General features: G+C 45.8%; 1 protein-coding gene across 1 annotated transcript; it reads left to right on the top strand.

Annotated features, from left to right (window-relative positions):
• Positions 1 to 28,810: 28,810 nt before the first annotated feature.
• On the top strand, positions 28,811 to 207,698 carry Vwa3b (von Willebrand factor A domain containing 3B). The gene is given in 31 exon segments (XM_051152785.1): positions 28,811 to 28,987; positions 35,128 to 35,333; positions 43,100 to 43,194; positions 46,309 to 46,559; positions 48,495 to 48,657; positions 55,544 to 55,713; positions 58,422 to 58,537; positions 86,878 to 86,995; positions 92,140 to 92,150; positions 107,234 to 107,424; positions 114,146 to 114,300; positions 119,955 to 120,093; positions 121,007 to 121,138; positions 128,991 to 129,089; positions 135,433 to 135,612; positions 141,471 to 141,601; positions 143,929 to 144,071; positions 153,000 to 153,110; positions 154,489 to 154,576; positions 154,663 to 154,819; positions 166,412 to 166,527; positions 172,439 to 172,489; positions 173,670 to 173,871; positions 189,340 to 189,451; positions 194,756 to 194,880; positions 196,102 to 196,239; positions 197,830 to 197,910; positions 203,939 to 203,961; positions 206,617 to 206,787; positions 206,992 to 207,227; positions 207,647 to 207,698. Coding segments are annotated over 29 exon segments (3,666 nt in total). The 5' UTR covers positions 28,811 to 28,987; positions 35,128 to 35,218; the 3' UTR covers positions 207,074 to 207,227; positions 207,647 to 207,698.
• The last annotated feature ends 23,291 nt before the right edge of the window (positions 207,699 to 230,989 follow it).

The following is a 230,989-nucleotide window of genomic DNA, read 5'->3' as shown; positions in this document are numbered from 1 at the left end:
GGGAGCCTGGGCCTCTCCCTTCACCTAGCAGTAATGAGGTAGCATTTCATATTTTTTTCTTACAGAACAATATTGAAAGAAGTAACTAAGATAAAATTTAAATAAGATCTTGTAGCGTGTTCAAGGTGTATTAGAGCCAATAAAAAAAAAAAAAAATCACCCATTCTAATAAACCTGGAAGCTCACAAACTGAGTTTTAAAATAAAGAATAAATTCCAACCCTAAGGTAAGGACGGTCACTAAGGTCATCTGAAGATTTTAAAGCATCTACAATAAAAAAGGAAACCTTGCCGGACAGTTGTGGATAGCTTGAAACAAATGAAATCACCTTAGATTCTATTAAAGAAATGGCAACTCCAAAGACCTATGTGGTGAGGGTCGGGGTGGGCAGGGGTGGGGGAAGGCTGGAGATGGCTACAGGCTGCAGTGTTTGTGGACCTTACCGAGGACCTGAGAAAGAAGATTAGAAAAGATTTCATCTATGAGCAAAAACAACGTTATGAACAAGAGAGCTCTCATCAGAAAACACAGAGGCTGATGGGAGGAGGCACAAACCTTGTCAAGAGCTGAAAGAGAAGAACTCTTAGCTCAGAATCTTTTTTTTTTTTTTTTTAGCTCAGAATCTTTTATGCGGCATGAACAGTGTTTAAAATCAAAGGACCAAAGCATCCATAGATAAAGGGGAAGAACTCATAACCAGCAGATGTATCCCAAACAATGACTAGAAGAAGCTCTCTACACAGAAAGGAAACAAGGCAGGAAAAAGAAAGAACTAGGTGATGGTGGCGCAGGCCTTTAATCCCAGCACTTGAGAGGCAGAGGCAGGTGGATCTCTGTGAGTTCGAGGCCAGCCTGGTCTACAAAGAGAGTCCAGGACAGCCAAGGCTACACAGAGAAACACTGTCTTGGGAAGCCAAAAGCAAAAAAAATCCCCCAAATCAAAAAACCAAAAAAGGGTATCTAGTCACTCTTCCTTCCTGATCTTAAGTCATTTTGAGGATAAACGCAAAAATGGCAATGCTTTCTGGTGTGATTTTAAAGGAACATCGAGAAAATAGTTGATTGCCTCAAATGTTTAATATATTAAAATTAATATGAGAGTATATATTAAAATAAAGTTACAGACACGTCCAAATAGGAGACTAAAACACTCAAATGATGCAATGGTAGAGCAGAAACAGAAAAGGCCTGGCAGCTCAGCTCAGGCACTTAGGAAGCAGAGGCAGGAGGATACTGAGGTTGAGGCCAGGTGGGTATGAAGGTGCCACACAGTGAATCCCAAGACTTTGCATGCTTGTCTGTAAAGTAAATAATAAAAGAAGCCTCAATAAAAGAAGCCTGTGACTGTGGTTTCCTCTGTAGGAATATGCCGTAGGCCTTGGACCTTAGCAACCTACTCCCAACTTAAGCACTCCCTGGTTCCCAGGGAACGGGAAGTGGAGATCTTGGAAAAGTCATCTTGGTTCTGATGATGACATTTTGAAATGTACTGGATGTGGGTCCTCCCTCACTCTGCAGTCTTAGAGAGTAGCCCAGGTACTCCCCTAGCTTAGGATACTCCTGCCTCAACCTTCTGAGTATTGGGATTACAGCTCTGTGTCACCACGCCCACCAGCAGAGTAGTTCCTGACTTCTAGATTCTGATAGTCAAAACACACACACACACACACACACACACACACACACAGAGAGAGAGAGAGAGAGAGAGAGAGAGAGAGAGAGAGAGAGAGAGGGAGAGAAATGAACATCTTAGAGGTGTGTCATGCCCTGTCTTTGGAGGTGGCGTATCAAACCAGCCATCAACCTGGAAGAGCATTCCTCAAACTGGTATCCAGGCATACTCCTCCAAAGACCGATGAACTTAGGAGGATTTTTTTTTCCCCAAGACAAGGTTTCTCCTTGTAGCCCTAGCTGTCCTGGAACTCATTCTGTAGACCAGGCTGGCCTTGAACTCAGAGCTCCACCTGCCTTTGCCTCAGTGCCTGAGTGCTGGGATGAAAGACGTGCGCCACCACTGCCTGACACATAGAGGAAAATGTTAAGCTCATCAGTGATCACCTAATAAAAGTATTAGTGGAAATACATCTGGGATCTGGAAGATGCCTGTATAGGCCCAGCCATCAGGGGCAGCATCATTTGATGCCACATAATTTTAATAACTACAAGGTGGTGAACAAAGAATGAAGGCTGATACACCCTAGACAAAGCACCCTTCCCAAGTGCAGGTGAGAGGAAGCCACGGTGTGAAAAAAAATTTGCCAGCCTCTCAAAAGGAGGAAAGGGTGCAAGGGCGGAGCATCCCAGGGCACACGTGACAGAGGCCAATTCCTGCCAAATTATCATCTAGTGTGAGCAGCGGCTCAAGCCCAGCAGGCCAGTACTGTCTATCACACTGAATTAATAATGTTTATTATTAATGAATAAAAGTAATTAAACTATCATAAAACAGGGAATGGATAGAAGGGCCAGCAGTTAAAGTGTTTACTGTGCAACTGGGAGGTCTGGAGTCCGGATCCTAGCATTCAGGCAATGGGGTAGGTGTCCTGTGCAAGCCTGTAAGCCCTGCTCTGCCAAAGGCGGAGGCAGGATGATCACTGGGGTTTGTTGGCTTCCAGCCAAGCTGAAAACAAAACAAAACAAAAACAAAAAAATGGGAGAAACTCTGCCTTAAAGGAATAGGGGGAGAATGATAAAGGATACCCAGTGCCTTCCTTTTTTTCTTTCAAGACAGGGTTTCTCTGTGTAGTCCTGGCTGTCCTGGACTCACTTTGTAGACCAAGCTGGCCTCGAACTCACAGAGATCCACCTGCCTCTGCCTCCCGAGTGCTGTGATTTAAGGCGTGTGCCACCACGCCCGGCCTCCTGCCCTTGTCTTACACATATTTACATATTCTTACATGGACAGATACCTACGTATAAATAAACAAAACTTGTGTCAGCTAAAATTTTATTATATTTTTTTAGTTTGCTTGTTTCAAAACTCTAAAATTATCTGCATAAGGGAATAATTTTAGGGTTACATAGTCAAGCCGTGTTTTGATTAAAATAACTAAGCACAACTCTAGAGCAGGACAGGAGGATCTCTTCAGTGGTTAAAAGGTCTGACTGTTCTCCCAGAGGACCGGGGTTCAATTCCCAGCACTCACATGGCAGCTCACCATTGTCTATAACTACAGTTCCAGGGGCTTTAGCATCGCACACCTTTGCACATAAAATAAAGTTAAATACATTTAAGAAAAAGATCCAGGTGGATGTAGTGGCACACGCCTTTAATCCCAGCACACAGGAAGCAGAGGCAGAGGCAGGCAGATCGCTGTGAGTTCAAGGCCAGCCTGGTCTACAAAGTGAGTCCAGGACAGTCAAGGATAACACAGAGAGACCCTGTCTCGAAAAACCAAACCAAAACAAACAAAACAAAACAAAACAACAACAACAAAAACACCGCCACCACCACAACAAAAGAAAATAGATCCAACCCAGAGGCCATGGTGATGCATGTCTGTAACCCTTAGGAGTTGGAGGCAGAAGGATGGATAGTGAGCTATAGTGAGACCCCCTCCATTTCATTTCTCCTTTCTGAGGGAATAGTCCTCAGAGAAGGCTGATGAATTCTAAACTTTAGGCTCATGTTTGTAACTTTGAGCAGATAGTGAACTAACCACCATGGCACTGTGTCCGACACATTCCCACACAACTTACATTTTACTGACTCAGGGCACACAGGAAACATGGCAGGCATGCTCCCAGGTCATGGCTAGGTTGTCTGTGACCATCTTTCAGGTGCTCACAAGTCCACCAAATGAGTCATCAAATGCCATTGGCTGTCTCTACGGTTCTGTGTCTTCAGCTACAGCCCTGGCCCTGCCTCCTGGTCTATATCCATATTATTCAGTTATGTCTTAGGTCCCTTCCCATCCTGCTTCCTGTCATCCACCTGCTGTGTCTCAGAGACTGCCACACTTCCATCTGAGGTGTGGGGCAGAGAGAGAGAGAGAGAGAGAGAGAGGGGGGGGGGGGGGGGAGTCTAATTTAAAGTGGCAATGTGGACAATGTCATGAAGTGGTGAACTCTTGACCCACCCCCTAGGGCTGGTAGTTCCTTAATTAGGAATCCATTCCCTTGAGCTGGTGGGATGCTCAGGGAATGGGTAAGGGCAATAGCCCTGCAAGCCTAAGTCCTTGAGTTCTATCCTTGGGCCCATAAGGTAGGAGGAAAGCATGGACTCCCAAAAGATCACACCATGATCACCCATGGGTGTGTTGGCACACATGCACCAATGTTCACACAAACACACAACAACAACAAAACACACCAAAACATTCAAAAAAGAGTATCCTTTCTATCTTTTAGGGATGGAAATTTCTGCAAGACTTTCTAAGCATCTAAGGATAGAATCAAAAGGTCTATCAATTTAGATGAAAAAGTTATGTCATTTTTTTGGGTAAACTTCAAGACTTTTGTAAATTTGCAATTGATTGCTTTTGGCTTTCTTTAAGCTGAAAACCAGCATTTCCTTCCATGAGGAAAGCGATCAGCCTACTGCAGGCAGGGGAGTGGTGGGGCTGGGGTAGGTGGGGGTGGGCTGGGGTGCGGGGGTGATGGCGCAGCCAACGTGGGGAGTTGCATATGCCTCCAGATGCTGTTTATATTCATTCACACTTTCAAATGGCTAGACTTTGTGTTTGATTTTATTATTTAAAGCAGTACTATATTGTTATAGTAAATTTGTTTTTTAGCTATTTTAGGGGCCTAGAGAAATGGCTCAGCAGCTGAGAACACTCTGCTGTTCTTCCAAAGGATCCGAGTTTGGTTCCCAACACCTATGGTGGGTGGGTGGCTCATAACCATGTGTAACGTCATCTCCAGGAGATGGGACACTCTTACCTGGCCTCCATGAGCACTTATATGCACATGAGTGCATGCATGTACACGAGCACACACACACACACACACACACACACACACACACACACACACACACACACACATTTTGAGAATTCTATTTCAATATAATTGGTTTCTCTTGCATTTATATGTGCTTCATTTTATTAGTTTTAAAACATAAGTTGTCGACACAAAACACAGCTCTTACCTCAGAGATAGTTTATTCTGAAGGAAAATTTGAGTTGACCATTGCCTGGGGACACAGATTCAGGTCTCCTCAAACTCCACATTCCAATGAGGCAGCAATTTCATGAGCTAACTATCATAGCAGAAGAAATAAAGCCATAAATCATAACCCTGTTCAACTGCACTAACGGGCACATCAGGTGGGTGGGTGATAGCAAGTTGGGGAGAATCCTGCTACCGGCCTTGGATATAGTCTGACAGCACTCTCCGCCCTCTGATTGGTGGAAACCAGGGTTCCTACGTTCCAGAAGGATTTGATTTGTCACAAGGTGTTGGGTTGGGTGCGGAGATGAGCAAAGAATGGCTACTTAGTGGGGCTAATGATGGCCTAGGATAAACTGTAATTAGGCTCTGGACTTGCAACATTCCAACCTCCCTGCATGACCAGTGTTCTAATCAGCCAACCAGCCTCTGCAAACACAGCTTCCTTCCGGGAATTCCAGACCACTAAGAGTGCATGGTGCAGAGTTTAAGAAACCCTGCCCTAGATGGTTAATTGTTATAAGGAACATCCAAAAATATTTCTCACTGTTGTAACCAGAGGTGATCAAGCCAAGAGGCTTACCCTACTTAGTCCTAAATGGGATGTCTTCATCAAACCTCTTCCCTTGGGGTCAGGGATCTGTGTGGAAGGGGATGCAGAAAGAGTGTAAGAGTCAGAAGTGGTGGGTGACTCCAAGGAAACAGCATCTTCCAGATACACCCGCACTGACGCATGCATGAACTCACTTTGGCAGCATGCAGAGGATCTACACAGGTTCAGACAGAGGGGGTCCAACACCGAGAGGGGAAGTGGACATGGGCTCCCACCTCTAACTAAGAAACTATTGGCACTGGATACCTGCTTACAAGGGAAATTTTGTTTTCTACAGTGGAGCCTCACTGGGTATATCAACCACACTTCAGGGCAGGCCCCATGCCCAGCAGTAGATGGCCAACACAAAATGAACTCAATGGTATTTTTGTAGACTTTCCATCTCATTTAGCTTTGTTTAGGCTTTTTTTTTTTTTTTTTTTTTTTTGCCTTTATTTTTTTTCTGCTTGACTATTTTGTTTTCCATTTTTGTAGGTTTTATTTTGTTTTGTTGTTTTTTTGTTGTTTATTTTTGTTTCATTGTGTTTTAAAAGAGAAGAAAAGAACAAAAAGTTAGGTGGAGGGTGGTTGGGTTGCTCTGGGAAGAAAGGTTGGAGGTGAGTAAAAACATAATAAAAATATATTGTATAAAAATTTTCAATTAAAAGAGTAAAAAAAAAAGAGGAGACTAATTTGAAAAAGCAGGTGTGAGGGTACACAAGAGAGTTTGGAGGGAGAAAAGGGATGGGAGAAATAATGTAATTATATTATAATCTACCAAAAACCCAGGGGTACAATGCTTTCCCAATCTAGGATTTGGATCCCATGTGATTTTCACTGGCTTTTGAGTTGCCTCCTCTAAAAAGACATTGCAGTTTTAACTCCTGGGAGCTGAGACTGGTGTTTCTGGAAACCGGATCTTGAAGACGTAACCAAGGTTAGATGCTGTCATACTAGAGTCGACGGATCCTATAAGCACGGTTTCAGAGGTGTAACCAAGAAAACCCAGTAGCTGGTGCCCTGTGAGAAGCCAGGAAGAGACACAGATGGGAGACTTGCCCGGGCCAATAGAGGCAGAGGCTGAGATGGCACAGACACCAGCCAAGCGGTGTGGAGTGTTCTTGCTGGTGCATAAAAGTTAACAGCTCAGTCACAGAAGGGAACCTGGTCCCACTGACGCTTCGATTTCAGACTTCCAGCCTCCAGATCCGGGAGAAGAAACGACTGATTTTTGTTGTTGTTTGTTTGTTTGTTGTTTGTTTATTTTTGAGACAGGGTTTCTCTATGTAGCCTTGACTAGCCTAGACTCGCTTTTTAGACCAGGCTGGCCTCAAACTCACAGCAATCCGCCTGTTTCTGCCTCCCGAGTGCTGGGATTAAAGGCCTGCGCTACCATGCCTGTCCTACGACTGGTGAAAAATTTAGTACCTGCATGGCCCTGGAGCTTCAGGGTAGAATACCCACTGAGCATGCGTACAGCCCCGGGCTTAATCTCAGGGTTCAACTACCCAAGAGGCCGGTGAGATGGCTCAACAGGCAAAGGTGCTTGTGGCCAAGCCAGCCAATCTTAGTTTGATCCCACTCGGTGGAAGGAGAGAACTGATTTCTGCAAGTTGTCCTCTGACCTCCACAAGTGTGCTGTGACATGCGCAGGGGTGGCCACACACACACACATACAGAGTGAGCGAGAGCTGGAGCAAGAGTGAGAGAATAAATGTAAAACATTTTTCTTAGAAAAATAAATAACAGTTTGTAGTACTCTGTTTCTAGAGCTGCTAAGAATAAATCCAATGTACATATCAACTTTAGTAAACTTAAAGAGGATCAGAACCTAGCTGACGTCATAGACCTGGTCAAATGACTTTGGGGGGGGGGCACATTTTTAATAAGACTTGACCAGAATCTGGTCTGAGGTGAGGGTTGATTGTTACACGCCATCTGTTTATGAGGCTGAGGGGGTGGAAGGAAATATATAACTTCCACCCACGTTCAACTGCGAATCTCAGAGGCACCAAAAATAGCTGCCCAATTGTTGGGCCCTGAGATCACCCCGGCTCAGGGAAAACAGGATGCCTCTCTCTCTTTCCACGTCACACTTGGTTAAGGCTGTTCCCATCCCTCAAAGACTGAGCGAGACTGTCCTTCCATTCCCTCTTATAGTTTCGTCTCTTCTGAGTCCCAGACATGACTTTAGGAAAGGCCAGGTGGAGACCAAAGTCACCAGAGAAGCTGTGTGGGTGCCTGCCACTCCATACCCCTCTTTCCAAGGGTGAGCTCACTTCCAGGTGGACTTCGTGTCCGTGCAGGGACACCCAGGAGTCTGCAGGACGGCCATCTTGCCTGCTTCCGGGAGTGACCAGAATGTGGCCGTAGTTGGGATTCTTTGCCCTAGCGATGCTTTCTCAGTAATGTAGCCTCACTACACAAGAAAGCAAATCGTGTCTTTCTGTATTTGGATAACAAGTCAGATATGCTTAAAGACAAAACAAAATCCTTTGACCTGGCAGGCAGAAGTATTAGTCGTGCTTTATATCCCCACCCACCTTGAGACAGGATCTCACTGTGTTCCTGGCTGTCTAGAGCACGCCATGTAGATCTGGCTAGCTGGGAAGTCACAGAGATCTGCCTGTCTCTGCCTCCCACCTGGTGGCATTAAAGGCAGGTGCTGGGACCCATGCTCTGACCTTCTGGTTTAGGAAGCAGTGGTGGAGGAGCTGGAATCAGTGAAGACAAGGCTGTTCAGTTCCTTGGGTTTACAGCCCAGCCCAGTCACATGATCCCCTTGCTCTTAAGTCCTTCTTTTGGGGAATCCTCCTGCCCCTCAGTGCCAAGCCTTCTGTTCTTACCTTAAATGTACCCTGGAGTTTACCTTGCTCTCAAGAGACTTTTATTCTTGTAACACACTAGAGCACTCTAAGAAACTACCCATTGTCACTGGGGAGAGGGCTCAAGGGACAAAAGGCTTGTGGGACAAGCATGAAGACCAGCATTTGGTTCGCCAGCACCTACCTAACAATCCAGGCAGGTGGGTAGCCTGAGAGCCCAGCAGCCGGGGGTGGAGGCGAGGGAGGCCACATGAGCCATTGCTGGGTGCAACAGAGATCAGGCCCCATAAATATACTGGGGAGCAATTGAAGAGGATAGCTGACATCAGCTTTGGCCTCCACATACACGTAGGCATATGTGCATGTGTACTCACATGCACACATGCACCCAAACATGTGAACATGCATAGACATATGCAGTTCACACTACACACACATACAAAGTAAAACAACTCACAGCAACCAAAAAAAACAACACTATCCAATCTTTTGGTGGTTCCTCGTTCCTAATAAATTTATTGTCATGTGATCTAATCTTTAAGTGTCAGAAAAAGATGCTTTTCAATGTTCTTCTCAATGCTAGAGATAAAGTCTTTGATGTCACATAAAATAAAAATGTTTAGTCCTTCCCTGAAATCGAGTTTCTAATGGAAGAAAAAGCCTTCTAATGGGGGGCTGGAGCGACGGCTCAGCAGTTAAGAGCACTTGCTGCTCTTGCAGAGGACATGAGTTCAGCTCCCTCATGACAGCTCACAACCATGTGTAAGCCCAGGTTCAGGGGATCTGGTGGCTTTTCTCCCAGGACTTCTGTACAAATACACACACTCGGGGACACACAAATGCACATAAAACAGCATATTTAAAAAGTAAAAAACAATAATATGCAATTAAAAGTATCTATTACTGCCAGGTGGTGGTGGCACACGCCTTTAATCCCAGCACTTGGGAGGCAGAGGCCGGTGGATCGCTATGAGTTCGAGGCCAGCCTGGTCTACAATGCAAGTCCAGGACAGCCAAGACTACACAGAGAAACCCTGTCTTGAAAAACAGAAAACAAAAACAGAAACAAAAACCAAACCAAACCAAACCAAAACAGAAAACAAAACAAAAAATATCTGTTACTGAATGAAGTGACAATAAATTGAACTGTCTTTGCAGTCCTGGGACTGACTCCACATGGTCATGAGACATCATTCTTTTTTAATGGATTTAGTTTATTGGGATTTTATTGAAGATTTCTGGATATAGATTGTTTGGTTTAAACATCAAGTGACACTTGATCTTATAGAATGACCTATAAAGCGAGTGTTCTCCCTTCACAAAGTTTGGAGAGCTCAACTGTGTGTGCATTGGGGTGTGTGTGTGTGTGTGTGTGTGTGTGTGTGTTTGTTTCAGCCTTTTGTAAAGTGCCTGATGTGGGGCATGGGAACTGAACTCAGTTCCTCTGGGAGAGGAAAGTGTTCTCAAGCGCTGAGCTATCTCTCTTTTTAAAGATAGGTTCTGACCAGAAATCTGAGGCCAGCCTGGAATGCACCCATCTTCTACCTGAGTGCCGGGGTTATAGTCATGCACCGCCATGTGTGGTGGCTTAGATTGTTTACACAGTAGTTGTGATTTAAAAGAAGCGATTTTGTCTCAGATTGTTTGTTTGCTTGTTTGTTTCTTGGTCAGTTAATTCAATATCTTTAGTTGTATAGGTCTGTTCAGGTTTTCTCTTTCTTTTTGAGTCAATTTCAGCGGTGTGCTTTCAGGTGTGATCATCTCCCTGATCTAATACCTTGTGTTACACGTCTTATAATTTTGCTTCTGTCATGTAGGTAATAATTTTTGTTCTTTGTCTCTTGATTTTTCTTCTTTTTCCTCCCTGGACAGTCTAGATAAATAAGGGCTTTATCACTTTTACAGAGAGCTTCATCAATTAAAAGATTGCACTGTTTTTTTCCCCCTCTGTTTCTGTTGTCTGTCATTAATTTCTTTTCTAATTTGATTATTTGTTTTGTTGTTTGGTTTGTTATTTTTTCCTCAGCATTGAAAGAAGGAACGTCAAATTATTAATTTTAGGTGTATCTTTTAAAATATAGTGATTTGCGGCAAGAAAAACATTCCCTCTGGCCACGGTCTTGGTTGCATCCATAAGCATGCCACTTCAGTCTCATTTTTAGTCGTCTCAGAGTATTTTCTAACTCGTGAGTCCTTAGTGTTCATTATCCATGTGTGCACACGCCCCAAATTTCTCGGCCTTATTTATATCAAACGTCCATGCATCTACATTGACCTTATGTTTATGTGCGTGTGTGTATGTGTGTCTGTATGGGACTGCGCACACGGGAACACGGTGCCCTAGAAGGCCAAGAGAGGACACTGTAACTCCCGCAGTGGTGTTATGGGTGGTTGTGAGGCCACCAGTGTGGGTTCTAGGAATCAAAGTCTGGTCCTCCACAAGAGCAGCAAGAGCTTTAGCTTCTGAGCCATCACTCCAGCCTGCGCACTGTCTTGTTTTTGTTTTTTCGAGACAGGGTTTCTCTGTATAACAGCTCTGGCTGTCCTGGAACTCCCTCTGCAGTCCATGCTGGCCTCGAACTCACCTGTCTCTGCCTGCCTCCCAAGTTCTGGGATTAAAGGCATGCACCACCACCACCCGGCCTTATTTATTTATTTATTTATTTATTTATTTATTTATTTGAGACAGGCTTTCTCTGTGTAGCCCTGGATGTTCTGGAATTCACTTTGTAGACCAGGCTGGCCTTGAACTCACAGCGATCTTTCTACCTCGGCCTCCTGGATTAAAGGTGTGTGCCACCACACTTGGCAATAATCCTATGTGTGTGGGGAGGGTGGCTCTCACATGTGACATCACCTAGTAGTGGAGGCCAGAGGACAATTTGTGTAGGGAGTCACCTTCCTCCTTGATGTGGGTTCTGGAGATGGAGCCTAGGTGGTCATACGTGATGGCTGAGTGTCTTCTCCTACCGAGCCACCTCACCAGCCTTTGGGATAGTTTCAGGACACCTAGATGTAGCTTTAATGGTGCTAGGATTACAAACTGGGTTTCTCTGTGTAGTCCTGACTGTGCTGGAACTCTGCCTGCCCACTGTCTTTAAACAGCATACAGTCCTCTTCACAGGGACTCACTGCTCTGCACTTCCACATGAGCTCACTTGTGACCACGGAAGGAAATCTACCTTTCCTGCAGGGAGGAACAGCGATGAACTGTTTTATCCGAAAATGTCTTTATTTTGCCTTAGTTTTTAAAAACAAAACAACAACAACAACAACAACAAAACTCAGGATATTTTCTTGGATACAAGCGCCAGCATGTTGATCAACGTCTTTTCTTTCAGCACCTCCTCCCTCCTGGCCTCTCATCTCTCTGATGGAAAGTCAGCTGCTAGTCTCCCTGTGGATCTTCCCTGCGTAATAACTTAGTTGTCTCGGTTGACCTGAAGATTTTTCTTTGTCTTTGCCTTTCAACATTTTTTTAAAAATTAGGATGTATTTGGCTGTGAGCTTTATTTGTGGTGCGTGTATGTGCATGTATGGGCATGTCCATATGTGTTCAGGAATGTGTCTGTGTCTGTCCTAGAGATGTGGTGCTCTAGCGATGAAAGGGAAATTTTACCAAGTCAGAAATGTCATTTTTGGCTTGCTGAATGAAGAGGAATTCCCCTGGTGGAGAATAGGAGGAACTTGAGGCAGAGAGTAAGGCCCTGGGAAGACTGTGTGCGCATGCATAATTTCTCTTGTAGGTCAAATATGAGTATTTTGTGGTTGGCTTAGTGGAGAGAACAATGAAGGTCATGTTCCTTTTTTTTCAGGAAGATGTGTCTCTTCTATCTGGAAACACAAAAATACAACCACAATGAAGCAGTAAGGCAGTAAAATACTCCAAGGCCCAACACTCGAGTCTGGGTGCTGCTGTAGGTTGCTGAGAGGCTCTAGAGAGGGAGCAGTAGGGGCCACCTCACACACAGGGCAGGCAGATGGCGCCTCAGAGAGAACAGAAGCAACCCTCCAACTGCTTGCTGCTTCCCACACATTGGTCAAGGAGACGATGGGCTGGAAACCGACACTCACACATCTGTTTTGGCCATTCCAGTAACAGGCCAGTTATAGCCTATTTCATCTAGTCAATTAATCAATGGGTTTCCTATACCCTCTTTTCTTTCTCTCTAGAGGAGAGAGCTGAGCATGCAGGTAGTTTGTATAACAGGATTCAGTAACAGGCAGGCAGGCAGCTTTGTTAGCTGCAGCCCCCAGAGCCACATGAGTCTGTGCTTTGGTGACGCCTGTGCTACTTGTTTGAGTGGGTTAGACGGAAGCCTGCAGCAGGAATCAACTGAGATCCCAGACAAAGAAAGCCTGGACTTAAATAAGAACGGCAAAGATAACTTTCAGCTAATACTGTGACATTATTAAACTTCAAGCTTTAGTCCCTTTGAATTTCACACGGGCCTCACATTCAGAGGAAAACAATGCTTACTTAAAAGTTTTTCTTCCCTTCAGTATTCCTCCACACTCATTTCCTGTCTCTGGAGGCGACGGGCACTGCAGTCTCTCGAGTTTCCTTCCAGAGACAGCTTGTGTACAGACCGGAAATCACTAGTACGTTCTGTTCCTTAAGTTTTACTTAAACTGTTTTATTGTTTGGGAATTTCATATATGCACATCACATGTTTCGATCTAGTCCCTCCTCTCCCATCCCCTAGTCTCCTATCCCAACTTCGTGTGCTATTCTGAAACCCACTGAGTCCATTTTGAGATGCCTGTGTGGGCGTTGTGTTTAGGACCATCTACAGAAGCTGGCGTGGACTCTCTGAGACCATACCCCTGAGAAAACTGACCCTTGCTCTGCCCTCAGCTCTCAGTCGTTGACAGCTCCTCAGCCAGGGGTGGGGCTTCGTGAGGCCTTCCTCTGTCCATGCTGGGAGTTTGGCTGACTTGACCTCACATAGCTATAATTATAGCTGCTGTGAGTTCATGTGCGCACAGCACTGTCCTGTGCAGTAAGCACTGTTTTTGTGGCGCCCGCACCACTGCGGTACCGAGTCGAGGGCGAGGGACTGCGGATTTAACTCATACACACACACACACACACACACACACACACACACACACACACACTAACACAGTGGGTCCTTCGTGCTAAGAGAGCAGCAGCCGCAGCAGCAGCCGCGGCAGCGGTTTATTCTTCTTTTTTCCAGAGTTCCAAAGAGCCTTCTTATAGGCAGCAAAACAGGAATCCTCCTCCCAGGTGAAATCCCTCAAGAGGTGATTGCACACAGGAGGCCAAGTCTCGAAGAAGGGAGGGGCGCGTTCTCAGAGCAGTAAACATGACTAGCTAACCAGGACATGAAACAGCAAGACAGGCAGGCAGCCCAGTCGGGCCTGGTTCCTGCATGTTTTGTCATAGGTGTCTCCTATTCCAGTCTTTCCACCCTTCCTTCTGCAATGATGCCTATGCTTTGGGCATTCGGTGTTTCATTGAGAGCAGAACACTCCGTGGTCTCTTATGTTCGGAACATCAACCAGTTGTGAGTTTCTGTCCTGATCTCTGTCTACTGTAAAAAGAAACTTCTCTGAAGAGTTGACAGATGCCCTGTCCTATGGGCACGAGAACTTATGGGACAGTTTGTTTCTATGTCCATTTAGGAGATTAATTGTATTAGATGCTCACTAATGATGTAGGCAGCTCTGCTGGCTAGTTTTTACGTCATCTTGACAGAAGGAAAGAAGTTGACATAAGTCAACTGGGAAGTCAACAGAAGTCATCTGGGAAGAAGACATTTTAATGGAAAAAAGACCACCATCAAATTAGTCTACAGGTGAGGCTGTAAGGCACTTTTCTTAATTGGTAATCAATGTGGGATAGTCCAGTGCATTGTGGATCTGTCATGCTCTAGGTGAACGGCCCCAGAGTGTATGAGAAAACAGACTGAGCAAGCCAGTCATCAGCATCCCTCCATGGCCTCTGCATCAGGGCTTACCTCCAGGTTCCTGTCTTTTCTGACTTCCTTCAATGATGGTCTCTGGTGTGGAAGTGTGAGAGAAAGAAACCGTTTCCTCCCAGGTTTTGTTACAGCAATAGAAACCCTGACTAGGACAGCAGCCATGGATTTTGGGGCCCAGTTAACGGTCTTAGGTATGAGTCTCATTTTGCTGAGAAGACTATAAATCCAGTCAAAGAATGGCTCATCACCCCCACAATGTCCATGCTACTATTGCACCAGGGTTTTCATATATCTGTATAGCTATATATATATCTTATTGATAACTTTAGACACAGATCTTTGTTTTGTTTTATTTTTGAGACAGGGTTTCTTTCTTTCTTTCTTTTTTTTTTTTTTTTTTTGGTTTTTCGAGACAGGGTCTCTCTGTGTAGCCTTGGCCATCCTGGACTCACTTTCTAGACCAGGCTGGCCTCAAACTCACAGCAATCCACCTGCCTCTGCCTCCCGAGTGCTGGGATTAAAGGTGTGTGCCACCACGCCCGGCTCAGGGTTTCTTTCTGTAGCCCTGCTGTCCTAGACCAGGCTGGCCTTGAACTTACAGAGCTTCAGCTGCCTCTGCCTCCTGAGTGCTGGAATTAAAGGCGTGCACTACTATCACCCAGCTAGATGCAGATCTTTATGATGGAGAATGTCTTGATTACATGCATTTCCAGAACACAATAGCCAGCTAAAAGAATTTAACCATTTTAGCTATATTTGCAATGAAAATGCACATTTTTTTTTCCCAGCAAAATGAGCCACAGGTTGATTTCTGATGAGATGCTCTTTGGAAGAGAGGAGAGTCCTCTTTCATTGTAAGCTCAAGACTCATTGGAAATATTCCAAGATAGATTTGTTTTCATTTAAAGAAAAAATTGTGACTTAAAGTCCTGAACAGAAGAGCAAAACCACTGAGAGGGCCTCAGTTTTGAGCAAACCCACTTTTTCTGCCAATCCCACTGTAATGGGACAAGAGTGCATTTTACACCACCGAGATAAACAGCTGTCAAGAACCCACACCAGCTCAGACACACCAGATAGGAAGCTCTCTGCACGAGTGACAATAAGACATTTAGTGCATCACTAAAAGTGGCTTTCTCAGAACGATTCCCCACCCTCTAGAGAAAGTGCATTTTAAAGGACGATTGTCATTATTACTTGAGTGCGATCTTGGTCACTAGTCTTGGTAGCCTGTTTGGGCTACAGAGAAACCATTTTGCATCCTTAATGTGAGAGTCCCTGCATGGGAACAAAGAAAGGTGTTTCCAAGGCAAAGAACAAGTAAACTAGAAAGCAGCAGGTTGGGCTGGTTTAGGGGATGCTCCAGATGGCTGCTGACAGAGTCCCATGCCTGGCTGTGAAGATGCCTACTAGGATCAGGGTTGTTGAGTGTCCAGTTGTCGTGAGCACGGTAACAGAGACCACTGAGCACTTGGGCTCCTAGGTTTTGTGTGTGTGTGTGTGTGTGTGTGTGTGTGTGTGTGTGTGTGTGTGTGTTTGCCAGGGAAATGTGCGCCACCACCGGGGTAAGGCTGGGTTTGGACTTGCATCTATGGAAAGGTGTTGCCTCCCATTGTTGACTGGATACACTTACACAGAAAGAATAGAAACCAGAATGGTCTTTCCATTCCTGGAAACTCAACTTTTGATCATTATCTATAGAAGGAAGGCCTTGTTTGGCTTTTCCCATGTCTAGAGGTATAATTGCACTTGTCAAATGCCTAGGATTCTTGAGACATTGTAGAGGAAGTTCATCTGTCCTTGGAGTGGAAGATACTCTTACTTCTAAGTGGCTCACATTGTCCCCACAGCACAGGTGACCTCAATGGATTTAACATGGCAGTGATTACAGTCCTGCCTCATTGGGAGTAAGATACAATCAGAAAAAGCCCTAGAGTCAACTCTATAAATGCAAAGTAACTATGTTTTCCACTGCTCTTTAAAAAAAATTTTTTTTTAGATTTTATTCATAAATAGTTACAAAGTTACAAAGGTTAGGGTGGTCTTGTACTTTCCCTCTGTTCCCAGGGGTGATACTAAATATAACTGTGGTTCACTATGGAAACCAGGAAATTGGCATTGATGCTGGCCCTTCTCCTACTGCTTTCTTGTTATAGGAAAGTATGAACCCTACAAGTTATAGGCCTGAACCCCAAGAAAAGGAGAGAGTCCATCTGCCAATACTGACTACTCCCAGCTACAAGTTCTCTGCACCTCACCCCTTGCAGGCTAGTTTGGTTTTAGAACTTCAATTCTTTGGGTAGAAAAACAATGTCCCTGGAAGATGTACTGACACTAGCCTTCCACCCACAGAGAAGCCACCTTCCCTCCTCACCGTCTCATACAGATGACATTCCAGATGGTACTGGACAAGGAAAAGGGATGGGGAAAAAGGTGGTGAAATGTTGTCGTCTGGACATGACATGGCTGTTGCACACATGAGCTCATATGGGTGTCTTGTCTCTTGTGTTGTACTTTACTTTTTTTTTTTTTTTCTGAGACAGGGTCTCTCTGTGTTACCCTTGGCTCTCCTGGACTCTGTAGACCAGGCTGGCCTTGAACTCACAGGAATCTGCCTGCCTCTGCCTCCTGAGTGCTTGGATTAAAGGCATGTGCCACCATGCCCAGCCTTTAACTTTTTTCCTCAAAACTTACTTAATTATATGTTCACAGGAAGTTGCAAAAATAGTACAGAAAAGCCACAAGAGTGTTCACCTAGTATCTCCTAACTATTAAATATTCAGTGCTCATTGTCCTGCATGTTATACTCAGAGCATATAATGGAGTCTTGCTTTATTCTCACTTTATTATAAGAGTTTCTTGGCTTGGATCAATGGCTCAGTGGGTAAAGTGCTTGCTATGTAAAGATGAGTGACTGAGTTTGGAGTCACAATATCAGCATAAAAAGCCTGTGTGATGCTTGCCCCTCTAATCCCAGCACTGCAAGGCTGAGACAAGGGATACTGGGAGTTCATGGACCAGTCAGCTACACTATCAGTGAGGCCAGGTCATCGAGACCCTGTCTCCGTGTTACGTAGCCAGGCTCACTGCTTCTGCCTTCCAAATGCTGGATTACAGACACCCACTACCTTGTCCAATTTGTTCCTTAAACTGAAAAACACCTGTCCTTCTCCTTTTCCATTTTTTGTTTGTTTATTGTTTAATTTTTTTTTTTTTTTTTTTTGGTGGGGGCAGGTTTCAAGACAGGGTTTCTCTGGTTAGCCTTGGTCGTGAAAAACGTGGCAATGAGAAAGCTTCTGAACTAGCATGTAGCCAAAAATTAACATGAAAAATCAAACCTGAAATGAATCTGAGGTATGTCCAGAGGACTTTGCTGTCTCCCATCACATGACTTGGTTTTGAACACACATGTGCACTTGGCATTGCCACTGCAAGATTTGAGCCTGTAGTGTGTTAAGGATTTCATGTAATTCTTTTAATTGTTTGTACAAAGTTTTCAGCTTCTATAGAAAAGTAATGGTTGAATTATGGAAAACAAAGACTTGCTAATATTTTTCTACTGGCGTTCCTCAGCTTCTAAGTATCAAAGGCTTTTGGATGCATTGCATTAGGATATTGAGATTCTCACTTGAATTTTATTAAAAAAAAAAAATCGTTAAATGTAGTTTGGCCTGGGACTAGGACAGAATTTCTGAAGTGACCCTAGACGTGCTTCTGCTATTTTATGCTACACACTGGTATGAAGTGGCATTCTCAGTACTGCTGGGTAGATAATCAAAGTATCAATGAATTCTGAAAACCACTGAAGATGGTTTTCTATGAGCCAGGCATGGCAGGGCTTGCCTGCAATCCCAACACTTGGGCTGTGGAGGCAGGGGGACCAAGGAGTCCAAGGCCAGCCTTGATTATCTGAGGCCTCTCCGGCCCCTATCTCAAAAAATATCAAATCAAACCAAACCAACCAGCCAAACAAACAAACAAACAAAAAGATGTCCTGTCATATTAAATATTCAGCCAAGATTCATGTGAAAGTAAGCATGCCCATCTCATTAGTATGCATGTTTGCCTTTGTCTTTGATAAATGCTGTAATTATATATACATATATATATAATGAGATAAAATGATCTTTATGATTTATTATTAGTAAATATTGGATATGTTTGCCTATTTTATATACTTATATTCCTCAGGAGTTACATAGAAATTGCTTGGTTGAAAAGGAGTCCTCAGTGGAAAATGTTTAAGAAGCCTTGTGCTAGAGATTGGCTCGCTTCTTTTTTGTGGAAATCCGGTCTGTGTCCATTTACACATTCAGAGCATGTAGGAAGCAGAGAAAGTCCTGGCTGAGTGGAGTCCTGAGCTTGGTGCTGACATGAGCCAGCCACGCCGAAGACTCCAGAGCCTCAGAGCATGGAGGAAGGGCAAAGCTTTGCTCCAGTCCAACTTCAGATGTCAATAGTGTGTGCAGAAAATGCCCACTATCGTTCTCTAACCCCTGATATTCATGGCCAGAAGACTGCTCCCCTACAGAGACAGCTCCTACCAGGAGCAGTGTAGCTCCTTGTTCAGCTGTATATAACAATCCTGCCTCCGTGTTTTATCTATATGCAATAACCCGCCTCCTTGTCCAGCCCTATATAATAAACAGCTTCTGGAAGCCTGGGCGTCTCTGGCAGGAAGCCCAGAGCACCCAGTTCCAGGGTTCTGTCTGGGGATCTGGCTATGCGTGGCTTTTCTTCCTTCCCCGGCTGCCCCAGGCAGGTTGGAGCCAGTGTGGCGGACTGGGCACATTTGAATTTCTCTGTGTCGTTTGTTGTGTTTTGACTTCTCTTTCAAAGGATCCCAACATTTGTGTGATGGATTTAATAAAATCTTCTGAGTGTCTTCACTTTTGTATCTGAAGGAGAGTGATGCTTTTCCATTTTTCTAGAACTCACTTTTTGTTGGAGTCAGGAACTTTTTTGGGGGGGGTGGTATTAGTTATTTACAGGGCTGGGGAGATGGATCAGTGGTTGAAATCTCCTGCCACATAGGCCTGACAGATGACCTGAGCAACACCATGGAGCCCATGGGGCGGGAGGGAGGCGGGGCAGAGGGAGGATGGGGGAGGAACCAATTTTGATATGGTAGAGTATTAATGTTATTTTTACAAAACAGTGTTTTGTTTTGTTTTCTCAGTTTCTCTCTTAATCTGACTACCCACAAATAATTGACACTGAGCAGTTATTAATCTATTATTTATCCTCTAAGCCAATTTGGCTTCCTCCAATTCCCCCAGCATGCACCCCAGAGGTACTTGCACTTTGTAGCTTTCTTTGCTAAGCTCTCTCTCTCTCTCTGGTCTTTCCTGGATACTTGCTCAAGGTTGAAATCCCCTACTATCTCTTTTAACTCCTCCTCTCCTGGATGGCAGGAAGTCCAGGCCTATTCTCTCCCCTGCTTAGTGATTGGCTATAAGTTGCTTTATTGGCATATCAGGGGACAATTGGGGAGCAGTGTTTACACAACATTGAGACAGGAGATTCTCAGAACAAGGATTACAACCAAATATGGTGGGTACAGAAATCAACATTTGAATCACACAATAACCTTATGCCCACAGTAGAGCATTTTCCCAATTTAACACTCCAATGGGAGGTGGGAGGTGAGTACAGGAAAATAATCTGGAAGCTCCCTGCCTAGCTTGCCTGGAGGTCTTGGTGAAGTGGCAGAAAGACCTTGCCTTAAATAAGGTGAAGGCAAGAACCAATGCCCAGGAATTTTCCTCAGACCCCTATACGTGCTGTGGCAATGCCCCAAACAAATAAGTAAATAATATATACATGCATGTATTCAATGTTGAAGTTTTGTCTTTGCTTCAAAAACACCATAGTTGGAACAGGATTTGTAACTGTCACCACCCCAACATGCACTAAGCTTAGGTCCCCAGTGTAGCAAAGGGGAGCAGGGATCATGGGGCGGAACCCTCATAAATAGCTTAAAGCCATTATCTTGAGTTCTATGCCGACAGGGCGGAACTATCGTGAGAGAAGTTATGAAGTGCACGTCTTTTCTCAGCTTTCCCTTCTTTCTCACCCCTCTTTCCACCCTCATCCTGTCTTGTGATATACATGAGGCCACCTGATCTTGAGCCTTCCTGCCTCCAGACCTATGATCTAAATAAACCTCTTTCCTTTATAAATTGTTCAGTTTCAGGCATTCTGTTGTAGCAAGAAAAAATATTTGATAGTGGCTCACAACCATCTGATGTTTCCAACTCATCCATACAAACTTTCACAGACAAGAACTTTTTCGTTTTTAACATGCACACCTCCCTAATTTAAGTTACATAAATACATAAGGGGCTAGGCAGCCTGAATGGATTTGAAAGTGTTTGATATAGCGACATTCAGCCCCCTTGACTAGATCATTGTCTGCACGTTGCTGACTTGCTATTAATAGACTAGGCTGGTTGTGTTGAGGTCACTCAGTTTAAAATACTCAGTTAACCTGGGAGGATGCCAGGGGAGAAGAGGTGAGGGAGCGTGTGGAAGTCTGTGCAGTCACGTTTCTTTCTTCTTCCCAGGCTCACAGCTAGACCTTATACCTCAGCTGCAGGGAGAGTGGCAGTGGGATTGAATATAGCCGATGGTACATAAATGAAAGTGACAAACGAACGTCTCCTCCAAGTCTGCCGGGTGGACGTGAACCCCATCACCCTCCAGCTTCCTGTCTCCTTCTCTTTGATGGAGAGAAGAGCCTGGAAGTCACTGGTAGAGATGGGAGACCCAGAGACGAAGGCGCTCAGGTCATGTAGAGCAGTGGCTCTCAGCCTTCCTAATGCTGTGGCCCTGTAATACAGTTCCTCATGCTATGGTGACCCTCCAACCATAAAAATATTTAATTGCTATTTCATAATTGTGAGTTTGCTACCGCTGCGAATCATAATGTGAATATCTGAAATGTGACATACACATACCCAGGGGTCACGACCCACAGGTTGAGAACCACTGACTCAGAGGACCAGGATTTTGGGGCTCTCTGTGAACCTGAAAGGACTTACAGCCACTGTGTTTCTGTAAGACTGTCTTCTTAGAGCCGTGATCACAATTGTTTCTGATGTAAAGGACCTTTACATCAGCACAGCTGACCCCTGCCAGTCTTTCTATGGGCAGTGTCTCCCAAACAGCTTATCAAGGAGCAGGAGATGGCCACCTTCTAAAACACCCTTTAAAAAGAAAGCAAACAGGGCTGGAGAGACGGCTCTGTTGGCAAAGCGCTTGCCAAGAAAGCTTGAGGAACTGAATGTAGATTCCCAGCATCTTCATAAAACATCGGGCATTTGCCTGTAGCCACAGTGCTGGTGAGGCAGAGGCAGGAAGACGCAGGGGTGTGCTGGCCAGAGGAGGTGTAACTGACCTGATGAGCTCCTGGTTCGAGACCTGTCTCAAAAAACGAAGTGCAGAGTGTGCTGCCTAGTTTTATGTTAACCTGACCCAACCTAGAGACACTGGCGAGGAGTGGGGCCCAGTCTGTTGTGGGTGGGGCCATCCCTGAGCTGGTGGTCCTGGTTTCTGTAAGAAAGCAAGTCATGGAGAGCGTGCACTCCTCTCCAAGTTGCTTTGGTCATGGTGTTTCATGATAGCAGTGGTCACCCTCACTAAGACAGGGAGCCATTAAGGAAGGCACCAGATATCAGTCAATGGCTTCCATATGAATGTGGAGACAAGCACATCTCACACATACTACATGCACAGACACAGACACACACAGACACACACACTGACACACACACACAGACACACAGACACACACTGACACACACAGACACACACTGATACACTGACACACACACAGACACACACTGACACACACAGATACACATACACTGACACACACACACTGACACACAGACACACACTGACACACACACACACACTGACACACACACACACACTGACACACACAGACACACAGACACACACTGATACACACACACAGAGACACACAGACATACTGATATACACAGACTCACACACACACTGATACACTGACACACACAGACACACACAGACATACACTGACACACACAGATACACACACACTGACACACACACACTGACACACACACACACACTGACACACACACACTGATACACACAGACACACACACACACTGACACACACTGACACACACACAGAGACACTGATACACAGACACACAGACACACACACTGATACACACACACAGAGACACACAGACATACTGATATACACAGACATACACACACAGACACACACACACACTGATACACTGACACACACAGATACACACACTGACACACACACACATTGACACACAGACACACACACTGACACACACACACTGACACACACTGACACACAGACACACACACTGACACACACTGACACACAGACACACACACTGACACACACACTGACACACACTGACACACACACAGAGACACTGACACACAGACACACAGACACACACACTGATACACACACACAGAGACACACAGACATACTGATATACACAGACATACACACACAGACACACACACACGCTGATACACTGACACACACAGATACACACACTGACACACACACACATTGACACACTGACACACACACACTGACACACACTGACACACAGACACACACACTGACACACACACTGACACACACACACTGACACACATTGACACACACACACGCTGACACACACTGACACACAGACACACACACTGACACACACACACAGAGACACACAGACATACTGATACACACACACACACACACAGAAGACGGGGGAGAGAAAACAGCTGGATTTGGGCTCCTCTCATCATTATTCATTCCATCGTTCCAGGCCCTGCGATTGTACAGTGAGAAGAACAAAGGTCCCTGCTCACAGGAGTGAACGCCCTAGAGTAGGTAACAAGCACAGCACCAGCGCCTCAGACGCTACTGATGTCACGAAGGAACACTGAGCAGAGCGCGTGGATGGGACATTTCAGGACACATGTGTGTGACTTTAGCCAAGGCCTCACAGTGCTAAGAGAACAAGTCACATGGCTAGCTGGGGGTGGGGGACATTCTAGAAGAACAGATCAGTAAACAGGGCCTCTTTGCAACCAACTTAGACATTCTCCTCCTGGTCTTTATAATCTAACCTTTCCTCTCGTCTCCCCTGCTCCCGCATGAGCAGCACCGCACAGTTCCAGCTCAGAAAGGGACATACAAGAGGACTTGAGCATAGAAATCAGAGGGGTTCTAGCCTTTTGCCCATGTCCTGTGTCCTTATAAGTGTCACCGGGACGCCTTGCACTAGGGTTAGAGGTTCCTAAGGTAAGAAAGGGCCACGTTGTCCCTTGCCATCTGTAGTGTGTGTGTGTGTGTGTGTGTGTTTGTGCGTGTGTGCTTCTCTCAGGGATCACACGAAGTAGATGACCAACCCAAGCAAGATTCAGGCCCTTCATGAATTTTCATTCCCATGTAATCAAAATCGCATCACAAGTGACGAGCTTTGCCAGGTGGTAGCATTGAAATGTAGTTGGAAGAATGATTTAAAATCTCAAACCTAGGGAACATTTGGGTTCATAGAAGACACTGCTGTTCAGTTCTTACTCTGCAGTTGTGATGTGATGTGGCTGTGCCGCTTCAGGTGGGTTTCCAGGCAGTGGGGTGTTCAGGTATTGTCGGTCAGTAAGTGACGAGAATGGGGAAGAGGAAACAGGATTGCTTCAGGTTATTTAAGACTGAACCCAGCCTGGTCTACACAGAGAAATCCTGTCTTGAAAAACAAACAAACAAACAAACAAACAAACAAACAAACCCCAAACCCAAGGCAGGAGGACTTTGAATCTGTGGCTATTTTAATGTAGCTAGTGTAGCTAAGGCTAGCCCGAAATCCTGCCTCAAAAGAAAAACATCAACCCTTAACCCTAAATGTAATCCTAGCCCTAGCCCTAACCCTAACCCTAGCCCTAACGCTAACCTTAACCCTAACCCTAACCCTAATCCTAGCCCTAACACTAACCCTAAACCTAACCCTAACACTAACCCTAGACCTAGCCCTAACCCTAAACCTAACCCTAACCCTAACCTAGCCCGAAATCCTGCCTCAAAAGAAAAACATCAACAAGGAAGAGGGTGCTGACTCTTACATCTCAGCTTATTCCTCTGTGAGATGAGCATGTGGGGATTTTCTCAGTATTAAGTGAGGTAATGGATTTAAGGTACTTAAAACTATAGCTATCATTCACCCATAATGCTAAGTCCTTCAAGTAGAAGCAAGCATTGTAACTGTCAAGGACGGGTGGTGAGTGCCTATGAATTTGAGAAAGGAGCTGGCCAGGCGAGGAACCCATTTTTTCCCCTCACAATGTACACCGAACTCAACATCACAGCCCAGGTATTCCCAGACTCAGGGCAGCTTGACTTTGGATTTTTCAACTTTCCTATTCAGCAAGTCAAGTGCATTCAGCAGGAACTGAGCTTCGCCTGGGGCTTTGGACCATTTCCTGGGTTTTCCTTTAGGTGCCAGAGTCAAGAGACAGTGAGAGCTGCAGCTCACTGCCGCCAGCTCCCGCCATCCAAAAAGGAACCCAACACCCAACAGTGAGCTGTGTGGACTATGTTTTCTGGTTTGCTTGGTAGATGAAATGTATTTCCAACTATGACGGTGGGTTTATTGGAAATGGACTCCCCTCCTAAGTCGAGAAGCAGGTGAACACACAAATGTCTGGACTGCACCCCTGCTGCCTCTCAAGGCCACCCCTGGTGACCAAAACACCTTCACCAAGAGTTCTAGCAAAGATTCAGCAAGGATCGTCCCTTGATGAAGTTGCTTAGTGTCCCCAACGCCCACTTCCTTTTCAGAGCTAGTGTTTCCATTTTAATTCTTTTCAGATTCTTCCTCACATAATTCCCTCAAATTAATATTTTTCCCTAGGTTTGGAAAATTGAATTTCCTCCCTTCATTTCATTTCTCAGTCTCCCCTGCCTACCAAGAATTCTAAGCAGCATCAGGGACAGACAGAAAAAACGAAAGCCATTGAACCTGAAAAGTAAACAGCTCAAAGGTCAAATAACAATGGAAGGGTTGTCACAGTCAGAAGGCAGTTGCCAAGAGTTTGGTACTGAGGAGTCATGCTCTGAGACAGGACAGGTGGAACACAATTGCCGGGGCCTGGGCTTCCCAGAGAAGGCTTCTCTGCAGGACCCAATGGCCGGTTATTCCCAAGCTGGGCCAATCCACGTTAAGAGGGTGGCCCGAATGAAGGCAGAGACCTCTAAGGGTCAGTCTCTCTTGGAGGATGGGATTGGGGACAGTAGGTAAAAGGATGTGTTCAAAGCGTAATCCGGACTTTGGATGGTAAACTCCACGGGCCAGGCGTTTCATATTTTCAGGATAGAGATACTATGACAGAGGTCAGTTGCTGGTTGAAGGCAGGCTATCAGTTATTTGCCAAAATGTAAGTTCAAAATAAATATGACAAAGTTCAGAGCAATGGTGTGACACTGTGGAAGGAATATCCTGTCCCTAATTACTCGGTAAACAGAAGTGACACAACCCATCTGGAGAGCCAGATTGCAGTCATCAAGGCAGTGAGTACTTCCCAATGACCTTGAACTCGACACCGTTGGCTGGCTACAGCTTAAGTGATATCTAACTTTGTTTTATTGGAAGGTGTGTTGTCATCTAAGAGGCCTCGGTCAACTGCAGTGACTGTGGCAAGTGTCCCAGGAAGGGGAGCTGGCGGAGGTGGACCTGAAGTGGGAGTGCTTGGTGGATCTACTGCAAGAGTACACTGGGCTAGCTGCTCTCTGCCACCTGCCTGACCCAGGAATATTGGTTTCGCGGGAGGACAGCAGGTTTGGGGTAGACAGCAGGATGGTTGTGGCTTTGGCTGTTGTCAGTTGGTTGGCTTTGACATTTTGGTTTTGGTGGTGGGAATAGAAGCTGGTATTTGGGTAGTCAGAGGTATGAACTCTAATAACGCTACAGAATGATCTGTGACTAAGAATCAAACCTTTCAATACTTTTTAAATCACTGAGGCAATAGAGGAATGGAGAAAAGAAAAGAAAAAAAAAATGAATCCCTGAGGATGCAGCAGTAGACTTTTCTGTTGGAGACAGAATTCTTTCTTTTTGGTTTTTCAAGAAGGGTTTTTCTGTGTAGCTTTGGCTGTCCTGGTCTCACTTTGTAGACCAGGCTGGCCTCGAACTCATAAGAGATCTGCCTGCCTCTGCTTCCCTGAGTGATGGGATCACAGTGTGCCTGCTCGGCAGAGACAGCATTATTTCTAGTGTTTGTTATCTTTTACTAGATCATTGACTCAAAAAACCAAGAACTGGAGTCACTGAGGGGCCAGGAAGGGGAAGGTGCTTGCTGTTAAACTTGACAATCTAAGTTCAACACCCCCACCGCAGCCCCCGGAAACCACCTGGGAGAAGAAGAGAGCCAGTTCCTGCAAGGTGTCTTCCAACTTCCATACAGCCACCCACCACCACACAGGTGCTCACACGTGCATGCGCAAACACACACACACACACACACACACACACACACACACACACACACACATCTTTATATAAACCCAACAAGTGATCTCAGCAGCTCTTCAGCTTTAAAATCTAAAACATAATTTAGTATCCAAGTACCAAGGCAATACTTGCTTGTGGAATCTTTTATTAACAGATTTTCAGAAGCACTTTTTTTTTTTAATGCCAGTGTTTGAAGAATCAGGTGTGGGATATGGGGCTGCTTCAGATTGTCCACAGCAGCAGATCCTTTGCCTCATGCAGACTTTGAGAAGGGCGTGATCTTTGCCAGCGGCAGATAGCTTAATTCCCAGAACTCTGGAGAAGGAATAAATGCCAGAGCCAGAGCCAGAGCCAGGAGAGTAGTGGGGGGCAGAGGGAGACTCTGAGAAAGAAGAAGGCTGCTGGTGCTCCCAATACCCCTCCCCCTTGCCTCCCCCCCCCCCCCCCACTGCTCCTGGTTGATGTCGATGCAGTTTGATGAGGTCAGAGATAATCCTGAAATGAAGACTGGGCTTCAGTGACCCTACCTAGCAGGCCTAGGAGACCTATGCCCCTTCTCCCCACTAACCTTCCATTTCCTTGACCTGGTGTGGAAAGCGATCGGGGTGGAGAAGGGAGGTAGAGGCATAAGGAACCTAAATAAAATAGATTACAAAGCACCTACAAAGTAAAGTGAAGAAGACAACCCCTGCAGGAATATTACCTGTAGATACGCAAAACCACAGCTCTCCTTTTCACTGGAATAAGAGATAGTTTATTCTGGAGCCATTTGGGGTGGCCAAGGCCCTGCAACACAGATCTAGTTTATCCAGAATTCCATATTCCAACATGGAAGCACTCTCACAAAGTTTTCATAGTTTTACAGAGCAAAGTCAGAAATCAAGGCAAAATTAAAATGCCTCATAGGGTACATCAGAGAGGAAGAGGCAGTGAGATGGCTTAAGATGCTACGGGACATTCTTAGCCTCTGGATTGGTGGGGGCTAGTTGTCTGCTACGTTAATAGACTCTAAAAGGTTTCTAACTGTTAGTCACAAGACCTTAGTTTGGACACAAAGGTGGGCAAGAAATGGCTGTCTGGGAGAGTTAAAACTAGCTCAAGACAAGGTAATAGTTAGCCTCTAGATCTGCAACATTCCAACTTTTCCGAAGAACTGAAATTCTAATCAGTCAATCAGTCTTTGCAGATACCCCCACCCCCACCCCTCCACACCACCCCCACCCCACCCCCGTCGCCCAGTAGTTTTCCTTCACAATCTTTTTTTGACCATGGCAGCTCTTGAGTCCGAAGTTGCTATCTGGCAAAACTGTGACTGCGCCTTTGATCGCTCCTTCTAGCTGAGCTGCTCCAACTCCACGTTGCTTTCCCTCAATGAAGAAGAGAAAGCAAAACAAACGACGCAGGGTTGGGCAATCTGCCTGAAGTTAAGCGGGAGAACAGATTTCCTCCACCTGGCAGCGTCTCCTGCTGTCTACCTTCTCTCCCTCAGCTCCTACCTGCCCTTCTGCCCAAATGTGTATTTGTTAATCTAATTCTTAATGTTCGCCTCTGTCTGCTTTCTCAGGGTCAGGCTCAGAGGACGAGCCTTAGGCCCTGTTTCTTTTCTGTGGGCCTTGACCGTCCTTGGTGGTTCACCAACACCTCTATCCTACGTCTTTGCAACCCCTAGCACCTCTTTACTTCCTCTGCGGGGCGCAGAGGTGGGCGGGACCGGAGCCCGAGCCACGCCATGATTGGCTGTGTCCTAGCAACCAGGGAGATGCAGTTGTCAACAGAGACTCTTGCAACCCTGCGCTAGGGCCGGGGACCCTTGGCCAGCTCCAGCCCCAGCCGGAGCCACAGCCTTGTCCAGCGGTGGGATGCTGGCCAAGCCCACCTGCTCTGGTCAGCTAGGCTCCGGAGGGTGGGAGGGTCGCTGCTGAACTCCAGCCGCTGGGCCTTGCAACTGAAGATTTCCTAGTAAGTGTGGGACACCGTGCTTCCAGGCTAGGACCGTCCAGGTTTCCACCGCTTGGGTAGGGAAAAACAAGTTTGCAAGGTCGCTCTTCTTACAGAGAGGGCTTTCCTCACCCTCGCTCCCTGCAGAAGCTTAGCTCCCTAATGCTTGTCTTTCCGCAGCCTAATGGTGATTAGAGGTACACCGATCTGTATATTAGAAACAACGATCAAAACTAACAACCACAACCCAAAGCGATCTTCTTGAGCGAAAGTGGTTTGCAGCTTTCAGTCTGGGGAAAGCCTCTGCTTGCCTCCAATTGAATTCTTCCTGGGCGTTCACCTCACTTTCTCTTTCTAATATGGACGTTTAACTCCACGCAGCCATTCCTTTCACCCTCTTGAGAACTAGCCATTTCTTGTCAGCGATGACTTACCCTGCCAACTCCCCTACCCCCCAACGCTCAGACTCTTGGAGTTTCAGTTCTTGGTCCTCTTCTCTCAACAGTGGACAGTCTATCTTAGTCTCCTTAACTCTGCCCGTGTTTATCAGAGGTGATGATCTCAGTCTAGCTTTGTCTTTTAAGGCCTGAAAGATGGGGGGAGGGGAGCTGCTAAGAATTGAAACAGGATTCTTCAGGGAACATCATCCCAGCTTCCTTTTTTCCCAGCAGAGAGTTCAGGACGCCTACACCATACCACCTGCATCCCACCCCACCCCCACAGATTTCTTTTCTTCTCTTTCTTTTTTTTCTTTTTTAAGAGACTAGCAATGATAAAAGTTGTTGCTGATCACAAGTGTACCAAGGGGCTAACCTGAGGTAATGGAGTTTAAGTTAGACTCTCATCAAGGCCACACAGGCAGCCGTGGGGTATCTTGTTGGCGTCTCACTATGGGCAGAAGACTAGCAGCTGGTACTGAGGGCACTTCCTTCTTTTGGTTGGGGCTTTTGGGTTTGTGGTAGCTCTGCCCCACCCCTACCCGCAGGCTGGCTTCAAGCTCACAGTCTTCCCGCCTCAGTCTCTTAAGAGTTGGGATTACAGGGCTTGGCCATCTTAATCTTTGTTTGCCTAGGAGTGTTGCCTGTCCATGGCTTTGGCTCAGGTTTTCACTTCCTTCCTAGACTCAGGAAATCCTTTCTATTTTCTAAGAATTCGATGGCTCATTGCACAATTCCAATTTTAAAACTGAGGACAACCAGAGGTGCTTGGAACTCCAGCACTGAGGAGGCCGCGGCAGGGTGATGCCACAAGCTCAAAGTTGGCCTGAGTTAGGTAGTCAGACTGTGTCTCAAAATACCAAAATCCAAAACTAAACAAAAACCCTACCATCACCAACCAATCATCCCTCGCTGTAGCACAGTGCACGCCAGTATGTATTCCCTGAGACTTCTAGGCTTCTCTGCCTCAGAAGAAACTCCCGAGTAATCATACTAAATAAATAGCATAGTCACAGCCAGAAAACAGGGTGTCTCTATTGAAAAGGATAGCTGTTTCCGGATTGTAACTTTTCTAGGACCAGGTCTTTGCCTTGTTTGGAGATGGTCAGGATTTTCTCAGTTGCTGTGACTGATTTAATTCATCTCCATACTATACGGAGAGCCTGCTAATAATTCAATAGTAATAATACAATAATAACTGTAATGTGCTGGCGACACTCATGTACTTTGTTCCTGTAGCCATCGAACTTTTGTTTAGTCTAGAGAGGACAGGCCTGTGTCTGAGGCCACAGGGATGAAGCCTCAAAGCAGAAGTATGCTTCAGGCCCTACAGAGATGGCCCAGTGTTTTGGTTCTCTGTCCATAATTCCAGCTCCAGGGTTTCCAAGGGCATCTGCACTCTTATGGTGAAAAGACAGACACACAGACACACAAATACACATTTTTTAAAAAGGTAGGGTTGCTCAGGGCAGCCTTAGAGGGTTAGTGAAGGAAGGCACTCTTGACAGGGGTGCAGAAGGTTAAGGCTCCACATGAGACAACAGCTGTTGGCACGGACAGGAAAGCAAGGTGGGCCGTGTGTGGTGGGCAGTGGTTAAGTCGTCCCTGCCCTGCCACCTAAGGTGGGCAGCGGTTAAGCCCCGCCCCGTGCGGTTGGCCGTGGTTAAGCCCCGCCCCGCGCTGTGGGCAGTGGCTAAGCCCCGCCCCGTGCGGTTGGCCGTGACTAAGCCCCGCCCCGTGCTGTGGGCAGTGGCTAAGCCCCGCCCTCCGCAAGCGTCCTTGCTCTGACAGCCCTTCATGCCCTCTACCTGGAGATACTTTTCTCTCCTTTTCTCTCCTCATATTCTCTGGCTCAAGTTCATTTTCCAGCCCCTTTCATCCCAGGTATCCTCAGGCTATAAAAGTCCAGGACAAAGATTTGAGTCAGAATGACTCTCACAGCCCGTCTGATCTGATAAGGCCAGCCACATCTTTTTAAAATTTAACTTAAGGGGGAAAAAAAAAAGTCACTCAAGCCCCAAATGGGGCTGGGACATGCGTTGTAACAAAGTTAAAGAATTCGGTTGCTTTGTAAAGGATCCAAACACGTGTCCTTTGAAATTTAACAAAAATTCAAGTAAATTAAAGAATGTTGCCCTTCGGCTTAAAAACCAAAGGCATTGCTCTGGCTCTGCTTACCAGTCTTTAAGGCTGTAAACGGTTGTGAGAAAACCTTATTACGGCAGTTTGTATAAAAGCACTCCCTTTAAAATCTAAGGCAAGTAAGGTCCCCCCCCCCCCCCAAGTGAGAAGAGAGGAGATGCTGGGCATGTTTCTGGGAGGAAAGAGATTGTGTGGACTTAATAAAATTGCCAGGTCATTCTTCTTAGCTTCTCTTGTTTCTGTAAAACCAGCCGAGGCAAGATTTTCAGCTGCTGTCTCTGTGGACAGCTCTCTAAGAGCAGACTCAGCCATGTTTGTCTGCCCTGGTTTCTATACTCTTGAATATAGTCTGGTAGCATTGGCTAGTGGGGCTTAGAAAAATTCTTGGAGGGCTTGGGGAGGTGGCTCAGTGGAACACCTGCCGTTGTAGCATTAGCATCCAGGTTTGGCCCCCCCCCCCCCCAGCACCTGGGTAAAAAGCTAGGTTCCGTGGCACCACCTGCAACCCCAGCCTTGGGAGCAGAAACAGCTAATTCCTGTAGTCCCAGGGCCAGTCAGTTTAGCCCACTGGTGAGCTCCAGGCCTAGTGAGAGACCCTGTCTCAGACAGGAAGGTGGAGAGTGATTTATGAAGACACCAACTTTGGCCTGTGGTCTCCATATGCATTCACACACACACACACACACACACACACATGCACTCACACATGCATGCACGCACACACACACACACACACTCACACACGCATGCACGCATGCACACACACATCTATAGCAATACATCATGCCCAAAATAGTGCTTGGAGTAAAAGCGTATCATAAAACAAAACAGTTACCAGGATAACAACTTTTAGATGCTTTATTTTTACGCTAGCTCTTTCCATAATATTAAGTGCACACAATACAGACTTGGACACATTTGTTCTTGGCAGCAGCCTTCACTAGTGGTGTCATGTAGGTGCGCTGTTCTAGAAGGGTAGAGGCAGTTCCTATAGTCACAGGACAGCTTATGCTGAGGTTTGTGGGGGAATTTTATTTTTTTGTTTGACTTTTATTTTGTCTTTGAGACTTGGTCTCACTATGAATTCATCTGGCCCTCCAATTCTTAATCCTCCTCTATCAGTCTCCTGAGCATTATAGGCACATGGCACCGCTCCTGGCCTGCACTGAACTTTGATTCTACTGTTTCCCCTGAGTCATGATGCTTTTCAAGTCACCTTGTCACAGACTCCTCAAAATGAGTCTTGTAACCTTGTTCTCACAAGGTCAGCGCTTCCCCAACTGTATGGATGTGTAGACCTTTGCAAGTGATCCTTGATGGATAGGTACAAAAGTCACAGAAGTCTCGACTCCGGCAGCTGAGCCCGTGCTACGGGAATCAAGGTTAGTGCTCCCTGCCTGAGGATCAGCGAGCCCGGCTGGAATGCGCTTCGCTCTAGTGGTAACAGAGTGGCTGAGAAATGGCTTAGAACTCTGCTCCTGTTGCTCACGGGCTATCACAGAACCTGTGGAAAAAATCTCTTTAAAGTCCCAAGGTCTGGAGAGATGGCTCAGAGGTTAAGAGCACTGACTGCTCTTCCGAGTTCGATTCCCAGCAACCACAGGGTGGTTCACAAGCATCCACAGTGTGATGTGATGTCCTCTTCTGGTCTGCAGGTATACATGCAGGCAGAACACTGTAGACATAATAATAAATAAATAAATCTTAAAAAAAACAAAAAACAAAAACAAAACCTGAAGGCCTCGACTCCTCGGCTACAAGCAGGGTGTCAACACTGTATAACTAATGTGTCTATGAGCAAACTAAGGGCTCAGCCAGAAGGCTGCTCAGCAAATGAAAGCTGCCAGTATTTCCTACCATAATAGAAGTCCTGGGCCAGATCCTTAGTTGGCCTTCCTGCCAGCCTTAACATTGTGAGCCAGCCCGTTAGCGCCTTCTACCAGCTGTAAGATTGTGAACCAACCCATTAGCGCTCCCGCATCGGTACAATGAGAATAAGAGTGCAGTGCTCTTCGAGGCCAGAAGAGGTCGCCAGATTCCCCCTACGGCTGAAGTTAAAGGCAACTGTGAGCCCTCCAGAGTGGGTGCTGGGAACCGAACTCAGGTCCTCTGGAAGAACAGAACATTTTCTTAACCACTGAGCCATCACTCTACCTCATAAGGTTGTTATGAGAATGTATACTGTACTGTATGTGTCATAGTTTGCTATTCATGCTTCTAACTTCTTTTCTCAAAACATGGCTTGGGGCCATCTGATTTTTGTGTTTAACATGTCATCACACTTTGAGGAAACTGAGCTTCATTTATTTTTTATTTATATATTTTTAGAGGTTTATTTTCATGTGTGTGTATGTGTGTGAGAGAGAGAGAGTATTTGTGAGGATGTGTGGGGGACACCCTTGGCTTGTGACAGGGTGTTAGGATCTGAACTCCCAGCCACCTGATGTGTAACAATTACTCTTAACTGTGGAGCTGTCTCTCCAGTCCCTGAAAATCAAGTTTTAGAAATTGGAAAGGAGAGCCATTTTATAACTGAAGAGGCTTTGGGGTTCTTGGAAGTAATATTAAACAGCAAACACTGGATACGCTGCAATTAGAACCTTCTCACTGCCACCCAGTTATGGATACAATTGTGAACTTCGAGGTTGCATGTACTCCCAGTCTCAGGCCCCGCCCAGCTGCAGTGAGCAGGTTAAGATTGTGTTACAGGGCCAGGCGTGGTGGCGGTGGCGCATGCCTTTAATCCCAGCACTCGGGAGGCAGAGGCAGGCGGATCGCTGTGAGTTCGAGGCCAGCCTGGTCTACAAAGCGAGTCCAGGACAGCCAAGGCTACACAGAGAGACCCTGTCTCGAAGAAGAAAAATAAAATAAAAGATTGTGTTACAGTTTGGGCAGTCTCTCCCCCTTGTGTACACTGGCTATATTTAGGCCAGTTGAGATGAGTTTAATATGCTGCATATTGCTTTGAGTCCAGTTGATCCCCGAACAGCTGGTTCCACCAGCCAGAAGGAAGTCCGATTTTAGAGTGAAGCCACAGAAAACAAAGCATTCAGAATACAGATTTACGAGTTCCAGTGCAGTGGAGCTGGGGTCGCCATCACCCCCAGTTAGCTAGTCCACCTCAGGGGTTTTGCCTTCCTCTGTCTTTGTTGAGTTCAAAATATTCCGTGGGAATAGAATTCGCATGCAGATGTGCAGTGTGGCTTTCTCGGGATAGTGTTTATTTTTCTAAAAAAAAAATGGACGAGTCCTGTATTTTTCTGATTATAAAAGTAAATCCCATTTTAGAAATGTTTAAATAATGGAAAAACCAAAACACTATAGAAAAGGCAAAACCGCACTTACTTCTACTGTAGACCCATTAGTGTTTTATATTCAGATATTTCACAGAATACACAAATGTGGATACATAATTAATGGATACTGCTTCGTAGTGTGCCTCTATACTGTAATTTTAATGGGTAAATAAAATTCCACTTCACCAGTATACCGTATTTTACGGTAAGTTGATCATGATGTTGATGTTCGATCCCCACCCCACCATGTTTTCAGGAGCCTCGAGCTTGACAATTTTCTTTGCAGGCGGTCCCTTGCGACTCAGGCCTTGACTTAGAGATGTCTTCCTGAGCATCTCGGAGCAAGACAGGAGAGACCAGCCCAAACCAGGCCAGGCATGGCTGAGGAGAGTCTCATCTCATCTGAGAGATGGCTTCAACTGCATGGCCTGAAGAGCAAGAAGCTGACCTTGAAGCAGATCCTATCGCAGATCGGATTCCCACAGTGCGAAGGTACAGTAAGTCGCAGGCGGCCTTCAGGGGCGCTGCTGCAGCTTCTCGGAAACCCCAGGCCTCTGCGCTTGCTTGGGTTCCACATCTCTGCCAGGGGGAAAGGCTTGCGCATACTGTTAACTACACAATAGTGCTTCACTTCATCTGTGTGTGTATGTGTGTGTGTGTGCACATGTGTGTGGAAGCAAGAGGAGGCTGTCAGGTGTCCATGTCTATTTCAGTGTGCCTTCTTTCCTCAAGACAAGGTCTCTAACTGAACCTGGTGCGCACAGCTTTCCTGGCCAGGCTGGCAACCATCAATGTCTAGCGAGCTTTTGGTCTCCTCTCTCCTCAGCACTGGGGTTATAGGTGTGTGCAGACACGCCCGGCTTTTTCACCTGGGTGATGGGGAGGGGTCAAAATTCAAGACCTCATCCTCATGCAGCAAGCACTCGGACCGCTGGGCTCTCTTCCAATCCCATTAGATTCACTCTATTCATTCTTTGTGTGTGTGTGTGTGTGTGTGTGTGTGTGTGTATGTGTGTGTGTGTCTGTGTGTCTGTGTGTTGTGTATATGTGCTACATGTATGTAATTTTATGTGTGTGTGTGTGTGTGTGTGTGTGTGTGTGTGTGTGTGTAAGTGTATATGGGGATAAGACTTCCACATGGTGTCTTCCTAGGTCACTCTCTTAGATCTAGGTGGCGGACACCTTTAATCCCTGTAGTTGGGAGGCAGAGGCAGGCAGATCTCCCTGAGTTCAAGGCCAGCCTGCCTGGTCTACATAGAGAGCTCCAGGTCAGCATCGGTTAGATAGTGAGGCACTGTTTCAGACAAAACAAAAGAGCCAAAAAATCCCCCAAACCAAAACTGTTTTTATTACATTTTATTTATTTAGCTGAGGGTAGGGTATGTGACAGTCAGAAGAAACCTGTGGCCATCAGTTCTCTATTGTCATCGTGTGTGTCTTGGGGATTGAACTCAGGTCCCTGAGCTTGGTGGTGAGTGGTTTTACCTCCAGCCCTCTTTTTCTGTTCTATTTTATTTTATTTTTGAGGCAGGATTTCTCCTGGAGTTCATGGATTGGGTAAGCTGGTGGTTAGTGAGCTTTGGAGAACAATCTCTTTCTTTCTTCCCAGTGATGGGATAACAAATGCTCACTGTCATTTTTTTTTTTCCTTTGAGACAAGGTCTCACTAGGTAGCCCTGGCTGGCCTGGAACTCTCTCTGTAGATCAGGCTAGCCTTGAACTCACAGAGGTCTGTAAAAGGAACTTCTATTTGCCTGTTTCAGTTGTTGTCTGGGAGGCTTACTGCCTCTGTCTGCTAACCTAGGCCTACTACTGGAAGCTTCTAGCCTCTGTACACTCTAACCTAGGCCTAGAATGTTTTCAGCCTCTGAGACTTACTGCTTAACTAGCTCACCCTTACTTGTTCTTTCTGAGCCTTGGGCTGGCTTGTTCATCTCAGCTGTTTTGGCTCAAACTCCTCTCCCAGCTGCCTTACTCAATCTGGCTTCTCTCTCAGCCCCTGAATTGCTCTGCTTGGCCTCAAACTAACTCCAGTAATATGCTAATCTCCTCATTCTCTGGCTCTTTCAATCTTCATCTCAGTTCTCTCTGAAACCAGTCTCTCTATTGCTGCCCTGGTAAAACTGTCTCCTCTCTCTGTCTCTCTATCTCTCGGTCTCTGCTTCTCTCTGTGTCTCTGTCTCTCTCCGTCTCTGTCTTTCTTACTCTGTCTCTGTCTCTGTCTCTCTCTCTCCATTGCCCCTTAAGTAGCTCATGAGAGTTGGGCGTATCATATGCTGTCAAATCTTTTTCTGATTCATCAGGTTTTCTGCCACTCAATTAGACATGGGTGCTTCCTTCTACAAACTAACTTTACCTTCGTTGTTTGGGATTAAAAGCGTGTACCATCCCACCTGGACCTAAGCTTTTCTTTACTGGAAACTTGCTCTGTACCAGGCAGGCCTTGAATTCAGATCTGCTTGCCTCTGTCTCCTGGATTAAAGGCATGTTGTATTCCAGCCAGATCTCACACAGATTTAGAACGTCTTTGGATGCGATTTGTTGCCAGAGCAGCCATGTTCTAAACTAAAATTCCTCTATAGAGGTTTACCTGCCTCTGCTTCCCAAGTGCAGGGATTAAAGGTGTGCACCACTGTGCCCACACCTGGCCTGGGGCTGAAGATCTTTTATTTCCTCACACCCCAGCAGAGGTCTTGATTGTCTTCTGGGATGAGCAACCCCTTTTTGGATTGACTGAAGTAATTGCTTTATTGATTAAGACAGCAGCAGCTTTAGGAAGAATGCACCTTTTCCCTTTAATGGCCCTTTTTTTTTTTTAGTTTTAAAAGACTAATTTATGAATTGGGCATGGTGGGGCACTCGGGAGGCAGAGGCAGGTGGATCTCTGTGAGTTTGAGGCCAGCCTGGTCTATAAAGCGAGTCCAGGACAAGCCAAGGCTACACAGAAAGACCTTGTCTTGAAAAACTAACCAACCAAAGAAATGAAAGTCGCCTCCCTCTCCTGTGTATGCGTACATCCATGTGAGTGTGTGAGTGTGCATGGATGGAGGTCAAAGGACAACCTGTGGAGTTAGATTCTTCTTTTCCCTTGTGGGTTCTGGGGATCCAACTCAGGTTGTCGGGAGTTGACAGCAAGCATGGTCACCTGCTGAGCCGTCTTACCGGCCAAACGCATGCGTTTCTAAAGGCACTGGCTACAGTGTTGGTTTTTTATCTGTCAGTAATACTCACTCACCACCCCAGGCAACACGAACATGTGTGAGAGTATTTTTACTTTTGTCTTTGGATGCTGCAGTGAGTTGAGGCATTACTGGAAGGTGGAGCTGGTGTCAGTGTGAGAGATAGGAGGTATTATTCGCCAACGTATCTGTAACCTAGCATGAAACGGTGTGCCCTTAGGACAGTTCCCACTACTGGGTGGTTCTGAATCAGTCTATAAAACAAACATTTATTCAGCAGCCAGCAATACCGAATTTTGAATCTGAAGTCATCACCGGCTCACTAGGCAGCTAGTCTTGTGGTAGTCATTTGAAGTCTAGATAGTGCAGTTGCCACAGGAGCTCCCTGAATGCAAGGCCTTGCTTGCCAGGGCTGTGCCTCCTTGTATATTTCTCCTCAGCAGCTTGTATGGCTGTGTGCTATTTACATATGCATGGACCAGGAGTGTGCCTATGATTTTCTAGTATATTAGGAAAACATCATTGATGATACCCTATAATGGCCTTTTATTGCTTGTAGAATCTACATTGGTATCACCTTTTATTTCTGATATTTATAATTTCCATTTCTCTTTATAACTCTTCTTTGTTTTGTTTTCATTTCTTGAGAAGGTCTTGATATATAGCCCAGGCTAACCTGGAATCTGCTCTATGGCTCAAACCTTGAACTCACTATCCTTAGTACCGCTCTCACCATTTATTGAATTAAAAAATCTCTTTGTGCCGGGCAGTGGTGGCGCACGCCTTTAATCCCAGCACTCGGGAGGCAGAGGCAGGCGGATCGCTGTGAGTTCGAGGCCATCCTGGTCTACAAAGTGAGTCCAGGACAGCCAAGGCTAACACAGAGAAACAAATATATATGTGTGTGTGTGTGTGTGTGTGTGTGTTCCTTTTCTTAGATACATTTTTTTTCAGGATTGTGTTATTTACGTCCCACATATCTTGGGACTTTTAAATATATCTTGTTTGGGTTGATTTTCCAGTTTAACACTATTGAGGCCAGAGACTAACACCTGTGGGCTTTAGGCTTTGGGAATGGGCTGCCTCTTGTCTTGTGCCTCACCATGTGTCTTGGTGGACATCCCCCCATACAAAAAAAAATGAGTGTTTCACAGTTTTTCCAGAATATTTGTATTGTTTAGGCCAAGAGCTCTAGTAGTGATGTCCATCTATTTAGCATTTTTTTTTTTTTTAGATTTTTAAAAGCTGCTTGTTCTTTTTATTATTGTCTTCTTATTTTCATCTTTATCCTCATGCTTCTCTATTTAGCATTTTTGTTAATGGATTTGCCCCTTAGTTTTGTTCATGTATGAAACCCAGGGGCTGGTGCACGCTATGCCAGTGTCCTACCATTGAGCCGACCCCGGCTGTCTACCATGTAAAAGATATTACTGCTGTGTCTCTCTGGTTTTTATTTCCCAAGCTGGAGGTTCAAGCTGAAGGCCCTGCCCTGTTCATGTTTGTCAGACTATTTTTATATCTTTTGTTTCATCTGAAAACTTTTTATCGTTCTGTCATCAAGTTCATTCAGTCTGTTTTGCTCCTGAGCCCATACACCGAGTTTTTAATTTTGCTTATTCTATTTTTTAAATTAATTAATTTATTCACTTTACATCCTGATCATTGCTCCCTCCATCCTTGGATCTTTCTTTCTTTCTTTTTTCTTTTTTCTTTTTTTTTTTAGATGTATTATTTATTATTATGTATACAGAGCTCTGCCTGCATGTACATCTGCAGGCCAGAAGAGGGCATCCGATCATATTGTAGACGGTTGTGAGCCACCATGTGGTTGCTGGGAATTGAACTCATGACCTCTGGAAGAACAGTCAGTGCTCTTAACCACTGAGCCATCTCTCCAACCCCTCTTTCTTTTTTAAGAGAACATTTAGATCCAGCAAGGGAATGTGGCTCATTTCTTCTTTTTATTTTGAAAAAAACCTTTATTATCGGCATATATTAATTACACAAAATCATGGGTTTTGTGACACTTCCGTACCTACATTTAGTGCTCTTTGGTCATATTCCCACGCATGCAGCCCTCTCACACTCCCGCTTTCTCTCCCCAATCGTCTCCACTCTTCTTGATTACTCTGCATTTGAGAGAAAATGTGATGCTCATTTTTCTGAGCCTGGCTTATGTCACTTAAAATGATGTCCTCTTATTCCACCACCAACACAATTTCTACCCTCTTTATGCTTAAACCATACTTCGCTGGGCACACACACCACATTTCCCCTGTTCACTGGTTCACTGATGGGCATGGTTGGCTTTGTGGCTTAGCTATTGAGAACACTGTTATGGCGAATGAGCGCATGCTGGCGCCTGTATGGCCGGCTGACTCTAATTCCTTCAGGCACGTACCTAGCGGGTGAATTACATAGTAACTCTGTTCCTAGTGTTTTGAGGAACCTCACTCTGATTTCCATAGTGGCTGGACTGACTTCCTCATCAGCAAGATTCCCTTGTCTTAGAATGATTGGTTGGTGTTTTCTTTCTTTCCTTCTTTCTTTTTTTTTTTTTAAAAAAGATTTATTTATTATGTATACAGTGCTATGCCTGCATATACACCTGTAGGCCAGAAGAGGGCATCAGATCACATTAGAGATGGTTGTGAGCCACCATGTGGGTTGCTGGGAATTGAACTCAGGACCTTTGGAAGAGCAGGCAGTGCTCTTAACCTCTGAGCCATCTCTCCAGCCCAGATCGGTGTTTTCTTAATAGTAGCTATTTAGATTGAGGTGAGATGGAATTTCAGTTTAGTTTTCATTTGCATTTCTCTGATGGCTAAAGAAGCTAAACATTTTTCATACAGTTACTGACTAATCGTATTTTTTTTTTGAAGCATCTATTTAGCATATTTAACCATTTAGTGAATAGGTTATTTGTTCTTTGGGTATTTTTTGAAAACTTTGTTTATTTAGTGTGTGTGTGTATTTGTGCATGTGTGCGTGTGTGCATGCATGAGCATGGGTGCCACAGTGTATATGCAGAGACCAGAGGGCAACTTGCAAGAGTCTGTTCTCCCCTTCCACTATGTGGGTCCCCAGGATCCAGCTCAGATAGCTAGGTCTGGCAGCCCCTTTACTGCATGAGCCATCGTGCCCTCCCATTGTTTTTTCTTTGAGTGTGTGTGTGTCTGTGTTATGTGTACAATATTTTATATCTTACCAGAACATAATGACAAAACAAGAAATCAATAGCAAGAGAACTACAGAAATTATATAAGTACGTGAAACTTGAATTATACAATTTTAAATAATTAGTGGGTCACCGAAGAAATCAAGGAGGAAACCTTAAAAGCTCCCTACAATCAAAATGGAGACAGCAGCGCAGCTTAGCAGAACCCGCAGGACGCAGTGAAGGGAGCATTAAGTGGGAAGTTTATAGCTGTAGATGCTTATTTTACAAGCAGAGCAGAACTGAGGGAGCGAATCAGCAGTTAAGAGCACTTGTTCTGGTTAAGAGCACTGCCTGCTCTTCCAAAGGACCTGGCTTCAATTCCTAGCACCCATATGGCAGCTCACAACTGTCTGTAACTCCAAGATGTGACACTTTCATGCTGATGCACATAGATTAAAATTAAATAAAATATTAAAAAAAAAAGAGCACTTGTTCCTCTTGCAGAGGATAGCAATTTGATTCCCAGCCCACGTGCTGGCTCACAACCATCTATGACTCCCCTCCCAGGGAAGCTAACTCCCTCTTCTTGCCTTTTTGGGTACCAGGCCTGCACGTAGTACACAGACACACATGCAAGTAGAACACACATGCAGGTAAAACACATATATGAAAAGAAGAAAGAGGAGGAAAATGAAGAGGAGGAACAGCAACAGCATCAGGAGGAACAGCACAAATAAATAGCCAATGCTACGTGCAAGCTCTTCAATGGGAAAGAAAGCCATACAGAACTCATTGTGTCTAACTATTTGATTATCAATTGACAGATGGAAAGCTGTTTTTTATTCTATCTGGAAGTTGACTCAACAGAACCCAAACTCCAAATTCTCTCCCAATAAACACAAATAAATCTCTCCAGTCAGTGCCTTCCTTTTGAGGGCGGAGAGAAGGCCAGGTCCCACCTGACTGTGATGGCTGTTTCACACCCTCAGCCATCTTCTGTATTGGGCTCGGGGTTTATAATTGTGTGTGGGCTAGCCTATAAGAACTCACAAGGCATGTCTATCACCAGCCTTCCACAGCAGCCCAGCCAGCAGGCCCTCTCTGGAGCTCAGGTAGGTGCTTCTGGGAAAGACTGAGGTTGCTGACTTAAGTGCTTGAATCAGTGTGAGGTAAGAAGCTAAAAATCTCAGAACTGGAGATTTCCGAGCTTGTAGGTCTGTTGGTAGGGTGGTTGTTGATAGACTGCAAATTCTTTATTTTTACTAATGAGAGAGTTGGATGTAAGACTTTACGTCATATCACAACCCTTGTGATTTGACCCAACCTGGCTAAGGAAACTGTAAAATTCACCCTTGAAGCCAGGTGTGGTGGTGCACCCCTTTAATTCCAGCACTCAGGTGTGGTGTGCATGCACAGTGTACATGTTTTTTGTGTGTTCAGGTGTTCTTAGATGTGTGAATGTGTATGCCCTTATTTCTGGTTGAGATAGTCGTATATGTATTTAGCCCAGGCTGGCTTTGAACTCCTCACCTTCCTACTTCCACCTTCTAAGAGTTGGAATTACAAGAATGAGTAACCATGTCTTGTAGTTTGTTTTTTTTTTTTTTTCAAGTTTCGTAAAATAAGTCCAAACCTTCAGTAAAATTTCAAGGATTAAGCACAATATTCATGTTGTGATTTTGAACTTTGCATTAATTGCTCTAGATAAAATAACCAGAAAATGAACACCATTCTTTTCCCCCACTCCCTCACAATTCTGAAGATTCTGCATGTCAAAAGCACTTTATATTTGTCATAGTTCCCGGAAAGACTTTATGACTTGGGACAGAATATAAAATATTACAAATTACTGAGAAAAAAAATTGAGAATAAACATGAGAAGCTCTGATGATATTCTTGATTGTTTTATAAAAATACAGATTATGTAACTTCCTTGAGGAGACTCGTGGCTTCTCGGTACGCAGATGGCCTGTTCCCACAGCTCTACACAGCAGAAGATGGCAGGCTATACAATGTAAGTGAGTTCCTTCAGTGGCCTGGTCTCGAGGAAAGAGTCTGTGGCCACATTAAGATCCTAGCGGCTAAGCGGTGGTGGTGCGTGCTTTTAATCCCAGCACTCAGGAGGCAGAGGCAGGTGGGTCTCTTGAGTTTGAGGGCAGTCTGGTCTACAGAGTAAGTTCTAGAACAGCCAGAGCCACACAGAGAAATCCTGCCTTGAAAAACACAAACACAACCAACCAACCAAAAAAAAAAAAAAAAAATCCAGGGGCTATAGGGATTCTAGCGTCAGGAACTGTTTGGGCTGTGGTAGAATGGTGACATCATGGTCGAGCAGCCAGGAAAGAAGCCCATGACCTGAAAGAGATGAGCGCAGATAGCTCTTGTTCAGAAGAAAAGCATTTACATACCAACGCTTTATCTTATTTTGAAAATGAGGGTGAAAAACAGGCAACAGGACAGTGATCTCTGAAGATACCCAAAAGACAAATGGATGGTGTTCTCACCTGCGGGAGCCATGGTGGACTAGGGGCAGCATTCGCTGGTGGAGCCCTACGCTCCAAGAGTTCACACATGTCAGACTAGGGCCCACACCTGGAGCTCAGGGTCTTGATGGAGACACATCAAGTAGATGCTCACTTTTGTCTAGGTACATCCAAGTACCACCAGGACTCGTTCCCTAAATCAGTCATCCCCCGGAATCCACAGGGGCCACACCAGGATCCCTGTGTTAGTCAAGGGTGCGGGGTAGAAAGCGTCTAGGACCAGTAGAAAGAATGCATCTATTAAAGGGTATTTACTACAGTGGCTCACAGCCTGTGCTCCAGCTAGTCCGACAATGAGACTGCCTCCGGGCGGAAAGGCCAAGAATTCCTAGTTGCTCAGTCCAGGAGACGGGATGTCTCAGCCAGAGTCCCAGAGGATGCCTAGGAGCCGCCTGTCTTCAGCTCAGTGGACTCCTGAAGGAGTAGGCTCCGATACCAGCAAAGGAACGCCTCAGCAACAGGGTAGATGAATTTGCCGCTGAGAGTAAGGACAAGCAGGCAAAGAGAAGCTTCTTTCTTCCTTGTCCTGTGATGTGGGCTGCTGCCAGAAGGTATGGCCCGAATTTAGGGTGGGTCTTCTCATACCCAAGGACCCAATCAAGAAAATCCCTCATAGGAGGGCCAAGTTGCTTGGGTTTCAGCAGATACTGGATGTAGTGAAGTCAGCAACTATCATCCATCACAGTCCTTGGCAGATACCCCAAATCCAGCATGCTCAGTTCCGTTCTGGCATAGCATGGCATTTGCATACAATCTAGTCAATTCTCCTCTCTACTTTAAGTTATCACTAGATGATTTGTAACACCCAATACAATATAAATGCTGTTTGAATACTTCTAACATCATGTTTAGGGAATGATCACAATAAAAAAAAGCCCATTCATAGTCAGCACCCATGCAGTTCATTTAAAACTATTTTCTATGCTAGTTTGATTGAATCTGAGAATGTCGAACCTATGGATAGGGAGGGCTGACTGTATTTAATAATTTAAAATTGCACGACTGAGTTTGGCGCACTAGAACCGTTTTGTTGTTGTTGTTTTCTTTTTGTTTTTTGTTTTGTTTTGTTTTGTTTTGTTTTTCAAGACAGGGTTTCTCTGTGTAACAGCTCTGACTGTCCTGGAACTCGTTCTGTAGTCCAGGCTGGCCTTGAACTCGCGGAGATCCACCTGCCTCTGCCTTCCAAGTGCTGGAATTAAAGACGTGCGCCACCATTGCCTGGCCTACTAGCGCTGTTTTTAACTGGTCCATATTAAAATCACCACAGAGCCGTAGAAAAGATGTCTTTGCCCACATAAACCCACTGCCACATCCCCTGAGATCTTTCTGTGCTCTGATTTTTCCTAGGGCGATGGGAACAAACATTTGTTTAACCCCAGATAGAGCACCGAGATGGACCAAAGAGAGGGTTCTGTCCAGGTCTAGCTTAGTGAACCAGGAAGTTTAAGGGGTTACTCAAAGGGGCACCAGGGACTCAGTGACAACTGCATCATGGGAAAAAAGCCCACCAAGTGCAGGTGATAAAGCTGCATTCCTGCGGCTCTGTTATTAAAGCCCCTCCCTCGTCCACCTTGGAGGAAGTAGCTGCACAACACAGTTCCATACTAGGGTCCCGGAAGCTGGTTAGGTCTTAAGAGAGGCCATGAGGTACAGCCAGGACCAGGGTTGTGGCTCGTTGAGCATGCGCTAAGTCCTGGGTTCAATCCCCAGCACCATGATGCTGCAGAGAAGTGGTGCTCTGCCTTGAGGAGTAAACTCAAGAGATATGTAGACAGGGATGCAGATGGAGCGAGTTTACCAGCTCTTTTAAGCCTCGGTTTCTCATAGTACAGGGCCACAACTCTTCATTCTCTCGGTCTGTTGTCTACCTCTTTGTATCCCCAAAGGCCTTGCAGATTGTGCCGCGTGTGCTCGAAGGCTATAGAAATAACAAGACACCCGCAGGTCTGTCTTCCCATTGAGGGCGTTCTTTTTACTTTCTAAAAATTAATTAATTAATTTTTGAGGGCATTCTTGAAAGTTTCAGTGGCAGCTAAGAGTAACTGGGGTGACCCAGGTACAGGGGAGGATGGTGTGGGAGAGAGAGAGCAGAGCGACAAAGGTTCCGGTCACAAGGGTAACACGAAGCTGCTGTCCTTGCAAGGAATTGGAGACGTTTGCAGAAATACTTTGCAGTGTCCTCTTAGAGAGGAAAACTTTTCAATGAGACTTTAAAAAAAAAAAAAAAAATCTAGCTTGGCTGCTTTTCTCTCTTTTACTCAACTTCTTAAAAGCGCCGCCCTTGGCTGTTTTCTGGTGTTCTATATATTATAAAATAAGACACAGCCTGGAAGGTTTTTTTTTTTTCTTCTTTTGAGTGTGTGTGTGTGTGTGTGTGTATGTGTTACAGTTTGGAGAGATCACATTATCTCTCTGAGAGGCTGGACTCTCCTTCCTGGGTCCTGTGGGGTTTGAAGGCTGCCCACAGAATCCTATGGCTAAAGCTCTGTCGCTATGACTGTGGTTCCAATGGCCCAGCCTGCTACTGTTCCACTGTCTTTCTTTCTTTCTTTTTTTTTTTTTTTTCATTCTTATTTTTCATTCAGCTGACAGCCAAGTCGGAGCTGATCTACCAGTTTGTGGATTGTTTAACGCGAGCCGTGGAGAGCTATAAGCAGCGCATGGGCTGGCTCACCAGCAGGAGCCGGCAGATCTTTGGTGTCATCTTGGGACAGAGCATCACCATAGTACTGGATCTCAGTGACATTCTGACAGAGGAGCTTAATCTGTGCCAGGATGCTCTGACCATGGTCCTCCAGGAGCAGGTGGCCCTCATCACCAAGTTCAACATCATATGGTGAGTTCCCAGTGGAAACATTTGTCTGTGAACCTTCATCCCCGACGCGCACACATTCAGAGTTGAGGCGCAGGCCTAACACATCCTGCCCGATGACAAAGGAGGAGGATTATCCTAATTCCATAGAATATACAATTCCAGCAGAAAGCCCACGATGAATTTATTATTCATCTTAGGGAACCTTTATTTGCTTTTCTCAGGGTACCTTAGATTTCATGTTAAGAGCGATTTAGAAGCTTATTTTTCTTTAATCTGCTCACAGGTCAAAATATGAGATGATGAGTTACATATTCATATTGTGTGTTTGTACTGAAGGTGCACATCTCATTTCAGAGTGGAAAACAAGATTAAAGGCCACAACTTTTGCTGGGTTTTTTTCCCAGACTGAATTTGTGACACACATTGGCCTCTCCTATGAGCTTAAACCCCTTTAATCAGAACAACAGGTGGTTGCCTTTCTAGAATTTCACGTAGTTTAGAGTTTTATGATGGATTATTTATGGATTCTTAGAGCCCCGGGAATGTGGGTTCCAAGGCTAACTTCTCAGCCCCACCAGTGGTTGTACCTCCTTGAGAAGAAACATCTGGAGAAGTCGAGGGGGGAGGAGGGGGAGGGGGAGGGGGAGGGAAACATGCCTAACTGAGATTTTCTCAGTTGAACAATGCACTTTTATCTAAATAGGGGAACACCTTTGTGGGTGGTGTCCCGTCCAGTCCAGAGCTTGACTTTTGCCACAAGTGTGTTACTGAAGGAATTTAGTTTTGATGTGCACAAGGCCTTTACTTTTTTGGACAGTTTACTGCAGCATGTGTGCCACTCAGTCAGATCTCTCTACCCAGAGAAGCCCCACTGAGGGCACACAAGTGTGGGCCAGCACTCCCTGAGGCGATGGAGCGTGAGCAACTGTCAAGCCAATTAGTTGATATTTAAACAAACTAAATTCAAATGGTTCCTCTTTTTTGACGTGAGGGTGCCCTTAAATCATTTCTAAAATACGTGGTTTAAACAAATGTTCTCAGGATTTTTTGCTGAACTAAAAACAGTATTAAGTTTGATGCAGAAAGAATAGCTGTCAGGACTCTGCAAGGACAATGAAAACAATGTCACTTGGAATAAATTTTTATTTTTTATTTTTTTTCGAGACAGGGTTTCTCTGTGCAGCCTTGGCTGTTCTGGACTCACTTTGTACACCAGGCAGGGGAATAAATTTTAAAACAATAAGCTGCTACCAACTTGGAAATCATAATACTATAAGTTACCATAAATTTGACCTTGATAGAAGATAGTTTTGTACACCCTGCCTGCTGATGAAAATCATTTCTCCTAGCACTTGTGTGCAGGTGTGTAAATGATCCTGTGCATACGAGTGAATATAAAGATGTGTGGAAGCTAGGGGGATCATCCTCATCACTCTGTTTTATCCCTCGCCTCCATAAGACAGTCCTTCATGGAACCTGGAGCCCTCTGATTGGCTAGACTGGATGGCTGGCAGGCCCCAGGGTTCCTCCTGTCTCTGTCTCCCCACTTTCGGGATTGCAGTGTATGCTGACATATCTGCCTTTTTATGGAGGTGCTAAAGACCCCAACTTGGGTCCTCACTCTTGCACAGCAGACATTTTACTAACTGACCATCTCCTCAGCCCCTCTCAAAAATTTCAAAGCATCAGTTAGCACTTGTACTGTTTGCTTGGCCCCATGTAGCCCCAGTCGTGTCTCCTGGCTGCAATGCCTGCGGAGGCCATAGTGCTTTGAAACCATGCATTATGCCCAGCATGCTTTCCTGAACAAGACAATGTGTCTGAATTGGCTCACGAGTTTTCATGGTAACTCTCGGAGGACTGGCAGTTTGGTGACTTTTGGTAGACACTAAAGGCTGACACTCCCGTGGTAGCATCAATTGCTGTCTGGTGACTGCTACATATGATTCCTTTCAGGGTTTCCGAAGAGCCAGTGAAATGGCAGGAGTGTGCCACCATAGTGACTGAGCACTCCATAGCTGCTGCCGTCAGTTGGGTTGAGAAAATGATGTTTAGGCCAATGGCTGTGGGAGAGGTTAGCTGCCTGGATGCCCTGCTGGAGGCTGGGAAAGACGGAACTGTAAGTGTGCATCCATGGCTGGCCCAGGTCACCAAGGTGGCTTCAAGCTTAGCTGTATACATGTTGTGTCCTCGTGCTGCTGATCTGGGCCTCCTCCTACTCGCTTCTCAGAGATGCTAGCGCTGTCGCGGAGGGTACCTGCCTTAGCTTCTGGTCCGGTTGCTATAACATACTCCAGTCAAACGCAATGTGGGGGAAGAAAGGTTTATTTCTGCTCATGGTTGGTTCCAAGTTCTAGTTGTCATACGGGGGATGTCACAGCAGTAGGAGCTGGTCACCTTGCACCTGAAGTCAAGGGGAGAGAGGGGGGGGGCGCCCACATTGGCTCTCAGCTCACCTCTTTTATACAGTCCAGGACCCAACCCCAGGAAATGCTGCTGCTCACTTTTACCTGGGGCTTCCCATGCCCATCAATGCAACCAGAACAACCTTCCACAGATATGCCCCAGGCCAGCCTCATCTGGACAATCCTTCATTGAGCTGCTCTTCCCAGGGGATCCTGGATGGTGACAATTGACAAAACTAAGCAGCACAATCCCAAAAGCACAATCCTGTCCACTCCTGAGCCCACTGGTCTAGAAGGTTCCAGGCTTCAGTGAGGGCTTTGGCAATAGCAGAGTTAGAGCAACCAAAATAAGACCCCCGTACCCACCCTGTGAGCCTACCTAAGCTCCTCTGTGGGGTTACAAGGATAGAACCTTATGTGTGGCCAGACCGTATATCTCCAACACATTACTTCTATTCTTGCCTTTCTGCTGATTAGAGAAATGAATCCCCATCTGTAGGGAACAGAGAGAAGTTGGGAGACTCCTCAAAGAATCCCGGGAACAAGGAACTAGAGTTTCCTCATCACCCATGCTCTGTATCCTAGCAGTGATGTCAGCTTTAATTGTCCACTTGACACAACGTGCAACCGCCTAAGAGTCTCAGTGAGCCCAACTGGATTGGGCTTGTGGGTGTGTCGTGGGCGTGTCTTAGTTGATTAGGGACCAGCCCACTGTGGGCAGCACCATTACCTAGGCAGGGCACTATGAATACAAGCAAGCGAGCATGTGTTTACTCGTTTGTCTCTGCTCTTACTGTGGATGTCACATGACTAGCTACTTCATGCTCTGTCGCCTTGATTTCCTGGTCCCTTCCTGGACTATAACCAGGAACTGTGAGCCGAAAGAATGACTTTCTCATCTAAGTTGACCTTTTGTCAAGATATTTTATCACAGCAACAGACATGGGACCAGGATAGCACCCAATTGGATGTACTGACATAGGGTTTTGATAGGGACCTTTGATAATGAAACTTCTCCTGAGAGAAGTGCGTAAGCTGGTGCCTCGTGACTTCTTCAGCCACCAGACATGTTTCTCTGAGTGACTCTGGTGACGGCTCTCCTCAAGAGAGTGATTCAGTGTCAAGGGATTTCTCTGCATGGGAGGGATTCCTTAGCCAACCTCAACTCCTCCAGAGGGGGGGAGGTCTGCTTGCCTTTGAGATGTAGATGCTGAACACTTGCCTCCTCTATTCTGGAAGATGGAGGACTGTAGGCTTCAATCTTTATGTAGCTGCACCCAGGAGTCCTCTCTTTACTTACTAAACAAACAAACAAATGCTGACACATTCCTATTGGCCACCAGCCCATGTTTACCAATGCTAAGGTGATGGTTTGAAATTGGGACCACATTTGTTTTTCCTTGCAAAGCCAGCTGAACACATGTTTTCCATTAAAGAAGAACCAAATACAAACCGTTTTGTTCTTTGGCTCTTCAAGTCTGCTTTGACGTCTGCAAAATTCCAAGTGTCTAGATCTTAATAGGCATTCAAAATGGAATGTTTCCCAGGCCTGGGATGTGTGTGTGTGTGTGTGTGTGTGTGTGTGTGTGTGTGTGTGTTGTATGTGTGTGTATGTGTGTGTGTGTATGTGTGCAAATGCACACACACAGAAGCATGCTCTTTCTTTGTGGACTTGGGTGTACTGCTGACTGCTGACTCTGGCCATCTGATAAGACTCCTTCTCCAGATGACCTTATTTTCCTCCTTTCTTCCCCTGGGTTCCTTCCCACCTTAGGAGATATGAACAAGCCAGTGAGTGCCAGGGAGCCCTTTAGAAGAAGGACCAAAAAAGGTACCTGCAGGAACTGGCCACCACATTAAATCTGTGGCCCAGAGCAAATTTAAAACCTATACAGACCACAGAAGTCCTTCACCAATATAGCCTCTTCCTGGGTGAACTCAAGGAAATTTCTAGTAAACACATTTTTCCTGTGCATTAGGAAATGGCAGGCTCCTATGTCTTGTAAGAGTGAAAATCAGTATGCATGTGTGTGGTGGGTAGACCGGTTCCCCTGAGGGCACGCTCTTCTGCTCTGTGCCCCTCATGACCACTCTGGAGAGTCTCGGTTCGTTCACGTAGTCTGCTGGGAAGAGAAGAGACTGAGATGCCAGGTCACTTTTGGAATAGTGACTGTAACTATCTGTCCTTTTCCTACTGATGACAACCTGCTTTGGGTTGTCTTCCTCCATCCTTGGGCCCCGAGACCCGTAGGCACCAATATTCAAAACTTAACACGGAAGCCAGTGCTGTAGGAAGCCCATATGTGGGGGAGAGCATCGGCCTTATCCAGCACTGGGCTTAGTAGCCTGGAAGAATGAACAAGATGGAACTCTGAGCATGGGCCTTGGGGTCTAAGAGGAGCCCAGGTAGGATGCGGCAGTCTGTTTAAGTCATGTCTCCAATACCAGCAATACCAGGGCACAACTGAAGCCCAAGTCATCACTGTATCCTGTGCCAAAGGCCGTGGTTCATGGGAAAGGCAGTCCATGAGCTACTGGGGCAACACTTGGAGGTGAGGCCTGGGTTCCTCAGGGCCCAGCTGTGCTGACAGGCACAGAGTTCCCATAGCAGGCCGTGGAAACTTGGAGCCACCCAGGTCAAAGGAAAGAAAACGTTGCTGAGCCTCGTCCAGGGTTCTGGTTGTCTGTGACTGCTATCAGAGATCCATTCATGCTTTCAGAAGGCCGTTTGCCTCGCAGGATACCTGGCTTTCTGTTTTTGTTTATCTTAGCCTTTCTCTCACATACCTGGTAGGCATACATTTAGATTTGGGTTTTTAAAAAATCCTATTCACAGGGAGACTAAGTGAGTGAATTAAAGACAGAGTTTTCTAGTCCTATGAGGGCTTTGCTCTTCTGATTGCCAGACTGTCCATCTGTAAAATTGATGTCTCATTTGTTGCAGTCTGGACAGATATAAACATTTTTTCATTGTGAATAACCAGGGCACTTCAATTGTGTATTGGACAGTGAAGGAATTAAAAGAAAAACTGTCAATATGATTGAGTTTGGGGGCCTAGGTATAGGCCTTGAATGGCATAGAATTGAGGTTTGAGAAGTGGATGGTGCTGGGCCAGGCAGGTGAATTTGCTAAGCTTATAATCACTATGGTGGGAACAGTGGGTGGAACACAGACCTTAGAGCCTGGAAGGTCAGAGAGTTAGGCGTGGTCCAGGGTGTTAGGAGGGGTCCAAGAAGCTAACTAGAATTGATCCCAACACTGACCAAAAGGAGGAGGTCATCACCTTGAAGGGAATCAGAAAGTCAAAACGGTCCAGGGCTGGTTTAAAATGCTGCTGTCTTTTGCTATCTGAAGAGAGAGGCAGTGTCTTTGCTGGGCTTCCTCACCATGTTTTTAGGGTGACCTTCATTTTGTTTCTTGGAGAAGGGAAGATTTTATGCGTGAGGCTTTGGGATGAGAGCCGGCCTGGACAGGTGGTGGAGCGGGTAGCTGGAGTAGAAGCCGCTGCTCCTTGTTTGTCTGTCTGTCTGTCTGTCTGTCTGTCTGTCTGTTTCTTCCTTCCTTCCTGATGCCTGGAAGGTGCCAAGGTCTCTTCATCTGGGCAGAACGCAGGTTGCAATGAAACAGGACATAAAGATGCCATCCTAATGTGTGTGTGTACCTGGAGTTCCATGATTGACTGGACTATCTGTCAGCCCCAGGGGTCCCCCAATTTTTTATTCCCAGCGCTGGCATTATAGGCGCTCATCACTGAGCTACTACAAGGACTGGTGAGGAAGAGGCATGGGAGGGGGTGGGGCTTCTCTGTGCCCCTTGGAGGACGTAGTGGCTGCAGTAGTCTCGTCCGGGCTCTCTGCTGCAGATATAGGCTCCTGACCAATGGGGCAACGAATCCGGAGTCAACCCCCTCTCTACCAGGGTTAAAGATAAGGGGGGACATTTATTGACCAGCTTCAGCTCACAGGGAGTTGAAATTAAAGCATAAATAAGTCATGGGCTCGGTGCTCTGTGTTGACAAGTCCTATGTCAACTTGACACAAGCTAGAATTATCTGAAAGGAGGAAGCCTCAATTGAGAAAAGGCCTCCATGAGATCCGGCTGTAAGACATTATCTTAATTAGTGATTGATGGGGGAGGGCCCAGCCCATGGTGGGTGGTGTCATCCCTGGGCTGGTGGTCCTGGGTTCTATAAGAAAGCAGGGTGAGCAAGCCAGTAAGCAGCGCCCCTCCATGGCCTCTGCGTCAGCACCTGCCTCCAGGTCCCTGCCCTGCTTGAGTTCCTGTCCTGACCTCCTTCCGTGATGGCCTATGATGTAGAAGTGTGAGCAGAAGAAACCCTTTCTTCCCCAACTTGCTTTTTGGTCGTGGTGTTTCATCCCAGCAATAGAAACCCTAGTTGAGACAGGCCTTAAGGAGATGATAAAGCCTGTTTCTCACCACACGGTATATCTGCTGAGACTCCTACCCAGTTCTTTGTGGAATGATCCATTAAGGTGACCTTGAGGGACAGGTTCAGATGGTATACACTACTGGCTTTGTACTCTCAGTGATTTCTGTACAACACACATACACGTTAGTATAACTCCTCTTAAAACAAAGCCATGAAGATTAAGTTACATGGTCTCATGTTTGACACGAGAAGAAACCAAAGATAGGTCACTTACCTGAATTCATAGGATGCATTCATGTCAGGAGAGGCAAAAGCCTCAGAAGAGCAAGAGTGGCCCCAGTGAGAACAAGTGTCTCGGGTTTCCTTCGATGGGCTTTACATATCCCTGATTACACCAAGAACGCATTTCTGGGGAAGCAGGCACCTCCCAGCTTAAGAAGGACGTGTCACTGTAGTAAAGGAAGTAAGTCAGTTTCATTAAAACAAGTCTTGCATACTTTCTCTCATCTCTCATAGATGTTCCAATGGGGGCAGGTGGGCACAAAAGAGGTACTTTTCTCACTGCTGTGACAGAATGCTCAACCGAAGAAGGCTTTATCTTGAATCACGGTTTAAGAAGGGATATTGCCTGTTGCTGTGGGGAAGGCATGGTGGCAGAGTGTGACGTGCTCGAGAGCAGCCAGGACACAGAGAGCAGACAGGAAGTACAGCTGAACTCTGGAACCTCAAAGCCTGCTTCTAGTGACCTACTTCCCCTAGCAAGGCTCAACCTCTTCATGGTTCTAGAACTTTTCGAAACCGTGTCACCAGCTGGGGACTTGAGTGTTGGGAAAAAAAAAAAAAAAAAAGAGCCAATGGGGGAATCTTTCCCATTCAGTCTATGGTGGGAAGAGGACAAGGAATAAGAGGGGGAGATGAGAGGGAAACAGAGGGAATATAGGTAATCAAAGCTCACCAAGCAGGTGTGTGAAGACAGCATAAAGGAATCCAGTATTTTGCACAATTAGTGTACACTAACACAAAAGGTGTAGGTGTAGTGTGTGTTTGTGAAATGTGGTTGTGTGCGTGCGTGCTGTGGTGTGGGTGACATGTGTCTGTGGGGTGGTGATGTGGGAATGTAGCATGTAGTGGGTGTGTGCAGTGTGTGTGTACAGTGTACGGTGTGGTATGTGGCCATGGAGTATGGTGTGTATTTATGGTATGGTGTGTGGGTATAGGTGTGCATGTGACATGGTGGCTGTGCTGTTTGTATTGGGGACGGTATGTAGTGTGTGTTGCGTTTGGTGTATGTGAGTGTGATGTGTGATGTGTGGCCTGTGTGTTTGTTAGGTGTATGTGTGTGCTGTGGTGTATCTTGCGTGGACCATGTGCAGTGTGTGTATGCGTGTGTAGTACGTGTGTGTGTGATATTGCGGTGTGCAGTATGTGGGTGTACGTGTGTATATTGCTTTTGACATGGATTGCCCATTCCCCCATTCTACTCTAGCATGGCAAATGTGTGGAACACATCTTCCTGAAGTCAGGACAGCTTCGCATGCTTGATACGTGGGAGTGTGATGTGCAGTTTGTGGGCGTGCTTGTGTGTGTATTGCTTTTGACATGGGTTGCCCCATTACCCATTCTACTCTGGCATGGCAGACACGTGTGCAACACATCTTCCTGAAGTCAGGACAGCCTCACCTCCCCAGGCCTGTGTCCCCTAGTGCAGTGACAGCAGAGGGCCAGCCAACTGGGAACACACCCTCTTTTCTGCATCCTCACTCAGATTGACACCAGATGAGTCTGTGCTCTAGAATTTGGGCACCACCTCAGGAAGTGGATAATTGTATGCTTCCTGCCCGCAGTGGCTGCCTGGGCCAAGACTTCCTTTGTTTCCTGACTTGAACACAGCCTTCCTCTCCTGTCTATGTACCTGTGGGCCCAGAAGCAGCTACTCTCGAAATCTGCCAACTGTATTCTTCTTTGTACAGTACCTGAGAACTGTGGCCACTGTCAAGAGACTTTCCTGAATGACTTACTTGCTGGCTTTGTCTCCGTTGCCACCATAGAACTCTGAGCACACGCTCTCTTCTTTCTGTCTACGCCTGCCCCGCCCCCTCCACTCCACTCTTGTAGCGATTAGGAAAGGTATTGCTGGTGAGTCTGGTTCAAGGCTGTAGTGTCTGCGGCAGGGCCAGAAGCCATTGCCTTTGGTGCCTCTGTCTTGCAGATTGAAGCCATTTACTACTTTGTGGTGGGGAAAGTTCCCGAGGAGTCCCAGGAGCTTCTTCTCCAGAGGGCTTTGGAGATCCCATATCCAGTCTGCACAGTGTCCTTCAATGCCAGAGGAGAAAAGACCGTAGCTTTCCTGAAAGAGCTGAGTGCCAAGACTCACAGCAGGTAGGCAGCAGGAACGAGGGCCTGAGAGAGGGTGGCCCACTTACAGGTGAAGATTCTTGCCCAATATGCCACTGCGTACAGTCTCCATTGTCAGTGTACCCTTTCCGTTGTCAATCTGGCTCTTCTGTTTTGCTGTCTTGGAGTCTTGTAGCCTGAAGATGCTGCCTTTTCAGTCAGCTAATGCCTAGAGACAAGGACTAGGCTCTCACACCCAGAGCCATCATCACCCCAGGGCCAGACACTGGACAACTGGAGATCTCTTTGCATCCCAGAGCTTACTGAAGTTGTACACAATAGCCAGACTTTTTTTTTTTTTTTAATATATAGGTTTTTTTGAGAGGGAATTGTTAGTGATATTGAGGCCTGGACTTAGCCCTTATTGACACTGTAAGCAAGCTGGGAATACACATTTTTACCCACCATTTTGTCTAATAGAGTTGGGGAAATGCAGTTCCTCGCCCACAACCCCAGGAACCCTGATTTTCCATGTCTGAAGAGGGTTAGGGCTCTTTGTGTGTAACATGACTTGTGAGAGTCTGCACTCACCACCCTAGAAGCTCTTCAAGAGAGAAAGACAGCTGGCAGGATTCTTCCTCTGGCTTGTCCTTGCCTTCCCTCTCCTAGAGAACATTTTCTAGAAGGTTCAGTGCCCAGGGAACAGCATACTGTAAGCAACACTGATCCTGATACTGACTTTTAGCTCCTCCATGGCAGAGTGGTGGGTTTGCATAAAAAGGTCAGCTGGAGGCCCACCTGCATGCTCTGGACCCTCACAGGTGAGCCCAATACACAACCCTCGGTGCTTCTGTGTGCTGCAGTGTGGGCTCAGGCACACCATGCCTTCTTTTGTTATGCTCTGGGCTGCTGGGCCCAGGTAGAGGGCAGTGAAATGCCAACTAGAAACATCTCATTTTTCTGATCATAGCTCACAGGCTGCCTGGGCCTTGGGCTCTCCGACTGGACCGGTTGCCTCACCGCAGCGTGCAAGGCTGCTCTTGTGTGGAAGTAAGTGTGGGTGTGGGTGCTGTTGTAGAGCGGCACTCTCCAAAAAGCCTTTCTTAATGGCATTTCATCCCTTTCGAGGGAACTTCTCCCTGTTCTCTTTTCTAATCCAGAGAACAGATGTAAGAGGCTGGAAGGTTCCAGACACTCAAGGCCTTCGCACTTGGGGGTCTGGGCCTGCCAGGACAGACCTCACCTGTCCCCCGTGCCCAAAACACTTATACCTTGCTCTGTCATGCAGTCATTAAAGGGAGGGAGCTGGCCATTTCTGCTCTAGAAAGTGCCTCCAGGAGGCAGGCACAGCAAGGTCTCAGAACAGGCCTCAGGAATGGTCTTGTTCACTGTGCCAAGTCTCACCTGAAACTCTTTAGGGAAATGACAGGCTTTCTACAGCACAGGAGGCCCTAGGCCGCTCCCACTATTTGCTCACTTATCTGCCCACTCCAAGCGGCAAGGCAGGGTTCCCTGAGCTGAATTAGCTGACAAGGCAGAGGCGGATCTCTAAGCATCCCTGGAGACTTCCTTTGCCAGTCAGAAGTTAATGTCCCATCATTAGCTTGACTTTCTGGGTTACAGTTAGGGGGTTTCGGGAGTGCAATTTCAGGGCTGGAGGTGTAGCTCAGGGTGCCTGGTCAGTGTGTGTGAGGGCTCTAGCATTGCACAGAAAAGGGGAAAAGAAAGAGAAAGGAGAGACTAGCCCATCACCTTGCCGGACACCAGCAGCTGCAAGCTCTACCGTGCAATGAGCTTGTTAAAGTCTTATTCTGACTCACCAGGTCCAGGCGGGAGCCTTGGGATCACGGATCTCAGCAGCGCCCAGGTGACACTGCTGATGTTCTTTGGACCACACTTCGAGCTGGCAGGCCCCTAAAACGTGTCCACACAGGAATTCTTTTCATTAAACTCAAACCCCGGGGACTGTTTGCTGAGCTACAGTTGACAGAGGCCACTCAGCAGGAAGCACATTAGTCAAGGCTGTCTGTACCCCCACCCCCAGCTTTCAATGTTGAACCAGTCAATGCTAACAGCAGCTAGTGGGGTCCCTCCTTTGATGCCTGGGCCATCACAACTGTGTTGATGTGATAGAGACTTAGGGACAAAGAGACAAAATAACACAGGCTGTCACTTTCCTAAGGTCAAGAACTACCATTTGGTTGAGCCAGTTTCTGTGACGAGAAACCTCATCACTGAAACTCTCAAGCCGTTCTTGTGTGTGTGCACATGCGCACACAGTGTATGTGGAGAGGCCAGAGTTCATGCTGGGCCTTCTGTCCAGTCACCTGCCACCTTATTTTCCGAGACAGGGCCTCTCACTAACTTGAAGCTTACTGGTTCGGTTCGGCTGGCCGGCCAGCAAGCTCCAGGGATCTGTGTGTGTCCATTTCATCAGTGCTGGGGTCACAGATGTACGCTGCCACCCCTGGCTGTAATATAGGTGCTGGGCACCCGAGCTCAGGTCCCCAGGCTTCCCCAATAAACACGCTCCCACGCTTGGTGTTGGGTGTAGAGCCGTGCACCTGTCGTCCTGCTACTTGGGACATGGAGGCAGGGGGATCGCTTGAGGCCAGAACTTCCAGACTAACGGAGCAACATAGTGAGGCCCTGTCCTGAGAACACAAAACAAATCAAGATGTGGAACACCGAAGACAGCAAGTTGAGAGACTCGGTAAGCATGTGCCTAATCCAGACTGCTTTTCGTGTTTCAGATCCCACGTCTTTGCTGAGAGAACAGACTGTCTAGAGTTCTCTGCATTTTCCACAGAGGAGGTTGACAGCTCAATGACGTGGAATTCAAGGAAACTGAAAGGGAGAGTCCCGCCAGGTACCCGGAATCCTGAAGGAGCGGTATTGTTTATAGCCTTAGTCATTTCAAGCAGCCTGCAATACAGTTCAGAAATAAAGGACAAAGTCGGGACCATCCATACTTTTTTCTTATTTCTGTGGCACAGGAGCACACCCACTGGAGTTTCATAGCTAATTGCTCTGCCTAGAGACTGCTTTAAATGTGTCACTCACAGAAACAGCCTAAGTGATGTGTGCTTACTGACATGAGAACCTTCTAGAGACTTGGCCCTAGCCATGCTATTCCTAGGGTTTGGTCTAAGCTAGGCAGAGCCACCCTGCGGCCTGGGTTAACTGGGAGGGCTGCATGGGTGCGGGGGGGGGGGGGGGGGTGCAGTCCTTGCAGTACTCAGGATAGTTGCTCTGTGCTTCTTGTGATGGAAGCAATACTTTTGGGGTGAGCCTGCCCTTGTGAGGGTCAATAGAGACTTTGATGGAGGCTGAAGGAACCGTATTTTTCATTCTGGAATGTTGTCTAGTGAATGAGGTCACAGAATCAGAGAGTAAGGGAGCTGTGATTCAGAAAGCCAGTGATGGAAGGGTACTCAGAGAGCCACTGGGACTGATGAAATGGTAGAATGCTAGGCAGCAAAAATAGAACCACTGAGTAAAGACAGGGAAGGGCAGACCTGTCTGATTGTTGCATGACACGACACAGCATGACATGCAGAAACTGTGGTGGCTTGAATGTGATGTCCCCCCATCATCCCGGGTAACTGGATGCTTGGCCCCCAGCTGGTGACACTGGAGAGGCTTAGTAGGTATGGTCTTGCTGCAAAGTGTGTCACTTGGCATGAGCTTTGAAGCTTGAAAGCCTCCGTCCATCCCTTTTCTTCCTGCTTCCGGTTTAAGATATGGGCTCTCAGTTTGCTGCTGCAGTCACCATGCCTACCTGCTACCTGCAACAGGTGCCTCCGTGATGGTGATGCACTCTTATCACTTGAAAACCTGAAGCCCAAATAAACCCTTTCTTTAGAAGTTGCCTTGGTTATGGTGTTTTACAACAACAAGAGGAAGATAACCGAGAGGTTTAAGAGAGCCAGTTCCACCCTTCTGCTCAGGTGCAGCTGTTAAATAGGCTTCTAGTTTGAATGCAAGGCAAGGGCGACTCCTTCCGTAGAGGGAAGGAGTCTTTGTTTCGCTTAACAGCGTTGCAGAAGCTCATAGGAGAAGGGCGTTTGCATCATCAGCTAGGAGTATCAGGTCGGAAAGCTTGTACCCGACACACACGTTACATATTCAAAATCTTCGTGTCCCAGAGATCGTAGGCCAGGAGAGATTTCTGTAGAGCACCTCTCTAAGTAACTGGCATCTTTTTCTGATTGTGAAGTGGACATGTCCAGAGAGTTTGCGAACACGATTGGTGCTCATTGTGCTGGCTAGCGTTTTTTTGTCAACTTGACGCAGTGAGTCATCTGGGATGGCAGAACACCAATAGAGGAATTGCCTTCATCATACTGGCCTGTAGACAAGTCTGTGGAGATTTTTTTTTTTTTTTTTTTATTAATGATTGATGTGGAAGGACCCAGCTCACCCCTGGGCGTGTGGAAGGACAGTGGCACCCTTGGGTGTGTGTGTGGTCCTGGGTTGTGTAGGAAAACAGGCTGTACAAGCCATGGGGAGCAAGCCAGTGAGCGATGTTCCTCCATGGCCCCTGGTTCAGTTCCTGCCTGGAGTTCCCGCCCTGACTCCTCTTTATTTATTTATCTATTTATTTATTTTTTAAAGATTTATTTATTTATTATGTACACAGTGTTTTGCCTGCAGGCCAGAAGAGGGCATCAAATCTCATTATAGATGGTTATGAGTCACCATGTGGTTGCTGGGAATTGAACTCAGGACCTCTGGAAGAGCAGCAACCAGTGCTCTTAACCTCTGAGCCATCTCTCCAGCCCCCTGACTCCTCTTTATGATGAACTTTAGGCTCCAAAGATGCAATAAACCCTTCCCACCCCAAGCTGCTTTTGGTCACGGTGTTTTTCACAGCAACAGAACTCAAACTAGTGCGTACCTCTGTCAGGGGAGAGAACAGGAGCTGTCACCAGCGTCCCAAGGCTTGTCAACTGTTACAAATAGGGCTTGATTTTGACCTGTGCATTCCCGGGGCCCCTAATCTGTTTGCTGCTGCTCCACCTGGATACCTGAATAATTTATAGTGGACGGGGATGTAGCTGCCTCATTGCTCCCAAAGCGGGAAGGTCTAAGAGCATGTGGCTGGCATAGAGGAGGGGGCTTTGATGCTGCATCCTCCCAAGGAAGAAGTTGAAAGGCAAGTTGCAGAGAGGTTTGCTTTCCTATCAAACCCACCCTCAGTAACTAACCCATTCCCACAGTAATGCTATTGATTCATTCATGACAGTGGAGTCCTCAGCAAGTCCCACATCCACTTCTGTTGCGCCAGGGAGTCACACACAAACTATAGCACCTGGCATCCGGGTGACAGGAAACGTCTGCCCACAAAGCTGGTATTCCCACAGCTTCTGTCTTCCCAGCCCTGGAAACAGACAACTTAAAGTACAGACAGAAATGTTTTCTAAGAATGAGGTGTTTGGCGTTTAGTAATCGTGTGTTCCAAGTTTGGGAGGGAGGTGTCAGGTGTATCCATCACAGCGCCCCAGAAATGCCATTGTTTCAAAGTCGACTTCTTCCACTCAAAAACTGCCCAGGAATCATTCGCAGATGATTTTGGTTTAGGAAATGTGTGGTTCCCAGTCTTTCCCTGGCTCCAGGGGGGCGGTTCTTGAACTTCTGCTGTGCCGGCTCCCCCTCACCTCCCCAGCTGCTACAAGGACTTTATCAGTCTCCCAAACCTCCAACAGGGTGGGTGGAGTCTGACTCCGTAGGAGATAATTTTATCTTCACTGGGTGGAAAACTGGCGCTACTTAGAGAACTCACTTGCCAGCTAGAGAAAGTTCCAGGTGTTACTGACTTTGGATTCTACGTAATCGGTTTTTAAAGTCTGGCTCTTCCCCTTCCTCTATTCCAGTACAGAAACAAAACAAAAATAAGACAAAACAACAACAACAACCAAAACCAAAAACTCTACTCTGCAGCCAAGATAAAGAATAGTTTTAAATTTGTAATGTGTGTGTGTGTGTGTGTGTGTGTGTGTGTGTGTGTGTGTATAGTTCAGCCTTATTAAGAATATTCACTCTGTGCAGCTGTCACTGCCACTCAGCTCCTGAAATCTGTCTTTTCAAATGGAAACTGCACCTGCGAGACAATGACATCCTTGTGTCTTATTCTGTTTGTGCTGCTATAACAAAACATCAGTTCTGGGAGCTGAGCAATCTAAGATCAAGGTGGCAGTAGATCCAGTGTCTTGTGAACTTCCTTGCTTCCAAGATGGCAGCTACATCCTCCAGAGGGAATGTGTGTTGTGTCCTGACTCGGCTAAAGAGATGGAATGGCATGAAACAGCAAGCAGAGGCCCCTTCAACCCCCCTCTCTTTCTTTAAAAAATATTTTAGTGTGTGTGTGTGTGTGTGTGTGTGTGTGTGTGTGTGTGTGTGTACTTGTGCCACAGTGTGCCTCTGGAGGTCAAAGGACAACTTGCAGGAGTGGGTCTTCTTTTTTCACCAGGTGTGTCCTAAGTGTCAAATTCAGGTCATTAGGCTTGGTGGCAAGTGTCTTTTCTTGTCACACCAGCTCCCTTGACCTTGTAAGAGTGCTACTCCATTTATAGGGAAAGAGCCCCCGTGCTGTAGTCATTTCCCCAAGCTCTTACCTCCACCGCTGTCATATTTGAGTGTTAGGCCTCATCAGATGAGTTTTGGACATACAGTTAAGCCACAGCACAGTATCCTTCCTTCCTGCAGCCCCTGGCAGCTACCATTCTCTGTTTTATCTTCTTGAATCTGCCTGTTAATACAGACAGCGTGTATTCTATGAGTGACATTTTTTTTCACTTAGCGTGATGTGTGATTTTTCTCCTTTAAAAGAACATTCTTTTTTTTCAATGACTTTTTAAAAATTGTGGGAATTTTTTTTTTTTTTGACACAGAAATATCTTAGTTGGTAAAGTGCTTGCTGCATATGCCTGAAGACTCTACCCCAGCTCCCAACCCCTGTGTAAAAAGTTGAGCGGTGCTGTCCACCTGTAGTTGCTATGCTGGGGAGTTGGGGAGTTAGGAGGGTCTCTGGTGCTTTGCTGGCTTGCCAGTCTAGCCAATCAACAAGCCCCAGATCTCAAAAAATAAGATGAAGAGCGACTGAGGAAAACACCCAACACTGATCTCTGGCTTACTCATGCATACATACAATGGTAACAGGGGTGGGGTGTTGGGGGAGAGAATTAAATTAATTCCTGTGTGTGTTTGTGTGGTCTTTACTCATCTCTGTGTCTGGATACAACTGATCCTATGCCAAAGTGTCTTGCTCTAACACTGTTTGCCTTACTCCCTTGAGACAGGGTCTTCCACTGAACATGGAGCTTGCTACTTTTTGGTAAGCTGGTAGACCAGTAAGCCCCTGAAATCCCTCCTGGCTCCAACTTCTCAATGATTGGGTTACAGGCATTTCTGTCTCCACCAGACTTTTATGTGGGTGTTGGGAATTTGTATTCAGTCTCCTCAGTTCTAAATTGATGCTTGTCATTAAAAATATATATATTTTTGTTTTTCAAGACAGGGTTTCTCTGTGTAGCCCTGGCTGTCCCAGACATACTTTGTAGACCAGGCTGGCCTCGAACTCACAGAGATCTTCCTACCTCTGCCTCCCTGAGTGCTGAGATTACAGGCATGCACCACCATGCCCAGCTCGTTAAAAATACTTGTTTCTGCGGATCCTACGTTCCCATGACTACCCTCCATCCCCCTCTCCTTTTCTGGCTAGTTATCCTTTCTCATGACTCCTATATACACATATACGCACATATATAGTCCTTAAAAATCCAAGATCTTCAGATAAAAGAAAACACGAGTCTGGGAGCTTTTACTTAATACAGTAACTCCTAGCTCTACTGCTTCATCCATTTTCCTGCAAATGTCATGATTTCATTGGTCTCTGTGGCTGAATAAAATGTCACCATGTATATATGTGTGTCACATCTTTATACAGTCATCTGTCTATGGGGCATTTCTTAGCTATTGTGAACAGAGCAGCAATGTACATAGATGTGCAAGTATTTCTGTGGTGTGCTGTGTTAGGGTCTTTGAGGTATATACGCAGGCAGGGTATCGCTGGGTCATATGTTAGTCTTGTTTTTAGTCTTTTGAGGAAACTCCACACAGACGTCCATAGTGGCTACACGAGCTTATACTCTTACCAATAGTGGAAAAGTTTTCCCTTTCTCCACAGTCTCGACAGCATTTGCAAGCCTTTGTTTTCTTGGTGATAAGTCATTCTGCTCCGAGGGTTTTAGTGTCACCATTGCTGTGATGAAACACCATGACAAAAAGCAGCTTGGGGAGGAAAGGGTTTCTTTTATTCATAGCTCCGTATGGCAGTTCATCACCAAAAAACAGTGAGGGTAGGAGCCTGGAGGCAGGAGCTTACTGGCTTGCTCCTCATGCCTTGCTCAACCTGCTTTCTTTTTCTTTTTTTTTTTCTGAGACAGGGTTTCTCTGTGTAGCCTTGGCTGTCCTGGACTCACTTTGTAGACCAGACTCACAGTGATCTGCCTGCCTCTGCCTTCCAAGTGCTGGGATTAAAGGCGTGCGCCGCCATACCTGGCTTCAGCCTGCTTTCTTATAGAACCCAGGACCACCAGCCCAGGGATGGTACCACCCACATGGGGTTGGCCCTCCTCCATCAATCACTAATGAAGATAATGCCCTATAGACTGTGTACAATCTGACCTTATGGAAGCATTTTCTTTTTCTTTTTTCTTTTCTTTTCTTTTTTTTTTTTTTTTTTTTTTTGAGACAGGGTTTCTCTGTGTAGCCTTGGCTATCCTGGACTCATTTTATAGACCAGGCTGGCCTCAAATTCACATCAATTGGCCAGCCTCTGCCTCCCAGAGTGCTGGGATTACAGGCGTGCATCGCCATGCCCCCGCTGGAGGCATTTTCTTTATTGAGGCTCCCTAGCATGCTGGCGTGAGATGGAATTTCAAAGTAGTTTTAATTTTAATTAAAGGAATATATGTAGTGGAGTGTGTGTGTGTGTGTGTGTGTGTGTGTGTGTGTGTGTGTGTGTGTATGATAGTTTGCTTATCCATCCATCAGCAATGGACACGTGGGTTGCTTTTATTTTTTGGCTATTGTAAATTACACTGCCATGAGCTTGGGGTTACAAATGCATTTTTGACTTCCTGCTTTTCATTCTTAAATCATTTACGGTAATTTTACTTGTATTTCTTGAGGAACCTCCACACTATTTTAGATAGTATTGGCATTGTTATACACTTCTGCCAACAGTGTACAATTATCCCGTGTCCTTGTGAACAGTTCTTACTTTCTGTATTTTCTCTAATAGCCATGCTAATGGGTATGAGATGGTATCTCAGTATGGTTTTGACATTCATTTCCTTGATCCTCAGTGATATTTAATATCTTCCATGTGCTTTTTGAAAGAAATGTTATAATGCAGTATTTAAAATTCAAAATGGATACAAAGTATCCATGGTGATCAAAGTAAACATCTAGCTCTCTTCTAGCCTGATGGAAGCTACTTCCAGGCATTGTGGGAGGATCCCTTTTTGAGCCTTGGTCACTACTCAAAGTTCCCTCCACCCCCAATGCTTAGTGTCAAATTGCCACTTCAAGATATGGTTCCCCAATGAGCAAATGAGGGGATTCTGTGGACAGAGTGAGAGGCTCCTCCTCACCCACAGGCTGCAAGCCTGAGGTGGTCAGATGAGAGCACTAGTCCGAAAAGCAGGGAGGGACTGCCATGCTGTGGGGCCTCTGGGCCCAGCACCAGTTTTACAAGATGCAACAGAGGACGGTTCACCATCATCTGACCTCCTCGTCCGCCAACTGCGCAGGTTCCAAAATTAGGGTATGTAGAGAGAAGCTGCCCCAATGCTGGGTTTCTTTTTTCATAAAACTTGTTTTGTTTCTTATTTTTTTCCCTTTTTTGCTTATGTTTTCTACTAGGCTCTGACATTATTTTTTTTAATTGAAAAATAAAATCATTCATATTACATTTCAATTGCTATCCCATCCTGTGCATCCTCCCATTCCTCCCTCCCTCCCCGCTTTCACCCCATTCCCCTTCCCTATGACTGTGACTGAGGGGGACCTCCTCCCCTTGAATATGATGCTAGGGTACCAAGTTTCTTCTTGGTAGTCTGCTATCCTTCCTCTGAGTGCCATCGGGCCTCCCCATCAAGGGGGCATGGCCAAATATGGGGCATCAGAGTTTGTGTGAAATCTGACATTATTTTTAAAATCAGCTTATGGATTTTTATTCCTCTTGTTTGTATGATTTTGGTTGCATTTCTTAATTGTGCACTGTTTTCTTAGCTTGCTGTGGTGTACATGCCTTCACCCCTTGGTCACCTCGTCTTCTTCTTCTTCTTCTTCTTCTTCTTCTTCTTCTTCTTCTTCTTCTTCTTCCTCTTTTGAGACAGGGCTTCTCTGTGTAGTCTTGGCTGTCCTAGACTCGTTTTGTAGACCAGGCTGGCCTCGAACTCACAGTGATCCACCAGCCTCTGCCTCCCGAGTGCTGGAATTAAAGGCGCGCACCACCTCGCCCGGCCACGGTCACCTTTTCATGCTTCCTTCCTTTTACCCCTTTCCCTGCCCTCTTTTTATTAGATTCAATGATTATTTCTATTTTTACATACCTAAATTTCTTTTGCTTAAAGTTGGTACACAAAGTAATGGGTTTCATGATGTCATTTTCACATGTATGTGGCATTGTACTTTGTCCTTATCTGTCTGCCCTGACCCCTCACCCCCACCCCCTTGCTGGTCTCCTTTCCTCTAGATGGTCCCCATTCTTGCTTTCATGTCATATGGATTCCATTGCTTTCTCTTCTTACCCTCCCCCTCTTCTTCCTTTCATGGGTCCCTTTTCTGTTTTCAGGTCCTACACACACACACACACACACACACTCACACACACTACTGTGCATTTTAATACCTGTAGCAATTATCACTCTGAATCCAGCTTATTTTATCTATAATGATCTCCATTTGTATCTGTTGTTCTAAAAGTCATGATTGTTTTTCTTCCTTTTGAGCAGAATAAGCCAGCCCAAGGTATACAAATGAGGGGATTCTCTGGAGAGATCAAGAATTTTCTCAGCCACAGGCTGCAAGCCTGAGGTGGTTAGAAATGGGTGTTGAGATGGATGGGTGGAAAGTCCCTATGGGACAACACAACTCCACTGTTGTACATGTGCCACATCGGCTTTGTCTCGTCTGGGCTGGATGCATTTTCCAGCTATTGGAACTAATACAGCAGTGAATACGTGTTTTCAGGTGTCTCTGAGCTGGGCTGACCTGGAGTGCTTCGGGGATGTACTCTCAGGAGTGGCAGAGTTTGGTTGTATCCTAGTTCGGGTCTTTGAGGAGTCCCCACCCTGACTTGCACAGGAGCTGCACACTTTGCTCTCCCACCAGCAGTGGGAGGCCTCCTCTTTCCCCGCTTCCTCACCAGAGTTGGAATCTCAGGTCAGGTTGACCTTACACTTTTCTTGTCTGAAAGGATGTCGGATGCGTGGAAGAATGTTTATTTGTCACGTGTGTGTCTTCCTTCGCAAACTGTCTGTGCCATTCATCCGTATGTTCACTGATTGAATTGTTTGGTTTTGTTTTTGGTATTTGAATTTTAGTATTCTTTTTGTACTTTAGTTATTAGTCTCCTTTGAATTTGGTTGGGGATTACACTGGCTCTCTAACTGGCTATTGGTGTTATAGCCTTTTCACAACATTAATATTGCCAGTCCATGAGCACAAGAGATCTTTCTGTTGTCCATGTCTGGAAGTTTATATGGTATACATCTGTGCTGAATATTTTTATGTCAACTTGACACAAGTTAAAGTCATCTGAGAGGAGGGGACCTCAGTTAAGAAAATGCCTCTGGCTGGGTGGTGGTGGTGCAGGCCTTTATACTCAGCACTCAGGAGGCAGAAGCAGGTGGATCTCTGTGAGTTCGAGGCCAGCCTGGTCTACAAAGTAAGGACAGGACAGCAAAGGCTATACAGAGAAACCCTGTCTTGAAAAACAAAACAAAACAAAACAAAAAACAAAAAAAGAAAAGAAAATGCCTCTGTAAGATTGGGCGGTACATAAAATCAGCGCCCCTCCATGGCCCCTGCCTCAGCTCCTGCTCTGAGGTTCCTGCTCTGTTTGAGTTCCTGCCCTAACTTGCTTTGATAATGTACAGTGACGTGGAAGTATGAGCCAAGTAAACCCTTTCCTCCCTAAGCTGCTTTGGTCATGTGTTTCACCACAGCAATGGTCACCTTTACTAAGTAAGACACAGTCTTTTGCTCCTTGGCTAGGTTTAGTCCTGGATATTTAAATTTATTTTTTTGGAAATGCCACCCATGAGTACTGTGTTTACATCAATCCCACTCTTTCTCTTCCCTGTCCAACTCCTCCCATTTCCCCACCTCTATCAAAGTTATGATCTCTTCTTTAAATATTATTCATTAATTTTCCTTAAATATTATTCTCTCTCTCTCTCTCTCTCTCTCTCTCTCTCTCTCTCTCTCTCACACACACACACACACACACACACACACACACACACACACACACCCCTACTGAGTCCATTTAGTGTTGCTTACATAGCCGGGCGATGGTGGCACATGCCTTTAATCCCAGCACTTGGGAGGCAGAGGCAAGTGGATCGCTGTGAGTTTGAGGCCAGTCTGGTCTACAAAGTGAGTCCAGGACAGCCAGGGCTACACAGAGAAACCCTGTCTTGAAAAACCAATAATAAATAAATAAATAAATAATGTTGCTTACATGTGCACTTGTTTAGGGCTGCCCACGTGGCATGGCTAATGTATCAGGAAGCTCATCTCTGGAGAAGACTGATTTTTCTTCTCTTAGCAGCCATTAATTGCCTGTGTCTTAGTTAGGATTTCTATTTTTCTAAAGAGATACCATAACCACAACAACTCTTAATGCAGGACATTTAATTGGGGCTGGTTTACAGTGTCAGAGTTTTAGTCCACTATTGTCATGGTGTGAAACATGGCAGCACACAGATAACACGGTGCTGGAGAAGGAGCTGGGAGTCCTACATCTTGGTCTGCGGGCAGCAGACGGAGACTGTGAGCCACACTAGCCCTAGCTTGAGCATAAGAGACCTCAAAGCCCACCCCCCACAGTGACGCACCTCCTCCAACAAGGCCACACCTCCTCCAACAAGGCCACACCTCCTCCAACAAGGCCACACCTCCTCCAACGAGGCCACACCTCCTCCAACAAGGCCACACCTCCTAGTAGTGCCACTCCCTATAGACCAAGCATTCAAACACAAGAGTCTATGGGGGCCATACCTATGTAAACCACCACAGCCTGTATCCCTATAGATTCAACACAATACCAACGAAATTTCAAGTTCCATATTTTCAAAGCTAAGGGGAAAATTCTGAGCATTCATTTATAAGCATAAAAGATCCCAGGTAGGCAAACTAGTCCTGAGGGGGGGGAAAAAAAACTATGTTGGAGGTCCCATGTCTGATTCCAAGCTATGCTAAAGTGTCACAGAAGCAAAAATAGCATGGTGCAGGTGCCAAACAGACACACAGATCAATGGAGGAGAATAGGGCACTAAATATAAAACTACAGCTACAGCTACAAGCATTGACAAAGACGCTAGAAGTAACCAGAGGGGAGGAAGATGGACTCTCCACCAAGAGGTGCTGGGGAAACTGGGTGTGTGGGAGAGTCGGTTCAGATCCCTACCCCTCACCCCGCACGGTCATCAATTCCCAGTAGATAAAAGGCCTTCGGGTAAGGCTCAAAGTGCTGGAATCATTAGAGGAAAAAGCAGGGAAAACACTTCATGATACAGAATAGGCTAGGGACTTTCTCCAACGGATCAGGAAATAAGGTCAACCAGTGACAAACGGGGCCTCAGGAAATTGAAATGTTCCTGTACAGCAGAGAATGAAGCATTTAATCCAGTAGGAGCCAGTCCAAGAATGTGAGAGTCTCTTGGCGTTCATGTGGATTTCATCCCATCTCTAAATTATTGAGCACAATGACATACTGACCCTGTGACTGCTTAAAGCCTGCTCTCTCTTTCTCTTTTCTTCCCTCCTCCTTCCCCTCCCCCTCTCCTCCTCCTCCCCCTCTCCTCCTCCTCTCCTCCTTCCCCCCTCCTCCTCCTCTCCTCCCTCTCCTCCTCCTCTCCTCTTCCTCCCCCTCTCCCTCCTCCTTCCCCCCTCCTCCTCCTCTCCTCCCTCTCCTCCTCCTCTCCTCTTCCTCCCCCTCTCCTCCTCCTTCCCCCCTCCTCCTCCTCTCCTCCTCCCCCCTCTCCTCCTCCTCCTCTCCTCCTCCTCCCCTCCTCTCCTCCTCCTCCCCTTCTCCTCCTCTTTGCCCTCTCCTCCTTCTCCTCTTCCCGTCTCCTCCTCCTCCCCTCTCCTCCTCCCCTCCTCTTCTTCTCCTCCTTGTCTTCCTCCTCCTCCCTCCCGTCTCTCTGTCTCTCTCCCTCTGTGTGTGTATATGTGTCTCCCATGATATTTATGCCCCTTTAGTCTACCCTCAAGTATTCCCAAGCATATTTCTTAAGTATCTTGTTTAAAAGTCATACCAGTCATGTGTGGGAAGTGACAGAATGACGTCAGCGTTTTCCCCTCAGGAGTGAAACAGCCTGGACGTAATTTGTTGAGTGTGTGTGGCTGGTGTGGGTCAGAGCTGGAGGTCTGAGCCCAGGCTGTCCTCGGTGCTTCTGAGGCAGTGGAGACACTTTGAGGACTCAGGGAAGACAGGAAGTGTTCTTGCTACGGAAGGACTTTCGCTGTTAAACATCTCAGAGTCTTTCCCTTTAGTCTTCCTTAAAAATTAACCAAAACATAAGCATCATATTATTGTGTAATTTGAACATTTCATTTTCCAGTTGATGTTATGGCAAGTATTTTCTCAACCTAGTAAGTTAGTATGTGTTTTATACTATAGACATTCAGATATCTAGGACTTTTTAAAGTCATGTGGTATAGTTTTGTCAACCATTGCCTGTTAGACATCTCAGGAATTTTTTAATGTTTTCAACTATTGTTTTTATATTTATATTTTATATACTTCCTCTTACATTCTTAGAATTTAAAGGACCCGATTTCCAGCAGTGAAAACCCTGATCAACTGTAAAACTGGACCAAAGGATAACTTCTCATTTGAGTTTTTCCAAAAATGTTTTGAGATAATGTAATTCACACCAATAATATATGACGAATACCTATTTCAACTAGCATCAAAATGGTATTTTACTGTTGGCTCCAATTAGAATTTATTTAATGAAGATATTAATGTCAGTTGGTAGTGACCATCACTCATTTTGTACTTACCAACTTCTTTTAACTTTTTGTTGGGTGTATGACTTGTGGGTAATTTACAGTAGCCACTATGCCATCTTTCATGTGGCTGTTTTTCATATGAAAAATTTAAATTTTCATAGCAATGCAGTCTATAAATCTTGTATCTCTTAGCTCCTTTGTGATTTTCTCTTCTGAAGTGTGTGTGTGTGTGTGTGAGAGAGAGAGAGAGAGAGAGAGAGAGAGAGAAAGAGAGAGAAACAGACAGACAGACAGAGGGAGAGAAAGATTAAGCAAAACCAAAAATAATTTCTGACTAGCAAGCTTCATTTTGAAGTGTGATGGGACGGGGTGGGATGGGTGGACTCTCTCCTAGATACATACGATTAGTCTTCACACCACTCACTCTCTCTTCTTCACTCTGAAAGTGTGCATCCTCCTTTGTAGTAAATAGACTGTCATCTGCGAGGGGCTTGCTGCTGAGCCAGCTAGCCTGTCTCATGTTCCTTTTCTGTTCCAAGACTACACATGCATGACTTTTGACATTAATTTTCTTCCCCGCCTTGCATATTTATCTTTGAGGTGGGGACAGGTTTGGTGTTCTTTAGTTTACTGTGTTTCCAGGCTGAATCTTCTAGGACACAGGTAAGCCTGGCTTCTGGGCCGCCTCATTCGACCTAAGCTTATTTTCTCAGTTTCCATTGACACCCTACGCTTTTGGTAATGGACACATTTTCTTTCTCTTCTCTTGCCTCCAGTTTATCACTATAGATGTAGTGAGCTCTTGGGCTGCAGTTTCAAAAGGTAGACAAAGGAGTGAGCATCAGCAGCGGTCTCTTACTGAAGACTTGCTTGTTGTGATGATGCAGAAGGCATCCAAATACTCGTAACAATAACATGGCACTTGTAACCACTGGCAGTTACAAATATAAGACTGTGACAACAGTCTCTAAATTTTTCAGAGGACTTCAGGTGGCTGCACTCCACTGATAACATCTACTTACTAGAGTGTGGATATGTTATAGATAACTATGTTGTCATTAGCTTTGATTTCATCTAATCTTTGTTGATACTTAGGATGGTTTGAATGAGAATGTCCCCCATGGGCTCTGATGTTTCGGCAGTTAGTCCCAGTTGGTGGCGCTGTTTGTGTAGATTAGGAGGTTCAGTCTTAATGGAGGAAGTAAGCCACTGGGGGGTAGGCTTTCAGCCTTCAGCATCCTTTGCCAGTCTTAGTTTGCTCTCTCCGCTTCCTGTTTGTGGTATGAGATGTGAACTCTCAGCTGTGCCTGTTACCTGCGACCATGAATCCTGCCAAGAGGGTCTCTTGTCTGAAGCTGTAAGCCCCAATAACTCTTTATTCTTTAAGTTGCCTTGCTTTATATATTTTTAAAGCAGATATCTAAGGAATTCATATCCTGCAACAGGTTTTTACAGGTTATAATAATGTCACATCTAAGTGAAAATTTTTGTGAATGATTACCACGTTTCAGGTCTGGTACTTGGGGATGATTCCTTGTATCAGGCTGAGAGGAGTTTTGCCTTGTTTCCTGCCTCATGGCAAGGGCACACAGACTTATAGCTCTCATGTAAAACCATTTTTTCTTTGTTTATTTGGCTTCTTATAGATGTGTGTTAGGTCCTTGGGGGAGTTCCCCCCTGTCCCTCCAATTTGATTTTTCCTCCTGTTTGCTCTCCTTGGGCTGTGCTTCTCAAGTGATGAAACTTTTTCAGGCATGTGGCATGGGTACTGTGTGCAGCTCAGGATGGCTGACTGTTAGGTTTTAGGTATAAAATATCCCTTCCAAAAGTTCACGTGTTAAAGTCTTGACCTCAGTGCACACACAAACTGATGAGATCCTGATTCTCTGACTTCATGAATGCTGAATCCCTGGAGGGACTCCGGCTTGATGGAATTAATAGGAGAGGATGGAAACACAGCGAGGCAAGACCTGGTTGAAGGAAGTAGCTCACCAGAGTCATACCTTCGAAGGGAGCTTTGTTTCCCAGCCTGTCCTCTTGGTCACTCTGCCTATAGCCATGAGATCAGTTGATTTGCCCATGACCACTGTGATGTCATCCTTCTCCCAGGTCCAGTGGCACCGAACTGACCATGGGCTGAAACCTCTAAAACCAAAAGACAAGGAACCGCTGCTTCCTGGGTTGGTTATATTGGGTACTTTATCACAGGGACAGAAAGTCTGGCCAACACGTTTACTTAATGGTTCACTGCATTTTCTGTTTTTCTTTCATTATTTTCTGAGATTCTATGACCCATATTTTTGGCTAGAAAGAACTTGAAGACCAAGAACAAGGAAGGGACTGAGCTCAGAGTTACCTCCTGAGTCAGGAATTGTTCTGAGGTATGCTGCAGATACAACTCAGACATGACAGTACCCAGCCCCATGGGTCTTCAAGGGAAATTTTGTATTATCCTTTACTCTGTGGTCCAGTATTGTCCAATGCCCACTCCCCAGGACTCCCATGACCTTCTGTTTCCTGGCACTCTGTCTGGACCAAGATCCTGTTCTTCCCAGCACCATCCCGCTTTCTTTCCACAACGCAAATTTTAATTGCCGCCACAACTGGGGGTGGAGGAAATCCTCCCTGTTTTTTCTTTTTTCCTGTCTTTACTTTCTGGAGCCTCTCACCATTTCCTTTTAAGAGCTGAGTCTTCCCTCTACCCCTAATGATAGATTCCTTGTACTTGGGGCCACTTGAGATTCTCAGTTTATTTACCTCATTGAATCTGGAAAATTCCAGCCATTATTAGTATTAGTAGTAATAGTATTAGTGGCAGTGTCAGAAGTGGGGCAGTAGTACTTTGACTCTGCAGCCTTACACATTTTAGGCTGGTACCCTTCCACTGAGCTGTGTCCCCAGGCCTCTTCCTACTTAAAAAAAAAAAAAGATTTTAAAATAAGATCTCTCTAAGTTGCCAGGCTAGCCTTAAACCCACTCTATAACTTAGGCTACTCTTCAACCTCCCAGGTACCTGGAATTACCAGTCTGTGTACCTGGTGGGCTCAGTAATTATTTATCATCATTATTATTGTTTTAAAAGTCACACAGCTTCAGATCAACTGTGGTCTGATAAATTTAAAAGTCTTATTTTCATTTAACCAATGCTACTCAAGACATATTTTTATTGTGGTGAATTGCATAAAAGCCAAGGCCATTCATTCAGACACACTTAAGGCCCCTGTTCTGCCTGCTAACATCTTATTGGCCAGAGCTAATCACATGACCGTGTCCAGCACTGATGAGGCAGGAGGACTATTACCCCAGCAGTGAATACTGGATAAACAACAATGCAAGCTTTCATGCTTGTGTGATTCTGTGTTTGGTCCCAGGACACGGTGCTTTTTGGAAAATAAATCAACTTTGGTATCCGATCTGGATTCAAATCCTGATTTTGCCATGAATTATATAATGTTAACATGTTCCCAAGGCTTTATGCCTTTTCATTCATAGAATGGACGTAGTAATGTCTGCTTTTGGAGTGTTGGAGGTCTTTAAAGCACACGATACACACATAGAAATACACAGCACAAACAAGCTTTCAGTTAATGGCAATTGCCTATTTCTTTCTTAGAATCCCAAATAGGCACTTCCTGTAGACACTGGCTCTAGACCTTGAGTGATCCAGAAGAACACGACCACCTCTATCATAATGAACAAGTTAGACTCTCTGCACTAACAGGCTTATTTACATGTATTTGTCCAGATTAAAGCCAAGTCCCTTTGTCAGGAGGATCCTGGGGTAAGCGCCTGTGGAGGGAGGGAAGGCCTACTGTGGAGCCCACAGCCCTTGTCTCCTGGAGGAATTTTGCTCAGTGGCTAGTAGAGTGATGGGCTGAGCTGGGTCCTTTCTGTGAGTGAGTAACAGTGAGCTCAGTGAGAGGTCAGGGCATGGCTCAAGAATTTGTAAAATCAGACAGTGCTAGCGGTCACGTCTCAGAAGGCCCCCCACAGAGCCGACCGCTCAACGTATTGTTTTAGAAGGAGCTTCGACTGCCGGTGAGGCCCGGGAGTGCATAGTTAGGGCCAGATGCCTGGTCTTCTGCATTGTCCCTTAGGTTCTCAAAGCTGGTGCGTGGACCCAAAGTAGGGGTTTGGGGTCTCCTCAGGAAGAAGACTGTTGATATTAGGGTCTGGAGCAGGCTCCATTTATGTTTTTGCTTCTGTTCTTGTTTTATCATAAAAAATAAACTGAAGTTATGAATACAGATTTATAAAGTTAGATAACAGTAAAAGTTGTCACCGGGCATCTATCACCATTTATCATTAAAATGGAATAAGTTTGACATTGATGAAGCTAGCTCAGGCAAGGGACCGGTCATCGAAGCTGATGGTGCACTTGTTTCAGATGGCCTGAGTGAGATGCCAGGCTCTTTAGGTTGGCAAATTCAAGAAGCCTAGGGGTGGCGTGGTCCTGTGGGCTGCAAGCCATGCCCAGAGCTGTGTGAATGTCACACTGGCGTGAACCACCGAACAACCGCAGTGTGGGCTTTTAACTTTAATCTGCCGCCCAAGGTCCCAACAGCTTAGAGCATCGCCTTGTTCCAGGAGAGCAGCAGGAAGGGACAGCAAGGCCCACCTTTCAGTTCTAGGCTCATCTCCTTAGGTAGCTGTCAGCATCAACCCTGACTAGCTCCTCCTGCTGAGGCTGTACTGCCCTCCGGCTCCCTCAGCACGGCTGAGAGAAGAGATCATAGTTACCAGCCCAGGTCATTGATGAGACGTCAAGTGACAGACAGGCTGTGTTGTGGTCATCATCAGATCTTGGTTGCCAGATAGGAGAAGATTATGCAGTGAACTAATAAAAAGAGACGTGCCATTGCACAAGGCAGTGATGCTTTGCTGGGTATATTTTGTTTGTCTCTGGTACTTTGGACAAAATGGTACTTAAAAAAAAAAAAAGCTCCTCTGGGGCCAGCAAGATGGCTCATCAGGTGGAGGTGCTTGCTGCCAAGTCTGAGGGCCCGAGTTCAAGCCCTAGGGCCACATGGTGGGAGGAGAGAATCAATTATTGAAAGTTGACCTCTGACCTTCATGCACATGTGTGTGCTCACATGCACATGTAATAAACAAAATGCAATAAACTTTAAGGAAAAAAAATAAAAGCTGTAAAAAATTGGTCGACTAGTTTTGAAAACCTTTGTGTGTGTGTGTGTGTGTGTGTGTGTGTGTGTGTGTGTGTGTGTGTGTGTATGTGTGTGTGTGTGTATTGGCAGGGGTGGGGGAAGAATGAGTTAAAGCTATGTGGTTTTTTTTTGTTTTTTGTTTTTTTTGTTTTTGTTTTTTTTTTTAAAGCTATGTGTTTTAAAATTACATTTTATTTACTTGAGCATACATCAGGTTGCTATGTTTAAAAAGAGAGAGAGAAAAAAGAAGCAGTCCTGCTCTTGGCAGACACATGTGATCTTTAATTAGACTCTGAGTCTAGTGGCCCATCACTCAGGCCTGGCATCACGCCTCTTTGTTTCCGGCCTCCAATTTAATTTAGAAGCACTGGTTGGTGCCTGTTTGTAGCTGTTTCTATTGGCAGCAGGAGGTTCTCTCGGAATCCTCCTTCCTCTGCCTAGACTTGAGCTTAATTGAATGGGCGTGGCCCCTCCAAAGCTGTTGCCACATTACAGTTTATCAGGCGGAGGAGGGCTGTAGGGCCTTCAGACTCCTGGGCCTCCTGCCTGTTTGGTGCCTTGAATTTCTTATCATTGCTTAAGGTTAGTCAGCAAGGATTTAATAAGCTTAAAGTCTCACTAGGGTAAAGATGAGGAAATTCAAAGAAATAGATGACGAGGCTCTAACCCAAGGGACCCCAGCCTCTCAGAGCATCCATTTGTGTTCTGCTCGATGACTCAAATTGCTCCATCTCGCACGCAGTACTCCAAAAGCCAGGGAGACATAAGAACTACCCGCCCTCTGCCTTCGAAGATCCGAGCAGGATGGCTCTGACTCTAGCGAGGGCCCCTTAGCGACATCTATTTGTGGCATCAGGGTGGGAGTACATCTGTCCTATGTGTCTTTGTCCTCTCTCTGCTCGGGTCTCCCCCAGCAGCTCACGGGTATCATCCGAGAGCCTGGGCACGTGCTTCTTCGTGAGGGGGTGTTCCTCCAAAGAGCAGGAACCAGTTACTTTCAGGCTTACGAAGTGAACTTAGGACAGTAAGATGACATTAGCTTTGCAGTTTACAGTGTACTGCTTAGAAGAGGAATACATAGGGGGGCCAGCAGACAGGCATGCATTCACTGTCCCTCAGAGCTCAGATTGCCTGTCCTTTGTAGTTGGAACTGATTCTGAAAGAAGAGAGTGGCCCGTTATAAGACATGCACACTCCCTAGCTCAAGAAAGCAGGGTTCTCTCCCAAATGGTGGGGTGACACTCTATCTGTTCTATATTAACTAAAGGGCGATTTCCGTGGAGTAGGACAGTGAGCAGCCATTAGGGCCATGAGTCCACATCCAACCAGCAGGTGTTTAACTGCTCACCAACAGCATCACGTCTTAACGTGTGCTACACCACTAAGAATGTTTTCATGAAAATAAAACTACTGATTTTTACCTAAACTCTCTACTCTCTACGGATGTAGTGTGGTCCCTTTTATCAGACTTACACAGTAATTTTATGTCTCTGAATTTTTCTTTTTATTTTTTAAGATTTATTTATTTGTGTGCCTGTGTATATATACAGTGTATTTGCATGTATGACCATATGACAGAAGACAGCATCAGACAGAAGACAGCACCAGACAAAAGAGGGCATCAGGTCACATTATAGATGGTTGTGAGCCACCATGTGGTTGCTGGGAATTGAACTCAGGACCTCTGGAAGAGCAGCAGTACTGTTAACTGCTGAGCCATCTCTCCAGTCTGAAACTTTCTTTTGTGTGTGTGAAATACCTCAAAACTTTACTAGGCCCAGCTAGTTCTGCCTGTATACTTGTGTGTGGAGCTATCCCCAGCCCCCAGCAGCCTACATAGCACCCTCTAGTAATATGAGAGCTAGCCAGCTTATAATTTTATCAAAGTATATTACTTTCTGAAAATAAAAACATTCGCTACTTTTTTCCAGTGCATACAGCCGTTTCATGGTTATAATGAGGTCTTTTATTATTATTATTATCTATTATTATTATTATTGTTGTTGTTGTTTTAGATCTTCATGGCCAAATAGGGTTCAGACCACAGCCATCTTGCCACTCAGCTGGGCCAGTCTTCCACCGAGGAGCCCTGAGGGATGGGCAAAGGCCACCCAGGGACTGGGCTGGGGTTTGAGAGTTACCTGGAGTGCTTTGTGCATCACCATCTCCCAGGGCTGCAGTAAGTGTCCCTTCGACTGTGCCAGACCCACTCTCTTTCTCTTTGTTTTTCTCCTCCTGACCTAACTCATAGCATTTCGGGTACAGCAATCCAAGGAGGGGATGTGGGGTCTGCAACAATGTAGAGCAGGTACACACTCACAAACACTTGGTGGATGATACCGATCCACCAAGCTCCAATCATTTATATATATATGAATATATATTATGTAAGTATATACACATTCACACATTTTTTTCTTCCCACTGCTTACATACCCCAGAAAAATCTTTCAAGCAGTACAAAAACTGCAATGTGGTTATATTCTATTTTTCTTTAAGTGAACAATTACAATGAGTATATGTGGAAAAACACATTCCCCAATACCCTTACATGGTCAAGAGTTTCCCATATTGTGGGTAGAAAACAAATTCTTCCCAAGAACCCACATACACTCATAACTAAGCAACTTGGTATGCCAGATAATTTTCTCAGCTGGTCTCTCCTACTGGCAGGCTGCAATTTGCAGTTAAAAAGAAACGATCAATTATTTTATTATTTTTTCTTAATAAGTAATCTTATGAAACTCTTAAGGAAGATCATAAATCTAAACTCGTATGTTAAAAACAATCAGTCATTTCTACTTGAAATCCTCAGGATGCACATCTACTCATTAACATTTTTTTTTATTAAATCATATCAGGAAGCTGAGGGCAAAAATAGGTACAAGAAATTAATCATCACCTTGATCGCCAGCCCAGCTTTAGCAAGAGAGGCACGTCAGCCAGGGCCAGTCAGGGACCTTGTTCCCTGACCTCAGAAATCCCCGCCTCAACTATTAAGAGTGTGCCTCTCTGAGCTTCGCATTGTTTCCTAAGATTTTCTACATCAGAGCCACCCGCAAAAACATCTTAACCCAACTTTACTAAACCACCTACATCTCTGTGTCCTTTCTGCGGGTGGTGGATGAATCATTAATCTGCTCCAGCCACAATGATTGAAAAGATCAGTCACTATCATTGTAAGTGCTGATAACACTGGCCAGCAAGAGGCTGCAAGCCTCCTCAGAGTTTTCACGTTACTCATAGATTAGGGGGGAAGTCATGACTGCGAGGACGACAAGCAGAGCGAAACTCCCGGACAACACAAAGTCCTCAGGACACGTAGTCCTCGGGCCTCTGCTCCCACTATGGTGGTGCTAACCCGTGGGCAGCAATCCGTGAGTACTAAAGCTGCTTTATTGTTTCCCTTACATGGCCCCCAACACAAGTCCAGGAGAGAGAAAGCTGCAGATGGTGTCCTTGTAGCTGGCCGAATAAAAAGAAAGGAAACATTAGACTTAGTAATGACCTGGGCTCCTGCGCTGAGCCACGCTGAGGGCACAAGGCAAGCAGATACATTGTTTTTATGCTCCGGACACTCACAAACCCTCTTGCCAGAGGGAGCAGGGCTGGAGGCCAGGCTGGAGAGATGAGCTGCCGTGCTAGCAGCTGTCTCCTAAATATAAGCTTCTTGTTTGTGAGCGGTTGCCTTAAATTAGACTGGAGTTGAGACGATGTGTACAATAACGGTACTGGCTCACGCTTCCTTGTGTTCCTTGGAACCGAGGCTGGAGTGACAGCCAGGAATAGGCTCCAACAGTCAATGGTGGAACAGGTGCAGATCTGAGTCTGCAGAACAGAAACCAGGGTTTCCAGGTTCTTGTACCTCTTTATAGCACATTGCACAAAGACACATGGGTAGTTACAGAGGAGGTGATAGCTTATTAAGGAGAGAGAGACAGAGGGGCCTGGAGGTGTGCCGTGCCTCCCCATGGCCAGGCTCCCAGAAGTCAAGAAGAGAGAGGAGGGATGGGGTGAGGTCTGCAGTTCCGACTCCCCAAAATTGGCATAGCCCTGGGGCCTTCCCAAGCATGCCCCTGCCTGATGGAAGCCCAGATAGACTAAGTTCAACCTGGCTTCCCATTGTTGTCACCTTTCATCTAGTCATTTCTGGGATTTTTTTTTTTTTTTTTGCCTCCACTAATTTTTTATTCTCCTTCCTCAGCAGAGCAGTGAATTTCTGTTGTGACCAAATAGCTGCCAAACGTAACTTAAAGGAGAAAGGGTTTATTTTGGTTCCTGTTGGAGGGTACAGTCCGTTGTGGCGGGGGTAAGGCACAGCAGAGAGTCACATCGCATCTGTAGTTGGGAAGCAGAGGATGATGGGTACTGGTGCTCATCTCGGTTTCTTTTTTTTTTTTTTTTTTTTTTCTCGGTTTCTTTTTATGCAATCTGGGGCCCCAATCCATGAATCGGTACTGTCCACACTTAGGGCAGGTCTCCCCAACTAATCCAGAGCTCCCTTGCATGCAGGCCCAGAGGGTTGTTTCTAGGTGATTCTAGGTCTTGTTGGCGCTCAGTGGTACCCATCGCAGCAGTGGCCGTGGGTAGTGTGTTTCATGGACACGAGAGTGGGGATGATGCAGAAAGCTCAGTTTTCTGGGTATCTGGTCAAAGCTTGATGGTGGTGAGGTGAGGGGTATGCCTTGGAAGAAGGGCTGGCTAACCAATTGTGGGCAAGGGGGGGCCTTGGTGCCCTGATAGGGAGCATATGGGCTCCAGAGGGCTGGCAGGACGGCATTGTGAGTAGGGTCATAAAGGCAGAGTGTTGAAGCAATATTAATGGGGAACCTTGAGTTCTGGACTCAGGGAGGGTCACCTGTCCATTATTACATTCTATCTATCATCTATCTATCTATCTATCTATCTATCTATCTATCTATCATCTTTGTCTGTCCGGGAACTCACTCTGTAGACCAGGCTGGCTCCAACTCACAGAGATCCACCTGTCTCTGCCTCCCAAGTGCTGGCTTTAAAGGCGTGCGCCACCATGCCTGACATATCACTTAACCTTAGCACCCACATAGCACAATCAACACATAGTAGGTTGTCACTTCTTTGCTAAAAGCACGTATCAGCCAGACTAATCCTGCAGGTGAAATGTAGACGATTTGACAGAGAAGTGACGCTGGGCAGCACCATCCCACCGCCACACCGGGCCTTAGTGTCCTGGGTCTCATTTGGATGGTTGAGTCCTCAGAGGTCAGGACACACAAGTTTTCTTCATGTAGATTCATGTCCCCCATCACAGCCTGAAGATTTTCCATGTCACAGAACCCACGGAGGTTTCCCAGGCCTCATCCTCTGTCCTCTTGTGCTCCTAGGGGGCTTCTCGCTCCCTAGCCTGAAGCTCTCAGATGTCCAGAGAAGCCCCACAGAAGGAAAGAGTCCCTGATCAAATGGCAGTCCTCCTCACTGCCTGTGTAGTAGCCTACAATTAAATGTCTACATCCTGAATCAGGGCCTTTATACACTCTAGGTTTTTCACCAGCTGGTTTCTGTTCCTCATTTCTTTTCCTTGTCGGCAAAGCTATTTGCAGTGTAATTGCCAGCGAGTGTAGGCGTTGATAGTGTCTACAGTACAGTCACGAAGTCAGTGCAGTGACAATCCCAGTTCCTGCCAGAGGGTGAGCATCTGGTCACTGCCACCCCTGAGGCATTTCCTGCCACTGGATGACAGGAGGCCACCCATATCTCCTTGGAGGCATTTCCTTTGACATGGCGTCTGGTATACTATACTAAGATGCTACCATCAAGAGGGAAGCCTTGTCTCACTGGAAACTTTTAAAGAGTGGGTCCTACTACTTAGCTCCTCCCTGCTGAGGCAGGCAGCTGGACCACCTTGGTTTCACATAGGTCAGGAGTCCTGTGGACATCAGGTTTGTGTTTGGACTCTTCTAGAGTCCCAGCATGGAGCTCGGCACACATTGAGTTTCTCTCCTTGAGCTAGGAATGGCTTGGAAGTTGTGCTGATCGTTCAACGTTGTCAGAGCTTGTCACTGGTGTCATCAGGGTGAGAGCCACCAATGCCACCTCACTCACTCTGGTTACCTGTGGGAATGCCAGGACCCTGATGTCATTTGCTCTTTCTCTGCCCTTCTTGGCTGCATTTCACAAGTCCCTCTTGATGGCTTAGCGCCAGTCCTTTGGTCTGGGTGGGCAAGTCACACAGGCGCTCATAGACTGAATGGTGGCCAGTCTCCATCTCTGGTTATAGAGTCTTCAGTTTCTGTCAACTATAACGTAGACAGGAATGGTCAGTGGACATGTGGGGAAGGGGCTCTTGGGCCCAATCTCTAGGGAAAGCCAACGAGCCAGCTGAGTTGCTGTGATCTATGCTGTATCACTGGCCTCCATTTACTCAGCTGTAAATAGAGAATAGAGTTTCCCTACAGGGTTGTGGTGAGATAAAGTGGGAAAATACTTAGAAAGTCCCAAACACAAAGACATACAAAACAGCAGCTTCACATGATGTTGCTCCCAGGGGATGTGAGCCTTTTAACATGAGTTTCAAAGTGCTACTCTGAGGTCAGAGGTCAGTGCAATGGGGGCACTTTGGGCCAGAGGCTTCTTGAGCCCTCTGGGCCATTTCCGTGAACTTGATATACTGTTTCTGTGTGCGGCTGGCCTCAGCTGGGTTGGTCCTCAGAGGTCAGGATGCAGGACTTACGGCTTTATCCCTTCTGATTTTGACTGGAGGATCTCCAACCCACAGAGGTTCTCTGTGCCTCATCCTGGGTCCCCTTGCCTTTCCAGTGGGCTTACCTCCCCACTCAGCTTTAGCTTCCTGATGTTTACCTAGGACCCTAAGAGGAATTCTTGATAGAAAAAGCCCATAGCAGGCACCCAGCAAAGGCGTTTATCACCCGCTGCGAGTTTGACCCCTCTGTGGCCGTTCGTGCTAACATCACCAATGGCCCCCTGAGCCAACTCTGCACATTCTTCACAACAGAAGGTGGTTTGGGGGTTCTTCTTGTGGGCTCAGTGTGAATCTCTTGTGCCTAGCAGGCTGTGGCTGAGAAGCGCAGGAACTTGCCTAGGTGGGGGCCGGGATGACAATGGGTGACGCCACCTGTCACCACCCTTCATGAGGTCTCCAGCAATTGTTTTTCCTTTTACTCTTTTTAAATATCCCCCCATTTTTGTGTGTGTGTGGTGTGTGTGTGTGTGTACATGTTCACCTGTGTAAGCAAGCATACACATGTGTGTATCGGAGAACAACCTGAGTGTCAGTCCTTGTCCTCCAAGGGTCTCTCTGTTTTTTGCTACACTGTGTTCCAGGCTATCTGGTCTCCTGGCTTCTGGAACATCCTCCTGTCTCTGTCCTTCATCTTGCCTTAGCAGCACCTGGACTACAGATGTGCACCACCACACCCAGCTTTATATGCACTGTAGGGATTTGAAGCCTAGTTCCCGCTTGCACAGCAAGCCCTTTAGCCACCGAGGCATCTCTTCAGTGCCCCTTCCCCTTTAGTCCTTGAAGGAAATGTTACTGAGGTTTCTGACTGAAATGGGATAATAGGACTCCATCCTGCCCTCTTGAGAGGAGAGGAGAGCAGTCAGGCTGTGTGCAGGATCTGTACCTTGAAAACCATGGCTTGACAGCAGAACTGGTGAGCCTGTCGGCTGTTAAAGTTATTTTTTTATAAAACTGTGTATGTTTCTCTCTTAACCCAGCTATCACACACATAATTGAGGCTCCTTTATGTCTGTTTAATAATCAGCTTCATAACCCACTAACTGAGCAGCTATTACTCCATCCTTAGCCCTCTAAGCTAATCTGACTTCCAGTGTAAATCCCAGAGACACTTGTACTTTGTGGTTTTCCTGATCCAGCTCCTTCTCCTGATGTCTTCTTGGACCTCTGCCCATGGCTGAATCCCCTACTTCCTCCTTCCCTGCTGGCAGGAAGTCCAGCCCTATTCTCTCCCCTGCTCAGTGACTGGCTGTAAGTTGATTTATTGGCATATCAGGGGACAATTGGGGAGAGTCTCAGAACAAGGGCTGCAACCAGATATGGGGGGAGGGGTACAGAAACCAGCATTTGAATTACACGATACCCTTACATAGGCAGCAGGGACGGGGCAGAGAAGGGAATGCTACCACAACTTGTCAGAGGGCTTGCTGCTGTGCGACTGGCACAGAATAGGTCTCAGTAGATATGACGGGAACTGTCCGTAGCCACCCAGCTCTATTCTTTTCTTCCATAGAACAGAACTTGAGCTTTACTTAGGACCACAGTGAGCCCTGTTTTCCACTAGGGCCAGACAATGCCCTGATTCGAGGCTCTAGCCACAGGCAGGCAGTGAGGCTCTTGTGTAGAACTTCAGGGAAAGGTGCCCGTGAGTGACTCTGTATGGGGACGTTTGTCCTCCTCCGGACTCTAATCAGGATGTGCAACTTGTCACTCTAGATGCCCCCTTGCATCTAGTGTGACTCTCAGGACAGGGGATGCGCTGTGGTGGTATAACAATTAGATGAAGTATAAATCCTGACTTTTTAAAAACATTTATATAATCTTTTTGAGAGAATTGTAGATTTACATAGTTATAAGAACCAATACAGGTATGTGAAGTAGCATTTAGAGGGTTTCATCTCACGAAATTACAGGAGTTGTCACAGCCAGGATTTTCACTCTGATATACTTAAGATCTCTTATGTTGGGCTGGAGAGATGGCTCAGCGGTTAGGAGTACTGACTGTTGTTCTAGAGGACTTAGGTTCTGTTCCTAGCACTGCATGGTGATAACAACCATCTGTAGCTCTAGTTCCAGGGGACCTGGTGTCCTATTGTGGCCTCCAAGGGCACTGTAGGCAGGAGGTGCAGTAACACACAGGCAAAACCACTCGAACATAATTTTTTAATTAAAAAAAAAAATCAACTTATGTTGTGTTTTCATTCCTACGCTCATTTCCCTCCTGCCCCTCCAGCCTCCTTGACCCCTGGAAAGCCCTCCTAGGGCCCGAGTCTTGATGACAGTGGCACGTCATCCCAGACCTGGACCACTTAACCATGGAAACACAAACATCTATATTAATCAAATCATATCACTTAAAAGATGACACGCAGCCAAACCCTGCCCTGCACCAGGTCAGAGAAGAAGGCTGGAAGATGGTTTCTACCGTGGTGTACAGGGAAGACTTATGAAAGTGCCTTCAGAGAGGCCGGTACCTCAGCCAAGCCAAGAAGGGTGGGGGCGCTGCTTCCACAGACATTCAATGCCACTTGCTCTTAACAGCGGCTGCGGCTTTCTTGAGGTGTTTCTGCTGTTGTTCCTTATGTTACAGGAGGATCATGTAAAACATGTTAAACTATTCTGGCTGCCACAAATGTTTACAGGCACTGGGTATACCCCAACATCTGCATGCAGCGTGGTTCATGGAAGTTACACACTTCTTTGGGTGACATTTTTGCTTGGTTTAAATTATATATACATATTATTTTAAAAAAAAATATATATATAAAGAAAAATATAAAGTATATATATAATATTTTACTAGTTGCTTAAGGATTTCATACACGCATACCATAGATTTTAAGCATGTTCACACTCATCCACCAACTCCTCACAGATCCATCTTACCATCCCAGTCTCCTAACTCCTCCTTTCTTTTTGTCCCCTCCCCTCTTATAACCCATGAAGTCTAATCTATGTTGCTCCTACGCTCATGTGTGTGGTGACATCTGCTGGAGTGTGCTTTACCAGGCAGAAGCTATACCCTGAAAGCAAACTGACTTCCCATCCCTGAAGCCCTCAAATGCTAATAACTTCCCAGTTAGAGGTGGGGGGGGGTTCACATGGGGGCTCATGTGCCCCTCCCCACTCTGGGCTGGAAGGTTGGCTGGCTTCCTCTTATGCAGACCTTGTGGAATCAACTACAGCTGCCGTGAGCGTATGAGTGCTGCGGTCCAGTCTTGTTCTGAAGACATTGCTTTGCCAGGCCGTCCTTGGCTTCTGGCTCTTACCATCTTCCCACGCCCTCTTCCTCAGTGGCTCCTGAGCCTTAAGGGAGGGTGTGATGTAGATGTTCCATTTGTGGCCGATGACTCCATAAAATTCATGCTCTACACTTTGACCAGTTGTGAGTGTCCTTGCTAACTGCCAAGCAATAAACAAGAAAACTTCTCCGATGAGGTCTGGGAGCGAGCTACGCTAATCTATGGGCATAAAGATGTAAATTTAGAGGGAGTTTGAAACTCGGTCCACTTAGCTGTATAATAGTGGTAGATTTACCCCTGGGCCTGTGAGCTCCTCAGCCATGAATTCTTGGCCAGATTTACAGCAACAAGCATGTGTTTCCTCTTGTAGAGTAGATCTTAAATCCAAATAGAAAGAGATTAGTTGCTCCCATTATGTTTGTACCACTGTTGCAGCCATGGGCAGATCTTGCCATGGCTTACAGGATTCACATGTTGATGACCTGTGGCCTAAGCTGCCTTTGAACTTGAGTCAGTCCTCCTGCCTTGGCCTCCTGAGCACTGGGATTACAGATGTATGCCACCATGCCTGGTTCCCTTGGGGATTTTAGTTCTGATTCTCAGAAAGAGATTAGTGGGGGCAATACAACTGGATATTCAGAGATGTTCTCAGATGGCAGAAATGTGCCATGCCTGCTGGGACACTGCAAAGGTTGTGTGTGTGTGTGTGTGTGTGTGTGTGTGTGTGTGTGTGTGTGTGAGAGAGAGAGAGACGGGTGGGCGGGGGGTGGTCTGTTTCAGCTGCCTGCTCATACTGTGCATCCCTTTCCAGGGGCTGGTGTCAGAGAGGATGTGTTTCTCATTTGGAGAGAAATGGAAGAAGCCTGCAGCACGCTGGCTCAGATCCAGAGGCTGGTGGACAAGTCTACGCCTCAGGCAAATTGCAGTAGGTGCTGTTTATACATTGAAGCCTGTGGTGCAGAAGAGAGTTAGTGATATTGGTGGCTGGGGGTAGAGGTGGGTGGGTTGGAGTTCTATGCTTCTAAACGGGAGAGCTCCTTAGCTCAGCTCTGAGGTGTTCTAGGGAGAGTCACTGGATCTGTGGTGTGTGTGTGTGTGTGTGTGTGTGTGTGTGTGTGTGTGTGTGTGTGTGTGCAGATATGTATACACATATACACATGTGCTCATTCTACAGGAGAACCATAGCTGGATAAGAATAATAATTAAAGCTCTAAAAACAGATTTTTCAGGAACTGCATATAGCAAGAGGAGGAAACAAGGCTTGGTATAGAGCTGGCCTCAGTGCAGAACCCAGCACAGACATGCACACTGTTACGTAGAGCGATGTCTATGAATGGAAAATTACTAGGAGGAGGAGATGTAATGAATAAGGAGGCTTCTGTCTGGATGGACTCAACAGGGTTCCTGCTGAAGGCTGGGTCAGCTGTGCCAGGGGTGATGAACATGAGGAATTCCACTGAAACATTGAATTTGATCATTTATCAATTGGGGGGGGGGGTATTCTGGTTGTAGCATTTCATTGATATTTGTGCTAGCTATGCAGAGCTGACCGTGAAAGCCCAAAGATCGAGGGTGTTTGACGTGAAGATGAAGAGGAGCCTACCTCTTGGTGTGTGTCAAGCTTGGTCACGGGAGAAATCTTCCAAGAGGCAGGTGGGGTCAGAGCTCACTCCATAGCTCTGGCTACCCTGAAACTCACTACATAGACCAGGCTGGCTCCGAACTCACAGAGATCTGCTCGCCTCTGCCTCCCAAGTGGTAGGATTAAAGGCATGTGCCACCATGAGTTGTTTTTACAGGGGCAGTGAGCATGAAGGGATTCAGGGCTGGGTCAGCTAGACTTAGCCTTGCTTACAGACGGAATCCCACCCAAACCGCCTGTGGCCGGCCACCAGCCACTCACCCTCACAGAACTGCAAAGAAGGCGGCACTCACTGCAGTTCTCAAAAAAAGGCCACTGTTCTTCCTTGCTGAATACAGACATAGGCTAGGCCCAGGCAAGAAACCTAGAAGATGTGTTTGTTAGGGATAGGGCCTGTGAGGGTTTGTGCTATCAGCATTAAGAAAAAGTACTTAAATGTATTTGCGTTTCTGTCTTTAGATGTTTTTTTATGCTCTAAGCAGCAATGACAGCCATTCCATGGGTTTATAGGAGCAGGGATAACTCAAAGGCAGCTGCTTTGTTGAAGGCCCACACTAACAGTGGGTGACAGTTCATGAAAGTGGGAACCCCGAGCTCTCTACTCAACTTGCAGGCAGCTCTACAGATCTAAGAACCTCCTCTAGGCGTCTTGGTTGGGATGAGGTTCTTCTCAGCAGGCCTTGCTGCATCTGTGCTTTTATAACCTTAGAGACTAAGAGGTTTTGTATATCTTGTAAGTTTTAGGGCCTTCCTGAGACTTATGAATTGTTTACTTTCCCAGTCTTAAAGCACCCCCACCCCCACCCCTAGAACTCCTCAAATCTTAAGGATCTCCCTCCAACACAGAATGTTCCAATCTGGAGGAAACTGCCACACATCAACAGTGACAGCAAATATCTAGTGAGCACCCATGATGTGCCAGGTGCTGCCCCAAGGGACTCAGCTTGTGCTTGGGTTATTTCATCTTAAAACAAAACAAAACAAAAACAACCCAAAAACCAAAAACCAAACATCTGTAATCTGGGCGTGGTGGTACACACCTGTAATCCCAGCACTTGGGAGGCAGAGGCAGGCAGATCTCTGTTGAGTTCAAGGTTAGCCTGGTCTACAAAGTTAGTCCAGGACAGCCAGGGCTACACACAGAAACCCTGTCTCAAACAAAACAAAACAAACAAAAAACCCTGTAGACGAAATCACTGTTGTCACCTTCATTTGGTAGGTAATGAAACTAAGGCACAGAAGGATTATGTAAACGGCCAGTGACCACACAGCCAGCAGAGCAGGGTCTTTCCGGCCCCTTTGTCCTCTATTAAGTTAGTGGTGATGCTGTGTCCAAGGGGGAATCACTGCCCAGTTACCACCACACCTACCCTCGTCTGAAATGATGAGAGCCTGGCCTGGTGCCTAACACTTCTTTTCCATCACAGAGAAGCAAGCTCAGGGAATCTTTCCCAGTGAAGAAACAAGAAATATTTTTTCTTTCTTTTTTTTATAACCAAACCATTTTCTGTAACAAAGGGCTTGAGTTCTGTAGCAAGAAAGACCTATTTACAAATCCTTACAAGGTTAGCCTGGGTCGTTCTCCTTCAGCCCTAGTTTGTCCTTCTGTAAGATGAATAGAATATCAGTCCAGGAGGTTATTGCAGACATTAAGTAAAAGAATGCTTGGTCAGCACCAAGCAGGTCCTCACTTTCTCCTTTGACTTTAAGAGAACTGGTGCATCGATCCTCTGAATTCTTAAGTTAGCAGAGGATCTGGCCAGCCTTATGTGTCAGGCACCCTAGTGGGTGCCTCACAAGGATCTCCCTCTCTGGCTGTTCTAGCAGCTTCCGAGAGGCTCTGCAACCCTGCTCTGGGCTAAGTAACTTGCCCAAGGTGATGTTGCTGGTCAGTGACCAAGCCTGGATTGGAAAGCTGTCCATCCTGGAAATTACTGATGTCTTCATCCTCCTGCCGCGCGTGCTGATTTGGTCCACATGCGATGGCGCTTGGGTATTTTGAGAGAGCGCCCCAGCTAAGAGCCCCTAAGGAGCAGGCTCTGAAATCCCTGAAGGCTACAGTGTACCTTCTTGTACTGTCCTTGTCATAGAGGCATCATGAACATATTAAAAATATGCTGCACACACACACACACAATTAAAACACAAAGAAAATGAATGAGCTGTGATCTGAAATTCGATAATGGTCTATAGTACCCTTTATTTCAACCTAATATATACATATCCTGCAAAAAAAAATAACTCCCAGCAGCCATTTTTTTTAAAATACTCAGGACGTACCATTTATGTTTTTTAAAGATTTATTTTATTTATTTTATTTACTTATTTATTTATTTATTATACAGTGCATACCTGCAAGCCAGAAGAGGGCATCAGATCACATTATAGATGCTTGTGAGCCACCATGTGGTTGCTGGGAATTGAACTCAGGACCTCTGGAGGAGCAGTCAATGCCCTTAACCTCTGAGCCATCTCTCCAGCCCGTTCCATTTACGTTTTAAAGGGGAAATTTGATCAAGACCATTCCTCCATTGGGTAGTCACCTAGGCCTTTACCTTAATTTGACCCCAGCATCTACACGGAGAATGTCTGACTACCCCTTTCCCACTCAGGCCGTAGTCAGTGAGGAAAAGTCTTCTCTGTAGGAAGGCAGCAGCTGGGGCCTAACAGCTGAGGGGGATGGCGGGGAGGGTGCAATGGGTTCAGCTTGTCATTCCAGTAGACCGCAGATGAGTTGACAGAGGGTCTCTGGAACTAGCTGTCCTCATGTCCCTGTCGCTGACTCACCCCCACACCCACCTCCCCTGGCTGTGCCTTGGTGGGGGGTGGGGGTCAGTCAGCACATGTAATAATGGGAGGCGGTGACAATGTCTGTCAGAGGTGACTCATTAGCCTGGGACAAGGCAGTAAAACTCACATTGGGGATTAACTGTTTTAATTGCAAGAGCAGGTCATAAAATTTCCTTAAGGAAAAAAAAAAAAAACAAAAAACTGACCCCCCTCCTCCAAAATATACAAAACAATGAAAAGACAGTGGACACCAACCGACAGAGGCCATGATCCACAAGGCATTGTTGCTCTTCGTAGTTGATGGCTATGCGAGACCACGGGGCAAGGAGGAAGAAGCCAGGGGGAGCTTGTCACAACTTGCTAAGTGTGGGGAGACAGGGCAGCTGCTGCTCACAGCTTAGCAAGCCAGAACGGGAAGAAACAGGAACCCCAAATGACACGCAGAGGCTCCTTCTTGGCAGTTCATCTGAGCAGCTCACACGTGTAAGAAAGTTGTCTGGCAGGCAGGGCGAGGTTGGGGGGGGGGGCGGGAGCTGCTGGAAGGAATTAAAAGAAAAAAATTAATGCTCGCACAGCCTCAGGAACAAGAGTCAGAGAACTGTGTAACTTATGGGGGCGTGTGTGAAGACTGCCTAGGAAGGTCTTCACCTCAGCGGTGGGCAGTGGTGAGGCCTGAGTGGAACACTGCTCCGGACACTCCTCAGATGCCATCAGGGTAAGACATGGAAAGAAAAAAACACCAAAGTGTTTGCAGGTAACACAGCTGCATCTCGCAACAGAGAGGTTTAGGTAGCCCAGAACCGTCCGGCACGCACCAAGAGCCACGACACATTCAGTCAAAGATTATAATGCAGGAAAAGAAGCAAGAAAAGGTGACCTTAAACGAGAAAAAAAAAAAAAAAAAAAAAAAAATCAGCCAAAATGGATGGGGGAGAGGCAGAATGTCGTGGCAGCCCAGAGAGCTGGACCCCTGTGCTGGTTAGTTTTCTGTCAATTTGATACAACCTAGAAGAGCCGCCTCCATCAGATTGGCCTGTGTGCATGCTGTGGGGCATTTCCTCGTTAATTGATATTGGAGGGTCCAGCGTACTGTGGGCAGTACTTTCCCTACACAGGTGGACCTGGGCTGAATAAGAAGGCTAGCCGAGTACGCTAAGGAAAGCATCCCAGGAGGCATCACTCCTCTGTGATCTCTGCTTCAGCTCCGGCCTCCAGGCTCCAGCCCTGAGCTCCTGCCCTGCCCTCCATTGAAAACAGACTATGGTGTAGAAATAGAAGCCAAATAAGCGCCTTCCTCCTCCAAATTGCTTTGGTCAGTATTTTATCACAGCAACGGCCAAGAAAACTAGGACAGCTGGCCTTCATCCCTGCACCTTCAATTCTAAGCATCCCAGAGTGAGATGCCTCCCTGGTTGGTGCAGGGAGGAAGAATTAAGGCCAGGCCTTAGACTTGAAAGCCAGTACAGATCTGCTACAGTGAGACAGTGTTGGACAAAGCTATATAATATACCTACAGCCCAGCCACCATCTGTAGACGGGGCAGCTGGAGCTGTGTTGGGCCAGGTGGCTGATCGCTTCTATCACCCCTACTTCCATCCCAGCTGCAGAGCAAGGAATAAGACTCAGCTCACCATGGGGAAGGGCCAGGTGCCGTGAGAATTATGGACTTTTGGTTTCCATAAGAAACTCAACTATTATCAGAATATGGTGCCTTTGCCAGGTGCAGATACGTTTCTCCGATTGTGTGATGCTTGGAATTCTGGGAACTTTTCAGATGGTACATAAATGCTAGGGCCCTGATAGGTGGGTGGTCAGTGGTTGTTGGTTGTTTATGGGGGCCGGTGGCAGTCGGTTAGTAGACATGCTCGAAGAAAAAAAATGAGAAAGAAATTAGATTCAGAGATCTTTTTCTATCTCTCTCCCTTCTTTCTCTCCTATCTAATGATAGGGGGTGAAACCTGGGTAGGGGGATAACAGTTGGGAAAAAGAAGAACCCACAAAGTAGAAAAGACCAGCTACAAGCAAAAAAAACCCACAAAAAACAACAAACAAACAAACAAACAAACAAAAAACAACAACAACAAAAAACCCAAGAAGAAAGAAATGAGATGTAGGGATCTCTCCCTCTGTCTCTCCTCTATCCTTCTTTCTCTCCTATGTAATGATAGGGGTGAAATGGGGGTGGGGATAAAGGGTAGGAAAAAGAAGAACCCACAAAGTAGCAAAGTCAAGTCACAGTGAGGCACAACTGTTATGGGGTCAATGCTTAGAGATGGGGGTGGGGATAAAGTGTTATACCACCTGGTAGAGACTTGGGCCCAAATGGGACACACTTGAGTTTTGTATCTCTGCCAGCTGTGTGATGGGCCTCAAATACCCAAGATTGTGTGAATATTTGAATCTGTGAGACTGAGAGGTGGCCAAACTTAGCACACGCCAGGATGGTTAAGGGACCACATTCACCACTGTTACCCCAACCTTGGACCGCGTAGCATGACCCAAGATCCCACGTGGGTAAGACAATTGGAATCACAAGATCTTGTCCTGGAATTGAGTGCTCAGCTGGTCAAACATAACCCAAGGCTTGTCCCAATGGCCTCCATCCTAGGCCTGCTAGTGGATGAGGCCTCTGAAACAGTTGTAGTGGTAGGAGAAGGCATGCCACAGAGGGACACTAGACCTATGTCCCACCTGGCATCACCCATGGTGGTTGCAATGCTTATGAATCAGGGATTTAACTCATCAGCTGGCAACCCATAGCTATGTGGACCTTGGTTGTAGCCTAGTTGTTTGGCTGGTCTTGGCAGGTTGGCTTAGGGTGTAACATAGGTTTGTGGCAAGGGTAGCCATAGCCTGAGGCCGGTCACTCACTGTGGTGATGTCCTGAGCCAGTTAGAATCCTTCAATGTTTGACCTCAGGCTGGTGACTATGAATGAGACACATGGGCCGTTCTAGGTCACAAGGAGTGGCTTGTGAGGGCAGCCGGTTCAGCTGATGGGCTGTCTTGGTTCTTTCTGAACAACGCACCATCAGCATATTCAAGAAATCTGGGCCTGGGTTGCCCTTTGTTCCTGAAACAGTGACTGTATGCTGACAGTAGACTCACAGCTTATTTCTACCTGGGTGCCACCCAATGCTGGAAAAAAGGAGAAGTGACCACATGACTCCGTGTGTCAACATGCATCTAGCAGGTGTGTCCGACCTTTTGGCATTGACACATGATGCCGTCATCTACAAGATTCATGCTCAAGAGCTACATGATCCAGTGACAAGGTCACACACAAAAACTTCAAAGTATTTTAAAACTACGTTTATTTATTTACACATATATGGATGTTTTGCCTGCGTATGTGTGTGCACCCCATGCATACCCGGTGCCCAAGGAGGCCAGAGGAGAGCATTAGGTTCCCTGGCACTGGAGTTACAGATGCCTATGAGCTACTGGACCTAGGTCCTCTAGAAGAGCAGCCAGTGCTCTTAACCATTGAAACCACCTCTCCAGCCACTCACAATGTTTTAACTAAGTTTCCAGGCTTGTGCTGGATTGCATCATAGCTCTCCTGGATGGCACGCCTAAAGCTTTCAGGAAGCCATGACATGATACATGGGAAATAAACAATTTACTTTTGAATAAGCAATGGATCGAGGATAAAAATCAAGAAGGAAGTTAAATTTTTCCCCAGAAACAAAAGAAAAGGGAGACACAGCACATCAAAGTCTATAGCATAGATAGTATAAACATGAGAGTAGGCTGTCGCTTTGTTCTGTTGACAGTGTCCCCTGCCTTACAGAAGGTCCCATTTATTAATTGTTGACCTTATTAAGGCCTGGGCTGTTGGTGTTCTGTTCAGGAAGTTGTCTCCTGTGCCAATGTGTTCCAAGTTCTTCCCCACTTTTTCTTCTACTAATTTAGTGTCTCTGGTTTTATGTTGAGGTCTTTAATCCACTTGGACTTGAGTTATGTGCATGGTGACAAATATGGGTCCAATTACTTTTTTTTACATGTAGGCATCCAGTTATACCAGCACCATTTGTTGAAGATGCTATCCTTTTCCCATTGAATAGATTTGGCTTCTTTGTCAAAAATCAAGTGACCATATGCATGTGGATTCATATCTGGGTCTTCAATTTGATCCCACTGATCAACCAGCCTATTGCTGTGCCAGTACCATGCTGTTTTAATTACTGTTGCTTTATAGTACAGCTTGAGATCAGGTATGGAGATTCCTCCGGAGGATCTTTTATTGTACAAGATTGTTTTAGCTATTCTGGTTTTTTTTCTTTTTTCCATATGAAGTTGAGAATTGAACTTTCAATGTCTTTAAAAAAATTGTGTAGGTATTTTGATAGGGATTTCATTGAATCTGTAAATTGCTTTTGGTAAGATGGCCATTTTTACTATGTTAATTCTCCCGATCCACGAGCAAGGAAGATCATTTCATCTTCTCATGTCATCTTCAATCTTCACCCACCCTACACCAGACAAAGGTCTAATATCCAAAATATAAAAAGAACTCAAGAAATTAAACACCACCAAACCAAATAACCCAACTGAGAAATGGGACTCAGAACTAAACAGAGAATTCTCAACAGAGGAATGTCAAATGGCTGAGAAACACTTAAAGAAATGCTCAGCCTCCTTAGTCATCAGGGAAATGCAAATAAAAATAACTCTGAGATTCCATCTTACACCCATCAGAATGGTTAAGATCAAAAATTCAAGTGACACCACATGCTGGCGAGGATGTGGGGAGAGAGGAACACTCCTTCATTGCTGGTGGGAATGCAAACTAGTACAGCCACTTTGGAAATCTATCTGGCGCTATCTCAGAAAACTGGAAGTAAGGCTTCATCAAGACCCAGCTATTCCACTCCTTGGAATATACCCAGAAGATGTTCCAGCACACAACAAGAACATTTGCTCAACCATGTTCATAGCAACCTTATTCATAATAGCCAGAACATGGAAACAGCCTAAGTGTCCATCAGTAGAAGAGTGGATAAAGAAACTGTGGTACATTTACACTATGGAATACTATGCAGCTATTAAAAACAAGGAATTCCCAAAATTTGTGGACAAATGGATTGAACTAGAAATTATCATAATGAGTGAGTTAATCCAGAAGCAGAGAGACTCAAATGGTATATACTCACTTATATCTGGGGCATGCCCAAGGGGCATGTCCCATGAAAGTCTTTACTTACCAGCAAAGTGGGACAGAGGGGAGGACATCCTATTGGGACTCTAGGTGAGAGAAACATGAAAGAATGGGGAAATAGAAGGATCCAGAGGGTCCTAGAAACCTACAAAAAGAACATTATGATGGGTGGATCTGGGCCCAGGGATCCTCCTCAAACTATGGCACCCAGCCAAGGACAATACGTGCTGTAAACTTTGAACCCCTGCCCAGATCTAGCCAATGGACAGGATATTCTTCACAGTTGAGTAGAGAGTGGGGTCTGACTTTTACATGAACTCTGGTGCCCCATATTTGACCATGTCCCCTGTCTGGGGGACCTGGTGGCACTCAGAGGAAGGATAGCAGGCTACCAAGAAGAGACTTGATACCCTATGAGCATATACAGGGGGAGGAGGTCCCCCTCAGTCATAGTCATAGGGGAGGGGAGTAAGGGGAAAATGGGAGAGAGGGAGGAATGGGAGAATACAAGGGATGGGATAACTATTGAGATGTAATATGAATAAATTAATAAGATATATTTTTTAAAAAGAAAAAAAAAAAGATGAGAGTGTGTAGCAACCTTTGCCCCATGAGAACAGTGCAAAGATCACTGCCCATCACTGCCCTCCAGGAGCTAGCGATGGAAGGACCAGCCAAGTCCTATACGAATATAAAGGTCTGAGAAGAAAGGAAGTGGAGAGAATAAAGCCCTCCAAAGATCTGCAAATCAGGCCTGACGCTTCTAAGAGGCCTGACTTATACTAAGAAAAGGACAGGAGACACCAATAAACAAGCCCAGAGAGTGGAAGGGGGCGTTACAACTGGCTGTTCAGAAAGGTCAGAGGTGACTGAGGTCACAATGAACAGCCGTACATAAACAAATGTGATAACCTGCAAGACATGGACAGATTCCTAGACAGCAACTTACCAAGACTGAATCATGAAAAAAACCAGAAAATCTAAACAAGTCAAAGACAAGAACATAATTACGGCCATTTGTAATATACCAACAACTGACAACACTGGCTTCTGGTCTCCACACACATGTGCATGCATACACACATACATGCAGGCAAAATACATGTTTAAAAATATGAATTTTGAGTTTATCATTAGCATGTGCTATTGATGACATGACATTAAACCTAGCCACATGCTGTTCAAGGTGTGCTGGTTTCCACAAGTTAAGCATGCAATTGATTGTTGTCAATTATGGCTCCATATAGGGCTATCGATAACATAGGAGAGGGGATTGGCTGCCCAGAGGCTCTGGAATATTCACCTGTGCATCCCCACTGTGAGGGGTCCAGGCAGAATTCTGAAACAGAAATGTGGCCTTCTTTGTCATAATTTTTCTAAACTCGAGTAAGCAGAACTTTTTTTTTTTATTATTATTATGCTACACCTCAAACATTCCAAGGTTCCTCATTTGGGGTCCTCTCCACAACCATTTGAGACCCACTAGAGATTCGCAGCCTCCACGTTCAGGATAGCTACGCTTAAATCATAAACAGCAAGAGCCCCAGAGTTTACCAACTGAGCCCATGAGCTGACTGTGAACATTGCCGTGTTCTAGAATATCCATTTGATGTCACGCGGCTCGGGGCTCTTTCAAGCCCTCCAGGCAAGATGTGAGAGTGTTTATTGCACAGAGAGAGAGGGAAGAGGGTTGTTTTGTTGGCTCTGTATTGAATAACCAGCAAGATTGTGCTGTGGTTCTGAGTGGCGGTGAGATACTGAGGAACGTGGTTAGAAACGTACCAAAGCTGGCTTTGCCCATTGCTGTCTCCTGTCTCTTGGTAAGATGCTATCTGGGTGCAGCTTCTAAACAAGCAAAGTGTGCACAGTCAAGAAAGTCAAATTTAACAAAGCAGTCCGGAAGAGGGCACAAGCTTAAGAGTGAGCACTGCTCTTGTCGAACACCTAAGTTTAGTTCCTGGCATCCGTGTCAGGCAGCTTATAACCACCTGTAGCTTCAGTTTCAGGGGATGAGATGCCTTCCTCTGGACCTCTCAGATACTCACACTTAAGTGTATGAATGTGCATATGTACATACACACACACACATATACACACACAAAAACACACAATTTAAAAAATATTAATCTTTAAAACAATAATTGATGCCACTTCTGGAAACCTCTCAAAAACGTACAAGAGGAAGACATATTACTTTCTAGTTCAATCCATAAGACCAATGTTACCTTCAAACCAAAGCCGAGGACTCCACAAGAAAGTAAATTTCAACATTTACTATGAAGAAAGACATAAAAATTCTGCAAAATAATGGCAAACTACATCCACCAGAAAAAATTTACAACTTGATGAAATGAGAGACATTAAAGAAGTTAAGGTTGGTTCAACATCTAAAAGTCAACCAATATTATATACAATATTAACAGAATATTAGGGGGCAAACACACAGTCATCTCAACACAGACAAGACAGTCATTCAACAAAATCTAATGACCCATCATGAAAACAAAAATAAAACCCCCAAGAAAATAAAATCTAGGATCACCTTTTAAAATTATTTATTTTCTTGATTATTTTTTACATTAAAAAATTATATATACTGGAGTTACAGATATCTAAGAGCTGCCATGTGGGTGCTGGAAAGTGACCCCAAGTCTTTGGCAAGAGCAGCAAGTACCCTTCATCACCAAGCCATCTCCCAGCTTCTATTTTATTTTAAATCATGTTTATATGTGTGTGTGCCTTTGTGTGTATATGACACATGTGTAAGGATGTGTATAAGGCCAGATGCACTGGATTCTCTCGAGTTGGACTTATAGGTGGCTGCCAGCCAATCAGTGCCGATGCTGGGAAGCAGACTCAGGTTCTCTGCAAGAGCAGCTAGCACCCTTAACTGCTGAGCCTTTTCTCTGGCCCCTAAAGTTTCTTTCTTAACCTCAGAAAGAGCATCTGTGAAATATGCACAGTTGGAGTCACCAATGAAAGCCTGATAGTGTTCTTCCTGATATCAGGGGAAGGACAGGGTGTGTCCTCTCACTTCTGCTAAACAGAAACCAGAGTTTAGCCAGTACAGTTGGTGCCACCTCCCCCTCCCCTGAAAGAAAAGAAGGAAGGGAGGGAGGGAGGGAGGGAGGGAGGGAAGGAGGAAGAAGAAGAAGAAGAAAAAGAAAGAAAGAAAGAAGAGATGACGACAAGGCTCTTATTTGGCACTTCGGAAAGTAAAACAATATTTACAGATAAGGGTCATGCATATAGAAACTCCAATGAATCTACAAAGAAGCTGTCAGAGCTAATGAAGGGTTCATCATGGTTACAGACATGGGCATCAGTGCTGCCAACTGTATTTCTATAGATAAGCAAGGGGCATGCCATGAGTGAGGTTAAAAAAATAATTCCATGTATCAATCCACCAAAAGTTAAAGGCCTTGGGTGAGAGCTCAGCCAGTAAAGGGCTTGGCTCCCAAACAGGAGGGCCCGAGTTTGATCCCCCAAACCCATATAAAATGCCAGACATGGTGGCACATGCTTATTATTGCAGTGTTGGGGAAAGTGGGGAGGGAGTTCCCTGGGACCCACTGGCCTGGCACTCTAGTCGAGGGCTATGAGAGACCTTGTCTCAAAGGAAGAGATAGCATTCCTGGGGAGAGCACTTGAGATTGTCATCTGGCGTGTGCATGCACACACACACACACACACACACAGACACACACACACATGTTTGCACAATGACACACATGCACCCACCTACACGTGAACACACACAAACATATACATGCATGAACATTTGAATACTAGTAAAATTTAATGAAGGAGGCATAGGAATTGTATCTTGAGAAAGAGATACAGATCATTCAAATTAATAAAGTTGTATGCTAACCTTGTTAAGTTGGCCACTTCCAAACTGACTTGAGAGTCTAACACACTCTCCACAGACGTCCCAGCTGGCTTTTGGGCAGAAAGCGACAAGCTGTTCTTAAACTCATATGGGAATGCAAAGGACGCAGAACAGCCAGAAATGGTCTTGAAAAAGAACAAAGTTAGAAGACAAGTTGCGTCTCGCCTTTAAAACTTACAACAGAACTGTAATAGCGAAGGCTGTGTGAGACTAGGGGAAAAAAAAAAAAAAAAGGCTTCATAAAATCCGGGCGCCGTTGACCTGAGGTTACAGCCCTACAGCCCTTTGGGAAGCTGAAGCAGAAAGACAGCAACTGAGGCTCCAAAGTGAGTGTTCATTGAGCCAGGACTGTAGAGAAAAGCCCCCCGAAAACACAATGCAGAGATTCATGGGATGACCCCAGAGCAAACCTATACATTTATTCTTTATTTAACTTTGACAAGGGTGTCAAGAGATTTCAGTGTGGGAAAAATAACCTCCCAACAAATGGCATGGGAGCGACTGGATGCGCACACACGCACAGAGCTCCTGGACTTGTATCTTTCCCATAAACTACCATCACCTCAAATGCAATAAATGCCTCAGTGTAAAAGCTTAAGTATACTACTTTGGAACAAACCTACACACAAATGCATATTGCCTTAGGCTCAGCAGTGGAGTGGCTGTTGGCAACAGCAAGAGCAGCAGAGATTAGATAAGTGGGACTGTGGTGGTTTGAATGAGAATGGCCATCATAGGCTCGAGTGTTTGAATGCTTGATCCCCAGCTATTGGAACTGTTTGGGAAGGATTAGGAGGTGTGGCCTTGCTGGAGGAGGTGTGGCCTTGTTGGAGGAGGTGTGGCCTTGATGGAGGAGGTGTGTCACTGGGGGTCTTGCTCTCCTTCTCTGCCTGCAACTTGCAGATCGGATGTGAACTCTCCTTCTCCAGCACCATGCCTGCCTGCCTGCCGCCATACTCCTCACCATGCTATTCTAACCAACCCTTTGAAACTGTGAGCCAGCCTCCAGTTAAATGCTTTCTTTTATAAGTTGCTTTGGTCATGGTTGTCTCCTCACAGCAATAGAACAGTAGCTAAGTCAGGGACCACAGAAACGTGTGCTGTTTCATGCTTCAGTGAACACTGTGGAGAAAAAGGAAAGACGCCCAAGAATAGAAGTATTTAGAAAAAAGATGTTCGCTGAAACTCTAGTGGTTCTAAATCTTCCAATGCTGTGACCCTTTAATACAGTTTTTTTTAGATTTTTTAAAATTAATTTATTCTTGTTACATCTCAATGGTTATCCCATCCCTTGTATCCTCCCATTCTTCCCTCCCATTTTCCCATTATTCCCCTCCCCTATGACTGTTCCTGAGGGGGATTACCTCCCCCTGTATATGCTCATAGGGTATCAAGTCTCTTCTTGGCAACCTGCTGTCCTTCCTCTGAGTGCCACCAGGTCTCTCCCTCCAGGGGACATGGTCAAATGTGAGGCACCAGAGTACGTGAGAAAGTCATATCCCACTCTCCACTCAACTGTGGAGAATGTTCTGCCCATTGGCTAGATCTGGGAAGGGGTTTAAAGTTTACCGCCTTTAATACAGTTTTTTATGTTGTGGTGACCCCCAACCATGAAATCATTTTATTGCTACTTTATGATTGTAATTTTGGTACCGTTATGAATCATAATGTAAACATTTGATTTGCAAGGTATCTGATATGCAATCTCCAAAGGAGCCGAAGACCCACAGGTTGAGACCCACTGCTCTGGATGAAGGAAATCTGAAGGATGGTTATAAGTTACAAACAAACGCCTGCAACTCCACCTTCATGACATAGTGAACTCAGACCTCACAGCTTCCCCAAGGCTGTTAGACTTCATCTGTCCACTTTATATCCAAATCCTGAATTGATCTACAGATCTTGGCCACAACCAGGCTATTTAACAGGTTGGGTTTTTTTTTGTTGTTGTTGTTGTTGTTATTGTTTGGATTTGTTTTTGGCTTTGACTTTGGTTTTTTGAGAGAGGGTTTCTCTGTGTAGCCTTGGCTGTCCTGGAACTCACTCTGTAGGCCAGGCTGGTCTCCAACTCACTGAGATTCACGTGCCTCTGCCTCCTTAGTACTGGGATTAAAGATGCCACCCCCTCCTGCTATTTTTTTTTTTAACAGTTTTTAAGGAACATTTGTTTTTTAATTGTGGGCATATAGGTATCTTGTGTCTGTGCACCATGCATGTATAGTACCTCCAGAGGCCATAAAAATGTCAGATAGTCATTTATTTGTCACCACGTAGATGCTGGGAATTGAACCCAGGTCCTTTTTAACTGCTGAGCCATCTCTCTAGTGCCCAATCTAGCTGTTTTCAAAGTTGCTGCTTGGTGTACAGGCTGAGGTACGGCTGCCTCGGTGGTTCCCCAGCTGTTTTCAGGTGCAATGACTGCTGAGTTGCAGGCGCATCAATGCATGCTGTCTATGATTCTCCTCCTGCAGGCTGGGCTCCTGGCAATGCTTCCGTGTGATCCTGCACAGGGTTGTTGCTGAACTCACTATTGCTTCCCACTGCTGAGTTGTTTGTGGCAAGTGTCATGGATTGGAGTCCCCTGAAGCTGCCCAAACCCCGCCCCGTTAGAGCTGAGATGCTGCCCGCATCAAAAGCCATTTCCCACGCATCCTTCAGATGATGAGACAGAAGAGAAAATGAGAGAAGTGTGGACCGAAGGGTGCATGTTCCTCTTCCGTGCCTCTTCGTTATTAGTGCTTTACTTTCTTTTTAAACCTGCTTCTTTCCTGCCTCATTTCCTTTCTCCCACCTTCTCCACCCTCAAAGGATTATAGTAATTAGTGACCCAGGGTTTCGAATAAACAAATTGGGTGAGCAACAGAGAGAGCCTTTTGTTGCAATGGAAACCATGATTTGATTTTTTACAGAATTAAACAAGAAGGAAGTAACAATTAAAAAAAAAATCACTTTACAGTATTCCAGGGGAGAACAGGCCTAGAATTCCCTGGGATCCCTCTCCATTCTCCCTTGAAGTTAAGGGTTACAAATTCCAACAGCCTTTACCTGATATTCCACTCAAGCCAGAGTCTAGCGCTTCCTGCTTGGACTCGGGCACACATTTGACATTAGACTTTAGGCCCCTCCGTTCTCCCATCAGGCCTCAGCACTCATATGTGGGGCCCAGGACACCACATCTTCGCAGAAAAGCAGCTCTGGAGTATTGGTGGGTTTTTGTCTTCCATCTCCATCCTCCTGGCTGGGACCCGTGAGGTGCAGGACGCATGCGCTCAACACTCAGTGCTGTAGCACATGTGCATTAGCAGAACATATCAGACAAGCACAGAAATGCGCGCAACTGCTGGAAGGTGGACTTCTGTCTCGTGCCAAATTGGCCTCTGCCCGGAAGTCTTCAATTTCACCTTCAGAGGAGCCACAGGTCTGCAGCTGTCCTCTGCTGAGGGGCCACACACCCCACCAGCAGGAGGCGCTGGCATTTCCTAGAGTGGCTGTTCATCTTCCTCTTTTCCCAGCTGTCCTCTGTTCTCTTCCCTGCCGGTGTGTACTAGTTTCTGCTCTGCAGAGCCCACCATAATGCCCTGGAGAGAAAGACTCTAGAACTAAATAGTTTCAGATTCCCAAGTGATCCTGTTTGTGGTAATATCCCTTGCCCATGCTCTGAAAAATGTCTTAAAATAAAGTCATCAATAAAACCCCAAGCTTTTAGGATCTCCAGCTTTTTGCCTAGGGAGCCAGCCTTCCTTCCTTCCTTCCTTCCTTCCTTCCTTTTTTCAAGACAGGGTTTCTCTGTGTAGCCTTGGCTATCCTGGACTCACTTTGTAGACCAGGCTGGCCTTGAACTCATGAAGATCCACATGCTGAGTAGCAGCCATTGGTGCTCAGCGTGGGCAGAGCATGTGGAGTTCACTGTAAGGATCATCCGATTGATGCTATTTCTAGAAACCGACTGTAGTCGTTGACTGACAATCCCTTAAAAGGCACGTGAACCTAGCAGAGCAGGGATGCGGTGGCAGTTGAGTAGCTTTCAGCAGAGGACAGAGGGTGCAGTTGGGGGTTGGGCATTGAATCCTTGATGGTGCCCCTTGAGGCTGTGACTCTGAAGGTAGGGAGTGGGTAGTGATAGATAAACCACACCCAATATCATTTTGATTGTGCCCGAGGCTAAACCGTGCAGGTCTTCAGAGGCGTTGGTAGGTATGGCTTCATGTCTGAGAAATGTTTTGACCGGCAGGGTGGAGGGGAGCAGGCAGGGGAATTCTGCAGCGTGAATGCGCTCCACCGTCCACTCCCCTTCCTCAGAACTCTGAGACTGTTTTTAGCAGCCTGCCGTGCAGATGTGGAGGGCCCTGTGATCAGCATCACTGCGAGCTCACGCTGCTGCAGTAAGTGGAGGCTCTGATGTGAGGATTCCTACAACACTCCTAATTAAAATAACTGCAAAAGAATTGGGAGAGGAGCCCTCAGTAAGGGACGCTAATGAACAGATGTCCTGCTCCGAGGCTAACGAGCCTCAGCCACTAATTGGTGTAATTAGCAATGAATGAATATGAAAAACAAAAACAAAAAACAAAAAAACCCTTCACTTTCTCTTGTTCCTCCAGCTTTGGTGGCCTGGGCTCTCTGCTCTGGTCGCCTGGCTGCCACTGGTTTCCTTCATGAAGCTCTGCCTGGAAGGGGTTTTCACCTCCTCCTGGTAGTGGGGATCCTGACTCCTGCCCATAAGTGGCTGCACCCTTGGTCCTGGATGAAGCTGAAGGGTGAAGGTTCGTCTCAGGCTCTTTAAAAACCCTTATTGGCAGCTGGGCATTGGTGGTGCATGCCTTTAATCCCAGCACTCAGGAGGCAGAGGCAGGCGGATCACTATGAGTTTGAGGCCAGCCTGGTTTACAGAGTGAATTCCAGGGCAGCCAAGGATACACAGAGAAACCCTCTCTTAAACAAACAAACAAACAAACAAACAAAACAACAACAACAACAAAACCCAAAAACCCCTTGCTGGGGTTGGCCTGTATGGTCCAGAAATTTCTTTTTATCACAAATTTGTACTCACACTTGATGAAGGGCCTTCATCTTTTCCTAAGAAAATAGTCCCCCAAACAAAGTGAAAGAATATGTGTTGCTATGGAAATCACTGAATGAAAAACTATTTCCCACTCTACTGGTTGAACAGGGAAAAGGAAGAAAAGGGACCAGCTACATAGGAGGGAATAAAGAGGTAACTAATCACGACTGAAGAAGTCCTAGGGAAGGTCCTCTCAGGAGGCTGGTCTCCCACAACCCACAGCCACATCGTCCTTTAGCTGCATGCAGTGGTGCCTGGGGCTCTCACGGAAGCTCAAGGGGCTGAGTGCTCTGGGAGGGGTCTGGTTCGAACTCCCAGAGATGGGTGGGAAGATACCAGTTTACGTGAAGCTGCCGGCTGGCATCCGGGATGGTACCCACGGGGGCTTTTGAAAGCGGAAGCCAGCTTCTCTGAGCAGTTCTGGCTCTGGTAGGTTTCACAGTGAGTTCTCTCAAGATATTCCGTTAAAATTCGAGGGCATGGCTCATCTGGCACACCCATGGACAGCTTCTTAACATGTTACGGAGAGCTAGTTGGCTATAACCTGTTTTATTTCCCCAGGTCCTATTAAATGTGATAAGCCTGATAGTAATTTAGTCTTTTATTTAAAGATTGATTTTTTTAAAAATGGTGTGTGTGTGTGTGTGTGTGTGTGTGTGTGTGTGTGTGTGTGTGTAGGTACCCTCGAAGGCCAGAGGAGGGCATTAGATTCTTTGGAGCTGGGGTTATAGGCAGATGTGACCTGCCTGGTATAGGTTCTGGGAACCAATTTTGGGTCCTTTGCAGGAGCAGTGCGTGCTATTAATCATTGAGTCATCCCTCTAACCCTGCACTGGCTAGCCTTTGTCAACTGGATACAAACTATAGCCACCTGGGAAAGGGGAACCTCAAATAAGGACTTGCCCCCATCAGATGGGCCTGTGGGCAAGTCTGTGGGGCATCTTCTTGATTAATGATTGATGTGGGAGGGCCCAGGCCACTGTGGGCGGTGCCAACTCTGAGCAGATGGCCCTGGGTTGTCTAAGAAAGCAAGGCGAGTGAGCAGTGAACACAATGTTCCTCCGTGGCTTCTGCCTCAGTTCCTGTCTCGAGTCCCTGCTTTGGCGTCTCTGGATGATACTGTAAGCTGAAATAAACCCTTTCAGTCAGTTCAGTGTTTCATTACAGCAACAGAAAGCAAAGTGGGACAAGGCCTGGGAGCTACGTTTAATGACAGTCAGTGTCTTGTAGTCTCAGATTCTGAGGATCGAATCAACTATGACTCAGAAATATTTAAGGAAAGAAAAAGCCAACTGTACCAGAACTGTGCAGGATTTTTTGTGTTGTTCCTTAAACAGTACACTATAGCAACTGTTTGCAAGCATTGCCCGATGTTGGGTGTTTCAAGTGATCTAGAGATGATTTGAAGTGTACAGGAACACGTGTGTGGGTTTTGTGCAAACACTACATCATGATGAGGAATTTGAGCAGCCTCTGGTTGAGTGACTCACCATGGAGCCCTTGAGCCAATCCGTCCTGGATACTGCACACAGCGGTACTGATGACCTTTGGAAAGCACCAAGGGGGAACATACCTAAAGCTGGAGGGCAGCTGGCCTTCTGGACTAGCCTGTAACCTGGGAGAGCAGAGGGGAGGGGAGGGGAGGGGAGGGGAGTTGTTCTAGATAAAGCTTCAGATGAGGTTTCTGAGCTCACAGAGCTGAGAGTCACACTCTGAACTTGGATTAAACTCACCAAGGGAGCAAGAGGGCTTTGTGGGCAGCAGCCTACCAACCTTCGTATGTTGACTGACCTTGTGTACCTACAGGCTGCATGGATCTACTTTTTTTTAACCCCTTTCATAAATCACATTCACAAGGCTAGATTCACTGAATCACTCTGTTTGCCACAGAAACACAAAACAAAATAAGATACAACCTTCGTCTCCGTCTCAAACCTTCTGACTTTCGTGCACGTTGCTGGAGAGTTTAGAGACTGCTGATGCCAAGACGCCATATTCCTTTGAGCGCCATTGCCACACTGGGGACCAAACATCTACCCCATACACTTTTGGGTACACTTAACAAACCTTTCTAAATCATATCACTTGTTTTCTGTGAATTATACCTAAGTCATGAACTGGGTCTATGGAAATTCAGACATTAGGAGTTCCACAGTGTGTCAGACAGGAAGCCCACTGTTCTCAATACTAAATAGAATGACACATTATTTCAGTCACCTGGAAGTATAAAATAAATATTCCCTAAGAAGGTCAAGGAGATACCATCTTCCATCAGCAGGTAAAGATATTTGCCTGAGCTCAAAATGGCAAAATGAGCGAATCACATTTGAGCCACTTGCCAGGACTTGAACCTAGAGCTTCTGACCCCGTATTCCATGCTTTCTTGTCACATGGCCTTGGTCTCTCAGCCAGAGCCACCCAGGCATGAGGTTGGTCTGCACAGATAGAGGTGGAAAAGAGGTGAAAAGGAAGACTCCCACTGTAGCACATTTCCCGAAGGGAACCGTGTGCGGGCTCTGTTGTCCGGCAGCGGCAGCGTTTCAGATCAGCACATCTGGGGGTTGGGAGCGTTGGAGGGACTGCTCACGCAATGTGACTGGCTGACAAACTATCATTTTCAGGAGCAATGCCTGCTGAGAGTGAGGACAATGTAGAAGACACCTGGAACTCTCAGGAGTGGCTCCAGAAATACGGCTTGCAGGCTCAGAAGCTGACCTTCTATGACGTCCTGGCTGACTGCTCCTTCCGCCACGCCGATGGTCTTGTCGATATAAAAGCCAAACCAGAAAATGAATCTGTACAGACTAGTGCGGTAGGTGAGAGCCGGTGGACGGTGGGCCTTCCCCTGATGTCTAAGGCAGGGAGTGAGACCTCCCTTGGATCAGAAGCCAAGGGCAGGACCACATTGAAAGGTGGCAGGAGAGGAAAGCATCTGGGGCTTTTGTGAAAGTGTCTGGGCACGGTTTCTACATGCGTTAGTCTGTTCTGATTGGCTATGACAGAATCCCTGATGGCGGGTGCTTTAAGACAAAGAGCTTACACTTAGCTCACACTTTTCGAGATCAAATATCAGGTAAGTATCACCTGTTTGGCCCTTGATGCAGTCCCCTGGCTCCGAGGCACGTCACAAAGAAGCAGAAAGAGAAACAGGCATGGACAGAAGGGGACCGAATGCGTTGACAACGTCATCGCACAGCAACCTGTTCTAACGAGCTCTCTTGCCGTAAGGCCAGCATTGCTTCCTGTCACTGGCAGTCCCCACGATCTTCCCTTGACCCTAAGTCTTAGAGCGTCTCCAGCTCTCAGCACTGCCCCATGGGGGATATAACACAGACACTTTTGGAGACCCACTCAAAAGTTCAAGCTATCACCATAGATAGAAGGAAATTATACCCAGCTGGGCTGCGATGGCGCACACCTTTAATCCCAGCACTTGGGAGGCAGAGGCAGGCAGATCACTGTGAGTTCGAGGCCAGCCTGGTCTACAAAGCGAGTCCAGGATAGTCAAGGCTACACAGAGAAACCCTGTCTCGAAAATCAAAAACAAACAAACAAACAAACAAACAAACAAACAAACATACTCAAGCCACCAGCTGGCCCAGGAGAAATTCAAGTCTTATAAGCACCTGGATTGTTCAGTGTTGTTAGAGGATTGTTCACCTGTGTTGACTAGAAGGGAGAGACTGCCCGTGAGAGTGAGAAGAAACAGGCATCTCTGCAGTCACGCAAAAGAGGGAGAGGGGGCAGTGCTAGGAGGGCACACAGATGAGAGAGTCAGGGGTGGGAAAGCAGAGAGGGCAGGGAGTGTGACAGCAACAGTTGGTGTTGAGTTTCAGCTTGTCAGGGTCTAAACACTCACCTGGGAGAAAGACCTCTGGGCGCACCTATGAGAGAGTATCTAGACTGGGTTAAGCGGGCGTGGGAAAACCTACCGTAAACACAAACAAAGCCATTGTAAATGTGCACAGCAAAGGTCCATGGACTGCGATTCTAGGCGGAGGAGAAAGCCAGCTGAGTGCCAGCATCCGGCTCCCTAACTCTGCAGATGCAGTGAGAGCAGCCGCCTGAGGCTCCTGCTTCTAACCCCCCTCTCCCCGAGATGGACTGTACCCTCAAATCATGGGCCGACACACACCCTTCCTTCCTTAACTTGGGTTTGTTAAGTATCTTGTGACATCAAGAAGGAAAATGGCTGAGGCAGGAGGCTGACCTACTTCGTCACAGTCCATTCTTAGGGTAACGAATCCTAGTTCCGAGCCACCTCACTCACTCCCACAAACATACTTGAGTGTCTGTGAATGACCTAATTACCTTTTAAAGGCGCCACCTCCTGGCACTGCCATGTTGGGGACTAAGGCTTCACATGGTTGGGACAAAACCACATTCAAACCATAGCAAACACCCAGGAGGAGGTGAAGGTGGTGGACCCATGGCTGCGCATTGTGATATAGCCATGTGTATGTGCAGAGTAGGGACCCCAATACTCAGTATAAAGTGTTGATGAGCACAGAGAGACTAAGCAATGTCACAGTGTGAAGCAAAAAATCAGTGCATGTGTGTGTGTGAGTGTATGTGTGTGTACGTGTGTGAGTATACATGTGAGTGTGTACGTATGTGTGTGAGTATGTGTGTGAGTGTGTGTATGTGTGTGAGTGTACGTGTGTGTGAGTGTGTGTGTGTGTGTGTGTTGTGTACCCTCACGACATGGGAGGATCAAGGTCCTGCTCAAACACTTGGTCACTTGATATATCCTCAAGGTTGTGACTCAGGGTCAAAGCCATTACCGAGTGGCTTGTAGATCCAGCAGACAGAACCCTCCACTCTCTCAGGTGCCACCACGCTGGCTGACCACCTGCTCCTTGCCCATCCTCCCTCCTCGGCGGGATGTTTTCTCCTAGCCGGTCAGCTGTTCCGCTTTTACCTCCTCACCCCCTGCATGTTTACAATGGACTGCAGGAGGAAAATATATAAATTGAGTTACAAAAATGCAGCATTGACGCAAAGCTTGCTTCCTGGCGTTTCCTAGGAGGCAGAGTAACTGCCGCCGCGTAGGGCAAATCTCATTTGTGGCTTTCCTTCCCAGCAGTGTCCTAGCTGCAGAGACTTCATTCAGTCATGGTCAGGAAGTCATACATAACTACATTTTCATTTAGAAAACATTCAGTCCTGGGCATTAAAAGTATTAATCCTTGCCAATTTTGACAAAGCTCTCTGTGAGCCTCTGGGAATATGGCCGGCTCTGGGCCAGCTCTAATTCTGAACTTTCTTTTCCTTCTTGGCAGTCTCAGTGAAAATTTGAGGGCCAGTTTGAAGAATATGGCTTATGAACAGGGGCCGTAGCTCACATTTTTTTGTGTGCTAATAAAATAATATGGTGAAGGTTGAGAATTATGTTGTCTTACCATTTTATTTCATAGCTAGTGGAGAGAAAAAACAAAAAACAAAAAACCACTGCTCTGCCATATTTTCAGACCATAGGTCCCAAACTGAGTTACTCCTAGGATTATGATAAATGTATAATAGAGACATCTTGGTGGTAAAATAGGTGGATTCCCCACATGATTATCTATAAAAACACTGGTTCAGGTGTGGTATAGTTCTGCACATCTGAGATATTAAAAACTAAAAAGATCTTGGTGTGTAGGGTTTCCAAGACGGACAAAGAGGTAGCGTCGTTCTGCTATTCGGAGCATCCTTTCTCATATCTTTGAACTGGGCATTGTCAGGTACAAGTTGGGAGATGCCTGCCTGAGCATAGAGCCTAACAGTTAGGAGATGCCCAATCGATGTGGTCTTTTCTCTGTCGCAGATATTGACGTCACAGGTAGAGACGTAACACTGGGAGTGGTTTGTGCTCTGTCATCAAGGTACCTTAGCCATTTGTGCTCTATGTTTTGCCCTGGAGGGGGATGAAGTGGCTGGGTAGGGAATTCTCTTGTGGCCATTGTGAATCGGATGCTCTGGGCCACCATGTTGCCATGCTCTGTCATGCTGCTGCCTGGCAGCCTGCCTCCACACAGTCTTATGGCTTGATGTTGCTTCACTTGGCTGTACCTCAGACTCCTAGGGAAATGACATCACGGGGACTGAGAGTCAGGCAGGGAGGAAGCTTTTGTGTGACAGCCCCAGGGACGTGGCTGAGAAGGAGAGAAAAGGCACCATGGTAGAGAATGGTTCCCTTCATCCGTCCCCTTGGCAGCATGGCACCTGGTCAACCCTGTCCCCACAGCTGACCCACACCTGTCGACTGGCTCTGGTCCCCATGTGACCCTAGAATACTCATCCTCTGTAGCAGGGGCTGGTCTCTCTTGGGCCTATTAGCCTGATGTGGGTGGTGGCCTTTAGTCCTCTTGTTGCTTCCTGACTATTGTCACTGTGTCATCAGACTGCCACTCTCCTCCTCGGGCTGTGCGGAGCCCACCCCTTGGCCTTGAAAATGAGTTTCTTCCTTGCCGCTGCTGACTCTAACCCATGCTTCCATTCTTCAGGATGTCAGTCCCATGAGGATGACCCTTACGGCACACTCTGACCTTTCATTTCTTTCCCCCCTCTTCTGATGACTTCCTCCCCTCTCCCCTCCCTGCCGTAGGTGTGCCCGTGACCTTGTTGTTATGAAGCACCCCAAACATTCTAACCATGCCACTTAGGTTACTTTCCTAGAGCATTTCCTCTGTGGCTTCACCGCCACCACACTCTCAGCTCACTGGGGTCTGCAGGCTATTATTTCTGCCACATTTCCTTTGTCTCCGTGTGTGTGCCCCTTCTCACACATCCTCAACATTTTCCCATCTTAGATTACTTCATGTATCCAGCACAATCCCACAGCTATTTAAATCCAACTTTTGTGCCTTTTTTTTTTTTTTTTTTTTTTTTTTGGTGAATGGCAGTTGACTGTGCTGGAGAAGTCGGGAGGCAAACACTCAGCCATGATACCCAGTTTCACTTTGGATTAACATTCCTGTCCCCAGGAAGAACTGACCTTGCTTCTATCTAAAACCCTCCATGGATGGACTCACCTTTCACTCATTCATTCAACCCCCCACTTTTACATTATACGCTTGATGCTGCCCTCCCTTCTAGAGCTTTCCATCAGCTTATAAGCATGCATTTTTATGATGGTGTGTGTGTGATGTAGGCCTGTGTTGTGAGTATATGTGCATGCATGTGCATGTGTGTGTGTGTGTGTGTGTGTGTGTGTGTGTGTATGTGTGTGTTGTAGGTCAGAGGTCAGTGTCATGTGTTGCTCTTAATTGCTCTCTGTCTTATTTCTCTTTTTGAGAAAGAGTCTCTTAGTGGACCAGAAGCTCGCTGATTTGGCCAGGCTGGCTGGCCAGTGTGCCTCTGGGATCTGCCTGTCTCTGCCACCCCTCCCCCAGCCAGCACTGTGGTTGAGTGTGTGCTGAGGATCTGAACTCAGATCTTCCTGCTTGTGTGGCCTGCTGTGATAGGGTGGGGGAGAGGGCGTCATTATGGGGTTATGTGTCTTCGAGGCTCTGCTGTTCTTGGAATCCAGAGTATTTGCAGGTTTACTGGACACCTTCAGGTGCCTTTTGGGGCAGTATTGGGGGGTCTGGACCCATTGCTTGGGTCCCTGGAGTGCTGTAGGATATTTGATTACACATATGTATTTGATGGGTTTTCCCTCCTGTGCACAGACTCCCATCCCATCGGGGTGACTGCTGCTCTGCCTTGTGCCTCTCTTTCTTCATCTGTTTTTTTCTTAAAAGTCAACTCCTCCGAAGAATGTGACCCGTTTTCTTTCTCCCGCTCTTCAGTTCTCTTCCTGTGTTGCTCTAAAATCCCAATCATGCAAAACCCTCACTTCTGCACGAGAGTTGGGATATATGCATTTTTAAGTTCAGGGATCAATTCTTATTCTCTAATTTCTTTCTCCCCTCCCTCCGTCTCCCCTTCCCCTCCCTTCTTTCTCTCTTCCCTCACCTATGTCCCTCCCCTCCCTCCCCTCTTCTTTCCTTCTTCTCTCCTTTCCCTTCTCTTCTCTTCTCTTCTCTGGCTCTTGCAGGAATCACCGGCTTCTCCTAGACAAGACGGGAATCCTGTGTGTGCTTCTGGCCTGGTCATGACCTCTACCACAGGGCTGTCTCTGGAGCAGGCGCCGCAGCATGTCTGTTGATAGAAGCGATTGGTCTCGCCCTGGAGATATGCTCTTAGAGCTGTCTAAATAAAGCAGAGACTGGGGAGCTACCTGGCTGCTTCTCTTGCTTAGATGGTTTCTGAGTGGCCTTGTTATTAGAGGTTTTTTTTTTTTTTCATTTTTTAAAATTAATTTATTCATATTACATCTCAATTGTTAGCCCTTCCCTTGTATCCTCCTATTCCTCCCTCCCACTTCCCCTCTTCTCCCCTCCCCTATGTCTGTGACTGAGGGAGACCTCCTCCCCCTATATATGCTCTTAGAGTACCAAGTCTCCTCTTGGTAACTTGCTATCCTTCCTCTGAGTGCCGCCAGGCCTCCCCATCCAGGGGACGTGGTCAGAAAAGGGGCACCAGGGTTCTTGTGAGAGTCAGCCCTCACTCTCCACTCAACGGTGGAGAATATCTTGTTCATCAGCTAGGTCTGGGTAGGGGTTCAAAGTTTACTACCGCTATTCTCCTTGGCTGGTGCCTTAGTTTGAGGAGGACCCCAGGACCCACATCCACCTGTCCTAAAGTTCTTCTTGTAGGTTTCCAGGACCCTGATGCAGGAGGAGGCCGACAAGAGGGCTATTAGAGTTTTAACCCCAAAGCCCAGGCCCTAGGATCTGCACAGAGTAGGCTCGTTCATGCCCCAGTACCCCAGTTACAGAGGCAACAGGGAATGATTGAGAAAGACTTCATCGGCACGGCTGCTGGTCACATTCCAAAGTACAGACGAAGGGGTTTGTTGGCCCCATTGTCTTTGGGGTACCGACTTGAGCTGTAGGCTTCAACAGAGGAAGTGTTGGGCAGAAGGGACAGGAAATGCACACTTCAGCTGTTGGGCAGGCTTGACCTGGCTCGTCTTTTCTCAGTTCTGGTTCTGTGAAGTTTGAGGCTGTTACTGACGTTGTTGCTGAGAGGAGTGGTTTGCCGTCCCCCCAGCCCCCCAACCCCTCTGTGAGAAGATGGGATGGAGCATCTCATTATGGGGTTATGTGTCTTTGAGGCTCTGCTGTTCCTGGAATCCAGAGTAATTACAGGTTTACTGGACACTCTTGGGTGCCTTTTGGGGGCGGTATTGGGGGGACCTGACTGGGATATTGTACAGTAAAATGTTTCCGTTGCTCTTATCTTTATCCTCAAAGGGAGAGGCAATGGTAGGCACCATTAGGTTATATTCAGGTACTCCTCTGGAGGTCAGCATGCCAATGTGCAGTTTTACCAGGTGATGAACTCAGAGGAGGCAGACACAAAATTGAGGCAGAGATATCTACATTTTATTCTGTTTTTAGATATTTTGTGGGCCCCAGTAAGGAGCCATTTTTGTTTGTTTGTTTTTAGCAAAAGGAGTTTCTAAGAACCTGATGTGGGTTCTGATTTTGTCCTTTCCTTAGGACACCAATAAAAAGACAATCCATGCCAAATACTGCAGCAAATTCATCCATGTCCCCTGGAAGGATGGGAGTTTAGTCCACGTCAACATTACCAAGGAGAAATGCAGGTGGTACAGTGAGAGAATTCACACAGCCCTGGCCAGGATCCAAAGGAGGTGGGTACATTTATATGTGGTCACTAGTGATCTAGTTTCTTGTGAAATGTGGGTCTGTGTGACTTCTTAGAGAAAGCTCAACTGAGTGAAGTGGCCAAAAGACACAGCTAAGTCTAAGTTTCCATGTATAATTATTGACAACAAAGAGAGAAGCTAGCATCCAAACCTCACCAGAAACAGAGTACGGAGGTGTTACTGTGTGTGCGTGCCGGGGCATGCATGAACATGTATGCATGCAGAAGTGGGCCAGAGGCTGATGTCCAGGGTCGTCCTCAGTTGCTCTCCATCTTAATTTTTTATTAATTTTTTTACATACACATTTATATTATTACACATATATACAATAAACTACCTGCAGCAAGAAGAACCATGAAACACCCAGGAATTATATACATTTTACATTCTTAGTGTTTTGCCTATTTGTATTTGGCAACCTTGAAGAAAATATCTTTCCTATCTTGGTATATCTAAAATTCTGAATGTAAATCGATATCTATCATATCTCATCATTATTAACTTAAAACATCTGTCTAGACCTAAAAACATCTTAACCCTTAAACAACTGAGCTTTATTGTAAAACAAAACCATCTTAATGGGGCTACAGTGCTCCAGAGAGCTGCCTGTCCCTGTGTCCCCAGGACTGGAGTTACAGACGTGTACGACTATACCTGGCTTTTCTGTGCATGCTGGGGGATTCATGCTTTTGTGACAGGCACTTTATCCATGGGGCCATCTACTCAGCCTCCGGAGGAGCTATTTTGAAATGGTGGTTACTGGGAGACGCGGGACTGCTTTTCTTTGTGCTTTGGGGCTCTGTGGTCCATGGGCATATTGCAGAATATTGCATCTGTACTCTCTCTTAGAGAGCCATCTCATCTCAAGGCCACTCTTAAGTAGCTATGACTTATTGGAAAACAACCAGATGCTGTACATATTTCAGAAGACAATTAAAATACACGACTTTCGATCTCTCTTTATCCTGTTGTGCCTTTACAATCTGCAGGTGCCCATGAGTCTGCTAGGCTGATATTGCGACCTCAGGGTTGACTTTATGTGGAAGATTTAAATTAACACCCTTAGGTTCCAGATGCCAGGAACAGTTTTAAACTATGGATATCAAATTCATTTAGGCATATTGTCTCCGAGCTCACAGAGAACTGGGAAAATACGAAATTAAAAAAACATATATGAAAACCCCAGCTCTGCCACTTACTGTTTGGCCCGGGGCTAGTTACTTAATGTCTTTCTGTATCTGTTTCCTTGATTATAAAGTGGGAATGGTGATGGCATTTGCACATTTTCTCTGTGGATTATGCCAGATGCTAAATCTAATGGGTTTCCATGGCAGCTTGCCACAGCCATTGAAAATGAGCACTCTCTCCGTCCGCGTGCTGTTTATTACAAATCATGCACAGCCGATGCCTATCTGCCCAGTCTATATGCCCGGAGCTCCAGCATCTCAAAAGCGGCGAGGTGGAGGATTGCTCACAGCAAGCTGTCCCCGTGTCTGGAGTCCCCTCCGCTCTCATTTCAGAGAGGACTGCCTATGGGACTTTGCGTTTCCAGCCTTGTGAAGACACGGTGTTTACAGTGCACTCCAGTCTTTGTCCCCTGCCCTCCCAGCGTCAGGAACATGCAGGAGTCCTTTTCCTGTTCTGTTTTCTGCAGAACGGTGTGAGAGTTGGCACCGTCATCGCTGCCTTATATATTTGGCAGAATTCACCATTGACACCATCGAAGCCTGGCGTTTTCTTCTCTGTGGAAAGATTCTGTGGCCCAGAGCTTGGACAGCATTAACTTTTTATTGTGAAGGGTACTCCAAATGTCACTTCCCCTGGTTTGTTGGTAGCATTGTGCTAATTGTCCATACTGTTACTGATTTTTCTCTTCAATCCTGATTTTTCTCTTCAATCGTCTCATATGTTGTTGAGAATACTGTGGAGATCGCCGAGTCATTTCTGCGTGGTTCCCCCATGTCTATCAGCTTTTCCTTACTACTCTGAAGCTCTGTTAGTTGGTGCATATTATGTTGTGGAAAGTTATGATCCTTTACTGATCAGCTCCTTTATAATATGAAATGCTCAGCTCCACTAATAATGCTGATTAGGAAATGAACTCGTTCGGATATCAGAGTAGTCACTTCACCTTAGCACGGGTGGACTCCATGGTTGATATTTTCCTGTTTGTTTCTCTTTTATGTCTCTGGTTTGTAACTAACAGAAACAGAATGTGCACCACTGATGGCAGACAGACTGTGTACCAGTGACAGCAGACAGACTGTGTCCTAGTGACAGCAGACAGACTGTGTACTAGTGACAGCAGACAGACTGTGTACCAGTGACGGCAGAGAGACTGTGTACCAGTGACAGCAGACAGACTGTGTACTAGTAACAGCAGACAGACTGTGTACTAATGAGAGCAGAGAGACTGTGTACCAGTGACAGCAGACAGACTGTGTACTAATGAGAGCAGAGAGACTGTGTACCAGTGACAGCAGACAGACTGTGTACTAATGAGAGCAGAGAGACTGTGTACCAGTGACAGCAGACAGACTGTGTACTAGTGACAGCAGACAGACTGTGTACCAGTGACGGCAGAGAGACTGTGTACCAGTGATGGCAGAGAGACTGTGTATCAGTGACAGCAGACAGACTGTGTACTAGTGACAGCAGACAGTGTCCTAGTGACAGCAGACAGACTGTGTCCTAGTGACAGCAGACAGACTGTGTCCTAGTGACGGCAGACAGACTGTGTACTAGTGACGGCAGACAGACTGTGTACCAGTGACAGCAGACAGACTGTGTACTAGTAACAGCAGACTGTGTACTAATGAGAGCAGAGAGACTGTGTACCAGTGACAGCAGACAGACTGTGTACTAGTGACAGCAGACAGACTGTGTACCAGTGACGGCAGAGAGACTGTGTACCAGTGATGGCAGAGAGACTGTGTATCAGTGACAGCAGACAGACTGTGTACTAGTGACAGCAGACAGTGTCCTAGTGACAGCAGACAGACTGTGTCCTAGTGACAGCAGACAGACTGTGTACTAGTGACAGCAGACAGACTGTGTCCTAGTGACAGCAGACAGTGTCCTAGTGACAGCAGACAGACTGTGTACTAGTGACAGCAGACAGACTGTGTCCTAGTGACGGCAGACAGACTGTGTACTAGTGACGGCAGACAGAATGTGTACTAGTGACGGCTGACAGAATGTGTACTAGTGACGGCAGACAGTGTCCTAGTGACGGCAGACAGACTGTGTCCTAGTGACAGCAGACAGACTGTGTACTAGTGACAGCAGACAGAATGTGTCTTAGTGACAACAGACAGTGTACTAGTGACAGCAGATAGAATGTGTACTAATGACAGCAGACAGAATGTGCACTAGTGACAGCAGACAGAATGTGCACTAGTGACAGCAGACAGAATGTGCACTAGTGACAGCAGACAGAATGTGTACTAGTGACAGCAGACAGAATGTGCACTAGTGACAGCAGACAGAATGTGTACTAGTGACAGCAGACAGAATGCGTACTAGTGACAGCAGACAGAATGTGTACTAGTGACAGCAGACAGAATGTGCACTAGTGACAGCAGACAGACTGTGTACTAGTGACAGCAGACAGACTGTGTCTTAGTGACAACAGACAGTGTACTAGTGACAGCAGATAGAATGTGTACTAATGACAGCAGACAGAATGTGCACTAGTGACAGCAGACAGAATGTGCACTAGTGACAGCAGACTGACTGTGCACTAGTGACAGCAGACAGAATGCGTACTAGTGACGGCAGACAGACTGTTTACTAGTGACAGCTGACAGAACGTGCACCAGTGACAGCAGTGCTGTGATGGCTTACATTTATCCGCTTGGTTAGGTTTAAATCTGGGATCTTTTAATCTTTTTTCTGTTTCTCTGTCTGTTTTTTCCCACAAATTTTAAATTTTGTGCTTGCGTCTGATTCCTTTATGTGACTTTCTTTTGTCTCCATTACTGTCATATTAACCCTGTTATGTTTTATCTTGATGTGTGTGGCTATTTGAAATTTACACTCTATGTATTAACCTCTCGGTCTACCTTCAAAGATCATACCAGTTTGTGTATGACAACATGACACCCCGTCTTCCACAGCTATCAGGCACCTCATATGTGCAGCTCCCAGTACAAATAGTCTAATGCCTTAATACAATGACCAAGAAGTAGAATAAATACTTGTTGCATTTGTTTACATTATTTTATTACTCTCTACTCCTTTATATAAATCTGAATATCTACTGGACGTTCTCTCATACTACCTGAAAAGCTTGCCTAGTGTCGGTTGTGGTTCAAGTCTATCAGCAATGAATTGTATTAGCATGGTTAGAGTGAAACTCCTTTAATTTACTTCTTTAAAAATCTCTTTTAAAAAGTATAGACTATACGATTTATGATTTTTTAAAAAGCCTTTATTCTTAGACTTTTTCCTCTGAGTGCGCTGTGAGTTTTTCTACTTTTGGCTGCTTTTAATTTCTGGGTTCCACCAAATTCATGGTTTTGTACTTTGCTGTCCTCCCCTCCCCTCCGCTCCCCTCCCCTGTCCTCCCCTGCCCTCCTCTCTCTTTTCCTCCTCTCCTCTCCTTACTTGACACTTTGCTCTGACTGCTGAGGAAATGAACTATTCTCAGGTGCATAAGCTCCAGCGAGCTCTCCTTTGATAATTTTCCTCCCTGGCATCTGCACTTTTCTCACACACATGCCATGGTCATCTTAGTCCACATCTCTAGAGTCCACTGCAGACAACTGGAGTGAGACACCCCTCCCCCACCCTTCTTCACGTCCTCTGTACTCTCTACCTTTTCGTGCAGTAAGTGGCACTTGGAATTTTGCCCTAAGACTTGCTGAACTCCATTCACTATGACATTTTCTCTATCCCCTCCCCCACACCCTCACTGCAAGGCTTTAACGTCCTAGCCCTGTGGTGAGCTCCTGAGCACTGGCCGCAGCAGCCTGTGCGCACAGCCACCTAGTGCTTAGTTGTGTCAGGGTCCTGGGGTTGCTCAGTCCTGTCCACACACCCCAAGGGCTTCAGAATGAGTCGCCTTCATGAGTGGCACCACACTCAGCACGGCTGAAGTCACGGCTGAGAGCCGCTGAATGGTAGTGCACTGGAAGTAATTTGTGGCTTTCTTCACATCTATTTTTCTATTGTATTGATTTTCTTAGTGTTTTGTTCTGCTTGAATTGATTACAGGAAGTGAAGAGGCCTAATAAGAGAGCTAGTGTATATAAAATTTTCTTTAAAAAAAAAAAAAAAGATTTATTATCGTGTGCATGTCTGTGTGTGTGTGTGTGTGTGCCCTCATGCACACGTGTGCACATGTGAATACTATCAGAAGCCAGTGTTGGGTCCCCCTTAAGAGAGCTATGGGTGGTTGTGAGCTGCCTGAGTGAGGATTCTGCGGTTTGAGTCCTCTGCTAGAGGTGCAAGACAACTTAATTGCTGAGCCGCTTCTCCAGCCTCAAATGGAGGTTTTTTTCTACAGAAAGAAAACTCTGCAAGGAAGTAAGTAATCCATCAAAGGTCAGTGCAGCCAGGCCCTGGGCTCTGTGTCCCGATGAGGATGATCTTCCTGCCCACCAACTGTATTTATGTCGATGCCTTTTCCTGTCTAGGATTAAGTGGCTACAGGATGGGAGTAAAGTCCTCTTCGGGAAAGTGCGTGGCGACTGCGTCTATGTCCTCATCGACACATCTCACTCGATGAAGAGCAAACTGGACCTGGTGAAGGACAAGATCATTCGGTTCATCCAGGTGAGGTGGGTCTGTCAGGTTCTCACGCTTGGCCTGCTGTGCCATGAATGCTTATCCGGTCGTCACTGCCTACAGTGGCTCTGAGCAGCGGACAGGCCACACTGCGCTGAAGGGTCCCTGACACAGCCAGTCCCTTTGCCGTTCTAGAACTCTCAACACTCCCTGGCAAGCAGACCTGTCCTCTGTTGGGTCCTTTTTGTCACTGTCATTCCTGGATCCCTTAAGTGTGTGCCTCTACTTGCTGCTTGGAGTTGTCTCTAACATATGGTAAACAACAGAAATCGCTATTGTTTCCCAGATATTTATTAACTTGATTCTAAATCTCCTATGGTGTGAACTGGCCCCAAAGTTGCAGATGGGAAGGCCTACTAGGCTCATGCCGGAAGCCCCAGTTTCTGTCTCACTCACCTGGGCTGCCCCTGAATCACTTTCTTGGAAGCAGCTGGCTTCCTGAGTCCAGTCTGCATCCCTGTATCTCGCAGTGTTGTCATGAGTCCATGTGCTGAGAGTAGAGAAATGTTTAAGAAACACAAAATGTAGCTCTTTGCTAGCTTCCCCAGGAGAAATGTAGGCTGATGAAAGGCACATGAACAGGTCTGTACCCAAATAATGGCCTTTCCCAAGATAGAGAGACCAAATGATGACATTTTTACTTTCTTTAAGCATTTAATATGCTTAGTCAGCATAGCATTAACATCAGTATTAAAGTTAGCATTTAATGGCAGAATACAATATTGCTTACACATACATATGCCTTTTGTAGCAGAAACATTTTTTTCAACCAAAAAATTATTTTTAGCTAGTTTCTAGAACTAAAAATGGATGTTCTGGAGATTGCCTCAAACTGAAAGTTCTCTTTGGTTTTGCTTACATTTGAGTGGTTTTATGGTTAAATAATAATTGTCTCTTACAGGAACAGCTGAGATACAAGAGCAAATTCAATTTTGTGACGTTTGATGGTCAGGCAATTGCTTGGCGGGAAAAACTTGCTGAAATCAATGAAGATAATTTGGAGAAAGCTCAGTCGTGGGTTAGAGACATTAAGGTAAATTGTCTGGTAGACTAGTGTGAGCGAAGTCTGAAAACAGCCCATGTGCACTGAGTTTACTCACGGGATAGATACTGTTGAGAAATGGATTGCACTCCAAGAAGGGCAGTGTCTATACATGGGCAGTTAGTTGGCTACAAAGGTCTCATCCATCCAATCTCATTGCTTAGTGTCTTAAAGTTTAGATGAGCAACTATTTTTAGTCACCGTCCCCCAGGATCCATGGGAGGTTGACTCCAGGACGTCCCCCTGCATCTTATAAGAGCCATGGGTGCTCAAATTCCTTGTATAAAATGCTGTAAGATTTGCAGAGAGCCCCCCCAACCTCCCTTGCAGAGAGCCCAAAATCATCTCTGCACAAGTCATAACACCCAGTGCATGTAACAGGTGTTATACTGTATTAGGGGAAGGGAGCCTGTATAGGTTCAAACAGGCACAATGTGTGTGTGTGTGTGTGTGTGTGTGCGCGCGCGCGCTTATGTATGGTGTGTATGCATATGGTATGTGTGTTTATGTATAGTGTGTGTGTATATGGTGTGTGTGTGTGTGTGTGTGTGTGTGTGTGTGTGTGTGTGTACATTTGTGCATGTGAGTGCAGGCATACATGTGCTATGGGGCTCATCCAGAGACCAGAAAATAGCCTTGTGCGTTGGTCTCCATCTCCCGTCTGGTTTTGGACAAGGTTTCTGTTACTTTGCTGCTTCCATCCACCAGGGCAGCCATTCTGGGAGCTTCTGAGAATTTTGGTCCCTGGCTTTCATCTCGTCATAGGGGTGCTGGGGTTATAGGTGCACATGCTGCACCCAGCTGTCACGTGAGTTCTGAGCAGTCCAGCTCAGTGTTCATTATTTGCATAGCAAGGGCCCTCTCCTCAACCCCAGGCACCGTGTATGTGTGTGTGTGTGTGTGTGTGTGTGTGTGTGTATGTGTGTGTGTATTCATTCCACAGTTGGTTGGATTTGTGGGTGTTTAACCTTGGACAAGGAGAGGTGGCTCTCTTTCCAAATCTGTCCTGGGCTCCAGTTGCAGCTTCGTGATGAAAACATTTCAGTGGATAACGTGCAGCTGTTCCTGACACTGAACTTAGCTCAGAAGCATCAAATTCACGGAGGCAGGCAGTACAGTGTGAGCGTGTAAGGCTGAGATGGAGAGGGGAGAGGGCAGAAGGACGCAGTGGAGTCTGAACTCCTCTCTCAGGTCTGCGCTTTCTTGGCGATCTGGAAAGCTGTTGTTTCTTGTCGCACAGGCTGTTGGGAAAGATTTTCTTTTCTTAAATTTTCTCTCACCTTGAGCCGCTCTTAATTTTGAATATACTCCAGAACCATATGGCATTCTAGATATTTGAGAGACACTGAAAACTGAGGCAGGCCTATTAAAAAGTTGCTTAAAATAGCTATCACTGCCCAAGTCCAGCAGTGATTTGCTCAGCAACCACACCAGACACTGACTGATCAAACGGGCTTCCAGCAGACCCTGGCACACCCCAGGACCTTTCAGGGGTGCCTTTAAAATGGGAAAAGAAGGAAGTGTGTTGTCTAGGAAGATAATATCTTTAAGTGACTGGCCGCCTTAGCCTGGGATGGAGTGTCAAGGTCATACTCAACTTGTAAGCTTCTAGTATTACCCATGCTCTCTTCTTTTTACAAAGAACCAGTAATAAATAGGAGCTCTGCTGTCGCCCTGCAGCTCGCTGTATATTCAGTCTTAGTGAGTGAAAACGTCAGTGGGTTCCACGTTGTTCACATTGGTACTATTAACTGAACTGTAGGCTTCCTTCCGAGCCTACCAGCTTTTCCATCAACACATTTCCAGCTGCAGTTTTCCCCCAGTCTTCCCCACCGGAGGAAGTGCCTTGCTCTTTCTTAGATACCCATGAACTTTACGCATTTGGAGAACACTGATAGGTATTTTCTAGATGCTCTTCAGATTGGGGTGTTTTTGTTTGTTTGTTTGTTTTTGTTTTTGTTTTTTGTTTTTGTTTTTTTTTTTGACACTGAGAACTGAATCAAGGCCTTGCCCGTGGTAGGCAAGTCTTCCCCTCGAGCTCCATCCCTAGCCCTGAACTTTTTCAGGTTATGTTAATATTGCTAAATTGCCTCGGCTGGTGTCAAGCTTGAAGTCTTCATGTCCCCGTCTCTCTTAAGTAGCTGGCATTACGGATGTGTGTCACCATGCCTGGCTTTTTCTGAGATAGTCTCTTACTGCGTTGCCCAGGCTGGTCTCAAATCCAGCCTCTTATTAGCCTCCGGGACTCACCACACCCAGCTTGCCCTAACTTGTTTGTAAGAGCCCCCTTGTTCTCAGTATTGCTGTCCCGTTGAATTTTCCTCATGCTGCCCTTGTTTCTCTCCTCCCCCCTGCCCACCCGCTCTTTCTTTCTTTCTTCCCACTTGCTTGGACTGAGCGTTGCTCTTCTTTCTGAAGGTTCTTCAGTTAGTAGCACAGACTGCTTTGGGAGGTGTCTCTATGGTTCCAGGGTAAGCTGCTAATGGGACAGCTTTCCCCACCAGCACTGTGATAGCCACAGTCTATAGATTTATGGATTTTACATAATTCCCATAATTTCTATCAAGGTTGTTTTTTCTAGTAACTTTTAAATTTTTTGCGTTTCCTTTTTGTTGTTGTTGTTGAGCCATGAATTATTTAAAAACCATTATTTGATTTTTCAAGTGTTGGGAGATTTTCAAGTTGTTGTTCTGGTATTAATTTTAACTCCCTGACAGCTGAAGGAATACTTGGCAAGATTTAAATGATTTTTAAATTTGTAAAATGATTTTCATAACAAAATGTAAAACTTAGTAGAAATTATGGAGAATTTGGTAAAAACACTTAAAATTATAGACTATGGCTACCACTGTGCTGGATAGTAAAGAAAATAATCATAATTAGCCGTTTCTCTATTTTTCTTTGTCAGATTCTTTATCACATTTTTAAAAAGATTTATTTATTTATTTATTTATTATGTATACATTGCTCTGTCTGCTTGTACCCGTGAAGGCCAGAAGAGGGCATCAGATCACATTATAGATGGTTGTAAACCACCATGTGGTTGCTGGGAATTGAACTCAGGACCTCTGGAAGAGCAGTTAGTGCTCTTAACCGCTGAGCCATCTCTCCAGCCCTCTTTATCATATTTTGCTTTGTATGTTTTACAACCTATTGTTTGGTGAACATGTATTTAGAGTTTCTGTCGATGCACACTGAGCCTGATAGCATTACCTAATGTCTCTTTTTATCTTTAGTAATTTTCGCCGCTGTGAAGTGTGTGGTGAGCAAGGCCTTATAAGACATGCACATCCTAGCATTTGGGAGGCTGAGGCAGGAGGATGATGCGTTGGGAGCTTTCTTAGCTACCTAGTAAGACTTTGTCTCAAAACCAAAAATAAAATGCAAATGAACCAGTGGGTGTGTGTGTGTGTGTTTGTTGGGAAGTGTTACATTGTCTATGGATGGAGTCTTACAAAGTTTGTGCATGGTTCAGAAAAGATGGTTGGTAAAATCTTGATTATTTATTTTTGTTAATTTATCTCAATAGAAGCCAACTGGAACTCCCCAAAAGAAAAATGCAAATGAGAACTAACAACCCCATCCCAAATCCTGAAGTGTACATACGAAGTGTGCTGTTAACATGGCTATTCCTGCTTGAACAAAATAAACCCGTGTTGTATCCCTTTCATCCTGTCGTCCCCAGTTTATCCAGTTGTTATATTTGAAGTGATTTTTTGTAGACATTACGGTACCTGGCCATGATTTTGGAAGCTGTCCGATCCCCACGGAGTGACGGGTACTAGAAGCAGGTTTCCGTGTTACTGATATGAAGCTCACGTCCACAGTTTGGTCACCTGCTTATGGCCTGCCCTCAGTTTCCTTCTTCTCCCGCGCTTTCTCGTGGCTCCTCCGGTCACTTTTAGTGTTCCATTCATCTTGCTTTTTACTGCAGCGCTCTGTACGGTTTTCTGGATGCTCGTTCTAGTGGCTCTCCTTATGCAAAGCGGTCGCTTACTGCAGCCTCTCATGCGGTGTCTTCCAGCGTCAAGTGAACAAGGCTGATTTCCGTTTACGCCCTTTAGGCCCCATCCGCTTTAGGGGTGTTACTAAAACGACTCTTGTAGGTACGATCACTAGACGCGCCGAAACCTGCTTAAGCTGTAACACACGACTGGAGGCATTCAGGGAGCTAAGGATGGCCTTCTGTAATGGCTTCCGCATTCAGGGTTTGAGGTTCTAGCATCGCTCCTTTTGAGCTGTAAATTTCCATTAGCCGGCCTCTAAAGGCGAGACTCCCAGCAATAGAAGCTCATAGCTCCCTGTCAGCCGCGAAGTAGGTATTTCCACCAGATGTGAGTTAACGGCTGGAGATTCATTTCTTTCAACACTTGAAACAACTTGGGCCGCTTCCGTATGTCTCTGTGGTTTCAGATGAGCAGTGGCTGCCACCCAAACTGGAATTCCTTAGTGGGTGCTGTAATGTGTTATTTCTCTTTGGCTGTTCTTAGGGATTTTTTTTTTCTCTTTTGTTTTCAGAAAAATTGCATCCAGCATATCTAGCTATGATTATCATAGATTTTTAACCTATTGGGGTTGTCTCAGCTTCGTGAGTTGTAGTTTTTGTACTTTTCAGCAAACTTGGGGATTTGAAAAAAAAAGATTTATTTTCATTATTTTCAATTATGTATATGTATGTGTGTATAAGGTAGGAATGTACACATAAGTGCAGGTGCCCACAGATGTTGGAGGCATCACATCCCCTGGAGCTGTTGTTACACATGAGTGTGAGCCCCCCAGCATGTGTGTTGGGATGTAAATTTGGGTCCTCTGTAAGGACAGTAGACACTTGTAACCCCAGGGCATCTCTCTAGCCCTTGGGGATTTTAAAAGAGCCATTCTTCTTGAATATTTTTTCAATTCTTTCCTCTCCTCTCTCTCTCTCTCTCTCTTTTTCTGGACTTCTTACAGCATTAATATTCTAACTCCTTTATTGTCCCAGAGATCTTGGGGGCATCAGCTGACCGCTTTTCTCAGACAAAAGAGCTATTTCTAGCTCTTTGTGTGATGGGTGATTTTTCTTTATTGCATTCTGGGCAATTTAGTTATTATGTCAGGAGATGCCCATGCCACTGAAGTCTTCTCATTTTGCGGGAAGACACTGTATTTAGGTTTAGCCCCTTTGATCTGGTTTACCCTAGTGGGCTTTCACTCCAGCGATGGCTTAGTTTGCAGAGCCTTCTCACACTGCTAGATCTCCTGTTCAGTTCCGGCTGGGTGCTGCCACAGAGGTGGAAGGCATATCCCTGGCCTGCCTGTTGCTGGTGGGTGACCTTCTGGGGTCACAGAAACTGCTAAGTCTGAGTGTCCTTGTACCACAGAGTAAAAACGCAGGAACTACATATGCTTTGCATATATGAACTATATGTACTCGGTAGATGTTTTTATTATCTTGGCACTGCCACCACTTTTTCAACGATTCCCTTCATGTGGGCAGCAATAAGCACTTCCCTTGTTGTCTCGCCCTTTTCTTTCACGCTGCTGCAATAAAATCACGCATTCAATTCCGAATAAAATAGGAAGCAGTGCCTCCATCATATCCTCTGTTTGCCTGCTCATCTGTTGGTCTTTAGCAGTCTTCTGTGCCAGCCCCACATTGAAGTGTCTTTGCCTAAATGCTCAGCTAGAGGGATGCAGCCTATGCCAGGAGCCACTGTGGCGGGGTCACCATGGGGGCTTGATAGCGGTCCCAGGCTTCTAGCGCTGCCACGGAAACTGCCATGGGAACCCTTCTCAAGACAGTTCGGTCCAGTTTGGTAAACTGTGTTCTAGTCCTAGCTTGGCGCACAGCAAAGTGGGCCTTGGGTGCTTCCCGAGTATTCATGGAGAGTGAGTGGAGGCTGAGGAGAGAGGCCCTGGTGAGAGGAACTGCACGGGAGGAGTCACAGCTTCCCGACCTGTGACTGGGTTTGAGCCGCTTTTAACAGAAAGGGCGTTTAAGGCACACGGTGAGGCTTGGCACGATTTGGCTGTAAACCGGATCCTTGGCGTTCCTTTGCCCATCATCAGTCTCCATCTTCTTAGCTGATTCTTATAAGGGAGCAGAGGCTGTTCACCATATGGCAGCTGGCGCTCTGGTCTCCCTTCTGCCCAGGTGTGTGAGGCCCAGGCACACAACCTCAGGATAACCTCCCTAGATCTGAACTGAGAGACAAGAGACTCCAGATGGAGCCCGCCAGTGCGAGCCACAACAGTGACATATGCAGACTTGTGACGCTTCTTGGGTGGCAAAGGCAGTGGGCTGCTGGTCCATCTCATGGCTGACAGTCCCTGGTTTGCTGTGGCTAACCACAGCATCTGGTGTCCTGGTGCTGTTGAGGTGGGGCCCAGCCAAGCAGGCTTGCAAGCAGTTCTGGGGCCTTTGCTCCATGGTGTGAGGTCCCAAGCTAGAGTTTCCTGCCAGATGGCATTCCTGTGAACCATCCAGATGCCCTCGGCATAAATTTCCTCTGGCTTGGATCAGTCATGATTGTTTTTCTTGCGGCTGAGATGAGAGGGAAGGCTTCAGTAGGCTTCAAAAATCTTACAGTCCTATGTGTCTTACAGACAGAGATTACAGCTTGCCAAGGCTCATTTTTTTATATGCTAAATAAAGTGCATTCTATCGAATATACACTTATCTGATTTCACTGCATTCTGTGCTGACTTGTGAGATGTTCCAGTTATTGTTTTATGTGTTTGGTGACGTTGTTAAAAACCTATCATTATTTCACCTTGACACGTGATGTGTATATTCTTTATTTTTTATACAAAGAATTGTGGGTGGTGTTATTAATGTTATATGTAAGAGAGAGAAATAAGCCATAATTTGTTTTCTTTGGCTGATTATGATTTTAATTTACGCAGTTAGCCTTTAATAGCCATGGGGAACTGGTCCTAGGATCATTCTCCTCCTCATGGCTACCAAAATTGACAGATGTTGCTTACATAAAATGGAGCAGGTTTGCGTATGAACTATGTACATCCTTTTGTACGCTTTCGATCTCCTTCAACTTACTTATATCTAACATGATCTAATCACTACTATGCCTATTATAGTTTAATGAATACTTACTGTGATATATTATTTGGGGAATACTAAGGTTTTTTTTTTTTTTTATATATTCAGTATCTGCATTTTCTTCCTAAATATTTTTAACTTGGTTGACTGGATGCCAAGGATATGGAACCCACAGCAGAGGCTGCCAGCCGCGTTAGCTTGTCTATTCCCATCACACACAAAGCAGGCCGTCAGGACCCATGCAGTCACATGAGACTCAGTAATACACCCGTGCGTTTTCCTACCCTCGCCTTTGTAGATTAGATTTATACTAGAAACATTCACGTGGGCATCATCAGACCATCAGTGAGACCACACTCACGTTTGCCAATTGCTAGGTGGCATGAATAAATCCCAAGCTAAAACAAACACAAGCGTAGACAGGATGTATGCCGGTGGCTTGATTAAGTGCCGACAGCAAAGCCATCTTACCTGAGTTAGCGTCTCACACAAAAACACACGGATGAACTTGCAGCAAGACCCTGTTGTCAAGACAGGGTACCCACAGGCTTGGCCTCTAGTGGGCTTGGACCACTGGGCTAGCGACTCTGATGGCACACCTGGGCTTTGGTGTCTTGGGATCACTGGTCTTAAAGAATTGCTCAAAGAAATTGTCTCTTGTTTTTCAGAAGCACTCTCTCTCTCTCTCTCTCTCTCTCTCTCTCTCTCTCTCTCTCCCTCCCTCCCTCCCTCCCTCCCTCCCTCCCTCCCTCCCTCTGAGAACACATTTCACTTGCTTGTGTGATTTCTCTTTTCCCCTTGTAGGTTGGAAGTTCCACAAATACCCTGAATGCCCTGAAGATTGCGTTCGCTGATAAAGAAACAGAAGCAATCTACCTTTTGACAGATGGGAGGCCTGACCAGGTAAGCACTAGACTGGCCATGAGGGCAGCTGAAGGATGTCCTGAGTGCTGAGAGCGGGGGTGGGGGGGTGGTGGTGAGGTGGTAGGGTGGCGGTGGGGGGACAAGGGGGGAGATCTTTACAGGATGTCACAAGGCAGAGAAGCGGATCTTGGCTGGCTCAAAACTGTCACCCCACCTACACAGGAGGCTGAGGCAGGAGGATGGCAAGTCCAGTATCTGCTTTGTTTAGAATGAGTGCCAGGCCAACATAAGCAACTTAGCAAGACCTGGTCTCAAAGTTTTGTTTTGAAAAGCTTAAGAAGAGGGTTAGGGCTGAGTACCTGCCTAAGCATTCAAGGGGCTCTAGGCTCACTATTCAGAGTCCCTCTGTACCCCAAATCGGGGGTATTGAGAGCTATACTCCTGGTATAGGGACCTAGAACTGAGGCAAGAAAAGACACCAAGGGCTGGGTGTTGGTGGAACATGCCTTTAATCCCAGCACTTGGGAGGCAGAGGCAGGCAAATCACTATGAGTTCGGGGCCAGCCTGGTCTACAGCGTGAGTTCCAGGACTGCCAAAGATACACAGAGAAACCCTCTCTCAAAAAAAAAAAAAACAAAAAACAAAAACAAAAGAAGACACCAAGGAACCCCCTTGTCATCTATAAGTCTGAGATACATTTATAGGCATAGTGGTGGCAGTGAGAAGTTTATGCTTAGGATGACCCATAGTCCCAGACCTGGAGCCCGTGCCCAGGGAAAGAGACGCCTGCCTCCCGTTGCGTGCTGGTTTATGTTGTATTACAAACCGGGACCGTGGAGATCGCTTGCGATTTCTTTCTTTTGAGGGCTTAGTCTAAACATGTCACTGGGCAACGTCTTGGGTTCCCTCCCCAATTTTTGCTTCGCCCTCACCTAAACAAAGGCAGGGCCTTTCAGCTGAAATGCTCTTGGCTTTGTTTAGCCTGCCTAGAAAAGATTTGAAAAGTTTTAGAAGAGTCTGTTCTGTTTCTTTCAAGCTTTGTGAATGAAAGACGAGCACTCCAGGCATTAAGTAAATAGGAGCATTTTCCAGGCCAGCACAATGTAAATTGACCTGCTAAAGTGAATTAGTATCAACATGTATCCTGCCTTGGGAGATGTTTATATGTGCAGACTGCCTGTTCTAAAATACCCTGTGTCAAATGGCCCAAGGATTAAATACTAAAGCCACTGGCTTTTACCACTGCATTAGATTTAGGGCAGAGACGTGGTGCTTTAGTGAAATTTAATTCGGAATGCTTTTTCTGTCAACTTCTCTGTGCTTTCTATTCAGAAGCAGTGCGTGACTCTCTTGTGTATCCTGGGTGGTGTCAAGGTTTGAGGCTGCAAAACTGATCCTCGCCTTAGGGAAATGTACCCGTAGGGAATGCGTAAGATATGTATACAGTTCATTTTGATATGATCCAGGGGCTGGGGTTGTCTGCTCTATGTCTGGCAACACAGAGGGATGGATTCAGCTACGTGAGATGGACAGAAAGCTGGGGACGGTTTTTTAGAGGAGGGAGGCCTTTCTACTGTGCCTGGAAAGGAGAGAAAGAACCTTTTGAACAGAGGAGACCAAATCATCCTATGTGGTGGGTACAGAAGAGTGGGCACATGGGAGGAGGGTCATGCCCAGAGAAGCAACCAGGGCATAGTGAAGGTTTGCAGTGTAAGGTGAGGAGGTCCAATTCGGGACTGTTGTTCAGGTTAAGAGGGTGAGTGTCAGTACAATGGGACTTTTCATAGGCATAGAACTTATCACCCCTCCATAGTTTAGAAGCATACCCCAATAATGTCAGAGACAAGCTGGCTGTGACAAAGCTTCTGCTAGGACCTTGACAAGGGCCCGTAAGCAGTGCCAGCTGGCAGCAGAGGGACTCGGGAGGAAGGGACTCTCTTTAGAGCCCCTGGGGCTTAGTGCCCAGTTTGAGAGCAGGCGGTGGGGGAGAGGAGGAGGCAGGAGGGGGAGGGCAGAAAGAAGTTCACTGCTTTCTGGCTCACCATGATCTTAGTAACCCAACTACAAGCGCAATTAAGAGCAAACAGGTTTGGGGTGCTGGTGAGCCGGTGGCTGTCCCAGAGCCCTAAGAAATATGAGGATGATTCGGTAACTCAGGGATTCCAACATCATAGCCTTCCAAGGATCTAGACACATGCATTAGTATATCCAAAATACACTCACGTCATTTTCTGAAGATCAGTAGCTTTCCTGAGAGACTGTGGCTCATTTAAACATGAAGCTCCAAGGAGGTAGGTAACAGCTAAAGTCCAAAGAATGACAACTACCCAAAATGTAGCTTATGAATGCTTAGAAGAGTTTGTTGTTTATGTCTACCTTTTCATGCTTTTGCATTAGATCAATGCACATCCACAGACGGCTTGCTTATGTGGTCAGGCCAGCATTAGATCCACAGACATCCACAGACGGCTTGCTTATGTGGTCAGGCCAGCATTAGATCCACGGACATCCACAGATGGCTTGCTTATGTGGTCAGGCCAGCATTAGATCCACAGACATCCACAGACGGCTTGCTTATGTGGTCAGGCCAGCATTAGATCCACGGACATCCACAGACGGCTTGCTTATGTGGTCAGGCCAGCATTAGATCCACGGACATCCACAGACGGCTTGCTTATGTGGTCAGGCCAGCATTAGATCCACGGACATCCACAGACGGCTTGCTTATGTGGTCAGGCCAGCATTAGATCCATGGACATCCACAGACTGCTTGGTTACGTGGTCAGGCCTGTGTTGATGACAGAATGCTAGCTGTGTGTCTTGATACTCTTATACACTTCCTCTTTGGGACTGAAAAGAGCTGGCAGCCTCTGTGAGGAGCACAGGAGAGAGTCTTTGGGCCGAGAAACGCTTCCTCACTGTTTCACAGGAGTGTGAGAGGCTCTGGCTCCTCCGCTTGCTCCACAGCCCAGAGGAACCTGTCAGATAAACATTTGTGGAGAGCCAGCGTGAGCCAGGCTGCTGCGGAGAGAGGTTGACGTTGATCTGAGCCTTCCTTCTCAGTGCTCCGAGGGTGTAAACCAGCTGCAGCAACCTTCAGGGGGCAGAAGATAGGAATGGCTGTTTCACTGTGTTCCAGTCCAGGGCGCACCATTCCACTCTCCAGCTCTCTAATGCCACAGGGGGCACTGGAACACCATGCTGGTTTATCACTGTAGGGCCTGGGGCTGGGTGCAGGTGGTGGGCTTACAATGTTGCCCCGAGTGTGCCCTCCCCTCTATCTGGATAAGGCAATATGGATAGCTTAGAGGTGGGGTCGTGGGTTAGAAGCTCACCCAACGCCATCCATCAGAGCATCCTTGCGAAAGCGTCCTTTAACCAGAACTTCCTCATCTGTGCCTTAAGGTGAGTCCTCCTTCCTCACAGGGCTGCTCTGAGGAGATAAATGATGTGATATCTCCATAAGGGAACTCCCTAAGTATTGACTGAGTACCAGGGCTTCTCTTCTCAGCCTGAAGTTACAAAATAGTAAAGAAGATGGGACAAAGTGCTGGCCTCCAGTGAAGCTTTTAGTGGGCTGAGAGGGAAATGCAAATAAATGCATGATGTCACATAGCTAATGAAGGGGAGACACCAGCTAGGTTCCCAGCATGCTGTTGGAATGACAGCACTGTTGTCTCCTTCGTCTCGCAAGTATCTTGGCTGTAAGTCTATAACAGAGCAGGGCCTTGCTGTGCTGGCAGCATCTATTTGGTTAGCAGAATGTAGGTTTGCCTCTTGTCTGCTTTGTAGGGTTGAGGAGCAAAAGATGAATGCTCCTAGTAAGAAACGAGACCCCAATATCCACCTCTCTCAGGCCTTGTAGCTGACACGAGAAGGAGGGTCAGCTCGTCACTACATCCAATTGGTGTTTGCTTAGTAAACCAGGGGATGGTCAGAGGAGACTCAAGGCTAGAGTTAAATGCAGACTGAGGATGTGTTTGGGTGGTGGCTTGCGCAAGCTCAGTCTCTGGGGACCATTTAGACAGCAGTCTCCCCCGGGAAGGCAGTTAGCTGAGAGTAGACTCCCCTCTCACTCGTCACCTTTCCCCTGCGGCTTCATGAAATAGTAGACGAGGCAAGGTTAAAGGGCAAAGGGCAGGCACCACAGGTAGAAGATGGAACTGTTTGAAGGAAGCAGCCAGCTGAATGATCAGAGAGGACACAGTGGAGGGCCCTGGGACAACTGGAGACAGTTTCTGAAGGCACTAGTTGGGCTGTGATGGGGAAGGTGATGGCAGAGGATTCTTTCCTGGGAAGTAAGAAATGGTACCATGACTTGGTCCTCACCAAGAGGCAATGTTCATCATACACCACGGACCAAGCTGTCTGTCTGTCTGTCTGTCTGTGTCTGTCTGTCTGTCTGTCTGTCTGTCTGTCTGTCTGTCTCTCTCTCTCTCTCTCTCTCTCTCTCTCTCTCTCTCTCTCTCTCTCTCTCTCTCTGTGTGTGTGTGTGTGTGTGTGTGTGTCTGTGTGTGTGAACTTGGTGATGTTGGGAGACCTAATCATACAGAGCCCCTAGCTCTGTGTAACTTGGAGGGAATAACTGGGGAAGGCAGAATAGCAAGCGAGTGACAGACGATTAAGAGCCACATCAGCAGGGGTGAGAAACCCAGCTGTAGCTGTCCTAGATATACTACCAGCACACGTGTGCCTAGAAGGCAGGCTTCCTCTTGGCTTCACAGTCCATCGTCTTTAAATCTGTTTTCCATCCTTGTGGTCCCAGCCTGGCTGCTGCTGCTCCAGGAGAAAGATCATTCTCCAGGAATGGAGAAACACATTAGCCTCTTAGGTTTGTCTTTTTTATTGAGAAAAGAAGTATCTCCCTGAGAATGTCTAGGTCTCTTCAGACAGAATTCCTAACAGAGAAAGGGAACTTGTACTGCGTTCTCATTGATGATTTTTCTGCTCTTTTTTAAAAGCTGAGAATGTTATTGTCATGAGAAGAAAAGCAGTGTCTTTATAGTTAAGAGGGACGAGAGGAATGGATCAGCCATCATTCCTTCCAAAACTACCTCACTCGATGCCTGAAAGGCTTACCTGATGGTTGTAAGGAGTAACCAGGAATTTAGGCTGTCCTAGCCAGTGTGCTATTGCTGTAAAGAGACACCATGATCACGGAAACCCTTATAAAAGAAGGTGTCTAGTTGGGACTTGCTTACAGAGCTCTAATCCATTATCGTCATGGCAGAGAGCACGGTAGCACACAGGCAGACATGGTGCTGGGGACTGGGCTTACAGCTCTATAGCCGTATCCTAAGGCTACAGGAGGAGAAGGTGACATTGGGCCTGTCATAAGCTTCTGAAACCCCAAAGCACCCCGCCCCCACCCATGGCACACCTCCACCAGCCAGGCCACAGAAACTCCAAAAGTCCACACATCCTAATCCTTTCAAATAATGCCACTCCCTATGAGCCTATAAAGGCCATTTTCATTCAAAACACCACATAGGCCCTAAACTAAATGCCCAGTGCTTGGAAGAACTTTTAACAAATGGTTCTTTTCTTTTTCTCTCCCTCTATCTCTCAGAAACAAATTGCCTATAACATAGCAAAAATTGAAATGATTCTTTTTTTCTTTTCTTATCTTTTTTTCTTTTTCTTTTTCTTTTCTTTCTTTCTTTCTTTCTTTCTTTCTTTCTTTTTTTTTTTTTTTTTGAGACAGGGTTTCTCTGTTTAGCCTTGGCTGTCCTGGACTCGCAGTGTAGACCAGGCCAGCCTCGAACTCATAGCAATCTGCTTGCCTCTGCCTCCTGAGTGCTGAGATTAAAGGAGTGTGCCACCATGCCCGGATGAAATGATTCTTTTGGTAGAGATGTTTGGAAGCTAAACTGGGAAGCCAAGGATCCACTCTGTGGGAGCCCAGTGGCCAGGGACCCACTCTGTGGGAGCCCAGTGGCCAGGGACCCACTCTGTGGGAGCCCAGTGGCCAGGGGACTCACACTGTGGGAGCCCAGTGGCCAGGGACCCACTCTGCGGGAGCCTAGTGGCCTGGATGCTCTTTCCTTGTGTCCCCAGTACTTTACACAGTCCAGACTACAGCCCACCTAACATGGCCTTTACACTTAGGTGTGCTTAAAGTTGAGGTGATTCTATTAGACAAAGCTTTTTTTCTACCACAACATGAGAGGGACAAGACCATGGCATGGCCTTTGGGTCTCCATGCTCTTTGGTAGGCAGTTTGCTTATTGACTTGAATTTATGCACAGTCAAAAAGTCACTCAGAGTATAAGCAAGTCCTATCTCAGAACTTGACTGCCTATGGAAAAAACTGAGAAGTTTTCACACGGCACCGTTTTCTTTCTCTTTCACCCTTCCCCATTTCCCTGATCATTATTTCAGCCGCCAGAAATGGTGATGGACCATGTCAAGCTCTTTCAGAATATTCCTATCTGTGCCGTCTCCTTCAATTACAATGATGAAGCTGCGAATGTGTTTTTGAAGGAGCTTGCCGCTTTGACCGGAGGGGAGTTCCGCGCATATGACTTTGGTTGCAAGGATCCCATCCTGCAGGATATTCAGGTGGGGACTCCATATGCTGCACGAGATGCCTCATTCATTCATTCATTCGTTCGTTCATTTAAGGTGTTACAAGTCCGGGAGATCAGGGACAGCACCTGGGCTGGGAGAGGTGCAGCCATATGTAAGCCTAAGCCAATGCGCTACTGATGCCCCAGGGTTTCTCCAAATGTGGCCCGAGGATCTGAGGACTTGTGACAGTGTGGACCTTGAGGTCGCAGGTACAAGGCAGGAATTCCAACAGCTAGAATGGCCCTAACATCTTAGTACATTTTGTTTTCTTCTATATTTTATAATAGGAAGTTTCAAATATACTCAAAATACAGAAGTACATGGATGCAACTTAACCAGCACCCAACTCAACAGTCAGTTCAGGGGTCTGTTTTAAAAACAAGGATCCCAGAGATCCATATGTTAAGGGTGGGTTCTTAAAAAAAATACATTGTTTTACTATTTTTTAAAAATATTTTATTTATTTATTTAATGTATGAATGCTCTATCTGCACATGCATCTGCAGGCCAGAAGAGGGCATCAGACTCCAGCATAGACGGTTGTGAGCCACCACGTGGTTGCTGGGAATTGAACTCAGGACCTCCGGAAGAGCAGACAGTGCTCTTAACCACTGAGCCATCTCTCCGGCCCCACTATTTTTGTGTATATGTATTTGCCTGCATGTATGGCAGTATGCCGCATGCATGCCTGATGCCTATGGAGGCCCCAGAGGGCTTCAAATGCTCTGCAGTCACTGATGGTTGTGAGTCACCATGTGGCTGCTAAGAATAAAACCTGGGTCCTCTGCAAGAGCAGTCAGTGCTCTTGGCCACTGAGCCACTTCTCCATACCACACATATAAAGGCTTTTAACTACTGTTGTGTAAACATGTGTTTGGGAAACTTTCAAAACAGTCCAGATGCCACATAGCTACCTCCTAACTTCTCAGGGAATGTAATTGTGTGACAAAGCGATTCACTCTGATGGTTGAAGTGGGGAGTCAAGTGTCCCCTGGCCCTCTGGTCCTAGCCTGAGGGCCTAAACTCAAGGAGAGCCTCTGTAGAAATGCCGGGTTGTTGCTTTTCCCCTTCTTGTATACCCAAGTAAAGACTTTAAACTGTATTGGGGATTATCAGGACAAATCAGAGACCAGCACAACACTTAGATGGAGGAGCCTACCTGAGTCTGAGAACTGAGCCAGGCGAAAGGATCAGAGGGAACTGTGCTCCGGGATCACCCAAGGCTGGAAATAGTGCTGACTGGGTCCATTTCCTGGGAATGAAACACCTTGCCCTTCTTTGGGTCCTTTGCAAGGGCATCCAGTGTTCTTTGGGTATTTTGTAGAAGACACAGAAGATCATACTTCCGTATAGCAATCTTTAGGACAAGGCTTGAAAGGACGCAACTATTTCCAAGTAATTTAACTGCATGGATCATAGAACAAATCCCCCAAATAATGAGAGGGAAACAAAAATAGCTATAACGTGATGCCCAATCAAATATTACCAGGCCTGCAGAACAGCAGGAAAAATGCCTACCTATAATGAAAAGAAAAAAAGCATTGTACCTGATGTTAGGGTGTTTGTGTGTGTGTGTGTGTGTGTGTGTGTGTGTGTGTAAGTGTGTGTGAGTGAGTGTATGTGCATATGTGTGGGAGCTTGAGTGTGTGTGAATCTGTATATTTGTGTGAGTGTAAGTATGAGAGTGAGTGTGTATATGTGTTTGAGTGTGTGAGTACATGTGTGTGAGTGTGTGTGAGTGTGTGTGTGAGTTTGTGTGTGTATGATGTGTGTGTGTAGCTGTGCTAATGAAGACAACATGGTTTAGGGGAGGGAAGAGCTACCGTGGAGCAATTGCAGGAATATACAGGCACAACACACCTGAGTGCTTTTAAACACAGGATTAAAAACAATTCAAAGGGGGGAAGATCTCCTTTTAAACAAATAATTGGAACAATAACCACCCACAAGCAAAATGATGTGCCTCCGCCTAAGTGCTGATCCTTCCCACACATATAGACCATGCACATCAAAGTACACAGATCATGGGCATGAATATAAAACTCAAACTTACAACAGTTCTAGAGAGAATCTTGGCCTTGTAGCTACTCAGAAGGCTGGACCAAGGGGATCAGAAGTTCCAGACTTGCCTGGGTTGTGTTTAGTCCAAGACCGGTGTACTGGCTTTTTTTTTAAATGCCAACTAGACACATTCTAGAGCCATCTGGAAGAAGAACCCATAATTGAGGGGTCGCCTCCATCAGATTGTCAGGTGAGTCTGTGAGCATCTTCCTGATGGATGGTTAGTGTGGGAGGACCCAGCTCAGCATGGGCAGTGCCACCCCTGGCCAAGTAGTCTCCGGAGCAAGCCAATAAGGAATGTCCCTCCATGGCCTCTTCTTCAGTTCCTACCTCCAGGTCCCTGCTTGAGTTCTTTCCGTGACTCCTCTCAATGGAGCACAGTGATGAAGATGAAATAAACAGAAAGTAAACTGGAATAGCCAGCCTGGGAGATTTCATGAGACCCTGTCCTAAAGGTAAAGAGGGGCTGAAATATACAGGTTGGTGGTAGAGCGCTTGCCTAGCATGTACTGTTCCTAGGAACCTAAAGACAAAAAACCCAAAAGTTCCCATTTAGGAAATCTGCAAAACACACACACCACACATGTTCTACCGAAGAGGCCCTACCGATGTGCTAAAGAGGCACAGGAAAGGAGGCAGGGTCCCACCAGCCTTAGAGGAACTCCAGGCACTGTCACTCTACTTCCTTCAGAACAGCAGAGAAAATTAAGTGCTGGAGGGTTGAGGTGAACCCGGGTCACTAACACACTGTTGGTTGGAGTATAAAATACAGTCAGGCTGCAAAACAATCTGGCAATTTCCATAAAAGCAAAATATTTAATTACTGTATGATCCGGTCCTTGGTCTAGCGGGCATGCATTTCGGAGAGTGAAAGCTTATATTCATATAAAGTATAAGTCACCCTGCATCTATCAAAGAAATTGAGTTCAGAGCTAAGTGGCTTCCTTGAAGGTGACTCCAGCCCCAGATGACCTCACTGCTGAATTGGACCAAATATTTAAGAAGAGAGTAATACCAATTCTCATGCGAGGATCTGGGTGTGACCCTCTGTAGTGGAAGAAAGGTGAGTTTTGCAGATAGATTTTTCCTAAGACTTTGTGAGGAGGGAGTGCCTCCCCACACTCCTACACGCCTGTGAGACAGCTGGTATTCTTCAGGTACAAATATACCAAAGCTGTAAACAAAATTTAACAAATAAAAGTCAATACATAGGACATCTGACACACGATAACTATTCTGGACTTGGTGCAGAAATGCGATGCTAGCTCAACATCTCAAGAACAACATGCAACTCACCATATTGACACACTTACTTTTGCTTTTACTGTTTTATTTTTGTTTGTTTTTTATTGTTTTATTTTATGTGTATGAACATTTTGCCTGCATGTATGTCCGTGGGCCACAGGCATGCCTGGTACCCATGTAGGACAGAAGAGGGTCCCCTGGAACTGGATCATAGATGTCTGTTCCTTTGGGAACGCAGCCAGTGCTCTTAACTGCTGAGCCATCTCTCCAGTCCAATATTGTTATTTTTATTTATTCTTTCAAATGTTCACACATATACGCATCCTCTATTTTTCTCTCTGAACTCACCCAAGGCCGACCAACCCATCTCCCTGATGACTTCATGTCCTTTTAAAAATTTAACATTAATGGCTTCCTGAGTCCAGTTAGTGCTGGCGCGTGTGACTGGGTATGGGGCCGTCTACCGGTCGTGGGCAGCTGTCAACTGCCAATAGTTCCTCAGCTTACTAAAGACGAAACAAAACCTCAGGCTGGAGAGATGGCTCAGTGATTAGGAGTACTTGGCTCCTCTTCCAGAGGACCCAGGTTCGGTTCTCAGCACTCCACGTGGCAACGCGACAACCACCAACTCCAGTTTCAAGGGACCACACACCCTCTTCTGGTGCCCCAGTTAGTGCTCAGAAACATAAGGAATGAAGGGCTCCAGCGGAGAAGGAAGCCCGTCGCTCTCTCTGCCCAGCAGCCGCAGCGCAGTGGGATAGCTGATGGAACACACAAAGGAGTTACTGGACCTAATCGTTTACTTTAGCCAGATTATAAGTCATAAGAGTAAATGCACCCAAGCCAACTTTGTTTCTCCCTGTCACTCTGGCATTATGGGGCAGAGGCAGTGGGCCCTGAGAGTTTGCTGGCCGTCAGCATAACTGAAAGCTGAAGTCTCTGGTTCACTGACAGCCTTGCGTTTGAGGCAGACGGTGGAAAGGGATAGGGGAAGCCACTTGATATCAATGTCCTACCCTGAGCTCTGTGTGCCTGCATCTGTGCATTCATACCCTCCCCCTCCCTCTCCCTCCTTCCCCACTCGCCCTCCCCCTCCCTCCCCCTTCCCTCCCTCCTACTCCACCCATCCTCCCCCTTCTCCCCCTCCTCTCACACACACCAGCAAACTGATCCTATGTAAAAGGCAAAGGGTTTATCATTACCAAAATAACTTTTCTAAAGAATGAAGTTAAAAGAACGAAGGGCCTCCCTATGTAGCCCAGGCTGGCCCCAAACTCTTGCCTCTCTTACCTCAGGGCTGAGGTTGAAGGCACATGCCACAATGCCTAGATGGGAAAAAAATGTTCTTAGATAGGATATAAAAGTTATAACCCATAGACAAATAAATTGGTCATTTGGAACAAATCAAAGTTCAAAGCTTCTTCTCGGAAAAGCCTACTACAATATTGAAAAGAAATCCTGTAAAGTAGGAGAGGAAATGTTTTCAAATTCGATGTCTACATGATGACTTATACTCAGAATATTTAAAAAAAAAATCTCAAAACCTAACAGTGAGGAAACTCAAACTATAGGCAAAACTTTTTAAGCAGACATTTTATTAGAAAGAATTTAGCTGCGACCAGGTTGGGGAGTTGAAGGGAGGAACACACTGAAGACGCAAAGCCAAGAGGTCCATGAGTTCAAGGCTGACCTGGGATCTGTACCAATACTCTGTTTTAGGGAAAAACAAGATCGTAGTAAAAGGAAACGTGTGTGATAAATAACACAAAAGGTTGCTCGTCGAGATTAGCAACAAGAAATCCACATTAAAATCCACAAGTAGATGCCATTGTGCATCGACAGAGACAGAGAGTCAACCCCTGTCTATGCATTGCATTTGTAGCAATGGGGAGGGCCTGGGACTCAAGCCTTACTGGCAGGGCTCTAGGCTGGACAGCCATTTTGGAGAACGGTTTTGTAGTTCCTCCCAAGCAGTGACAACACCCATGCACATGATCCTAGGCTCCTGTTTACCAAAACAATTAGAAGCATATGTCCACACAAATGACTCACACTTACCTGTAACAGCCCAAGCCTGGAAACAGCTCAGATGGCCTTAAGCAAGTGAATGAATAGAATTTTATATGTATTACTTAACAGTAAAATGAACGAATGGTGGATTCACACCATAATGTGAGTGAATTTCAAAACAGTTATGGGTGAAGGGAGCTCCGGAGGATTCAGGCATTTATTGTATGATTCCAATTGCAGAAAATGCAAACTAATACATAACGACAGCATACGTTGAGTGACTGCTTGGTAACCAGGGAGAGGGGTTGTAGGAAGGAGGCCAGATATACAAATGGGGAGGGTGTGGATATGTTTACTGCTTTGTCATCATGACGTCACAGGTGTGACTATACATTCCTTTTATCGTACGTGAATGATAAACCATAAAGCTGGTTGGTGAAAGAATCCGTGAGGTTCTCTCGGTTCTCCTCAGCCCGATGCAGTGAGACGTCTGTCCGGGGAGCTTGTGATCCATCCGTTTGTCATTTCAGCAGGACGAAGATCTGACCCTCTTACTTCAGGAGATGCAGCGGGGCTACAGCGACCTGGAGAAGATGCAGGGCCTCTACTCCGAGTCCTTAGCCTTGGACTGGTGGTACAACGGGGGAAAGGAGTGGGACAGCAAGTGAGCTGCCAAAGCGCCTGTCCCCCTGTCGCTGGGCCCTCTCCCTGACTCTCCCCCCGGCCCCCCCTACTTCCCCCTCTACCCCCCCACTCCCCCACCTGCACCCCCCCTACTCCCACACTCCCCCCACTCCCTCTGCTCCTCCCTCCTGCTCTCCTTCTGAAGAATCTCAGGGGATCTAGTGAGAGAGCATGTAATCTGGTCATATTAGGGTTATTGGTTTTTGTTTTTTTGTTTTTGTTTTTTCTGGAAAGAGCATATTCTAATAACAGTGGGCTTGAGGAGGGCTCCTATGCACTTTGTGTTCCCTGTGCAGTATAGAGAGCCCCACTTGGTAAGGCAGGGAGCGGCGCGGAGGTGGAGACTTGGCGGAGGGATCATGGCAAGCCTGAGGCTTGAGCTGCTTCCGTGTAACTTTGACAGGCATCTTAGCTTCCTCTCTCGCCTTTCCATGGCCTGTGGGCGACAGGTTGGGGAAGCAACTTCTTCTGACCCTCTCCAGCCTGAATCAAGCTTCTCATTTGTGGGTCCAGCAGCATCGCAGCTGATCCCAACTCTCGGGAAATGTGTCAGATCTTATGAAAGTGACTTAAAGTTGTTTGTGCAGACATTCGTGGCTATTCCGCCATGAAAATATCTAAACGGTAGATAGCAAGTGGAAAGACTGAAAAATACATATTAACCAGGATTTTTTTTTTTCATTCATCTAAGCAAGTCTTCCTGTTAACAAATTGAGCATTAACACAGGTACCAAATTAGGAAAAAGAGGTCCCATAGTGTGGGTTGTCTTAGAAGGAGACTTTGCAGTGTTTTCCTTTGGGAATTTGGGAAAACACAAATGTGCTTTCTTCTAAATTTTGCAAATAAACTGAAAACTAAATAAGTAAACATCTCTTGAGTATAAGCTAGCTTCTCTGTTCTTTCACCCAGCACCTTAGCTGTCTTCCCTGTTTAAACAAAGAAAATCTTAGCGGAATGGCCGGCTGTTTGTTACTTAGAACTTGGGTTTTATCTGTCATCTGTTGTTATCTGACCGAGTAGCAGGTTTGATGTTGTTTTGTTTTCTCTTTTGAGGTGCTGGAGTCAGAGACACTTGACTATTGCAGCCGGCACACTTTGGGCAAGTTAATCTCCAGGAGGCTGTTTTCCCATCTGTAAGGTGGCTGAGTGTAGGAATCCACAGTAGAACTCAGACTTAACAAAGAGCAGAAGGCAGTGCCTTGGGCTCCTGACACCACACGTCTCAGCTTCCTTTTTAGTTAATGCAAAGCAATTAACTAAAGCAAAATTATTTCTCCCACTTGGATATTAACAACAGATTACCAATTTGAAGTTTTCCATTACGTGTGTAAGAAAACATAGACATAAAAAATAAATGTAACAGCCTCCAAATCTTTTTCTTTTAAATGAGGCAAACCCACAGGGTGTGCGCTATGTGTATAGTCATACAAAGGATGGAACATGGGACGGGACCCCCACACAGGTGTCCTTTGCCTGCTGTTTTCAGAGCTCATAGACAGAAATGTCTGGGAAGGGCTTTGAGAATTTCTGGATCCTTCCTGGCCTTAGGGACTCTTCAGAATTGTTTGGTACCACCATCTTTGCAAGTGTGGGAAGTCTAAGCTTTTACAAGAGCCTGCTGGACGACACTTGGGTTAGAGAATCTGGTTTCCATAATGTTTGCGTCATGATGGCTCCAGGTGGTCAGTGTGTGATGAGGTTCCCTGGGCCATAGATGACAAAACTGAAGAAGCATACCGAGTGGATGGAGTGACGTCAGTGAGGTCACACGTTTTGGAAGGAACAGTGCTGTGACGGGTGCCACAGAGAGCCTGACTCAGGGGTGGACATGACCACTCTTCTTGGCCTCTACACCCAGGCATCTTAATGCTTGATTGGCTAGTAGGAAGACTGTATTTTGATGAACAGGAAAATTGGATTAATACGTGTATTTTCAGCCTTCCCTTTTTGCTGTCACTCTTAGTTGAAAGGGCTTCCTCCTGAGAGGCTAGCTTGCAGATGTTCACTCCTTTTAAGTCTGCAGTCTTGGGCTGAAGAGATGGCTCAGAGGTTAAGAGCACTGGCTGCTCTTCTAAAGGTCCTGAGTTCAATTCCCAGCAACTACATGGTGGCTCACAACCATCTATAATGAGATATAGTGCCCTCTTCTGGCTTGCAGGCACACATGCAGGCAGGACACTATGCATACTAAATAAAGTCTGCAGTCTTCAGTGTGAATGTATTAATATGCTTCTCTTCTTTCTTAATGGACATTTTCTTTTGCCCTCCTTTTTATTGGTCTACTTTTAAAAATATGAATCAAACAGACATCAAAAGGAAATCTCCTCGATGGTCTCAACTCCAGAGTGGTACGGAAGCTCTCAGCCTGATGATGCTGACTCAATGGCCTCTTCACCCCCGTGGAAGCTTTTGGATGAAAAGACACAGAGAAAGAAACCCCTCCATGCAGGTAGCTGTGCACAAGATGGTGTGACTCTTGCTGCCTTTCTTCCAGTGAGAAGGCCTAAAACCAACACCACATGGGATTTCTTTTAAAACCCTAATTTAAGCATTATGCTTGTTTATTTTGGTACCTTGCTCATTCTTGGCAGGCCCACCACCTCCGACTTACCTTCCACCTCTTGTGCACATTTTCTCAGTGAAAGTTTTATTAAAACAATTGGGATGGTATCAGTGGCACTACTCTGTAGTCTCCTCCTCCCCCTCCATGGTAACATCTTACAAAATAGTACGATGCAGAACCAGGGTACCAACACTGGTATAAACCAAAGGTTTTATTCAGATTGTCTCAGCTCTTCTGGGTTAGCTGTTGGGGTTTTTGTCATGTGTGTAGGTTCCTGTTGCTTCCACTACATTCACAGTGCAGGGCATGGGATGCGGGGCATGGGGTGCGGGGCATGGGGTGCGGGGCATGGGGTGCGGGGCATTCTGTGACCGCGAGGCTCCTGTAGGTCGCCCTTTTAGAGTCAGGCCATCCACCTCACATGCCTTCCCCTGGCCTATGTTCTCTTTCTAAAATGTTACATTTCAAAAATATTTTATGAATGGAGACACAGTGCATACCGTTTCAGAATTGGCTGTTTTCTCACTCAGCATACTTTTCTGTGACTCTATACAAGATTTTACATGTGTCAACAGCCCACTCCTTTTTATTGATAAGTGGTATTCTAGGTAATCTATGTACCACATATATTTTACACACACACACACACACACACACACACACACACACACACACACACGTTAACTACTTATCTATTGATTATTCCAAATTATTTCTAAGTTTAGGCTATTATAAATAAAGCAGATTTTGAGCATTCATGTACAAATTCAATGTAGTCATAAACTTTCATTTGTTTAGGATAAATAGCCAAGAGTGTGACTGTCAAGTCCCATGGTACTTTGATATTTTCACTGTGAAGAGAAGTACCAATTTTTCCAAAGTGACCATGCCATTTTGCCTGAGCTAGTGACCAGTCGATGGCTAATGTCTTACCACTGTTTTTACCATCTTCATCTCCCTGTTGGTTATGTGATAACTCACAGGGATTGTAATTTGAGTCTCCACAGTTGCCAATGGCATTGACCAACTTGTGTTTTGTTGTTAGTGTAGCGTCCGTGTTGTTTGCCAGTCGGCACCATCTCTAGTGAGACTTCTGTGCATGTGCCTGGTGAGTTTTCCAACGAATGCTGTGTGTCTCATCGGTGAGTTTTAGAGTGCCTCACATGTTCCGGACACGATGCCTCAGCGAGAATCAGTCATTTGAAACCTTTTCTCTCAGCTCGTGACTTGTCATTCCACCCATGTAGGTGTCCTTCGTCAAGCAGGGGACTTTAATGCGTCAGGTCTTCCTTTCCTCGATCTTTATTTTGGTGTCAAATGTAAACACTAGCTTTAAAGTCATGAAGGATTTTTTTCTAGAAGTTTTGTGGTTTTCTTTTCTGGGCTTTATTTTGTGTAAGGTTTGAGATTCAGATCAAATATCTTTCTTCCCACTCCTCTCTTTCTCCTTCGTTCCTTCCTTCGTTCCTTCCTTCCTTCGTTCCTTCCTTTCTTCCTTTGTTCCTTCCTTCGTTCCTTCCTTCGTTCCTTCCTTTGTTCCTTCCTTCGTTCGTTCGTTCCTTCCTTCCTTTGTTCCTTCCTTCGTTCGTTCCTTCCTTCCTTCGTTCGTTCCTTCCTTCCTTCCTTCATTCCTTCCTTCATTCCTTCCTTCCTTCGTTCCTTCGTTCCTTCCTTCGTTCGTTCCTTCCTTCCTTCGTTCCTTCCTTCGTTCCTTCCTTTGTTCCTTCCTTCCTTCCTTCCTTCGTTCCTTCCTTCGTTTCTTCCTTCCTTCGTTCCTTCCTTCCTTCCTTCCTTCCTTCGTTCCTTCGTTCCTTCCTTCCTTCTTTCGTTCCTTCCTTCGTTCCTTCCTTCCTTCCTTCCTTCCTTCGTTCCCTCCTTCGTTCCTTCCTTCGTTCCTTCCTTCATTCCTTCCTTCCTTCCTTCCTTCGTTCCTTCCTTCGTTCCTTCCTTCATTCCTTCCTTCCTTCCCTTTGGGGCTATAGTTATTGCTATAGTATGATTTTTTTTATTATTATTATATTTTTATTATTTAAAGCATATTTCCCCCGAGTCTTTCCAGATCTTCTCCCTCTCATATAACTTTAAGTTCTTTCTCAATAAACAAAAACCTAATTCAACAAGACTCCCCCCCCCCCACAAACCAAGCAAACAAAACAAAACCCCACCCAAAAGGAAAAACAAAACAAAACCCCACCAAACTGTAACCAAATAGAAGCGCACACACAAAAATTGTGGAGTCCAGTATATTTTGGCCAACAACTCAATTAGATGGAACCCAGTCCTGGCGCTGGAAGCTTCATTTGGTGACAAGAGATGGTCAGTTGGGACTCTGTCTTCCCCACTGTTTGGCAGTTCCACCTAGAAGTTTCTACTTTATTGGGTTTCCATATTACTCCTCAAATGCTCCTTAATTCTTTCACACACTCTCTCACACACACACACACACACGCATGCATGCAAGCACACACACACATAAACCAATACGTTGGGAATGGAGGGACAGTTGAGTGTTCAAGAGCACTTGTTCCTGCAGAGGACCTATGTTCGATTCCCAGCACCCACCTGGCAACTCACACGCATCAGCAAAGCACATTTATGTGCACTGAGTCTAGTTTCTGTCCATTGATCTCTTTCTCGTCCCTTTGCCAATGGCATATCATCTTGATTGTGGAATATCAACAGCTCACTCAGATCATGATTTCTCTGTTTTTATTCTAAAGACTATTTTAGTTATTCTAGGATTTGATGTTTTTGTGTGAGCCTTAGAATACAGTTGTCCATTTCTGTTATAAAATGCTGTGGGGTTTTACTAGTAATTTCATTGAAAGTATGATTCTGTTTGGCAGGTCACCCACCTCATAAGTTTGGAATTTTTCTGTACTCACTTGTGTCTTCTTGATGTCTAACAGTAGCATTTGTAATTTTTAGTATAGCCCATAAAAACCCAGTAGCAGGCTTTGGTTGAATCTGTAACTGGGTACTTTGCTGAAATTAGTAGTGTGAAAGGTTTTACTTTGGGTGAATTTTTTGTTTTGTTTTGTTTTGGTTTTTGTCATTTTGTGTATGGGCACATACATGGGACACTTACATTTCTTATTTCTGGCTTTATTTCTCCTTCTTGCCTCATTCCAGTGGCTAGAATCTATACTACTATTTGGAATAAAGATAACAGTGGCCATAACTTCCTTTTCCCCAATACTAGGGGTAAAGTGCTTACCCCAATTAAATATGATTTCAGTTGTGCAGATTTGCATATTTTTTTTTATCAAGCTTAGAATGTGCTTCACTTAGCTTTCTGGAGGGTTTTTATTTCTCATCATAAATGGGTACTGGATTTTGTTAGGTGTTTTTTCCTGTCAGTTGATATCTGCGTTTCTTATTTGGTCTGATGATGGAGTAGATTGAAATTTCCCCCAAATACTGAAGCACCCTTGTATAATTTTCTAGTTTGCTTTCTGTTGCTGTGATTAAACACTCTAACTGGAGGAAACTTAGGATCATTTCATTTTATATTCTATCACTAAGGGAATTCAGGATAGGAATTCTAGCAGGAACTTAAGGTAAATCCATGGAGGAACACTGTTGCTTTACCAGGCCATGGTTAACTAGTCTTCCCATATAGCCCATGCCCACCTACGTAAGGAATGGCACCACCCACAATGGGCTGGGCCCTCTTATACCAATTAACAATCAAGACAGACCCCCCCGCCCCAATGCCAATCTGATCTGAGCAATCCTTCAGTTGAGATTCCGTCTTCAGGTGACTCTAGGTTGTGTCAAGTGGTCAGTTAAAGCTAAATAAGACAACACCTTAAATATTTCCTAAATGGCCTCAGTGCACAGCGATTGTAATCCATCACTCCAGCTGCTTTTGAGGACTTCCGTGTCAAAGTTCATAAAAGTTAACGGACTGCAACTTCTTTCCTCTTAAGCACTGCTTTCAGGTTAAGCTAGCATCATCCTCATCAAATGGGTTGGGTTTTTCTCCTCTTCTATTCCTGGAAGAAAGCGATGCAATTTCTATGTGTTGGGTAAAACTGTCATGGAGCCAATTGGAGCCAACGCCTCTGACAGGAGAGTCCCCATTCTCTCACGGTTTGATTTCTCTCATGGATTTAAGATCTCTCATCTTGTCTGGTTTTTTGGAAATTTGTGAGAGGTTTTTGAGATTTTGGCCATTTTCTTTCTATATTCTCACATATGAGACAGAGTTGATCTAGAAGGAACTAGAGTTCCTTCACTGACTTTCAGATGTGCAAGATCTACAGTCAAGTCCCCCGTGTCTTGTCTTGACATCGCGATTTGTGTCTATATTCTTCTTTTGTTTTTATCTAGCCTTGTCAGGTGATTTATCGGTTTCATTTTCTCTTTGTTCATGTCCCCTAAGAGAATTATATCTATTCATCAAAGTGTTTTTATAGGTAGTCTCTTTGAAATTCTCATCAAGTAATCTTAATTTTTGATTTTCTTCATTTTTCTTTTTCTTTAATCTTCTCTCATACAATACATCCTGACTGCAACTTCCCCTCCCTCTCCTCTTCCCAGTCCCTACCACCACCACCCTTCCCCCAGATCCACCTTTGTTTCCCTTTAGACCAGAGCAGGCCTCCAAGGGATACCAGCCAAACCCAACATAACAAGATGCAATAATACTAGGCATAAACCCTCATATCAAGGCTGGACAAGGAAACCCTGTAGGAGGAAAAGGGTCCCATGAGCAGGTAAAAGCATCAGACACACCTCCCACTACGACTGTTCGGAGTTCAACAAAAATCCCAAGCTAAAACAGACAAACAACAACAACAACAAGCATAGCACATATGCAGAGGGCCTGCTACAGACCCATGCAGACTCCGTGGTTGACACCTTTCTCTCTGTGAGCCCCTATGTGCCCTGCTTAGTTGATTCTGTGAGTCATGTTCTGGTGTCCTTACTCCCTCCGGCTCCTACAATCCCTCCTCCCCTTCTTCCGCTGGGTTCCCCAACTCCAACTGTGGCTGTGGGTCTCTGATCTGCTCCCATCAGCTTTTGGAGGAAGAAGCCTCTCTGATGATACTTGGTCACTGACCTATGAGTATAGCAGAATATCATTAGAAATCATTTCTTTGACTTTTTCTGTCAGTCAGTCATGTTTGGTTCTACCCTAGATCTCCGAGCCAGTCAGCTTGCAGTTCCTGGCCATCCAGGCAGTGTCAGGCATGGTCTCCCTCTTGTGGGATGGGCCTCAAATTAGACCAGCCATTGGTTGGCTACTCCCACAAGTTCTGAGCCACCACTACCCCAGTGCATCTTGCAGGCAGGACAGGTTGTGGGTCAAAGATTTTGTGGCTGGTTTGGTGTTCCAGTCCCACCACTGGGAGCCTTGCCTGGTTACAGATGGCTGGTTCAGGCTCCATATCCTCCATTATTAGAAGTCACCCTGGAGATGACACTAGAGTCACCTTCATAGGTTCCAGGAAGTTTCCACTACACTAGGTTTCCACACTGTCCACTAAATGCCCCCTATTCCAGCTGTCTCTCCCCATACTCTCGCCCTCTGTCTCCCCACCACCTAATTCTTCCTGTTTTCTCCTCACCTATGCCCAATCCACTCACAAAATCTATTCTGTTTCCCTGCTAGACCTCTCCTCTAATTTCTCTGGGTCTGTGGATTTTACTATAATTATCTTTTCCTTAACATCTGCTATCCACTTATAAGTGAGTACATATCATGTTTGTTTTTCTAGGTCTAGGTTGCCTCACTCAGGATTATTTTTTCTAGTTACATCTATTTGCCTGTAAATTTTATGATGTCATCATTTTTAATAGCTGAGTAATACTCCATTGCATAGATGTACTACATTTTCTTTTTTCTTTTTCCTTTCTTTTAAACTGCATTTTCTTTATCCATTCTTTGGTTGAGGGACATCTAGGCTGTTTTCAGATTCTGAATAAAGCCACTATGAAAATACCTGAGCAAGTGTCCTTATGGTATAACTGAGTCTTGAGGTAGATTGAATCCCAGTTTTCTGAGGAGTTGCCATACTGTTTTCCATAGTGGCTGCACAAGTTTGTACTTCGACCAGCAGTGGAGGATTGATGACATTTTTTGTCTTTTGTTGTTTAAGTTGTGTTTTTCTTCTTGACAGAAAAGTGAATTTTTGAAAATATTTATTTTTAACTGTGTGTATGCATATATGTATGTTGTGTGTATATATGTGGCCTACGATGTGTGTTTAGGGTGTGTGTTTGTGTTTGTATGTGGCTGTGTGTGTGTGTGTGTGTGTGTGTGTGTGTGTGTGTGTGTTAGGTGTACTTTCATGAGTGCAGGGAACCACAGAGGTCAGCAGAAGGTGTCAGATCCTGTGGAGCTGGAGTTACAAGCTCTTGTGAGGCATCTGACATGGGTGCTGGGAACTGAACTTCTGCTCTACAGGAGCATCATGGGCTTTGTAAACTTCTGAGCCACCTCTGCAGCTCCAAGTGATGGTTTTAAGTAGCACCCTGAGTATTCTGCTATACTGGAGACACTGGATCTATTGAAATCTTTTTATTTTGGCAAGTTGCCACTGTGTTTATTAGATATGTTGCCGTTGGCCTGCTTTTGTGGGCTGTGGTTTCAGTGATAGAGTAATGTTTGCCACGTTTGTGATGGGTTTTTGTGTGTCTACTGGTACTGCCTGAGGTGGCAGCAGCAAGCTCCTCAGACCAGAATGCTAGGTGCCTCTTAGGAACAGAGTGACTTCTCCCACTGCTGTCCTTTGGGGTCTAGGCAAGAAAAGGCAGGCATATCCCTTGATCCTCCTGTGTGTCTGCCTACTTGATCTTGGGGACACTGTCCAGAGGAGAAACAGGTTAGGCTCATGGGAACAAAACAGGCTTTTTCCCATCCTTGGCTACATCCTCATGCTGTCTCCGCCAAGCCTGACTTTTGCTAGAACTGTGTCTTAATGGCCTTGTCTCTTCCATCACACCACTTAGATTCTGGATCCTGGATATTGATAGGCAGCCTTGTACTAAATTTAATTTTGCATTAGTGTTTAATGTAGAAGGATAATGAAACGTAGTGGGTGAGTGGACAGTTTGGGGAGCAGTTACACCATGGCCAACTATGCATTTTCACTTAGCTCTCTTATGTTGTTCATTGATCTTTTCTCCTCAGGCATCCTTCCCAAGGAAATGTGTCATCTTTCTTGGCTCCTGGCTTAAGAAGCAGCCAAGGCAGGCTCCACCCTCTAGTCTATTAGAAAAGCAATGGGTGTCACATAACAAGCTCCCTCCTCCAGTCACGGGACCCACTGGGGCTATTCTGTTATTCTGTGGAAGGAAAGAAAGAAAGAAAGAAAGAAAGAAAGAAAGAAAGAAAGAAAGAAAGAAAGAAAGGGAGAGGGGATGAGTTTGAAGAGTTGTCTCTGGCAATCACGCCTACTATCTAGGGTCCTGCAAGGAAGAGCGAGTCTGTTGTTGAGACCAGAGCGTGACCATTCCCCAGTGCCTCCTTTGACACTGTGGTACTTGAGCCTCTTGACTTGTAAAGAACCCAGGACACGTCGACCACCAGTATGTATGTGTTATCGAATGTGGGAAGTGATCAAAATGTCTTGTCATAGACTCATTCTTTAATGCATATGAGTAAATGTCCTCTTTCAGTTGCAAGGACCAACAAAGGGTATGAGATAATGTAATGTAAGCTGCCTGGCAGCAACTGTGGTAGGCAGAACATGCAAAGTGACCTAACAGAGATGGCCTGCACTCACTACACAACTCTTCTAATTATGTTGTGTTAACCCAGTGGTCCCCAGCCTTTCTAGCACTGTGACCCTTTAATACAGTTCTTTATGTTGTCCTGACCCCAACCATAAAATTATTTTGTTGCTTACTTCACGTCTGCAATGTTGCTACTGCCATGAATTGTAATATCAATGGCTGATACTCAGGGTATCACATGTGACCCCTGTCGGGGTCAGGACCCACGGGTCAAGAACCACTGTGTTAACCTGAACACAGAGTTATCCAGTTGGGTTTAGTGTGGCCACACAAAATCCCTTAAAAACTGCAGTTTCCTCCAGCTGGTGGCAGAAGAGAAAGGCAGGGAGACCTGAGCCACCACGGCTGACCTGGAGATGGGGACACACGTGGTAGGCTCCGTGTGTAGCATCTCAAGGAGCTGAGAGAGGCCCTTGACCAATAAGAAAGCACAGTCCTCTGCTCTACAACTGCAGAAAGCTGCGCCCCCTTCCCCTTCCTCCTCCCCTCCCTCCTCCTCCTCCACCAACCTGAATGAGCTTGGAAGCAAATTTCTCTTCAGCAGGGGCCCAGCTTGAGTTTAACTGAAGAATGCAATTCATTATAGCAGGCCATCATCTGAGAAATGGAGGATATAGCTAATGTTATATTATTTTTTAAAATGTGCGTCTGAGTTCATGCCTCTGTGTGTGTGTGTGTGTGTGTGTGTGTGTGTGTGCGCGCGCGCGCGTGCATTCTGCATGTACTTATGGAGGAAATAGAGTGGTTTTCCTTGGTTTTGTGAGACAGGGTCTTTCATTGGCTTGGATCTCTGCCACTTGACTAGAATCAGTGAGCCCTAGGGAACTGTCCCACCCCCAGTGATAGGACTACAAGTGTGCTCTACCACCCCTGGCTATTTTCCCCCCAAGTGGTTTCGGAGGCTCAAACCCAGGTCTTCATAATTGCATAGCAAGCACCTTCCCGACTCTGCCATTAGTCTGTAGCCTAAAGTTACATTAATTTAACAAAGTAGTTCCAACTGATTGAATGCCTCTTTCTGTCCCCAATCCCTATTCCCACCCCCCCCCCCCCCCCCCGTATCCATAGAATCGACCAAAACAAGCCTGCTCAGAAGCCACCTGTCCGCCTTCAGGACCTGCAGTACCAGGAAGCAGAGCTCCAACCCCAGTGGCTGTTTTCCTGCTCTGAGTGACAGAGGCAAGCGCGAGAGGATCCCACCCCAGGGGACTGTAGCCACCTCCTTTTTTGCCACTGTTCTATGCCCGAAAGACTTGGGTGGGATGCATTCAGGGAAGAAAAAAAAATGTTGCTTAAAGTGTTGCAGATCCCTTCCTCAGCGGCTCCCTTGTAAATCCGGCAAGCCTACTCTGGGGCACTGGGTTTTCTTAGGGCTAGATTTGTGCTACTTGTGTCTGAGTGTTCGACAGGCACACTCAATGGCTCACTCGGCCATGGTGTCAGTAGTAGTGCTTGCTACAGCTCTGTGCTCTGAGGCAAAAACTGTCCTAGCTTGTAATAGGTTAATTTTTAATCCTTTCATGGATGGCTGACGTCACCAGTCAGCCTCTTTCTGGCTCCAGCTGTCAGACTTTTAAGGCTAAGTGTGAGGGAGGTGCAGCTTGTCCACTCTATGACTAATCATGAGATGATTCTCCCTAAAATAGTAAAGCGAATAAGTTGAGTCGTATAGTGTCTCCCTAGGTTTCAAATAGTTCATTGCTAAGCCCCGAGCACAGTGCACAGGTCCTCTGTGAAGCAGACAGCATCTGTGTTACCTCGTCACACGTGGGCCAGACTCTGTCCTCCTCAGCACCACAGTGTGGGAAATCTTTCCAACTTGCTTGTGTGTCCTCAGCCAGCTGCATGCATGTTAGCTTGCAGGATCTTAATCAGCTACATGCCTTCTGCTAGTGTTCACACTCTCAGTCAGCTACATCAGCCCACTCTTTGTGGGACTTAGCACCTGCCTTAGGAACCTGGCATGGTTTCCTAAGCACTTAAGCCACACACACCTGACTGCTTCCCTTCCAGCTGCTGCTAATTCAACGAAGGGGTATTCCTTTCCATTTAGAAATTCAAGTTTATATAAGGATATACATTTCAATTTTCAAGTACTGATTTCAAATTTTGAACTTAATTTGAACAACACGAACAACATTTCAACAGAATCTAGCAGAATGGTTTCCCATTCTAAGCTGAGGAACCATGAAACAGTGTATGAACTGAAAATGTTGGCCAAGTGGCTCCACTAATAGTTGAAGGGGGAGCCTAATGCCAAGCCACTGCTTGTAAATCGTAGTCTTGTTAAATGTTTTAAATATGGGTTTTGGAGAAGGGGACTATGAGTGCATTCTTGGACGGGAGAGAGCCCTCCTGCATGGTGGGTAGGGCCTGGCTGCATCACCTGTGCCTGCCACTCCAGTCAAAGCTGCTAATGTGTTTTGCCTGAGAGAAAACGTACTCTGATAGGTTAAGCTACGGCCTCTGAAGTGTGAGCCAGCGTTAGCCCTCGACCGGAGCAGGTGTGATCAGTCAGTGCAGCCCCTATATCCACAGCTGCCCTTTCATCCCACAGAAATGAACATCCTGCTGATTAACAAGTACCTAGCTGACAAGATGTCAGAAAGGCTCACTGGGAGCAGAAGCCAAGCCAGCGACCACAGGTGAGTACTGTAATCTAATCATTTCTGCTTTCGTTTGTGAACGACCAAGCTGTGAGTTTTAAATGCTACAACCTTTGTGTTCTCAGCTCTTTGGACAAATCCTCCGAGAAGTGGCTGCAAAGCCACAGCTTGGTGGCCAAGAAACTCACCATCATGGACGCCTTGGCTGGAACCACAGTGCCGCACAGCTCCACCTATGTTCCCATCCTGAACAAGCATGTTGTCTCCAAGGTCTTTGATGAGGTAATGCGATTTTCTGGGTCCTCGTGGTTGAGGAGTTTTTGGGTTGTTTTCTGCTTAAATTAAAAAAAAAAAAAAGTAGCCTGCATTGATGTCTTGGGCAGTTGTAACCGAGATGTATTGACAGAAATGATGTGGGAATGGGAGAGGGGAACTGTGGGGATTCTGAAGACTTCTCCTTCAAGGGCAGGGAGGCTCTGCCACAGAGGTGGGGCCTTTTCTTTTTCCCAAGTTGAATGACATGTTTCTCCGTTATAAAAGCCACCACAGGCAAGAAGGGAGGTGGGGCTGGGGAGGATGAACTTGAAGTAGTCAATGTTCCCAGAGAAGAAAAGGATCCCTCAGTAAGAGAGTGTGGTCAGGTATATGTGGCCAAGGCCATGTGATCTTCATCCACGGCCTCAACCAATCTTGCATCAAAAGTTGCACCCATACAAGCACGGTCGTTTCCTCATGGCTACCTAAACCGACGCTGTATGACAGATATTATGGAGCATTTGCACTGTAGTGGGAGTCAGGAATAATTGGTAATTTAAGGTACATGCAGGGCCTGAGGGGTTATGTGCAGAAAACCCCTCCATTTTGCATGAGGGTCTCAAGCATCTGGGAACTTTGGGGTTGTTAGTGGTGGTAGTACATTATACAGCTGGTACCCCCACAGTGAGGAGCGACTCTAAGGAGAAGTAGCCACAGAGTTTGGGGAGCAGGGGGAGGGGGAAAAGGGGTGGGGGAGTAGGGGGTGGGGAAGACTCCTTGTCTTTAGGGAGAACAGTTTCTGAGGCAGCCAAATTGTGGTGGGATGTGAAACCCAGGAGTGCTGTGAAGATGGGCTCATGGTTGCCTGCAGAACGCAGAACCTGGATGGTTAAGTAGCGGCTCTGGGGCTCCCAGCACTAACCTGAGTGACACCCCTAGGGGACCATGCTCATCCTCAAGTGTTTACAGAGGAGATGCTTGATGTTTGCTTTGGGGGGTCTTTGGGTGGGTCAGCCGTGGGAGGGGGTAGGAAGGGATAGGAGGGACCCGAGAAATTCTTAAGTTTGGGAAAGACCAGCACGGAGGACAAGACTCGCCATGCAATTCTTTCAGCTTTTTATATATTTGAAATTTCCCATGAGAACATTTGGAAAATAAAAATTAAAGGCAAGGAAAATCTTTAGAAAAATGAGTGAAAGGGGCTCTACCCAATTTTCTGTGAGCTCGATGGGGTTGGCATACTTACAGCAGCAGATAAACCAACGGCATTCGCTTCTGTTAGTCGTTTGTCACATTTAGAACTGTAACCAGTGGAGGCCAGTGTCCCCCTGTCTGTCAGCAGGACTGTCCACCGTGGAGGTTATGGGTGGCACTGGTTACCTTGCTCTCCTACTTTGCCTCAAGGCTCCAGAGGCAAATTAAGGAGAGTGAACCCTGACTTATCTCTTCCAGGAAGTTTGTGGTGACATTTTCTTCATGTTCTGTGTATTTTCTTAGTAGACTTGGGATTTGTTTGGAAGAAAAACCCACTTGATGGCTTCTCCTTGGAAGTAGAGTTTTCTCGGGCTCATATCACCCCTCTTTGTAACTATCCCAGAAGCTTGCAATACGTTGGAAGGGAAGTTTCTCAAAGGCAAATGTGACAGGCTAGGGAAATACAAGCATATGCTCAAAAACAGAAACCATGAAGAGAATATTTATCCCCTAACTACATCAAAACGGATCACTGCAAAAGAGGGAGTCAGAGGCGGTGGATGACTACACGGAAACCGGGTTTTCTGGACAGAGCAGGGCTGTTGCACATATGAACTAACAGTGCTTGTGACAGCATGTATAAGACCTATGCAAGCTCAAGTCAGGCCACACTGGCATGGGCGGGGGAGGGGCACAGAGTCCCACCACCATTAAAAGCTTCGGAGAGCCAGTGTTAGCTTTCTTTCACGGTAGGTAGAACATGCTCCAGTGAGTGGTCCCACATCCAAGAGTATATGAGCAACATAGTTAGAGTCAGTGGGTTTACGAAAGAGTTAGGGTACAAAGATGGGCAGGTAGGAAAAAGGAGGGCTAATCTGGGAGGAATTAGAGGACGGGTGTGCATATTATCAAAATAAATTCTACAATATCCCCAAATAAAGATGGTGTTCTGCATCAAAGCATCTGAAGTAAAAGCAGTTATAAGAAAATGTTTGTAGCACATACAATGCAGAGAGATCATAAGAATTACATTATTAGCATGCATGTGGTTCAGCATATGTTCAGCCTGTACACACACATACATGCGTCCTCACCAGGAAGGAATATGAACGTGAGAAATACGCCACTTGAAAATCTGAGAGAAAAGGGGGAAAAAAGCCAAAATGACACACAAAATAATTAATTTTAGGGGTAATCAGATACATGAGGTAGGAAAAACACAATTTGGAAACTAATTGGATACCACCCCCCTTCCCATCAAATTGGAAAGGTTAAAAAACTTACAGGGGCCAGTGAGATGGCTGGGTGGATAAAAGCCTCTGACGCCAAGTCTGACTTGGATGGGAAGGAGAAAAGTTGCTCCTGCCAGCTGTCCTCTACATATGTGTTAAGAAAGAAAAACTTAGCCAGACATGGTGGCACACGCCTTTAATCCCAGCACTCAGGAGGCAGACTGGCAGGTGGATCTCTATGAATTCAAGGCCAGCCTGGGCTACATAGTGAGTCTAGGACAGCCAAAGCTACATAGAGAAACCCTGTCTCAGAAGAGAGAGAGAGAGGGAGAGAGAGAGAGAGAGAGAGAGAGAGAGAGAGAGAGAGAGAGAGAGAGAGAGAAGTTTTACTTTATTATTAAAGATTTTCAACTTTGTCTTGAAGAAAATGGGAGAGGATTTTTTTTCCCACAGGATAAAGTTAACCCCAGCATTTTGCTGCCAGGTAAAGGACAGTGCAGAGATGTGATGCTGAGAAGATGGGAAAATCAGAAGACAACTCCGGACAGCAAGGACCCCATGGCCACACAGGGTGTAGGTGGAGGCTGGAGTGATGTCACATTTGATGGGACTGAATTGTTGGGGGCGGGGCAAGAGAGAGCAAAGTGTCCAACGAAATTCTTAAGACTTCACCCCTACAGAGACATCAAAAGCATACAGTGGAAGAAAGATTGCTTGCTCAACAAATGGTCCTGGCAAAACTGGATATGCCCCACGGAAGAATGAAATCAGATCAGCAGCTGACACCCTGGAGAAGTGGATCGAAGTCTTTGTTTTAAAATGCGAAACACCAGCGGGGTGGTGGTGGCACACCCCTTTAATCCCAGCACTCAGGAGGCAGAGGCAGGTGGATCGCTATAAGTTCGAGTCTAGCCTGGTCTACAGAGTTAGTCCAGGACAGCCAAGGCTATGCAGAGAAACCTTGTCTCGAAAAACCAAAAAATAAAAAATAATAAAATAAAATAAAATAAAATAAAATGTGAAACACCAAAACTGCTAGAGGAAAACAGAGAATATGGTTTAAGTCGTAGGTGCAGTCAGGGGTGTTCTGGACAAAACTCCAGCTGCACAGGAAATGGGCCCAAGAATCAACGAACAGGATGACATGAGATTAAAATGTTTCTCACAGGCAAAGAACATGATCATTGGCGCAAACACACAACCCGCAGGATGGGAGAAAATCGTTTTCAACTGTACTTCAGACGGGAGGTTGACGTCTACAATACATAAAGAGCTGAAAGAATTGAACACTAAAAAAATAAAACTGCCCACTGAGAATTGGGATAATGAAATGGACAGACAGCTCTCCAAGCAGGAAACAGAAATGAGCAAGAAATAGTTTTAAAAGCCTTCGACATCTTTAGCAAGCAGCGAAGTGATAGTTTCATCTCGCCCCAGTCAGAATGGCTCACATCAAGGAAACAAATGACAACAAATGCCAGCCAGGAGGTGAGGAAGGAGGTGCCCTGATCGCTGCTGGAAGGAGTGAACTAGCACAGCCATTATGGAAGTGTTTCTCAAAAAGTAAAAATAGAGCTGAGATATGACCTGACTATACTACCCAGATGACTTTATATTCCACAGAGGAAAAAAATCTGCAGAGATGTCTGTAGGTCTGTGCTCACTGATGTTATATTCACAATATTCAGGCAGTGGAATCAGCCTAGCTGCCATTCAGTAGATAAGTGGATAATGAGACCATGGCATACATAATAATGGGACATTACTTAGCTGTTAAAGAAAAATGAAGTTGGGGGCTGGAGAGATGGCTCAGAGGTTAAGAGCACTGTCTGCTCTTCCAGAGGTCCTGAGGTCAAGTCTCGCAACCACAAGGTGGCTCACAACCATATTTTGGGCTGCAGGTATACATGCAGGCAGAGCACTATATACATAATAAATAAATAAATCTTAAAAAAATAGAAAAATGAAGTCATGAAATTTTTGCGGAGATGTATGGATCTGGAAAGTATTCTATTAAGTAAAGTGACCCAGACACAGAAAGACAGAAATTATGTGTTCTCATATGCGGGTCCTCTGTCGGTTTATTGCTCTGTTGCTGTTAAAGGTCATGACCAAGGCAACTTAGGGAGAGAGAAGTTTGCCTGTGGCTCCAGAAGGATAGGTGTCTCCTTGGTGGAGAGGCACGGCAACAAGCCGCAGCCAGCCAGCCCGGCCAGAGCAGGAAGCCGAGCGCTCACATCCTTCACTGCAAGCACAGGAGAGAACCGATCTGCAGGTGGAGCTGGGCTTTTCATCTCAGGCCCGGCTCCAATGACATACTTTCTGTAGCAAGGCCACGTCACCCAAGCATCTCCCAGCAACTAGGAACCAAGGATTTTAAAGACTATAGGGGCCATCTCAACCAAACCATCACAGATCGTCACTTTTAATGTTTATAGTATGTATCTGATGTGAGACCAGATACAAACGGAGACCATGAGGGGAGCAAGAGCTTTCAGGGAAAGGCAGGAGGGCAGGGGACATGGGAGACACCTAAAGGAGGCTATGTTGGATGGAAGAGGGTGAGAGGGTGTCGGGGAGAAAAGGGGAGCAGAAACAACAAAAACGAAATAAATTTCTTTTGAAAACCACCATGATGAAACTAATATGTTGTATGCTAATTAAAAACTAGATGCCTGCCTGGATTGTTATGAAGGAAAAATTCAGGAGGAGCAGGAGTTAGGGTCCTGATCTTTAGGAGAACATTCTGGCATGTCACCTCCAGAAAGCAAGGCCAAAGGAAAAGGGATGGACATCACCCATGGGAACTTGTGTTTGATACCCTTGGTGGCTCCACCCAAGCTCGTCACAGACGAGATAGTGCTCTGGCCAGCAAACTCAGCTTTCCTTAACGAAGGGCAAGAATCCAATGACGGTAGAGGTAGACTGTACTGAATTTCAATCTCATCTCCAAAGCATAATTTGTCTTTAAATTTTTGACTTTTTTTTTTTTCAAACCATGTTTATATATTTATAGGGAACAGTGTTATGGTTTGGTGTGTTTACAATATGACACAATGAATTCGAGCCAATTAGCATATCCATGACCTTACCTGTGATTTTTTTTTTTTTTTAGGATTTCTTTTTTAACTGTGAATATGCATATGTGTCTGTATGTGTGTGTGCGTGTAAGTAGAGTGCCCACAAAGGCCAGAGGAGGGCATTAGGTCCCCTGGAGATGGCGTCATAGGTGGTTGTGAGCCACCAGACATGGTTGCTGGGGACTGAACCAGGATCCCCTGTAAGAACAGCAATTGCTCTTAACTATGGAGCCGTCTTTCCAGCCCCCAGTGTTTTTGAAATCAGAGTTCATGATCTCACCTATATCTACAGGCTAACAAAGCGAAACTCCTAGAATACGGTGGAGTGCCAGTTCCAGGGGCTGCAGTGGAGGGAACAGGGAGGAAGGCAGCAGGGAGTCGTTGATAAAAGGGCACAAAGCTTTAGGCAGACGGGAGGAAAAGGTTTTGAGACCTATTGCTCAGGAGTGACGTCAGTCGTAAATAATGTAGTATGCAAAATGACTGCAAGAATAAAATTTAAATATCTTCATTTATTCCCTAATATTTCCGTAGACTGGAAGGGATCCTCAGATATAAATGGGAAGAGTAGAAACACAATGTGCTAGAGAGGTTTTTTTATTTTTTATTTGGATCATTTTTGTGGAAAAAAAAAAAAGGAACTGGCAAGCAGGTAGGGCTGCGTCTTATCTCCATGCACTGAGGATTTTTACTGACTCGCCTCTGTTCAACGCCTGGCACCATCTGTCTGGACCATGATGCAATGTCTGGCTTTGGAAGGATTCTTTGTTTCATTCATGGTTTATTTGGGGGTTCTTTCTTCTTCTGAAGCACAATGCTGTTTTGCTTTCTGCTTCCCTGGGCCAGTATCAAATCTGTCACCTTGGAAATGAAGTGCTGAGCAGAAAGGTTGCCCTAGCAACGATTCATTACAAGGTATAAAATAGGCCAGATAATTTTATCTTAGCTCTTTCAAAGAGATAAATCCATCACCAGAGCATATACAGAATAAAATTGCTTTAGCCATTTGATGAGCCTAGAATTCAGAGCTCCTTATTGATAGTTGCTTTTTTAAAAGGATATTGAGATGATTTGGGAAGATTGGCCTGCATTATTTCAGAGCTGACAGCAAACATCATCACCATCATCTTCATCATCATCATCATTATTATAGTTGTTGTCCATCATCATCATCATCATAACCATTATCATCACACCACCACCACCACCATCATCATCGTCATCATCACCATCACCATCACCACCACCATCACCATCATCACCATCATCATTATCACCATCATCATCACCATCATCACCATCATCATTATCACCATCACCATCAGCACCACCACCATCATCATTGTCATCATCACCATCACCACCACCATCATCATTATCACCATCATCATCACCATCATCATTATCACCATCACCATCATCACCATCATCATCACCATCATCACCATCATCATTATCACCATCACCATCAGCACCACCACAACCACCATCATCATTGTCATCATCACCATCACCATCACCACCACCATCATCATTATCACCATCACCATCATCATCATCATGTCAATTATAGCATCCCTTCTGCCTTGTCCTCTGGGTTCTATAAGTGGTTGGTGCCTTTGTGTTTCGTCTCCATCACTTACTCCTGGAGGACTATAACAAAATCCTAGATCTATTCTATGATGACTACTTGTCCTGTACCACCAGGCTCTGAGAAAAGCATCTTATGCCAGTAAAGTATTTGCCCTAAATCCTAGAACAGCCTGTGAAGAGTCTATGCATCTCATCAATTAGCTGATAGGAACGACAGCTGCAAAGAGATCAGGAATATTGTTTAAATCATGTATACATGCTTTTAAATAGAGGAGGATTTTTATATCCCCAGTATTCAGGAGGCTGATGGAGAGAATGGTTGCAAATTTGAAGCAATCCTGGGCTACATAGTGAAGTGTAGGCCAGCCTGGACTACAGTGTGAAACTGCAAAAAAACAAATAAGCAAAACCCCAAACAATCCAGCAATCAAACAACAAATATAGATTAAACATAAGACAACTGATTGGAAATTTAAAAAAATTTAAATGACAGTTATTACTATATATAGTCACCACAAAGAAAGACGAAACAATGTAGGTAAGTGAAAAGGAAGCTGCGCCAGGCCAGGCCTTTGTGATGCATGCGTGTCCTTTGTGTCCTTTGTTTTCCCTTTTAGTTTTAACCTCAGTGAAGTCAAACTGAGCATAACAGCATTTTATTCCTCTGTTTCCACTCAGGCCAACATCACTCATGGCCAGCCCAATGCTCACTTACTTTTTAAAGTTTAGATCTAAAAATGTGAACAGCAATCAATACCACAGTAAGACACTTTCAAGGGCTCTTAAGCGGTCTTCCCGACACGCCACTTTGCCAGTGAACTCTATGCCTTGTCTTCTCTTGCTCTGTGGAGCTGACAGAAGCTTCCGTTTGAAGAGCACACCTGTGAGATTCAGCCTGCCCTCGTGGACTCACAGGCCTCTGCGTTTGCATCAGGCACGTCCAATCAGAGCCTTTCCTTGCCTGGTTTGGCACGGAGCTCTCAGATATGTATTAGAAACGTCTGGAATCCATGAATGTGGTCTAGCTCAGACAATGACGTTATCATTATCAATTTCACACCGTTTATTCCGGTTCACATTGTAGGATCATGTCTAATGTCATCAGGTAAATTCTTTCTGGTTTATGTTAAAAATGAATGGCTGTACACATAATTATACATGTTAGTTTCTCCATTTAGTGTTTGCTCTGGTCATGGTTCCACGTAATGATGAATTTGGATCAATTTTTAATAATTTAATACTTTACTAATATGGACTATGGAGCTGGAGACGGGGCTCCCAGAGCTTTTCCTGGTCTTCCCAGAGCACCTGAGTTGGGTCCCAGACATTTCTGCCTCTGTAGCCTAGTATCTGTCTCTCTAATCTCTAGCTCTGTCTCATCTCCCCCCCCACACACACACACCCACCACCCACTCCCTCACAATTCTGTTCTTGTCTAAAGAGTGCTTATTAATAAGAATTTGATGAGGTCTCTAGTTTTGCCTCAGAGAATTAAAGTTTACCAAATACTGCCCGGAAGGATTTCCCAACCTGAGTTAGAAAAGCACCAAGGAAGGGCGCTGTGGTCACATTGCCTTTATTCCCTCTCAGACTGAGTCCTCAGCTTCTTCACGAGCCCCACTTCCGTCCCCCACTTGTTCCTCTGAGACACTGGGAGGCCATGACTGTGAGCCCCTAAGCCCTGGAATGCCCCCTTGTGACACTAAACTTGACATCATAAAGAGGGTGTGGATCACCTGGCCTCTTAAGTAACCACCACCTTGTAGAAACTAAAAGACGGATATGCCTTTGTATTCCCCTAAGCCTGCGCGCAGACAGGAAGGAGAGTGTGTGTACACAGATCAGATCTGAACAGCTGGGCTCCGGTCCACGATGGCCACGCAAGGCGTGAAATCTAGAGCGGCCAAGGAGGGAAGTAAAATGTGCCTTTGTTTCCGGTTAAGTAGGTCAGGTCAGGTTTTCTTTCTTTCTTTCTTTCTTTCTTTCTTTCTTTCTTTCTTTCTTTCTTTCTTTCTTTCTTTCTTTTTCCCAGACAGGGTTTCTCTGTGTAGCCCTGACTGTCCTGGACTTGCTTTGTAGACCAGGCTGGCCTGGAACTCACAGAGATCCTCCTGCCTCAGCCTCCCGAGTGCTGGGATTAAAGGTGTGCGCCACCACGCCTGGCCAAGTCAGGATTCTGACTAAGCATGTTTTCAGTGCTGATTTAGCCTTGCGCCCTACACTGGTAAAGTAGAAGAGACATATTACAGACTTCTACTTTCCTGACAGGCCACAGAAAATGTAAATGTCTTTCACTTTGTTGGGGTTGATGTTTTTCCTCTCAAGTTTTTGTGACATTGCTCTATTTTGAAGGATGTTCTTTCTTTCTTTCTTTCTTTTTTTTTTAAACCAAACTTATGCAATCTTCCATTTCAAAGCCCAGGCATTTCACCTTTGACCCCTGTTCTGTTTCTTTCCCTTTGAAGGGAATGCTCAGGAGCCACATACTGACTCCGTGTAGCTTTGTAAGTAGCTAGTTAAACTCTGAAGCTCTGAACTTCACACCTTTCTCTTCTGTTTTCTGAACCTCTGCCTATTTTGTTTGTGTAGGCCCCAATGATTTAAGAGTGAATACATGTAGTTTAAAAGGATTAAAAGCGTTAAAGTCTTAGCTCTATCCTGTAACTCCCAAGTTTTAGAAGCAACTATTTTTGATAGTTTCAAGCTCAATGTTATACATATTTGTTTTTGTTTCTGTTTTTTGAGGCTTTTTTGTTGTTGTTGTTTTTGGGTTTTTTTGGTTTTTTGAGACAGGGTTTCTCTGTGTAGCCTTGGCTGTCCTGAACTCGCTTTGTAGACCAGGCTGGCCTCGAACTCACAGTGATCCACCTGCCTCTTCCTCCCGAGTGCTGGGATTAAAGGCGTGCGCCACCACGCCCGGCTTTTTTGGTTTTTTGTTTGTTTGTTTGTTTGTTTGTTGGTATTTTTTTTTAAGATGAGGTTTCTCTGTGTACCCCTGGCTATTCTGGAACTCACTCTAAACCAGGTTGGCCTGGCCTCATGTCACATTTTTTTATTTTTTAACTATTTCCCTCCTGCTTTCCTCAGAGGTCATCCTTTTTTTCCCTTTTTTTCTCTTCTTGTCTTTTTTGTTGTTGTTGTTTTGTTTTGTTTTGTTTTTCAAGACAGGGTTTCTCTATGTTATCTTGGCCATCCTGGACCCGCTCTGTAGACCAGGCTGGCCTCGAACTCACAGCAATCACCTGCCTCTGCCTTCTGAGTGCTGAGATTAAAGGTGTATGCCACCACACTCGGCTCAGAAGTAATCCTTACCTGAAGTTTTTGTTGTTGTTGTTGTTTTTGTTTTAAATATGTCTCAATACAAAAATACTAAACCATGTTTTTAACCTAACACTATACTGTTAAAGAAAATATTCAGAATGGTGCAACTTTAATTCTGGGGAGTGAAAATGGGATTTGGGAAGCTACTGTTACATCTCACGATAGCTTAGCAGCTGCAGGCTACCCCTCCCCTGTTGTGGAAGCTGACCCAGTGAGAAACATGTTGAATAAGGATCCAGACCCCCCCCAAGCATAGACTAACCATGCCCCACCCTTTTCTTAACAAACAGCTTAACTTCGGTCAGCACCCATCACAAGTGGTGTCTTTCCATCCTTTTTACAGCTTAAAAAAAAAAAAAAACTATAGCTACAGCAACTGTTTGTGAAGCATCTGCACAACATTGTTCTTGGTTGAACGTAAAATGATTTCCTTATTAAAAGTGATTTCTTGTGGCTGGAGAGATGACTCAGTCATTAAAAGCACTTGTTACTCTTGCAAAGGACCCAGGTTTGATTCCCAGACCCATGTGGTGATTTCTAATGACCTGTAACTTCGGTTCCGGAGCATCTGATGCCTTCTTCTGAGAGCCACAGGTGCCAGACAGGAAAAGTGGTGAACATAGACACACACCAGCAAAACACTCACACATAAAGTAAAGTGGATACATCTACAATAATTCCTCTCATCCCCAGAATACTTGCCTCTTCCTGTAGTTGGAATCATGTACAGGTTTGAAATACCAATAGGTATAGTTTAGTATATTATTTTTCCACCAGACCTTTTCCTCTTCATTTAATATTATGTATGGAATATAAATATTTAAAGTTTTATATATATTATATATGGTATGTGATATGGTATATTATATATGGGGTTCTATTTTTAACTGTCTACTCTTGCCGACTTGATAAAAGCACCTACAGCTAACACTCAGTTATGACAAGAGTGAGTTTCTTGAAACAATTTTTTTTTCCTCTTGGTTTTGTTTTGTGGCGGTGATTTTTAAAATTGAAAAAAAAAAAAAGGTTAGTAATTATGTTTCTTTTACTTTTAAGATTTACCACATTCGATGTTTCTACACTTGTAGTGTGGTTTTTATATATATATATATATACAGTCAGAAAAGCATGTACTCCCATAAGCACACACTTGAAGGCTCCTGTGAACCTATCAGATGATGCTCTCCTTTGCTCTGTAGGTATTTCCTCTAGCACACGTGTGCAATGACACCAATAAGATATTGGTCAACCCCCAGGGAATCAACCTCAATATCTACAAGCAAAATGTGGAAATGGCCATTAAGTCCTATGAAAAGTGAGTATAGAGATTTTGTTTTGGCTTTTTTTTTCCTTGTGTTTTAGATTATATACTACTTCATCTAAAATAGCAGTATTAAAATGAGCCCCATATCAACTCTAACTACGTCATGACAGCTCGAATTTTGTTTTCTTTGGTGCTGGACATGACGCCGGGGTCCTGAAATAAGCCTCCTTCCCATCCTAAACCCTAGAAATCTCGTGTTTCCAGGAAACTGTCCATGTTTTCCCCCTGAGTGTTGGCCCTTTGAAAAGTAGCTAGCAAACCCCACAGTAGTGGCACCACAGGGATGTGGCTGTTTCCTCAGTTCAACCACCACAGAGTGGAAAGAATAGGTAAAACAAACGGTGCCCGAGCTAGAGTTGGGCAGTTTGCTCCCCTGTCACGTTTCTCCACATACAAAACAAGCGTGCATAGAGAACTTCCAGTCTTGAGTATTAGGTGTGCAGACGGTGGCTGACTGTACCGGGGTTGGGGATGTCTTGATTATATGCAATGGTAGCTGCGGCATGCAAGAACTGAGTGTCCATGGTCCTGATGGGTCTGTAGCCAGTGAATGGGGAGTCTTGGTACCAGCCGCCCATGAGCACTGTGGGGTAACTCTGTAACTATGGATTATTTGTGTGCTTTCCTATCAAGATAGTGACTAAGCTGACAGCAGTCCCTGTACCCATGCTGGGATGGATCCTTTCCTCAGGACCGGTGACCCACTGTCACCCTTGCCCATGCCTAGTCACCTGCACACCTGTCTAGAGTCACTCCTGAGTGTGCACACTTATGTGAACTTTGAAGGTGCCCAGCTTCTTTGGTAAGCTTATTCTAGGTCCTGGAAGCTCCACAGTTGGGTTTTAGTTACTATTGCATGAGAAGAAGAAATGATAGATCATATAGAGGTTAGTGATGTGGCCAGGCTGCCACTGATCCATCCAGTGGAGTGGGTCCAGTGGCCAGGCTGCCACTGATCTACCTGGTGGAGTGGGTCCAGGGCCAGGCTGCCACTGATCCACCTGGTGGAGTGGGTCCAGTGGCCAGGCTGCCACTGATCCATCCAGTGGAGTGGGTCCAGTGGCCAGGCTGCCACTGATCCATCTGGTGGAGTGGGTCCACTGTGCGTTCAGAGCCCCAACTCCCGCTCAGGGGAAGCCAAAGCCAACCCACAGGAAGGCCATTTTCCACCCTTGCGTGGCTCTCTGGTCTCCTTCACTGTCCTCTCTCGGGAGGCCCTTCAGTGGTCTTTATAGTCTTCAGCATAGGAGTCCCTCATCCAAAGTGAAAAGGTCAAGAGAATTTCAGGTTTTCTTCCACATCTTTGAATATTTGCAGATGCATGATGTGAGGTGTTTTGTGCATTAGAATTAAGCTCATGCCCAAACACATTTATTTTTCATTATTTGAAATAATTTCATGCCAGAAACAAAATTTTTTGGCATGGATGGGATTTCCCACTTGTCACACTAGCATTCAAAAGGGTTAGGATTTTGTTGTTGTTGTTGCTGCTGCTGCTGCTGTGGTAACGGGGGCTCTCCACCTATTTCTCTGCATCTTTCTGCCCTCCATCTGTATCTTAGTAGCAAGATAAGGAGCTATCCTAAGCTTTCTCTTCTCCCTGGATCTAGTGCTTACTTAAAGTCTTCTGTTATTCTGCCATCCCTCAACTGGTCCTTCCTAATGACCTCTGCAGAGAGGCCTCTCCATACCCCTCTCTACCCACTACTACCCTGGGTACTACCACGCTGTAGCCATTTGTCACACTCTCAGCTACTGCATGGCCTGTAGTTCGCTGACGTTCTGGTCCACTAGTTTATAGCTGGACCAGCCTTGTTTTCCCTTTCATCTGTTTGTATTAGAGATCTGTGCATTTGACTATTTAAATTCATTCAAATTTGATATAATTCCAGCTTAGTTATTAAAATGTTCAAATTTGATTTGTGGATTCAAATGCAATAAAATCCCACTCAAATTCCAATGTAGTTTTGCTTGAATAATTCATCTATTTGAGGTCTATAATCACTTGCTTATAAACATCTGATTCCGAGCCACAGGCTAGAGCTTGGCGGTCAGACAGTGCTTGCACAGTGCATCCTTAGCCCTGATGCCGAGACATCCCTAAGAGCAGATAACTTATTCACAGAGCCTGCCACAGGGGTGTTGGGAGGATCGTACAAATCACTCAGAAGAAGCACTACGCGTGGATGTCCCATACTGAATCCTTTGACCCTAAAATAACCATGACTGTGTGCAGCACAGGAGGCCATTGGCTCTTTCTATCATACTTACCTTTTCCTGAGGGTTTCAGACAGGAAGGAGACCCCTATTTCCAGGCCAGACAACGTTCTCTTGAGGGAAAAGCCAAAACAGAGTCAGTGGTTTGTCCTCACAAGTAACTCTCAAGCAACCTTTGGCTAACCCGAGAAGAGTAATGTTGCCACAAGTTGAGCAAAAACTAAAACTTACAACTCACATGCCCCCAGATTTTTGGGCGCCCATAATGATGCCATACATGGTAAATTCCATTCCTAATCCCACGTGAAAGATCACAGTTAAAATATTGGGGAATGGACTACTAATTGTGTATAAATTTACTTCTGGGCTGTGTGCATAAAGTAGATAAAACATTAACTAAATCTTGTGTTTGGACTTGAGGTCTCATCCTGAAGATGTCTCATTATGTATGTGCAGATATATTTCAAAATCTAAAATCCCAAACATTCATGGCCCCAAAATTGTTGAATAAGAGATATTCAACTTGTACTCTCAGTAATAATAATGCTTGCACTGATGACATTAGCTTTAGTTTGATTGATGTTTAATATTTAAGTTTATTCATTTAATTGATGTTGGGTTTATTGCCTTGGTGTTCATGTTAAGTTGCTTAATATTAGTTTAGTAGAATTAATAATAACAATATTATATAGAACAACACTTCCTGAGCCTTTGAATTCAATAGTGCTGAAGAATTTTGTTTGTATAAATGCCAGTTCCCTTTTATTTTTTTTTTTTTGTATTTTGTCATTGTGCAACTTCCTCGTCATGTACAAATGATGAGTAATTGACATATACACTGTCCCACATTCACCATCATGTCTCTATGATGTTTCCCCCAAGTAAGCCACTTTGAAAATAAATGATGTCATACATCCGTAAGTCCATTCAGGCTAGGGATGACCAAGCAAATGGAAGTTCACAGGATATAAATGAGCTATTTTGGACAGTGTTCATGGGTGGGCATCCTTCTGTTCCAGTATTTCAAGAGTCTGGGTTTTATATATCTAAATATAAGCTTGAACGTTTCTAGGGCTCTCTGAATTCAGAGGCAGTATTTTTCTTGCAGCTTATTTTGATTGTCAAAGTCAAGATCACAGCCTTCAAATCCACAGGAGATCTCAGCTCTAGTCTGGCTCTGGGGCCATGCTTAGACAACTCTGTTTAAGGTAGTCTCTTTGCTGCTGGTCAGGTTTATGATGTGCCAATAGTTACACATGGCTTTATAGACAAGCCATTTCTTGCTACAGCTAGAGCCACTGCAAGCCAGTGGATGCAAACCAGCAGCCAGAATTAAGGGGCTGGACCAGCTAGAGAAAGGCCTTCCCATCTAGTGCCCTCCCTGTGCCCCTGAAAAGCGCTCACCACATACTCTTGGTGGCTTTGCCATGACTATCCCACCAACTCAATAATGCACTGCAATTTTAACAACGCATGTAGACAAGAGGGGGACACAGATGTTAGGACTTTGTGTCCCTGGGAAATATTTTCTAACAGGTTGAGTTAAAATTCAATCCATGCTATCTAATTGGACCTGCGTCACCAATGGTCTCTCTGTGTTTCTGGGCTCGCCCTTCTCCTGATCCACCCGGAGAAGAGGAAGATCGAGGTCTTCCTGGTACTTTCCTCTTCATCCTCTCAATTCCACAGACAGGTGCTGTTAGCCTTGTTTCATGCCAGAGAAAGCCGAGCTTCAGAGGAGTCTGTCAAACAGGAGCACGTAGCAGCAGGGCGTGGGGTGGGGGCAGGGCTGGGTGCTGAGCTTGACCTCAGCTCTGTGTTGCCCTAAAGCTCTTTTCCACCCACCTGGCTTCCATGCCACACTGAGTCCGCTTTCCAGTTTTGATAGAAGACAATGTTGAATGTGTTTTAAGACAAGCACAGACAAGCAAACACTGTTAGAAGTAACAACTGATCATCGTTGTATGAACCAAGTGTCTAAAGAAACCAAATTTCCTAGCAGAGCCCAAAGAGCTAAACCTTCAAGCAAGACCAAATCACTAGCTGGCCCAGTTCCTCCTCCTGACTCTTTTTGTGTTTGAAAGCCGTTGATTTTATTTTATAGTTATGAGTGGTATGCCTGAATATATATATGCATGCCCGATGCCCTTGGAGGTAAGAAAAATGCATGAGAATTGACGGAAATAAGTTATGGATGTCTGTGAGCCACCACATGGATACTTGGAACTGTAGGAGCAACAAACACTCTTAACAGCCAGCCCAGCTCTCCAGCCCTCAATCTTCCTGACTTTTTGCCATCACTTAAGAGACTTTGCCAGTGTCAGACATGACACATATGCTATGCACGGACCAGCTCAGAGTCCTCATAACTACACCAGGAAGGGACACTCTCATCATGTTGAGTTGACCCTAGCCCAAAGTCTCAGAGGAGTGAGAGAAGCGGAGGTGTCATCCCAGTACTGTGGCTCCTCTCCCATCCACGCCATTCTTGTCTTGCCTCCCCAGCTCCTCCAGGGGATGACAGACAAGCAGGACAGACCTGCACCTCTACCCAAAGTGTGTTCTCTGGGTGCTGTCAGCTCTCTGATGCCAGCTGGCCTCAGTGGTCAGAAGAGAGCACTTCCTGTGGAAAACAATATTCCCTACTCCGCAAGCCCAGGAGCCAGTGTTCCGCCGCCTGCTTGCTGTTCACAAAGCCCTGGGCAATAGCATGGTGTCACACACTGGGCTGATCCATTGAAAGAAGTATCATTGGTTGGTGACAAGGAAAGGAGCCACTAATGCAATTCCCTGTCCTCTTGGGCAGATGGCTTCTCTCTGAGAATATGGTTAGGAAGAGGCTTCAGCTCCCAGGGTGACAGCTAGCCAGATGGATGCATGAGGGGCTTCTCCTGGCTGCCCATCTTTGTGTTGCCATCCTGAAAACAAGGTGACATGACTGGATGATATAGAACATGGACACTGAATACATGGCCCCATGGACTCTCTTTGCTCTCACAATCCAGGCAGAAAGGTGTCTGTAGAAGGCAAGATAAGAGTGGTTCAATCTGTATGGCCTGAAACTTATTTTTAAAATATTTTTGAATTACATTTATTGTGTGTGTATGTGTGTGCATACATGTTCATGAGTGTGTGTGTGTGTGTGTGTGTGTGTGTGTGTGCGCGCGCGCACGCACGCTATAATCCACAGTGCATATGTAGAAGACAACTTGAGGGAGTCAGTTTTCATTTTCTATTATGTGGGTCCTGGGAAATCAAATTCATGGTCAAGCATCTTTACCAGCTGCACCATCTTGACAGCCAATGAGAAGCTTCCTTAGTGTTTGACACAACTCCTACCCAGCCACAGCTTCCTCAGAGATGCTTAGGATGGATATGTGTCAGTGACTCTTAACCTGTAGGCCTTGACCCCCTTGGGGGTCCCATATCAGATAACTGCATTGCTTTTCATAACAGTAGCAAAATTACAGTTATGAAGTAGCAACAAAATAATTTTAGGGTTGGGGTCACCACAGCATGAGGAACTGTATCAAAGGGTCACACAGCGTGAGGAAGGCTGAGAGCCATGGCAAGTGGCAGGTGGCTCAGGCCTCCCTGGCAACCCCCCTCAGAGCCTGAAGTCAACGTTTTGCTTAAAACAAATTATTGCTCCTAAATTGTTGTTACCGCTTCTTGTTTTCAACAGACGTTTAAATAAAATTGTCTGGCAAGCTCTGTCTCAAGAGGAAAAAGAGAAGTAAGTTACCCCATTCCTACCTCAGTTTTTGAAGTGCCAATGAAATTTTCATAACCAAAACCAACTCTTCCAAAGCCTAGGTCCAGTGGTATTTAGTGTGTAACACTGCCAAATAAGCATCACCCCAGAAAAGGACTACTACTCCGCCCAGTCATTCCCCCCTTGCTCTTTTCTCCAGCTTCCTCCCCCCGCCACCCCAGCTCCAGGCTACATTGTTTCCATGACTCTGTTTTGTCCTTGGTGCATAGCGTGAAAGAAAACACAGGACAAGCAGCACTTCCGTTTCCCTCTTCTGTTACTTACTGGGAAAATTTAATGCTTTCACTGTTCATGCATGTCATAGCATGATTGCACATGTGTACATGTGTGCACTCACTAAGGAAGTTCCGTCACACACACATCTGACTATCTACTCCCACTGGTGGACTTTTCCATTGTTTCTGCTTTCTGCTCACTTGTGGCGGACTTTTTGTTAAGAACGTGCTTTTATTTTTCAAGCATGTACAGTGAAGAGTAGGTTTACCACATAGCTTCTATGCTTAAGCTTTTTAGAAGGTTCCAGGCTTGCTGCCAACAGCCACACCACTTCATGTTTCCACCAGCACTGTGCGAGCATTCCTATCTCTGTGCCCTGACAAACATTGCTGATGTCCTACTTAAAAAAAAAAAAAAATAATCAAAGTCAAATGGGCATGACATTTGCCCATAATCCTAGTGCTGGGGAGACTCATGCATTTGAGTCCAGCCTGGGCTGCATAAGGGAGACTTTGTCCCAAAGCAACAGATGATAATAGGTCGCTTGCCTCCAGATAAGCATGCTGGTCAATGTGTCCTTAGGCAGCTGGCCCCCGTATGAATGTAATCCAAGATGGCCGTGTCACTCCCTGATGGAATCAAGGAACCTCTGTCATACAGCAACGTGATAATGACCAAAATGGCTCTGTGTGGTGTCCAGGCTTGCTTTCCAGCCATCAAGAGCAGTTTCTAATTATAACTAGTCTTGGGAAGTGAGAGTGTTGGGGGTTGGAGAGGTGGACGTGAGAGCACAGCTGGCACTCTGTCATCTAATGTCTGTGTCAAGATGAATCTCAGGGACTTTACTGAGAAACTGGCTAAATTACTTTCTTCTTCTTATGTTTATTTTCTTTTCATTTTGTTGACTTCTTTCTTTGCCTCTCAGGTTGGATGCAATCAAGCCCATACAGTACTTGGAAAACAAAGCAGTTTTAAACAAAGCCCTGGAACGGCTCAATTGGCCCATTTCGTTGAAAGAGCTATCGCTGCTGGAAAATGAAATCTTGGTTGGGAAAATGTACATCCAGCAAGCCATGGAACTGCAGGAGGCTGCCAGGAAGAACAGCACCAGCAAGGCGCTGGAGGAGGTGGGTCCCGCAGCAGCGTTCGCCCTGTTCTCAGCATTGCCAGCTCTACCTGCACCTTCCTTCTCTCTCTCCCACCTACCACGTCAAGGAAATACTATTTGATTTTAACATCTTATTTTTAGGATAAGGTAGCTTTCAATGGAAACACAAAACCAAATAGTGGCATTTTTATCCCAGTGAGATGCCTGAACTTTAATTCAAGCATCAGATTTTATTCCTTATCTTTATGCTGTCTTGGCCGGGTTTTCACATTTCTTTCATCGTGTGTGTGTGTGTGTGTGTGTGTGTGTGTGTGTGTGTGTGTGTGTGTGTACAGCATATATACTTCTTGTATATAAAATAATAGCAAATATATCTTATATATAAACTATATGTATATATAATAGTATTAAAGCATGCTAGGTTGTTAAATAAGAAGGGCACATAGGTTTTTAGTATTGAAAGCCCACAAAAATGTCACTTTTTAAAATTAATTTACTCACTTTACATCCTGATTGTAGCCCCCTCCCTCATCTCCTCCTGGCCCCACCCTTCCTCCCACTTCCCTCCATCCCAGTCCCCTAGTCCTCAGAAAGGGGGAGCCCTCCTCCCTCACCAACTGATCCCAGACTATCAAGTCTCTTCAGGACTGCTGGAATCCAGCGCTTCCCCTCACTGCCTAGTTAGCACCTTTAGAGTGTTTCCTTTTGGTCTTTTTCCCTCATTAAATAAATTGGGGTTTTTTTTCCATAGTTAGAATGTCTGTAATTATTTTATATTCTTCTTTGAACTTAGCATTATTTCATAGAATTTCTATGGGTTTTGCTGAGTCTTCAGACCAACATCATTGGTGGATACGTACATACATGCATACATACATACACACATACACATGATGTACTTAACTCTTCACTGAACTGTCTCCTTTTGGATTGCTTTCATTTGTTTGTTTTGTTTTGTTTTCAGTTTTAGCCTCTTCCTCATGCTTTTTTTTTTTTTTTTTTTTTTTTTAGTTTTTCGAGACAGGGTTTCTCTGTATCATATTGGCTGTCCTGGACTCACTTTGTAGACTAGGCTGGCCTCGAACTCACAGAGAGCTCTTGCCTCTGCCTCCCGAGTGCTGGGATTACAGGTGTGCACCACCATACCCAGCACTTCCTTATGCTTGTATGAGTCCCGTAGTATGTATAGTTGAGTCATTTTGTTAGCATGCCATCTCAAGAGTGGCATTCGAGGACCACAGGCATGGACCCCGGGGCTGTTAAGTAGCTGTTACTGGATACAGCACTCCTTCCTGGCTGCACATAGGTGCTTGTAGATGTGGGATAGTCCATCGAGAGCCATACTAAGGCCCAAATAGTTTCCAGATAGCACCAAACAAAGGTCTGAAAACCTTTCTGAGACCACTGACCTTCAGGGCTCCTTTCTGTCAGTTTCAGCATCTGTCAGGTGAGACAGAGTTTCACTGGTTTTAGTTCCACAGCCACTACCTTAGAGTCTTGGTTTTGTTTTTGATTACTCATCCGTCCGCATCTGCTGGTAGGTTTTTGCATGTGCGCGTCATGTCCGATATGTGTGCTGGGCACCGAACTCAGGTCCTCTGCAAAGCAATACACACTCTTAATTGCTGAGCCATCTCTCCAGCCCCTTGGATTTTATCGTTTTTCCTCCACAGATTCCACTTTCCTTCTCTCTTGGTGGAAGAAGCTATACTTTTTGTACAGAATACAAAAATCTTATTGCGAAGCATCAGATAGCTTTTAATGTTGTTCAAAAAGACTTCCTGAGAATTATCTACCATTTCCTTTAAGGATTCCTCTGGGTGCCGACATTTCTCTGTTGACTGGCAAGTGCCAAAGGGAAGCTAAGAATCCAGAGGACAAAACGTGAACCACCCACCTTTCCCTGAAAATATGTTCTTCTCCTGCCTCCTCCTGCCTTCTCATCCTTGCACTTACTAGTGCAAATATTTGCGAGTGCCCCTAAGGTTCCACATGGATGGTATGTACCCGCAGTACCTGGACCGCAGACTAAGCCCTGTCCTTGTTTGGATGGAGAGAGAATTATTGGGCCCTGATGGATTTTCTCATTCTGACTGAGGTGCACCACTTAGGGTGTACCACTGCCTAACAGGGAAATTTGATAGCATTTTATTTATGCTTTATATCAAGTTTTCAGTAGGAAATGTTATGAATAGAGTACAAAAAAACCTCTTATGAGTTGAAGGCAAAGATAGTGTATGCTAATGAGCTTGTTTGGAATGACAGCCAGAGGCTCACTGTTTATAGGCCATGAATTAATTGGACTAATTATTCTACTTCTTCATTCCCTTTCCATAAAGTGAAAACAAAAGGAATTTCAATAATTTCTTAGTGCGGAGCTGCTTGTCCCTCGCTGTGGGGGGGAGTGTGCTCGGCACAGGTGGTCGCAGGTCTGCTTCATCCTCAGCCTTCTTGGGGGTCTCCTAAAGTGATACTATGTAATAGCAAAAATGAGGTTTTAGGAAAAGATAATTCTCTCCCAGTTTGCTTAACTCTTAAGTGTCCCCCGGACATCCAGCAGAGGCAAGACAGTAACACAATGTGTTGGAGGCTCAGGAGAAAGACTGGGTTGCAGACAAGTGTGGAAACATTTGTGGCACCAGGATGCGGGCAGGGGAGACAATGAAAGAGACCAAGACAGAAAATGTAGAGAAACAGGAGGCTCAAACAAAGAACCACAGTGTGAGAGCACATGGAAAGTGGCTCAGAGGCCTGGCTGTCAGACAGACTCGGCTAAGATGTTGCTGTTGCCAAGCCTCTCTAAGCTTTAGAGTTTCCTTGAATTCAAAACTGAAAGATCAAAGTACCAACCTACAAAGCAACATCTAGTCCTCCAGACAGTAGGTGGCACTGTAAATATATCCAGCATGCATTAACCTTTATGCTCCTTCCATTACTAGAATTATTACCAATAGCCAGGCATGGTGGTTCATGCCATTAATCCCAGTACCAGGAGGCAGAGGCAGGCAGATCACTGTGAGTTCAAAGCAGCCTGGTCTACTTCATGTGTCCTAGGCAAGCTTCGGCTTGCATAGTCACACTATGATAGTTTAAATAAGAATGCCCCCCCTCCCCAGTCTCATACATCTGAATGCTTAGTCACCAGGTCACTGTTTGAAAAGATTAGAAGGATGAGTTGCTGTGGCCTTGTCTGTATAGGTGTAGCCTTGTTGGAAGGAGTGTGTCACCAGGCCCAGTGTTTCTCTCTCTACCTTTCGCCCTGCAGATAAGAATGAAGCCCTCAGCCATGCCCCCTGCCCCATGATGATATTTGACTAAGCCTCTAATCAAAAGCCCCCAATTGAACACTTTCTTTCATAATGGTTGCATTGGTCATGGTGTCTCTTTACAGCAGTAGAACCAATAACAAAAGCCTTGTCTAAAACATGTGTTTATGTGTCTGCATGTATATATTTATGTCTTTCCATTTAGTGAGTTTTAAAACATTGTACAGGATGGTATTTGAAGGCTGTTCAAGTTAGCAGGAAGCAGCTCATTAGTGACATCATCTAGGACAGCCATGGCAAAGCAGGAGCAAAAGTCCGGCGAAGAGATGTCAAGGAAGCCAGTACAGGACATAGGGAGAGGCGTTAGTTCCCCAGTTTTTGTCAGGAGGGCAAGGAGAAATGATAGCCAGAGCTTGAGGCGTAGGCAAGTGTAGGGGAAGTTGTTTAGTCTGCATAACATGCCATGGATTTGTGGATTCCCTGCTACTCTCTCGCAGCATTTGTAACTAAGCCTTCCCTGTCATTGATTTGTCCCCACACAGGGTTACAAGGCCCATCCTCCCTGATGGAGGCAGCCCTACATGCCCAGCACAGAACTGAATACAGGGGAGCATTTGACATCTTCTCTCTACCTTTTTTTTTTTTCCTCATTTTTTAGCATCACCTTCTGCAATGGAAAATTCTGTACATTGCTTCCTTTTTTAAAAAAAGATTTCTTATTTATTATATATGTATACAGTGTTCTGACTGTATGTGTGTCTGCTCACCAGAAGAGGGCACCAGATCTCATTATAGATGGCTGTGAGTCACCATGTGGTTGCTGGGAAGTGGAAGTGCAGCCAGTGCTCTTAACTGCTGAACCATCTCTCCAGCCCCATTAAAACAATACTTATTACTACATATAATATTTATGAGGTGATTTTAATCCTATATTTTCATGTCAAATAATTTTATTTAATAGCCCACTAGTAGGCCACAAGGTCCAGAGTGAAAAACTTTGGTGGGAGCAAAGCTAAAGACAGCAAAGGCCAGGTTACAGGCCCATTTAAGATCCTGCAGTGAAAAAAAAAATCCACCACTCACACAAATCACTTTGACCTCTTCATACATATGCATAGTCTCATTTTAAATCCTTTCAGCAAAGGGAAAATGACTGGGAACAATGACTATAAGTTAGAGAAGAAGAAACCTTCAGCTCCTAAGATTCCCCAGAGTTTACTGATAATGTGTAGCCATAACAATCAAAGTTCCTTCCAATGGGATCTATGAGAAATGCGCACGTGTGTTATGAAGGCTGTAGCCACTCTACTCAGTCCAGTCTGGTGTTCGTGATCACACTTGGACGCCTAAGGCTTTCCCACACCCTCTGCTGCAGCAGATTGCCGCTCACCATAGCTATCCCTTTGGCTTTTGTGCTTGGGATAGCAGCTTGGCTTTTCTGATGACGAGGTAAGATGCTGTAAACACCGTGTACAGGGATCCTTGGCTTGTCTTTCACCCTTGGGCTTCCACTGATGGTGCCTGGCCGGCTGCGGAAGAGAAGCAAGCTGAGAAGCATCGTTCTTAGTGCTCTGTCAGACTTCCTGCACACTATGTGCTTGAGTGCCTGAGGGGTTCCCCTGAGGCCCAGGACCCACCAGTTTTATGCCGTCTCCAGGGGTAGATGCTTGGCTCGCTGACCTTGTAAAGAAACCTCGAGTCTGAAGTTCTTGAAAACTCCCCTCATCAACACCACCTTGTTGCCATGGCCACAGGGTTTACCCTCCCTTGCTAAGCCTGCACCCCCACCCCCAAAGCTAAGCTGTGAGGGGCATCAATAAATTAGATAGTTGGTGATAATTTCTGTAGGCTCCGTGGGAGCCCGGTCTGTGGGGCTCAGGTGTGCGCAGTTCTGAGCGTTTTTCTAAGAAGTGCAGACTGTTCCCATAGCAGAGTCTCCAGAATCCACAACTAGAGAGATCCAAAGCCCTCTTTATCCCCACAGCCTTGACCACCTTGGGTGATTTAGAGGCATGAAATCTTTTTAAAGCTGTGACAGTCTGTCATCAACAGCCCTGACAGAGCCTTGGGGATCTACCCACACAGCTGGTCACATGTGTTTGCTTCTCAAAGGCATGACAAATGAGGCATCTGGAGTCCATGGATTTTATGAATGATGAATTTGGTATGCTACTTTATGAAAAACTTTCCAGGGTAAAGCGTTAGGAAAATTTACATGGTCGGTGTGTGTGTGTGGCATGAGTGAGGTTGGGTGCAACTGCAAGAGACCATTTGAATATGAGGACCTTACACTAGGCTGTGATTGGACACTGTCTATGAGAGGAATGCTGGCTAGGGAGACCTAGAAGTTAATTGGTGTGTGTGTGTGTGTGTGTGTGTGTGTGTGTGTGTGTGTGTGTGTAATATATACAGATCCAGATGTCACCAGAGCAGACTGATGTTTTCATTGTGGAGTGAGAATTGTGTCTTTGTTCCTTCACTCGCAGATAGTAATGGGATCAGTTGTTATTCATGCATTAGAGTCCATTTTGTCTACAATTTTCAGATTCCCTTTTTGAGGATAAGAGACAGCACCCTTAGCCCAGTTAGTGAGCATTTCTCATGCCACCATGAAAACATCAGTCTGCTCTGACGACATCAGGATCTGCTAGGAAGCTAGTTCCCTAGCACTGTGTACATGCTCTGGTGGGGTAAGACCTCCTCGTATGAAGCTCGGAAGGTCACATGTCTGAGCTATGCAGTGATGGCATTGTCATCTGAGAAAGAATGACATGTGAAAACCAGCCACATTGTCCCCAGAGAGCACTGCAATGTGAGCTGCGTCCTGGACCATGTGTAACACACACACACACACACACACGCACACACACACGCGCACACACACACACACACACACACACACACGCACACACACCCCAAATACCACTGGCCAAAAGAAATACTCTGGCTGGTATCTTGTTCTGATGATCCCTAAGTGGCAAAAGCCACAGCCACATTGTCACTTTATACTGCAGCTAAAGGCTTCCTGCTTGCTGGAGAGTCTCGCTGGATTCGAGCCCTCTTCCACCTCTAAGGTGCTCTTTGTGCCTAGGCATAGATGCTGCCCAAGCACTGTAAGCAGGCTTGGGGATGGCTGTTACCCACTTGTCTGGAGGGAAAGAACTAAGTATGGAAAACACATTAGCAGAGCCTGGGCAGGAAGCAATCCGACTCAGCTGGTCCAAGCAGAGGATCATCAATGAAGGAGCTATATCTGAATGAGGGTATCCAAGTTGGTCAACAGGAAACACTGGAGCACCAGAGAGCAACAACAGCAAGGATGGTGGAGGCTATAGAAACCAAGGGGAGGGAAAGGGCTTAGAACCAATGCTTGCTGTTTCAGAATTAGTGAGGGAAACAGGCCTAGTCACTGGTGGGGAGATGTGTCTGACTACACAGAGCAGAGCCCTCAGAGGAGAGAGCAGAGAATATATTTAGGGGATGAGTGGGTAGAGACAGTGCCCTTGAGAACTTTGCCTAAAGACCCAGAGTTTATTTCTGCATAATAATGCTATGTGAGAAACATATAAAACAGGACACTGGTGTTGGGACACGTGCCCGGCAGTGACACAAAAGAGACACCAGTAACACCCACGTGGCAGGTCTCTGAGCTTCAGTAACTTTCAGCATTGAGTATTTAAGATATTTTGGGGTTTTTTTTTTTTCTTTCTTTGATTTTTTCCCTTTAAGAAGCAAACAGGAACAGTCCTCTTTTCATGACAGCCTTTGAAGTTGCTAAAAGCGCTGGGCTGGAGGTCTTGCCTTCAGCGGTTGTATCCTCCAGAGCCCAGGGCTGCCCTGGTGTCAGGGAGGGGACAAAGGGCCGTCTTGTGCTTTAGGGTTTCATCCCAGTAACATTTCCCTGAGTGTCATAATAGCAAAGTCACTCATCAGGGTGCACAGGAGACTCACCTTGGTCGGGAAGGCAGTGAACCTACAGAGAGGCTTGGAGGACCGTCATTTCTCACAGTTTCCTAAAGGTACCCCATTCCCTGAGGAGGGGCAGAAACTTCTATATCCGGGAAGACCCCCACCTCCCTCTGGTTTTCAAAGCCAGGCTAAGCACCCACAACAACTGAAAGGCAGGGGACAAAAATCCCTCCTAAGCACAAGGGCAAACTTGCTATTTGAAGGAAACTTTTGTGAGAAGACTTGGTTTTCTCTACAAGACTAAGAAAATTCTGCTCAGAGCTTTTTTTTTTTTTAAAACAATATTTACCTTCTGCTAAAACTGCAAATGCCCTGAAAGAGAATCCACACTGAGACTATCTAACACCCCCACGGACAGTCGGTGTACTCCCAGGGCCTGCCGGGAGTTCACTCCTCCTCACATTTTCCTCTACATTTTTTAAATTCTCCAGAGCACATTAAAAGAGTGAAGACCTTGGATGTCTTTAGGGTTGAAGGAAGACCCTGGAAATCTGATGAGGGGAGCAGTGGGGAGGCACCACACTGGCTCTGTCTTAGTCACCAAGTTGAATTATTCACAAAGACAGTTTGCAAATTTTCAGTTCTCATAATTGGGAACCCTAGAGAGAAGGGTCAAAGTGCACTGGCGATCGATGCATTACCTTAATTACAGCAGTCACAGACTTCCTTGACTGAAGGGCAAAGCAGGGGCTGCTAAGCAAATGGGACTGCTGCTGGGGCAGCAGTGTGGTAGAAATCAGTGATTCCAAAGAGCAAAAACTGATAGTGATCATTCGGTTTTTTTGTTTTTTTTTTTAAGATTTTATTTTATTATTATGTATAGTGTTCTGCCTGCATGTACACCTGCAGGCCAGAAGAGGACATCAGATCACATTATAGGTGGTTGTGAGCCACCATGTGGTTGCTGGGAATTGAACGCAGGACCTCTGGAAGAGCAGCCAGTGCTCTTAACCTCTGAGCCATCTCTCCAGAATTCTTAGTCTAAATTCTGAAATGGAGACTAGAGGTGGTTAAATTGTAGCTGTGTGTCTACAGGAGGTGTGGGAAAGTTAGAGCAACGAGGGTTCAGTAGCTTCACTGTTTCTAATCTAATCCCCAGAGCATAACCTGGAAAGAAACAATGACATGATAGGAGCAGCGGGGGGGGGGGGGGGGGGGGGGTGGGGGGATGGGGGGCATCTTTTAATAGTTTGACATTCAGCACCTGGTGATTGGATCTGGGGGGGGGAAATCAATGTATTCTCTGGATTTTATAATCAAGGTTGTAAATTTTGCCACTCTTGTTGGGGGCCTACCGTATTTTTCAGACCATAACATGCACTCCACCCCAAAAGTGTGGGGGGGGTTAGGGTGCGCCTTATGGTCCAATTGCTGTTTTTACTGTTTCTCTTGTTTTACTGGTCTAAAAACTGGGTGCATCTTATGGTCAGGTGCGTCTTATAGTCCGAAAAATATGGTATATTTAGAGAAGTGTCGGCCAGTGTTTCCTGGTCTCTCTGTTTCTCGATGCTTTCATCCTGTGGATTTCTTTGTAAAAATCAGGGTTTGGTTTGTGTTCTGCCCACACGCCTGGCTGAGGTAAGGCAAGAGTGAGATGGGCTGGGGGTTCTTTGGCCTGGACCACACAGCATCTCTAAAGGCAGTGGGCAAGGGTCACAGCTGAAGGAACAGCTTGTCCAGGAGCCCTGAGGTCTGCGCTTCCATCCCTGGAGGCTCAAGCTCTGCTGTGCGGCACAAACCATCGGTGGCACAAGCCCTTACCACGCACTTCGCCACGGCTACTCAGTCATGCTGAGGTGGGACGGTACTGCCAAGGAAGTCCTGCGAGTGCCCTTCCCACAGAGTCACGTGCTGTCGGGTACACTAGAGGAGCTCCTGCCAGTGGGGAGAGCAGCGGTTGGAAACCTAAGCAGGAAGTGGGAGTTGCTGGTATTCTAGTGCTGGTCAGGTCCCAGAATGGTTAGAAGCGAGTGATACGTTTAGCCATTAGAAAGGCCAGCTTGGCGTTTACAATGGAAGCCAGCAGCCTTTCTACCATTGCCTGCCCATTGTTGCCACCCATGTGGGGGAAGGAGTGAAGAGTCAAAGGCCGGTGTACAATAGATGAGCTGGCAAGTGAGGAACTACAGTGGAAAAACAGAGAAAAGACCCTGGCATTTTTAGGCAAACCGATTTCAGAAATGTGTACCTCAAACCCATCCCCCAAACATAAGAACAACAAAAACCCTTCATTCATCTCCTTCTGGATAAAAACACTTGGGATTCAAAGGTAGAAGGAGCCGACTTAAGTGGATGATGTGATAATCTTACTGTAAATCTGAAGAAGGGCCTCAGACATGGGTTCCCATGAGCCACTTGGCACACTGATGAAGGCAGGAGAGAAAATGCCTTCTTAGAATTGCTATGCACATGTGGTCTTTGCTTGCTTTCTTTTTCTTTTTCTTTTTTTCTTTGAGACACGGTTTCTCTGTGTAGCCTTGGCTGTCCTGGACTCACTTTGTAGACCAGGCTGGCCTCGAACTCACAGAGATCCACCTGCCCCTGCCTCCTGAGTCCTGGGATTACAGGTATGCACCACTGCACCTGGCTTTGTGTGATCCTTGGAATAGCAGATTGCTGTCTGTCTGGAGACAGGCACACTCCCTGGAAGCTAGCTGGCCTTCAATGTGGACATGAATGTCAGGAAGCACAGAGGTTGTAAACCTTACATCAAGGCAGGGTTTTCAAGACACCTTTTACTTAACTTGGTGTGCTCTAGTCTCTCAGGGACTAGAATATTCTATGAAGACACTTAGCGTGACTTCTGCCTACAGGATGCTTTTGGTGAGAAATCTGTGGAACCCGTGTCCTCAGCTCTGGTACTGGAGATATGAGTAACACATACACCCCGGCACACAGGAGGCTTAACTGTCGCGTGGTGTGCAGAAGCACAGCTTTCCAGACTGAAGCATGAAGCTAAAGGGTGGCAGGGAGGTCAAGAGATGTTCCCATTCACGTGGCTGGGTTGGCAGCACTTGGGGACCTCTTGCCTTTGTCCTGGTGCAGACTCATCCTCCCGAGGCTGTTTTCAGGCTGCAGAAGGTCGTTCTGAATTCCCTATAAGGGCATAATTTGTTTACCCATGTGTAAGGAAGTAGTATCCAGTTGATGCTACCAAGGCATCCAGTGATGCTGGGCGATTCTCCTTGATAAACTGATCGGGCCAGTGAACGTACAGCTTCCAAAGAAGGCATAGAGATGGGACATGAAAATCTGACTAGATGGGACTAGATGGGAATATCATAACAAATGAGAGGTGCTCATTGTACATTTCAGACCATGTCTTTGAAGACTAAAGGAAACACAAAAGCTGAGGAACAGATTATATCCTGCAAGCCCCTGAAGAGACGTTAACCCTTACGTCACTGGTTGCCCACTTCTGAAGATCCATCTCAATTTTTTTTCTCACTGAAGAAGTAAACTGCATGTGTTCTCCTTTTAATGAACCCCCAAAGCATCAGCAAACAGATCACAGTGACAGATGACTATCGAAGACCCACTCACATCACATCGGTCACTGCGGAGATCAGCCCACTTAACAAGCAAAACTCAAACGTACTGAATGCGAGTCAGGACCCAGGAGCTGCCTGAAGCTATCTATATGCTTATGGTCAACTCCATCATAATTTACAGATCTCCCAAAGTGAGAGCTGCAGATGGACTTATAAAGAATCGTGATGTGCACTTTATTTACAAAAAAAAAAAAAATTATAGCGCAGGAAATTCATGGCTATAGTTTTATGGCTCTTACACTGCAAAACTAAACAGAACAAAAACCCAGCAGCTTCAAAACGCCAATGAATACCACTTCCAATTGGTAGCCTATGTCATGAAGAAGGGAGTAGTTGAAGGTCCATGAAGAGGAGAACCTGAAAACTTATTTTGATGGGCACTCTAATAATTACTAAGTTAATGACAAAGAGAACGTAAAGAATGTCCTAGGACAGAAGGGCCCCAACTTCTGCGGCACAGACATTTGGAGGTGGGAAAGGTAGGTTCAGGGCCGAGGGTGTGGCTCGTAATAGACCCAGAAACGTCTGTGCACATTCACTCCCTCAGCCCTCTATATGCAAAACAATGTGATGGAGTTATATAGGCCCAACCAGAAACAAACGGCCGCCTATTTTTACCCCCCATCTCCCACCCCCAAACAAGCAGATTTGTGAAAGTATAATTCACATGTCATAAAATTTCACCTATTTCATATCAGTGGTTCTCAGTAAAACTGACACAGTAGTTTTTCTAGCTTCATTTCCCTTGCTGCGATAAAAAAAATACCCCAACAAAAAGCAATTTTGGGTAGAAATGCTTTATTTCAGTTCACAGTTCCAGCTTACAGTCCACCATTGCAGGAAAATCACAGTGGCAGGAACCCAAAAACAACTAGACTCACGTCACAGCCACAGTCAGGAGCAGAGAGAGAAATTCATGCGTGCTCAGTTGCTCACTTACCTGTTGCTCAGCTCCATTCTCCCAGTTTTACGCCGGTTAGAATCCAATGCCTAGGGAGTGGTGCTGCCCACAGTGGGTTTTCCAAAATCAATGAACTCGATCAGGCATGACAACCCTCCCCTCCTCATACGTACCCACAAGCCAACTCAATGTACAGGGCCCCTCACTGAGACTCTCTCCCCAGGTTTCAGGTTGCGCCACGTCAACTCAGCCAACCATTACAGTTGCCAGCCATCATCGTGAAATCTGCTCACATCTCCAGACCACTAATCAACTTCCATGTCTGTAAACTTGCTTTTGTGGTGTAGTTCATGTGTAAGTGGCTGTGTAAAATGTTACTGTATACAACGTTATGTTTACCCCCTTCCTAGTTAATGGACATTTGCGTATCCTTTATCCTCATGAATAATGACCTTATAAATTCTCGCTTGTACGTCTTCACATGGTTATAAGATTCCTTTTATCTTAGTGAAACATGGCTATTTATCTGTCATATAGTAAGTTTATTTTTTAAGAAAATATCAAATTATTTCCCCCAAATCAAAAATTAATTGGCCACAATTATTAACTTACTAATAAACTTTTAGTAGTGTCCCATTGATCCAAATGACTCTCATTTTTAATGCCACACTTTCTTCATTGCTGTAGATAATAGTAGGTTTTGAAATAAAAAAAGAGGAAAACATTCAAATTATTCTTTTTCAAAACTGGTTTAGTGAGCTATCTCAGTGGTTAAGAGCATGTATTACTCTTGAAAAGGTCTGAATTTAATTTCTAGCACCCACACCAGGTGGCTCACAACTGCCTGTAACTTCAGCTCCAGGGAATTTGGCACCCCCTTTTGGCCACTCTGGGTACCTACACCCACATGCATATATACTCTTACACACACAGAGTCATAACTAGATGGAAAAGCTTCTTTTGATGTTTGTAAGATAATGTCACTAGCATCTTCATGTAGTAGACACAGTCAAGACAGTTACTCCAACTTTAACTCACGTGACGTTTGGAAGTAAGAAAATTATCTTTTCCTGTGTTCTTTTGGAAACTTCCCGAATGTGACTTCTTCCCAGTAAAGTTGTCACTGGTTGTTTTCTCTCTGACCTCTGTTGGTTTGTCTTCAAGTATACTGGTCTTTCCTCTACTAGGACAGTTTTGTTATTCAGTAGACATAATGTTTGTCTGCATATTCTACTTCTAAAATTTCCATATATAACCTGTACAATAACATTATATGTCCCTGTTTTTTAAAAACAAGTTCTTTGTTATTTAGAAGTGTCTACACTTGCCTCCTGAGCTTGGTTACATTGCTGATTCAAAGTCTGTCAATCACTGTAACACCTGGGTCATCTCAGTATTGAGACCTACTGGTGACCTTTTACCTAAAGAGTTGTTCATAGTTATCATTTACCCATGTTTCATTTTTATTGTATAATGGACATCTTAAATATTGCATTTCAACATTTTCGCTTTAAATTCTTTGTTGAAGACTGAACATTTTTGTTTTGCTTTTTTTTTTTTTTTTTTGGATTGTTTTGTTTTTCAAGACAGGGTTTCTCTATGTAGCCTTGATTGTCCTGGACTCACTTTGTAGACCATGCTGGCCTCGAATTCACGGCGATCCACCTGTCTCTGCCTCCCAAGTGCTGGGATTAAAGGCGTGCACCACACTCCCGGCTGGAGACTACACATTTTTAATAAAGCTTGCACGGTTTTACTTCTGTAGGCACCCCCTTTCCTCCTCTGCACTTTTAGCAGGGCAGTGGTCCTCATATTAGTTCAGTTTCAGAAGGCTGATGTTCCCTCCCAGCTGCCCTCACAGCACTTGAGGCTTAGACTGGTGGTCTGAGTCATGGGCAATGGTGGAAGTTTTAGTTTAACTCTCAGAGCATTTGCTGTGTTTTTCTTTTCTGCATGTGTATACTTCACTTCTCTGAAATTGACTCCTTAACATATAGTCTTGTCATATTGCTTCATTTGGCAGCAGCTGACATAGCTGAGAGACAATGCTGATGATAGTGGTCCCCCGCCTCTAAGCAGTACCCATGAAGGGTTGGATTTTAGTTCTTTAGCTCAAATCTGATTGTTCCCCTATGTCATGATTCTCCATATTTAAGCAATGCCTTTCCCTTCACTCTGTGGTAATGTTTCCTCTCATCAGTCCCTTCTCCTACTTGCATTTTGCCATGTTTTATTTACTGTATTCTGGATGCATCAGATTTTTCCTTTACTTCTGACTCCACATGGTGGTCACCTGACTCCACGTGGTGGTCACCTGACTTCATTTGGTGGTCACCTGACTCCACATGGTGGTCACCTGACTCCACATGGTGGTCACTGCTGTGCCAGAGCTTTATCTTTCACGTCCACCATCTTAAATCTGCCTTTTCTAAACCATGTTGGTGGGATGCACTTCCAAAGAGTCATTATAAATGTTTTTTTAATCCTCAATAGCATCTGCATTATTATAATTATATGTCCAACACCAAGATAAGCTATAGGTTAGGAGCATGTGGCTCCTTTGAAGGTCTTATAGTCAGACAATTAAAGATTGCCAAGAGTATCAAGAGAAAACGATTTCTTTAACCTTTGTCTCTTGCTATGTAAAATTCTACAATTTAGTCTGTATTTAAATTATTATTCTATATGCATTAAATTGTGTGTATGATTTTACATATATCTGTGTACATATATGTGTGTGTGTGTGTGTGTGTGTGTGTGTGTGTGTGTGTGTGTGCATATACGTGTGTATATTTAGGATTCCTATGTCCTTACCCTCCACTCCCAAAGACTTCCTACACAGCTGTGCCCTGGAGATCTCTCCTCCTGCTCCCTCAAAATCATCCCATCCCAGATGTCCTGCATTTCTCTTTCTTGCTTTGCTCCCTCATTTTGCTGGAAGACATTTCCCGGTAGCTTCCTATGACAGGATGAGTCGGAGGGACGCGTTTGTTCTTAGAAAGATGATTTTATGCTTAACCCGACCATTAATTTGATTAATAGTTTGCTGGGATTTAGAATCTTAGCTTGGAATTTTCTTCCAGAGCTTTGAAAATCCTGCCAATTGCTTTCTGGTAGGCTGATTCCCAGCCAGGGGGAGTGAGGGGTGAGGAATCCTGTCACTAGCCCGTGTGATCCTTTTCTGTGATGTGGAGGGTAGAGTTTCTAAGGGTTTATCTTTGTCATAGAGGCTGGGCCAGGCCACCATGTTCCTATGAACCCCTGTTTTCACATTAGCCTCAGAGATGCTCACTGTGGCTTGACTTCTCTGTTGAAGGTACAATTTCCTCTTGGTTCTAGGAAGGCAGCAGCTTGGTCCATGGTTCTGAAGTGATGTGCTGACTGTCTGTGAGGCCACCTAGAATCTTAGCAATTCTAGTTATACATATAATTTATTAAAAAGCTTCCCTTTTCTTCAATTAATTATCCAATTTTTCTTTCACTCTAACCCAAATATGTGTGTATACATACACACACACACACACACACACACACACACACACACACACACATATATATATATATATATATATATATATATATATATATATATATATGTAGCGAGAGAGAGAGCTCGAGAGAGAGAGAGCTCAAGTTAGCCTAATGAAAAGCATGATCTTTAATTAACACAGGACAGAGGTGCCCCAAGCACGCTGTGGCACACATGCGATGAGCAGAGGTGATTACAAGTCTCCCTCTGTTAGGATTTTACCCTTTGTATTACCCTTTGCTCATCACTTCTTACCGCTGGTCTTTTTCAGCAACAGAAATTACAAGCATATCCAACAAAGCAAATGAAATCAAGAAAAATAGATTACCTGAAGGGCCAGAAGGTCATTGCCAGATGTGAGGAGAACGGCTTCTATTTCCCAGGTACAACCATCAGACTCATTTGCTAAACGGCCTGACCCCGAGGAGCGAGGGCTCAGCCCTGAGCTTTCCGCAGAACACTGACGTTTCAAGGGCCACACTAAGCTACCCTGCTTCTCCAAGGGACACATTTCAGGAAAAGCAGACAGACTAGCACAGTTGACTTGAAAGGTGTACCCAAGGCATCTTGGGAGATGTGGTTCCTGAAGGGACCAGCCAGGTGAATTCAAAATGGAGGTTCGAAAGGGGCTTTGTGAGCAGTGAAAACAATACCTGGTGAGGGCTTGAGGTGAGAAACAACACTGTCTCAAGATGGAAAAGCAACTCTGACTGGGACCTGGAACACAAAAGAACACGGAGAAACAATAAAGCTGTCTTACTCAGGGTCACTATTGCTGTGATGAAACATCATGACCAAAAGCAAGTTGGGGAGGAGAGGGTTTATACAGGTTACATTTCTACGTCAGTGTTCATCATTTTGGGAAGTCGGGACAGGAACTCACACAGGACAGGAACCTGGAGGCAGGAGCTGATGCAGAGGCCATAGAGGGGTGCTGCTTATTGGCTTGCTCCTCTTGGCTTGCTCAGCCTGTTTTCTTATGGAACTCAGAACCACCAGCCCAGAGGTGGCTCCACCCACAATGGGCTGGACCCTCCTACATTAATCACTATTTAAGGAAATGCCCACAAGCTTGCCTATAGCCTTATCTTTTTTTTTTTGAATTTTTAAAATTAATTTATTCATATTACATCTCAATGGTTATCCCATCCCTTGTATCCTCCCATTCCTCCTTCCCATTTTCCCCTTACTCCTCTCCCCTATGACCGTGACTGAGGGGGACCTCCTCCCCCTTTATATGCTCATAGGGTATCAAGTGTCTTCTTGGTAGCCTGCTATCCTTCCTCTGAGTGCCACCAGGCCTCCCCATCCAGAGTACGTGAGAAAGTCAGACCCCACTCTCCACTCAACTGTGAAGACAATTCAACAACAACAGAAATAACAAAAAGGCTATACATACTATAGCTTTATTTATGGAGGTATTTAACCAAGTGAGGTTCCCTCCTCTCAGATGACTCTAGCTGGCACAAAAGCTTTTTTTTTTTTTTTTTTTTTTTTTTAATTTATGTGCATTGGTGTGAGGGTGTCAGATCTTGGAGTTATAGACAGTTGTGAGCTGCCATGTGGGTGCTGGGAAATGAACCCGGATCCTTTGGAAGAGCAGGCAGTGCTCTTAACCACTGAGCCATCTCTCCAGCCCCACAAAAGCTTTTCACAGAGGTAAGTATGGGGTCACTCGCAATAGTACTTTTAAGGAGTCTGAACTTTGCTCTCCGGGCATCGGAATGCTACATTTAAAGCTGAGAGAGGGGCTGGAGAAATGCTGCTGTGGCATGAATGGAAAGACATGAATATGTGTTCAGGATATGAACTGTCAGTGCCTGTGAGGTGCCCAGCGGAAAATGTTAGAGAAAACACTGGAATCTGGAAAGTGACTCTGTGTGGAGACAGAGATTCTGGAAACACCAACACAAGGCTCGTCATCGGAACATGGGGCCATCAGGCAAAAGATAATCCTGGGGGAAAACCTAGAGAGGCCTATAAGGGAGGAAAAATTAAAGTGCAGAAGCCTTGCCATTTATCAAATTGAATTAGATTATCTCTCTAGACAGTGAGAAATAACATCAGCTAAATATTTGGCTTCTAGCCAGCGTGCATCTAGAACTAGTGACTAAGATGTCTTCTTTGAAATTTGGAAAACAAACTTGGAGTTACTTGGATGTGAGGAAACAGGGGGCCAGGCACTTAAAATAGGTGAAACAGGAAAGTGCTGTGCTGGGGTGGTGGGCAGATAGACATGCGGACTTTCCCTTCTTGGAGCTGAGATGGGATCATGAGAGGCCACTTCTGGCAAGACATCTTGATTTTCTGATTTTAAGCCATGGAGAGGATCCTATGTGAATCTGCTTTTAAGTGGAATGCACAGAGGACTGCACTGAAGATGGATGGCTTGTGGGCTGGGGTCTGTTGCTGGCCAGATCTCCAGGGGAAAGATGAATGGCTCAGCCTTTCCCCGCATCACTGCTGTGTGTGCCCCTGCTGGGGAACAGAGAGACAGGGCTAACGCCACGGGCCACCTAAAGCACCCAAGACCACGTGGCGAATTGTTCTTAAATGTGTATTCGGAGCCACTGAGTATGTTATTCCCAATAACTGCATGGGACCTGCCTAACCGAAACATTTAAATTTGCAACTGTGATTGACTTGACTTCAAATAAGTCTAGGAGAAGGAAGTAAACGTTTGAGTTTAGTTACAGAACCAGTAATTTTGACCAGCGTGTGGCATGGCCAGTTGGTAAACCCCTGCCATGCAAGCATGAGGACCTGAGTTAGGTCCCCAGAATTGGAATTAAGCCAGACACAGTGGAGCATGTGAGTGGTGCCAGTGCTCCTACAGGGAGAGAGACAGAGAGAGAAATCCAAGAACCACTTGCAGCAGCTAGCCTGGCACCCAAACAAGCGAGACGAGACGGTAAAGACCAACACCTGAGGTTGTCCTCTGACCGCCACATGTGCACCAAGACATGCGCACTACACTCACACATACAGTCACAAAGGTAAAAATTAATAAACAAACATAGTGCACAGGAGGGCTGGATACACTTAGATTCTGTGCCTTTTCCCTCCCTTCAAAGTCAAGGAATCTTTTTTTAAGTTGGAGACTGCAGTTTCCCCTGCAGAGCCAGTTTTTCTTTCTTTCTTTTTTTTTTTTTTTTAAATCAAACTTTTAAAATAGTTAAAAGAAAAATAGAGAATTCTTAAAATTCCCTTTACCCAGATTTACTACTTTTCAACATTTTGTCACATTTTATTATCTGTGAGTCTTTTACTTTTTCACATTTTCACTTTCCCTCCCTACACACAGACACACACACAGAGACACAGAAATACACAGACACACATACAGACATACACACATAGACACACACAGACACACACACAGACACACACACAGACACACATACAGACACACACAGGCACACACACAGACACACACAGACATACACCCACAGTCACACACATACACACGCCATTTCTGAACTGTTAGAGGGGCTAGGTAGCACAACTGTATTTCTCAAAAGCCCAGGTGCTCTCCTAACACAGCATAATAAAGACAGCCTTCAGGGAGTCTGACGTCACCGCAGCAGGTTTCTGGGCATCTGCTTTTGTTGCTTGCCTGGCAATGGTGGTGCGCTTTTCTTTAGTACAGATTCTAATCCAGAGTCACGCGTCACATTTGGTTAACACATGCCTGTAGTGCTTTTGCTGTTTTGCTTTGTTTTTTATTTAAGCTAGTGTCTCACTATGTAGCTCTGGCTGGCCTAGAACTTGATATGTGGACCAGGCTGGCCTCAAACTCACAGAGACCCACCAGCCTCTGCCTCCCGAGTGCCAGGATGTAAGGTGTGTGCCACTGCCCAAAGCTCCTCGTTATTTAATCTTTGCTGTACATGCTCATGGTGTTAGCATTAAAAACAACGGCAGTTGCTGGAATGGCCTTCCTCACTTTGGTTTAGCTTAGAGTGAGTCTGTATTACTGCCCAGAAGACAAACTGTGTGATGTCACTCGGGTGCCACCTGTCCAGAGACCATGGTGTCCATCTGTCCTCTGTAGGGATAGTAACTTGGGCCATGTGGCTGGTATGAGTTTGCAATATATCCTCTTTCTTAAAAGGTGTCAAACAGGTTTTAATAGACCATCTTACTGGTGGCTTTTTCTGGTAACTGCTGTTGAAAGCCTCCCAGTCCTTCCTCCTGAAGATGGCGGGTTTGAATACCATCCGCAGAAGGCAGCATCGCAGAATGAGACGGGTCTACACTGGCTGGCTGCTGCTGATACCCTGGGGTCACAGCAGGGACTCCCATGTAGCCAATCTATTCCAGGCATCCCTGTGGGTTGTCTAGGGAGGAAATGGCTACTTCCTGCAAGGTGGAAGTGGCTAGCTGATAGACTGCCTCCTCTGTCCAGATGCTGGCAGGCAAGGAGATCATTACTGTGGAAACTGGGCAGATCCATGACAAGAAGTATTTCGGACCACGAAATTCATGGTGGTTTCCTCCCTGCATCATAGGTATAAGTTACAGTGGGGAGAAAAAGCAGGGGCCTCGGGATGCTCCTTTAAACAGATTTCTGGCCACCTAACCCCAAGCTTTCCTTTATCCGAATTCCCTCTTTCCTGTATTAGCTGCTTGACCACAGCCACTCAGGATTTAAGATGACTAGACTGCTATGCCAGTGGCATTGGACCACACTCTATGCTTTGCTAACTACACGTGCTTACCTTAAATGTGCTAGTCTCTGTGTTCAGTCCTCAGCACAACAATATACATACATGAAAAATATTATAAAATTGGCCAGACATGGTGGCCTAGGCCTTTAATCCCAATGCTTAGGAGGCAGAGGCAGACAGATATTTAAGTTCGAGGCTAGCATGGTCTACATAAAGAGTTCTAAGCCAGCCAGAGCTACAAAATGAGACCCCCATTTCTAAATAAATAAAATTATAGAATTAAAAAAATATACATAATATTCTCTTTGAGTATAGATAAACGACAAACTATTTGTTGCTTTTCTTTTTTCGTTTTTTTGTTTGTTTGTTTGGTTGGTTGGTTCGTTTTTCGAGACAAGGTCTCTCTGTGTTAGCCTTGGCTGTCCTGGACTCACTTTGTAGACCAGGCTGGCCTCGAACTCACAGTGATCTGCCTGCCTCTGCCTCCTGAGTGCTGGGATTACAGGCGTGCGCCACCATGCCCGGCTCGTTTTTGTTTTTTCTTTCCTTTTTTAGAAAAGCCGTGGGTTATGTCCAGCCTGGTGACCTTTTCATTTATCTAATATAAAATGAAAAGCTGATTTAGGTGGGCATTTATATTTCCTCTTTGCTTACAGTATAATAATACCTCCACTCGGTCTCTACAGGACATAGAACTTAGAACTTGAACAAACAATAGATAAAGGTTTGGTTATGGACGGTGCCCAGTAGGAATGTGTCCCTGGGACAGTCGGCAGGACATGGAGATCACTGGGGCTGAATGAGCGAGTGTCTCTGCTCCTCTGAAACCAGAACATTCTGTCTCTCTATTTTGTGAACAGCCGCAGAAGGTGTCAAACTGTATCCGACTCCCCTTCCTCCTGCAGGGGTCAAAAGGGTGTGCTGACTTAAACAGGCGTGCGCTGTGGCTCGGCACAGAGCCCAGGGTAGAGCAAACCTGCCGCTGTCATCATGTTCTCTCCCTTCTGATTCCCTCAGGGGTTGTGAAGAAGTGTGTGAGTGCCACTCACGCACTGATAGACTTCAGGTACGGAGACACCAAGGTCGTGCCCATCTCCTTCGTCACACCTGTTGGGGGCGCCCTGCCCTGCCCACGACTTCAGGTACCTTCATGACAGTAGCAAAATTAAAATTATAGTTCTGAGGTAGCAAAGAAATAATTTTATGGTGGGGGTGGTCAGCACAATGTAAGGAACTGTATTAAAGGGTTGCGGCATTAGGAAAGTTGAGAACCACCGCTTTAGACTGTCCACGGGGTTTTGGATTACAAAGGATGGTAAAGGTGACCTATGTGGCCCTCTTGGACTCCTGTAGGGAGCCACTGTTCTGGCAGGAAGAGTCCCCATCACTTGGCAATTTCTCTGCTTGTGACTGATGTCCCCCTTACAAAGCTGGCCACTGCATATAGTGGCTCTTATAATAATCTCGTGACACCTGTCACAGGGCGTGGGGAGTTGTGTGACTCCCAATGCTCCTGAAGCTTCCACTGCAGGCGACGACTACAATTGCGTTGTGTTACCTCAGTGATAGAACCAGTGATGTGTGTGACCTTGTAGTCAGCCGCTGCCGGCCTGTGATGACGTAATGCGGTTAGCCCGAGTCTCGTTCCACAGACGAGACAGGCTTAAATGTTCTCATCTGATTACAAATGCATAAGCACCACACTGTGTCTGGTTCATCCACCTGCCACTGTCTTGACACCGAGCCGGGACGGCAAGGCACAGAAGGAAAGCTTTTCGAATCCTTGTGCTGCTGTTTCTGCATGGTGCAAGCCAGGGAGGCAGCCAAGGGGTCTGTTCCTACTTCCTGAGCCAGACCCACGGCACACCGTGCACTTTAACTGACAGGTACTCAGCAGCTTCTCTGTGCCCTTTTGCAAAAAGCATCTATACCCATGTGTGACCTTCACCATGGATACCTTGTCTGTACTTGGGGCTGACACTCACCAAGCTCACTCTTTTCCTTTGTCTGGGGGAGAGCCCTTCTAACACCAACAACATGGCCCCCATCTCTTTTATACCAAACATCCCAGACAGGCCAGTCTTTGTTTCTAGCCATCTCTGAGTTCCAGAACCCTTACCATCTTACTGACTGTCCCCAAACACTTGCCAGATATCAAATTCCTACCCAAATTGGGTTTTCCAAAGTGCTCATAAAGTTGCAGGTATGGCCCAATAAGCTCAGAGAACTCTGGAATCCTTATCTGATTTTTTTAAAAAGGCTCTATACGAATGGATCACCTGCCGCTCATCTGAGGTCATTTTGAAAGAAGCTTATGTTGAATTATGCACGAGCTCTGTAAACAGATGCGCTTTCTTCTTCAGGTTGGGGACTATGTGTTTGCCAAAATCATGACAAACAAAGGATTTGACTTCTATGTCCCTGCCATCGTCATAGCCCTTCCAAATCAGGGTGTGCCTTCAGAAAAGTTCTACACAGTTCTGAAGTGTAACAACCGCAAAGTAAGTGCCCATCCAGAAAATGGCTTGCCCACAAGGCAAAGACCCGAGGGAACACAGCTGTCTCCACACACACACCTGCCTCTCCTCACGCATCCCTTGTGGTTTGGACTCAGTTCATGCTGAGAGCGCTATGGTCTCCTCGCTTCTGTATGGGAGAGCCTCTTGGCTTTCCTTGTCAAAGTGCAGTTGACAGCTGGACAGACTCACTCTGGCCTCTCTCTCTCTCTCTCTCTCTCTCTCTCTCTGTGTGTGTGTGTGTGTGTCTGTATATGTGTGTGTGGTATGTGTGTCTGTATATGTGTGTGTGTCTGTATATGTGTGTGTGTCTGTATATGTGTGTGTATGTGTGTGGTGTGTGTCTGTATATGTGTGTGCGTGTGGCGTGTGTGTCTATATATGTGTGTGTGTGGTATGTGCATCTGTATATCTGTGTGTGGTGTATATGTCTGTATATGTATGTGTGTGGTGTATCTGTGTATGTGTGTGAGGTGTGTGTGTGTGTATGTGTGGTGTGTCTGTATATGTGTGTGTGTGGTATGTGCCTGTTTGTGTGTGTGTATGGTGTGTGTCTGTATGCATGTTCAGATGTGTGTAGAAGCCAGAGACTGCCATCGACATCCTCCATCATCCTCCAGAGAAGAATAAAGGGTCTCTTACTGAATCTGGAGCTCACTGGTTCAGCTAGTCTAGTTAGCCGGGGACCCTGGTACTAGGATCACAGATGGGCTGCCATTGCCTACGCAGCCTTTACATAGGTTCTAGGGATCCAAACTCCACTCGAGCTTGCACAACGCTCTCTTTATGCACTGAGTCGCCTCCCTGGCCTCCTCACCACTCTCTGTGTGTCTTCTTGTGCTCCTCTGCAAGCCCTACAGATACGGGCACCTCCTGGGTCCTTCTCAGCCCTGTCCTCCTCTGCTACCTCATGGTCTGTCTGTTGGATGACTATCTCCAGGGTGTGGTGCTGTTTGAGGACATCTACATGGGAGAAATCAAGCCAGGGATGGGTGAAATGATGTCCCAGGGCATGCCTCAGGGTCCAGGGAGAGATGGCCAGAGGTCCCTAAAGAAAGATCTCAGATTCCAGGGAGTGACTTTGTTGTTGAACTTGGGGCAAGAAGGCCCTGGGGGCCAGAATGCTACAGTCAGGGGAAAGGACATTGGAGAGTATGTTCATAAGGATTCTGGGAAATCTCACAAGGGAAAGCATGACTTTCAGCAACAGGGTCATGATTACAGCTGCCCAGGAAAGAGATGGGGCTGGCACAAAGATAGGAAGGGATGTGTGTGTGTGTGTGTTGTGTATAGGTGTATGCATGTATGTGTGTGTACATGTGCAAACTAACCTGGGTAGACTTGGCAACTGACCTTGAATTTAAAGGACTGATAAAGAGGAAGAAATGACTTTTATTCAGCAAAAATTATGTTGAACACTCTGAACTGAACCTGCTCCCTTACTGGCACCCTGAGTAGGGTAATTACTAGTAGCTATGATAACGGCTCGAGCTGGAACAAAATTGTTCACAAACTGGGATGGGGGGAGGGGCTTCTCGGGTTCCATGACATGACTTCTTTTTGGTGTGATTACAGGAATTTTGCCCTCGGAGCGCACTCATTAAGATCAGCCAGAACAAATACACTCTCTCTTGCTCTCAGATAAAGTCAGCCCCAGTGTGAGTACACCCACCTCCTACCCCCGGTGTGAGTACACCCACCTCCTACCCCCGGTGTGAGTACACCCACCTCCTACCCCCGGTGTGAGTACACCCACCTCCTACCCCCGGTGTGAGTACACCCACCTCCTACCCCCGGTGTGAGTACACCCACCTCCCACCTCTTCTACACCCTCTGGGTACCAGGGGGGAGGAGTAGAGGTGGAAGGCTGTTCTGTGATCATTATTGGTCAAGGTCCCGCCACTGAGCTGCTGTTGTCACTCCATCTGGTTCTAATCTCAGAGCCCACAGTATTTTCACTGGCCCTTTGTAAAAACACCCAATCCTGCCACAAAGAAGAGAAAATTGTTCCCTTTCTGTGTGTAAGAATTCAAGGCCTTCTAATGAAACCTCACTCAGGAACTGTCCCCTAACTGTGCCTTCCATACAGGGAGGTGGGAGTGATGTACTGAGGCGGCTTCACAGATGAGTGTGTTGTTGGGTGATTCAGGGTTCCCAGGGTCTACATTGGGATAAAGAAAATTCCACCTGAGGCAGTGGAGTCACAGAGAGATGTGCAGGGGGACTGGCCCAGTGTCAACAGGAAAGACTTAAGGCCTAAAGAGCAGACAAAAAAAAAAAAAAAAAAAAGCCCAAGGCCACGAGACCAGCAAAAACAAAGTTGAAGTCACAGAGCCATGACCTTGGATGGCAAGGCTCATAAAGGAGAGACAACTGTGAGGCTCGCACAAGGGTTGTGGTAAGGGGATTTGGGAAACATGTTCCGGTTTCTCAGAGCATGTGTGCTGTTTGGAGGAGTAGGCTCTTTTATTCTTGGGTAGCCTTTGACCTTTGTTCACCTTCAATACAAAAACAAAACACTCTGTATCCCCCAGTTTTGGGTATGTGAGACTGTTAACCTTTCTCTATGATGTAAAAAAAAAAAAAAAAAATTAGTGTCACTCCTTCTATTGAAAACCGATCTGCCCACCAGTTTTGAAGGTTCATTCCTGCATGTCCTGGGTCCTTACTCAGTGGGTGACCACTGCCTTCTACTGTCCTCTCTCCTTAGCTTTTCCCATGAGAAACCTTCACCTCAGGAGAAAAAACAAGTTTGCCCCTGAATTTATGCACAGAGTGTGCATGTATGTACCCATGCATATATCCCTGCCCCCTCGTGTGTGTGTGTGTGTGTGTGTGTGTGTGTGTGTGTGTGTGTGTTGCAATCTAGCTCACACGTCCCTTCTTGCCAGTCTCTTCTGTACAGTGGGATAACTTTGTCTCTGTTTAGTCCTCTCCCGGCCTTCCCTAAACCACGGCCAACAGTTTTCCCTGTACCTCTTAGCACAAAGGGGTTCTGCAGAGCACAACTGAGACCTCTTAGGCGTTGGGCTTGCACTTGGCTTGTGAACCTGCCCACTCAAGCCTGCCGTTGCTCTCCGGAGTTCCTCTCTGCCTGCTTTTACCCACGGCTTTGCATCCATGATGCTGCCTGCACCAAGGACCACCCCCAGTCCCATGCCTTTCTCCAGCCCAATCTGTGGCTCTGCATCAGAATTGCAACCCCTGAGCAGGGCCCTATGTGAGTCCTTCTGGAAGCTGCACGGGTGTATAATGGACAGCTGTGGTGGATAAGCACCATGGAAAGGACGCTTTGGAAACTGTCTATCAGATTCATGTTCTGCCCCACCTGGGGGCTATAGGGACTAAGATGGGCGTTCACAGCTATGCCTGGCCCAGTGTAGGTGTTCTGCACATGATGGCATCACTCAAAACTGCTCACTGGAGTGTGTGTGAGTGTGTGTGTGTGTGTGTGTGTGTGTGTGTGTGTGTGTGTGTGTGTGGTGTAGGTACCCGTGCATGTACATTTAGAGTCCACAGGAGGATGTTGAGTATCTATAACACTACATTATTTTTAAAGACAGAATCTCTCACTGGCTGACCAGTGAGCTCCCAGGATCCATCCCCCTGTCTCCACTCCACAACACTAGGGTTAGGGGCACATGCAGCTATGTCCAATGTGTATGTAGTTGCCAGGAGTTTGACCACAAGTCTTCTGTATTTGCAACAGGGCCACCTCCCCAGCCTCTTACCTGACTTTACAGGAGCTTCAATTCAATACAGACAGACAGAACTCAGTCCCTGCACCGGCTCCTGGTCTCAGCTCATCTTCCTACCCTCCAGTCATAGAATTGTCCAAGCAGAAATCTGTTAGTCAGTCACCACACCCCATCTGCCTCCGGGTTATTGTGATCCAAACTTGGAGATGTTTTTTCGGCTCTGTTGTAGCTCAGTGCTTTAGGTAGAAGCCTTGACTTGCTCCAGCCTAGGCCTGCCCCAAATGCAGGCATGTTCCCTTAGGGCTCAACTGACTAATCTTCTTTGAATTCAAATTGTCCTCGTACCATCTCCCTCACCTGAAAATTCTCAGGTCCCCACCCCATCTGTGTCCATCTTATCTCTCTTAGGAGTGTGGTGTAGCCTGTCTCTCTGGTCTCACTTGCTCCTAGTCACTTCAAGCTGACCCTCCAGGTCTGTGCTTTGCATAATCTATGTGCTACTTTGCCAGAACACTATTCCTCAGCCACCTGGGAAATCCCAAGGCTGGACTCAAGCATCTCCACCACCATGAACACCCTGGTCCAGGCCAGCCTCTCCCGTGTACTTGCATCTGCATGCATCTCTTTTAGGTTTTCATGATAGAAATTTCCCCTTATGCTAGAACGTGCCTCTGTCCACTTTCTGGTGCCATCACAAAATACCTAAAAACTTTTCAAAGAAAAGTCCTCAATGACCAAATTGTCTCCTACTGGGTCTTACCTTTTAAAGGACCCATCATCACCTCTCCACCCGGGTGCATCAAAGACCAACCCTACAGCAGATGAACCTTTGGAGAAAAAAATTTTTTTTAATTCTAGTCTATGATAAAGGAATATGAATACAAGTTTAGGTGTTGACTCTTTTCACTGAACTCAAAATTATCATCAATCATTCATTTCTTTAATTAAAGTTCATTCCTTTCGGTATGAAGACAAACCTTTGTTTTCTACATTCCCTGGGCCTTATTTAAATTTCTTAGCAGCTAATGATCTACTCTTGCCTCTAGCATGTCCCACGGGAGATATGTTCACTGACTCTCTAATTTCCCCCCTTCTCACTGTTTTCCTCGGAGCAGCAAGCAGTGTTTAATTGTCCTGTTCAGGGGCCATCTTTAACCTGCTAATTCTAGGACCTCACTCATCTCTGCTTCTATAACCAGGGCTGAATACAAGGCTGAAGTGAAGCTATTTTCTAGCCTCTGCTTTCTTTCAGGTCTTCCACTGGTACCCAACTCTCACTTCCTTAATGCATGTGGCATCTCCTTTTGGATGTCTGTGGTGAGTCTGAGGGCCGTTATATCTCACAGGTCATTACTGAAAGCCTTGATTTTTGTATTCATGTATCATTAAGGAAATGTGTCACAGGCTGTGACTCCAACAGGACAATAGGTTCAGGTATTGACTCATCTATGTCTATCAGTTCGGGAGTGATCAGACAGGGCCCCTCACCTCCAGACACCTGGGTGGACCTGCGTGCACAATGTCTTGGTGTTCATCATCTCAGGCTCTTCCTTCTCGGGGCCTTCAGCTGTGGTTACCAGTACTTCCTGCAGATAGAGCCTCTCCTGGTCCTCCGTGGAGGGTTTTACACAGTGAAAGGTGGGAAGGAAGCTATCCAGAGGATGCTAAGACCAAAACCAACCAGAGTTCATGCAATTTTCTATTTTCATCCCATGCTTGACAGCTAAGTGACTCTTTGAGACTTTAGCAAGATTGGCTTACAAAATATGTCATCGTAGCCTGTAACCCCAGCACTCAGGAGACAGAGGCAGGTGGATCTCTGAGTTCGAGGCCAGCCTGGTCTACAAAACTAGTCCAGGACAGCCAAGACTACACAGAGAAACCCTGTCACCAAAAAAAAAAAAAAACAACCCAGCATCCTGCTAGAAAAAGTCTAGATCTCAGAGGGCAGCGCTGTCATCAGTTTGTTTGCCACCGAAAACATGTGACACGGGTACCAGCTGCTTGTTTTCCCTTGTGTCACTCCCTGAGCGGGTCCGCTAAGGGAACAGGAGGACTTCTCTTCCTTCCGCCTCTGTGTCCTATGATGCTCTACATACCTTTTCTGAGTGAAAATGATCTCTGTCCAGTGTAGAGCATTCATTTCAAGAAGACAGAGGTAATTTCTCTCATGATCTCAGAAACTCTAAGAAGCAAATAGAACAGGAGGAACTCCCCTCCCATCCCCCACCCGCAGTTCAGCACCCTCTGTCCTCACCCAGGCAGAGACATCCCTGGCCACCTTTCTTGGGGTCCTGTTCTTTCCTGTCAGCTCTCTAGGGCTTCTCATTGCTGAAGGGAAAGGCACCTGGTGGGTTTGATGCTCTGGTTTCTGGTTTTCTCTCTTGTGGGAAATCACCTTAACCAGGTGTCTGGGGCGTCTGGCAGGCCTGAGCAGAATTCACACACCTGGTGCCCTGGAGCTTGCTGCAAATCCTTCCAGTAGAGCTGGGGTCTACCCTGCACATCTGTCAGCAAGGCCCGGGCAAGTCAGCCCTCTAGAAAAATGTTCTCTTGAGAGGATTTGTGATTTTGTAATTATAATAACTAATAGTGACAATAGTCCAGATGTGATTTCGGGAAAGCCAGGACTGATCATTTTCTTTGGGCTCCAGAAAACCCCATTTGATGGGAAAAGACATCTTGCTCTGGCTTCTTGCTTGGCACTGCATGGGCTTTGGGGACACTGTTGTGTGTGAGACTGTCAAAAGGAAGACTTTCCTGGGACTTGGCGTTGGCTTGTTTGAGTCTGTGGTCAGCCTCCCGTTGTGTCTCTTCTGAGCAGCTTTATGACTTCCAGGCATTGGGGCATGTGTTTCTGTGGAAGTGAGGATCCCCGAGTGATTTAACCTCCTTCCTGGGCAGTGCAGAACAGCCCTCCACTGCTCTCTCATCAGCAGTGGAATTAGCTTGTTGACTGAAACCTGGAGACTCCGGCAGCTTCTGGCATTGCATGAACACATCACTTTTCTCTCTAGCGTGGTCTCTCCTGCAGCGTTCCCCTAGCAGGGAGCTGGGCCCTTCAAGTCAGCAAGTCTGTCCATTTCATTAGCACCCTTCAGCCCTGCAGTCCGATAAGAGCCCATTTCTCTCCTGGAGCCAAGCCTTGAAAACCAAGGACCTCAGTAATAACCTCTGCCAATGCATATCCTTTGAGGCCCATGAGGACAAAGCCATTACCTATTTTCAAGATGAATGCTATGGTGTCCTCAAAGTCGCAGAGACTCTCAGACCAACGCTTTCAGTCTCCTGCTCTTCTGCCCCTCAATTGTCAATTTGGAGGTCTTCTCATCTTTTTTCCTGTTCCAAAGCAAAAGAGACACATGGGAGAGTGTAGAAAAAAAGGACACTGGGAGCCTTTTTTTTTTTTGACAAAGTTTGATCAACTGAATAGGTGGATTTTGACCCAAGGGGAAAAAAAAGTAGCATGGTTTCTCAGCACTTTCTCCCTAGAAGTGAGACCAGAACCTTCTACTGAGCCAGGTAAGACTGGGTACCTGGCTCCTCGTTCTAGTCCACTGTACCCACATTTTGATTCTGTTTATCATATTGCTGGTTGGGCATCCCCAATCCCAGACCCCAAATTCCGACAGGCTTAGAAACGGGAAGCTTTTGTTTAGAACAAAGGTGGTGCCACGAGCAGAAAGCATCACGCCTGACCCAGGAGTTAAGCTGTAGTCACAGTACAGAGACACCAAAGATAGAGTGCACATCAGCGTACGCAAGGCACATAAAGAAAGGTGTGTGGGAAACACAGCTGAGCTTCCTGTTTAGACTCAAGTGCTGTCTCCAAGGTATCTCATTACATATATTCAAGAAGTCCAAAAACTGGAACATTTCTTCTGGTCCAAAATATTTCAGATAAGAGGAACTTAGCCCTGTACTCAATCAAATTATAACCTGAAACAATTAACACACCATCTAATTTAATGCTGCTTTAGTGTGAGGTTGAACAAAATCAAGCCTTTGAGTGGGTCATGTCCAGTCACAGTTATGTCTTATGTCTATGGGGGCATGGCAGCCCTTCCTGTGTCCAGAGTGGTGTGTCCAAGAAGCAGAGGGAGGAGGAGGAGGAGGAGGAGAGGGAGGGAGGGGCAGGCAGAGGGGGAGGGGAGGAGGAGGAAGAAGACGGGGAGGAGGAGGAGGAAGAGGACAAGGAGTAGGAGGGAGAGGAGGAAGAGGAAGAGGCAGATGAGAACAGAGATAAAAGCTTGTAATCAGCCCTATGTGGGGAGAGCATCCTTGTAGCCCAAGGCAAGCCAGTCTCCAGTTGGATCTTCTGGCCATCTTGGCAGCTCACGCATGTGCTGCACTTATGTTCATGCAGGCAACATACTCATAAGATAAAAACAAATACGTCTTTAAAAGAAAACAGCTTCCGCCTGATAAAACCTTCTTTTTGTTCTAACCATGACAACTTGTCTTGCTCCAAAACGAATGCACAGTTAATATTACTCATAAGTTAAAGGCAACTGAAAACCCTTTTAAATCACAGTCTAACATGTCAACAATAATTACTGTATTTCATTGTGTATTCTCTTTTGGTTTTGTTTTGTTTTGTTTTGGGTTTGGTTTATCGAGACAGGGTCTCTCTGTGTTAGCTTTGGCTGTCCTGGACTCACTTTTGTAGACCAGGCTGGTCTTGAACTCACAGCGATCTGCCTGCCTCTGCCTCCTGAGCGCTGGGCTTAAAGGCGTGCGCCACCACGCCCAGTTTGTTGTGTATTCTTATAGAGTTTTCTCATCTGCTGTGTTGATTCATATTGTCCTTCGAAGCCAAAAGCTTTATTGTTTTTCTTTACCATGTATAACAGTTGCAAAACATTTTTTAAATGTGGGAAACATGAATATGGAGGGAGGGTTCAGTGGTTAAGAGCACTAGCTATTCCTTCAGAGGACCCAGGCTCCATTCTTAACACCCACATGGTGGCTCAAGCTGTCCATATCTTTAGGCCCAGAATATCCTATCCCCTCCTGTAGCCTCCACAGTCACCAGGCACACAGGTGGTGTGCAGACATACATGCAGGCAAAACACCCATACACATGATAGATAGATAAATAGATAGATAGATAGATAGATAGATAGATTTTAATATAAAAAGTGGGAAACATATCAATTCTACTGAAACCCATTCCCCAGAGGCAACTGTTTCTAATTTACTTCAAGATGTCTACCCTTCCTTGCTTATTCAAGCCCTAATAGCAAAAATGAAAATATATGTATTCTCCTTTGTAACATTTCCCCAGTTACTAATGTATTAGTTGTGTTTTACCTTAACAGTGACACCTGTTGTTTCATTGTTGCCTGCCTAAAATTGCATTAGTAGGTGGCCTGTAACTCATTCATGTAAAAGTTATGCACATATTGTTTCTTGCCCCCCTGCCCCACCCTAGCCGGGAGATGGGTCCCTCTGCTTACTCCCTGAGTGCTTTCAGTACCTCTGGGAAACTCTTTGCTACTCTTTCCTTTTGCTCACATCCCTAAGAAGCTGTATGCTATAAAACCTGAAAGCAACGCTAATGGATGGTCAGCAGAGAAAAACAAAACAGAGCAGACTTAGCTTTGAGGGAGGCAGCAGAGTAGGGACATTGGGAGTGATGTGGGTACGAGTTTATAAAGCAGGTGGCCCCAGTATTACCTTGGGTGTGGCCTCCATATTTCTCTAGGCAACTGTCTTCCCAGAGACGTGACATCTACACAAGCTCAGACCTCACATATGGTAGTTTGTATGGGTGAGGGGGGACAGGAAAGATTTTTTTTTTATTCCACTACTCCTTAGGCTGATTTTTTTTTTACCCTCTCTTGGGAATTCCCTTTCTGAGTCTTGTGCCAGTCTTTGAAAATAATCACACGTGATAAAATCTTAATCCGTCACAGAGCATTTTGAACGGTGGAATTTTCTATCTGAAAATAACCAAACGCCTTTTTTCCATCTGACATCATCCCGAAGAATTAGCAGCAGTAATGATCTGAAGTTAATTAGGGTAAAAACAAAATAAAAAAGGATTCTGAGTGGAGGTTAGGGTCGTCAAGATGACTGGTGCTGAAATGTGAAACAAGAGGGGCATTTAAACTCGGGTATTTAGTGCTCTTAACACAGCCTGAAGTCCCTGAAAAAGAGAAATTTGCCAAATCAGGGGGCCATGGTAAGTGGAATAGAATAAAGTCACAAAATTCTCAAGATGCCTTCTCTGAAAAAAAAGCCAACACTCCTTGATAAATAAGCTCTGTCTGGTGCATTTTTTAAAATAAGTCTCAATTTATGACAATCTTAGGCATAGGATGCTTTTTTAATGAAATGTAATCAAAGGACACATTGCTGTTGGCATTTGGGAAAGAGTTTCTGACGATGCATCTTGAACCACATATCTGAGAAACCTGGGGCTATGGAAGCTTTTGTCTGTATTTTAAACCTCCGATTTGGGGACAGGTGGAGCAGTGCCAGAGCCAACCTGATGCAATGGGTTGGTGAGCGTGGAAGCGTGCTCTTGGGGTACCTGAGCTGGTACGAAACATAGAGACCCATGCAAGAGATGACTTGGAGGTCTCTGCAGACACCTTGCAATTGTCAAGTCCAGGCTGTGCCTACAATAAATCTCAATCTGTCCCCTGTTCCTCTCCAGGAAAGAAGTAGAAACAAGTCATTCTTCCCCGGTCTGGACGGTGATTGAAGAAGATGCTGGGGATTTGAAACAGCGACAAGAGAGCCTTAAAAAAAAGAAAAAGAAGCCCACCAAGAGGTCGCCTCTCCGGGAGATGTCCTCAGAATCCGACGGCTCTTCCCGTGGCACCAGGTCCCCAGAGTGTACCCCCAGCACCTTCCCTGAATCTGGGGTGGGGGATTGGGAGGCACCCTGAACCTAGAGGACACTTTGAAACCGCTTTCAAGAATAGTGTATGTAAGATGTTCCCCAGTTTCCAAGCCAGTGTAGATCCCAGCACAACAAAAGCACCACCCCACCCCCCCCCCCCAGTCATGCTGACATCCACTTTCCCAGAGAAGGCTCTCAGATCGTGGCCTAGGACGCCGCCAACCTCGCCTCCGCTGGGACACCAGCACCAGGAGCAGCCCTGTCCTGACAGATTCCAGCCACCCACAGCACAAGGGCCTGAGGACCAGGCGCTGAGGACCCCTAAGGCACCCCCGTGGCAGCTAATTCTAAGCAAGCCACCATCCTTCAGGGCCGCTTAGATCCTAGCCTCTGGACGCTGTGGAGCAAGCCTCTCTGCTGAGGTAAGGCTTGACTTCATTCCATCCACTGCCATCTCTGTGGGTGAGAGCCAGCTCCTCTCCTCCCCTAACCCGGCTCTTACCAGTTGAGCTTAGCGATTTTTCTGGCCAGTCTTTGTCCTACTTGTTCCCTCCCTCCCCCCGCCCCCTCTCTTTCTCTCTCATTCGCTTTGCATACACTAGCCTGACAGGCCACTGTTGGAATGTTCAAGGTGCTTTGAGGGGTCCATGTAATCAAGTTCCACACCCATGATCTCATTTAAAATTGGTTCTTTCTTGTGAATTAAGGATTTTGTCACACAATGTGAAGTCTGAAATTAAGACCTGGTTGGTAGCTTGTCTGAGACCTTTAAGACAACATCTTCTATGTTACTGTTTTCTGAGCATTTTATTGAGTCCTTCCTAATTGATTTTGTCTGTAGTCTGTTGTAGGTACCTCTGAGTGCAGAGCCTGAATAAACCCTTACACTGCAAAAAAAAAAAAAAAATTGTTCTGGGTGCTCATTTGCTGTCTCCTTCTCCTCTTCATCTCTCCCTCCTCCTATTTATTTATTTATTTATTTATTTATTTATTTATTTATTGTACAAGGTTTCTCTGTATATCCCTGGCTGTCCTAGAACCAGGATGGCATTAAACTCAGAGATCTCCCTGCCTCTGCCTCCCAAGAAGCACTGGGCTTAAAGGCATGTGCCACCACTGCCCAACTTGCTACTCTTCTTCAAACACAGTTTAGTACCATCATATCAAAGTATTCTGTGCTGCTCACTAATTTCAAAGCTAAACGAGCTCTCTCAGAGTCTCCCTTTTCTAGCTAGTAAGAGTCCTTGTGCTGTTTTTTTTTTTTTTAAAGCACAAGTTATTAATAAGAAACTTTGGAGACCTTTGGAAAATGGAAAGGACAGGAAGAGTTCTGATACTCAAAAAGTGCACAGGCTAATTAAACATGGTGTTCACATCTCTGAACGTTAGCACTGAAGAAATGAGAGGAGACATCCACTCCTAAAATCATGGGAGTATGAGAACCGCCAGCTTAGCCTTATGAGGAAAGAGCTGGAGAGTGAAAGTGGCAGGCACAACAGAGGAGCATGTGGGTGGCAGGAGGCCTGCTGCACCTCCCCGCCCAGGACCTGAAGCAACCTTCCTCTCCAGTCCTGAGAGGAAAGTTTGAATGGGGCACTGAAGGACCTTGCGTGCGCGCCCCCCCCCCCCCCCCCCCCGGCCATTCAAACTTTCCTCTCAGGAAACACTTACTTCCCGAGGCACAGTGTGTCTCCTCCCTGGGCACTATCCTGCTTGCAGACTCGTGTGTGTGTGTGTGTGTGTGTGTGTGTGTGTGTGTGTGTGTGTTTCTAGACACTTCTGGGAAGGTCTCCATGTTTTCTGCTCACTCCTATCTTAACTTGGAAGCCCCAGCAAGCTGGGATTTTATCAGTCCTCGTGTTACCAGGGCCATCCCCCGAATCTGGCTCAAGTGTAGAACTAGAAACCTTTGCTTTTGCTGCAGGGGCCAGGTGCCTCGTGCCCCTTGCGTGGGTTTTTCATTCTATACTAAAGGCCTATTTATCACTCATTGTCAATAGCCTAGCACCACCTGGGGGAAAAACCGTCAACTGAGAAGTTGTCTTTATCCGGTTGATCTGTGGACATGTTTGTCGATTTATGTGGCAGACTCCAGGCCACTGTGGGAGGCACCATTCCCCAGGCTCGTGGCCATAGCAGATGTAAGGAAGCAAAGCAGGAGCCTGTGGGTGAGCAAGCAGCAGGCAGTGGTCCTCCATGGCTCATGCCTCCAGGTCAAGGATGGAGTGAAACCCTGGTGTGTAAGCCAAACACCACGCCACACCCCCAACGACTTTATCACAGCAACAGATAGGGAAGAAAAGTAACTACAGTAACGATGAATAACAACTCACCACCTTATTACCATTTTTGGTCATTCTGGTCCATATTAAAATGGATCCCCACTGTAAGTTCAAACTCTGGGTCACACAGTTGCAGGAAGTTAGGGTATGTCGCTGTAGGCAAAAGTTAATGGTCCTGTTTGTGAGCATTCCAGAATAAACCAGAAAGGAGTGAGGCCACATGAAGACCAGAACGTAAGCTTGGTTTGCTGCTGTTTTAACTCTCTTCATTGAAAATATTTCTGAATTAAACAATTGTCTCTATTGGCAACCTTCAGTGAAAATGTTGATAATTATACTGGACTCTTTTTAAAGATTTATTTTATGTGTACGGGCATTTTGTTTGTGTGTGTGTGTGTCTGTGTACCATGTGCATGTCTGATACCCATGGAGGCTGGATCCCCCGGACTTGGAGTTACACATGTCGTGAGCCACCATATAGGTGCTCAGAACTGAGCCTGAGTCCTCAACAAAAGCAGCCTGCACTCTCAAACACTGAACCATCTCTTCGGGCACTAGAACTCTTGATTCTCACAGCCAGTGAGAGGCCTCAGCCAGTCTCCAAAGTGAGAGGCTCTTTTTTCCTCTCACTGTCGTCATAATTGCCCTTGTCTTCCTGTCCTGCTTCAGCTTTGTTTCAAAAGTAGCTTCGCCACAGGGGGGACTTGCAGGGGGTCTTTGTAGGACTGCTGCAGCGATGCTCTAAGCCTCTCTGCCTGGGAGCTTTGTGAGGCCTAGCAAACTTATTCATAGTCTCTGAAGCCTTTGTACATGTTTCCGTCCTTCCAGAATACATGCAAGGGATTCCCCACTGCTGGGAATCTCTGTATGTCTAACTCCCTTCCTGTAGAGGAATCTAGAAACCATCGGAGGCGATGATTACAGTTAGCTCCCGCATGCACAGACAGGTTCGATGTCTGTGGATCGAACCAGCCTCAGTTGGAAAAAAATGCAGGAAAAATGCATCTGTGCTAGCATGTACAGAGTTTGTTCTTGTCGTTTTCCCCCTAAAGAATACAGTATAACACCTGTTTACATAGTATTCGCATTGCAGTAAGAATCGTGCCACCTAGAAACTTTAAATCTTCCTACAGGAGGATGGACACAGTATCCTATGAAAATATCTCATCATGTCTTATAAGGGATTTACGCATCTGCAAAGTTTTGTGTCCACAAGGGTCCTGGAACTACCATGCCGAGGGACCACCTACAGTGGAGGTTTGAAGCTTTATTGTGTCTCTAAATGGCCCTATGGACGATACATACATGCAAATCCCCTTCCCAAAGACACACGATCGATGATTCTGAGGTCCGACCTGCCTTTCACATTATCTACCATTTCCTCTGCCCTATGTGAGTTCTCATTTACCGGTTACTGGGGAAACCGAGTTTCCCTTTTGGAGTTTTTGGTGTGTTTTGGTTGTTAAAGAGTGCTGGAGGGACCAGGAGAGCTCCTTAAGGTCTTAGCAAGCCCTTCTTGGACAACCAGGACCTGAGCAGGTGATGGGAGGGGAGATCCACTCTCCTGCTAGGTTTCTGCCTCTCAAGCCTGAGCCCCTGGCCCTCCCTACCAAGTGCCAAGAGAGTTCAAAGGCCTCCAAGACTGGGCCTATTTGGTTTCTCAGCTCGCTTCAGGTGGTCTAGTTCTGTGCCTGCTTTTTAACATACAGAAGGTATAATGCAGACTCACTGGCTCACCATCTTGTGACATCACTTTCAGAGAACTCAGGCTACCAATAGGGCACATCTGCCTGGAAAGAGTGAAATTTCGTTACCAAAGGTGAATACTAACTGAACCTGTCACTTCACCCTGAGCTAGTCAGCCGCCTCCTGGGATCCCCTTTATTTGTCTTTTCAATGGATAGGTGTGAGGAGTGGAATGACTTGTGGGAAGAAATCTGATGCAGTCAGCAATCTCTAGAGAACTTTCTAGATCCACCTCCTGTGCTCCCCGCCCCCTGCCCCTTCCACACACAACTAAAGCACGTGGTACTAGTAATCCAGGGTCCAGATAACACACAGGTAGTGACAACACAGGGGAAAGGAAGGAGTGGAGATACCCTTGACCCCATGGGTAAACAGAAGCAACCATGGTGCTGGGGTTAGGGGAACAAGGAGGGAGGAGAGATTTAAAAAAGGAGGAGTCGAGGAAGGATAGACTGTGGGGGCGTGAGAGGGATGGAAAGAGCCAGAAGTAATAAATTCTCACCTCTTGGTGGGAAATCAGAGCTCAAATAGAGATGAGAATTTCTGAAGCGGCACTTGACAGAGCGCTCAGTGGGACTGTAAATCACCCGGTGAGGAAATGTACTCTCCGTTACCTCACGTCAGGTCAAATGTGTGCTCTATGACCACTGGCAGGTAAGTGGGACGCGGCTGCAAGATTTAAATGTCGCCTAGATCTTGTGAATGATACACTGCACGAGGCATTCCCGAGGACCTTAATGGTGTCCCATAGAAACCTCCCCTCCTTTGCACAGCCCTGTCACCACTCTCGAGGCGGTGGGACGTCGGATAATGGAGCAGATAGATAAGGCGGATGAAAGTCTCACGCGGCAGCCAGCTTTAGTCAGAGCATCAGACAATTTATACTCTGTGTGTTAAGAAGCGTCTCATGAGTGATGTGTACAATCACAAAGGCAAGCCACACGTGGGGCAGACAAGCTGCATGGGGCAAAACCAAATTTTTCCATAGCGGCATATAAACAAACCACTGCCAGCTGTAATGAATAATCTGGAGTAAATCACTCCTATTCCATACACCTGGGAGGGGGCACGAACGCACAGGCCAGTTCTGTGGTTTAGAAGAAACTGGAGGTCACTGGGCATCTGGCTTGTGCGTCTGACCACCTTCAAGGCTGGCGGACCCAGAGACTGGGTGGCTGATGTTCAAGGCACTTTGATGTGCGTTACCACCCTTATCCGCAGGATGGGAAAGGACTCCTCCTCGCTCCATTTGCATCCGCGAGCTGGGTAACCGAGCAGGGATGCAGTGAGCACCTTCTGTCTTTGTGAAGCTTAGGGACTCCTTAGGGCAACAGAAGGGACAGGAACTCCATTACAGAGGCAGATGGAGAACAAGTGCTGCAGAGAAAAGTGTAGCACGGCGTGGGGTGGGCGTGGGGAGAGGAGGGTGGAATATCCCAGTGGGACAGGAAGTGGTTTGACAAGCAACAGGATGAATAGAGGAAGGACTAGGTTGCACCTGGCTGCTGGTTGAGTCATAATGATGCTTATAAGAGGGCAGAGGTTAAAGCGAGCAGGTGCCGGCTGGGAAGCTATTGTAATGGTCGGGGCCAGATAGCAGGATGATGGAGCGAACAGCGTAAGTGGAGGAGCTGAGAAGTCCAAACTTAGTATGAAGATTGACAGGTGAGGTATGTTCCAGAAATAGCTGTGGTTTATGAAAGAAATGGGGGAGACTTAGAATTTAAGGTTGAGCTCCTTGAAGGACGGCGTTGTTCCAACATGAAGGCCTTTAGAAATGAGATTTAAATCAGAGGAAGAAGCCATGACTCTTACAGAGTGCCAGCGCTCCTAGGGACTGAGTAGTGGAGAAAAGGCTGAGGCTGGCCTCGGGAGGGATTCGTGGGCACTGAAGATAGCCTGTCTTCACCCCACCGCCCCCTCAATGATTTAAAAACACAAATAATGCAGGGGCTAGCAAGAGGGCTTGGTGGGTAAGAGCCCTGGCCGCTCTTCCAGAGGAATAGGGTTCAGTCCCCAGCACTCACATGAGGGCTTACAACCATCTGTAACTCCAGTCCCCGGAGACCCAGCATCTTCTCCCGTAGGTACCAGGCACGAGTGCAGTGCACTCACTTTAAATCTAAAAAGACTTCTGATATGATTTTAGCAAAGCGTAACTTGTAGCCAATTAAATGTGTCAATATCAACTGTTCACCTTGGCCATGCACCTGTACTGTCACAGCACACTATACCAGATATGGAATGTTGCCGTCTCTCTAGACAGTCGTCTCCTGCCCCATCACTAAAGACCGCCTTACTGACTACCCAGATGCCATGGTTAATGTTGTCAACTTGACACGATTTCGGATCACCTGGAAAGAAAGTTTCAATGAAGGAGTGTCTAAGTTGGTCTGTGAACACGTCTGGGAGGAATTTCGGTTGTGTTAACTGAGGTGGGGAGACCCAGCCTAACTATGGGTGGCGCCACTTCCTGAGCTGGGATCTTAAATTGTGTGAGCAAGTGTTTCTCACTGTAGACACGTGTGTGTTCATTTCTCTGCTCTTGGCTGTAAGCAGTGTGACCAGCAGCTTCAAGCTCCAGCCTTGACTTCCCTGAGATAGCACACTTGTAACCTGCAGTGCTAAAGCTCCACATTGCTTCTGAGACCTGGAGCTGTCAATTCTGTTGACATTAGTCATTCTAGGGGGGGGTTGTGTACTAGTTCTAAGGGGTGTGTGTTAGTTCTACGGGTGTGTTCTAGTTCTAGGGGTGTGTACTAGTTCTAGGGGTGTGTACTAGTAGCTCACTTTAATGTCAGTTTGTATTTCAACCTTCTTATTAGAATCTTTACTAATGACATTGAGTATTTTTCATGGGTAGATTTCCCATCCCCTTGCATCCTCCTTGACAGGATGTCTGTTCAAGTGTTATCTCTGCTTGTTAACGGAGTTGCCTTTTTGTTATTGACATGTGGAATCTTTATGCACATGAAAAATGAATCCTTTGTCAAACGTGTGTGAATATCTTATCTGTGACTGGAGCATATCTATGCATTTCTTTTTGCAAAGTCCTTTTAGATCACTTAAGACTTTCAGAAAATTTGCAAAACCAGTCCAAAGAATTTCCATGTTGCTTTTCCTCATAACCCATGGATGTTAATATTTCGCCATATCCACCCCTGTTTTTCCACATTGTCTCTCTGTTTCTGTCTCTCATGTATACTCCATGTAATTTTGCTTGTTTTTTGAGATAGGTTCTTGCTATGTGGCCTCTTCTGGTTTTGAACTTGTGGCAATCTGCCTTCCTCAGCCTTCCATGCTCTAAGATTACAGATGTATAACACCATTCACAGCTCACTATTTTTCCCAAACCCTTTGACACTAAATGATGAAGATTATATTCTTTTAGATGTACTAATTCAATGAGAATTTTTAAAAAGCAAAGACATTCTTACTTAGCCATAGTATGTGATCAAAAATAGTGCTGACACTAACAGGGTTTTATAATCAGTAGGGCCTTGTTCTAAACTCACCAGTTGCCTGGCAATGACCTTTATAGCAAAAGAAGAAATTGCAACACTTGGGGGTCTGCACCAAGATTAGTCTCCTTTGATCTGGAGGATTTCTTCAGTCACTTGTTCATTTACCATCTTTGATAGAACGATATAGTGTCCATGCTACGTATTTCATAGGCTGTCCTCTGCATTACCAGCTGGTATCCTTTGGCAGGGAGAGATTGTTTTTTTAATTTGATAAAGTATAGTTCATTGTTCTGGTGCAGTAATCTTTTTGTGTCCTATAGAAATTTTACTTACTCTAAAGCCAGGGAAATATTCTGGGATGTTTGTTTGTTTATGCATTTAAATATTTTTTGGTTTCATTTGGTTGGTTGGTTTGGTTTGGTTGGTTGGTTGGTTTGGTTTGGTTTCATTTGGCTTTGTTTTTCAAGACAAGGTCTCTCTGTGCGCAACTTTGGCTGTCTTGGAGCTCACTCTGTAAACCAGGCTGGCCTCCAACTCACAGAAATCCACCTGCCTCTGCCTCTCGAGTGCTGGGTAAAATGCATGCACCACCACCACCTGGCTAAAGTCTTGTTTTTATAATGGAGGACGATGCTCCAAAATATATCTAGGCCATCATGGCGGAAAAGCCACTGCAGCTGGGCGTGGAGCAGCCGGTCACATGGGCTCAACATGTCTGCAGTCACAAGAGGAAAGCAATGAACACACACACTTCAGGGCCCAGCTCTTTCCCCACTCTTCCAAAACTGCAGCATTTTATTTTCATTTTAGTTTATCTTTATTACTTTTTCAATGTAGGAGCTAGAGAGATGGCTCAGTGGTTATGAGCCCTGGCTGCTCTTTCAGAGGTCCCAGGTTCAATTCCCAGCAACCACATGGCAGCTCACTACTGTGACTCCAGCTACAGGGGATCTGACACCCTCATGCATACATAATGCTGGCAAAACACCAATGCACATAAAAAGTAATAATAATAATTTATTTTTTAAAAAAAGAATTTCAGCCGGGCAGTGGTGGCGCACGCCTTTAGTCCCAGCACTCGGGAGGCAGAGGCAGGTGGATCACTGTGAGTTCGAGGCCAGCCTGATCTACAAAGTGAGTCCAGGACAGCCAAGGCTACACAGAGAAACCCTGTCTCAAAAAACCAAAAAAAAAAGCCGGGCGTGGTGGCGCACGCCTTTAATCCCAGCACTCGGGAGGCAGAGGCAGGTGGATCGCTGTGAGTTCGAGGCCAGCCTGGTCTACAAAGCGAGTCCATGATGGCCGAGGCTACACAGAGAAACCCTGTCTCAAAAAACCAAAAAAAAAAAAAAAACAAAAAAAAAAAAAAAAAAAAAAGAATTTCAATGTATTTTGGTTATATTAACCCTTCTCCCCAACTCCCTCCATATCCACGCTCCCTTCCCTACCTCCCCAACTTTGTGTGTTCTGTGTTTTTAGCCTGTTGGGTCCAGTTTGTGCTGTGCTCTGGGTTGATGGATACCCACTGGAGAATGGGGTGCCTACCTGGGGACTTACCCTTCAAAAGAACTGACTCTGCCTTTCCCAGTAGCCACCAAGTGATAATAGCTCCTCAGCTAGGGGTGGGACTTCCTGCCAACCTGCCCCTCTTCATACTGGGATTTTGTCTGGACTGAACGTCCACAGGTCTCGTGCACGCTGTCACACCAATCAGCTCACATGCCGCTGCCCTGACGTGTCCAGAAAGCACTGTTTACTCATAGTCTTCTACCACCTGTGACTCTTACACTCTTTCTGCCTTGTCCTCCTCAGTGATCCCCGAGCCTTGGGGAGAGAATACTGTAGACATCCCATTTAGGGCTGGGCATTCTACAGTCGCTATGTTAATTGCCATCAGCTACAAAGAGATGTGTTTCTGATTGGAGTTGAGAGATGCACTAATCTATTGGGAATCAGTTTACGAGTGTGCCCATTTAGCAGATTGGTAGTGGTAAGTGCCCCCAGTTGGCCTCCCACCTGTGTAGCCACAGGTTCCTGGATCTGATAATGGTGACAGGCAGGGGTTTCATCTCGTGGAACAGACCTTAAATTTAATAACAAAGTAGTTTGGTTACTCCCGTGATATTCTTGCAATTATTGCGCCAGTGGGCATGTCTTTCCAGGCTGGGCATCCGTGTGGTTTGTCGGGCTTATGGGTGGGTACTGTCAATGAATATTTTTCTCCTCTAGTACCTGGATACATGGAAAGCTATTGGCTCCTTTTCTAAAATTTAATTTTATGGATGTGCTTTGTGTGTGTCTGCTTGTCTGTATATGTACCATGTGAGTGCAGAAGAGGGTGCTGGATCCCTTGTCATTGGAGTTATAGGCAGTCATTAGTAGCATGACCGTGAGTGCTGGGAACAGGACCCAGGTCCTCTGCAAGGACAAGTTCACTTAACCAGTGATCTATGTCTCCAGCCTCCTGGCTCTCACACTTAGGTCTATTCACAGTCTCTCACAGAAACAGGGACTGGCATTGGCTTTTATCTATACCTATCCAGGCATTCTGGAACCTTCTCTTAAAGATTAATCCCCTTGCTTTCTGCGTCTGTGATGAGAGCCATTACCAAAAGCATCTTGTGGAGGAACAAGTTTCAGTGTGTCACCATCGGGCCAAGGCAGGAACTGAAGCAGGGATCTGGAGGAGGGATAAGGGACTACTTCCCTCCTAGTTCACCTACCTTTCTTAAACCCATACCCACCTGCCCAGAGATGGTACCGCCCACAGTGGGCGGGGCCAGGGCGGGGCCCTCCCACATCAATCAGCAACCAAGAAAAACCGCGCCACGCTGATGGAGACAGGTCCACCCGGGTTGAGACTCCCTCTTCTCAGGCATGTCTAGGTTTGTGTTAAGTTTACACAATCTAACTATGACATCTTGTCCAGGTACCTTTATCGAAATCAGTTGAACATACATATAAAAGGATGCTTTTCTAGAATTTCTATTTTGCTTGGCTAACCTGTTTCTTAAGACAATACCACTCAATTTGGATTATCGTAACTTCATTCAGCATCTTGAAATCCCCCATCTGTGTCCCTTTTTACAAGATGGTTTTGTGTACCTGTCTCCTTTGATGCTGTGTGAAGTTTCAGAATGCAATTTCTTCAGAAACAACTACCGAGCTTTTGGCAGGGATTACACGCAATCAACTGATCAGTGTGGGAGAAAGACACCTGCAAGTTTCTGAGACTTCACAATACCCTCCATGACACACAGCTGTGGCTCCATCCGGAGTAAGAGCCCAGGCTTACTCCTAGGGGACGCTGTGCTTGGTCCTGTGACAATATAAACTTCACTTTCTGTCTTCTGTTGTTAGACTGTAGCACAGCTGGGCCTGATGGGTTAGCCGTCTTGTGAGACTCACTTACTGGTTCCATAGACTTTCCACATGCATGAATGTGCTGTCTGCCAATAACCAGTTATCTTCTCACATGGCTTTTTCTCCACTTTGGGCTTGCTAAAAATGTCAGTGCAGAGTTAAGCAGAAGTATTGAAAGTGAGCGCCCTTGTCTTGCTCCAAATCTGCTTCCAAATCCAGCGTGATACCAACATCCTGAATGGCTTTTTATCAAGTTGAAGATGTTTCCTTCTGTTCTTAACTTGCTGAGTTAAACACACCATGCAAACGTGCATACACGCAGGCATTGGACTTTGTGAAATAAGCCATCCAACCCGAAAGCCGGCTAAGAAAAGGCTCCTGGGCTGGAGAGATAGCGCATCAGTCAAAAGCATTTGCTGCTCTTTGGAGAAGGTTCGGGTTCCGTTCCCAGCACCCATGCAGCAGTCCGAACCATCCGTAACTCCAGTTCCGTGGGATCCAACACATTCCTCAGGCCTCCAAGGAGACTGCATGCACTGATGTACATGCAGAGCCCATGCACACAGGCAAAATACAAGCATAATATAAATCTTTAAAAATGGTTCCTCACTCTTCTTTGCATATATATATATACACACACATATATAGACATATACATATATACATATATACCTGTCTTATACGTATATGTGAGATATGTATGTGTGTGTATATATATATATATATATATATATATATATATATATATATATATATGTGCCATATATATAAGGATATTCTGAGCTGTGGGGTGTATATCACAGAAACAACACCATGATTTATATTAGTATAAAATTAACCATAATTTTTAAAGTGTCAATAAGATAGGTCTTCATGGCACCCTAGAGCTAGAAGAAGTAGCCAGACAGACTTGGAATGGGACCTTTCCTCGTGGCTAGCATAAATGAAATGTGCATCATCTCAGCCCGATGGGCCAAAAGTAAGACAGCTGCTTGCACAGACCAGAGCTGGCCTGCAGTCTCCAAGCCAGCAGGAAACACTTAACCTGAGCCTGTGGCTTTTATGTTGGAAGGGTTGCAGTTCTAGCTGGTCAGGAGCCGAACCTGGGGTGGGGCCTCATGAAAGCAGAGGGATGTGAGACACTGGTGCAGGTAGGGGTGAGCTACGGCATTCCGCAGTGTCTTCACTATAACTGCTGCAGACTGTGGTGACTAAGACCAAGCTGCAGCTGAACAACATCAAGGGACTATGCCTTCCAGGCATTGGCAGAGCACCACCTGACGTCCTCTGCTTTCTCACCAATGACCACCCCAGAAACTGCAGGGGAGCCCCTTTTGCTCCTTGTCACCCCAGCATCGTCTACTGAGAAACTTGAACACACATGAAAAAAATCTTTGGAAATTTTGCCCACTGCTATAGGGTAAATACTGAAGACTGAATCCGAAGCTAAAAAACAATGAATTGATGATACCTGACACAGGGCAGTTAGTTAGGGAATGGGGTGTCCTAAGCCATTACATAGTTGGCCTTCCCAGAATTCTCTTACAAGGTTCTGGGATAGAAATAGATTCATTTCCTTCCTTCCTTCCTTCCTTCCTTCCTTCCTTCCTTCCTTCCCTCCCTCCCTCCCTCCCTCCCTCCCTTCCTTTCCTTCCCTTCTTCCTTTCTTTCTTTCTTCTTTTTTTTTTTTAATGTATAGGGAACCTGAGTCTCACATTAAATTTAACTTAGCTCAAGTTTAAAGGAATTTCAAGTTAAGTTGTGTAGGTCTTATATCAGAATAAGTCCAATTACGTTAAACAATTTTAAATTGTATTAGGGATAAAAAACATAGAAGAGCAGCAGTTAGTTAGTAGAATTACACATTTCTAGGCTTTCAATGAGTGAAATAAAGAAGAAAAATGTAAAATGTACTCAAATCTCAAGGCCAGTTATCAAGACTCAAGCAGATGGGAGCAGAGTGATGGTTTCATAAAAGAAACAATAATATGAAAGTCTGTTAGTATTACACAAATTCTCATGAAAATTGGAAGGAAAAACATCAGAGCTTGAATATCAGTGGGAAAGAGACAGAAAGAGAAGATTCACAACGTTCTAATCTGCGTAAGAAGCAGATAAGATAATGTTCAACTTACTTTCTCTTATTTAAATGCAAATTACAACTGAAATGGGGTCTACTTATGCATTAAATTGGAAAATAAAATAGATGTTGGTTTAATATATGTATTGAAACTGGGAAGTGAATGATGTCCATAGAAATTGCTAGAATGCCGAGTGTGGGGGCACATGCCTTTAATCCCAGCACTCAGGAGGCAGAGGCGGGCAGATCTCTGTGAGTTAGAGGCCAGCCTAGTCTACAAAGCAAGTCCAGGGCAGCCAAGGCTACACAGAGAAACCTTGTCTCAAAAAACCAAAAGAAACGAAAGAGCTAGAACACCTGATTTTTGATGTTTATGCTCTTGGAGTGACTCTACCTCTGAGAGGTAAACAGAAGATTCTGTGCATGTGTTTAAGATAGTTGTGAAGAGGAACAGAAATAGGGAATAATGTAAACAAATGTTTAAACTGATCAGTAGTTGGGTTGGAGAAATGGCTCAGCAGTTTAAAGGGCTTTTTCTCTTACAAGGACCAAAGCTCAAGCTGCCAACACCCACATCAGGCAGCTCATTCACCCCTAGAACACCAGCTCTAGGAGATCTGGCAGTCTCTGTTAGTCTCTGCAGACAGACACACACACACACAATTAAATTATATGTTTAAAAATCAACAATTGTGGGACTGATTCAGAGGTTAAGAGCACTGTCTGTACTCCCAGAGGTCCTGAGTTCAATTCCCAGTAAACGACACGGTGGCTCACAACCATCTATAATGTGCTCTCTTCTGGTGCGCGAGCATACATGTGACAGAACACTTATCTGTAGTAAATAGATAAACAGTTGTTAATTTTCTCCTATTATGTAATTCATTTGAACATGACCATGGTCGGTGATAATTTATTTGGCCCTAGCCAAATCTCATGGGAAGCTAATGCCACACAATAGGCTATTTATCAAGGTGGAGGAGAGAATTAAATTTAAGCAGCAAATTTATATCATTGTTGCTGTCATCATGGATGAGCATATGAAAACTCATTAGAAGGTAGTATAGAGCACATACATTTGATTTGTTAGGTCAGTGGTTCCTTTGCAAGGCAGGATTTATTTCATCATGGAGCTCAGACCTGCCTGGGACTCCTCGGGAGCCATCTTAGCCTCAGACTCAAAAGCATGGTCCACTGGGATGTGGCTCAAAGTTGATTTTTGTTGTTTTGTTTTGATTTTTGGTTTTTCAAGACAGGGTTTCTCTGTGTAGCCTTGGCTGTCCTGGACTCACACTGTAGACCAGGCTGGCCTCGAACTCACAGGGATCCACCTGCCTCTGCCTTCCAAGTGCTGGGATTAAAGGCATGTGCCACCACAACTGGCTGAAATTTGATTTTTTTAAATTTCCATGATTACTAGCCTTATGACTGCTTATCAGCAATCATTATATTTAATGTTGCTTGTGTATGTGTTATGTGTGAGCGCATATATATATATATATATATATATATATATATATATATATATATATATATATTCACCTGTTTTTTTGTGTATGTGTATATGTGCATGCATGTGTGTGTATGTGTCCTGCTTTTTTGAAACAGGGTCTTGCTACATAGTCCTGGCTGTCCTGAAACTCCCTAAGTAAATGACAAATTTCACAGTGATCCTCCTGCCTCTGCCTCCTGAGTGCTGAGGGTCCTTGCCCAGCTATGAAACCCATTCTTTTAAACGTAGCAATTGACAGGAAAAGAATTCAGGTATGTTGACAAGAAAGTGGCTGAGCCAGGATTAGCTCCTTTCTGCTTGAGATATTTGCCATAAGCCAGCTTTCTTCCTCACTACCCTGTTGGAAGAGATGTCATCGTAAGCAATCCTTAGACACGCACAGGCTGGCCATCCTACAAACAGTGACAAACAACAAGAAGACCATGCCACAAACAAGGTGGGAGGTGAGGATGGACAACTAAGATTTCCCTGTGGGTTGTATACATGTGCTGTGACACACACACATGCACACACACATGTACACACACTCACACACACATGATATATACACAAAATGTGCAACGGACTCTTTGTGTTTACCCATGCCTATGAGGACGGTGTGGACCTGAGCACATCACACATGTAGTGAAAACACTGCTCACAGAAAAAGTCACCAACACAAAATTTGCATCCATTATGTACTTGCCACCTTCAAGACTTAGCAAAAATAGCTATCCTTTAATGGAAGGTTTTGAACTCAGAGAAAAGTTCCTGAGACATCGATGGATTTGGTTGTGTTGGGGATAACACTCGTTCAGCGTTCAATGTCCTTCATCTGGTCCTTTGCACACTCTGATTCTACTTGCCCCCAGAGATGAGGTAGGTTAGTTCCCATGACCCCACAGTCCTCCTCAAGCCCTCATGACATTGATGGAATTTTAACCCTTTCAACCTCATTAATTGTATTGTCTTCTGTCTTTTAAACTATTAGTTAAATATGAGAAATAGACACTACCATTGTTTGCTGCCTAGAAAGGAGTGGGCAAAATGGGCTTCACACACATACACACATACACACACACACACACACACACACACACACACATGCTGAGAATTCCCACAGCAGAAACTGACATCTTGCTGTTTCTCATAAAACACTTGATTTCACAAGCTGCCTTATCACCAGCCAAGGATCCAGACCAGAGCTCTACCCAGACCAGCCACTGCCCCGCCCCTTGCTGACAGCTGAGCTTATCTGCTTATAGAGCTGCTTACCTTCCATTAATCTGGTTATCCCCTTATCAGAGTGTGTGCTTTTCAACACAGCCGGAAGAGCCATAAGGCTCCAGCAGGAATACCTGTGCTTTTGTCTACCCAGGGCACAATGTAGATGATTTCAAATCAGCCTTTACCCATAAATACCAGGTCTTGAGCACATCTAAGTCTGTTTGAACTAGAAAGATTCCACAGAGTGGGAAACGCATTAATTCTCCTTCTGCTGTTTATTTAAAAGCAATATATATATTGCTTTCAAATATAGATGGCACCCAGAATAAATACTGAATTATAGAGACTGGGAAGGTGGCCAGAGGGCTTGCAGCACCAGCATGAGCACCAAGTTTGAACCTTTAGCATCTGGGCGAAAGTTAGGTGCAGAAGCTCCCCCTGCAGGCCCAGCAGTGTCAAGGCAGAGATGGGAGGAGTCACTGCTGGCCAGCCAGAGAGGGAGCTCCAGGTTCAAGGAGAGACTTTGCCTCAAAAATATGGCGGGCAGTGATAGAGAAAGACACCTGACATTAACCTTGGCCTCCACATATGCACAGGCAGGAATGGGCACCTGTGCACGCAAATGTGTACACATAACAAGATACACACACACACACTTTTGTTACTTTTGTTTAGACAATGAAACTAAATAAATGATAGCTACATAAAATCTCTCTGAAGGCTACTAACCTAATATCTGCTATTGATAACAGCACATCTCAGAAGACAACACAGACCATCGTACTTATCCTAAATTTCAAAAGCTAAGAACCGACAGGGCACGCCCTCAATCACACACGTGTGTACCTGTGATCAGATCCAAGCCCTCTGGGCGTGGCTAGCACTTATCCTTTCATATCTATGGCACCTGGCTCACAGCTGGCCAGAACCAGTCATGTCAGGGACCCTTGTTCTAGCTTCCCTCTGCTCCCAGTGGCTGGATGCTACTTTGAGCTCCCTCAGAATCTCTCCATCTCCCTGGCATGGCCCACCGAAGGCCCAAGCTGCTCAGGGTTCACCTAGTGCCTGGGTCCCCTTCTCGATCTCAGTGCCCTGTCAGGAAAAAAAAAAAAAAAGGAAACAGCACTTTTCCCATTGTTCCATTCTCACTGTGGTCTATTCTGATACTCCACTTAGGTCTCTTGGTGCCATAGGGCAGAGGGGTGTCCCGTTAACTCTCCTGGGATTGCTTGGTACTGACGGTTCTACATGTTCACAGGTTAGCATTTTCCAAACTGAGCCAGGCCCAGGTGTCCCTTAGGTGAGGCTTTGGCAATACCACAGTTCCCCAGAGGACACTCTATTTGAGTGAGTCTTAAGCCAAATCTGACCTTTCGTATCCTAGGACCTGGCTACTACATGCCTTCCACAGTCAGATTCTCATAAAATACCCCTTCAGGCTTTGTCTATTCCATGCCCAGTTTATCTGCTCCTATTTTTTTCCTGTAGCCTAAGTTCTTCAGAAATAACTGGTGTCACACATATTAGTACCTAAGGGCCAACTACACTCCCAGACCTGCACCGAGAACGCTGTCTCACTTCTTCAGGTGTAGTACGCCCCTCCATTTCATAGAGAATCCTATAAGGTCTTAGTTTCTGCACCTCCCTCCCTGAGTCTTAGAGACGGTGTCCGTTTCAGAACCCAACAGACAAGGAGACCTGCGTTCTGCAGGATGGTGTCTCAAAGTCACATCATGGTAGCCACGGCATTTTCCAAACCGAGGCTTTGAGATTCTTTCAGAGTTCTGGAATGTTTCCAGACAGCAGAAGACAGACATCTGCTTCCTGCCTTTCCTGAGGACAGGCCAGTGGTGAACAGCTTTGATTTGTAGCATAAGTCAGTGGTATTAGAGGAAATGCGTCACTTCCTGATGGCAAAGTCAAAGCAATTGCACATGATAACTGGGCTGCGTCAGAGACCCTCTGGAATGTGGGCTCTGAGCCTCCTGATGAAGCCAAGCCTTACAAATTTATGTTTTCTCATACACTGAGTTAATTTCAAGTTCCTTTTTAGAACACGAACAGTGAAACAAGCATCCTCGCCACCACTCATTTTCGTGGCTTGGATTTGAACTTTTCCTGTTTGGTTGGTTGGTTTCTGGTGTGAGTTTGCTTTATTTGTTCTTGTCATTCTGTTTCCTCGTATTTTGAGATGTGGCGACTAAGGTTGGGCTAGAACTCACTCTGAAGCACAGGCTGCCCTCACATGTCAAGTCCTCATGTCTTCTCAGGGCTACGATTACAGACATGTGCCGCCGCACCGGCCTTCAGCTCTGTTTTGCTCATTTGCATGTCTGCACCTTCTCTCTCTGAAGCTCTTGAATCTAAACCAGCCTGCGAATTCCTCAGAGGATTTTTTCCCCCCTTGGCTCTGTTTCCTATTTTTACGAGGGTAATGAGAGCTCACATGTGCACCCACTTATCTTTTTTCCTAATTCTTAGTTTTCAATCTGATGGGTATGTTCAGGAAATTTCATAGAAGCACCTTGGAGAAGTTCCAGTGTGCTGATGGCTGTAGAATCTGCAATTGTGGCGTTCTTTTTTTCCTTCCTGGTACTGGCCATGAGCTCTTGGAACTGAAGACACTGCCCAGTCCTGTCAGACAGGAAGGCTCAGTTTGCCCCTGGGACCTGCTGCAGGGGCTCAGAGCCAGAGATGGCCACTGTCAGTGATGTAAAGAGGGGATTCCTTCTTTCTCCCTCCCCCTCTCCCTGCCTCTTCTTCAACCTTCCCAGCAGGAGGTTGAACCCAGGACTCACTTGCTAGGCAAGTGTCTACCCTGTAGGTCACCAATCTTAGCAATGGTGTCCTGTTACACCCACACCCACTGTGCATAAATCTAATTTCTGGAATATAAAGGCTAATTGCAAGAAGATCTTATCTCCAAGGAGAGTTTAATCCCTTTGAATTCAATACAGAGTAGGGAATACTGGCTGGGTTGATGGGTTTAAACTTTTGGTTCTGTAAGTCTGTAGCAGTGGTTCTCAACCTTCCAACTGCTACGGCCCTTTAATACAGTTCTTCACGCTGAGGTGACCCCCACCCCAACCATAAAATCATTTTTGTTGCTTCTTCATAACTGTGACTTTGGTACCCTTATGAATAGTAGTGTAGATATCTGATATGCAGGGTATCTGATATGAGACTCCCCCCTAAAGGGATCATGACCCACAGGTTGAGAACTGCTAGTCTAGAGTCTAGTGTGATAAAAGAAAATTAAAAACTACAAGAATATACATTAGAAACAAGAGGAACTTGTTTCTAAAAGCCTCACTAAGATTGTGGGTGAGTGTAGTTCACACACACACACACACACACACACACACACACACACACACACACACAGACCTTAAACTTCAAGGTCCTTGCTGTCCTTACTCAGTGTGGACTACTGGAAGCTGTCTGTGGTGGCCACTCGAGATCAGAAGAAAGTCCAAAGTTGACAGCTGGACCTTTGCTTTCTTGCTTTCCATCACCTCCTTGTCCTTTTGAAGAGACTTGAATACAAGTGAGTGACTTCCTTTGAATCTCAGGCGCCTGGGCTGGCTCTCCCAGTCAAAGGAGACAACAGGCTACTCCTCCCGCCGCCGGCCCCAGAGGACAGTCCTGGAGATGAGGAGCTGAGGCGCAGAAGTCCGAGCTGCTGCCCAGAGGGAGCAAGTGGACGCTCTTCCAGATCCAGAAGCGCTGAAAAGCCCAAACTTTGACGGGGTAAGGACTTGAGGGGGGTTGAGCTGGAAGTTGCAGGGGCGCTGCGAGATACTCTGGGAATGCAGAGTCTAGGCTGGTTCTGAAACAGCGGCGCCAAGCGAGTGTGAGCCGGCGTGGCGCTGTCCGCAGCCCGCGGTACTGAAAGGGGTTCCGTCTGGGTGGAAACAACTGCCTGCCCCAAAGGGACACCCCACACCCTTCCTGTGCGTTTGGAACAAGGGATCCCCATAGCATCCCTTTCTGTAGACTCGCCAACACACCTAGGTAAGCCCGTTAAGCCGTCGAGGAGCCAAATACTATGCTTAAAGGGAGCATCTTCACTGACACTAAATCAGGAAGCACTCAAGGTCCGCCTGGTCCCTGTGGCTCACCGGATTAGAGTCTTCCAGTGCCAATACCTCGCTGGGGACACTGGGCTTGAAGATTTAAAGAACCCTGAGGCAGCAAGTAGGGGGTGTGAGGCACCTCTTCAGGTGGATTGAGGAAGGAAGCGAGGAATTTGCTTAAGGAAGCGTCTTTTTTGGTTTAATGGTAAAATTATATCTGACTTAGCCGCAGGGCCAGAAGGCTTCATGGCCAGAGTGCAGGGAAGGCATGGTAGCCCCTGATCCCTTAAAATCCGCTTATCTAATAAGGTGCCTGGTTCTGTCCTCAGGGTTTCTGCAATAGCGCACTTGTCTTTATCTTCCACTCCTTCCTCCACTCCCAGCCCATCCCTGACACCTGCAGGTTGCTGGTCTGCCAGCTGGCTTGGGCTGGGACTGTGGGAGACAGGAAGTGGGAGAGCTGATGCAGTTTTGTTCCTCATTATCTCCCTCCCTGCTGCTGTTGGAACTTCGGTCCTCAGAGGAAAGCCTCTTCCTAGGCTCATCTTGCCTCCTGGAAGAAGGAAACGTGAGCAGAATGGTGTGGCGCCTGCAGCCTTGACTAGGTGCTGGTGAAACTGAGCCTCCCAGGTGAGACCTAATCTGCTCAGGACTTTCCCTGTAGCTCTACCCTGGGTAACATCTCCCCAGAAGCTAGACTGTCCCATGTGGGCAATCACCATCAAGTCTTGCTCTGGGCTGGAACTGGGGTCTGCTTTACCATCTCCAATCCCTCAGAGCCTTAGACAGCAGCCCATCACCTGGGTGCAAACAGCATCCCACAGCAGGCAGTGCAGATCCATGCCAACACTCTCTAGGGACCATCTTCTTCTACCCCACACAATATCATTCATTGAAACAGTGATACAGTTGATTATAGCACTCACTAATGGCGGTGTGCTTTGCTGCCTACACCTCCTAAGTAAGGATTCATGGGAAAAGCAGCCTGTAGGAAATTGGACCCAGAGAGGGAGATGTGTATCATGACCAAACCAATCCTCTATGCCAAAATTCTGGCTGTAAGAAATTTAGTCACATCATTGTGGAGCTGAGTTTTGAGGGATCCTCTGGTGTGAGTGGAGATGGATATGAATTTTGCTCTGCTTTGCATCAATGCGCAGACATGCTCTTCCTCTTCAGCCTCTTTTCAGCCATGGGGGGGGGGGATGTCCTCTGTAGCCCTGAACACAAGGGGTTGCTTTCTGATGGATGTCTGTATGGCACAGTACCTCAATCACTTTCCCAGGACTTTGGCCAGGACTTTGTGTGCCTCTTGCCTTTGATGGACCTGATTTTATGCCTATTCTGTTCTCATTCACTGTCTGCTGGGGGATACGCTTGTGGTTAAGAATGGCGGTTGCTATGGTGACCAGTCTCAGGTTGCCATGGTACCCAGGGGTAAACAGTTGGAAGCTTCTCTAGTTCTTGAAGATCTCTCTGGCTTCCAGCAGGAGTTTAAGGATAACAGTAGCCAAGTCCCAGAACTTTGCTCTGACTTGGCCCCAGCATGCTGCCCACTTGAAACCCTCACTAACTCCCACCACAAAGACTCAGGGTTGAGATGGGTCTGCCTTTTTCTCCCCTCCTCACCATTACACACCCTGGGGCTAGGGACAGGGGAAAATGGTTTTCCCTCTGGGCTCACTTATTTCATACTAGTGACTCCTTAGTACAAAACAAAGTGCAGTGGGAGAAACAGAATTTAATTAATTAAGCAGGCACAGTCCCTGCCCTGGGGGACTTCCCTGTGCAATGTGATCGATGAGGCTTACAGCACCTGTGAGTGGCCTGTTTTCTAGACAGTCCTGAGGTTAAATAGATGTTGAGGGTTATTCCTGTCAGAGAACCTCTCGGGGAAGGTCATCTTGAAGTTAACTTCAAGTTGAAGTTGAGGAACAGCAAAAGGATTCTCTTAGGTGAACGTGCCAGTAGAAGCAAAGACATGTGGTTGATTGGAAGATGGGAGGCCCAGAAACACATGACTCCAGCACTGCAGTAGCTTAGCCTGTAGCTCTTGCAGCATTGATGCTATGAGGTATTGGAACCCTACATCATGGGTTAATGAGAAATATGATTAGAGCTATCTTTCAGAAAGACCCTGCAGCTACTCTCAGAGGCTCATTCATTCATTCATTCATTCATTCATTCATTCTTCTCAAACTCAATGAGAATTTCCCTATCCTAAGCGCCAGGCTCTGGATGGATTTCAGGAGTGAAATACTAAGAAGAGCACAGGGTATTCCAACAATCCTAGAGAGAGGGACCAAGGGCCTGCGCAAAGGTGGGTCTCAGAAGAAAGCAGCTAGGAAGCTGCCTCTGCCTGATTCCCAGCTACATAGCCTCTAGTCCTCAAGCCATTTCTGAATTAGGGTAGAAAGTATCTTTGGTTCATTTGTGGTAACTGAATGGGCTTGGAAATGCTGCCTCCGAGGCAGTAGGAAATACTGGGAGTGAAGTCTCATAGCCTTAGCTGAGTGGTCCGCTGGCTCTGCCCATCTTCCAAGTATCAGCCGAAACACGGCTTGAGCACAGGCCTGGGAGTGCTTCAGACAGAGTGATGCCCCCCAGGAAATCTCCTCTTTAGAGGAAGTGAACTCGGAGGACCACCTCTGTCGTGTGCAGGACTTACATCTTTCTCCTTGAAGTACTGTATTACAACGGAGGGGTTGAGAGGTTAGAAGGACTTTTTTTTCTCACTTGCTGTCTAGCTCTGGTGCAGGGTGGCTTGGAACAAGTACTTAACCATTCTGAATCCCAGGTTCTGTACATCTTAAGTCATACTTCCATTTGATTGTCGGGGTGTTGGGGGGAGGTGTCTGTTAATTCCTTCTGACACTTGAGTCCTGGAAGTCAAACTCAGGTCTTCAGACTTGGCAGCAGTCACCTTTCCCCACTGAGCCAGCGCACTGTCCCGACACGAACACGTCGGAACAGTTCCTGAACTCAGATATAACTGTCAGTATTTGCAACCATAGCAAATCATTGCTTTCATAATCATACCCTAAAGGTTGATTAGCAACAAACACCTCCCGTAGTTGGCATGGGGAAGTCATCCTTGGATACGGAGCTGAGGCTCTCCTGGACTGGCCTTACTAGTGCAAGCTATGGGGCAGGGTAGACAGTAGTTCCCAAGAGGTCAGCCATGGGTTGACTTTGACTATAGGGATCTGGCTCCCTGACTCTAGAAAAAGCTGGGAACCATTTTCATATTCCTGTGATGCCAACTCAAACAGCTGGCTCTTATTACAACGCCTTGTGAGTGAGCTTGGACCTGAGGAGCCCAGGGCCCTGGTGGCTCCAGCCATCCCCGGAGAAGATCAAGGCACTTGCTAAGTATAAAACAGGCCTCTAACAACCGTAATTGGTAATCTTGTTCCAGTGTCAGAACACTCTCTTTCACCCCAGTCCTTTCCTGTTCCTGGAAACAGTGCTCATTTCTCTTCTCAGGCAGGAATTGAAAATCTGCAGCTGGCATCTGGAAGCTTTTTGCTTCTGTTATGAAAAAGCATAGAGTTTAGAAAATGGAGAATTCCCCGCCCCCCCCCCACTGCCATTTCCTTGGGAAACAACTGAACCCTCATAATTCAAGCACACACTGCCCCCATCTTGCTGCTGGGGCAGGCTTGGGCTTCGGATGTCTACACACTTTGCAAAGACATCCCTTACCTATCTCCTTCCGTCTCAGCCCTGAATGTAACCCAGTACACCCCAATACACCTTATCTAAGACCTGAGGTGTTCTTTGGGATGCTGTGGGTAGGTAGAGGATGCTGTGCTATTTATTGGCCCCAGAAATTGCCCTTGGGATTAAACCTGAAGAGTCATCGTTAGATTAATGCTGACTAACTAGGTGGTCCTGGCTGTGTGAGTTCTTTACCTCATCTCACTGATTAGTAAAGAATAGCATCGATACTACTTCATAGAGCTATCGGTAGGATTCAATTAGCTGATACAAGTAAAAGTTTGTAGTGCGGTACCTAGCATAGTCCCTTCTTGAATTGTCTTGGTGATGGTGGTGATGTTGATTTTATTATTACTGTTCTGTTGCTTTGGTAAAACACCACAACCAAAACAAACATAAAATAAATAGAGTTCATCATGGTGAGAAGGTACGGGAGCAACAGGTATGGCAGTCAGAGCACCAAGTAGAGAAAGGCTGGGAGCAGGCTGAGGCTGAGTACTCCCATCATGTGGCATGCTTCTTCCAACAAGGCTGGACCACTTAAACCTCCTCAAATAGTACCATCAACTGGAGACCAAGTGTCCAAATATACAAGCTTGTGAAGAGTACCCTCATTAAACCACCATGATGGTGGTGATGGTGATGATGGTGATGATGGTGACGGTGGTGGTGGCAGTGCCAGTGATGATGGTGATGGTGGTAGTGGTGATGGTGATGGTTGTGGTGATGGTGAT

This window comes from Acomys russatus, chromosome 11, assembly GCF_903995435.1.
Source record: "Acomys russatus chromosome 11, mAcoRus1.1, whole genome shotgun sequence".
Taxonomy (NCBI): Eukaryota; Metazoa; Chordata; class Mammalia; order Rodentia; family Muridae; genus Acomys; species Acomys russatus.
This window is presented reverse-complemented; position numbering and strand designations above follow the sequence as displayed.